Consider the following 211,727-nt stretch of genomic DNA (forward strand, 5'->3'; position numbering starts at 1 on the left):
TGTCCTAAGTGGAACGAGGCAGCAGCCTGGCCAGATCCCAAGCCCCAAAGCCAGGCCGAGCCCCACGGTGGGGATCCCTGTGGGGTCCCCAGGTCGGTGCCAGGAGCAACTCCCCGTCAGAGCAGAGCCGTCTGGCCGGTGTCTAGCCATGGGCCGAGGGCTCCTGCAGACCGGTCAGCGTGCTCCTGGTGCCACCTGGTGGCGCAGGCTGACCACTGCACACTCTGGGGCCCTCGTCTCCCTCCTGGGCGGCTGTGGGCCGGCCAGTCACTGCGGCTCCCCCATCCCCGAGAACCAGAGCAGGGGACGAGGCTCCCAGAGGGGGCAGGCAGAGGCAGACCCCTCGGCACCCCCTGCGCCCCCTCTCCCGCCCCTGCCGACTCGCTTCTGAAGGGCTGAACCCCCACGTCTCCCAGGGACGGCCAGCACTGAGGAGAGACCCTCCGGGAAGACGCAGATGCCGGACGTCCGTCTCCCCGGGGCCACTGCAGGGAGCCGGAAGTGGAGGGTCCGGGGCAGCCCCGTCTGCCATCAGCCAAAGGCCAAAGCCAGCGTCTGCGCCGCTGCGGCCCGGCTCTCACCTCTCCCTGGAAGGGAAGAGAAGCCGCCCAGACGGCCCAGGAGGCTCTAACCGGACCCGTCCGACAATGGTGCCGGAGGCCTGGCCGATCCAAGGGGGTCCCGTGGCCCCGGGTTCCCGGCAGGCCGGTGCCAGGCCGGGACAGAGAGGGCATTCCTGGTTCTCCTCTGTGGCGGCGGATGCCCCCGAGCTGGTTCTCTGTGGGCCTGGAAGGCAGCGCCCCACTCTAAATCGGGGACCCCGGCCGGTCACAACCCCTCCGAGGACCCCGAGTGCTCACACAGTTTGGGGCGGCCCCGAGGGGCCCAGGCCAGCCCTGCCCGCTGCCCCTGCCCTCACGGCTCCGGCCGCCCCCTACCTCATAGGTCACTCTCTTCTTTCCGTCTTCTCCCACCCGGGGCAGGGTCAAGGGTCCGGACACGATCCACACGTCGTCGAACCTCTCCGTCAACTCGCGACAGTACATCTCCATTCTGCCAAGAGAAGCCGCGGGCGCACGTCACCGGACGGAGGACAGCAGCACCCGGAAAGGGCAGCGAGGAGGCCCGGGGCCGAGCGGCTCGGACAGCGTGGAGGCCCTGGGCCAGTCCCCAAAGCCTCCCTGCCTCGTCCTCAGCACCCCGGAACTGCTCTGATGCCAGGACGGAAGGGAGAGAGACAGACAGACAGAGAGACAGGGGAGAGACAGAAACAGGGGAGAGACAGACAGACAGACAGACAGACAGACAGACAGGAGAGACAGAGACAGAGACGGGAGAGACAGAGACAGAGACGGGAGAGAGACAGACAGACAGAGAGACAGACAGGGGAGAGACAGAGACAGAGGAGAGACAGAGACAGGGGAGAGAGAGACAGACAGACAGACAGGAGAGACAGAGACAGAGACAGGAGAGACAGAGACAGAGACGGGAGAGACAGAGACAGAGACGGGAGAGAGACAGACAGACAGAGAGACAGACAGGGGAGAGACAGAGACAGAGGAGAGACAGAGACAGGGGAGAGAGAGACAGACAGACAGACAGGGGAGAGACAGAGAGACAGACTGATAGGAGAGACAGAGACGGGAGAGACAGAGACAGGGGAGAGACAGAGAGACAGACAGACAGACAGACAGGAGAGACAGAGACAGAGACGGGAGAGACAGAGACAGGGGAGAGAGACAGACAGACAGACAGGAGAGACAGAGACAGAGACGGGAGAGACAGAGACAGGGGAGAGACAGACAGACAGACAGACAGACAGACAGAGCGAGCGCCCAGGACTCCTGACTCGAAGGCTCCCAGCCACAGAGATGGTGAGCTCGGCCGACCGGACGCCTCACACAGAGGGAAGCCATCAGAGGACCCCACAAGAAGCGCCCCTCTGAGCAGATGCAGGGCCATCCACAGGGGCTGCCATCCTCATCCCACCTGGCTCCCCCCACCCCGAGGGGCCCCTGCCTGGCATCTTGCAACAAGGCATCAGAGGGAGGGGCCCCTCCAGGATCAGAGTGCGAGTCAGGAGGGCCGAGTTCAAATCCTCCCCTACACTTAGCAGCTGGGCTGCCCTGGCAAGTCACCGAAGCTTCGGGCCTGTTTTCCTCGTCCCTAAAATGAGCTGCCAGTGGGGCCTCCTCTTAAGCGTAGCGCCCGGCCCACAGGGGCCCTCTACAGGCCCGTCCCCTTCCCCAGCCCAAGCCGGGAGCCCAGCCGCCGGACCTTGGCTGGACGGGGGAGCCCCCCTGGCCCGGCTCTGGGCCCTCCGGAGGCAGGCTGGCTGGGCTGGCGGTAACCCGACCCTCGACCTCTCAGGGTGAGGCTCCCCAAGGACTGCGCCGCGCCGGGCCGCTCTCGTGGGGCTTCCAACCTAAGAGTGGGCGCCGCCCCGGGGGAGGGGGCTCAGCCCCCAGGGGGGGAGGCGGGACAGATGGGCGGCAGGCAGGCAGGTGGGTGCAGGAGGAGGCAGGCAGACCCCGGCCTGGGAGTGGGAGACGCGGGGGTGAGTGGGACAGAGGGGGAGCCGAGCAGAGGCCGGGCTGGCCGGCCTCAGAGCCCCCCCGCTCGTGTCCAGCCGGACGCCTCCTCGTGGCGGAGGGGCCCGGCCCGGCTCTCACCTGTTCCAGTAGCCGGCGTTGTTCTCCACGTTCTGGGGGACGATGTTGGAGAGGTAGAAGGTCTCCTGCATGGCTCGCTGCAGAGGGGAGAAGAGGCCGCTGAGGGGGCCGGCAGGGCGGCCTCCTCGCCTCCTTGACCGCCCACAGCTCGCCCGCCCCCAGAGGGCCACCATTCCCAGTGGGCTCGGAGCGGGGAGGCTCCGGCCAGCCCCTCCCTGGTCACTGTGGCCTGGGCCCGGCCGGCAGGAGGCTCCGGCCAGCCCCTCCCTGGTCACTGTGGCCTGGGTCCGGCCGGCAAGAATGCAGCCACAGGTGGGTCTTCCTGCTCAGCCCGGCCGGAGCGCCCCGGTGCCTGGAACACCCCCTCCTCCCTCCGGGGCCGCAGGCTGACCCCCCCCCCCCGAGGCCGCCCGGGGTCCCGAGCGCGGCCTGCGATGTCTCTGCCGGGCAGCCTGGCCGGGAGACGCCCGCCGGGCCTACGGGAAGCAAAGAAGGCCGCGAGCCGCTGACCCCAGGCCGGCCCGGAGGGAGCAGGCTGGCCCTAAGGGCTCCACCGTCCGAGGCTCCCCTCCATCCCCCACGGGCACCCCGAGACCCGCCTCGGCCAGAGCACGGTCTGCTGACCGCAGGGACCCCGCCTGGCCGGATCGCCCCCCGCCCCCCGACTTAGAAGAGGGGCTACAGTGGAGAACTTGTTATTGCCGGCCGGCGCCATGTGTCCCCGCGACCAGCCGCTGCCCCGGTAGTCGTCGTTGCTGGCGCTGAAGGCCGTCGGCACGCCGGGGTCCGGGCAGAAGCGACAGTGCCGTCGGTCAGCGTCACCTGGAGGCGGGGGGAGGGGAGGTCACAAAGCGCTCACGGGACCACACGCGTGTGCATGTGCCTGCCCATACATGTGCACGCACACTCCCGGCCAGGCTCTGGGGTCTCTCTGTGCACCCCAAGTCCTCGGGTACCTCAGGAGCTCAGGCCCACGCGCGGAGGCTGCCTGGCACAGGGAGGGGGGCGTCTCCTACCCGGCCTCCCCCCGATAGAACAGGAATTCAAGGCCTCACAAGCTCAAGACTCCCCCCAGGGTCTCCCCCAGCCCCAGTCTGTCCACAGGGGCCCCACAGGGAGGCCTTCCCTTCAGAGCCTGCCAGGGCCCAGCCAGGCCGGAGGGGCGTCCCGGCCGGTCCAGAGAGCCCATCCCGGGGGCTGGACGCACGGCCCCTCCGGCCTGTCCGGCCTCTGGACCACTTCCGCCGGCTGGCGTGGCCCATCTCCAGACTCCATGTGTGTGTACACAGGGTCAGCCTCAGGCCAGCCTCCCTCCCCGAGGGGCCGTGTCTCCGGCCTGGCCCAGGGGCCGATGCCACCCCCTCTCTGTACGGCCTCACAGGCCTCACGGCAGTCTGGGAACTGCGTGGGTGCTCCCCTGGCCGAGTCACTTAATCCCCACCTGCCCCGAGCACCCTCCTGCCTCGCACCCAGGACTTGCACCGCTGCTGAGGAGGAGGCCGAGGGGGATGGAGAAGTTCCGAGCAGGGGGTCACAGTGGACCACCTACCTCGCGTCTTGTTCCTGGAGATGTGCTCGAGGACCCAGCGGGGCCCCCGCTTCCCCTGGTCATAGGACAGCGCGTGGTTCGTGTAGTGTCGGGGCTCGGCGCCGAGTGCGGGGAGGCCGTACTGCTCCAGGATGGACTCTGCCGGGGGTTCTAGAAGGAGCGAAGAGCCGTGAGCGCCCGGGGACCCCAGAGGGCCTCCCCTCCCCCCATGAGCCCCACAAACCCCTCTGGCTGTGGATGGAGAAGACCACACAGACACACACAGACAGACACACAGACACAGACACAGACAGACACAGACACACAGACACACAGACACACAGACAGACACAGACACAGACACACAGACACACAGACAGACACACAGACACACACAGACAGACACACAGACACAGACACACAGACACACAGAAGACAGACACACACAGACACACAGACACACACACAGACACACACACAGACAGACACACAGACATACAGACACAGACACACACAGACACACAGACACAGACACACAGACACACAGACAGACACACACAGACACACAGACACAGACACACAGACACAGACAGACACACACAGACACACAGATACACAGACACACACACAGACACAGACACACACAGACACAGACACACAGATAGACACAGACACACAGATACACACAGACACACAGACAGACACACAGACACAGACACACAGACACAGACACACAGACAGAGACACACAGACACAGACACAGACACACAGAAGACAGACACACACAGACACAGACACACAGACACACACACAGACACACAGACAGACACAGACACACACAGACACACAGACACACACACACACAGACACAGACACACACACAAACACACAGACACACACACAGACACAGACAGACACAGACACACAGACAGACACACAGACACAGACACACAGATACAGAGACAGACACACACAGACACACAGACACAGACACACACACAGACAGACACACAGACACACACACACACACAAACACACAGACACACACAGACAGACAGACACACAGACACAGACACACAGATACACAGACAGACACACACAGAGACACAGACACACAGACAGACACACAGACAGACACACACAGACACACAGATACACAGACACACACACAGACACAGACACACACAGACACAGACACACAGATAGACACAGACACACAGATACACACAGACACACAGACAGACACACAGACACAGACACACAGACACAGACACACAGACAGAGACACACAGACACAGACACAGACACACAGAAGACAGACACACACAGACACAGACACACAGACACACACACAGACAGACACAGACACAGACACACAGACAGACACACACAGACACAGACACACAGACACACAGACACACACAGAGACAGACACACAGACACATACAGACAGACACACAGACACAGACACACACAGACAGACACACACAGACACACACACAGACACACACAGACACATACAGACACACACAGACACAGACACACAGACACAGACACACACACAGACACAGACACACAGATACAGAGACAGACACACACAGACACACAGACACAGACACACACACAGACACACACACACACACAAACACACAGACACAGACAGACACAGACACACAGACACAGACACACACACAGACAGACACAGACACAGACACACAGATACAGAGACAGACACACACAGACACACAGACACAGACACACACACAGACAGACACACACACACAAACACACAGACACAGACAGACACAGACACACAGACACAGACACACACACAGACAGACACACAGACACAGACACACAGATACAGAGACAGACACACACAGACACACAGACACAGACACACACACAGACAGACACACAGACACAGACACACACACAAACACACAGACACACACACAGACACAGACAGACAGATACACACAGACACACAGACAGACACAGACACACAGACACACAGACAGACACACAGACAGAGACACACAAACACACAAACACAGAGAGACACACACAGACACACAGACACACAGACACAGACAGACACACACAGACAGACACACACAGACACAGACACACAGACAGACACAGACACACAGACACACACACAGACACACACACAGACACACACACAGACACACACACAGACACAGACACACAGACAGACACAGACACACAGACAGACAGACACAGACACAGACACACACACACAGACACACACACACACAGACACAGACACACACACACAGACACACACAGACAGAGACACACAGAGACAGACACACACACACAGACACAGACACACAAACAGACACACACACACACAGACACACACACGCGCGCCTCGAGAGCCAGGCAGGGCCCCCCCCCACTTTGTCCTTAGGAGGCAGCTGAGGGGGGCAGCGGCTGATCCCCCTCCTCCACACTGAGGCCAGGACAGCCCAGGCTTGGGGGGGGTCCCAAAACAGAGAGAGGAGACCCCGGCCTCAAGGCTCCGTCAACAAGCTCTGAGGGACGCCTGGTGGGGAAAAAGCCCAGAAGCCCAAGGCAGGAGCTCATCCAGGGCTGCCCCCCAGCAGCTCCCCTCCGCCTCTGTCCAGGCCCCTCCGCCCGGCCTGAAGAGGAAGTTTAAAGCCGGCTTCTCCTCTGCACTTCCAGCCCGTCTCCCCAACTGCCCCCACCCCACCTCATCCCCCCCGTATTCCTGGGTGTGGGGACCCCTTCAGCCCCTCAGACCTGGGAAGTGGCCACCAGCCAAGGGAGTTCTGTCCCCCCCAGACAGGGCGGCCAGGCTGGACCAGGGGAATTCTGGCCACCAGAGCCCCACAGGCCCAGTCTGGTTCTGCTCTGGTCCGGCCTAAGTCAGTGTGGATGGGTCAGGAGAGCCCAGGAACCTGCCACCCCCCCCAAACCCCCCCCAGGCCTCTCTGCAAGCCGGCCTCCACTCGGGTCATCCTGCCGTGCCCCCCCCACTCTCCCCGAGCTCCGTCTGTCTCTCACGTCTGCCTCAGTCTCCCCTAAATACAACCGGCCTTTTGCAATCGTCTCTTTTCCAGCCCTGATCTATCTCCTGACGTCCAGCCTCACAGCTCCGCTGGCCACTGGACACTGGGACAGCCCAGCCCGGCCCTCTTCCCGTCACAGAGGAGACTGTTCTCTAGTCACCAGGCTCAGCTCCAGCGTGATGGAACCCCTGATTCTGCTACTCCCCCCCCACTCATCCTTTTCCCTTGGTCACCCCCAGCGCCCTGGCCCGGACACCTGCCACAGTGGCTGGGCTTCTGCCTGCTCCGCCCCCCTCCAAGGGGCTCCCTCCAGCCGCTCGCCTGACCTTCAGAGCCCTGCATGTCCCCCCAATCCTCAGCTTCCTTCATGCCTCAACTCCCCCATCCTGCCTTCTGAGAGGGGCTCCGACCCACAGATAGACAGGCAGATGGACAGAAACAGAGAGGGATAAGATAGACAGACAGACAGATGACGGACAGACGGATGGACAGACAGATGGACTGACAGAAACAGAGACGGATAAAATAGGCAGACAGATGATGGACAGCCGGATGGACAGAAACAGAGATATATAAGATAGATAGGCAGATGATGGACAGACGGATGGACTGAAAGACAGAAACAGAGACGGATAAAATAGGCAGACAGATGATGGACAGCCAGATGGACAGAAACAGAGATGGATAAGATAGACAGACAGATGACAGACAGACAGATGGACAGACAGACAGAAACAGAGACGGATAAAATAGGCAGACAGATGATGGACAGCCAGATGGACAGAAACAGAGATGGATAAGATAGACAGACAGATGACAGACAGACAGATGGACAGACAGACAGAAACAGAGACGGATAAAATAGGCAGACAGATGATGGACAGCCAGATGGACAGAAACAGAGATGGATAAGATAGACAGACAGATGACAGACAGACAGATGGACAGACAGACAGAAACAGAGACGGATAAAATAGGCAGACAGATGATGGACAGCCAGATGGACAGAAACAGAGATGGATAAGATAGACAGACAGATGACAGACAGACAGATGGACAGACAGACAGAAACAGAGACGGATAAAATAGGCAGACAGATGATGGACAGAAGCAGAGAGGGATAAGACAGGTAGACAGACAAGAGACAGGCGAGGGGACCTTGCAGTCAGCACAGCCTATGTAGTGGGTGCTAAATAAGATGTTTTATGACTGCGGCCCCCTCCAATTGCTGATCCTGAGCCTCCTCCTGGGTGTAGCAGGGTCTCTGCCTCCAGCAAGGGCCCCTCGCTCCGGGCATCCTGGGCTGGGGAAGGGGCTGCTTGGTTGGTGACCCTGAGGCCACAGGGGTCTCCCCTGAAGCCTGCCCCATCCCTCGAATGGACAAGGCCCTTCCCGGCAGGTTTCCGGCCTCCCCTGGCCTCAGGGTCCTGCAGGGCCCTCTGAAGAGCCTCCTCGGAGGCCCGGAGGCCCCTCCTGGCCTTTGCTCTGGCCTGAATCTGGGCCTGGGTCATCTCTGGTCAGCAGCACTCCCAGCTGCCCATGCCAAGCGTCCTTTGTAACCGGCCTCCCCCGCAGGGCACCTTCCTGGCTGTCCCCACTCCTGCAGCCCCTCCAGCCCTGGGCACAGGGCGCTGGAGCGGGAGGCTGAGCCTGGCCCAGACCGCCTGGACAGACAGGGAGGCCCCCCGCTGGGCTCGATGGCCCCAGCCCTGCCGAGCACTAAGCGCCAAGGGAACCACGGCAGGAGCTCCGAGCACCCTGCGTGCCCCCAGGAGGATGGAGGCCCGGAATGAAAGCAATGGACTGTCAGGCACACGTGCAAGGAGGAGTGAACGCGGAGAAACGCGCGCAAGAAGCCGGCAAGGAAGCCGGCCCCGGGCTCGGGAGAGGAAGGAGCACGCAGCATGAACGCAAACACGCACTCGTGCGTCCGCCCGTGCAAGCACACACGCACCCGTGCACCCCGCAAACACCCGGGCAAGCACCCGCGCACACCCACACACGCTTGTCATCCAGCGGGGCAGAGCCTCCTCCCGGTTACTTACCTGCCGACTTTTGTGTCCGCGAAACAGAGTCCTCGCCCTGGCTGCGGAGGAGCCTCTGGGCGGCGAGCCCTGCCCCAGCGGCCCCCAGGATGGCCCCCGCCACGAAGCCGCTGACAAAGCGCCGGCTACCACCTAAGCGGGAGCCTGCAGCCGCCATCGTTCCCGCCAGCACTGTGGGTCGCGGGGTGCATGCGCAGGGCGGGCCTGGGCTGCCAAATCCCTATTCTTCAGTTCTCGCTGGCCCTGTCAGTGACCTAGGGCGCATGCTCAGTGCTCGAGCTGGTCGCCAAGGAGCGGCGTCTTCTTTCTCGCCCTACTGCTCAGCTGGGACGCATGAGCATAAGTGGATCTTCTGTGAAGCTTCTTCTAGTACACATCCGCCCTTAGGAGGTCAAGAGCATGCGAAAGGTGTTACTTTACGGATGGGACTAGAGAGGCCGCTCTGGGATCATGGGAAAGCGAGAGGGTGGCGCGAGAGCGCATGCGTGTTCCGTGCTCCATCCTCTCTGCTCTGTTCTTTGATCTGTCCCTGCTGGTTCCAGAGGGAATGACAACAAAGGCAGCAGCAACTGCTAGAATAACGGCGCATTTATATAGCATTTTCTACGTGCCACATCTCGACTAAGCGCTTTACAAATATCCCATTTGAGCCTGTGGGCCGGAGAGGTTCATATGTATCATCCCCATTTTACACATGAAGAATCTGAGGCCAACAGGGTGAAGGGACCTGCCCAGGGTCACGCAGCTAGGAGATACCTGAGGCCATGTGGGATCTCACACCTTCCTGAGACCTAGCTGGGCAATTGGCAGGGATGGGTGGGTGCCGGTGAAGCGATGATCCCATTTCCTGGGTTCAAATTCCACCGTAGATATTTCCTACCTATGTGACCCTGGACAAGTCCCTTCACCTTGCCTCAGTTTCCCCATCTATAAAGTAAGCTGGAGAAGGCAATGGCAAACCACTCCAGTAACTCTGCCCTAAAAACCCCAAATGGGGTCACAAAAAGTCAGACAGGCCTGAAAACAGCTCCTGATGCTAGGCCTGTGCTCTTTCCAGGCCACCCTGTTGGCTGCGAGGGGAAGCCCACCTTCCTAACTGTTCGGGCCCTCCAGAAGGGCGGCATCCGTGCCAACTACAGTGTTGGGTATCCTCTCTTTTCCACATCCCTCCACCCTGGGCCATTGGGCCCTTCTTAGCCCTTCTGAGAGGTGTTTAATTGGCATTTCTCTAATCCATGACTCAGACTCTAAATGACTGATTTCTTCCTGCACAAACAGGCCCTTCCTGTTTTTAACCATTTATTCAACAGAGAACATCTATTCTTGCACATTTTACAATCTTCCATGTATCGGGATGGAGACCTCTGTCTGAAAAATTCTGAATCTTTCCCCAATTATACACTCCTTCCAACCTTAACAACCTTCCTTTTATTTGTTAAAAAAAAAAAAAACACTTTCCCAATTCGTGTATTCAACATTATCCATTTTACATCTCACAGTGCTCTCTCTCTCTCACTCATTTACAAATTCTTCTCTCCATAAATCTTTCAGATAATATGTTCCATGTTTTTCTAATTTGGCCTCAGATATCTCCTTTTATGTCATGTTTCCATTTTGGTCTTATCTTGGGAAAGAGTGTAAGAAACTGTTTTCCGGTTTTCCCAACAATTTTTACCCAAAAGTGAATTCCTGTCCCCAAACAAGGACTTTTACTTTTGTCCAACACAAGGTTCCTTGAATCTTTTGTGGCAGGTCTGTTCGGATCATCTGATTTACCGTTTTATAATTACTGCTCTATAGTAGCTTGAATCTGGTATTGCTAGGCTTCTTTCCTTTACATTTTATTTCTTTAATTCCTTTGATAGTCTTGATCATTTATTATTCCCAATGAATGTTGTTATTATTTTTTCCACCTCAATGAAATTTTTTTTTTTGGTGATCTAATTGGGATGGCATTGAATTAGTAGAGTAGCTTAGGAAGGATTGTCGCTTTAATTACATTGGCTCTACCCACTCATAAATGACTATTGACCTCTGACTTCGTTTGTATAAAGGCATTTTTTAAATTATGTAGTTCCTGAGTTTGTTTTGACAAGTACACTCCCCGGGATTTTATTCTGCCTATGTTTATTCTAAATGGGGTATCTCTTTCTCTCTCTTCTTGCAGGACTTTGTTAGTAATATATAGAAACACTGATGATTTGTGTGGTGTTATTTTATATCCTATAACTTGTAAAGGATAAGTTTAGCGTTGTGACCTAAACTATATTAATTATTTAGATATCCCAAATATATATTAAATATTAATATTAAGTATAATTAAGAATTATAATAATATTAATTATATGTTATAATATAATGTAATAATGTTAATTATAATTAATATTAAATCTATATTAAATATATTAAATTATATAAATTATATTAAAATAATACCCAAGTCAACTGGAAATTTATGGTGATTTAATTAATATAGTGGAAAGAAATTAAGAAGAAGGAAGAAGGAAAGGGTGTAGGATTTCTCCCGCCTGGCTTGTGCCAGGAGGAAGACCAGAGGCTCTAGAAAGGTAAGGTTTTAGAGATTAAGGAGGAAGGAATTAACCTGAACTACAAGAGGGCTCAGCCAAGATGCCTGAACCTGAATCAGCTCAAGGGCAAAATCACTGACAAAACCCAGACAAATAGCTGCCAACCCACCAATGCTAAGATGTCGGAACACTTAGCATGCTGCCAGCCAGAGCCACCTCTCCGGGGAAATAGAGCAAAGAGAGGAAGTGATGTGCCCTATATAAATGGTTTTACATCACTTTCCTGCATCTCATCTGTACCAATGATAGCTTAGCTTGACTTAGGACAGCCCAGGGGTCTGTCAGATGTTTCTGCACATCTCTGTTGAAGGCCATCTTCTTAGATACTTAATCCTTGAGTATGGGTGCAGACATTTCTGCCCTTGTTAAACTAAGTAGGGTGGAGCAATATAGAGTTCCCAAGACCTGATTCTGTTAAACCAAGTATATCCATTGTTACAAATCAGGAAATAGCTAAATCAAATCTTCTAAAGTATGGTCTGAGTAGGATGAAGTAGTTTTAAAATTCACAAACTTCACTAAAAATTATTGTTTCAACTAACTTTTTAGTTGAATCTCTAGGATTTTCCACACATACCATAATATAATCTGCCAAAAGAGATCATTTTGTGACCCCTTTGCCCATTCTGATTCCTTTTATTTTTCTTCTTTTATGGCTATTGCTAACATTTCTAATACAATATTTAATTGTGATACTGTGAACTGGTGATAATGGACATTCTTGCTTCAGTCCTGATCTTTTTGGGAAGACTTCTAGCTTATTCCTGTTATAAATAATACTTGCCAATGTTTTTAGGTAGATGTTTCTTATCATTTTAAGAAAAAAAATCCATTTGTGTTGCTGCCTTCAAGGACTTTTCAGAGGAATGAGCATGGTAATTTGTTAAAAGATTTTTCTCCATCTATTGGCATAGTCATATGATTTTTGTTAATTGAGTTGTTGATATAATCAATTCTGTTGGTATTTTCTTTATATTAAACCATCCCTGCATTCCTGGCATAAATCCCTTTTTTCACATAAATCCTTTAGACACAATATATAATCTTTAAATATTTTGTTTTGGCCTCCTAGATAGTATTTTATTTAGGATTTTTGCATCCATATTCACTAGTGAAATGTGTCTATAAATGCCTTTGGTTTTGCTCTTGGTTTAGGTATCAGCACCCTATTTGCTTCATAAAAGGAGTTTGGTAGAACTCCTTCTTCTATTATTCCAGGTAATTGATTTGATATGGGAATTAGCAGATCCTTAAATGTTTGGTAGAATTCACTTGTAAATCTATCTGGTCCTGATGCTTTTTTCTTGAGAAGTTCATTTATGGCCTCTTCAGTTTCTTTTTTCTAAAATGGGCTATTTAGGTCATCTATTTCCTCCTCTGTTAATCTAGGCAGTTTGTATTTTTGTAATTTTTCTTCCATTTCACTTACATTGTTAAATTTGTTGACATATAATTGGACAAAATAACCCTAACAATTTGCTTGATTTCATCTTCTTTAGTGGTATATTCATCCTTTTTATTTTTGATGCTAGAGGTTTAGTTTGCTTCTCTCTTTTTTTAATCATCTTAACTGATGGTTTGTCTATTTTATTGGGTTTTTTCCATGAAACCAACTCCTAGGTTTGCTTATTAATTCAATGGTTTACTTATATTCAATTTTATTTATATCATCTTTAATGTTTAGGATTTTCAATTCTAAGAGACCTTCCCTTGGCCTCTCCCTTTGCCTTCCTAGTTCTAAATCAGTCCACATTTCTAAAGACCCCTCCTTTGAGCCTTCCTAGTTCTTGATTCATCTACCCTTCCTAGAATTTCTCTCTTATCCCCCCAACTTACCCTCCTATTTCTTTTTTTATACAGGGTTTAAGTGACTTGTCCAGGGTTGCACAACTAGGAAGAATCTGGGGCCAAATTTGAACCCAGGACCTGCTATCTCCTAGTTCTCTATCCACTGAGCCACCTAGTTGCCCTATAACTGTTTCAAAACTCTAAGGTTAAAGAGAAAATACTACAAGCGACTTGAAAAAATTAAATTCAAATACCTTGGAATTATAGTCAGAATAACATTTCTACATTAAAAGAATGAAAGGCATGGCACAATATTTCTTTATTTTAATTTAATTTTAAAACTATTTTTCCATGTTTATGGCACACTATTTCAAAGAGAAAAGGAGCTCTCAAGTCACTTAACCCTAGTTGCTGAGACCTCATTGATCTTCTGCCTTGGAAAGAATACCTAAATATTAATCATTTTAAGATATAAAGTAAGAGTTAAGAAAAAAAACCATCAATTCAGTTCTGTTGTGCCTGTGTTTTCATCTTGGATCTTCTTTCAGTGGTGATAGGTGGATTCTTTCCATTTCTATTTTACCCCCTACTTTTAGAACTTAAGGGAAATTTTGCTTAATAACTTTTTAAAGTATAGTGTCTAGACTTTTTTCTTTAATCATAACTTTCATATATTTTTTCAGGAAGTCCAACAATTCTTATTGTCTCTTTTTTATCTGTTTTCCAGGTCAATTGTTTTTGGGATGAGCTATTCTGTATTCTCTTCTATTTTATTTTTGTTCTTTTGATTTTGTTTTCTTACTTCTAATTGTCTTAAAAAGTCATTAGCTTACCCTTGCCCAATTCTAATGTGTAAAGAATGATTTTTTCCAACATGTTTTTGGGTCTCTTTTTCCAATTGGTTAATCTTATTTTAATCAAGATTAAATTTTAATGTCAAGTTACCGTTTATTAAGATTTAATGTTAATCAAGAACATAATGTTCTTGATTTTCTTGCATTGTTTTTTTCTCCCTAATTTTTTTTCAACCTTTGTTTTTTTTATCCTCATTAAGCTCTTTCAAGAGTTCTTTGTGTGGTTGTGTCCATTTTATGTTTTATTTTGAAGTTTTAGAAAGAAGCTGTTTTAATTTTGCTGTGTTCTGAATTTGAACTCTGATCTTCTCTCTCACTTTATTTTTTTATTTATTTTTTCTTTTTTAAACCTCATTGTCCATCTTGGAGTCAATACTGTGTATTGGTTCCAAGGCAGAAGAGTGGTAAGGGCTAGGCAATACAGGTTAAGTGACTTGCCAGGGTTACACAGCTGGGAAGTGTCTGAGGTCACATTTGAACCTAGGACCTCCTGTCTCTAGGTCTGGTTCTCAATCCACTGAACTACCCAGCTGCCCCCTCTCTCACTTTAGTTGCTGTCTATGATTGGGTTCTTTCTGTTTTTTCTTATTTATTTATTTTAAATTCTAGGGTAGTTATTCAATAACAAATTTATTACCAAGGAGCAAAGAAAATAATGCCTTGTGGTTTGACTATTTTTGGCCAATATCAGGTTAAGGTTACTTATTTATTAAAAAATTTTAGCAGCCCATTTCTTGTTGACTTTATGCAAAGGTCAGGCTCTGCTCCTAGGGTGGGATATAGTGTCTCAGATTTCAGGGTTTGGGGGAGGTTATTTCCTGAACTTTCTGGGACCCTTGACCTCTTGGTTCTTCCAATTTCTACCCTTCAGGGCCAGGTGTGATCCTTCCCCCCCTGCTCATGCCCTAGATGGTCAATGGCCTCAGGGACTCCTCTCCACCCCCCTGCAACATTGCTGCTCCCTAGGGCTCCTCTAGTGACCACAAGGGTTGGCTTGTTCCTCTGCCCAGAAACCACAACCTGGGAATCACCACAAGCAGCAGGGTCCTCCCCTCTCCTCACCCACAGCCCCTGGGGGAGATCTCAGCCCTCCCTCCTCCTCACAGCATGCACACTGGATCGGTGTCTGGCCAGCACACCTGGGCTCTTGCCCTGGTCAGTCATCTAACCCCTCCTAGTCAAGGGGTGGGAGCTATCATCAGCCTGGAGGGGAGAGCCTGCCCAGCATCCTCCCAACGGGCCCTGGGCACGACAACAGTCTCGCCCCATCGTGACTACTTTCCTCCTCAAAGAATTGGAGTTTGGGGGGCCATTAGAATTTAATTTTTTTCAAACACATTTAGATGTAATTAAATTGCAATCAAAGCCATAAAAGAAATCACAAACTCTAGGCAAAGAGAGACCAATTTTATGCAGCATCCTTAATGGAAAGATGGAAAGATCCCAGGGAACTTCCAGAAACACTGGCTATTCATCCCGTTGGCAGAATGCTAGAATTAGAGGCAGATCAGTAAATCTAAAAGGATGATAGAATTCTCTGCATTTTAAAAAGCCTAAATGGAAAGCCCAATGGAAAGATAAGCCTAAAGATGGGAGGTCCTGGGTTCAAATCTGACCTCAGGGCCTTCCTAGCTGGGTGACCTTAAGCCAGTCCCTTAACCCCATAGCCTAGCCCTCATTGCCCTTCTGCTTGGAAACCAATACAGTATGGATTCCAAGATGGAAGCTATGGATGAAAAAAAAGCCTGTGGCTACTGAAACATCATCTCTGGGTAGAATCCCTGAGGCGAACCCACTGAGTACAAAGATGAAGACCCGCCAAAATTGTGTTGGAACTTGGAACATGACAAGAGGTGTAAAAATCAAATTATATCTCGTAATAAAAATATTAGATTTCATGATGTGTATTAAGGATGACCAGAAATCAAGGAATAGAGGATACAAAACAAAAGCCACGTGCCCGTGGCTGATCAGCCCATTCAAAAGCCCGCTCTTGGCGTACTTGCGACATCATTGCAATGGAAGGGAAGAGAGAGGGAGGCGTTACTGCCAGTTAAATACCAATTGTGATCTCGCCAACCTGGGGACGCAGGTGAGATTATAGGGAATTCTGGGAAACACCAAGGACTTCTGGGGATTGAAGCCTGGGGTTCAGAATCTCCATTTTTACAGATGAAGGGCTTCATCTTCTAAGCAGGCTGTCCAGGAACTCTGGCTGGCTTCGTGCTGAGGCTTAGATGGTGCCTAGGCCAGGAGCATTCTCTGGCATTATCACCAGTTCCAAAACTTACTCCAGGAGGTGCTTAACCTTTTTTTAACTTTTTATTTGGGGGGGGGGCAGGGGGGGGAGTTGGTGCTTATGTGTAAAACCTTCCCGTTTTATGTGCCTCCCCGATCTCGCCCAGCCTGGTCTTCACATGGGAGCCTCTAAGTTCTACTGGGAGGCTGGGAAGGCCAGGCCAGGCCAGTGGAGAGAACGTAGAGATTTCTCCGCTCTCATCAATATCATTTCCGTTGAACAGCATTGGAAAGGACACGGACGGAGGGAAAAGAAGGAACCAGTCACTTCCTGGGTCTTCTCTGGCATTGCTGTTCATTTCCTGTTCGGTTCTGGGTTTGAGCTCCTACTTTACCGCCAAGTAGCTTCACAGGCCCAGAAGCTGAACGGATCCCCGGAGAGCTTCCCCGAGGGGTTTCCAAGCCGGCTAAGGGAGGGGCCTCCCTTCCGGGCCCCACTCCTGGGCTCATTCCCCAAGAGAGGCCCCTCTTTGGGGGGCGGGCGGCCGGGCAGCAGGAGGGCGACCCTCCCAATGGTCGTGAGTTTCTGTTACTACCGGGTCCTGGCCGGACCGAAAACGTCGCCTCTTCTCTCTAACGTCCACCGACCCTCCCAGAACAGAGAATCGGAGGAGCAAAACTTCCGAGCTTTGGAGATTCACAGTCCAGTTTTACAGATGAGGAAAGCCAAGTCCAAAAAGGACGTAGGACGCGCCTAGTGCCGCCAGCGGACACATCTGAAGAGGGATGCCCGCTACAATGTAATGAGGGTCCATTTATTTTTTACACCCTCCCTTCCGTCTTAGAATCAGTACTGGGTGTGGCTCCAAGGCAGAAGAGCCCGAGAGGCTCGGCAGTGAGACCAAGTGACTGGCCATCCAGCCAGGAAGTGTCTGAGGTCAGATTTGAACCCAGGACCTCCTGTCTCTCAATCCGCTGAGCCACCTAACGGCCCCTATAAGTCTTCATTTTTGTAAAATACTCGTGTTCTTGAAACACGTCTATCCATCATGGAAAACCCAAGCTTGTCAGCTCCAGGAGCGGGGTGGGAGGAGGGGAGGGAAAGAGCACGAATCCTGTAACCATGGAGAATTATTCTAAATTCAGGAAATACAAATGGGAACAAATAAAAACAAAATGAAAATGTCTATCCTTGGGGGCAGCAAAGTGGTCAGGGCTAGGCAAGGGGATTAAGTGACTTGCCCAGGGTCACCCAGCTGGGAAGTGTCTGAGGCTAGAGTTGAACCCAGGACCTCCGACTGTAGGCCTGACTTTTCCTCCGGCTGCCCCCTTCAATGGAGTCTAGAAGGAAGCCGGGAAACCAAGGGGTGGTGGGAAAGGAGCCATGGAAACGGCCGACTTGGGAGAGAGCGCTAGGCTGGGGCCAGCAAACAGGAAGGGGCTGCCGAATCGCAGATAGCCGCGAGAGGCCTCCCTGATCTCGGCTCCGCACTGTGGGGAGCAGCCCGGGGTCCCCGAGCGGGGCTCTCCTCCTCCCCCTCCCCCAGCACTCGGAGAAGGTCCAGGACGTTCTGCCGAGGCTTTGTTTATCCTCGTCGCGGTCCTGGAGGAGCCGCGCACGCCCAGAGCCGGCTCGCGAGCTCCGGTTGCCCTGGTGACGGTCTGGCGGCTTTTGTTCCTCCTCCGGGGTTACGGTGACCCATCGGGCGGGCGGCCGGCTCTGCCCCTCCCCAGCCCCCCTTAGCACGCAGACAAAGGAGCCTTGCCGGGGAACCAAAGACCCGGCCGCCTCCCGCGGGCTATCAGCCGAGTCTTTTCAGGGTCTGCTCCGAGGAGGCGGCCGGAAGTCATCCCGCAAGTCCCCAGCTCGAGAGCCGGGCAAAACCCTCGCTGGCCCCGGGAGGTGTGTTCAGTCGTGTCTGACTCTGCCGCTCCGTTTGGGGCTCCTTCCCCCGCCCATTTTACAAAGGAGGAAACTGAGGCCAACTGGGGGAAGGGACTTGTCTAGGGTCACACAGCTAGTAAGATTAGAACTCAGGTCCTCCTGCCTCCAGACGGGGCTGCTAGATTTAAGTATGACCACCTGCGCTTTGAGGCTGACATATTCCAGACAGAATCTATTCTTCCCACCTCAGAGACAACTGGAATGGAACGGCTTCCCGACATGCCAGCCTCCCGCCCCTCCCCCGTTCCCCCCCCCCCACCCCCCAGCCCGAGGTCGCGGCAATCAGCTCCTCCATTTTACCGAGGATACAAGCAAGCGCATTTTAAATTCAGTGAACATGTATTAGGCGCCTGCTGTGTGCCGGGGCAGCATTAGAATTCAGTTCTTCTGACTGATGTGGGAGGCTCCCCGGCGCTCCTCCTAAAACCCGCAGTGCGGGCTCTTTAGGCGGCTCTCAGGGCTGCCGCGCTCGCCAGCTCGCTGTTGGCTTTTCCCAGAAATGGAAAGTTTGTTGGCTCACTCGGTTGCCCGCAACAGTCTCCGTTCTTAATTCCGAGCAAACAGAAGCCAGGCCAGCGAGGCCTGCTAGAGAGAGGCAAGGGCGGCCGGGAGGGCAGCGAGGGCAGCGAGGGCAGCGAGGGCCCGGGGGCTCCGGAGCTCGCGGTCCGTCTGAGGGATGTCGGAGGGCAGCAGCTCCTCCGCTGCGTCTGGACCTCCTTTTCGTCTCCAATTGATGCGGTGAATCTGTTTATTGCCAAGGGGCCTTTGCACTTCCGGTGGTCCAGGACAGCTCCTAGGATCCGCTGATTGATGGATTGATTTGTTTATTCATTCATTTATGTGTTTATTCATTCCTTTAGTCCTCTATTTGTTTATTCATTCATTCATTTGCTTTATTTATACCCCCTCTTGGAATCAATACTGAGTATTGGTTCCTCGGCAGAAGAGTCAGGGTCAGGGCTGGGCCATGGGGGTCAAGTGACTTGCCCAGGGTCACCCAGCTGGGAAGTGTCTGAGGTCAAATTTGAACCCAGAACCTCCCGTCTGGAGGCCTGACTCTCCATCCCTTGAGCCCCCCAGCTGCCCCCAGTTCGTAAGGACTTCGAAAGGGAAATGCTCTCCGGGGCTGCTTTTTGCCTCGGTTGTTTAGCATGAGCACACTTGGGCCGGCCCTTTCCCAGGAATGGGAGGGAATCCTGAAGATCAGAAAGAAAAGAACCCCGAGATTGAGAAAAATCAAATAAAAATAAAAACAAATACCGAGAGCGTCTGGAGGCCCTGCGGGTGGGGCAGCCCCCAGACCTTCCCCAGAGCGTCCTCGGCAGCACCCCTCCCCCCATCCTCTCGGCTAAGGAGGATTCTCTGGGGCCAATCAACATCCCGAAGGCCCGGGTTCTAGGGAAGCCTGCCCGGAGGGAGGACGGCCTCCCACCCCCTGCCGGTGCTGTGTATTGAGCATCCTTTTGTTTGGAGATGCTGAAAGTGAAACCTAATTGCAGGGCAAATATTTGTGAACACCTCAAAGAAAACAATCAGAGCCCATTTAAAGCCCGCTGAGGGCTTCAAAGGGGGAGCAAAGCTGCTTTAGGGACCGGCTCTTAGAGGAAGCTCAGGGGGGCCTCTAAACACCTGCCAAGTTGATTTTGTCTCTTAACCCCTCACCTTCCGCCTTAGAGTCAACACTGTGTACTGGTTCCCAGGCAGAAGAGACGTCAGGGCTAGGCCATGGGGGCTAAGGGACTTGCCCAGGGTCACATAGCTGGGAAGTATCTGAGGCCAGATTTGAACCCAGGAACTCCCCAGGCCTGGCTCTCCATCCACTGAGCCACCCAGCTGCCCCCCCTCCTTAATTTTATCCCACTACCCCAATACCTCCCAAGTAGACTCCTGAAAATGAGGCCAGTCCCAGCTGGGCCCAGGAATCAGGGAAGCTCTTCCTCCCAGGGATCCCCAGAACACACAGCTGCTCTCTCTGCCTCCTCTAGCTCTTAATCTCTTGCCCACTTGACTGAACTTTTACTAAACCTGATGCATTTTAGCTTGGTGGAGTCTGGACCTGGATTCAAATCCCTTCTCTGGCATGGCACTTGGCAGTCCCTTCATCTAGACATTGTGGCTGGATTAGATGGTCTCTGAGGCTCCTTCCTAGCTTTGGAGCTTGCTCGGATCTTGAATTCAAAGCTTTCCAAAACAGGGAAGCGCTGCCCGAAGGTGCAGATGAGGAAGCCAAGGCACCGAGAACTGTCACTGTCCCAAATTGCTTAGCTTGTGTGTGTCCGAGAGAGGCTTTGAGATCGAGTCCTCCCGGCTGCCTCAGAATTCTTCCCAGACCATTTGGACCAGGACAAACTGGGGAGTTCACAGCGCTGTGGAACATTTCAGAGTGTGAACTCTCCAATGCCTGTGACTTCCCAGGAGAACTTGCAGTTAGTTATTAGATGTGTCTAAGCTTAGATATACACACATCAACTTGCCAATGTTGGTCACTGGAAGTAAGTCCTGCATTATTGACTCCGCGTTTCATTCAGTCACAAAAAGCAGCTGAAAGGGCAGCCAGGAGGCTTCATGGATGGAGAGACTCTAATGTGGCCTCAGACACTTTCTAGCCGTATGACCCTGGATAAGTCACGTAGCCCCCATTGCCTCTCTTCTGCCTTGGAACCAATGTTGATTCCAAGGCAGCAGAAGAAGATTTTACAGGTAAAATATAATACAGAACTGACAGAATAGTGTGCACATTGATTTGCAAAAAGAAAAAAAAGGTTCCCACTTAATTCGCATTCTTTGGACTAGTTCACCCTGAGCACAGAGGTGGTGGCTGACCAGTTTATTGGGGGGGGGGTAAATCGGGGCCTACGAGCTCATCTGGGAAGGCAGTCTCAGTGATGAGTCCCGTGCCCACACACCTCAGTTTTAGCGAATTTCCTGGGCCGAGATGGGTGACTCTGCAGGCCCACTCACTAGGCCCAGGTGGGACTTGAACTCGGCTCCCTTTCAGAAGGCCGCCCATCCTCTCTAAATGACACTATGAGCTTCAGCCAAACACTGGAGCCTCCCAAGAGGCAGAAATAGAAGCTCCAGGAAATGGATGATCATTTCCAAGGTGTGAAAACTATTTTTTCTAGTGAGACTCCATGTTTCCATGAATGGGGAAATACCGCAACCCCCTCACCCTTGAGGAATTCTTTCCAAAGAAATAACTAAAATAGGCTATTTGTCAGGCAGCAAAGCAGCACGCAGACTAGAGTGCTAATTGGTCACAGGGCATCTGAGCTTCGCTGCTCCCTCGATGCTGTTTGGCCAGTTTTTAAAGAAAACTCTGCAATCGACCACACACTTCCTTAGTGTCTTTCTTAAGCAGAGTGTATGGAACAAGGCTGGGGGTTTCTCAGTGACTAAGCCAAAGGCGTCCATTCCTCAAGGTTCTATTCCAATGGTTTCAGCAATGACTGACCTCCCAACCATCCTGGCTTCCTAAAATCCAACTGAAACTCCACCTTCTACAGGGAGTCTTCTCTACCCCCTAATTAAGGCCCATTTGCCCTCTCCCAGCCCGCCGGCATCCGTGTACCTGCCGAGTGCCCTGTAGACCGGAAGCTCCTCGAGGGCAGGGCCTCCTTCTCCCATCCCTCGGGTGCTCAATAAATGATGGAGGCACCAAGGTCCAGGGCCCCACAGCAAAGGCCCAGCACAGTCCTCCCTGCCTCCCAACTGCATCCTGCATGCCACCATCTTTCTGAATCTTAAAGTGCCATGTGGGAAGTGAAGACTGAACGGGTATCCGGTGCCGTGTCTAAAACACGCACGCTTGGCCCGGTGCCCTTTGGGCTCCTGGAGCCTCTCTCCCATGGATGTGGGGGGGGAGGGCTGGGGCTCTGGAGGAAATGAGGGAGGTGGGATGCCCTGGGTCCCGGGTCCTGCAATGGAGCTCTAAACCCAAGAAGGCGCCGTCCCCATGACTAGCATGGTGGTGAGGGGCTGCTCTACGCTGGGCTCTGCAGAGGCAGACGAGGAAGCCTTCAGGAGCCCCAGAAGGACCAGAAGGAGAAGATGAGAAACTCTTAACACTGTTTTATTAATAACAACATTGAACATCAATACAACCAAACTTGCTCAGGTACTGCTCACATTTAATATCAACACGGAAAGGACTAGTACAGGTTTTCAGTCACTCGAGTCAACAAGGGGCTTTGAGTCCGTCCTCCTTTGGCCCTTCCCTCGCACAGGGTGCCGTCCGTCTGTCTGTCCATCCGCCTGCTGCTTTCTCCTCTGGCCGGCCGTCTCTGTATTCTTCATACTTGCTGCTCTCGGCCACCCGGAACAGTGCGAGCCGCGGCTGTGCTAGAGCCTCGCCGTCCCCTTGTTAGACCCTTTTTTTTTTAATTATCTATAATAGCACAAACATCTTTGAACAAGTTTTAAATATCAGAGAATATGGCGATGGGGCTTTCATGTCTAAAAATAACAAAGCTGCTGAGGATGGAGCTACTCCTTGGCTTCTAGGACTACGTGAAATGGAGTGAGCGAGTGGGATGGAGATGCGTGACGGATGAATGAAGGTGCTCCCTCGCCAGCCTCCTCGAGCCTGCTGGCCTCCCTCGGTGAAATGGGGTCCATGAGCTATGTACAGTGACAAGTGAGGGGATCTGCCTACCTCACTTTATGTGTCCCGTTGTAGCAGGGGAGAGGAAAGGACGCTCAGGTCCAATCTCTCGAAATCATAAGTTTAATAACGGTTCTAGCTACAGTGCACCCGTGGGCTCCTAAGTGTCCCACTACTAAAGAAATTAAAATACACCCCCACCCACCCACCCACGTTCTTGGTCCTTGCTAGGCCTCCCTTGCCCTATTTACACCCCATTGGACCCTTCGGGACCCCAAGGCCAAGGCTAGGCCAGGCCCGGCTTCTCTCCGCCTCCCGCCCAAGTCCTCTTTCTTCATGTACAGGAAGGACCGCCCCCCCCCCCGTCCCCCGCCCCCCGCCCCCCCCCCCTAGAAAAAGAGTAATTCGGTGGTTTCCACCTCACAATGGCACAAATGAAACAAGACAGAGATTCAAACAGGCCTCGGCCTGACACTTTCTACAGAATACTAAGATTTGGCAAAAACAGGTTAAACACGTCCTAGAGGCCCCGAGAATTGTACCCCCAAAGTCGGGGGTCAGCACAAAGATGAGGCCCGTCTCTACGGCTACAGCAAGAACGAAGCAGAAAACGACACAAAGAGCAGCTTCACATTTTGCCTTTCAATAATAATCCCTCTCGGGAAGGAGGAATCTCCATTAAAAAGAAAACAAGCCAATGGGGGGGGGGGCAGGGCGGGCAGAAACAAAGGGGAGGGGGGCAGCGGGACTGTAAGGGGACCCATCCCTTGATGGGGGGGGGGGCAGCGGGACCGTCTCAGCCCCCATCCCTCGCAGGGGGGGAGGGGGCGGCCGGACTGTCCCGGTCTTCCATCCCTCGCGGGAGGGGGCTGGGGGGGGGGCTCAGGCCAGGGACCGGCTCCGGGCCCTCACCAGCTCATCCAGGCGCGGCTCCAGGTTGCTGGTGGCGAGGCGGAGCAGCGCGTGCAGCTGCTCATCGGTGCCAAGCTGGGCCAGGCGAGCCTGGTTCTTCATGAAGTAGGAGAAGGCCTTGTCCGAGATGCTGCTGCTATCGAAGAGCGCGGCGGCGCGGAAGGTGACGGCCTGCAGCTCGGTGTAGCAGCCCGGCGGCAGGCCGGCGTAGAAGGAGCCCAGGTTCTCCTCCCGGTACTCGCTTAGCAGCGTGGAGCTGGACTTCATGCGGATCAGCTCCTCCTGGATGGCGGCGGGCGCGTTCTCCACCGGGAAGGCGAAGGGGTCCGCGAACATGTCCAGGTCCCTCTTGACGGAGCGCAGGTCCTCGAAGCGGTTCTCCAGGGTTGCGTGGAGGTGGCTCAGGGCCTGGCCGTAGCGGGGGGAGGCCAGGAGGTGGCGCTGCCCGGGCCCCTGCTGCTGCTCCAGCTCGGCACACAGCTCCCGGCTGGCAGGGAACAGCGTCAGGTCTCCGTCGCGCAGATGCGCCTGCAGCAGCAGCAGCTTGTCCCCGAAGGCGCTGACGTGATCCAGGACGCTGAAGGCGAACGTGCCCGTCAGGCGCAGCTCCGCGGCCAGCTCGCCCAAGTGCGCCTGCACGTCCACCAGGAACGCCCAGTCACACAGCCACTCGGGGTTGCGCAGGGCTGCTGTGGACGCGCCTGCCTCAGCCAGGAAGCCCTCAAGATCGTGACGCAGTGAGAAAACGCGCTTGAGGGCCTTGCCAGTGCGCAGCCAGCTGCCCAGGCATGGCAGGCTGGCATCTGTGCCATGGTGCGCGGCAGCCTCCTCCAGCAGCAGCTTCAGCGCCAGTGGGCGGGCCCCACGGCTACGAAGCAGCGCCAGCCAGCCGGCCACCGTGTCCACCACATCGCCCATGTCCAGCTGGCGGGAGCCCAGCAACTCCAGGTGCAACAGGCCAGCACAGTGCAGCAATGGGGTGCCGCCTGCCCGCTCCTGCAGGAGGGGCACCAGCGCTCCACAGGCCTCCGTGCCCGTGGACGCAATGCCCACCAACTTGTCCCAGGGCAGACCTGCCCGCGCCAGGGCGTCGGACACTGTGCGCAGAATGTGCGCAGCCGTGGGGCCATTGGCCAGGTTCACCACAGTCAGCAGCTCCTCCTCCACCTCGTAATCCTGGTCTACCCCACGCACAAACACCAGCAGGCGGCCATCAGCGCCCACGAAGGGCTGGTCATCGAGCGCTAGCGAGAAGGCTTGGAAGGCTGGACCACGGGCAGCCAGCTGCGCCTGCAGGTTCCGTGCCAGGCCAAGGGTTCTTTGCGCCAGGCTCTCGGGGGACAGGTCCACGTCGTCAAGCAGGCGGCAATGTTCGGGCAGGGCCTCTCGCAGCACGGCCTCCAGGCAGCGGCGCACCAGGCCACCCTCTGCCCAGGGCCGCCCATGCAGTGCCAGCAGGTGTGCCACACTCAGGCCTGCACGAGCTGCGCGCTCCTCTCTGGACAGGGCAGCTGCAGCCAGCGCATCCCCACGCCGCAGCCTCTCCACCAAAGCTGCACGCTCACCACCTGCTGCATAGGCCTCGTAGTGCTCGTGTTCGGCCTCATAGTGGCGCCGCACATCACGTTCGCGGGTGGCCACGATAGGGCGGCGGCACACCAGACATTCAGCACCCTCGCCATCGTCTCGTTCCACCACCAAGTAGCGCTGTGTCCATTCAGGCCGGAACACGTGCTGCTCTTCGGGCTCAGCGCGCCGCCTCTTGGGCCCAGCGGCCCACATCTTGGAAAAGGCCATGGGGGGGGGCGGGCTGGCGGCAGCGAGGCTAAACGACGGAGGCTAGATGGAGAGCACAAAATACAGCACCCGACTCGTCTGAAGCCGCCGTCGAATTGGGGAGATCGCGCAAACGTCAGGACAAGACCCTCCCGAGAAGACGCACTGGTCGATCTCAATTGGCTGCTCTGGCGTGGGGATTTTTTATTTTAGAAAGCGAGAACGGGCCAATCGGGAGGCGTGTGCGGGGCGCCCGCTCCGCGGATCAGCCAATGAATGGTGAGTTGAGGCGGTCCCTTGATCCTCTCCGCATTTCTGTGAGATCACGAGACAGTGCCGGTAGCGATAGGCATCCGACCTCTCCAATCAGCCTCGGTGTCTCCACACCCGCTGAGGGCAGTCCCTGCAGACCTAGAGCGGAGGATGAGAAAATCAGGAAAGGGGGAATGTGACCAAAACGGAGGAGACGATTGGCTGCTAGAGCCGTTTATTCTTACGGATCTGCCTGGCACCCCAAGCAAGGCAGAACTGATTGGCTGAAAGGGTCCTTTATTTGCATGGGGCGGCCAGAGAGAGGAAACAGGCCTAAGGTGATTGGCTAAGGAAGGCTCTTTTGCATAGATCTGCCCGGTTTCCTAAAGGAGGCTATGGGGATTGGTTGGAAAGGGCCTTTTTTTTTTGCTCCGATCAGCCTGGTACTGAGAAGAGAGTTCATTTGCATGGGCCTGCCTAGTTCCCCAAGCACTGGCTGTCGATTGGTGGGGCAGCCGGGAGGCTGGACCGCTTCGCGCATGCCTAGTAGTGGCTGCCGCCAACATGTCGCTAGTAGCCGGGGTGATTAGGCGTCTGGATGAGAAAGTGGTGAACCGCATCGCTGCAGGGGAGGTCATCCAGCGCCCTGCGAACGCCATCAAGGAGATGATCGAGAACTGGTCGGTGGGGGTGGGGGAGAATGCAGACCGGGGCGGGGCGATCTCGGGCTCTGGTGCTTATTGCGCAGGCGCGGGACCTGCTCCCGCGAAAACTCTGTTGGGATTTTCTTGCACGTGGTCACCGTGGGGTGTCAGGGCTTGGATCCGCGGGGAGTGGTCTGAGGGCTGGTGGGGGAGGAACAAGAGAAGCAGAAGGGCAGGGGATCTCCAGGTGGTTGACCTTAGGCTACCCGGACTGACCTCCGGCGTGACTGTCTGGCATTCCCCTTCCCCAACATGTGTGGGGCGCCCCAAGACTCCCCCGGAGGCCCCCCCCCCCCCGCCTGCTCCCATTCGCTCTCCCTACTCTCTTAGGACAACAAAAGCCTTCCCTTCCCCCTGCTCTTTGCGGAACCTTAACTCCAGGAGGGGCTTTCCTGGTGATTGGGGGGCGGGGCAGGGGCGGCCCTTGTCTTATGACCTGATACGTCTGGCCTGAAGTTGGGAGTTCTGAGTTCAAACTCCGCATCAGATACTTTCAGCCTGGGTGACCCTGGGCAAGTCACTCTCTCAGCTTCAGTTTCCTATCTGTAAAACGGATAAGAAGAGGCAGCTGGCTAGCCTGAAGGATGGAGAGCCCCGCCTGGGTTCCAGTCCCACCCAGCTGTGTGACTCTGGGCAAGTCTCTTAACCCATGTTCTAGCCCTCATGGCTCTGCCTTGGAGCCCATAAACGGTTGTGAGACCAGGTCGGGGTTAAAAAGAACGCTTGATTTCCCCCATCACGGGAGCCCCCCCCTGTGCCCACAGCCTGGACGCCCAGGCCTCGGCCATCCAAGTGACGGTGAGAGAGGGTGGACTGAAGCTGATCCAGGTCCAGGACAATGGCAGCGGGATCCGGGTAAGGAGCCCCCCAGCCCCCCCCCCTGGGGGCGGGGAGGAGGGAGAGGCGGGGCTGGGGAAGGGAGTGGTCCAAGGCGGGGCTGGGGGCGTGGCCAGGGGGCGGGGCGTGGGGAGAGGTACTCCATGCCACTCTTTGGCCCACCAGAGGGAAGACCTGGACATCGTGTGCGAGCGCTTCACCACCAGCAAGCTACGGGCCTTCGAGGACCTGGCCAGCATCGCCACCTACGGCTTCCGGGGGGAGGTGAGTGGGGTGGCCGCAGCCCCCCTCCGGCCAACCCTCCCCCGGGGCTCAGAGGGCAGAGGGACCCGCTGGCTCCCTCGGTAGGGAGTAGCTGAGGCCCGCCTGGATGAGGGGCCTCCTGAGTGCCGCTTGGAGGCTACAGAGCCTCCCCCCTCCTCCCCCTTGGAGGCCGGCTCGGCTCCTTCCCTCACGGGATCTTGGCTTCGGAAGGGCAGGCCGGCTTCTGTCCAGGGTTCCCTGGCCGGAGCCCCTCATCTCTGCCGCCCCAGGCGGTGACCCGGCAGAGAAGCCGGGAGGAGCCCCGGGACATGCCGCCTCTGCCCTGGGGGGGCGGGGTTCTCCGGAGTGCTGGGATTTCTGAGCCGGGCTCTGGCTCGGCCCCTCCCGAGTGACGCCTGCTGAGGGGCACCTCCAGGCCCTAGGCCAGGGCGGCGGCTCAGAGATGATGCTGGGGGCTGTGGGAGGGTGCAGGTGGCCCCTGGTGAACCGGGCAGAACGGGAGCTTCTGGCCAGCTCTGAGCCCCCCTCCCTCCTCCCCTCCCCCAGGCCCTGGCCAGCATTAGCCACGTGGCCCACGTGACTGTGACCAGCAAGACGGCGGAGGCCAAGTGCGCCTACAGGTGGGTTGGGGCGGGGAGGGGCTCCTCGTCCGCTCGGCATTCTCTGCTCCGGCACTGGGGCTGGCCAGCCTGTGGGCAGCCCACAGGAGCCGGGGCAGGGCCAGGAGGCAGGGTTGTAGCGGGAAGATCTGGGCTCGGATTCCCCCCTCCCAGGCCGGCTCTGTCTGCTCCAGCTTTCTTCCCATAGTTGGCAGGGCTGGGGTGCCCGCGAGAGCCCCTAGGAGTGTGCCCGCCGGGCCCCAGTGCCTGGCACCTCACACACAGGGCTGGGGTGCCCGCGAGAGCCCCTAGGAGTGTGCCCGCTGGGCCCCAGTGCCTGACACCTCACACACAGGGCTGCCTGGCAGAGGAGCCACACTAGGAGTGTGCCCGCCGGGCCCCGGTGCCCAACACCTCCTCACACAGGGCTGCCCGGCAGAGGAGCCACGCTAGGACGTGTGCCCGCCGGGCCCCAATGCCTGGCACCTCACACACAGGGCTGGGGTGCCCGTGAGAGCCGCTAGGAGTGTGCCCGCCGGGCCCCAATGCCTGGCACCTCACACACAGGGCTGGGGTGCCCGTGAGAGCCGCTAGGAGTGTGCCCGCCGGGCCCCAGTGCCTGGCACCTCACACACAGGGCTGGGGTGCCCGTGAGAGCCGCTAGGAGTGTGCCCGCCGGGCCCCAGTGCCTGGCACCTCCTCACACACAGGGCTGGGGTGCCCTCGAGAGCCGCTAGGAGTGTGCCCGCCGGGCCCCAGTGCCCGCACCTCCTCACACACAGGGACAGCTACCATTGCTGACTGGCTGCCTTGCGGAGGCCGGGCCGCCAGGCCGATGGAGGGCTGGGTGTGGAGGCCGGAGGGCCCGGCCGGGGGTCCCTGGGCAGCCCCTCGGGTCCCCTTCCCAGCATGGGTCCTAAGGCGGGGGAGGAGTTGGCCACAAACGGGGCACAGCCGGGCACCGGCGCTCGCTCTCCATGCAGCCGCTCGGCTCCCGTGCCAGCTCGGGGCCGGTCCCGGGGAGACGCTGGCTGACTGAGCCGTGAATCCTGGCCGAGCCTTGGTTCAGACCGACCCGGCTGCAGCTCGACCTTGGCCGGCCCCGGTGCCCGCCGGGGCAGGTGATGCTCCGGCACAGATGGTCTTGGGGACCCCAAAGCGCCTTTCTGGGGAGGGCCGGGGAGGAGAGGGGGCCACGTCTGCCGGGTGCTCAGGGCGCCCCTTCTTGTTTCTGCTCAGAGCAAGCTACTCAGATGGGAAGCTCAAGGCACCTCCTAAGCCATGTGCGGGGAACCAGGGGACGCAGATCACGGTAAGGCCGGAGCCTGGGAGGCTCAGGAAGCATTTCGGGGGGGTGGTGTGGCCCTGGCAGGGGGGTTCCTCGGGAGGTGGCTCAGGCGGGGGTCCCTGTCTTTGTAGTGGAGAGGCAGGTGGTTGTGGGGGCAGGTTCCAGCCTGCTGCTGGCCCCTCTGGGCCTGCCTCCTCCTCCGGGCAGGCTTCCAAGTCTTTTCTGGCTCCAGGATGGCCTGGGCCGAAGCAGGGGTTGGGGCCTGCGGCCTTGATTTCCAAGCCCAGCACTGTCCCTCGATGCTCGGGGGTCCAGGGGCGGCGGCCCTCCCCTCTGGCTTCCTTGCCACGGGGCGGCAGGCTGGGTTCGACGTCCTCATCCGAGGCGCAGGAGCTCGTGCTTCAGGGAAGCGACTTCCCCGGCCTGGAGGGGCCCCCGAGGTTCAGAACCCGAACAAGCTGAGCCATTAGCCTCCCAGGCCCACTGGACCTTCCTCCAGAGGCGCGGGGGTCAGGGAGGAGAGGAAGGCGTTCCGGAAGAGCGTGCCCAGCCGGGGGAGGCGGGCCTCTGACAGGCCCTGCCGGGGGACCCAGCGGTGCAGCCCCCCCTCAGAACGCGCCTCGCCGGCCCCAGGGTCTCCCCTGCACACCCGGCCTTGGCGCCGGGAGGGCCCTGATTTCACCCAGCAGCGCGTGGCCTCCTGCAGGTGGAAGACCTTTTTTACAACGTCGCCACAAGGAGGAAAGCTTTAAAGAACCCCAGCGAGGAGTACGGGAAGATCTTGGACGTGGTGGGCAGGTGAGCCTGCAGGAAGGGCCCGGGCGCCGCACTGTCCTCCAGGGTTCTTGGCCTGAGCCTCAGAACGGAGCCAGCGAGCTCACTGTCGGCTGGCGCGGCCCGTCTTCACCAGGAACTTGCCCGTCTAGGGCGGGGTCGCCCCTCCCCCAGCCGTGTCCCCCTGGGGGGGGCTCCTCCTACCCGGCCACGGCTCGCACCCTCAGCGTGCCCGGGCAGGGTGGCGGGGAGGGAGGGTTACCCTTCTGCCCCGATTTGGTGAAAGCGAGCTTTTTGGAGAGCTTGTTTCTCCCTGCAGGTATTCTGTCCACAACTCGGGTGTCAGCTTCTCCGTGAAAAAGGTGAGTGGCCGACGTGGGGGCGCCTCGTGGAAATGCCGCAGGGCAGACGGGGGCCTCCTGTTGGGAGATCCTGCGAATGAGGGACGCAGCCCCCCAGGGCTCAGCTCACCCCTGGGGGGCTGCCTGCTCCCCTCCCCACGTAACTTGATTCTCCAAACCATGAAGGATGAGCCGCAGCATCTTCTCCGTCCTCTCCTCAAGGCCCTCTGTGGCCCCAGGCCTCCCGGGAAGGGGCAGATTCCCTGGCACAGGCTTCCTCTGGAGCCAAAGTCCAGGCTTTCTTCCATGTCCTGTCTCCAAGGGCTTGAGGTTCGCTTTCCTGCCTCCCTGCGAGGACACCAGCATCTCCCGGTACAGAGTGGGAGAATGGGGTGGACCGTGGCCCTGTGAGCCTCGCTTGGGCCAGGCTTCCTTTGTGTTAAGCCCGGTGCCTGCTCCCCCAGTCCCCCCTCATCCCCCCCAGCTGAGAAGGCACCGGCCTTTCTCCTGTGCCCTGGCATCATCTGGTCTCTGGCCAAGTTGGCCGACAGGGTTCCTCCCCAGCCCGGGCATCAGACGGGGTTTGCCTGTCTCTAAGTCACCTTTTTGGGGCTGCCGTTGTCTGAATGTGCTCCTGCCTCGCCCTGGCTCTGTCTGAACCTTGCTCTGACCCCTTCCCGCAGCCCACTTGGTGCCGCCTCACTCTTGGTGTCTCGTCCCTCCCCACCACCAGCCAAGCCGGACGTGGGCAGGAGCCTGCCAGCACCGGGGCTCGCTGCACGGCTAGGCCTGGCGCTGTTGCCCGCTTCCCAGCAGCCCCCAGCTGGGCCGGCTTGAGCTGCAGCTTCACCAGGGATTCTTCTTGTTTGGGGTGGGGGGAGCAGAGTGGGGCTTCTGCCTCTCTCTGCACGTCTCGAATGACGGTGACGTGGAGCTGTGGTCAGGAACTTCTTCAGACCCTCAGCAGCCTGTGTGTAGCTCAGAAGCTTCCTGCTTCCATTTCAGAAAAGAGACAGTGTTTACCTGCTTCCTGTCTCCTGCTTGTAAGACTTCAGGGATCACTGATTAGCAATGCTGTCTTCCTTTGGCACCCTGGGAGGTTCCTGAGGGAAAATAGGATTTCTCTTACCGACTCTCATCTTGGATTTCAGCGTGTCCACTTCCCTCCTGTCCTTCCCAGTATAAAGATCACTGGCATCTCCTTGGTCCAAAAATGAATCCCAGTCCGGGTTGGACCGTTCTGCCTTCTCTCCATCCTTCTGTCAGCAGTGATCAGCGTCCCCTGTGATCATTGACCTTTAAGCCCAAACAGCAATATTATTCCTTCTTTGATTTGCCTGTTGCCCCCAACAAAACTAAAAATCTCTTGTATATGACGGGCTGGAATGCCCTTCAACGATCATGCCACGCTTTTGTAATCACCTACTCTTATTTACAGCTCATCTAAATATCTCCTGAAAGTCTGTCTCTTGAGACAGCTCACACTTTATTCTACATCTATCATTTATACCATTAAAATATTGCCTCGAGAATCCAGACCTGATTTGAATCCGTAAGAAGCCAATGGCCCCTCTAGTTGAAATGACTGGAACTTTTGGAGGAGAGGACTAGACCTAGACTGGGATGGGCACATCTTACAATTTGGGGCGATACTTCAGAGGGCTTAGAAAAGGGGAAAAAGATCCTGCATTCTGCATTTCTACAGAGGATGTCAAGCCAAAAGGGGTGAAAATATTAGATGTTACTTTTTCATCCCTTTTGGTCCAACATTTTTGAAGAAATTTAGAACACAGATCCTCTTTCTTTGCCTACTGCCCTACATGTGTGTAGTTCTCCTCTCCTCCAGCAGTTCCAGTCATTTCAACTGGAGGGGCCATTGGCTTCTTATTGATTAGAAACAGCTCCGGATTCCTCTAAGTCCTTCACAGCCCCTACTTCTGAAAATGAAATCTTCTCTCCGGTCTGCAGAGGGATGGTGCTGGCAAATATGGAGTAGTCAGGGCCCCCCGTCACTGCTCTTCCATATCTGTGATCTGCTTTTTTTATATATATATTATTTTATTTGGTCATTTCCAAACATTATTCGTTGGAAACAAAGATCATTTTGTGATCTGCTTTTTGATTGTTCATCTGTCTCTTCTGCTCAGGCAGGCTGTAGCACAGTCCAACAAGGAGATGTCTTCGTTCTTCCCTATAATTGATTGGATTTTCTTCCACGGGCATATCTTTATATAGCATAGTGCTCTGTCATCCCTCCTATTTATTCTGGCTTTTTCGAGTAAGATCTGCCTTTCCAGAACTATTCTCCAGTTGCACGTTTTCTCCCGTCAGCTCTGGCTTCCCTGGGTCAGGACTTCTTGTTCGCTTTGCTTACTTCCCATATTTCATGTATTTGGGTATCCGCATTTTCATGCTGGCCCTCTTCTTGGATATGTTCTCCTGGGAATTCTTGTTTTCTCTCTTGCCTTTCTTCTTCCTCTCAGGGATTCTATTCTCTGTTATATCTAGCTTGGCAGGTAGTGTGGCATTTTCTTTCTCCTTCCCTCTGTTTCTTTCAGTTCACTTACTGGGCATTTACAGGTATCTGAAATTCATAGAACTCAGAACAGAGACTCTTCTTCCACAGTGAAACTTTCCCCATCACAGTTTTGCCATATCACAGGTCAGCATAAGAAATTAAATGGGAAAATTTTTAGAGTGTTTTGTGGAAGCCTCATATAACATGGAAAGGCCAACAGACGAGATAAAAAAAGCTTAGAAACTTGGGAAAGCATACTTAACCCAAAATGTATAAGAAAGTACTCTAAATGCCCCATAAAAAGCAAAAAACACATTCAGACTCCTTTGGCATGAAGGGAGAGCCAAAACATTTTACACCAACTTTCCAGGTTGTGGGGGGCTGCGCCCCATGATGTGGAAGGGATAACTATATTTTGATCAGTTCTCATTGACTAGACCGTATCTCTCTAGCCAAGAGGACCCCGTCATTCCTGTGGGCCAGCTCATGGTCTCTAGACCCATCTTAACTGGCTGTTCACTTCTAACTAGCCTGGGGCCTTCAGGTGACAATGGCTATGTACGCCCCATCTGGCCCTTAGAAGGGCCTCAGGGTCCTACTGATGACTTTATGATGCTTTCATATTCTTTCTGCTGATAGCCAGGAGTGTGTAAGAGTTGTCTGGCCTGGCCAGTATTGGGAGGCGCTCCATCTCAGCCCTGGGGCATCCCCCGAAAAGAGCTCTGGAATGGTGCCTGGGGCACAAGAAGCTCTGGGAAGAGCCCCCCGTGGAGACCCTAGCCCCCCCCATTCTCCCGTCTTCTTCCTTCTGTCTCGTCCGTCCCCTGCTCCTTACTACCCTCCTGACCGAGGCCACAATGACCCTTGCTCCACTAGGCTCTCCTCCTTGGCTTTTCTCTGTGGAAAAAAGTGAGTCGCTTCATTCTTTTGAAGAATGGTCTTTTTCCCTGCTGTCCCAGGGGTAGAGATGCAGCCCCCGGCCTTTCCCCTTCTCTTTAATGTCTGTTCCTCCTCGGTACAGTTCCACAAGCAACTGTTCCTTGTTGGCTGCAGGATGCACAGAAGTGACGACAAAGTTCCTCTTGTGTAGTACCTGCCGGGAGTCCCATCATCCCTCCTCTGACCTCCCTGTCGGCGTCCCCCTGCTGGGCCAGCCTTGAGGAGGCAGCATCATCTATCCAGCCTGGACAGAGGCTTCCTTCTTGATCGCCTCCTCCTGCTCTCTTAGGAGATCCCTGTCAGCAGGCAGGATTTCAAGAAGGAATCGGCTCCCCGGGAGACTTCTCCGATCTCGTCTCATTGCCCACCCGGCCCCTCTCCTGGCCTCGGGGCACTTCTCCCGTCCCACTTGGCAGGGAGCTCCATATCCCGCTCTGTGAAAGCACGTGCGAGGATTCTGATGAGAGTGCACATTCTGATAAATGTTTATCTTCTTTTTCTTTTTTCTGGGTTAAAAGCAAGGAGAAACGGTGCCTGACATCAGAACCTTGACAAATGCCACGGTGGTGGACAACATCCGATCCATCTTTGGAAATGCCGTGAGCAGGTATGCCAAGGAAGGTCTTGTGCTTCGAGGCCTACGTCACGATGGCCTGGGCTCTGCCACCCCCCTGCTCTCCCCTCTTCTTCACTTGGATCCCCGAAACAGGACTCCAAGCTCGGCCATTTAATGGAGATTTTCTGTGCCTGCCGCCGGGGCAAGACCACTGCTTAGTTAATAACAAGACCCTTTCTGGGCCAAGGGCTGGGGCCAGATCCTTGGGGTCTACATGTGGGCACGTGCAGGTGGAGGCCCAGATCCATCCAGAGAGGCTGACTTGGGGGTGAGAGGCCCGGCAGCTTTGAGTGTCATGGGGGCTTGGGGAGACGATGCTCAAGCTGAATGAGAGGGAATGACAGACGCTGGTACAGTGGCAGGTCTGAGGCTAGGCTTTGGGTACCAGTGATCAGAAGAATGAGGGCGAGCATTTATGTGGCACTGAAAGGCTGGCGCAGCATGTTCCTGCCAGTGTGACTCAGTAGATTAAGGACAAGACTCAGGACAGCCTGAGTTCAAATCCTGCCTCAGACACTTAGCAGTGTGACCCTGGGCTCTCAGATTCATTTTTCTCATCTGTAAATGAGGAGGTTGAATGGATGGCCTGAGGGCCTTCGAGCTCTAGGACCAGGATGCTGGGATTCCTCTCATCTCCCTCTCCTCACCCCCAGCCCTTTCATCTTTTCTATGCAATACTAAGTGTGGGTTCTGAGGCAGAAGAGCAGGAAGGGCTAGGCAGGGAGTCAGAGTGCTCCACATTTGGAAAAAAGCACGATAGGCATTGGGAAGAGGGAAATCCTGGACCTCCCTGGAAATAGCAGTTTGTTTCAAATTTTGGATCTTTTCCTGATAAATTTGTGAGATCAATCCCCCAGGGGGAATCAGACTGAGCTTTGGCAGAACAATGAGATGAGGACTCCTCAGACTAGAGGGAGGAGGACAATTGGGGATGTTGGGGTCGGGGCTGTCTTGAAAGTCTTCGAAACCTCCTTAAATTTTGTTTTTTTCAAGTTATGTGTAGAAACAATTTTTGGCCATTGTTTTCTGTGTAGATAGAATTCACTCACTCCCTAAGGCTTGTCTGACCCAGCTCGTCTTACCCAGCATCCTATTTGTGTGTTTACACTGCATGACACTGTGTGAATGGACATGAATGCACATGTGTGGGGGGATGGAGGAGAAAAATTTTGGTGTGGCACTGCCCCCTCTCTCTACTTCCCAGAATGTGACTGGGGAGCCAGTTAGGTTAGAGTAGGCTTTAATCTGCTTTCTCTATCTTTAGTGATTACTAATAAAACTCTGTAGAAAAATAAGAACCTGGAGATACTGATATTGATTTAAATTTATCATTTTTGACAATTTTGCGATTCAGATTCTCTCATTCTCCATGTGGAAAGTAGTCTGATCAAAGTTCTACCAGCTTTCGTGCAATATGTATTTCCACGTTCCCTGTGGCAAGATTGGAGACATATCACATATACAATAAAGAACCTTTTTCTTTTTTGAAAATTTTATTTACTTAATTAGTTTAGAATCTTTTTCCATGGTTACAAGATTCGTGCTCTTTCCCAGCTCTTCCTCCACCACCTCCCATAGTTGACGCACAATTCCACTGGGTTTTACATGTGTCATTGATCAAGCCCTATTTCCATACCATTGATATTTGCACCAGGGTGATTGCTTACATCCCCAATCATATCCCCATTGTAAGGATAAATTTTAGCTTTGTGACTTAAAATCTAAATAATTGGTCGCCAGGGATGATTCCCAAATAATAAAATACCCAAGTCAGCTGAGAATTATGGAGATTTTAATTAATAGAGAGAGAAGGAATTAAGGGAGAGAGGGAGGGGAGAGAGAGAGAGAGAGAGAGAGAGAGAGAGAGAGAGAGAGAGAGAGAGAGAATGAATGAATTTAAACTGCTCTGGTCAGGCTGAGCTAGGCAGTAGTTAAAGGCCTTGGCCAAAGTGACCTTCCTGAGTCTAAAGGAAAGGGAGTGTCTTATCACTCACCACGAGACCATCTCCAAGCTGGGTTCCAGTCCTCCACTGAACTCAGTCTCCTGAACTGAGTTCAGAATCCAATTCCCCTTTGAACTGAATTGCCTGAATTGACTTTTTTAGCCTCCTTTTAAAGAAATTTTCTCTTATGTCACCTCCCTAAATTTTCACATCTACCAATCACAGTAGATGCTTTTTTTCAGGACTGCCCATTCTTAGTTCTCACCACTCTTTAGTTTTCACCTTCTCTGGTTAGATTATATCTTCTGAGGTACTTCACACTTCTTTGTTAAGCTTACCTTTTGTGAGTTACTTGACCTTTTTGTGATTAATTTAACCTGTATAGGTACTTAACACCTTTTTGTATTAGATTTAAAAATAGACTTAGTTTAAAGTTCTAGCTTCACTATAAGGTATGAGTTAAGTACCTTCATTGTTCAGTCAGGAGTTTACAACTTTATCTTCCCCTAAAGTATGTCTAAGTATGGGTGGAGTAATGTAAAGTTCCCAAGACATTCCTAATTCTGTTAGACCAAGTATCTCCATTGTTACAATAAGGAAATAGCTAAATAAAATCTTCTAAAGTACAGTCTGAGTAGTTTTTAAAATTCACACCATCAACCCTTATGATTGAATAGTTGTTTTTCTTCTGCATTTCCGCTCCCACAGTTCTTTCTCTGGGTATGGATAGCATCTTTCTCACAAGTCCCTCAGAATTGTCCTGGATCATTGCATTGAGGCTAGTAGAGAAGTCAGTTATATTTGATTGTGTTACAATGTATCAGTGTCTGTGTACAATGTTCTCCTGGTTCTGTTCCTTTCACTCTGTATCCATTCCTGGAGGTTTTTCCAGTTCACACAGAATTTCTCCAGTTCATTATTTCTATAATAAAGAACTTATGAAGGAAATAAAGGATGATCTGCTTGGATCTACACTTAGACTCCAAGGCTTTGGATGACATTTTTTTATCGTGAACTTCTTGGGGTATCTTGGAACCTTGCTTTGCTGATAAAAGTGTAGTGTTTCCCAGAGAATCATTGTACAACATTTCTATTACTGTGTATTCTGATCTCCTGGCTACAGGTCTTTCCAGGCTTGAACAAATGTATCCTGTTTATCATTTCTTATGGCACAATATTACAACCACATAGGCCACACTTTGTTCAGCCTTTCCCCAATGGATGGGCATCTCCCAGTTTCCATTTCTTTGCCACCTCAAAAAGGGCTGCATAAATATTTGTATACGAGTGAGTCCTTTCCCCCTCTGATTTCTTTGGGATTCAAAACCCACTTGGTGTGTTGCTGCAGGATCAAAGGGCAGGCATCCTTTTAAAGCCCTCTGGACATAAATCCAAATTGCCTTCCAGAGTGGTTGGATCAATTCAAAACTCCACCAGCATTGCATTAGTTTCCCAGTTTTGCCACATCCCCCCCAACATTATTTTCCTTTACTGTCATATTGGCCAATTTGATAGATGTGAGGTGGTACCTCAGAGTCATCTTAATGGGCATTTTTCTAATCTAGAAAGATTTAGAAGATTTTTATATGATTTTTGATAGCTTTGATTTCTCCATCTGGTAATTGCTTGTTCATACCTTTGTCAGTTTGGTAATGATTTGTATTTTTATAAATTTGACTCAGTTTTCTATTTGAGAAATGAGACCCTTTTCAGAGAAATTGCTATAAAAATTTCCCCTAGTTTGTTGTTTCCCCTACATTGATTTTGTTGTACAAAAACTTTAAAATTACTATAATCAAAATCATTCATTTAACATCCTGTAATGTTCTCCGTCTCTTGTTTGGTCACAAGTTCTTCCCTTCTCCATAGATCTGACAGGTCCACGATTCTGTGCTACCCTAACTTGCTTATGGTAATATCCTTTATGTTTAAGTCACATACCTATTTTGACCTTATCTTGGGATAGGGTGTGAGATTGGTCTATGCTTGTTTTTGCCATACTGTTTTCCAGTTTTCCCAGCAGCTTTTCTCAGATAGTGAGTTCTTAACCCCAAAGCCGGGATCTTTGGGTTTATCAAACACTAGATTTCTAAGGGTATTTACCCTGTATGTTGTCTATTTAATCTATTCCATTGGTCTACCCATTATATTTCTTAGCTGGAACTAGACTCGTTTGATGATTACTGCTTCATAGTAAAAGTTGAGATTGGGTACTGGTAGGCCACCTTCCTTCACATTTTTTCCATCAATTCCCTTGATATTTTTGACCTTTTGTTCTTCCATATGAATATTGTTATTTTTTCTAGTTCTACAAAATAATTATTTGGCAGTTTGATTGGTATGGCACTGGATAAGCAAATTGATTTAGGTAGAATTGTCATTTTCATTTTATTAGCTCAGCCTACCCACGAGCAATTAATGTTTTTCCAGTTGTTTAGATCTTTGTTTGAAAAGCATTTTGTAATTGTGTTCATTTAATTCCCATGTTTGCCTTGGCAAGTAGATTCCCAGATATTTCATATTGTCTAGAGTTATTTTAAAAGGAATTTGTCTTCTTATCTCTTGTTTTTGGCCTTTGTTGGTAATATGGAGAAATGCTCATGATTTATGTGGGTTTATTTTATATGCTACAACCTTGTTAAAGTTATTCTTTCAACTAGTTTTTCATTGACTCTCTCAGACTCTCTTAAGTATATCATCTGCAAAGAGTGATAGTTTAGTTTGCTTATTGCCTACTTTAATTTCTTCAATGCCTTTTTCTTCTCATTGCTAAAGCCAGTATCATATTAAATAATAGGTGATGATAATGGGCATTCTTGCTTTACTCCTAATCTCATTGGGAAGGCCTTTAACTTATTTGCTTTGCAGTTGATACTTGCTGATGGTTTTAGATTGTAACTACTTATTGTTTTAAGGAAAGGTCCATTTATTCCTGTGCTTTCTAGTGTGTGTGTTTTTTTTTAATCCTTACTTTCCATCTTGGAGTCAATACTGTGTATTGCATGACAGAGCAAGTAAGGGCTAGGCAATGGGGGTCAAGTGACTTGCCCAAGGTCACACAGCTGGGAAGTGTCTGAGGCCATATTTGAACCCAGGACCTCCCATCTCTAGGCCTGGCTCTCAATCCACCGAGCCACCCAGCTGCCCCCTGTGCTGTGCATCGACTTTTCCACTTAAATCTCCTTCACGCACAAGTGTCTTTGTGCACACTCATCTACATCACAGATGAAAGCGCACAAAGACAACCGTCATCCGAGAGACTACTACTACTAATAGGAATAGGTTTTGGTTTTGTTGAAGACTTTTTTTCCATCTATTGAAATAATTATGTTATTTCTATTAGATTTCTTATTAATATGATCCATTATGCTGATAGTTTTTCTGATATTAAATCAGCCCTGCATTCCTAGTATAAATTCCACCCAGTCAGATTGAATGATTCTTTTGACTTTACTATAATCTCAGAGACCTTCCTAGTATTTTATTTAAAAATTTGCATCTATTTTTAAGGAAATCATCCTATAATTTTCTTTCTCAGTTTCTGCTCATCAGCACCATATTTGTGTCATAAAAGTAATTTCGTAGGACTTCTTTGCCTATTTTCCCAAATAGTTTATGTAGTATTGGGATTAATTGCTCTTTAAATATTTGTTAGAATTCACTTGTGACTTCATCTGGCCCTGGGGATTTTTTCTGAAGAACTTCATTGATGGCCTGTTTAATTTCTTTTTCTGAGATGCGATTATAAAATATTTTATTTCTTTTGTTAATCTGTTAATTTTTGTAAATATTCATCAATTTCACTTGGATTGTCAGATTTATTGTCATATTATTGGGCAAAGTTTCCTCTTCATTGGTGGTGAATTCACTCTTTTCATTCATGACTTGATTTTTCCTCTTTGCTTTTTAAAAGGAAATTAACCAATGTGCTATGTTTTATTTGCTTATTCATAAAACCAACTTCTAGCCTTACTTATTACTTCAGTGGCTTTCTTACTTTCAATTTCATTCATTCTCCTTTGATTTTCAGGATTTGCAATTTGTTTTTAATTTCTTCCTGTGGCTCATTTAATTTCTCTTTAAAAAATATGGAGACTATACCAATTAATACATAATCTATTTAGTGCTGATATCACTTCATTGTCTATGATATCTTTTATCAAGATGTAATTTCCTTCCTAATCTTTCTTAAGTAGATCCATGTTTGCTTCAGCTGAGTCTGAAATTATAATTGTTATATAACCCTGTTTTTTTTTTTTTAATGTCATCTGCTCCAGCCTCTTACCTTTACTCAGCGTGTAGCTCCCTGCCTCAGATGTGTTTCTTGTAGAATTCTGGTTTTTTATCCACTTTGTTATCTGCTTCTGTTTTATGGGCAAGTTCAGCCCATTCACATTCACAGTTATGATTACCAGCTGTGTATTCCCTTTCATCTTATTTTCTGCATTTGATCCTGCTCTTTCTCTCTCCTTTCACTTTGTCTCTCCTCACAAATGTTTTGCTTTTTACTGTCTCTACCTTTACCTTCCCTACTATTAATCACCTCCCTCCCCCCTCTTTCTTATTCTCTTCCTTTTTCTTTATAGAATAAACACAGATGAGTGAGGTTGTTAGTCCCTCTCTGAGCCAATTCTGATGAGAGTAATGCTTAAGCATTGCCTGTCACCACTCTCATCCTCCCTTTCACCATAATAATTTTTTCATGCCTCTTTAGATGAGAGAATTTATCCCATTCTACTCCCCCTTCCTTTTTCTCTCAGTGCAATCTTCTGTTTTTACTCCTTGATTTTTTTGACATGTCAAGTCATCCTGAAAACTTACTCCCACACCTTGTCTCTATATATTCCTTTTAACTGCTCTAATCTTAAAAATTTTAAGAATTACAAATATCTTTCCTTTTAGGAATATAAACAGTTTGACTTTATTGAATCCCTTCCATTTTCTCTTTTATTTACATTTTTATGATTTTCTTGAGCATTGTATTTGAACATCAAATTTTTTGTGCATGTCTGGACTTTTCCTCAGGAATGCTTGGAAGTCCTGCATTTCCCCCGAAGGTATATATACTCAGTTTCACCTGGTAGGTGATTCTTGGTCGTTATCCTGGCTCCTTTGTCTTTTGATTTATCATATTCCAAGCCCTCCAATCCTTTAATGTAGTAGTTGCAGGTCCTGCTGACTGAGACTCCATGATATTTGAATTTCATACTGACTGCAGTATTTTTTTAGCTTGGAGTTCTAGAATTTGACTTCCTGGGAGTTGTGATTTGGGGATTTATTTCAGGAAATGATCAGTGGATTCTTTCAATTTCTATTTTATCTGCTTATTCTATCAGGGCAGTTTTTTTAATAATTTCTTGAAATATGGTGTCTATGCTTTTTTTTTTTTTTGGTTATGGCTTTTAAGTGGTCCAGTAATTCTTAAATTTTCTTTCCTGTATCCATTTTCTAGGTTAGTTGTTTTTCCAATGAGATATTTTGTATTTTCTTCTACTTTTTCATTCATTTGATTTGATTTGATTGTTTCTTGATGTCTCATGAAGACATTAGCTTCCAATTGTTCAAGTCTAATTTTTAAGATATTTTCTTTTGTGAGTTTATGAACCTCTTTTTCCATTTGGCCAATTCTACTCCTCTCCCCTCCCCAATTTTACACATTGTTATATTTAAAATGACAAAAATAGACATGTACAAGCTGAACAAATCTTTACAAAATAGAATTTGAAATCAAGACTGTCATCCATGTTTTCTGCTATTTCTGTTTTTGTCACCTTGAGCATAAAATTATGGTTTCATTTTTGTCTTACCCAGAAATCTTAGTCTTTCATATCACTTGGAGAAATATTTTTCCATTCTATCATACGTAGGATATTATCTTTTTTTCAGTAATGGTGTTCTCCTGAACCACTAGATTTGCTTCTGGTAGGTCCATCAATAATATTTTTGTTAATCAAGTTATTCACTTAATTTTATTTAGTTTAGATAAAAGAGCTTGTTTATTTGTGCTATTTCTTTATCTGCTATCATCATTTTCCAACATATTTGTTCCACTTAGTTTTTACTGTCACCATTTGAGGAGAGTTCTATATATTTTTCTTTGTGAGTATGTTATATTTGTTGCCATAGCTCCATAGTGGCTGAAATGCTTTCTGTAAAGTGGAGAGACAAACTTATGGATTGGGCTATTGGTAGAAATAAAGGCAGTCTACTGAAGAAGTCCAATGATTTTCTTGCAGATTTAGGGGTCATGCATTTTTCTGTCTCTTCTACAGTCTGTTGTTAGAATTATTTTGGGTCAGTTTTATTTTTTAAAGAATTCTTTTCTTCGTTGGATCTTTGTACCTCTTTCCATTTGGCCAATTCCACTTTTTAGGTGATAAGTTTTCTTCAATATTTTTTAGTGCCTCTTTTTCTAAGCTGTTGACTCTCTCTTTCATTGCTTTCATTTCTTTTCCCCATTTTTCCTGTTTATCTCTTATTTGATTTTTGAAATCCTTTTCAGCTCTTCCAAAGTCTGAGGCCAATTCCTTTTTTTTTATTTTTGCAATTTTTTTCCCTTCTGAGTTTGTGCTTTGCTGTTCCTCTTTTCCATAATTTTTTGTGGTTTGGTGTTGTGTTTTTTGCATGTTTACTCATTTTCTCAACCTTTTATTTTTATCTTAAAGGTGACTTCTGTTCCCCAAGGTAGAGGGGACCACTGGCTTAAACTCAGATTTTTCCTTGGTGCTATCTCAGATCTAATTCTGGGTGTGAGCATATTTCAGTTCTTCAAAAGTGGTATGATGGCCTGTGGGCCAAGAACTTTGGAAGCTGTCCCCTGTGAACTTTAGATTACTCCACCCTATTTATTCTTACAAAAACAGGAATGTCTGCACACCCATACTTAAGGATTAAGTATTTAAGAGGATGGCCTATGATAGACATGTGCTAGCAAATGACAAATCAGAAACAACTGACAGACCCCTGGGCTGTCCTAAGTCAAGCTTAAGCTACCATTGGTACATGTGAGATGCAGGAAAGTGATGTAAAAACCGTCTATATATTTCGCGTCACTTCCTTTCTTGGGCCTCTTTGGTGGCGGAGAGGTGGCTGGCAGAACGTGCTGAGCGTTTCGGTATCTTGGGTGGTGGCTGCTATTGTCCGGGTTTAGCGGTGAGTTTTCCTTGATACTATACTGGGAGAAGCTGAGTAGCCTAGTTCAGGTGAGGCGTCTTCACTGAGCTCTCTTGGAGTTTAGGCTGATTCTTTCTCCTTTACCTTCCAAACACTATCCTCTTAGAAAGCCTCTAATCTTCTTCAGAGACCTCGTGGCAGAGGACTTTGAACTTCCCCGGCACAGGCCAGGTGGGAGAAATCCTACACCTTTTCCCTCTCCCTTCTCCTTAACTCCTTCCCTCTATATTAATTAAACCACCATAAATTTGAAAACTGACTTGGGTATTTTATTTGGGATATTCCCTGGCGACCAAAATTAATTTAGATTAGGTCATAACCCTAAAATTATCCTTACACCCCCACTGCTAATTCAGACTCTCCCAAGGCCCACAGATGGCTTGCAGGGCCCAGCACACAGGGAGTTACCTTGTGCTGAGACTCAGGGCCTCCCCTGGGACTTGGGCAGGGGCTCGGGGCCTCAGCCTGGGCTTATGCTGGACTGCCTTGTGTTGGGATTCAGGGTCTTCTTGCAGACTTGTGCTGGGGCTTGGAATCTCAGGGAGTGGGTGTGGGGTGCTCTCTTATTGGCTTAGGTACGGTCTTGAGGTATTGATGTTGTTTTGGGTCCGAGTTCAGAACCTCAGGCAGTGAGAAGAGAGGAAGAGTCGGTTGCTGTTGGCTTGTGCCCATGTTCCTTGGTGTATCTGTGCTCCCTTCTCTCAGCTCAGTGTTCCAAGGTGTTTTCTGCAGGAAAATTGCCTCATCCTGTCCCCTTGTTAGTTTTGCCACTCGATGGTTCGTTTTGAGGTGTTTTTAGGTTGGTTGGGGAGGTTCCTTAGAGGTCTGAGCTTTTCATGCGTCCTGCCTCCCAGTGCTTCATCATCTTAGACATTTGGCTCCGTTCTGCATATATTTGAGAAGTGAAGCCTTTGTCAGAGACACTCGCTATAAACTTGTTCCCTTCTAGTCTTTCCCTTCTAGTCTTGGTTTGCATCATTTTGGTTTCCATATTTCATTTTTCTTTTTAAAGATTTTTTAATTATCCCAATTATATGTAATAACAATTTTCAATCTGTTTTCCAAATTATGAGATAAATTTTCTCCCTCCCTTGCTTCCCTCTGCCCTCCTGGAGATGGTAAACAATTTGATCTGGGCTACACGTATGATCATGCAGAACAGACTTCCATATTGGTGGTGGTTGTGAGAGAATATTCATATAAAGCCAACCCCCCCTCATGAAAACCCCAATAAATTAAAGTGAAAAATCAAATGCTTTGATCTGCATTCTGATTCCCAACATTTCTTTCTCTTGAGTGGATCGCATTCTTTGCCATCGGTCCTGTGGTGCTCACGACTGGATCATCCCACAGCATTGCTGTTGCCATGTAGACGGCCTCCTGGTTCTGTGTGTTTCACTCTGCATCGTTCCTGGAGGTCTTTCACAGCATCCTGTTTATCATTCCTTACAGCATAGCACAGTAGTATTCCATCACCATCACATACCAGTTGGTTCAGCCATTCTCTAACGGATGGACACCCCCTCAAGTTCCACTTCTTTGCCACCATAAAAAGAGCTACTAGAAATATTGTTATAAGTCGGTCCTTTCCCATCTTTTGTTCATCTCTTTGGGATACAGACCTAATAGTGGTATTACTGGATCAAAGGGTATGCAGTTTTTTGTTTTTGTTTTTTAGGCAATGGGGGTCAAGTGACTTGCCCAGGGTCACACAGCTAGCAAATGTCTGAGGCCAGATTTGAACCTAGGACCTCTTTCTAGGCCTGGCTCTCAATCCTCTGAGCTACCCAGCTGCCCCCAAGGGTATGTGAAGTTTTATAGCCCTTTGGGCATATTTCCAAATTGCCTCCAGAATGGTGAGGTCAGTTCACAATTCCACCAACAAAGCATTAGTTTCTCAATTTTGCCACATACCCTTCAGCATTTACCACTTTCCTTTATGTCATATTGACCAATCTGATAGATATAAGGTGGTACCTTAGAGTTGTTTTAATTTGCATTTCTCTAATCAAGAGTAATTTAGAACATTTTTTATATGATTATTGATTTCTTCATCTGATAATTGTTTATATCCTTTGTCAATGGGGAATGACTTAAATTCTTATAAACTTGACTCAATTCTCTATATATTCATCAAATTGGACCTTTATCAGTGAAATTTGCTGAAATATTCCCCCCACCAGTTTGTTGTTTTCCTTCTCATCTTAGTTATGTTGGTTTTGTTTGCACAAAAACTTAAAAAAAAATATAATCAAAATTGTTCATTTCACATCCTGTAATGTTCTCCGTCTCTTGTTTGGTCACAAGTTCTTCCCTTCTCCACAGATCTGACAGGTCCACTATTCTGTGTTCCCCTGACTTGCTCATCATACCTTGGTAAAGGGTCTATACCTGGTGTTTGCCACCCTGTTTTCCAGCTCTCCCAGCAGCTTTTCTTAGCGGGTTCTCATCCCAAAGGCTGGGTTATTTGGGTTTCTCAAATACTAGATTGCCTTTGTGTGTCGTATATCTAGTCTGTTCCATGGATTCATCCTTCCGTTTCTTATCTGATTCCATTCCGGATTGTTTCCTTTATAGTACAGTTTGAGGTCTGATACTGCTGGCCACCTTCCTTTCCTTTTTATTCCGCTAATTCCCTTGATGTTCTCGACCTTTTGTTCTTCCAAATGAATTTTATTTTTTCTAGTTCTATAAAATAATTATTTGGCCGTGTTTGGCATTGATAAGCAAATTAATTTAGGTAGAATTGTCATTTTTATCGTATTGGCTCGTCCTACCGATGAGCAATCAATGTTTTTCCACTTTCCAGTTTTGATTGTGTGAAAAGTGTGTTGTAATTGTGTTCATTCGTTCCCGTTTTTGTCCCGGCATATAGATTCTGAGCTTTATATTGTCTCGAATGACTTCATCCTGTAACTTTGTGAAAGCTATTCTTCCAACTGGCTTTTTAATTGATTCTCTTGGAGTCTCTGACTTGCCCATCATATTATTTGCAAAGAGCGATCGTTGAGTTTCCTCATTGCTTGCTTTAATGCCTTCTATTTCTTCTTCATCTCTTAATAATAAAACAAGTATAAAATTAAATAATAGTGAATTGGGCAAAATAGCTCCTGATGATTGCTTTAATTTCCTTTTCATTGATGAATTCATCTTTTTCCTATTTTTTTGAAACCCTACCTTCTGCTTTGGAATTCATACTGTGTCTTGATTCCAAGGCAGAAGAGTGGGAAGGGCTGGGCAATGGGGGTCAAGGGACTCGCCCAGGGTCACACAGCTAGGAAGGGTCTGAGGCCAGATTTGAACCCAGGACCTCCCGTCTCTAGGCCTGGCTCTGAATCTACTGAGCTGCCCAGCTGCCCCTGCCTTTTTCATCTTTTAAACTCCCCTTTTTTTGTGTGATTTCTCTGTCTTGTGTGACTTTAGGCTCTTCCCTCCTCTAGACGTTTGACAGGTGGCCTTTTCCGCGCCCTCCTTTGTTGATGGCGGCCCCTTTGTTCTAGCGCAGGCACGCATTCTGCTTCTTCCTGGGTCCCTGCCTGCTTCCGGCCCTCTTGTTTTCCGGTTTCTCCTGCCTTCTTCAGGCCCTCCTTCCTGTAGCCTGGGCTCCCCCGAGGGCCGGCGCTGGGGGGTTCCGCCCGCGGCGGGGCACGACCCGGAGCTTCCTCCCGGCCTGATCCCTTCTCGTCCCCCAGAGAACTGATCGAAGTGGGCTGCGATGACCCGCTGCTCGCCTTCAGAATGAAGGGCTTCATCTCCAACGCCAACTACTCCGTGAAGAAGTGCATCTTCCTGCTCTTCATCAACCGTGAGTCGGGGCAGGCGGCCCGCGCCTGGGGGCCTCTTCTGCCCCTCGTCCCTGCCCTCGGAGCTGCCGAGGCTGGAGGCGCTGGGCGCCACGGGAGGGCCTCCCGGCCCCTGAGCATCCTGGGAAGTCACGCTGGGCCGCCCCCCCGGGGGGGTGTTCCATGGCCTCAGCCGGTCGGGAAGGGCCGGAACGGGCACGAGCAGCCATTGAGGACCCCGTGACCGAGCGGAGGGGAGGCGCCCCCTCCCTCCCGCGGGGCCCAGGGAACAGGGCGGGAGGAGTGACTTCAGAGAAGCGCCATCAGCCCGTGGCCAGAACCGGGCGGCCCGAGGGGGGCTTCCCTGAGGCTTTGCGGCCGAGGCAGAGGAGGGCAGCCTGGCACAGACGGCCCTGGAGGTGGGGGCGAGCGTGGGGCTCCTCAGCCTGGCCGGGCCCAACAGACCGTCCCTCGTGTCTTGCAGACCGCCTGGTGGAGTCCAGCGCGCTGAGGAAGGCCATGGAGAGCGTGTATGCCGCGTACCTGCCCAAGAACTCGCACCCGTTTCTGTACCTGAGGTGAGCCGGGCTCTGGAAGGACCACCCACGGCCTGCTTGAGGCCTCCTCGGTTTGCAGACTTTTCCCTCCTGGGTATTGTCAAGCTCTCACAGTAACTCTGAACCAGGGCCTCCCTGGGCACGGCCCCTCCCCCTGCCTGCCTCAGTTTCCCTCTCAAATGGGGGCAGAGCCCCTCCTTCCCTTGGGAAGCCCCCAGCCCTTTGGCCGCCTTGCCCGTGAGGCTTGGGAGCTCGGGGCGGTGCCGGAGCCGGGCCCTGGTGCCTCTTCGCCCCCACAGCCTGGAGATCGCCCCCCAGAACGTGGATGTCAACGTGCATCCCACCAAGCACGAGGTCCACTTCCTCCACGAGGACAGCATCCTGGAGCGCGTGCAGCAGCACATCGAGGGCCGCCTCCTGGGCGCCAATTCCTCTCGCACCTACTTCACGCAGGTGGGGAGCCCCGCCTTCTTCTAGCCCCTCCCCGTGAGGCGGGTGCTGGGCTGCGGAGGCTGGGCCGCCTCTTCCCCATTGGCCGGGGAGGAATGTTGACGCCCACTGCTGCCTCCTTGGGCAGAAGCAAAACCCGGGCCTGGCTTTGGGGCGTCTGGGACGGGGCTCGCTGCCGCTCTGAGCCCTGCAGCCTCCTCTTCCCCCCTCAGACGCTGCTGCCGGGCATGGCCGGTCCCGTGCCCGAAGGGGCGAAGTCTGCGGCCGGGGCCTCGGCGCCGCCTCCGGGGCCCAGCGACAGGGTCTCAGCCCAGCACATGGTCCGCACTGATTCCCGCGAGCAGAAGCTCGATGCCTTTCTGCAGCCCGTGAGCAGGTCCTCGGTCGAGCGCCCCGAGGGTCGGACGGCGGCTGGAGCCGGACAGCCGGATGAGGAGATGGAGGAGCTGCCCGAGCCGGCCGCAGGCGCCCCGAGGCCGCCCGAAGGTCTGGAACAAGGGGAGAGGCCACCCCCCGAAGCAGCTTGTCCCAAGTAAGGGCTGCAGCCCTGAGGAAATGGGGGCCGCCTCACTTGTCCAGGGTTGGGGGCCGGCCGTTCATTTCATTTTCATTTCCTGCTTTGATGGGCGTCACAGACACGAGAAGCCGCAAGGGCCTCGAATGCCAGGTGGAGGATTTGAAGGGGACGGGGAGCCCCGGGGGGTCATGGGGAAGGGGCGGCTCGGTCAGACGGACCCGAGCTGGGAGAGGCAGCACACGCTGACCCAGCAGATGGCCGCTGTCCGGGGTGGGGTGGGAGAGGCCTGGGCTGACCCTGACGCTGTGCCCATGAAGCTGGCAAACCTGGGAGTGAGGCTGGATGAGCCCGGGGTGCCTTCTTGGGGTGCCAGGCTCGCTCCTCCCCCCGTGTCAAGCTCTCCGCCGATTTCCTTACCATTAGCCCTGTGTCTGGGCAGTGGCCGCTGGGCCGCTCACACGTCCCCCTCGTCCCAGGCTGTCTGCTCCCGTCAGGGCTGAGAACTGAGCTCGTGCCAGGCCTCTGCTGAGGGCAGGGTCAGCCTGCCTGTGCTGCTGCTCGGGGCCGGCGTGAGCCTGTATTTTGCCGGGGATTCTGGTCCTGGGAACGTGGACAGCTTGTACTTCTTCCTTCCAGGACCGCCTCCAATGTGTGTGCGAGCGCGCGTGCTCGTCCTCCCTTCTTCCTTCTGAAATGAGCCTCAGCCAGGCTCGTCTGGATTCCTCTCGCTCTCCTTGTTGTCTCTCTCCATCTTGGCCATGGGGCGGCAGATGAGCGAATGGTGTCTTGTGCTTCTCGGCCTTTTCTTTCAGAAGCTCCTCCTCCTCCTCCTCAGTTTTTTTAACGTGGGTGTTTGCTGGCCTTGGAGGGCAGCTGGTGCCCGTCTCTGTCTCATACTCCTCTGGTGCGGGACGTCCCCCCGGCTTCTTTGTTCTTTTCTTGGCCGAGAGACCATCAGGTCCTGCCTCCAGCCTGCCATTCTGCAGATGGGGAAACTGACAGCTCTGACCCAACAGCGATTTGTGAAAAGATGCTCTTTGTTTGGACCAGCGATTCCCAGTGTCAGGGAGGGAGCGGAGGAGGGGTCAGGAGCGGGATGGAGGAGTGAGGGAGGCCTTTGTGCTTTGTTCATTGGCGAACGCTCTGCAGGCTTCCAGAAGAGCCTTTTCCTGGATCAGATGGGATTTCGGGAAGCCCGCAGGCACGTTTGATCTTACGGCGCCTCGTGGTGGTTCCTTGGTCCCTCGAAGGGGAGGCGCACGTGGGCTCTGACCGTGATTCGGTTTGGTCTTTTTAAATTGCGTCACAGAATGGTTGGGTTGGCAGTGGTTAGCCCGCCGGGAACATGACTTTTAGGCATGAAGGTTTTTCTTCGCTTACTTCCTCATGGTGCGAGTCATCGCTATCGTGGGGACGTTCCTCCTGTTCATTCACAGTAGTTCGACTCCACATTGCTGGACTCTTGCCCTTAAACCTGTCTGCTGCTTCTCTGTTCTGGGCTTTCTGAAGCTTTTTCATCTGTTGGCGGACTTCCTTCGTGGAGATTTCTTGTCCAGCACCTTTCTCGCTTCCGTACTTGAGCGGCTCTGCCCAGTGACGCGCTCACTCTGGCCACGTGGGCTGTTGGGCAGTTCTCCCTCCCCGTCCCAGTTCCCGAAGGCTTCGATTCCTGGGTCGCCCAGGCAGTGCCGGCAGCCCTCGTGTGTGACTTGCCCATGGAGCGGGGATGTGGGGGGAAGAGTGGGCCTGGAGAGCTGCTAGCTTCCTGCCTTTTGGTGTTTTCTTGTAGGAAGAGGCCTCGGGAGGATTCTGATGTGGAAATGAGGGAGGATGAGATGACGGCGGCCTGCTGCCCCCGGAGGAGGGTGGTCAAGCTGACCAGCGTCCTGACGCTGCAGGATGAGATCAGCGAGAGAGGCCATGAGGGTGCGTCCCCGATTCAGGCCCAGGGAAGGCCCCTTTCCATAGGGGTCTCCTTTAATCCCCCGACTGCATGGCAGGCACCCATACGATCCCCATTTTACAGACAAGGAAACTGAGGGCTCATCTGGAGTCCCAGAGCTGCTAAGAGGTTTCCTGGCTCCCGGGGCCTCCTTGCTGCCTCTGCTGTAGGGTGGGAAGGAGATGGGGCCTTTGCCAGGCTCTGAGGAGGCCCCCAACCCATTTCCCACCACTTTCCCCTTACTCAGACTCTGTGCCCATTGGGCTGGGAAAGGAGCACTGGCTGAGGTGGGAGAGTTCAGATGGGGCTCGACCCTGCCCCGACCTAAAGAAGGGGTGTAGGCACGGGCGAGCTGGGCCCTGAGGGGGTGAGGGCACGGGCATCGGCATGGAAGAGCTGGGCCCCGAGGGGGTGAGGGCACAGGCATCGGCATGGAAGAGCTGGGCCCCGAGGGGGTGAGGGCACGGGCATGGGCACGGGCAAGGGCACAGGTGAGCTGGGCCCCGAGGGGGTGAGGGCATGGGTGAGCTGGGCCCCGAGGGGGTGAGGGCACGGGCATGGGCACGGGCAAGGGCACAGGCGAGCTGGGCCCCGAGGGGGTGAGGGCACAGGCATCAGCATGGAAGAGCTGGGCCCGGAGGGGGTGAGGGCACGGGCATGGGCACAGGCGAGGGCACAGGCGAGCTGGGCCCCGAGGGGGTGAGGGCACGGGCATCAGCATGGAAGAGCTGGGCCCGGAGGGGGTGAGGGCACGGGCATGGGCACAGGCGAGGGCACAGGCGAGCTGGGCCCCGAGGGGGTGAGGGCACGGGCGTGGGGACAGGCGAGGGCACAGGCGAGCTGGGCCCCGAGGGGGTGAGGGCACGGGCGTGGGCACAGCCAGACCTTGACTGTCCTCGTCCTTCTCAGCTCTCCGGGAGATGCTGCGTGACCACTCCTTCGTGGGCTGCGTGAGCCCGCAGTGGGCGCTGGCCCAGTACCAGACCCGGCTCTACCTCCTCAACACCACGTGCCTCAGGTGACCCGTGGGCTCTGCCAGGGGGGAGGGGGCCCGGGCATCCGAATGGGGGGGAAACCGGATCCTGGAGGCCTCGGAAGCTGGACTGTGCCTGGGGGGAGGGGCAGCCTGTCCCCACCACTGGGCAGGTGTAGACACCCCAAAAGCTCGCGTTACGCCTTGCGGTCTCTTCCAGCGAAGAGCTCTTCTACCAGATCCTGATCTGTGACTTCGCCAACTTCGGCATTCTGAGGCTCTCGGTGAGGCTCCTGATCAGTGCCCCGGGGTCTCTCTGGCCTTCCCTCAGGGGCACTGGGGCGTGGCGGGGAGGAGAGGGTTCCTCCGCTCGGATTCTGGGCGCCCTGACTGCGAGCAGAGCAGAGGAGGGGGGCCGAGAAGATGGCGGCTGCGGTGGGGAGCCCCTCCCCCACCCCTAGGGTGCCCCCCCTTTCCTCTCTGGCCTCCCCAGGAGCCGGCGCCCCTCTATGACCTGGCCATGCTCGCCCTGGACCACCCCGAGAGCGGCTGGACGGAGGAAGACGGCCCCAAGGAAGGCCTGGCCGAGTACATAGTGGAGTTTCTGAAGAGGAAGGCCGAGATGCTGGCCGACTACTTCTCCCTGGAAATCGATGAGGTGGGCCCCGCCGCAGCTCCCCTCCCCCGGGCCCCGGGGCGGCTCCGTGCCGGAGGAGGCCCCTTGTGGTCTGACCCCGGGCTGGTCTCCCTGGCAGGAAGGAAACGTGACCGGCCTGCCCCTTCTCCTGGACAACTACGTGCCCCAACTGGAGGGGCTCCCCATGTTCGTCCTGCGCTTGGCCACCGAGGTATGCCCCATCGCCCCGGGGAGGGCCTCCAGGAGGTGGGCGCAGGGCCCCTCCCGAGTGGCCTCAGGACCCCGGCCAGGCGGGATGGTGGCCGGGGGGGCCGGGCAGGCTTCGGTCTGGGCTTGGGGGGCGGGTCCAGACGCCCTGGAGGGTGGCGGTGCCCGGCGGCCCTGGCATAGGGGCTGCTTCAGCACCGTTCTGGAAGGTGCTTGGAGCCACCCACGTGCTTTGGGAGCCTCGGCTGTCCCCAGTGAGTCTCCGCCTGTCTGGCAGGTAAACTGGGACGAAGAGAAGGAATGTTTCCAAAGCCTCAGCAAGGAGTGTGCCCGCTTCTACGCCATCAGGAAGCAGTATGTGGCCGAGGAGGACCACGAGGTCAGTGACCAGGCCGGGCCGGCTCATCTGGCGGAGTCAGCCTGGGGGGGACCCTTCAAGGGGCCGAATGAGGGGGTGCTGGGGGGGGCTTCTTCACATCTTGCCCCCCCTTCGGGCAGCACCCCGGGGTCACTCTGGGATGCCCTTCAGGGCCCTCCAGGCCAAGCCCCGAGGCTCCAGCCTGGCAGAAAGTCAAGCCTGGCTGTCTGAGGACAAGAAGGATCCAACTCTGCTGTTTCTCCTCCACTTCTGTTGTGTGGCTGGGGATGGCTGCCGCATGGCGACATCCAGCAGACGGGGCCAGGGCACGCCACCACGTTCTGGGCTCCCTCCCCTTCCATCCTAGAACCACTACGAAGTACCCTCTCCGAGGCGGAAGAGCAGGAAGGACCACACAGTTGGGAAAGTGGCTTTTTCCTGAGTCACACAGCCAGGACGTGTCTGAAGTCAAATTGGAACCCAGGTCTGGCTCTACCCACTGAGCACCCAGCTGCCGCGGCTCACTATTTTTCTAAGGAGAAAGCAATTTCTACGTGTCCAGTGCTGGGAAGCGTTCTTGGCCTGTGGCTGAGGAGTTGGGTTTCAGCTGTGGAGATCCTTGAGGATGAGCCGCGATCACTCGACATTCAAGGAGCCTTTTGGGCAAGGAGCTTAGATTCCAAAGAAATGGGGCAGGTCAGCGCCCTGGCACGGAACATAAATGGGTGGAAGAGGATCGGGTCAGAGCTGTGGCATTGGGGACAGGAGCTTCCCCCAGCAGCCGGGAGGCCGAGCGGCAGTGACAGCAGGAGGGGGAGGAGCACCCAGAGCTGCCCTTTCCCGGGACCCCCAGCCTCCACGTCTCCTTTGACCCAAGAGGGACCTTCTTACTTCTCATTCTTGGACGTCTTCTGGAAAGCTGGATGTCAGCATTAGGATCTCCTCAATCCATTCCTCAACCTTGTCTTTGCCAGGCCAACGGCTCTCTCAGGAGTCAGATGTGCTCGTGTCCATGTCCCTTCATAGACAATGAGATGGGCCAAGGTGGATGGGGAAGGGCTATGGAAGAAAGAAGTGGCCTACAGAGCTCTACGGGCTCACACCAGTGATTTCTCTTGTTGCCCCTGCTGTGGCCAGGCTGCTGGGTGGGTGGTGGGCATGCCCAAGGGGGTACTGTGTGGGTGGGGAGGAGCCTGGCCCTTTCTCAGGCCTTCCCACTCACATCCCACCTTTCTCTGCAGAAGGAAGAGTGTGAATCCTCTCCAGTGTCTTGGAAGTGGACGGTGGAGCACATTCTCTACAAAGCCTTCCGGTCCCATCTCTTCCCCCCAACACATTTCTCCGAGGATGGGAACATCCTGCAGCTCGCCAACCTGCCAGATCTCTACAAAGTGTTTGAGAGGTGCTGAAGGATTTCACTGGGGGGACTGGTCAGTGGCTGATCAGTGCCTCACCCTTCCTGGATCTCCTACAGAGCAATGTGAAGTATTGTCAATAAATTGTTGTCCAATTCTTGTGGTTCAGTTTGATCCAGGAAATCCTTGTAAACTCCCTCAAGGTAGAGGACCTACACTGAGCCCTCCGGGTGTGTGTGGGGGTGGGGTGGGTATCTTCAGTGGGCACACAGAAAGTCTCTTTGGGAGGTGAGAGTTACTCTTAAGAGGGGTCAGGAAATGCCTCCAGAAGATAGCCAGGCATTTTAGGGGGTGGAGGTGAGGAGTAACTTGGCAGAATTGGGGTATCAGATGTGGGGCCCCTGGGGGGAGGGGCAACAGGGATACTTTTCTTTAAAGGCGATGAGCCCCTCCCTAAAAGCTGCTACAGTAGAAGTGGACAAGGGGTATTCTTGACAGCAATCCAGAAAATGAAGGCATTTGATGTAAAGGGTAAATATATATTTTAGTTGGTCACCAGGGATTTAAATTCTAAATCCCAATGAAATACTCAAGTCAGAATGGAACTTTATGGTGTTTATTTACAATAGAAGGAAGAAATTGAGAGAGGGGAAAGAGAGAAGAGAGAGAGGGAGGGTGGGGGGAGGCAGAGAAAGACAGATTGATTCACATTGATGTCTCTGGCCAAAGATCTAGAGAAGCTCTCCTTCCTTTGCCTCCAGGAAGCTGAGAGTCTGATGAGGAGAGCATTCACAGGCTGATATAACACAAATGGGACCTGTAGCAGGGCTCCCCCCGGGTTCATATGCTCAAGGTAGGCTGCCAGAGGTTGACCTCAAAGGGTCAGTTTCTCACCAGTTTATGCCGCCACCTTGGAATTACATTCTGGAGAAATCTTCAAATTATGTACCTTGTATCATTTTCCTAAATGTGGATAAAAGCCAGAGGTAGGGAGTAGGACGTCACATTTTGTGTTAACCAAAGGTACTGTTATGAGCTTTTGGGTAAAGGTCAACGGAGGAAGAAAACAGGCTATTTTATCATCAGAGTTGTAAGGATTAAGTTTAATGGTTTGATAATAATTTTATGAAAAATATGTGGTTGCCAATATTATATTTTGAGTCAGAAATTTATTCACAAATATTTACAAATAGAGAGGAAAAAATAAAGAAATGTGAGGGGAATAGCAACCTAAAGCTCAACCAGGAAGGCCATGTGGGTAACCATGCAAGCTTCTCCAAGATGGAAGCTAGTTTCTTAGGAAACTAGGAAAAGAGTCAGCCTTTCACTCACCCACAAAGTAGTCCAGGAATCAGTCTTAAGATGTAGCCAAGCTCCAAGCCCATGATCCAAGCCACAGCCTCCAGCAAGCTCCCTCTGACTTTTCCCCAGTCAGAAGACTATCTCTAGAAGACAATCTTCTCCAAGACCAGACTGAGTTCAGGGCTTGCTTTTATGGTGACTCCTTGTCTCTGCCCCTTTTCACAGGGGCCAATTATAGTTCCTCAAATTGTCTAACTCTGCCCAGGGGGTTCACAATTTCTGAGAGGGTGAACTCTTACAAGTTACTGAGTGATTGAGTTTCTGAGGGTGTGAATTCTTAAAAAGAACAAGTTTCTGAGTTTTAAAAAGGGGTGGAGCTCTTCCAAGTATCTTGCTGGCTTCTCACCTAGCACTAAGTAGGGTGTGAATTCACTAAGTGGTTTGTGAGCGCCTCCACCTAGTTCAAGCTTGTGTTGATTAAATCAAAAGGTAAGGTAGACAAAGGAGAGTCCATCCAGTCTTCACAATCTAGTGAAGTAACCAAAGTGTTAACTCCAACTAGACAAATATAATAAAGGATTCACTTTTACAGAGTAGACTGTAGACCACCTGGACAGAAAGAAGAAATAGCTAAGATCCTCAGAAAATGTGCTGTCAATCATTTACAAACAATGCAGTAGTAATAGGGATGTTGGGCATCCAGATCTTCAGGGCTCTCTGCCCAAAGCTGAGTGAATAAGCTTCCTGCCATGACAATGGCAATTGGTAAACTGTTCTGTATCTGATTTTCACTAATAGCTGGTGATCAGGGTGGGAATGATGGCACCCTGGCAGAGTGCTGCTTCCTAGAATTAGGAGGGGAGAGAAAGCAAGATGTAGGCAGCCACTTAACGTGAGGGAGAGCTGGTATCAGTTCAGAGAGAGGGAAGAAAGAGCCAGAATTCAACAAGTGACATTGGCTTATGGAGGAAGGGGAAGCCCAGGAATGAAATTCGAGAGGGAAAATGGGAAAAAGATGCACAGGAAATCAGGATGACCAAAACAGGGCAGAAAATGCCATTTTATGGCAGCAAAGGCCTGGAAATGAAGGGGCCCATTGGTTGGGGGAGAGCTCAGTCCATGGTGGCCTGTGCATGTGATGGGATCTGATCTTGTTGATCCACGTGACAGAGGAGACAGTCTCAGAAACCTGGGAAAGCCTGTCTCAGCTGGTGCAGAAGCCTTGAACAACCTTGTGAAAAACGATTTTTAAACACTTGGAGAATCTTGACAGACTTGACAGAGGATCAATGAAGAAGGCTGCTTGAGGGCAGAACCAAGATAGTGGAAGATCAGGAAGAATGGGGGCTCCCGAACCCCAGCTCCTCCAAATGGATTAGGAAAACGTTCCCACCCACAAAAGCCTGATGGGGAAATGCAGACAATTGACCCTTCTAGCCTGTAAGCAGAGGGACACAGAGAAATCTCAAGACTCGGGATAGACCTGTGGAGAGGCTACTCCAGGGAAATGGGACATGGGAGCAGCAAGGGGATCTAGGCAGGGTGTGGGGACAGGTGCTGAGTGGCAGCTTTGTTGTTCCCCACTGGGGATCACAGACCAGAGAAGATGATGGAAGACACCTGCACCCAGGGTGGCAGTCCAGGCTGAGGAGCAATGAGACCTGGGGATGGCAGATCTGATCTCTTTCCTGGCATCCCCTCCTTTGAGTTGGGGCGTGGGCTAGTGGCAATATTGTGCTTATGTTCCCTGTGATTGCCTGGGATTCGGCGCTTCATTGATTCCCTGTCAGATTCATTTTCTCCCAGTCCCTACTCCTTCCTACATCCTTACTAGAGAAGTTGGTTCATGCCTTCATTCCCTTGCCTGGTCCATTGAAGTAGCCTTTTTGTTGTCTCCATGCTCTGGTCCAAGGAGTCTTTTTTCAAAAACCTTCAATGGCTTCTTCTCTTTATAGAATCAAATAAAAATGCCTTCACCTAACCTCGAAGGTCTTATAAAATATGGCTCCAGCGGGTGTAGACTCTAAATGATCACCCTGGTGCAAATATGAATAATATGGAAATAGGTCTTGATCAATGATATTGCAAAACCCAGTGGAATTGCTTGTTGGCTATAGGAAGGGATGGAAGGAGGGGAGGGAAAGAGCATGAATCATGTAACCAAGGGAAAATATTCAAAATTAATTAATTAAAAAATATGGCACCACCCTCCATGACCCTTGTCTTCAAGGCAAAATGGAAACCCCCAACCCTATCCAGCCCAAGTACCCCACCAACGGCCTCTTGGACTTGTGGACCAAAGTGCTATCACTGTCCAGCGTGAATTTCAAAACTACTCAACCCTGTTCAAACCATTCTTTAGAGGATGGGATTTGGCTATTTCCTGATCAATAACAATAGAGATACTTGGAATGACAGAATCGGGTCTTGGAAACTACAATCTCCACCCTATTCAGGGTAACAAGATTTAGGAAGGGCTGCAGCAAAGCTCAAGATTTAATTATTTGAGAATATGGCCTTCAACAGACATGTGCAAAGGGGACAGACCTCTGGGAGGTCCAGGGAGAAGCTAGAGCCACCATTGGCATAGGTGAGACACAGGAAGTGAGGTAGAGGAGAGCTCAGGAGTGCTGGAACTTCCTGGGTGGAGGAGAGTGTGGTGGTTGGAGCCTGGTGCTTGGAGTGGAGGCCCTCAGACTGTTTCTCCATTTTGGTCACATGAGTGATAGGGACTGATCTCTTTTCTTTGCCTTGACTATCCAGGGTCTTGGGCCTTTGGTTCAGCTTAAGCAGAGTGGGTATTTAAGCCCTATTCCCTTCTCTCCCCTTTCTCTCTCTAATACCTTTCTTCCTCCTGTTTGTAATTAAAAACTCCATAAAAGGTTGACTGCTGACTTGAGTTTTCATTTAGGAATTATATAGCTGAATTCCTTGGCGACCTTAAATTAATATACATCAGTCTTTTAAAGTGATTTCCATATCACACCAGGACCCCACCACCCTTGGTGTTCTTTTTTTTACGTTTAATTAATTTAGAATATTTTCCCATGGTTATGTGATTCATGTTCTTTCCCTTCCCTCCTCCTTCCCCCATCCGGTAGCCAATGATCAATTCCACTGGGTTTTACATGTGTCATTGATCCAGACCTATTTCCATATTGTTAATATTTACACTGGGGTGATCATTTAGAGTCTACATCCCCAGTCATATCCCCATCAACCCATGTGATCAAGCACTTGTATTTCTAATGTATTTTTACTCCAGTTCTTTCTCATTCTTTCTCATAAATCCCTCAGAATTGTCCTGGGTCATTGCATTGCTGCTAGTAGCAAAGTCAATTACATTTGATTGTGCTACAATGTATCCGTCTCTGTGCACAATGTTCTTCTGGTTCTGCTCCTTTCACTCTGCATCACTTCCTGGAGGTCCTTCCAGTTCATGTGGAATCCCTCCAGTTCATCATTCCTTTGAGCACAATAGTATTCCATCACCAACAGATACCACAATGTGTTCAGCCATTCCCCAATTGATAGGCATCCCCTCATTTTCCAATATTTTGCCACCACAAAGAGCTCAGCTATGAATATTCTTGTACAAGTCTTTTTCCTTATGATCTCTTTGGGGTACAAACCCAGCAGTGCTATGGCTGGATCAAAGGGCAGACAGTCTTTTAGTGCCCTTTGGGTATAGTTCTTGGTGTCCTTAACACATTTCACCCTCTAGATGAACTTCTTGTGGGGTCTTGTTTGTGTCTCCACAACCCTCCTGCCCTTCCCTGTCACCCTCACACAGCAGCCACCCTTGTGGCCTCTTACCAAACTTCCCTCAGTCCAGCTTCCCCAACCTACCTTGTAGGTCTGCTACATTCACTTTATTTCTACCCATTCTCATCTCTGACTCCCTCCCCCAGTAAAGCTCCTTATGCACAGGGGTTTCCTGAGTCCTTGGTCCTTGCATCTCCGATACCTGACTCCAGTAATGATGGGCATGGGACTCATCCTTCTGGCCCCAGTTTTGGGTCTCAGCACCATGCTCCGTGGCTCTCTTACCTCCAGGACCAAATACAAATGTTCCTTTGGCATCGAAGGTCCTTCCCAACATGGCCCCATTGTATAGAACTCTACATCCTCAGCTCTTTGGCCTTCCCTTGCATCTGACGCTCCCCTAAAGGTCCCTGTCCCCATGCCTGGGCTCCACCACCTCCTTTTTACCTTTTAGAGTTGTTGCCTTTGAAGCTCAGCTTCCTCAAAGCCTTCACTGATCTCACCCAGCCCATGTCTCTACCCCAAAGGGACCTGGTGCATTCTTGTATTCTTGCACACTGGCTGGCTTCCCTGGTGGTGCCAAGATTCTGCTCAAACAGCAGTGTCTGGAGGCCATGCCTGGCCCCACAGCCGCCAGGACCTTCCATGCTCTCCATCTTGTGCCCATTCGAGTCAAGGCCGCGTCTCCTGTTAGACTAAGCTGAAGGCTGGGGCCACTTTGGACTTGTACCCTCAGGACGCCCTTCATAAATGCTGCCTGATTGGATTCTCTGATGAGATTTCAGTGGAGAGTGTCTCCAAAGGGGTCAGATGACCCTGCATGCTGGCCCCCTCTTTGGGAGGCCATGAAGGTCTCTCCCATTCCATCTAGTTTCTCCCTTCCTGGATGGAGGCTGTCTCACCCTTCTCTTGCCTTCTTCACCAACGTCCCTTAGTGTTCATTGCTGAACTCTTCCCCTTCCACAGGCTCCTTCCTCCTCTCCTCAAACCTCCCATTTATATAGTACGTAGAAACTGCCTTTCTCACACGCTGCTTGTGAGGGAGGGAGTGTAACATTCTGTGCGGGATTGGTTGGAGGCAAGTGGAGGGGGATGGCAAGTCACAGACCTGAGGAGACCCCCCACCCCACCCATGGGAGACAACTGCCTTTTCTGGAAAATTCTAGGAGTTTCACAGGCAAGTCTGCGCCCCGTTTTAGATGGAGAAACGGAGGCTTAGAAGTCATCCACTGGCTAGAAACAGCTCTCCAAGGCTCCCAGAGAGGTCAGCTGCTCTACGGCGCTTCAGGCTTTATCCCTGACCTCGCTGCAGCTTTTGGCCTTGGACACCCACTCCTTTTCTCAGTTTTCCTCCTATGGGAAGTCTAGTCAGTCCACCGTGCTGGTTCCTCTTCCGCTCACTAAGCACGGATCCTCCTCTCTCTAGCCTTTCCCTTCTGTCTCTCTGAAGGGGACAAAGCGGCCCATGTCTCTTCTGAAGCCCAGCAGCGTACCTGCCTGCCCAAAGCCTTCTCAGACTCCATGTTTTCTCAGCAGAATTGTTAAACTCATCTTCCATCGACGTACAGGTCCTACAGAGGGCGCCACCATCTTTCCTGCCGCCCGAGTTGGTGACTGGACTCTTTCCTCTCCCTGAGCGCCCTTCTGCTAAGTCTTCTCACTTCTTCCCACCCATCTCCCAGACCCTCCCCTGGCCCCCTCTAACCCTCTGGGCGAGGTCTCCCTCCCCAATCTAGCTTCCCCCCAGCGGGTATCATTTTTCAACCTCCCTTTGATGCCTCTTCTCCCTCCATCCACCAGCCGCCTGGGCTCGGGCTCCATTCCCAGACACTAGAGCCTGCTGGCTTGATCCCGGCCCGACTTTGCTTCCTTGAACCCGCACTCCCTCGTCCCGGCGCCTCTGAGCCCCTGCCTTGTTTCGGGCACCGAGGGGCCCTGTACGACGTGGACCTTCGCCCTCCGCCCACTGTACTGGCTACCTTGGGCTGCAGGGCCATGAGGCTGGGGGGCCTTCGGGGGCACGAACCCTCCTGGCCACGGTATCTCCGGGACCCCGAAGCACACAGTAGTTGCTTTAAGAAGAGAAACGTTTTTGAATTTGGTTTTTAATGACTTTCCAGAAAGCTACCACAAACGAAGTGTGGCAAACTCCGTCGGAGCACTACGATGTGACGTTGCCTTTGGCGGGCCTCCTTTGGGAGGCCTCCCCTCACGCGGTCATTACGGAGCTGCTCCGGCCTGGGCCCCGTCCTCCCACCCTCCTGCGGCCACTCTCCGCGGTCCCCCTCACCCGGCCTTCCAAGCTCTCCTACACGCTGATGGCATCTGCTCTCGGGCTCTTCCCAGCCCTCTTCTCCCCCCACCTTCTCTAGGGGACCTCCCGGGCCCCCCTCAAACTCTAAGCCTACATTCCAAGCAGCCTGCTGGCCAGAGTTCCCCCGAAGGCACCCTCCGGTGGCCGGTCCCCGTCCCTGTGGAGAAGCAGGCACAGGCCCTCGTCTTCCCTTACCGACGCGGCCTCTAAACCCTTCCTCAGCTTGGCCCTCGGGGCCTCCTCTCCCCAGACTCCCCCCGCTTAGGTCGCCCCTGCTCTCCATCAGGGTCCATTCCTCACGACAGACCTGCCCCGAGCGGAGGACTAGCCTTCCCCCTTGGGGTCCCCCTTGCCTCGAGGAGCCCCTCGTGCTTTCTCTGGGGATCTGGGGGGGCCTCCCCTCCAGCACCAGCTTGTGGAAGTGCAGAGGACGCGGCCTCCTCGTCTGGGGGGCTCAGGGAAGGCGAGCAGGGCAGGTCGGGGCGGTCAGCGCAGCGTCTGTCCGTCCGGAGCCCTCCTTCGGTCCGGCCCCCCCCCCCCCCCCCCCGGCTCCTGGTGGACGGCGCCCGCCTAAGTCCGGGCGCCTGGATGGAGAAGCGGCCGCTGCTGTGCCTGGAGGGGGCGCCGGGCAGCCTCCAAAGAACTCCGCAGCAGCCCTCGGTGGTCCAGAAAGCGTCATTTAATAGGCCCCCCCCAGCCCAGCCCGGGCCTGGCCACAGCGACATTCTCGGATACAAATTTAAATAGATTACAAAAGTCTCCAGAGTTCGGGAAGGCGCCCCTCCCCCAGCGCGTCTCCGCGCACAGAAGGCACTTGTGGCTCTCGGGCCGCCGTCCGGGGCGCCGTCCCGCCTTAGTCAGAAAACAAGGACGCGGCGCGGCGCGGCACTCACGCGGCGGGGAAGGGTCCGAGCAGGCGGCCCGGCCACGAGCCGCGAGGCGCAGGCCGGGCGCTCGCTCGCCTACTGCTGGGACAGGAGGGCCGTCCGGTTGGCCTTCATCTTCTCCAGCCTCTTCACCAGGTGGCTGTTGGTCATCTCCATCTCCTCGATCTTGTCCAGGGCCGTCCGCAGCTGGGTGGAGAAACGTCAAGGCTCAGGCGCGGCCAGCAGGAAGGAGCCTCCCCCGCAGACATGGGCCTCCAGCAGGGGGGGGGGGGGGGCCCGAGAGGCCCCGGGGAGCGGGCTCTGCTGAGGGGAGATGAGCACCCCGGGCCCCCCAAGGGCCGGCTCGGGAAGTCGGGGCCACTGTCAGGGGTGGGCGGGGGGGGGGGGGGGGTGTCTCAGCTCATGCATAGAAAGGGGAGGTGGAGGTGCCGGGATGATCTGGGGCTCTCAGCACACGGGAAGCGGGGGGACGGCGTTCTGTGGGGGGTGTAGCGACGCCCTGCTCGGAGGGGTCCAGCCGGGGGGGCTCTGGCTGGAAGGAGCACCTTTGGGGCGGGAGGACCCCCGAGGAACGGCCTTCCAAAAGGCGGCATCTGCCCTCCCCCCTGCCATCCCGGAGCCCCCCAAAACAAGCACCTCGCGCTGAAGCTTCCTCTTGTCTGCCTTGAGCTCGTCCTCCACTTTCTCCGCGTTCTCGGCGGCCGTCTTGTACCTGGCCACCTGCCCTTCCAGCCTCCCGATCTGAAAGGAGGAGGCGCCTGTGAGGGGCATCAGCGGCCCCCGGCCCGGCAGGGCGGGAGAAGCCTGGCTCCCACCAAGGGCCTGAGCGTCGCCCGCTGGCATCCCAGGCTGGGCCGCCGGGGAACTCTCCGTCGGCTCTAGAGCCAGCCTTGGAGGGGGCTCCTGGCAAACACGGAGGGGTTCGGGGCGTCGTGGGGACGCGCCATGTCCTGGGCGAAGGGCAGAACCCAGAAAACCGGGAGGGAATCCTGTAGGCAGAAGGAGGAGGCGGGGGCGGGGCTTGGGGTACCCGTGGACGAGGCCGGGGGGGCCGGGGGGGACACACGCTTACGTTCTGTTCCATGGTCGTCATATCTTGCTCCGCTTTGGAGAGTTTGAATTTGTATTCGCTGATCTGTCTGTTGGCATCTCCTGGAACAGGAAACAACGACGAATCAGGCCTCGAAGGCCGCGGCGTGTGCGCCAGGGGGAGCGTCTCCCCGCGCGTGGCACGGAGGCCTGACGCTGGCCCCATTCACACGGCTCATTCTAGCCAAACCGGACCCTCTCGCCTGGCCTGCTGCTGCCAGCCCCGATGCCCAGAGGAGGTGCCCGCCTCCTTGGCATCTCTCTTGAGGGAAGAGGGGGCCTCCCACACAGCGCTCGCTGTGCCCAGGCAGGGCGATGTCTGCTCTGAAGAGGGCCGGGACAGCGGGCCAGACTCCAAGGCTGGGCCGAGGGGGGCAAAGCACTTGGCACAAGAACCCTGGGAGGGAATGGCTGCAATTCTGCCCATTTCACAGGTGAGGCACACAGAGAAGGGACTCAGTCAGGGTCCACAGCCAGGGAGCGGCCGAGACTGGGCTGGAACTCGGCCTCCTGCCCTCCCTCCATCAGAGGGGCCCCCAGAGGGATGCCAGAGCCTATGCTGGGAAGGACGCCGTCCTGGGCGTGCTCTGCCCCCGGCACGGCCGCTCAGCATTCCTGGGGCCTCTCCAGGACGATGCCGCTCGCTGAAGAAGCTCCACTGTGGATCGGACCCTCCCAATAAGAAGGCAGAGAGGGACGAGGGCCTCGGCGGCTCGGAGGCGGCCCGCTTCAAGGGAGGGCCCGCCCGGGGACAGCCTCAACAGCGCAGAGCCCGGCTCTGAGGACATGTGACAAAGGGAGGTCACACAAGCTACGCCACAGCCAGGCCTCGAGAAGTCTCTCGGCCGCGTCACCGGCACAAACCTCCAAAGATACAAACACGGAGCTTCGAGGGCGGGTGTGACGGGGGTGGGGGTGGGGGCTATCGCTGCAGGAGCTCCTGCAGGAAACCCCCATCCTGCTCTTCCCCATCTCCCACTGCTCAGCCTATCCTGAATCCGGCCTGAGACAGCTCACGCCTCCAGCATGATGCTGAAGGAAGAAGGAAGAGGAGCAGGAACATCCCTTCTCCGGGCCAATGTCTGCCCTGCTGCCACCCCACCGAGGGAATACTTACTCTCCCCTCGGGGTTGTCATTCTCCGAATCTTATGGTTTTTCTGAATTAATTACTTTAAGGTACTTTTGAGTGTTGGGATACAATGGAAGAATACAATCACTTTCCCTGCATCAAAGCTGGCCATTAAAAAAACAACCTAACCTAAAAAAGTCACATCTCTTCAACTGAACGTGTGACAAGACAGCCAACGGCACACGGGGAATCCCCCATCTCCGGCCTGCTCCCAGCATGGCACAGAGGGCATCCCGGGGGGTTGTGTGTGCCAGGCAAGCGCCCATGGAAAAGGTTGGGCCAGGAGCAGGGGGGGGGGGGGGAGGGAGAGGGAAAGGGAAAGAGGAAGAAAGAGAGAGAGAGAGATGGAGAGAGAGAGACAGAGGGGGAAAGAGAGAGACAGAGGGGGAGAGAGACAGAGAGACAGAGAGAGACAGAGAGAGAGAAGGGAGAGATGGAGAGAGAGAGGGGGAGAGAGAGAGAGAGAGAAGGGAGAGATGGAGAGAGAAAGAGAGGAACAGAGGGAGGAAGGGAGACAGAGAGAGATAGACAGAGAAAGAGAGAGAGAGAGACAGAGGGAGGGAGAGGGTCAGAGAGAGAGACATGGAGACACACAAGGAGAGGGAAAGAGATGGAGAGAGGGAAGAAGAGACAGACAGAGTCGGGGGGGGGCATAGTGTACATGTGGGTATGTATGTATGTATGTATGTATGTATGTATGTATGTATGTATGTATGTATATCTGCACGTGTGTCCATGGCAGTGTCTATGTCTAGCTTCACATCTCAACACCACGTCAGGGATCCTTAATGAAAGCATGAGAAGCCAGCGGGCAGCCTTTCCCTGACAAATTCCTTCAGCAGATGACCTTGATCACCAGTTTGGCTGTGATTCCTCTTTGGACAATGAAAAGGCCCCAGACCAGCCTACAGGACTCTCTCCCAAAAGGACTCCTTCCACACATCCCAGACTGAGCCCCAGAGGGTGCTCCAGGATCTGCGGAGAGCCCCGGAGACACAGGCTTTCCAGGGGATGGTGAGATGCTCCCACGGCAGCCCCCACAGTGCTCCCTCTGGGCCTTGTGAGCCTGGTGCTGCCCCGTGACATGGACAAGGAGCTCAGCCCTGCCCAGAACCCTTGGTCTGACACATACTCTGCATTTCAATGAACTGCAAGTCGGCCCCATTCTCCAGGCCTCCCAGGTCTCCAAAAGTCCCGTCGTGCCGGGAGTACTTCTGCCTTTCTTCTTCCAGCTGCAGTTTTAGCTTTCTGATCTGAAATGAGGACAGACAGACAGACACCGTAATGCTAGAGTCGGCCAAGAGGACGGTCGCAGGAGAAAGCCAGGCTCTGAGCGCTTGGCTCGTGCAGAGAATCATGGGCCTCATGAGGCCACCCGGCTCTTTCTGAAGGGGGAGGCCCTGGCATCACTTTGAGGGCCGCTGCAGAGGGCCCTGGCCAAGCCATGAGCACCCTCATGACTCAAGGAGACCAAGAGGGAAGAGTTGTTGCGGGAAGGAAAGCCTGTCTGGCTGCAAATACCTGGAGGGCTGCATTCTTGCTTTGTGACTCCTCACTCAGTGGCTAACGTACCCAGCAGGCTTGGGATGTGAGGGTGCTTCAAGTGCCCAAAGTCCACAGAAACCTTTGCTCTAAGACTCCTGAGATGACCCCAAGGAGTTGGAGGGAGCCAGAAAGCAGCCCCATGGGGGGCCGTGCTGTGCTGCCCTGCCTATGAGAGGGGCTCATTGCAGAGACCCAGGGTACAAGGCTCTACTCCCAGTGGGTTTGTGGTTGGGTCTGGCTAAATTCATCCAACAAATTACAAAGAGGAGGAAAGAGGCCCTTTTCTGACTCATCTTGGAAAGAGAAAAAAACAGAGGACTGTGATGATCCCCTTAGAAAAGCAGTTTTTTTCCCCCTCCTTTTTAATCGGGGAACATTAGAGTTATTGGGAGGGTCTCAATCCTATCTGAAGTCCAGGCCTGTAGGGTGTCTAGTTCAAACTCTACCTTCTTTAGAAGAGAAAACAAAGGCCTCCAGGTTTGAGGGACTTGTCCAAGGTCACACAAGTCAGTGTCTAGTAGAGCTGAACTTTGAACCTTGAACCCAGGACTCTTTCCTCTCCTTGTTAAGACAAGTACCATAAAGACATAAGACAAGTGCCATAAAGTACAACAGAAAGAATTCAGTCTTTACCTGGGATAGGAGCTCCTCTTTTTCTCCAGCAAGTTTCCGTAGCCTCACATCTAAGACAAACCAAAAAACAAGAAAGAAAGACAGTGGAATTCTAATTTTTTGTGCTATTTAATAGGTGATGTGGCTATTACAATACAGAATCTCACAAATCTTCAGACCTATTCCTGTACCACAGACAGAACTTCCCCAAAACCCAACACAATCTCAGTGCCAAGAATTTTTCATTTCACAGCCCATATGACTAAAGGTGACTATTTCCTGCTTTAAAAAGGGCATCATCCCTTCAGTAGGAAGAAAGTTAACCCAAGAGCCTCCAGAGACTGCTCATGTCCAAAGGACACTAAGCAAGAATGACACAGGTGTGAAAGAGAATTCTTTATGGTCTATCCTGAGTTAACACTAAAGTACCTCACTAGATTGTGGAGACAGGATGAACTCTCCTTTGTCTACCTTTTGATTGAATCAAAACAAGCTTGAACTAGGTGGAGGAGCTCAAACCACTTGGTGAATTCACACCCTCAGAAACTCAATCAGTCAGAAGGAGTATTCATCTCTCCAGAAGGTGAGTTTTAGAAAATTCACACCCTTAGATGAGAACTTAAGCTTCAGAAGGTAAGAAGTCCATCCCACAGACACTGCCCCCTGGGCAGGGCCAGACAATTTGGAAACTGATTGGCCCCTGTGAAGAGGGGCAGAGACAAAGAGTCATCAGAAAAAACAAGCCCTGAACTCCCCCAGAGCAGATTGTCTTTGAGAAGATAGTTGGAAGAGATTGTCTTCTGGAGATAGTCTTCTGAGTGGGGAGACTCTTTGAGGGAGCTTCCCTGGAGACTGTGCCTTGGATCATGGCCTTGGAGCTCAGCTTCAACTTAAACTCTTGACTCCTGGACTACTTCGTTGGGTGAGTAAAAGGCTGACTCCTTTCCTAGTTTCCTAAGAGACTAGCTTCCATCTTGGAGAAGGCTATGGGGTTACTTACCACCAGCCTTCCTGGTTAAGAGCTAATTAATCTCTGTCTGGATTAAGCAGACTCAGAGTAACATTTAGGTGGATAGGATAGATAACTTCTCTAACCTCTTCACATTTATCTACTTTATTGTTTCCTCTCCATTTTGTAAATATTTATAAATAAATTTCTGACTCAAGATATAGTGAATATTGGCGACCATATAATTTCATAAAATTATTGTCCAACCATTAAATTTAACCCTTACACAGGGAATATGACAAGTGTGAGAGGGGACTTCAGAGATCAGATCCAGGCCCTCATCCTTCTCTCAATGAAAAGGGGGAATGGGCAGAGAGGGAGAAGGAGACTTTTTAAAAAGAAACAAAAGAAAGAAGTATATGGAAAGGGGGCTGGTTCCCCCACAACTACAACAGGAAGAAGCAGAAGTGAGCAGCCAAAATTGAAAATCTTCCTCGGTGGTGGCAGCCTGGCGGCTCTGGCCTGGGGGCAATGCACCTGTGGGCATTTCTCCTACAAACCTCAGACCCATAGAGGGGCCACTTGTTTCTCTTCTCTCACCCCTGCCCCGTCCTAATTTATGACCTCATCCCCCTCTTTTGCCAAAGGCCCCCTTGGATTCACTTTACCTGGCTGTACCTTCCCCCTGCTGTGGTCCCTGCCAAGCTTCTCTTGTGCCCCACAACATCTCCAATTTCTTTGAAATGATGAAGGACAGCATCACTTGGCCCCCCATGTCAGTCTCTATGGCTACTCCCTTTCTTTATCAAACATCATGCAGCAGGCAGAAGGTACTCAACCCTACAGATCACGATGGAATCCTACTTAGAACAGTTTATCTCAGGCCGAGAGATGGGACATCCTGGGTTCCGATCTGGCCTCAGCCACTGTGTTAGCCCCATTGTCTAGTCCTTACTGCTCTCCTGTCTTGGAACCAGCACTTAAAGTGGATTCTAGGACCGAAGGGGAGGGCTTGAATAACCAACCAACCACCCAGGCTGTCTGTGGCCAGGAGCTTACTAAAGACACACGATCATGGGCTGCTTCGGGGGGTGGGACCTGAGGGGCCCTCAGGCCGGCACGTGGGCCGTAGGATGGCACGTGGACTCCCGCCACACTTCTGCAGAGGCCCAGCTCCCCCGGGGCATCCCACCTGGCCCTTACCTAGAGGCCCTTCCCCTGCGGACTCCAAGACCTGGGCTGCTTCCTGAGACACCACAGTGATGGCGCCCACCACGGGCTCATGGCCGACGTCGCCATTCGGAGTGCCATCGGGGATTATAACCAAGCCGTGTTTCTGAAAGAAAACAAACCGACGCAGGTCACGATTGAGAGCACACGAGGACAGGAGACGTCCGGTAATTCGGCAGGCCGCAGGAGCAGGGCCTGGGCGCCCGATGGGCCCGTCCGTGAGTGCTGCCCGCGGCCGGACGAAGCTCACCTACCTGTCTGGTCTGCAGGGTATCCTTCAGCTCAGTCAATTCCTCTCTGAGCGCATCTCGCTCATTCCTAAGGCAGTCAAAGGACTCTTTCTGCCTCTCTAGGGCCTGAGGTGGGTTCGAGCCACAGGGAGAGAAGAGAGAAAGTGACAGAGAGCGGAGGGGGGGGCCCCGGAGCCTGGTGGGGCACGGGCAGAGCTCTCATGCACAAGCTCGCCATCAAGGCCATGCTCACACACATGCCCACACTGAGCACGCAGCATGCTCGCCTTCTCTTCCAGACCAGGAAGAATGGGAAGAGGAAGGTGAAGACGGGCTTAGATTCACGGCCCACTCTAGTTCTCCTGGCTGACTTCGCTCAAAGTCGGGGGATGTGACGGGGTGAGGCAGCAAGGGGGTGTGATGGGGGAACTCGGGTCTGGCCTCGGACACCCGCCAGCTGTGGGAGCCTGCGAGAGGCCCTTCCCCTCCATCTGCCACCCACCTGTGGGCTCGTGGGGGGCCTCTGAGGAGATGGGCTGGTGCGGTCAGCTCAGGGCACCCGGTGGTGCTCTGGGTCTGCTATCGTTAGGATTTTAACAATCAAGAAAGATCACCAGCATTTGTTGGGCGAAACCATTTCCCTCTGGTTTCTGAGGCCCACAACATCCCAGCAACCGCAGATGGGCTGGCCAACCTGGACATGGCCTCACGGCCCCCAATCCTACAACTAGCCCCTGCTCGGGCAGAAAGTGCTCCCCCCTCTAATGAGCTGCTTAATTACGTTAGCTTGTATCCCAGGGCCTGGGCTGGCTGCCTCGGGGGCTTTTCAGATCCCCAGGGTGGCACTTGGCGTGGGGTTGGTGCAATTTACTTTGGCCAATAAAACAACCACATCCTTGTTTATTTTTCTCACATAACAAGCTCTGCTTTGAAATGGCCAGCGCCTCCCTTCTGCAACGGGCAGGCAATGCCGAGCTGCAGCACCACTGAGCCTCCCGCGGCCCCCTGACCCACCTGGTGCCCTCCCAGAGGAAGGCAGAGCAGGCCCAGCCAGCCTGGCACCCCGGGACCCCCTCCCAGACACCACTCGCCCAGCATGGCTGGCAGGGACGTCGGCACTGAAAAGCCCCTCCAGCCCTCTCAGCAAAGGGGTCAGTAGGACCCTCAGACCACTTAGCAGCAGCTCAGCCCTGGAATGGCAGGTCAGAACACAGACTAACGCCCCTTCCACAGTTCCTTTGACTAGCAGCCCCCAGCCAGACAGACGTGGCGCTGGGAGCAGGAAGCTCCTGAGGGCAGGGCGGCTCTGCTCAGCACTAAGTCAGTGTCTGGGACTCGAAGGGGGCATCCCAGCAGGTCTCCCAATGAAGCCACAAAGGAGCTTTCCTATATCTGTTGGAAGTTCCCCACAAGCCTGGCCTCGGCTGAGAATATCTTGGTGCCCAGCTTCATGCAGAACATGCAATTCTGTCAATGGGACGAGGGCCACTAAGCCAACAACATGCTTTTCTGAGACAACTCCTAGAGGAAGGCTGTCTTCATGCATGGTTATGTAGGAACAGACCAATATGGCGGCAGGAAGGGTTATGTAGGAACAGACCAATATGGCGGCAGGAAGGGTTATGTAGGAACAGACCAATATGGCGGCAGGAAGGGTTATGTAGGAACAGACCAATATGGCGGCAGGAAGGGTAGGGAAGCCTGGCCCCACGTCTCTTTTGCAGTGTGTGTGGTAGGTGCTTGTTTGTTTGTTTTTTAATGGACTTGCACTTTTATTTTCCCATAATGGCAGGTGGAATAGAAAAAGGTGTTCATGCATTTCACCAGGAAGTTTGAAATCTCCTAAAATACCTGATGATGGAATCAAAGAAACTAAAACCGGCCTGACATACCAAGTCAGTACCATGCTGGCCATATTACCACGGCTCTTGTGCTTGCAAATAAGCAATGCCTTGGGAAATAGAACGGTCTTAAAAATCAAAGTACTTGCTCCTTGAGTCCGGTCTTCTCTCTAGCCTCAGATTCTATCATGGTAAAGGCTGGAGAACAAGGCATATGGCAGGCAGAAGCCAGTGTGTACAAGGTTTTCTACAAGGAAAGTCAAACCCTTCATAAATCTTCCCCCACTGGAGAAAAAAACTTTCTCAGGGCAGCGAGGTGGCTCAATGGATAGAACAGGAGGCCTGGAGGCAGGAGGACCTCAGCCACTTCCTAGCTGTCACCGGACACGTCGCTTAACCTTACTGCTTGTCCAGCCCTTGCCTTCTATTTTGGAGTTGTTCCTCGGGCAGAAAGTAAGGGTTGAAGAAAAAGGGCCTTCCTCCTCGAAGAATCTGACCTGGTTGGGCAGGTGCAGTGGGCAGCCTTAGCATGCCTTCTGCAGCAGAGCAGTGGAGGAGGGTGGGAAGGAGAGCAGAGGACAGAGCCAGGCCCACACTGAACTTTGGCCCGGTAAACTCACTAAGCATCTAAATCCAAAGCATCAGGCGTGTATCTGGTAAATGGGGATTTACAGCTTCTTTCATGTAAGCAGACCCCCCCACGGCCCTCAGGACAAAAATTCCCCTTGAGTTAAGAAAACTCATCAGTTCACTTTGAGGAATGCCGGGGGCCGCAAGTCCTAACTCTGTTGTCATCAGCGGCCCTGAAGAGTTCTCCGGACTTTTACTCCCAAAGGGGCCCCTTTCGGACAGATGCCATTTAAAGTAACAGCAGACAGCCACGGAAGTGCCAAAACCCACCTGAGAATGTTCTCCCTTTTTACTGACTGAAGGGTTTTGCTGCCAAGATGGCCCCTGATGGCCAATCAAAGTGAAAGGTAAAAAGCGAGCCTGCTGGACCCTCTTACATTGAAATGGAGGCTTCAGGTTGACTTCCGGTTCCGGGGGGTCTCTTAAATCTTCCTACCTCAGCCACAAGCTTCCCATTCTGTGCCTCATCTCTTGGCAGGCCCCGTGGCTGGCCATGGAATGGTCCAAACCCAGGCTGGCTCTGCCCTGGCACTCTAGCCCTAAGCGGTATCTGCTAAGTGGTCCTTCTGGGGGCCTAGGCTCACGTCTGATGATGACTGAATACGTGGGTACAATCACAGGGAACATTTTCTTTTAGGAAATGAAACACGAAAGCCATATTGGTCTGTTCCAAACCATCCAACTTTCCCCAAAGCCCAATTTCTTCTCCTACCCCAATTTTTTTATCTTTCCAAATAAGTGTCTCCTGGAGGTCAAACAACTCTTTGGTTATGGTGTCTATTCTCTGCTGCATGCAGAGCTTCTCCTGCAGGGGAAAAGAAATAACCAAGAAGCAGAAAGAAAACAGGAGGCAAGGGGGGCAAGGAAACCAGAAAAGAAACCAAATGGCAAGGGGTGACCAAGGACAAGGCTGTGTGAAGCACAGTGGGAGGAGGAGGAGAGCTCCCAAGGGCAGAGGGTCACCTCAAGGTCACCCACTACCCAAAGGACCAACCCTCCAACCAGCAAGCTCCAAGCGTAGAGTTCTGGCCATCACCATACACCAATTACTCTGTATGTCTCCAAAAAAGGGAGGGCCAAGAACAAAGATGGCAGCTGGCGCCATGACAGGTGACTTTTCTTCTCCCCTCCCTCCTTCCTTTCAAAATGGGACAAAGGAGCCAAGAACAGCCTACAGCCGTGGGGCAGGAGGGATGGCAGAGTCCCTCGGACCCGTGTCCACTCTCTAGGCACAGATGGAGAGGTTTCCTGTCTACTGACAGAAGCTCGAGTCTTTCTTTCTCAAGGACAGAGGATTGACCATCAAAGGCAGAAATACATGACCTTTGGAGAGAGCAAAGGGCTGGGAGGCCCAAACACCTTTGGTCTCCGCTTGTATTACCAACAAAATGGGCCCTTGCAGACACTTCGCCATTGACCGGGCCCTTTCTCATCTTGGCCACACTGTCTTCCTGGGAGTGACGCAGTCCGTTAATCATCAGAGGCCAATTACAATCAGGGAAGATTTCAAAGGGAGAGCGGGGCCCTGTTGTCCTCTGGCATGGATCCTCTCAGCCAGGCTCTGTGTCTCGGGATGGGGATCTCTGCATGGTTCCCTGCTCCCTTCTCTAAGTGTGCCCTGCTGACATCTGATCTCCAAGTATAAAGAAGGACAGTCATTTACCGTCCGCGGGCGGTAGGACCTGAAGGAGATGCTGAAGAAAAGACTCCCAACAAATCTGGAAGGTATCGGAGCTCACCCATCTCACAAACCAGGGCTTTCTAAGGGGCCACAGATACAAAGGCTTGAGGAAGACAAATAGGATCATGTGGGGGCTGATGGGAAAGTCTCTGGAAGTGGCTCAGAGGGACCAGCCTTCCGAGAACACCCCATCTGTCTGTCGGTGGCCACCCTTGAGTCTGCTGTGAGGCAGGCATGTCAGTGGGAAACCCAATGACTGGAACCCCGAAATCGCCCCAAGTTATCCGAGAACCTGGCTCTGACAGGCAGTCTAAGAATCGCTAGTGCCATTGCTGACGCACAAAGTCTAGAAAGTCGCTGCTCCATTTAGGAAAGGAGAGAAAATCAAGATGAAAGGTCAGCAGGCTAAGCACTAAGGCCACAATGAAGCTATCCAAGTAGAGGTCTGCTTTTGATGACCAGGACGGAGGACATGGACGAGAGGCTTCATGCTAACCAGAGAAAAAGACAAGGAGAGCCTTCAACGTGTCCCTTCTAAGCTGAAAAGGCTTGTGGGGCACCAAGAACCATGGAGTCCAGCGGTCTTCCCCAGGCTCCCTTGGGGGACAGAGGGGAACCCAGAGAACATGCCTGAGGCTCCAGCATGTTCCTGGGGGCTCGAGCCCTCCCCCCAGGCACCCCCTACCTCAATAAGCTCATCCCGTTGCCGCAGGCCCTCCTTGAGCAACTCCATCTTGTGCTGTAGCACCGTGCACAGATGCCTCTGCCGTTCCAGCTCCTGTTAACAGATAGACAAGACCCCATCACCACGGCGCAGCCCATACCTCACGGAGGCCACCTGGAAGCCAGGCACCCAATTCTGCCTCAGGAACATCACCACGGCGGTGACTTTGTCTCTTAGACCCTCAAAGTGGGCCTTTCCCCTCCCCCCGCTGGCCCTGCTCTGGTGAACGCAATGGGAACGTGCTCATGAGCCAGAAGCTTCTGATGGTGCCTCGGAGTTCTGGAGATGATGTCCTCCTCAGGACGTCACATTCACTGTGGAAAATGGTGCTAAATGAGGAACCGGGCACTCGCTCTGGGCCTTATGCACACGCTAGCCCGACGTCATCCAAGGATTCCCTTTTAACCTCGAAACGAGGAAGTCAACCATTGTACTGGGCCATGAGACAAGTTTCACCAGGAAGTCAGATTTACTCTCAGGAAGGGGGCTGCTCCCAGGTCCCCCCTCTCGAGGGGAAAGCCAGGCTGAGGCCCTAGTGGAGGCCCACCACAATCCCCCTGGAATGGAGGCAGCCCAGGGGATCAGGGATGGACAAAAGGGGGAAACACTTCGCACCAGTCACAACCCAGAGGATAAGGAGGAAAGAATGGGGATCTCATCACCTCTAGCTCCTCCCAAGGCCACTTCACCTAGCAACTTTTGTTTATAAAGGAATTGAGCCTTTTGCCTCAGGAAGGAATAATAATACAAAGTCTGAGAAATCCTAATGAAGTCTCTGAACCACAGAGCCAGGATCTTCAAAGACTGTTAAAGAATTGTAACTCAGACCCCTCAAAGGGCCAACACTCGAGTATCTGATCATTTGGGGAAGGGCTTGGTGTTGTCATTTTTTAAAAGATGCCCTTAGAAATGACACTAGGTACTGGTTCCAAGATAGAAAAGCTGTAAGGGCTAGGTAATTAGGGAAGGGTAAGTGACTTGCCCAAGGCAACATGGCTAGGAAGTATCTAAGGCCAAATTTGAACCCAGGACTTCTCCCATCTCCCAGCCTGGCTCTCTATCCACTGAGCCATCTTAGCTACTACCCCTGGCATTATCTACTGAATTAGATTTGTTATAAATTTTAAAACTAATTCAGCTCTCTTTAGGATGTTTTACAATAGTGGTATTAACTCAAACAGAAATGAAGTCCCTCACGGGTACCCAAGAGTCCCAGAGGGCTGGTGTCTGACACCTCTGTTTTAGACCTATAAACTAAAAAAATAAAATAAAATAAAAAGGACTTTAGACATGCAGTCCCAGGTCCCCTTCCAGGGTCTCGTCTTTCTTTTCCCCAGTGAATGGCCTTTACAAAAGGATTCACGAAAGTCTTTGATGAAGTGGGTGCGGCAGTCCCAAACCCCTAGTTTAAGCTGCCCCATCTGGTCACTTTCTAGACGCTTCCACAGCGCACTCCGGCCCGGCACCCTTCCCTTCCTACGTCCTAGAAGCCCTTCCTCCACCTGCATCCCCTCACGGATCTCAAGAAAGCAGAGACGTTCCGTCTGCCGCCAAAGGAGCCCGAGTCTGCGATCGGGGCAGCCATGGAGGAGGCTTACCTTGGATTTCTCCTCATGCTCACGGTAGAATTCCGCCATCTGCTCTTCTTGGCCCTCGAGCACGTCCTTCAGCGTGTCCACTTGGTAGATCAAGTTGTTCTTCTCGTTGTCGAGCTGGGCATTGGAGACCATGGCTTTCTTGTATTTCTCCTCCACGGCTGCCAGAGAATCCTGCGGAGAAGAGAAGAGGGGCATCAGGGCCAGCCAGGGGAGCTTCCCACAGCTGCCACGGACCCCCGGCCGGGATAGCGGATAACAGAAAACACGGCCAAGAGCCACAGGAGATCCACATTCCTGAAGACGGGCATGTTAGCGTCTCCCTCACTCTGGAACATGCACATACATTTCCATGAAACCTGAAATCACTCCTGAAGTTTTAAGGCCAGAAATGAAGCCCTCCACGATCTAGGAACTGTCCTGGGGGGGGGGGGGTGTCCCTGTGCTGACCCCACCTGGGGCCATTCTGCTCTAACCACAGGGAAGACTGACCTTCTGGCAGGGGGGGGCGGGGGCGCAACATGGCCATCAGCACGCATGACTTGTCGAATGGAGGGTGCACAGATCCCTGGCAGTGTCTATTCACGCCGGAAGTTTCACTAACAAGCAGGTAGGGCTGTCTCTTCACAGCAAGTTCCTAACTCTTGGAATTTGACTTGGATCTGTAGTATTTTCTCAATATTTCTGTGACGCTAGTTGCTCTAAATTATTATATGAACTTGTCTGCTAGGAACCATTTTTAATTGCCTGTCAATGAGGAGTTTCTAAAAAAATAAGCACTAGCAGTAAAAGTATGACCGCCCTTCAACTACTGAGAACTTCTACATTTAATTCTCTGCATAAAAAGTCGCATTACCCCATTTTAGGTAAAATTCTTACTTGGGGACATTTTTCCTACTAAAGCTACGGCATAAATAAAAAAACTAAAAATATAGCTGAAAATTATACAGGCATCAATAGCAGAAGAATCAAAGTTCTGTCCACAGGCAACTTTCAGGGTAAAAAGCCTTCTAATAACGCTCATGGCTCAGGTACTAGGGCTGGGCTTGCAAATACACTGAAAACCACTACCTGGAAGCCCGACTATAATGCAACGTTCAGAAAAATGTGGGTGGATGGAAAGTACATCAAAAGTATTAGGAAAAAATCTCATTCCACCTACAAGATGGGCTCCTTCTAGCTCTGGGATTCCACATCCTCGTGGGCCTTCCATGTTCCTCCCATAGAGGAAGGCAAGGACTAATGTATCGGCATAACTAATAATAAAAATAAAGCTGTTTCAGAGTGACGCAAAGACTCCTGTTCCCATCTCTAAAATGGCGGCTGGGGAACTGCTTCTTCCTTTCCTATGAAGGATGCTAGAGGGATGTTTTTGTAATTGCCCCGTTACTAGCAACTTTTCCTGAAAGTGCCTGAAGCTCAGCTTGGAGTCTTCCCCACCTCTGATGCTCCCCACACGCCTCAGAATGGAGCCAGTCTGAGTCCTGCTGCTAATTTTTTCAGTCAATGTTCTCCCACTTGATACCCCACTCTTGCTTGCTTCGTATTCTTTGGGGGAGTTGCTCTTCCTTCTCTGCTAAGCCCTTGGCACAGAAGCTACCTGAATGGAGTTGGGGAGGGAATGCTGAGCTCGGGTAGAATGAGGAAAATGGCAGCACTGTTAAAGGAGGCTGTAGCATGAGGTGAAAGAACCAGGGATGGGGTAGGACAATCATGGGGAGCTGTTCTGGGAAGCTCAGGGTCAGTAAATGAACATCATCGTCAGCTCTCCAGCTGTGTCCTGGCTCTCCGGGACAAGCTCTGTGAGACATCCATTCAGACCTGTGCAGAAGTCTGGGTCACAGGAATGTTTCCCCTGATAGGTCTTTCCTGTGTCAATAGGTACTTTTGAGCACTGGCAATCAACCAATGTCATCCGTGAATACAATTTCTTTGGGGAACATCCCCCATCCAACAAAAATCTTTCCTCAGACTCTGCGGTGAACCTCCTCCATCATGGTGGCAAGACGCTTTGAAGCCTTGCATTGTGGCTAGCATCCGACTGAGCAGGGCTCCTGCTTCAGCTGTGATGCTCCGTGGCGGTGCAGAGATGGGGCTGCTGTCATTTTATAGAAATGGGAGAGTAGGCCTATAAGGTGGCAGCTGTTTTTGTTTTCTTGTTTGCTTTCTTTCTGGAATCCTGTTGGGTTTTTTAAGTCATTCAGAACCAGGATGCTTCCTGCTTATGTTGCCAATCTGACACTTTACTCCTCCCTGTGTACTCTACAAGACAGGGACACACATACACACAGAACACGTCTCCTGCTTTTCGGTCCTTTCACTGGCTGTCCCTGATGTTTGATATGCTAACCCTTCTTATATCCATCTCCTGGCTTCAAGTTTTTCTTGGAAGATGAGTTGCAATTTTATTGCTTTCCAAACGTTCTAGGAATGCAGTCTTTAATGGTCTCCTATAGGACATCATTGTCTTTCATTTTTTGGATTGAAAAATTTCATTTAAATAATTTAGAATATTTTCCCATGGTTATATGACTCATGTTTTTTCACTCCCCACCCTATTTTACAAATGTCATTGATCAAGACCTATTTCCATATTATTACTATTCACACTGGGGTGGTTGCTTAGAATCTACATCCCCAATCATATCTCCATCTACTCATATGATTGAGCACTTGTTTTTCTTCTGCATTTCTACTCCCACAGTTCTTCCTCTGAATGTGGATACATTCTTTCTCCTATGTCCCTCAGAATTGTCCTGGATCATTGCATTGCTGCTAGTAGAGAAGTCTATTATATTCGATTGTGCTACAATGTATCTGTGGCTGTGTACAATGTTCTCCTGGTTCTGCTCCTTTCACTCTGCATCAATTCCTAGAGGTCATTCCAGTTCACATGGAATCCCTCCAGTTCATTACTCCTTTCAGCACACTAGTATTCCATCACCATCAGATACCACAATTTGTTCAGCCATTCTCCAATTGAAGGCTGGCTATAAATGTTTTTGTCCTTATCTCTTTGGGGTATAAACCCAGCAATGGTATGGCTGGATCAAAGGGCAGACGGTCTTTTTAAAGCCCTTTGGGCATAGTTCCAAATAGGACATAGTTTTCTAAAGCTTTTACAGCTGCTAAAATATTTAACCTCAATTCCTAATGTAAGGACAGAGAAGTTAATGTAGAGAATACACAATTTTTAGTCAAAAGCCCTGGGTTTGAATTCTGGCTTTACTCCATCCTCCCTCTTCTCTCCTCCTCCTCATCTCCCATCACCCAGATGTCTTCTGTCCCTCTCCCAGATGAAGAGGGGATCCTTCTCTGGTCAAACTGTCACCTCTATGCAGGGGTTGTCCCATTCTATCCCATTTCTTCTAGATTGCCTTATCTATCATTCCCACTCTCTTACTTATCTTCAATCTCTCCTTATCTATTGGCTGCTTCCCTTCTGTCTACAAAGGATGAGGCCCATCCTCAAAAAGATTCCCCTCCAGCAATATGGAACCATGCCCAAAAGCCCATCAAAGTATTCAGGCCCTTGGACTCAACAAAACCACTTTGGACCTGTATCCCAAAGAGATCAGAGATGGGGGAAAGGGCCTGTAGTACAAAAATATTTATAGCAGCTCTGTAGTGGCAAAGCACTGGAAACTGAGGGAGTGTTCATCAGTTGGGGAATGGTTGAATAAGCTGGGGTTTATGGTTGTAATAGAAAACAAAGAAAGGGTGACTTCAGAAAAAGCTGTTAAGACTTATCTGAACTGATACAAAGTGAAGTGAGAAGAGCCAGGAGTACAGTGTATATACAGTGATCGACTCTGAAGGACTAAACCATTATCAGCAAAGAAAGGCTCCAAGATACCCCAAGGAACTCCTGCTACAAAATGCCATCCATGGTCGAAGAAAGAACTGTGAGTCTGAGGGCAGATCAAAGGAGGCCATCCTTTATCTCCTGATTCATGAGCTTTCTCTAGTATGTTTGATATGTGTCTCCTGCCACAGCATGAGCTGTATGGAAATCTCTACTGCATGAAAGTACTGCTATAACCTCTATCAGACTATTTACTGCCTCAGAAGAGGGAGAGGGAGGAAAAGAATTTGAATCACAAAATGTCAGAAAACAATTGTCAAAAATTGGTCCTACTGTCATTGAAAAAAATTTTAAGTTAAATTCAAAAATTCTCCTCCCTTAAGCCAATCATCCCTAGGAACCAGCATCCCCCACCTCTCCACCCTCTGAGAAGGCTGTCTCAGCCAGGGGCCTCCACCCTCGTCTTGAACTCTGACTGCTGACCTAACTGCTCTCCCCAAAGTTAACAGCAATCCCTGAATACCAAGCCCAGTGGCCTTTCTCCCCATCCTCACGGTCCTCAGTCTCTCAGCAGCCTCCCTCCAACTCTGCTGATCACCCTTTCCTCCTCCATATTCTTCTCTCTAAGGTTTCCCAACCCTGTTCTCTTGGTTCTCCTCATACATCTCTGAACGTTCTTTCTCAGACCCCTTTGATGGATCCCACAAGCACAAGCCCCTCCACATCCTGATCTAGGATATGCTCTCTAATGGTCCCTGTGCCTGGAATGTTCTTCTTCCCATCCTCAGATAAACTCGTACCTTCAGCAGGAAGCCTCTCCCACTCCCCCTTCTGGCTAGCACCTTCTCCCTGTTGGATATTTCCAATTTACCCTGTATAGAGCTCCTTTGTACACGATTGTTCAGACACTGCCTCTCCCAGTAGACTATGAACTGGACAACAGCCCTGTAAGATGAGGGCTTGGAAGTTCTCTCTCGGGTCTTCTCTAGTTCTAACACTACCAACAGTAGCTGGGATTACACAGGGTATATTTTTATATTTACCCTGTAAGTTTGGCTTTTTCAAGGCAAAGTGAACCCCTATACCACAGCACCCATATTTCTTTTTATTTATTTATTTGTTATTTAAAGTCCTTCCCTTCTGTCTTGGAATCAACACTGTGTATTGGTTCCAAGGCAGAAGAGTGGTAAGGACTAGGCAATGGGGGTCAAGTGACTTGTCCAGGGTCACACAGCTGGGAAGTGGCTGAGGCCGGATTCGAACCTAGGACCTCCTGTCTCTAGGCCTGGTTCTCCATCCACTGAGCTACCCAGCTGCCCCCTCTTTTTATTTTTTAAGAGACTGAGTCCCAATGAAAACCATGTTCTAATGGTCCTTGAAAACCTCATTCTTATGCAGGGGTGAAGGAAGTGATGAATGCAACCATGTGGCTACCAGCCTTCTGACCAGCTCCTATAGGGGCCAGAGGCCTAGGACCTGAGGACAATGATCTCACCATTGACCCAAGGGTACCCCTTCCTCAGGGGAAAGGGTGCGGGGGAGGAGGGAGGGTTAAGCACATGCTTCAAAGACAAACACGGTTAGTAAAGCTATGTGCAATGAGGTCAGCCCTCAAGGGGTCAAAAGCACCATATAGTCCAGGGGTTCAGACGCAAAGCATGCTGGGGGTAAAGCCAGAACCCTGATACCTTGAGCTCTTTAAGTCCCTGCATGTATCTCCCTTCTACATCTTGTATCTGGTCCTTAAGATCATAGATATCCTGCAGGACATAGGAAGAAACCATTGCAGAAAATCATGCAGAAAAAAGATTTTACAGCTTAAAACTGTCCAAAGGAAATAAGAATTAAGCTTTGCCCGTTTCAGATTGATACCAGACAAACGAAAGGAAGCCAAGCATAACTTTTACTCAAGACGGCTGGAAAGGGCTGGAGGGCAAGCAGGAGAAGAGCAGGACGAAGGCCTCGGGGTCAGTCCACCTGATCATCTTCACTGCTAAACTCAGGGCTGAAAGTGGCATCAGTTGTCCCGTGCTCATGGCCGTACCTCCCTCTATGGCAGCAGACTCTCCCCATCCTCTAAGGGGGCCTGTCCTCTGACAGCAGCCTCGCTCAAGGGCCAGGGCCAGGCCCCGCCTCTGTGGCTTCACAGCAGCCGTCACAGCTGGCTGAGCCAGCTTTTGGCACAGGGAGCCCCGGGGAATGGCTTCACATCCGTGACCGTCCAATGCCCGAAACAGCATGGCGAGTGGAGCTCGCGGCCACTGTACACCGATTAGGGTAGATTCTCAAACGCTGAACTCGCAGAGAGAAGCGGGGAGGTCGCTGAGGGCGGGGGACCCGCTTGTGAGAGGTCAGCGACTCTCGGGGCGAGCTGGACGAGGGCCCCAAAGCGGGCTGCCCTCTTCTCAGCGTGGCAGAGGAGCTCATCGAGGAGGCCCTTCAGGAAGCTCAGCGGCCAGCGAGCGCGACTCCTCTTCCCTCCTGGCCCTGCACTCCCAGTTAAAGGGTCAGAGAAGAGCCTGGAGAGCTGTGGCTAAAGGTGCCGCTCCTCTGTCCCGGCTCCTCTGTCCCCGCTCCTGTCCCGGCTCCTCTGTCCCGGCTCCTCTGTCCCCGCTCCTCTGTCCCCGCTCCTCTGTCCCGGCTCCTCTGTCCCCGTTCCTCTGTCCCCTCTCCTCTGTCCCCGCTCCTCTGTCCCCGTTCCTCTGTCCCCTCTCCTGTCCCGGCTCCTCTGTCCCGGCTCCTCTGTCCCCGCTCCTCTGTCCCGGCTCCTCTGTCCCCGTTCCTCTGTCCCCGCTCCTCTGTCCCCGTTCCTCTGTCCCCTCTCCTGTCCCGGCTCCTCTGTCCCGGCTCCTCTGTCCCGGCTCCTCTGTCCCCGCTCCTCTGTCCCCGCTCCTCTGTCCCGGCTCCTCTGTCCCCGCTCCTGTCCCGGCTCCTCTGTCCCGGCTCCTCTGTCCCCGCTCCTCTGTCCCCGCTCCTCTGTCCCGGTTCCTCTGTCCCCGTTCCTCTGTCCCCTCTCCTGTCCCGGCTCCTCTGTCCCCGCTCCTCTGTCCCGGCTCCTCTGTCCCGGCTCCTCTGTCCCGGCTCCTCTGTCCCCGCTCCTCTGTCCCCGCTCCTCTGTCCCGGCTCCTCTGTCCCGGCTCCTCTGTCCCGGCTCCTCTGTCCCCGCTCCTCTGTCCCCGCTCCTCTGTCCCCTCTCCTGTCCCGGCTCCTCTGTCCCCTCTCCTCTGTCCCCGCTCCTGTCCCGGCTCCTCAGTCCCTGCTCCTCTGTCCCCGCTCCTGTCCCGGTTCCTCTGTCCCCGCTCCTCTGTCCCCGCTCCTCTGTCCCCGCTCCTCTGTCCCCTCTCCTCTGTCCCGGCTCCTCTGTCCCCGCTCCTCTGTCCCCGCTCCTGTCCCGGTTCCTCTGTCCCCGCTCCTCTGTCCCCGCTCCTCTGTCCCCGCTCCTGTCCCGGCTCCTCTGTCCCCGCTCCTCTGTCCCCTCTCCTCTGTCCCCGCTCCTGTCCCGGCTCCTCTGTCCCCTCTCCTCTGTCCCCGCTCCTGTCCCGGCTCCTCTGTCCCCGCTCCTGTCCCGGTTCCTCTGTCCCCGCTCCTCTGTCCCCGCTCCTCTGTCCCCGCTCCTCTGTCCCCTCTCCTCTGTCCCGGCTCCTCTGTCCCCGCTCCTGTCCCGGTTCCTCTGTCCCCGCTCCTCTGTCCCCGCTCCTCTGTCCCCGCTCCTGTCCCGGCTCCTCTGTCCCCGCTCCTCGGTCCCTGCTCCTCTGTCCCCGCTCCTGTCCCGGTTCCTCTGTCCCCGCTCCTCTGTCCCCGCTCCTCTGTCCCCGCTCCTCGGTCCCTGCTCCTGTCCCGGTTCCTCTGTCCCCGCTCCTCTGTCCCCGCTCCTCTGTCCCCGCTCCTCTGTCCCCGCTCCTCTGTCCCGGCTCCTCTGTCCCCGCTCCTGTCCCGGCTCCTCTGTCCCCGCTCCTCTGTCCCCGCTCCTCTGTCCCCGCTCCTCTGTCCCCGCTCCTGTCCCGGCTCCTCTGTCCCCGCTCCTGTCCCGGTTCCTCTGTCCCCGCTCCTCTGTCCCCGCTCCTCTGTCCCCGCTCCTCGGTCCCTGCTCCTCTGTCCCCGCTCCTGTCCCGGTTCCTCTGTCCCCGCTCCTCTGTCCCCGCTCCTCTGTCCCCGCTCCTCTGTCCCCGCTCCTCTGTCCCGGCTCCTCTGTCCCCGCTCCTGTCCCGGCTCCTCTGTCCCCGCTCCTCTGTCCCCGCTCCTCTGTCCCCGCTCCTCGGTCCCCGCTCCTCTGTCCCCGCTCCTGTCCCGGTTCCTCTGTCCCCGCTCCTCTGTCCCCGCTCCTCTGTCCCCGCTCCTCTGTCCCCGCTCCTCTGTCCCGGCTCCTCTGTCCCCGCTCCTGTCCCGGCTCCTCTGTCCCCGCTCCTCTGTCCCCGCTCCTCTGTCCCCGCTCCTCTGTCCCCGCTCCTCTGTCCCCGCTCCTCTGTCCCCGCTCCTGTCCCGGCTCCTCTGTCCCCGCTCCTCGGTCCCTGCTCCTCTGTCCCCGCTCCTGTCCCGGTTCCTCTGTCCCCGCTCCTCTGTCCCCGCTCCTCTGTCCCCTCTCCTCTGTCCCCGCTCCTCTGTCCCCGCTCCTCTGTCCCCGCTCCTCTGTCCCCGCTCCTCTGTCCCCGCTCCTCTGTCCCCTCTCCTCTGTCCCCGCTCCTGTCCCGGCTCCTCTGTCCCCGCTCCTGTCCCGGTTCCTCTGTCCCCGCTCCTCTGTCCCCGCTCCTCTGTCCCCGCTCCTCGGTCCCTGCTCCTCTGTCCCCGCTCCTCTGTCCCGGCTCCTCTGTCCCCGCTCCTGTCCCGGTTCCTCTGTCCCCGCTCCTCTGTCCCCGCTCCTCTGTCCCCGCTCCTCGGTCCCTGCTCCTCTGTCCCCGCTCCTGTCCCGGTTCCTCTGTCCCCGCTCCTCTGTCCCCGCTCCTCTGTCCCCTCTCCTGTCCCGGCTCCTCTGTCCCCGCTCCTCTGTCCCCGCTCCTCTGTCCCCTCTCCTGTCCCGGCTCCTCTGTCCCCGCTCCTCTGTCCCCGCTCCTCGGTCCCTGCTCCTCTGTCCCCGCTCCTGTCCCGGTTCCTCTGTCCCCGCTCCTCTGTCCCCGCTCCTCTGTCCCCGCTCCTCGGTCCCTGCTCCTCTGTCCCCGCTCCTGTCCCGGTTCCTCTGTCCCCGCTCCTCTGTCCCCGCTCCTCTGTCCCCTCTCCTGTCCCGGCTCCTCTGTCCCGGCTCCTCTGTCCCCATTCCTCTGTCCCCGCTCCTGTCCCGGTTCCTCTGTCCCCGCTCCTCTGTCCCCGCTCCTCTGTCCCCTCTCCTCTGTCCCCGCTCCTCTGTCCCCGCTCCTCTGTCCCCGCTCCTCTGTCCCCGCTCCTCTGTCCCCTCTCCTCTGTCCCCGCTCCTGTCCCGGCTCCTCTGTCCCCGCTCCTGTCCCGGTTCCTCTGTCCCCGCTCCTCTGTCCCCGCTCCTCTGTCCCCGCTCCTCGGTCCCTGCTCCTCTGTCCCCGCTCCTCTGTCCCGGCTCCTCTGTCCCCGCTCCTGTCCCGGTTCCTCTGTCCCCGCTCCTCTGTCCCCGCTCCTCTGTCCCCGCTCCTCGGTCCCTGCTCCTCTGTCCCCGCTCCTGTCCCGGTTCCTCTGTCCCCGCTCCTCTGTCCCCGCTCCTCTGTCCCCTCTCCTGTCCCGGCTCCTCTGTCCCCGCTCCTCTGTCCCCGCTCCTCTGTCCCCTCTCCTGTCCCGGCTCCTCTGTCCCCGCTCCTCTGTCCCCGCTCCTCGGTCCCTGCTCCTCTGTCCCCGCTCCTGTCCCGGTTCCTCTGTCCCCGCTCCTCTGTCCCCGCTCCTCTGTCCCCGCTCCTCGGTCCCTGCTCCTCTGTCCCCGCTCCTGTCCCGGTTCCTCTGTCCCCGCTCCTCTGTCCCCGCTCCTCTGTCCCCTCTCCTGTCCCGGCTCCTCTGTCCCGGCTCCTCTGTCCCCATTCCTCTGTCCCCGCTCCTGTCCCGGCTCCTCTGTCCCCGTTCCTCTGTCCCCTCTCCTGTCCCGGCTCCTCTGTCCCCGCTCCTGTCCCGGCTCCTCTGTCCCCTCTCCTCTGTCCCCGCTCCTGTCCCGGCTCCTCTGTCCCCTCTCCTCTGTCCCCGCTCCTGTCCCGGCTCCTCTGTCCCCGCTCCTCGGTCCCTGCTCCTCTGTCCCCGCTCCTGTCCCGGCTCCTCTGTCCCCGCTCCTCTGTCCCCTCTCCTCTGTCCCCGCTCCTGTCCCGGCTCCTCTGTCCCCGCTCCTCGGTCCCTGCTCCTCTGTCCCCGCTCCTGTCCCGGTTCCTCTGTCCCCGCTCCTCTGTCCCCGCTCCTCTGTCCCCTCTCCTGTCCCGGCTCCTCTGTCCCGGCTCCTCTGTCCCCATTCCTCTGTCCCCGCTCCTGTCCCGGCTCCTCTGTCCCCGCTCCTCTGTCCCCTCTCCTCTGTCCCCGCTCCTGTCCCGGCTCCTCTGTCCCCGCTCCTCGGTCCCTGCTCCTCTGTCCCCGCTCCTGTCCCGGTTCCTCTGTCCCCGCTCCTCTGTCCCCGCTCCTCTGTCCCCTCTCCTGTCCCGGCTCCTCTGTCCCGGCTCCTCTGTCCCCATTCCTCTGTCCCCGCTCCTGTCCCGGCTCCTCTGTCCCGGCTCCTCTGTCCCGGCTCCTCTGTGCCCGCTCCTCTGTCCCCGCGGGGCAGCCTCCCAGGCTGCCAGCACTGACGGAAATTTCAGTTCGAGGGTTCTTAAGCTGGAATCCATGAATTTTTACAACATTTTGAAGCTATTCCAGAATAAGGGATTCCTTCTAAATCTTCTGGGTCTTAGTTTGTCACCTCGAAGGGCTCCAGAAGCTGCCGACACGGCCAAAGGGATCCATAACACAAAGCAGGCCGAGTCCCCGGGGGGTCCCCAGCCGAGCTCCTCTGGGCTTTTGGGGAACGGCCCAAGTGAGAGCCGGGGAGCCCCAACAGCGATTTGCCCTCGCTCCCAAAGGCCACACGTCTCTAAGGGAAGCGTGGGGGCTCTGCTCACGCCCTTACCCGTAAGTCACTCAGCGAGGAGTCCGGGTCCACAAGGCTGCCCGTGTCTCCGCTCCCGCGGCGGGAGGCGCTCCCACTCAGGGGGGTGGTGGCAGAATTGCGAGAAGAAGGCTAGAAGGAAGACACAGGAGAGCGTCACACAGCGCCCTGTCCTCCTGCTGTGGGGGCAGGGAAGGGGGGGAGGTAGCCAGGACTCCGGCCATGAGGCTAAATGGCATTCTGGGAGGCTGCATTTGGAGAGACTTTCCGAAAGGCCTTCTGAACTGGACTACACGGCACCAAATGGCATTCGCGAGACGCTGAGATCAGAGAATTAGAGCCCGGAGAGACCGTGAAGGTCACTTAATCCAGTCCTGTCCTTCGGTCGAGGCCCAGAACGGGAAGTCCCCATCCCAGGCTCGGCCATCCTCATCCCCCAGCGCTCCCCACAGAGGCTGAGCCCAGCCCCGTCCGCAGATGCCTTTCTTCTCACAGCCCAAAGCAATGAGGCTGCGCTCTAGTTTAAAGAGCAGGTTAGCAAGCCGTCTTTCTGGGTGGACAGAGCCAATCCTCCCGCAGATCCTGGGCCTGGAGCTAGCAGAACACCCGACAGGGGGTGAACACAAAGCAATATGCTGAGAGCAATTCCTTTCTCTGAAGAAATAACCTCAAAGTGCAGGAACCTGTTCAAGGCTCTCAGGGGACCCCACTTCCCACAGGATATGTGCTCATCATTCAAGGCCCATTTCCCAAGGAATAGAAGAGTGACGGGTCTGCAGGGGGCCCAAGCGGCAGCCCCTGCCTGCCCGGGCTCCTCATGGCCCATTTCTGGCCTCTGTTCCCTGCCAGCTCTCAGCGTAGGAGGGCAAATCTAGGAGCTGGAGGGAAAGAATTCCCCCGCAGCAAGAGCAGTCTTCTGCAACCTCTCCCAATTCCCCAAAGGAACAGAGGGAGCAGAGATGGGGAGAAGGAAGAAGGGGCAGCTCTCTCCACAGGACAGGAGGTGGAGGAGACCTCCTGAAGGCGGCTCGCGTACTCACCCTGGTGTAAGCCTCAGCATACTGCTTGTCACATTTTTCATCCAGCTGGAAAAGAAGAATAAGGGAAAATCAGGCAAGAGCCACACCGTGCCGCTTCGGGGCGAATGCAGGCCTCCCCTGCGATGCGCCCCCCGCGCTCTCCTGAAGCCAACACGCCGGGCTGGAGAAGCCTGCACGCCTTGTAAGGAAACGCACCAAGTCTGAGGAGGGACGGAAGGAACGGCCGAGGGCGACGGGGCTCTAACTAGGGTGGGCCGACAGAAAAGCAAACTAGCGATGCCCACGTGGACAGCGCCGAGCATCATGCCGAGCACAGCGGCCCAGTGCCCGAGCCAGCCAGGCGAGACGGGCCCACGTGCCCGGCCCCCGAGACGCCGTGCAGACAACCAGCCCCTGGGACTCCTCAAAGGGCGGGAAACCAATGTTTCCACCCCAAGACACTTGCTCCCAGCAGAGTCTCTCCAATATGTCCGGCAAGATCTGTGCATTCCTCGTCTGCACACGGACGCCCCCCGACCTGGGCAGCCCTGGTGCCACCTTAGTGCAGGAGCTGCCGGGCAGGCTGTCTCTGGTGACTAAAGCCACGCAGACTCCTGCAGGCCACCCACCCAACCTGCGGCCGGCTGCAGGCCTGGATCGGTAGCTCCCGCGCGCCTGCCCTGACCTCTCCTTGGGAGCACCCCGAAGCTCCAAGCATCGTCCCAAATCCACACGCACGTCAATGTTCCCCGGCCGGAAGCCCCACTCACAGAATGGGCAGTGAGGAGCTGGGGCAGCCGGTCTCCCTGGAGGGCACCGGCGTGGATGCTGGCCGCTGAGCACAGCCTGCGGCGGGGCGGCAGCTGCGGGAGGGGAGGCAGAAACGCCGCCTCAGCCATGCCGCACTGCAGTGACTGCGCCAGCTCCCCCCGGGGGGCCCCACTGCCACGCACGCAGCCCTTCCACCAAGAAAAGCCAGGGCAGCAGAGGCTGCTCGCGTCCTGGCCACTGCCCAGGACCTTGAGGATGTCAGAGCAGCCTCCGATCGATGGGAGGGGTGAGCCCTTATCCAGCACCTCGGATGCTCTCTGGAAACCGCCCCGACCTCCGGGAGCTTCGTTCGGGGGGGCGGGGGGGCTGGCAGGAGGAGCCCCAAGCTCAGCGCAGCTACAATCCCCGTCTGGGGACACCGAGCCCCTCCTGCCCTTCACCCCGTCCTGATGCGATGGAGCCTGGGGCACCGAGGCCCGAGGACTGCAAGATGAAACTGGCGCCCAGAGCCATCGAGGATGTTCCGGCCACTGTCGCCGCCTGCCTCTTACCGAATGCCAACAGAACTCGGTTCAGGATCGATACGGTCACGTGTGCCCCCAGCCCTGTGGCCCCCAACCAGAGAGAGCTGCTGGGAACAAAGCAAACCGAAGGGAGCGATCACCCCTCCGGGGCGTAGTGCTTAGAGAAGATGCGGCGCCAAGCATTAAGTCGGTGAGCAGAAAAATCTCTACCAGGGGGCTCTGGGGAGGGGGCTCGCATGGCTGATTTTATGCAGCTCAGCCCCCACGGTGGAGACTTGGAGTCAAGAAGATGGGCATGGGGGCAGCGGGGTGGCTCAGGGGATAGAGATGGGAGGTCCTGGGCTCAGATCTGGCCTCAGGCACTTCCTGGCTGTGTGACCCGGGGCCAGGCACTTAACCCCCATCACCTAGCCCTCACCCCTCTTCTGTGTTGGAATCAGTACACAGGATTGATTCTGAGATTGGATCTTAAGGGTTAAAAAGAAAAAAGATGTGAGTTCATATACTTTCCAGCTGTGAGATCCTGAGAAAATCCCTTATTGGTCTGTCCTGGTTTTCCCATCCATAAAATGGGGTTAAAAACAGCACTTCTCTCCTATAGAGGTCCTGAGGACCTCTTTCAAGTGATCTGCAGACATAAGTAAGCTATTAGTCCTGGTTAAGTATCTGTGACTTACCATTAGGCCTGGTGCCTGTCCGGGTCGGAGCTGCCTGAGAAGGTGACTCACTCAGGATCACCCAGCCTGGGAGGGAAAGGGGCCAGACCTAGACCCGCTATCCCAGCTCTAAGGCCAGCAAGACCTGCTGCCTTTTCCCTTTAAGAAAAGGTCACGATACCAATATCTCACACCCTGTATCAAGCTAAGGTCAAAATGGGTATATGATTTAGATATAGTGATAGTAAATTAGGGGAACATAGAATCTTTTCCTTGGCACATCTATGGAAAAGGGAAGAATTTATGACAAAAGATAGAGAGCATTGTAAGTTATAAAATAAAGCATTTTGACCATATTAAATTAGAAAGCTTTTGTAGGAACAAAACCAATGCAACCTGTTATCTTTAAAATAGTGGGAGACATAAACTGTAACATTTAAAAGTAGTTGGTTGCCATAAACTGTAGCAGTTAAAAGAGTTGGGGTCATAAACTGTAGTGATTAAATAGTGGAAGATATAAATTATAGTAGATATAAGAGTGGGTGAGTAAATTTGACCGCAGAAAATGTTTCACTACAGTGTCTTGGTTTTAAATCAAATATAAGGTGGTCGCCAGGGAATATATTCCCAATTATGAATATACCCAAGTCAACTGGGTTTTATAGAGATTTTAATTAACAATACAATGAGTAATCAAAGAAAGAGAGAGAGAGAAAAAGGTATAAGTATGAAGGGCCTTAAGCCAACATGGCCTACACCTGAGTCTTAAGAGAGAGAGAATCAGTCAGTCTTTTATCACTCACCATAAGGTCTGTCTAAGCAAGGATTCTAGTGACACCAGGCCAGCTCCATCTCAGCTGACTTCCCCAGAGAGAGTTCCAGCCAGAGTCCTTCTCAAAGATAGATCCAGCCAGAGACTGTTTCAAAGGGCCTCTCTCAAGAGCCTCCAGAAGGACAGAGTCCCCTCAGAAGAGCTCCAGTGAGACCTCCTTAGAGATTGTCCTCCAAGAGCTTCCCTTCTCCAGAGCCTCTCTCAAGAGATTCTTCCTCAAGTGATTCTCATAAGAGAGCTCTCCAAAAGGCTACTCATAAGAGCCCCCTTCTCAAGCAAATCTCTATCTTATATAGGGGGTTTTCTCCTATGTCATCTCCCCTAAGTTCTTCTATCTACCAATCACTGTAGACATTTTCCAAAGGACAACCCATTCTAAAAACATTGCTGGGTCGACTAATCCCTTTAGTAGAAAACCTCTGAGTAAGTCTGAACCAGAGAAAACACAGCTGAGTCGACTAATCCCCTCAAGAGAAAAACCTCTGAGTAAGTTTTCACCTCTTTGCTCCTGACAAGTTTACAAGTTGCCCAACCTTTATAGGTACCTAGCATCCCATTGTATCAATTCTAAAATACATGAGAACTCCAGGCATATTTTTGCTTTCACCTGGAAGGGCTCACAATATACATGGAGTCGGCTGCCACAGGGTTATGTGGAAAGTCCGAGTTTATTTGAACAAATTTCGAGTCAAGACACAGACAATATAACATTTAAAAATAGCAAATTAATCAAATATGTAGGTGATCTATTCTTGGCTTCAACAGACGCAAAAACATGTCAAGATAGCAAACACCTTCTTTTGGAATTGCACAAAAGAGGACATAAAATCTTGAAGGATAAAGTTCAGTGGTGTCTCCCAAAAGTAAAATATTTGGGATTCATCCTGTCTGCAGGTGCTTGTTATAGTTCTCCAAAACGAATTGAGAATATTCAAAATTTAAGTGCTCCTACTACTAATAAACAGTTGAGAGCAATTGTAGGAGCAACAGGGTTTTGCAGACAATGGATTCCTTGCTATGGGGAAATTACTAAATCCCTTATAGCATTAACAAAGGATTCGGTTCCTGAACCCCTCAAATTAGAGCCTGAACACTTGTCAGCTCTATCAGATCTAAAAAAGGCTATCATGTCTGCTCCTGCTCTAGGCATCCCAGATTACAACAAGCCATTTACTTTGTATGTGCATGAGCGAAGAGGTGTAGCTTCTGGAGTGTTAACTCAGACTTTGGGACCTTCTCAGCGCCCAATTGCTTATTATTCTGCTCAACTGGACCCAGTAGCAGCAGGAGCACCACCATGACTTAGAGGAGTAGCTGCTACAGCCTTACTAGTAACAAAAACTGTTGATTTAGTATTGGGATGTCCATTAACAATAATGTGCCCACATGAGGTAGAAGCATTGTTGATAAAACATAGAACACAGGCATTCTTGGATCAGAGAATTACAAGATATGAAATAACCTTATTAAATAGTGAAAACATTACTTTAAAACGTTGTACTACTCTTAACCCTGCCACCTTGCTTCCAGATTTACCAACTTCAGGAGAACCATTACACAATTGTGAAACATTAGTGTCCATGGCAGAAAAGCCTTGAGATAATCTCTTGGACACTCCCTTAGACAATGCAGATCTGATTTTATTTACCAATGGTTCCTCTTTTATGAGGGATGGCATATGTTACACTGGAGCTGCCTTAATCTCAGAATTTGCCACTGAATGGTCAGTTTCACTACCTTCTAACATTAGTGCTCAAGGAGCAGAACTCATAGCTCTGAAGCAAGCTTGTATAATTGCCAAGGATAAAAAGGCAACAATTTATATGGATTCTAGATATGCTTTTGGCATTTGTCACTCAGTCGGAATGTTATGGCTCCAGAGAGGATTTTTAACCTCAGCTGGAAAATCTATAGCTAATGCAGAAATTATTAATGAAGTTCTTGCTCTCCAGCTTCCTGAAGCCCTAGCTGTAGTTCATTGTTCTGCCCATACAGGTGGCACTGACCCTGTCTCTAGAGGAAATGATTGAGCAGATGCCTCTGCAAAGCTAGCAGCCATAGAAAGACCGGAATTAATTTTAACATTAACAAGCACTAATGATTTAAATCTACCACTTTCCTATAATGAAAAGGAAGTGGAAAAATGGAAACAAAAATTTAAAGCAAAACAGATTAATGGAGTGTGGGTATCGTCTGAAGGGAAACCCCTGCTCCCTAGAAGTTTCTATCACCAAATTTGCCAATCTATTCATAAAAATGGTCATTTTGGCACCCAGGGCATCATGGACTCTGTTAAGAGAGTATGGATAGCCCCTGGTATAACTACCATAGCCTCTAAAGCGTGTTCAGCTTACTCTACCTGCCAGGCATATAACCAACATGCCTTTCATGGCAAAGCCTTTGGTGGGCATCCTCTGGCTTACACACCCTTTGAGCACCTGCAGATAGATTTCATAATGATTCCAAAGGCTGGACGTTATAAATTTTGTCTAGTAATTGTAGATCAACTAACCAGATGGCTGGAAACATTTCCTGCGACCCGAGCCACAGCAGCTTTTGTTGCTAAGGTGCTTTTAAAAGAAATTATTCCTCGCTTTGGCCTGCCAGCACGTATTGATTCCGATAGGGGGAGTCATTTTACTGATTCTGTTCTAAATCAGATATATGCTTGCTTGGGGATAACTCCAAAATCCCATGTTCCATATTATCCCCAGAGTTCAGGCCAAGTTGAGAGGATGAACAAAGAACTTAAAACTATGATTGGCAAATTATGCACTGAGACCCATTTAAAATGGCCTGAAATTCTCCCTTTGGCCCTATTTTATATTAGAAGTAGGCCTAGAGGAGACTTACATATTTCACCATTTGAGATGCTTTTTGGACATCCGCCTATACAGGCTAAGCCTTTCTCCCCAGCATACACATCATTATTAGGGGGGGATACTACTACTGCTTCCTATATACAGGAATTACAGCACAAACTATGTGAACTTCATGAATCCGGAGCTGCAGTACAAGCCGGACCACTAGACTTTTCTCTGCATGACCTGAATCCAGGAGATAAAGTTTATATTAAGAATTTCAAGCGAACTGGAGCAACTCAGCCTTCGTGGGAAGGACCATTCCAAATATTGTTAACTACTCCAACATCTATAAAGATTGGAGAAAAAGACTCTTGGATTCACTGCTCACATGTGAAGAAAGCATCTTCTGCTGAGACTGATTGACTGTATCCTATCACATAAATTGGAGATAATAATCCATAGACAAATGGATGTTGTTTTTTGAAAAGACATTGAATTACTGATTTTTTCCTTACTTTTATTATTGCTTTTCTTTATTTTGATTAGAATATTTGATTTTTTCTCATTTCTTGTACTAAAGGTACACATAAATAATATTATTTTTCTGCAGTAATACAAGTTAATATATATATTCTTGCTATAATATCAATGCAAAAGCTTTAAACTATGGGAACCTGCCATTTATTGATAAAATATTATAGGACTGTGATTAATGTTTGTATCTGATTCCAGAAAATGGGATGAAAACAAGGAGCACAGACTTAACCAGAAAAGTGCCAAAAAGAGCACACATGAAATACTAATGTGAGACTCGAGGTTGCGACGCTTGACATACGTTAAGTCGTAGGACTTCCTTGTATCTACACTCTCTGCAAAGTACTCATACAAGTACAAAGTTTGACTATCATGCTGGCTCCCTATATCCCTGAGAATGACAAAAAAATCAGACGAGGGAATGATGTTTCCCTATCAAAATAGAATTCTAATTCTTCTCTTCTTATATTATGGCAACTTCCTGTAGTCTTGGCTACAAATGGCTAAGTGAAATATTACTGCATTCTGTCCTACATACTTGTGGGATAGAAAATACTTGAAACTGGACCTATACAAGGACCTATTTTGAATTTTTTCTTATGTTTTTGATTATTTTCATACACCCCCATAACTGAACATTGCATTCTGAGCTAAACTGGATGTTTTTTAACACCTACTTCAGGGGGGATTGTATTTTAATTTAAAATCGAAGAATTTTTGAATTTTTTTTGTTTGAGATTGTATTTTTATAAAAATCCAAGAATTTTGATTTTTTTGTTTAAGATTGTACTTTTATAAAAATTCAAGATTTTGATTTTGTTCGAGAAAAGATCTTCAAGGAAGAAGCTTGAAACTTGTATATCCAGAGAATGAACTGTTGCAGAAAGATGCCGGAAAACCTACACTTCATCAAGAAGATCAAGAATGAACTTTGGATATGATTGATTGAACTGAACTTTGATTGAACATTTATTGTAAATGTACACATTTATGCCAAAAGGGACTGCCCCTAATTTGGCTTTCTGTAAATGCGCCTAGCAAATCATTGGTTTTGCTTTCTTTTCTTTTCTATTTCTTCCCTCACTATTCTAATTCCTCTTAGAAATTTGAATATCGTGTATATCTATAGTTAGAAGTGCATTTAGGATTACAAATTGATTATGTTAAATGATCAGTGGGGAGACTAGTCTCCCAGTGATCATCGGGGGGATTATAAATCTTGAAATTTCTCAGACTTGTGAATGTTTAAAATTTCCCCATTGGGGAATTCTCAATTGGAACAATTTCCTGCTGGGAACATTCCCCATTTTGACTGTGAGAACTCGCCAGGATCAGAAATGGGAGGACCTCTACTCCACCCGTACTTAAGACTGCTTTAGGGGAGAAAACTCCTCGCTAAACAATGAAAGTACTTAGACCCATACTTATAAAGAGGCAAGGAGTTCTTTCAGCATGCCTGTTTTTAGAATTGATACAATGGGATGCTAGGTACCTATAAAGGTCGGGCAACTTGTAAACTTGCCAGGAGCAAAGAGGTGAAAACTTACTCAGAGGTTTTTCTCTTGAGGGGATTAGTCGACTCAACTGTGTTTGGCAATTTGAACCTCACCTCCTCTCGGGGCGAAGCTTCCTCAGCCGCTGCTGCTCATGAGGAGTGCAGCGCGGCTGGGCCCGGGCGAGGACAGACGACCAAGCGCCAGCCGGGATGAAGTGGAGGTGGCAGAGGCAGCATAAAATTAGAAGGGAAACAACAAAATGGGGGCAGTGGGAAGCTTATAACAAATTTCTCTGATAAAGCTCTAATGTCTCAAATATTTAGCAAATTAAGTTAAATTTAGAACACAAGTCCCAACTGACAAATGCTCAAAGGATATCAACAAGCTCAGAGGAAGAAATCAAAACTATCAATCATCATGAAAAAATGTTCTAAATCTCTCCGGAGTAGAAAAATGCAAATTAAAACAATGTTGGGGTACCATCCCATATCTATCAGATTGTTTGTAAAGGAAAATGATAAATGTTGGAGGGGATGTGGCAAAATTGGGACACCAACACATGGCTGGTCGTGTTGTGAACGAATCCAACCATTCTGGAGGGCAATTTGGAACTATGCCCAAAGGAGGCCATCAGACGATGCATAGCCTTTGATCCAGTAATACCCACTACTGGGTCTGTATCCCAAAGAGATGAAAAAAAAAATCGGGGGGGAACTACTTGTACAAAAATATTTATAGCTGCTCTTTCTGTGGTGGCAAAGAATTGGAAATTGAGAAGTCCATCAATTAGAAAATGGACAAATTGTGGTATGTGTTAGTGACAGAATACTACTGTGCTATAAGAAATGATGAACAGTGTATAAGTGATATTCTGTTACCCTAAAAAAGAACTACATTTCCCGGGAGCTCACCGACTTCCTGTCATTATGACTTCCTGTAGACAGGGGATATTAGGCAGGGACGTGGAAGGTCCTGCCTCTTTACTTCCTGTCCTGAGCTTGGTGTTGGTAAGGCAGGCGTTTGAACTGGCTGATCAGCCATGGGCACGTGGTCTTTATTTTGTATCCTCTTTATTCCTTGATTTCTAATGATCGTTACTAAATCTCCTAAAATATGATGGTTTTGTTATTGAGATTTAATTTTAAAATTTACAACAGTAAGATTTTAGAAAAAGCTGGAAAGATCTGCATGGATTGATTCAGAGTGAAATAAGCAGAAGTGGGAGAACATGGTACACAGTAACAGCAATACTGGATGATGATTATCTGGGAAAGACTTGGCTACTCTCAGCATTACAATGATCCAAGACAATTCTGAAGGACTTACGAAGGCGAACGCTATCTATCTCCAGAGAAAGAACTGCCAAAGCAGATGACCTTCCCCATTTGTTTATTTAGGGTTTTATTTTGGGTTTCTGGTTTTATATGATTTTTCTCTTACAAAAATGAATAATATGGAAGTATGTTTTGTATGATGATACATGTATAATCCAGATCAAATTGCTTACCATCCCCAAGTAGTGGGGAGGAGAGGGAAGGAGAGAGATGGTTTAGACCATAAAATTTCAGAAAATATATGTTGAAAATAAATTGTTATTAAATGTAACTGGGAAAATAAAATCTATTTGAATAAAAATATCACAATAATCACTGGTTCTCCTTTGATTCAAACTCCTCATTGACTGGCCTGCCATTCTTGTGAACCAGGAAAGCTCTGCCATGCTCAGAGCTGTCTCAGCTCCGTTGTTAGACAAGTCCAACAATCAAAAAGCTTTCAGTTAAAACAACGCATTCCACACAAATTCTTTTAATAAAACGAACTCTCCAATAAATGGAGTTGAGCCCACCCAGTTACACCAAAGCAAAGTGCTTGCATTAAGTGAGATGCAGGTGGAAATGGGGTTACAACTCACACACTCCCAGAACAAGCAAGTGGACACGGGTGACCCGAACACAACAAATTTGGAGACGACTTTAGATTTGCTAAATTTGTTTCAAAACAATTATGTCTCCAATTTTAAATCCTCTAAAGAGGCAAACTCCCATTGTTAGTTTGGAAACTGTCACTGCAGACCACAGCGTGGGGGTGGGAGGCCCTGCCACATCCACAGGACCAGCCCATGCCATGCACTCACACTGTTCACATCCGGGATAATGACATCGTCCACGTCAGAGACGACACTTCCCCTCCGACTGGAGCGCCCAAAGCAATCAGCAGCGGACACCTTCAATGTGGGAGAAGTGAGATCATGTCATGATTGGTGACAAGGGGAAGGAGGGCAGGGCAGCCCAGAACACTTGTAGAAAGGGTGAAATCAAAGCTCAGAAGTTGTCCCTGGTTTTGTTCAGGGGACCAGGGGAGGGCACTCTCTTTCTGGCTAGCATCTCTGTGCCTCTTAGCCTTCCAGGGCCAACCAACTCATCAAAAGGCATTACTAAGCCCTGATGACTCATTCTCCAATATGTAAGCACTGGGCAAGAACAACAACAAAGAGCCCCAACCTGAGGGAGGTCATATTCTAATGGCAGAGAAAAGATGTCAGTAGACAGGCCCAGAGAAGACACATCCGGAGGAGATGGGAGGTCATCTCAGGGAGGAAGGCCCAACAAAGTCCTCCTGGAGCAGCTAAGATTTGGACCACTAAAATGATCTGATTCTTTCCTATGAGAAAAGAGACTAAGAAACCAAGATTCAGTCCTCGGAGAGCCTGGCCAGGCCAATGAAGAACTGTACTGCCTACAGGTATATTCTCTGGCCTCATCCTCCACGAGGCTTGCCAAGGTCCCCTCTCTCTATGAGCATCTCCTCTGCTGAGCCATGTCAGCCCTTCCCGGACAGGCACAGGCACTAGCCATGCCCAGCATCCCAACCTGGCTTGTCCTCGTACTTCTCTAGAAGCTCAAGAATTGTGTGGAAGGACAGAGGCCAGAGGGATGCTCCTGCCCTGCTGCCCCCTCACTAGCACCGTTTCACACAAACAAACACAAAATTGTTTTTAAAGGAGGAGGCACCCCGCAGAACAAATGTTCTGTAAACTAACTCATGTCTAACCTGCCAGGAACGTGCTTGTAGCCTCAGTGCAAGAGAGGTGTTCAAGGTTAACACACAGCCCTAGGCACAAGCAGAACAACAAAAAGGGAGGAAAAGCTCAAAGGCCCCCGTTACTAGGGCTGCACCCTTCATAGCCATGGCAGTGCAGCGGAGTCTGGGCTTCATCCCAGAGAAGCACCGAAGCCTCCTTCCTCCACAAGTCCTGTCTGAAGCCACAGGAGCAACAGGACAAATTCAAGCAGAAATGCTCTGGGCTTTTTGGCTATCCCGTGGCATCAGCTAATTGATAATCATTTGATGGGTTCCTGTGGCCATCAGAAATAACCCAGTTAGGGGGCAGCTGGGTAGCTCAGTGGATGGAGAGCCAGGCCTAGAGCCAGGAGGTCCTGGGTTCAAATCTGACCTCAGACACTTCCGAGCTGTGTGACCCTGGGCAAGTCACTTGACCCCCATGGCCTAGCCCATACCACTCTTCTGCCTTGGAGCCAATACCCAGTATTGACTCCAAGATGGAAGGTAAGGGTTAAAAAAAGAACAAAAAAGAAAGACAGAACCCAGTGACGGTGACGGCTGCTGCCACGTGGCTCCCTTGGCAGCATGCAAAGCAAGCTCACCACGCTAGCTCCTGGCCCGTGGCTGCCGCGATCTGAGGACGCGAGACTCCAGGTGTCATCGTCTGAAAACTATCCGAGGTAAGAGGAGATCGTTAAAAGGGCCGTCAGGGTCACTGGTGCTCTCTGCCAATCTCACTGTTCCTCTGAAGCTAGCATACCCACGGCCTCCTCTGGGCCATGACTGGGGAGATAAAGGAAACAAGCCCACCCTGGGGGAGGCAAGGAGCACAAGCGAACCGTTTGTCTTTGCCTGGCACCCACATGCTGAGAGCCTGGGGCTGGCTGCCCATGGAGGGGAGGAGCAGGCCAGGCCACCAAGGAGGAGGCCCAAGCCTCCCCTGATGAGAGCGGCCTCGGAGCCGCCCTCGCTCCTTCCAGGCACAGGTCCTGTCCTCCGAGGCTCTGCCCTCCCAGCCTGGAGAGGAGCAGAAGGCCCGGCTTTAACGGGTGACTTCCTGAAGACGTGGATGGCCGTGCTTGGTGGTGCTGGTCAAGGTCCCCCCTCCAGGCCCTCTAACGTTACCCAGGCTTCCCAGGGGAGGCGCCGTGAAGCAGGCCTCCGGGCAGGGGCAGCTCTCACCACAGGGCTGCTCCGGGACGAACTGGCTCGAGACGAGTAACTATACTCCGATGGCTACAAAACGTGCAAGAAGAACGGTTTGAGAGCCGTGTTCAGCTCCTGGAACCCTCTCACTCCTGCACGGACTTTTGCCATTGATTGCGGGAGGACCCAAGGCGGGCCCAAGTCCTTCCCACCCACAGGACCCAGCAGAGGGCTTTTCGGAAGGGCTTCTGGGCAAAGTAGCTTCATTCTATAGAGCCAAAGACAGAGGAGGAAGCCATCCCACCCGCCTATCCGACTGCAGGATGAGCCAGCCTTTTGTTCTTGATGGCACACAGTAGGTGCTGAACAAATACTTGCTGACTTGACCGAAATATCCCACGAAGGGTCAAAGGGAAGCTTTGGCCACCCTGAGAAAATGACCTGCCCAGAGGCCACAATTTCTTGCCTTTTATTTTCCTCTTGTAAAGGGCCAGGGCATGGCCCCAGAGAGGAGAGGTCATGGGGACACTTTTAAAATGGCATTTTCCCACCATTAAAGGGTTCTCTCTCTCTCCTCCCACCCGACACCCACAGACACACGAATACACTCCTCAGACTCCCCATTCCCCTGGAGAAGACTCACTGTTCGAGAACTGTAAGGGCTATACAATCCCACGTCACCCAGAGAGGCCTGGAGAAAAAAGGGAACAGGAGTTGTTTCTCCGGGGTTCGGGGGGCTGCAAAAGGCTGGGCTTCACTTGGCAGCTGCCCACTCAATGACGCCAAGCAGTTTGGAAGTGCTAAGGAGGCCTGCTCTTCCCTCAGAGGCCCTGGTCATGCTTCCACGTGAGCCAAGCCAAGCTCTGCTCGGCTTCTTTCTTACACGAGAGCTGCACTAACGAGGGTCCACTCTCCGCAAGCTCTTAGAACATTCAGGACGGGGAGAAAAGTGGGGAGAGGAAGTTAGGAACAGAAGCCGGGACCCTGTAGTGTAACCAGGACAGAGCCAGGCCTGAAGCTGGAAAGAGCTCCACTAATGACAAAAAGGCCCTGTGACCCAGGGTCGGTGTCTTCCCTTATGGCGCCCCATTTCCTGCATCCTTCTTTGGGTGCGTGCTGACGCTGGAGAGAGGTCAGCTGAGAAGGCAGGGGCTACCACCTAGCATAGGCTTCCACCTCCTCTTGGGCTTCACAAATGCCCCAAAGGAGGAAGGATGAGAGCCCCAAATCTGCCCTCCTTTACAGGATCAAATGAGGCAGAGGGGTGCGCTGGGGCAAATCCTTTAAAAAGGCAGGGCCTTTGGAGCCCTTCCCCAACAACATCAGTGACGGGGGCTCCTGTAACAGCTACAGCCACCTTGGGAAGGAAGCCGTGAGGCATTCGCTCCGCATTTCCCGGAAGTACGAAGTGAGGCTCACATCTCCTGGGTGTCGGGGCAGGGACAGGTCAACTGATTGCTCAGAGGACGGATGACTGTTGTGAGGCCCAAAGCATTTCTGAGCCAAACCTGCCATTATCGTTTTGGGTGAAATATGGGCACGGCCTATCCAAGGACTCCTTACTCGTTTTCGGCAGCCCATGAGGACGAGGCTCAATCTATCTGCTCCAGACAAGGCATGGGGGGGCAGACAAAGACAGAAGCAGAAAGCTTCAGCCCATTGAGTTCTCAGGGCCAGCCACAAGGCCATGCTGTCTCAAGCCTGGGCGTCTGCTTCTTCCCTCACGCCACTGTGTGGGGTCACAGCGCCGGCGAGCTGGCGGGCCCTGCGGGCCAAGGCCCTGCCTCTCTGCTCCGTGGCCCAATCAGCTGCCTCCTAAGTCAGGGGACCAGAAGCAGGGCTGGGTAACGATGACTGTCCGTGCCCACCGGCCCTGGGCACCAGGACTCAGGATGGCGGGCCAGGAGCGCCGCCTTCTTAGGCGATGCACGGCCCAGTGCTTTTGTCGGTCCCAACACTTAGCGTGATCACTGACCCAGGAGGCTTTCCTTGACTTTAGGCTTATGCTGCCAAGCCACCCCATGAGCCACCCCAATATTCATGCACAAGCTAAGGTGGGAAGATACGCACCAAACTGGCGCTTCTCATCAGACCACTGTTTATTGCACGAGAAACCTACAAAAAAGGGGGCTTTTAAGTCTGGGAAACAAGTCAGCGGGAGCGAGCTCAGAAGACTCCACGCTGAGACTGTACTAACCCCGTGCGTTTTGGAAGTTGCCGGGGGCTCTCCGTACAAGGAAGAAGCCTGTTGAAACCAACACAGAAGCGTTAGCCGTGGGGATGCGAGAACAACCCCAGTGCACAGGGCACGAGCAATCTCGGGCAGTGACGCCAAGGCCTAAAGCAGAGTTATTAGGGAGACGGTGCCGGACCGAGAAGGACAGAGAAGCAATGCATTTGGGGAGTATTCGAAGGATGGTCAGGCTTTGTTGTCCCTGCACAGCGGTGCCGGAGGAGGAAACCCCAGCACCTTAGCCGAGCCCAGAGGCGGCCCTCCGGCAGGCACGTGCTCGCTTACTGCAGGACAAGTCAACGTCCACCCAGAAGGCACAAAGCGAGAAAACCCCCCGAAGGAGAAACCCTTCAATCAAGCAGAAGTGAAATGCTAACAGACCCGAGTGGAGTAGGCAGAAGGGGGCTTGCTGGGTCTGAGGCTGCTGTAGTTCCTCTGGTCGTAGTAGAGGCCTTTCTGCAAAAGCAAAATGCAAGAAAGAGCAGGATCAGGAGGCCCACCGCGCTCTCACAATAGGCACGGCACCACGTAAACGAGAGCACGTGTTCGTGAGGCGCCCGAGGCCGTCCGTGGCCTCAAGAAGCTCTCGGAAGGACAGGGAGACAGCAGAGAGGCAAGTGCATGGAGAGAGGAGTCCCAGCGGCTCTGGCCCAGGCAGGACCACCCCCTACAACACGCCGTTCCCAGGGGATGCTTTCCCATTAGGGAAGACCTCCGGGATCGCAGGCTCTCCACAGCTGGGCGGCCGATAACTGCAGTGACTGCAAGTCCCTTCCTACAGGAAGGGAGCTGCCACGAGCGTCTCTACCTGGGAATCCAGAGGACAGAGCGGAGGCCAAAGTCAGGCCTAACACCCAGGAAAGCGCTGAGGGACTGAGGATGGCCCAGTCGGGCAGGCCTGGGACCTGCAGGAAAAGGCCGCCATAGATTCCAGCCTCGTTTTGTTCTCAAGGGCCGACTGTCAGCAGCCCGCCTTGCTGGGTCAGCTGGGACGCAAGCATCCCCCTGGGGCGGGCTGGGGAGACGGGGGACCCGCAGCCCCACTAACCAGGGCATCTCGGTGGCTGCTGGAAGGCCTCCTCTTCGTTCCATTAGAGTCCCCGTAGGCTCGGCTCTGCAAGCAAACATGGCCGTGAAACCGTCGTCGGGCTTTTGGACCCACGAAAACCCACTGGACTAGGCTGAGGGCAAGCCGAGCTGAGGGAGTGTGATGGGCTCTGTGCGGCCAAGCCAGGGGTCCCCCCGCCGCCCCCCAAACACAGAGGGGCCCCCGAGCATCCGCACTGCCTCGGGGGCCTGCCAGGACACTACGGGGCACCTCGACCCACGCGGCCCCCCAGCAAAGGAGCAGGCAGGCGCCCGCATAACATCCAAGGAGGACCTGCCAGGCCCGCGGCATGTGGCTTGGGCTTCGTCTCTCTACAGTGAGGCCGGAAGGGAGAGCAGCTCTGGCAAGCGCCCCCCCCATGGCCAGCTGCTTCAGAGGCGTGCCCCCCCATGGCCAGCTGCTTCAGAGGCGTGCCCATCCCGGGTGAGTAGAGCCAAGCGCTGAGGGAAGCCCCCCAGCACAGGCCATGCACGCGGGGCCACCTACTGAGGACGAGCGCTGCGTAGGCCGAGCCTTCAGAGGGTCAGGCTGGGTGTGCGGCGATGTCGAATTGGGTCACATCGGAAAGGAAAGGGAGGGAAGGAAGGAAGCAACACCTTCGTTAGGACCAGAAAGGGACGGGCTCAGCTCCTAATTTAAGAGCGAGCAGCGCTCATGAGGGATTCCCAGCCCGCTCCCGCACGAGGCATCCGGACCGACCATGTCAATGGGCGATGCAGCGAGGGAGGCTCCGGCCAAGGGCACGCCCAGGAGAGCGTGGTGACCGGCATTCCTGAAAGCAGTGACCCCGTGACGGAGCGGAGGAGGGGACGTCTCCTGGCTCTGCCAAGACAGTGTCCTTCTCAGGCTCTAGGCCGGCCCGCACCTGGGGGCCTCCTGCCAGGGTCGAGCTCAGCCATCTCACACCCTCCAGGGCGAGCCTGCTGGCCATGAAAGGGCCCCTGACTCCCCCCACCTGTCAGGGCAGGGCGTGGCTGCCTCCACCACCTCTCTGTACACGCCCCTCCTCCGCCCTCGGCCTCTTCCCCCGTCTCTCGGCCTCCAGGCCCTCCTCCACGCAGCTGGCCAGACGGCTTTCCGGAAGGCCACGTCTAAGCGTTGCTCCGCGGCCCTCCGGACCAGAGAGCGGATCACCCCGTTGGGCGCAGAAAGGCCTCCACAAGGCTCCGTGAGCCCGCTGCGGGTGCCTTCCCTGGGAGGCCTGGCTGCCCATGTCCCCTGTACGGAGCTCCAGGAAGGCAGCAGTGCTGCTCTTACCTGTGGTCTCCCATCGGAGCCTCACTGAGCCCCCCCGCAGCGCGCTCCAAGCCTGGGAGGAGGCGCCCGCCCTGAGGTCGCGGCCCCCGAGGGTTAACCGAGCCGGCCCTCTCGCTGCGTGCCAGAAGGGCGACCAGGCTCTCCACTCTGCCCTGGGTCTGGGGCGCTTCACGCCAATGCGAAAGCATGACTAATGCGTCCAGAATGCTTCTTCCCAGGCTGCTCAGGACGGTTCTCTCCCCTGCCTTCTCCTGCCACCTTCTGTAGCCTCTCGGCCACGTGGACGCGAACTCAGCCAAGGGCACGGCGCTGGAATCCCGTGAACTGCACAGAGGCTTTTGGGAGCATCAAAGCCCCCAGGAAAAGCAGGGGGTCTCCGAGCGCTTGTTTGCTGGAGGCGCCCCTCCCTCAGGCACGAGGCCTTCCTTCTTCAGTGCTGCTGGAGCTGTATGTGGACCGCTTCCGGTCTAGGGTTTCCAGAGCGGTCTCTATCGGGATCACTGATCCCGAGCTGGGCTCCACGGTCCTGCGTCCCTGCGAGTCTTGGTGTCGTTTAAGGAACAAACAGCCGCCGCTTACTTCCCCGCATTCTTCTCTGCCAGGGGCCCGTCCACTCGAAGGGCCTAGAACGGTGTGACCAGCATGCCCACAGCTCTTACAGCCAAGGCCCCAAAGAGGTCTCATGTCTTCCCCATCACACCAGGCAGTACCTGTTTGCCCCCAGCTTCCATGACTTTTATAAAAGGTTTAAAAGTGCTGCTTTTACCAACAATGCAGACTAACACATAGTCAAATAGTGTTGGGGCCACGTAGCAGCTGAAAAATGCAAAGAACCAGCAAGCCGTACCGCTTGAAGCAACTTAGTCGTAAGAAGCGAACACCCTTGGCTTCCTATAGCACTTCCAGTTCACTTGCTGTTTGCAAAAACGGCTCCCCTCAAATTTACCTGACCAAAATCGGATACATTTCACGAGGCAAATGGAGACGGTTCAGAAAAAAATACAAAGAAATGGCTTTTCTGGCCCTGACTGGAACGCGCTTCCTGACTTGCAAACCGATGTATTGAAAGGAACTAAACAACAGCTTTTGGGGAAATCAAAGGGAACCTGCCATCTTCCAGGAGGAAAGATCTAAATCGCACGCTTTTTGAGAAGAAATCCAATGACAATGTGTACTCGAAAACATCATTTGACAAGAATCACAGAAACAGGACAACAACGAATTCACTAAAAAAGGAGAAATTAAGTCCCAAACATGCAGTTCCAATCAGGGTAGCATTATAAGTGAAACAAACACATTTGCAATTACTTTGAGTTTCCCCAAATCATACATAAGTCTCCAAAAGAATCAGACCACAGGAAAGAAATGCTTATAAAAGAAGAAAATATTTGATTAAAAATAATTTTACTTGATTGCTTATAGTTTTAAAAAATCATTATTTGAATAAGATTTTGATTGTTTCTCCAAGACAGAAAAAAATGGACACTCTAAGCCACCCGATTCTTCATGCACTGATTCTTCTGAAAGCTAACACAAACAAGCTTTGGCTCTCACAATATAGATGGTACAAATACGAACCCTGTGGCTGCCAATATTTCGAGGGGACAACACGTCCTCGACTCCCTGATAATAAAAAGAAAACGAAACAAAGGTTTGTGGTGAGGATTTAAAGAGGGGAGTCCAAAGAAAAGGGATAATATAGGCAGATGGTATTACAAACCAGGTGGGGGCGGTGGTGACTGGACCGGTGAGAGTACCTGGCCCTTTCTGCATCTTCCTGAGAAAGGAGAGAATGAATGGAAAGTTAGTGATTGAGAAAGAAGAAGGGGGCAGCAAGTGGGTGCAGCAAAGCTAAGCTTGACCACAGCAAAACAGCCAGCCCTTTCAACATTCCCCACAATGGAGAGGTTTGGATATCTGAGCTTTAGGATCAAGTCGTGGATGGTGTCATCCAGCAATGGAAGGCTCTGGGGTTAAGGTGAACATTTCGGGCAAAACAGCGCATCATGAGGAGCCAAGCAGCATTTCTGTGACAGCATCAGTTACATAGCACCAGGGACTTCAACAAGACCAGAAACTATTAATTTAAAAAGGCAGCCGGGATGGTGAATTTAACCAGCACGGGAGGAGTGCAGACTCAGAAATGACCAGCTTGCCCAGGAGAAAGAACAAGTTGTCAGAGATGAGAAAAAGCATGGTTTTCCCACAAGTATATTTTTAAGAGAGAGAGCAGATACCATTAAAATAGCTAGAAGGCTTGGTACCACTATTATATGAATATGTAAGACATTTCTTTGGATGGAGCCCCCCCATCCACCACAATCTCCCTGGTCAAAGAGCCTGTCATGTATATGGTGCCTCTGAGAGGCTCAAGGGCTGTCCCCTTCCCCTTTTTGTATGGATAAGTGGTCTCCCAAGGAGCATGCAAAATCCTGGATGGCCAATAACACCTGAGCCTGTTAAAAGCTGAAGTGGTGGCCACAAATCAACTTTTAATTCCACTCTGTTTTTCTTTTTGTTTTCTGGTTGAGAGAAGGAGGCTGGGACTAACAGAAGAGAATTCACAATTTGGAAGCTCCCTCCACTAGGGCAAACCAGCAGCGTGCCTGTAACTCAGAATCTTGGAGAGCTGCCTGGGTCACTGTGAGCTCAAGAGGACTACAAACCTTCTACATATAAAAGGCAGAATTAAAACTCAAGGTCTTCCTGACTCCAAGACTAGTCGTCTGAGGAAAACCATCACACAGCTCTCATTCTGCACTTAATAAATTTAAATCAAATACTTGAATCATAAAAGATTATTAGGATTCAAAGGAACTGATGAACATTAGATATTTTTTAACGTTCGTATTTTATTTCTCATGCACAGAAACTAGAATGCCAGGTTAATGAAGCAAATGTTTGAACACTCATAACTTGAAAATTTCTGGTTAGCCCACACAGGAACGTTCCAAAACACTCATTCATGGTTAGTTACGTGTATGTGTGACACTCAATTATTTCTCTCACTTTTCTAGAATGAAAATAAGAGAAAGTGAAAAACAAAACAAAACAGGCTAGTGGAAGTCCATTATTCTCAGTATTCCAAGAAGCATCCTTCCTTGCTCCTCTTCTAGCAATTTCTGAACATTCAATGTTTGTACCCAGAGAGAAAACCATGAGGGCCTGAAATCTGGTGGCGTGTTCTCTAAAAAAAGAAAGCAAGTCCTATACTTTTTGTTGTAAAGGAGGTTTTAGCTTATAAATAATTCTGTAGAATGACATTCTAATCCTGATCAATCTCCTGACTGTACTTTCCAATTGCTCAAAAAGACCCAACTTGACTCCTAGGGAAGCTTATGTCCTTAGAGCAGGAGGCAGTCAGGAAGCCTGCCAATTACATACTGCAATCGAGAGAGCTGGAAGTGGTATTTCTCAGCTGCCACTGGGAAGCCTTCCTGGGGTTCATGGCTTCCTCTTGTGGCAGACGGTTTGGGGGCTTGGGCAAGGGCCTTGAAACAAAGTCGGAGCTAAGAAAGCTGAAATGACAAGATTAGCAAAATCCTCCAATACATTTTTAGAAGAAAGAATGGTTTGGATCATCCTTCAAACACTGTCCCGACAACCTAGTAATTCAAGACCAAAAATACATTGAGACCAAGATCTAAAAAAGCAACTCTCTCTCTGTCTCTCTCTCTCTGTCTCTCTCTGTCTTTCTGTCGGTCTGTCTGTCTCTGTCTGTCTGTCTCTCTCTCTCTCACACACACACACACACACACACACACACACACACACACACACACACACACACACGGACACACACAAGGAGCTACAGTATAAACATGTTCCGTGGCTCGAGTCCTTCTTGCATAGGACTGTTCCCAGCATCAATGGGAGGTCCTAGAGGGACCTTCTGGTGTGTCCCCTCCACACGTCCTAAACATTCGTGCCCAGTGCACACTGCAAACAATTAGTACATGAGGTACTTCACTCCATTATGTCAGTAAGTGCCCACTGCATGCATGCCTTTCTGGGCCTACCATCCACTTGTGAATTTGTCCCCATTTCCGATCATAGGAACGATGAGAGTGCTAAGAAGGCAAAAATGTGATTTCAAACAAATGTGGAAGTGAGTGATCAACCTCCACTAGTGTTTCATTCATTCTGAATCCCAAACCCAGTGTTAATTAGTCAGGCCAGGCACGGACGACGTCCCACTGGTCTGAAAGGAACGAAGAGGAGCGACGGCAGCGTCTGCCCACTGACTCACACGCGCTATCATTTCAGTGCACAGAGGAGAGAGCTAGACGATTCGGGGCAGTAAATGAGCCGTAAACCCCATTTCTGCAGAGGTACAGTCGAGAGACCAACCACCAACATCAAAAGGAATCTCTTGCTTTTATACCCCCTGCTGCAGAACACTTTGGAACCTGGCATCAAACATTCTGAATGGGGGGACTTCAGAGCCTCAGTCAAATGAAGGAGGAGGAAAATGCTGCCGAGTTCCAGCACAGTTCGATTTTTGATATTCCCCATTTCCATGAGCCCCAAGATGACTATTCCAACTTCCTACCATGAATGACTTCCCCAAATGTCCCGTCACATACTATATCCACCTGCAGTGATACCTGCCAGCCGTTATCTAGAGTGGTTCATTTGGCCTTGCTCACGGGGCATGTGATGGCTCCTTTTACTGGGGATTTCTCTTCTTGTCCCCCCCCCCCCATTCCTCTTACCTCCTTTTGTTGCCGCTCCAGCTCCCTCATCCGGATATCTCGTGCTTCGGCTCGGGCAGCCCGTTTGGCTGCCAGCCTGGCCTCAGCCTGCAAGCAGATTCAGAGAGGGCTATCAGTCACCGAAATGGGGGGAAATGAAGTAGGGCAACATGTCCAGTCAGTACTTGGGGTGGGCAAAGCAGGGAGCAGCAGAGATGGCTAACTTAAGGTCAGCCCCTTAGGTTGTCTGTCTTCCTTTGCATCCCCAAACCAGCTGATTCAAATTGTTTGTCTCAGGTACAATGAGGAGTTTTCTAGCCCTTTTGAAGTTACTATTTAATTCCAATAAAAATAACAAGGTAAAAGGGATCACTGAAAGCTAGATCTCCCCTCAGCCACTTTCAGGAGCATCAACTAACAAGCTCTGGAAGGATGCCATCTTTTACTCTAACACTCAAGAAAGAGACTCGATCTAGTCTACTTATTCACTCCAACAAATCTCAAGCACTGAACTTTCTCAGGCGAATTTTTAATAGGCTCCAAGTAAGGAAGTATAGCACAACCAGTCAGATGAGTCACTGTCAATGGACTGTAGCCCCTTCTAGCCTCAGTTCCCTACCTTACCCCCTTTTTTAGATTGCTGTATTGTTTCTCACTGCACGCTTAAGTCCAATGAACCCATATATACACTCATACAAAGCCTCCAAGAAACCTGGGATCTCACCACCTTGGGCGTGCTCTCCAATGACAGCAATCACAAGCCCTCCCTGCCTGCCCCTTCCAGAGCTCTCATAAATCTGCTATCTATTTCTCCTCCAATACCCCGAAACCTGGAAGGCTTCAAAATTGGGAACCTGAGAATTCCAGGGCACACGAACAGCAAGAAAGAGATCAGGCATTCTGTCCAATTCTCATGACTGGCCACACCTCTCCAAAACAGGAGCGGATAAAGCAACTTCAGTAGTCTCCTTGACACCAAAATCCCCAAAAGGTAAAAATTCAATGAACTCAGAGCAGAGACGGCTAATCCCTAATGCCCAACATAATCACGAGCACTCCCTCTGGCGCTGTCTGCCTCGCTCCTAGCATACGAGTGCAGCGGACCCACACACTTGCATGGTAGTCCAACACTAGAGTTTGATGCTCCCCACCACTGTCAGGGCCATGGAAATTCAAATAGCTAAGAACGTCAGTGGAACTAAGGGAACTAGAGTAGGGCCAAAGGAGTTAGGAAAAAGGCACTGAGTAAAAGAGCCCAACATTTTGCTTCTATCTGATGTCCCTTGGGACAGAGATTTAAAAGGCTGAAGAACTGTGAATTATAAAGGAGAGGGTAGAGAAAGCTCTGAGATCCAGCCCATAGGTAAAATTGTCCTCAAATGGGACGGTGTCAGAAAGTGAACAATAGGAATCACTAAAGAAAAAAAGACTAAAATCATCAAAAATCTCAAGGAGAAAACTAAAGATCATGAATATAAATCTAAAGGGACAATAGTAATAACAAGTCAAAAAGTATTTTAAATGCAATTTTATTTTATTTTCAATTCCACATTCTCTTTCTTCCAATGAAAAGCCAAGAAAAATAAACTCATTACAAATATTTATAATCACACAAAATAAATTCCCAAATTAGTCATATTACAAACCCCTGCACCCCAAAAAGAAAAAAAATAGGTTTCTGACTGCATAATAGGTCCATCAGACCTCTATCTGGTGATGGATTGCATGTCCTAACATGAGTCCTTTGGAATTATGGTTGATTTTGGTCAGGGTTACTAAGTTTTTTGCAGATGGTGGTCTTTACAATACTGATGCTAAATTGTTCTGCTCCCTTCACTTTTTATCACTTCATATAAGTCTTCCCAAATTATTCTGAAATAATTGTATTCATCATTTCTTACAGTTTATTGTTTCCCTTCTAACCTTGGTTACATGAGTTTTGTTTGTACACAAACTTTTAAATTTAATTACAGTAAAAAATATTCACTTACATTTTAGAACACTATCTCTTGTTTGGTTTTAAATTCTTCCATTCTCCATAGATCCAACAGGTAAACTAGTCTATGTTCCCCTAATTTACTTATACTATTATAGTATTACTCTTCATGTCTAAATCATATACCCATTTTGACCTTATCTTGGTGTGAGATATTGGTCTATACCAGTGATGGCAAACCTATGGCACGGGAGTCAAAAATGGAATGCAGAGTACTCTCTGTGGGTTGGTCACCCTCCCTCTCCACCTCCAACTCCCCAGAGTTCATTACTAGAAAGGCAGAGGGATTCGGGTGGAACTGCTCCCCTCCCCCTCTCCACCATGCCCGAAGATGTTTTTTTTCAATGTTCCTCTACCCATCAGCCCAATGGAAGCACACAGGGGAAGGTGCACAGCTCACCGGCGACAGAGCTGGAGGGGAGTGGGGTGCTTGGATAGCTCCCCTCCCCCTCTCTACACTTGCTGAGGGCATTCCTCACTTCACGCAACCCTCCTGTTGGGTGAACCCTCAGCAGCCCAATGGGAGAGCTTTCTCCTTCCCTTGTGTAGGGTTAGGGGGAGGGGCATACTCAGCATGTGGTGGGGAGAAGGGGCACAGCACATGGTCTCTGGGTGAGGGTGGCACAGCACTTGGTCTGGGGGATGGGGTGGGGGTGGGATCCAGCACTCCATTTCTAAAAGGTTCGCCATCACTGGTCTATAACTAGTTTCTGCCATACTGTTTTCCAAGTAGTTTTTGTCAAATATTGAGTTCTTATCCCCAAAGCTGGAATCTTTGGGTTTATCAAACATTAAATTGCTATAGCCATTTATTCCATTCTATTTCTTAGCCAGTACAAGACTATTCTGATGATTTCTGCTTTGTAGTACAGTTTGGGATCCGGTACTTCTAGGCTACCTTCCTTCATATTTTTTTTCATCAATTCTCTTAATATTCTTGACCTTTTGTTCTTCCAGATGAATTATTATTTTTTCCATTTCTATAAAATAATTTTGGGGCAGTTTAATTGGCACGGCACTGAATAAATAAATAAATTCATTTAGGTAGAAAGTCAGTTTTATTATTTTAACATGGCCTACCCACAATCTCTTTTAAAGTTAAATGAGAAGAGCAGTGTCTTCAGTAGGAGAAATAAAAATTGTGAACTTCCAGTTGAATAGCCAGAGCTTCGAGAGCTCATTTTGAGTTCTGTGATTATTTTTAATTCCAGAGTCATGCCCACAGCTATCTATGTATCAGGATGTGGCATTGTGGGGAAAGCAGCTCACTGGGATAGCCTGCCAGCAGAGCTCACTTACACAATCGACATGGAAGATCTATGAACAGGACCAGAAATGAAAAGAAAGCAGACTGCATCGCATCCCATCACATCGGGGGACCTGCCCAGGGTTCTCAATGGTCTCAACTCCGAGGATGGGCAGCTGGGACCCACACATGCTAAAGAGCTCAACGCTCCTCTGGAGCGATCGGCTGGGCAAACATAAGTGCAAGAGTCAAAGAAGGGAGGAAACTCAAATTAAGGCCATTAGTCAGAGAAGGGTTTGTGTTGACTGAAAGGTGAACCAAGCAGTAATGAATAGCATTGTGCAGGGGACCACAAGAGATACTGTTCCAGAAAATGGTTGGTGTTATCTTTTCCCCATTCAGCTTATAATTCATGAGGACTTCGACTTTTCTGTTGTGTTTCCTAGACATCAGTGTCTGGAGGACTAGAAATTTATTGTAATTTATGATAAAGATCATCTAGATGCAGAGTGAAAGGAGCAGAATCAGGAGAACATTGTACAGACACTGATACATTGTAGCACCATCGAATGTAACTGACTTCTCTACTAGTAACAATGCAATGACCCAGGACAATTCTGAGGGACTTATGATGCTCTCCACATCCTGAGAATGAACTGTGGGAGCAGAAACGCAGATGGAAAACAACTGCTTGACGATGTGGTTCGGTGGGGATAGGACTGGGGTTTTGGTGTGAAAAGATCACTCTATCGCAAATAGGAATAACATGGAAATAGATTTTGAGCAATGATACATGGATAACTTGGAGGAACTGCTTGTCAACTCAGGGAGGGGAGGAAAAGAACATGAATTATGTAACCATGGAAAAATATTCTAAATTAATCAATAAAAATTTTAAAAATTAAAAAAAATTAAGATTATCTAGTACAATCTCTTCCATTTTGAAGATGGGAAACCCTAGGAGATCCAGATGAGAAGGCAAAGCATTCCTGGCACAGAGGGCAGCCAGCAAAAATGCCATAAGAGTCAGGAGATGGAGGGTTTGGCAAAGAAGCTGCTGTCACTGGAGAGCAAACTACATAGGGGTACTGTGAGAGAAGACTAGGAAGGTAGGAGGGGGATAGATCATGAAGAAGTTTCAGTGCCAAAACTAGATCATCTTGTGTTTGATCTTGGAGGTGACACGGAACGAAGAGTTTAATGAGTATGGCAGTGACAAAGTCAGGCCTGGGCTTTAGGAAAATGACTTTAGTGACTGAAAGGAGGCCAGAGGGGAGGCAGGTAGACAACCTCACCCCCCACGCAGCTACTGCAATAGTTCAGGTGTGAGGGGATGGGGGCCTGAATCAGGGGGTGGAAGCCATAGAGGAGGGATAATGGTAGAAGCCAAAGTTCAGCTCAAACATACCCAACATGACCCAGGGAGAGTGTCTGAATCCCAAGGGCCCAAATCTTTGGAGTCCCAACCCACAGTTCTTTCCATTGAACCCATGCAATTTCTTAGCTCCTCTCATTTTTTACCTCCCCCCTATAACATTCTGCACCCACACATCCCTCTGAATCGCATTTCCTCGGTTCTGGACCTTCCAGTCTGTCAATCCAGATCTTCCAAGGGCCAGTCACTCCTCCCAAGACAGTCTTATTCACAAAGCTAATGATCAAACACTTGATAAGTGAATCGAAACCAATCTGCCTGTCCAACTGCAAACAGGTAATAGGACTTCAAACAATTCCTGACTGTTTGAATCAAAATAAATGATAGACTCTTGGTGCAATTTAAAACTCTCTGAAGAAAAAAAAATACATGGAAAAGAAGATTGCTCCAAAATGAGACAATGAGGTCCCCTGTTGCCGAATACAAACCAAGTGATCTGGTCGGGCCTCAAAACCTGTCTTTTGCACTGTTACACGAACAAGTTCTTCACAGAACTGGCTCTTTGCCAGGAGGGCCTACGCAGCGTGCCCTGTTTGTGTCCCCAGCACCCCGCGTTTGCCGTACCTGCTTTCTGGTCACCTGAGCGTGAACCTTCTTTTCTTACATTCAGCATCCCATAGCAGAGCTCTGAATCCTTCTGCCAATCTGACAAGAGTGTGAATTGAGCCCAGGCCTGGTTTTCATCTACCTTAGTTCATGTTCTGTACGTTGGTCAGTACACCATGGATCTGGGGTCCCTGCCAAAGGTTATCCCTACGCATAGGGTGGTTAACATGTGAAATTATTCATCAGTTTCCTTATTTTGATAACTGTTCAGGCATCCCTTCCACATCACAACTTTCCCCATCAGGGTTTCAATATATTGTGGCTCAGCATGAGAAATTAAATGGGAATTTGAGGCAGTTTTGCAGACACTGCAAACAACACTCAAAGGCCAGCAGACAACACAGAAAAAGTTTAGAAACTCATTTTTACTTAATATTGACCTACATAGAGCCCAAGACCAAGTACTTAACCCTGTAAACATCCCATTAAAGAAGGAAAAAAATTCAGACTTCTTTGTACAAAAGGAAGACCAAAGAATTTGATGCGGATTTTCCAGATCGAGGGAGGGTACCGTACGCCTAACTTCTGCGATGTGGAAGGGATACCTGTATTTCTATGTAATCGGTTTCTTCTGTAATCCTATTTATCTTATTTATGCATTTAAAAACATAATTCTAAGAGGATCACAGACTTCACCCAACTGCTCAAGGGGTCACCAAAAAAAAAGGCTAAAAATCTCTTTAAATGAGCCCAATAAATAGGCATTTAGGTGGTCTAATGGATAGAATGCCAGGTCTAGAATCAGGGACACTCATCTTGAATTCAAATCATCCTCACATCCTTACAAGCTCTGGGACCTTGGGCAAGTCACTTCATTCTACTTGCTTTTTCATCTGGCAAATAAGCTGCAGAAGGAAATGGCAAACCACTCCTGTGTCTCTGCTCAGAAGAACCCTAAATGGGGTCACAGAGTCAGACATGACTGAAATGACGCGACAACATCACAAATAAATGGAACAGACCCTCCGTAGGCTTGCGCGGAAGGCCCCAGCACCACCATACCTCTTCACACGACTCTCCTTCACACCTGCCACATTGGGGGCCGGCTGGGCTCCTACCCATCTGCTGACCTTGCCTTGCAAGTACCCCTCCCTAGCGCCCGGGCAAGTATTCCTCAGCTCTGTGATGGACCCCCAAATTTCAGGAAACTTGTACTGGCTGCATCAAGTACTAGAACTTGGCAGAGCCTCCTGGAAGATCTTGTTCCTTCACCACTCCTGAGCCTGGCCTGGTCCACACACGGAAAGCCCAGCTTACAGGCCCAGAATTACACAGAGGTGCCCCCCAAGTCTTTAATGCCCCCGTTCAGCCAGTGCTCCTGAATGGCTGTGAGCTGGGGAACACAACGGGCTCTGGAAAGCTGAAATCTGATGGACGAGGGCGATGGCGAGACACAGGAGGGATGCCAAGGAGCCCGCGCACCGGTGGCGCGGAGAGAGGATGAGCAGCCAAGCGACCAGCGCTTGGGAGGAGCCCACTCCTTTCCTGGCAGCGCGCTGAGTGGCAGGGCTACGGACTTGAAGCACAAGACAGGAGCTGATGATCCGCCTCTAAGGCCCCTGCAGTTCTAAACCTGTGCTTTCTAGGGCATCAGATGAATGAAAAAAGAAGCGAGGCAGCCCTCATGAGGAGGGAAAAGGACAGGAGGGATGGCTTGAGAGCTGCACTGAGGAGAGCCCCCGGGACGAACGGAGGACAAGAGCTGCCTAGGGCGGGTACTCACCAGGAGATCTGTCTGTGCCCTGCAAGGAGTTGCCAATTCGATGACATCACCGAGCTCAGTATTTTAATAACATTTCATCTGACTGGCATGACACTTAATTTGCCTAATTGGAAGGTTTTTAGAGGCAGAAGGGACTGTGCTGACAACTGAGGCAGGGTGGTAAAAGGATTTTCAAGTCACACAGAAACAGAACTAGTTAGGGCCACACCCAAACCCCTTCATCCTAATGTACCTGCTCAGCCTCCTCTTCCCCAGTTTCCTTCCAGGAACTCTATGCTCCAGCCAAACCAAGTCTCAATTTGTTGGTCCTCTCCTTCCCGGGCTTACTACCCCTACCTTAAGATCCACCATGAACCGTGAGTCCTCGCTGAGCTTTCCCCGGATCCTCCCTCCTCTAACACCTACAGGCCCCTGGATTTACCCCCTCCCTTTCCCACATTCGATCTTATCTGGAGAGGCGTGTCATTTCTCTTTCAGAGACCCTGACGGTACCCCAGATACCACCCCAGACGATCTATCGGTGGTGCTAAATTCAAACTCTGAACTGGCTCTATTCTGGGGAGTAACATCAAGGGAAATGACGAATGAGGGCAGCCAAAGCTGAGTCACCTCGGCCCTGCAAAGGGAGGGGGAGCACCGCTCAAAAACCGAGCAGACACGACATCGAGGCCACAATATTTACTGTGCTGTCATGGTTTCCAAATGGAAACACAAACACACACGCACATTCCACCCCCAAAAGGGGCATCCCTTCATTTTCTCTTAACTTGGATTAGTGAAAAAGATGGATGTGTCCCTTAACCTCACTACATGTCTAAAAATCACACTTAACCATGTGAGAACTTTTAAAAAAGTAGCCAAGACCCAGGAAAAAATGTCTTCTTGCCACCCAAGTCCTTCACCTTGTCGAAGGGCTCGAGATGGGAAACAGATGCAGTTTTAAGCAACATATAAAAAGATGTATCGCCTTTGTCCCTGCATCCGAAGGCCCAGCAGGCCTTGTTTTCAGGCGGACAACTGACCCCTGAAAGTGTTGTCTTTTCCTAGTATATCAGGTAAGCTCCTTGAGAGCAGGAACTACCCCACTTTCCCATGGTTATCTCCCAAGCCTCACTTTAGAGCTTTATACACAGTAAGAGTTTACAAAATTATTTTTTATTCTTTCAGTAGAATTAGTAGGTTGAACTTTTTAAAAATATATTTTTTAATTATTTTAAAAAATAAAATGATGGGGGCAGCTGGGTAGCTCAGTGGATTGAGAGCCAGGCCTAGGGATGGGAGGTCCTGGGTTCAAATCTGGCCTCAGACACTTCCCAGCAGTGTGACCCTGGGCAAGTCACTTGACCCCCATGGCCTAGCCCTTACCACTCTTATGCCTTGGAGCCAATACACAGTATTGACTCCAAGATGGAAGGTAAGGGTTTTTAATTAAAAAAAAAAAAAGAAAATGAGGTTTGGACTAGATGATTTCTATAGTTTCTTCCAACACTAAATTCTATAATCTATCTTCAAACAAGCTGTTTGTTTAAAGAAACTCCTTATAGAGGTCTAACAGTCTAACAATTTAAAGGAAGATGGAACTGGGAAAATGCAAAATTGCAGATATGCACTATTACAGAGTCTGCCCCAAAAGGGAAATACAAATATTTAGTCAGTCCTTTTTGGGTCCAATAAAGTTGATGTTTAATAACTGAATACATCAAGAACCTGTGATTTCATCTGGGGAACGCAGATGAATCCTAAGGAGCTGTCTAAGGCACGCACTGGGCTCCAGTGACTTCCCTAGAGTCATACAGGGATTAGGGATCACATGCAAGATTTCAATCAAGGCTTTTCAGTCTCCAAATCTACTGTTCTATGTACTAAATCGCCTCTCAGTTCAATTATCCCTGTAATGAATAAGCATTTATCCAGCACCTAATACAGGCCAAGTACCAAGCTAGATGTAGGAGATCCAAAGAAAAAGAGAACTTCCCTGCCCTCAAGGAGTTTACATTCTAGCCAGGAGAGCCAAGAGACATACAGAAATACCTTCCACGTAGATGCAAGATATTTTGGAGGGGAAAGTATTAGTAGCTGGGTTGGGACGACAGGTTCTGGAAGGGCTTCAACTAGAAGAGTCTTGAAGAAACCCAGGAATTCTAAGAGGAGGCAGGTGGGTGAGGACAAAGGACTATCCCAGCTCGGATGGAACATCACATTAGAGTAAATGAAGAAGGCCAATTTTGTGGGACTACAGTGTTTGTGAAGGGATTAATGCATTGTGAAGTGCTTCCAAGGCCAAGCAGAGTTTCTATTTTAATCAATAGGCAATAGGGAACTACTGGAGTTCATTTTAAAAGAAAGAGAACTCCTAGGATCTCTACTTAAAGAAATGTGTGGAGAATGGCCTGGAGTGGGGAGAGATGAGACCAGTTGGGAGGCTGGCATAATAGTCTAGGCCCATAGTGGTGAAAGCATGGCACAGGTGCCGAGGTGGTTGCTCAGTTCCCCCTCTCCACGGTGCCTGAGGACATTTTCCCCATGCCCCACTCCTCTGCCCAGCTGCCCAATGCGAGCACTTCCTCCCTCCACTGTCTGAGATAATGTGGGGGGCTCACAGGCAGCTTGAAGGTGCAGTTTGGGCACATGCCAACTCTGTTCTAAGCAGTGGAGCTTTAGGATCTGAACTACAGCGCTGAGGGTACAGAAGGAGAGGAGACAAATGTGAGAGTTTCTGGAGAGGAAGAAATGACAAGATTTGTCGGCCAAATATGGCACTCCATGTGAGAATCGGGCATCAGGAACGACAACAAGGTTGTGAACTTGCCTGGAAGAGTGTTGTAAAATTGAGATTTGAACTCTGGACTCCATTCCCCAGGAGTCCTTGCTAGCTCCCAGAATGCCCTCTAATCTCACTGAATTCTCACCTGGGAAGAGAACAAAATTTTATTTAAAGGGTCTTCCCCGTAGGCGGGGCTCTTGGACTTCCATTTTGGGGCAGACGTGGCTCTTTCCATAATGTAGGTGAGGTCTTGTCCAGGCCTCTCTGGCCTAGGCACGTTTTCCTTATCCTGTATTTTCTTTTAATCCTTAATCTTCAATAAACCTCTAAATTTCTACCTGCCTCAGATGCCTTGGTCTCCCCTAAATTTTAATCTTTGCAGTGGCAGAGTTCTTGACCGGAGCAGGGAAGTCTGAAGGGGGAAATCATGAGTTCTCCCTGTAGCCTGGTGGCTGAGAAGCCTATGGAATACCTGGTTGAAGCGATCCAAAAGGTAGTTGATGATAGAGGCCTGGAGCTCAAGAGAAGAGGGCTGGGCATAGAAATCTGGGAGTCAGCAATAAGAGATAATAATGAAAAACAGATGAGCTGCTGAGGCCAGAGCCTTGGGGCGCACTCCGTTGGGGGTGTGATATGGACTAAAAGCCAGCCAAGCAGCCAGACAGGTAGGAAAACCAAGGGAGAGCAGTCTCACCAGACAGAGGCGAGTGTACGGAGGAGATGGCCAGCAGCCCCAGACGCTGCACAGGAGTCATGAAGGATGAGGGTTGTGGAAAGGCCATTAGATAAGGGAGGAGGGATGATGGCATGAAGGTATGCTGGCCTCTCTTTGAGCACAGGGCTCAAAATAAACACCTTATTGATCCATGAACACAGTCAGAGGATCCAAGAGGTGCACAGAATGGTATCTGCTGATCTGCAGGGAATGCTAAAAGGCAGTCACCTCACTGTACCCTCCCACTCAGTCAGACTCTGGGGGAGGATGCCAGGGTACTCTTGAGGGAAGCAGAGACGATTTTATGAACTCCATACAACAGCCTGACAAGGTGGGCCAAATGAGGGCCTCAAAAGGAACTAAAAAGCGCCTAGGGGAGGTTTCTGATCAGGAAGGGAAAGAGCCCAAGACCAAACGACTCTTCCGAAGCTCTGGGCCCGTGTGCCAGGAAAGCGTCTTCGGGAAGGCAGTCAGAAGGTCCTGCATAGAGCAGGCACCAAACTCTGTCCGGAAACAGGAAGAGATAGATGGCTTCTTAGCAAAAACGACCGGCTCCAGACAGAGCTGTCGTTACGCGGTGCCTGTGCATTGCTCACACAAATAGTTGAGAGCAGAAGCCAAAGTGAATCCGTCAGAAGACAGGCCGGAGAGGGGCACTCGCAGGATTTACAACAGCGATGACCTAACCCAAGCCACCAGCTCCAGAACACGGGACATGCACAGAAAGAGCTACCACCGCCACCGATGGAGGAGGGGCAAAGGAGCATGATGTGCATGCGGTGGTTAGCAGGCAGACTCACACCTTACGGATCTTCGACAACTGGGGCTCGCCACCATCCCGTGAGGCAAGGGAAGGGAATGGCCGGCCAATCACAAGCGAAGAAGCTTGAGGTCAGCTCTGGGGAAATTCCAGAATGAAGCATTAAGTCGATGTCAGTAAACATCGAGGACTCTGAACACTGAGGAGGAGGCTGAGAAGTGCACGATGGTGAGAGTAAAGGACAGAAGTTCCAATTGGCTGGAACAAAGAACCCACAAGGAGCATCAGGCAAGAACCTGGACTCCAAGCCAGTCTCTTCACCTCTCCAGGCTCAATTTGGATCTGAATGTTCCTAAAGGGATCTCTAAGCACTAAATCTGTTATCCTATGATCCGGACAGGAAAAGTAGGTAGGAGTCAACTTATGGGGAGCCCTAATGTAAGGATGAGGAAATTATAATTTGAAGAAATAGGAGAAAACCACCAAAGGTTAGTGAATAAAGGAGTGACACAGAGAAAGGGAATTAAGAGACTGCAGTATCAAAGTTGGATCCCACAGCTCAGGAAGGCCAGAATGAACAACACTTGTATACATTTGTATATGCATCCATGTACAGGCGTCCATCCCTTCCACACGGCAACTTTCCCCATCGCAGTTTCGCTATATCATGAGCTGGCATAAGAAATGAAATGGAAATGGGGGTGGGGGGGTGTTACGGAAGTCACAGATGATATGCAAAGGCTAGCAGATAACTCAGAAAAAGTTTAGCATCTCAGAAATGCATAAACCAAATGTATAGTATTAAGTAATATCAACATAGTTTGTCTTTGAATACCATAATATACAAGTTCTTTTAAAAAGTTAAAATAAATAAAAAGCCAAAATTTGCAAAAGAATGCAAAAGCCAAAGCTCTTCCTGAACTGAGAATGGGAGATCACAAAGAGGGTGCAGCCCCAGAAGGTTACCCTTATCCCCAAGACAGGAAAAGAAGGGGTGAGTTTTCTCTGAAAAAGCAGCCCTCACACCACCCCCACCACCCCCTTCACTGTCCAGCCTGGGCCTCTAGAGCCACCTGAGGGCAAAAGAAATATGCCAGTTTGGGAGAGGAGGTAGCCCATGGGACTACAGGGGAAACAGTCAGAAGCATTAGGTCCAGACAGAAAGAACACACCAAGGTGTGGTTCCAAGGAATCAGGCACCCCAAAGAGGCCTGAAGTCACCCCGATGGGATGCTTACTAAGGTGACTTGCTCCTCTCAAGGATTATGCCACCACTCTTCTAAACCCCTGCATTTGGGCAGTCCCCAGGCAAACTCTGTTCTGCCCACGTTTCAACTTCCCCACAAATGACAATGCTTCCAGGCTGGCACTCTGACTGTTGTTTTTTTTTAAAGCCAAGTAAGTTCCCAATGGAGCAGAACCTTCCTTGTTTGAGTGCAGGCGTTCAACTTCCTCCTGTCTTAAAAGGAGCCTGGTTGTAAGAGTCTCAAGGCCTGAATTCTAAGGTTGATCTAAAACTTATTCCCTCTCCAATTCCTTCCCTAAACCAGTGACATGGAGAAGAGCTGAAGAAAACACATTCGGAGCTTGATGGGCTATTCAAAGGTCTCTCTGAGGCCGTTTCTTCTCATCTCATCCCCGTCCACCAACAAACGGAGGGAACACAGCAGCCCTGATAACAGGCAATCTTCCTCTTCCCCAATTTCTCCAGATTTCAAGCCTTGACTACTTTGGGGTGAATTTCCATTCAGCATTCAGAACCATGAGGATGGTCCTGCTCTCCAAGGCCCTTGCTACCAAGGAGGGAGTACTTGGCTCTTGTAAGCAAGATATGAGGAGTGAGGCTGTGTCTAAGCGGTCCTATTTCCTAAAAGGTAATCATGACAAGAACCTCCCAAGGTCCACTTTACTGAGGTTCGAGAAGGACCACTATGGTTATCATTGCCCGGTCAGCACAGAAGAGCAAACTGTCGTATACTATCATCGCAGTGGCAAACTGGGGCCCAAGGAGTTGTGTGAGTGAACTGAATGTCTGGGGGGACCCCCGAACAGATCCCAGAAGTCTCAGGCAATAAGAGTCGCAGAGTCCTTTGCCAGCGTGGCAAGCGAAATGCCTGACTGGCAGCAGTCCAGAGATGTGCCGCGGAGGGTGACGTGAAGCTCTGGCCAATCAGAAGATCTCAGGGGAAGCCTCAGATGGAGCTTACTTAAAAAGCCAGCATGTGAACGAAGCAGGCTCACTTTGCCATTCGGGGGCTTTGTGAAAGGAGCTCTCCCGGCTGTCCCGGCCATCCAGGAAGTACAGCTTGCCAGGGAGGCTAAGTTAGAAAAGCTGGAACCCACTTCTCGCTGTCTTCTCCTTGCGAATAAGTACTAATCAATGTTGTATAAAGTCTCCAAGGCTCACTTTTATTCAGGACGGAGTCCACCAATACTCACAGACAGGAAGACTAATTAGCCAGTCATTCCCAAGCCGTTCCTAGAGCCACGTCTATTCCTGCCCTCTGCCTCTCCTGGCAGTTTGGTTATTTCGATAACTTTTAGAATTACGGCCAAGTGGTAGACAAGAAAGAAAAAAGCTCTAACCGGTTACCTGCTGGTAGTTTTGTCAGCCAAAGGCCTAAAAGAAAAAAGGCTGATGTCCAGTAACATGAGGTCTGGGGATTCTTTGCGAAGGCATTATGCTGGGCACCACTATCCAGGGAGAAAAGAAACCAGCAACTCCCCAGCTTTCCTGACCCCCTTTTCTCCTTTTCTTCCCAAGGGAAGGTGGCCCAATAAGCATCTTATTCAGTGACTAAGTGGCACGTCTTGTGCTGGCCCTGAAAATACCAGACAAAAAGGAAACACTCTCTGCTTGCCTTCTCCTGGACAGACTGTCCACATGTACGCACCTTTTACTTGTGTGCTGGGTATGTCTAGAATACATACATAGGGCACACTTTTATGGAATTCTGAAGTCCCTACTCTGGAGTAGATACTTATGCACACAAAGATACAACACGAAAGGCTGCCCAAGTCTGGCTCTCTCCACTCTCCAAAGGGACCCTCCTAAAGCACTCCTGTGGCCACATTCCCTCCCCCTTCCCTCCCCTCCCCCTCAATAAGCTCCTGTGGGATGCAAGACAAACTTCCTTTCACAGGCTGACCCCACACTTCCTTTCTGGCCATTCTTTCCACATAGGTGCTTCCATCTCCCATCTCTGTGGCATCCTCCTGCCTGTTTTATATGCCTGGAAGGGACTTTCTCCTCACAGTCATCTCTTACAACTTGCTTTTTAATTAACCCTCACCTTCTGTCTTAGAATCCACGTGGTTCCAAGGCAGAAGCGTAACAAGGGCTAGGCAACAGGGCTAAAGTGACTCACACAGCTGGAAGTGTCTGAGGCCAGATTTCAACCCAGGATTTTTAACTCCAGGTCTGGCTCTTTATCCATTGAGCCACCTTGCTGCTCCACCCCTCACACAGTTCCTAGTTTCAGCCACAGCTCAACCTAAATGCCACCTCCTACATGAAGCTCTTCTTTTTTTTCTCTTTAAAGCCTTACCTTTTGTCTTAGAAAAGATGCAAGGACCAGTTCCAAGGCAGAAGAGGGGTGAGAGCTAGGCAATGAGAGTTAAGTGAATTGCCCAGGGGACACTGCTAGGAAGTGTCCTGAGGGCAGATTTGAACCCCGGACCTCTGGACTCCAAGTCTGCCTCTCTACCCACTGAGACAACCTAGCTGCCCTTTAAAGCCTTTCTTGATCCTACCAACTAACACTATATCCCCACCTCAACTACTTCTTATTCATTTCATATACAAGTACAGTCAATCCTCAACTTTTGCAGGGCAAAAAACAGCCTGAACATCAAAAATAGGACTATCAATACACTGAACTTACAGGAAATTGGGGATTAGAGTCCACTGACCACCAAGACCTTTGATATTTTGCTGTAGATTGCTGAAAATACACTTTCCCGGGTACAATTCTTTTTAACAAAACATTTAACCAAAAATTCTGAGGATGCCCTTTTCCTAATACAGAAACCATCAAATGACCCCATAAAATTCAATTGGTAACATGCAAAACATATACTGACGTGTTAGTCAGTAGTTCCCTAGAATTCTGTGACCTTTTAGGCTAGGAGCTCAATTTAAAACCCCCACTGATTTCACACAATATTCGCTCTCATAACACACAAAACCCAAAGGGCCATAAATATGGGGCAGCAAATAGAATCCTTACAACTAAAACATTTCTTAAGCCAACTCTGCCACTGTGTCCGACGGGAGCATCAGGGCACTGCATCGTCTGCCATACGGCTATAATCCCCTCTATCTCTGTCTCCCTCCGAAAACCAAGGAAGACGTTGACAGGACTTGGATAGGCCTGGATGGCACGGAGACTGGCAAGGCCTCCACATCACCTCCCACACTCTCCTTCACGGCTCGGGGATGGCACTGGAAACCGTGAAGGACGCACCAGCTTGAAATCACCTCAGTCATCGGCATCTGCTTCCTGCGCCACCTGAGATCTTTCAGGGTCTTGGAGTAGGAGAGCGTAACAGGAGCGAATGATGGGAAAGGCGGCCTCGATGCCTCCGGGCAGGTGGTCCTCAGGCTGCAGACGCCAGCCCAGAGTTTATTTTCTCGCTGGCCTGCGCTTTGGGAGCAAAATCACAACCCAAACCTTGAGTGTTAAAGGCCAAGCATGGAAATCTGCAGTGAATGCAGGGCCCTCTTCCCACGCTGTACAGAGGTGACCGAGCCCAGGGAAGCGCGTGGCAGCATGCTGGCCACTGCACAAACTGGCACGCAGCACGCCTCTCCTTTTTTCTCTGCTGGGCCTAGCCACAAAGCAGCATGATTGCCAAAGGAAAACGAGTCGCTAATAAACCCTAAAGAATGCCCGAAGGTGAGGAAGTTCACGTGGTGCCTGTCTATGGGTGCTGACGCCCGTGGCCTTCCCGAGAATGCGGGTGTCCGGAGGGCATTCTGACAGGGTCCTTGGGGCATAACAAGGCCTCGAATGACGGCGCAGGGGGAGAAGCCTTCAGCAACGGAAGGACTGAAGAGCACCACCGCTGCAGACAGTGAATGGAAACAGGGACTCCTCAGAGGTGAGGGAGGGAGGAATGCGGTCTGGAGGTCGGGACAGCAGGTTCCAAGTCACTGCCAAGGGGAAGATGTAGCGGAGGGCAAGCCGGAATGGCGGTCAAAGCGTGCCTCTTGGATCCCCCTCTCCCTTCTCCTCAGAAAAGCCACCGTGAGGGGTGCCCCTCACCTTGCCCTCAACCTCCCTTCTGTCCCTCAGTGCCTTCCCAGGGGCCACTCGACTCGGCTTCCAAAGGATCTTCCTCAAGCACAGATATGGCCATGCCAACCCCCATTCCACAAATTCCAAAGTTCTCTCGAATTCAATGGAAACTTTCCTGCTAACTCCGGGCTACCTTTCCAGCCTTATCCTGACTGCCCTTCGCTCTTGACAGTCCAGTGAAAGAAACTGGGCTCTTCTCTCTTCTTCCCACAGAGCACACCATGCCCAGATCCGGGCCTTTGCCCTGGCTGTGCCCAAGGTCTGGAGCACCCTCACATTCCACCCGACTCTGAACGCCTCTCTCCCAGGTACGAGCCCTGTATTCTCGCGCCCGCTCTCGCTCCGAAGAAGGCTCCCCGGGCTGCTCTGGAGTGTGCTTCTCTCCCCACTCTCCCCCCCTCCCACCCCAGAAGGTAAGCTCCTCTTGGGTGACCAAGCAGGTCTCTTAAAAACAGTTTTCCTTAAAGGAAGGCCTCAGTGTGGCTCAGTGTTTAAAATGCTGACTTGTGAGTAGGATAACCAGATCTGGGCCTCTCCCGTGACAAGCGAGCCTTGGACACGGCTGCTGCTGCGATCCTGGGGCATACCCACGTCGGGCTCTTACGTCAGGGGCGAGGGCCCGACTTCCAGAAGACCAACAGGAGAAGGCTTAGGAGTCACCCCGTCTGCCAAGGCCCAGCCAGTCGCCAGGCCTGCTCCCGTCATCGTAACTCTCCTCCACCTCCTGCGTGCCTTCTTACAGATGTGTCGGGGAGGAGCCAGAAAGCTCAACAACCGCTTTCGTGGAGAGGCAGCCCTGAGCCCAGAGAGCGGAACAGTCAGCAGCTCTGCCACCACGCGCAGGAGCCCCGGAGCATCACGCCAAGAGCACCCCAAATCCAAGTCCACTCTGGAGAGCTCCTCTCCAGACTCTCGGAGAACAGACGCGGCCGGACGTGTCCCTTCCCTGCAGACGTGCTCCTAGAAGTTGCCGGCCACTGGATTCTTGAATCATTTCAGCTGTTCACCAGAGTCCCTACCACTGGGCAGAGCAGGACGGGCTTCCCATAGAAAGTGGCATCTGAGCTGAGCCCTGAATGAAGCCAAACCTTCAAAGAACAAGAGACGAGAACGGGGCACGGTGGCCCCCCGTGCACAGACCCAGGACGGAACAGAAGGGACAGGAGGCCGCAATCGGAGCCCAGCGGGGCAAGAAGGGAAGCACTCTCCACCGGCTTGGAGAGGCAGGCTGGAGTCCGATCGGGAAGACTTTAAAAAACGGAGTCATTCTATCCTAGAGGAACAAAGGAAAGGAGTGGAACTTCCCCTACGGAGATCGGCACTCCAAGAAATCAACTGGGCAGCTGTGCGGAGGCTGTCCTGTGGCAAGAGCTGAATTTGGAGGCAACGGTCAGGGCGCTGCCCATGAGGGAAGAAGGCTAGCTGTACCCCCAAACAGGACTGCCTGCAGCCAGTAACTGACTGGGGATGAGGGAGGAGTTGGGGGTGACTCAAAGGCCGGGAACTGGCAGGATGGGAGGCAGGGAGTGCTCTCACGAGGAAAGGGAAAGTGAGGAAGAAGGGAGGATGAGGGGACCCCAGCTGGAGTTCAGAAAGAGGGAGCCCTAAGACTCATCGGCAGAGATGACAACCGAACCCCGGGAAGGGATGAGATGCCAGAGAGAAACTGTGGGAGCTCCCCCATAGGGGCCCAAGAAACAGCGAGGCAGAAGCACCACGACAGAGCGATGCCACCCAACCCCAGGAACTCTGCAGGGCTGCCTGCCTCTAGGGAAGGAAAAGCTCTTCTAATGCCCGCCAGCCTCTCGGTGAAACAAAGCCAGGCCCACCTGCTCTCGGAGGTCCTGACCAAAGCCTGGCGGGATGGTGGATGATGACTACGAACCATAACAGAAAAGCCAGAGGCCCCAAAAATTCTGTTGTTTTTCCCCTATAACTGTGTTGAACAAATATTATTGTGAATAAGCCCATATATGAAAAAACAGCTTTTTTCTATTTTGCTGAGGATAGATGGACGTCAGAACTGGTTATAATTGTATTAACAACCTTGCAAAATTTTAATGTGCTAAATACCTCAAATGATTTGATTTTAAGGATTTTTTAAATATGATTTTTGGAATTTTTTTTTTAACAATCTGGTTATTTTTGCCTGCCCCTACCACGAGGTAAGGCCAAAAGTAGCTGAAGTGAAATACACTTTATAACCCCCAACCTTCCCGCATTTCTAAAAATGTGAATGGAAGTTGGGCAGTTAATCTCAGGGCATTTGTATCCCTATCAGCCTCCCAAAAAGGAGCACCCCTTTATTTATGCTCTTCAGCTCACTACTTTACTTGCACCAGAATGATATCTAGATTTCTTGATTATGTTCTAAACCCAAGATGAGTTTTACTTTGTTTAAAAAAATATGTTTAAATACCAAGGTTGAAGGATTGCGATGTTTGTAAAAATTGTGACAAATGTCCATCAATTCATAGGTTTTAAAAATGTCATACGGCAACTTATGTGAAATATGAAAGTGTGTTTGTTTGCTATTGTAATTAATTGGGCTATTGAGAATTTTGGGGATTTTGGTAACTACATATTTGTACTACTGTATTTTTAAAAATGAAAAATTGTTAACCTTGTTCAATTCATTTGCCTTCTACTCACAGTGATCATGGCCAGACATGAAGAAGAAATGGATCTCATTTTGGTGAGAAAGCCTTGTATTTTATATTTTCTTAGCTGACACAGAGTGTCAATGATTATAAGCTATATTTTTGAATTTTTTAAAGCTCTTTTATTATTATATTTTTCTTGCATGTGCAATATACTTTTTCAGTTTTTTTTATTTATTTTTCTCTCCTTTTTATATTTGAAGCACATGTCACCAGCATTAAGATTTTCTTTAACCCTTTTATTTTTCAGTACTACAAGTGTAAGATACATTTGTCAGAGCATGCCCAAAAAGCTTGTGACTATAAAAACGATGCCACTAATTATTTAAAAAAATTATGGGACTTTGCTTAATGATTCTGTCTGATTCCAGGACAAGATATACACACAAGAGCCATTGCACAAAGCCAAAGAAAAGCCAATCCAGGATGGATTGATGCACTTCTAGGCCAATACAAAGGTCTTGAACCTAGTGTGAAGACTCGAGGTTACTGTGTTTAACATTGTTAGACATAGGCTTTCCTTGTGTCCACACTCACTCTGAAGATACTCACAGACAAGTATCCCCCAAACCTTGGCTCCTATAATCTGGTCCCCTTTTCTGCCTTTCATAGTGTGGTACCTTTCTGTAGTCCTGGCTACTGACTGGGTAAATGCATCATTGCTAGATCATTTTGATTGGGCCCTGATCGAAGGACCTGTTATAGATTTATTTTTCTTTTACTTAGAATTTTTACACATAAGACTTTGATAGTCTATATTTTCATCCAGAAATTTTTTCTTTTCTTTTGGATTTTTCTGATGTCTTTTTAATATCTCTTGCCAATTGATTCATATACCTCAGCCATGCATCCCTAAGTGATCCCGGTTTTTTAATCACCCTCTTAACGGGGGAATGTAAAAAATGTATATTATTATTTAAATTGCAAAGTTTAAATTCTTTTTAAGAAGAATTTTAGGTAAAGAAAGATGCTACCTCTCTGAATCCAGAACTGAACTGTTGGAGAAGCCATCATGAAGAAGCCTCCAGACCACAAGTTGCACAAAATTGAACTTTGGGTGTGGTTAATGAACATTGATTTGCATGTATACTTTCATGCCAAAGGGGACTGCCCCCTAACTGGCTTTTTGTCAATGCGTTTCAGCAATTATTGGTTTAATTTTTTTTTCTTTCTCTTATCCTCAAATTATTGTAATGTTTAAGTTGATTATGTTTTCATGATCCTTTGGAAAAAAAATTAATTTTTTTGCAAACGATCAAACGGGGGGATGTAAAAAATAGACTCGAATACAGGACTACAATCCCCACAAGCCTTTGCTCCACTTCCCCAAAATGCTTTGTAATCTCACGGGAATTCTGAGGTGGGCCGAGATCGAGGAAGGATTTAAGCTGGTGGCAAAGGTTTTTGGGGTCTCTCTTTTGGACTTCCGTTTTGGAGCAGATGCATCTCTTCTGTGATGTGAGGTTATCTGGCCTAGGCCTCTGGCCTAGGCACGTGTTTTTTCTTATTCTGTATTTTCTTTAATCTTTAACCTTTAATAAACCTCTAAAAAAATATAATACTCCTTGCAGAGAGAAACTAATTTCTACCTGCCTCAGTCTCCCCATATTCCTAAATTTTAACTGTTACAAACTCTAGCTCAGAGACAGGGAGTGGTGAGGAGCCAGCCAGGACTCCAGGGGGACAGAACACACTCGGGCCCCCCAGCCTCGGCTCTAAAGAGTAACTCGGAGCAGGCCTGGGCCCCACTCTGGGAAGGGACGGGCCTTGCCGGAATCCACCCAGAACCAGGAAGTGAGTCTGAACTAGAGGAGCCAATTGGGACAAGCACCCACGGCATGCACCCACTCCTGAGGAGTGGAAAGCGCCCTTCACACACAGTGGCCGGATGCGAGAGGGCAGTTTGGGTCCCAAGCCAGAACTCTTGGGGACGCCGTGTTTTGGGTGAGCGGCCAGCCCTGGGGGCCTTGTCTCCCCCAGAAGGGGGGATTTTTAACCACCCACCATCTCTTCTCACGGTTTTCCCCAGCCCTCCACCCCTTTTTGCACGAGTGCACACCGTAAGGCTTTTAAATGCACCCACCTCCCGAGCAATGTTGCTCAGAGCTTCATCCTCAGCAGAGAAGCGGTCTTTCACGGGGGTCCTCTTCCTCCCAGAGCCAGGAGTCCCCATCTTGTTTGCTTCCGGTCTGCGGAGTCTCTTAAGCGCGTTCAATCATCAAGTTTTTGAGCCTGGAAGTGAACACAAGAATGCTGAAGTAAGCCTCTCCTTCGTCACTTCAGCTGACCCTCTCCACTTTGTGTCTGTGTGAAATCCAATGAACTCTTTTCCAGGAGCCATTTTCATTCACACCCGATGAGCCTTTACCCGTCTGCTCTTTGACAGAGACAAAGGCGGCGAAGTGGCTGACATTCTCCTGGAGAGGCTGGGGATGGGCACAGCATGCCCAGAGGGAAGTCTATTTGAGGGTGAGGTAAGCGGAGGAAGGCCGCTAGATGGCGCAGTGGAGTCACAAAGACTCGCGCATCTTCCTGAGTTCAAATCTGGTCTTGGACACTCCTCGCTATGTGACCAGGGACAAGTCCCTTCACCCCGTTTGCCTCAGTTTCCTCCTCTGAAAAATGAGCTGGCAAAAGAAATGGTAAACCACGCGGACGTCTTTGCCAAGAAAAATCCTAACTGGGGTCCCAAAGAGCCAGACACCACTGAAATGAGGGGCCGTCAACTTGAGGAGGAAGAGATCAGGCCCAAGGTGAGCATGAGCAGGAAAGACGTGACATCTGAGCTGAAGTCACAAGGCTGAGACGAGGAAAGAGTACATTCCACACACCAGGAACGGCAGGAAGGGCAGGACTGCGAACAGTCTATAAGTCGGTCAACAAGCAGTGAAGATCTTACTCAGAGTCCAGCGCCTTCCCTCAAGGAGCTCCCATGGTCAGAGGGAACCGCATGCCACAATGACTTTGAGATAGACCTCTGCGGTCTCATCCGTGCCAGAAGAGCCAGGAGGCCGGGGTCACCACCTCAGGGAGGACACGGAAGGAACACACGTGAGAAGCCTGGAAAGGGAGGAAGGGGCCAGGGAACATCTCACTTGGGTCTTGGAGGGAACCAGGAGCTCCGGGAGTTTACTGAGAGATGTTGGTGAGGGCCGAGCACAGCGCAGAGGAGGTAGCTGAGTGGACAATGCCCTGGGGAGAGACGGCGGACAAGAGGGCCCAGCAGCAGGGATGGCAGGGGTCCAGGAGAAGCCCTGAGGGGGCAGAACAGCAAAGTGTGTCCAGAGAACAGATTTACGTGAGGAGTATAAGGACCAGGGGCTGGGGGGGGTCACGCCTTTAGCAGGATGATGACTGAAGGAGAAAGACGAAGGGCCTCTGCTCCTAGCAATGTGAATCTGAGATGTCTAAGGGACACCGAGTTCAGTCATGCCCGACTCTTCATGACCCGGTTTTCTTGGCAAAGGACGAGGGGTGGCCATTTCCTTCTCCAGGTCATTTGACAGATGAGGAAACGGAGGCAAACGGGGTTAACCAACTCGCCCAGGATCACAGAACTAGCGAGTGTCTGAGGTCACGTTCGAATCCAAGTCCTCCAGAGGCCAAAGTCAGCCTCTGACCGCTGCTCCACCGAGCTGCCCATTCAATGCCTTCGGCAGGCAATGAGTAATGGGGGAGCAGCAGATCTGAAAGTCATCTCCCTGCATAGAGAGAGCAGATGAGATCACTGAGGAAGACAGTGGAGAGGACGGGGAGCCCAGCGAGTGAAGGGGGCCCAGCGAGTGAAGGGGACCCAGGACGAGGAGCCCAGCGAGTGAAGGGGACCCAGGACGAGGAGCCCAGCGAGTGAAGGGGACCCAGGACGAGGAGCCCAGCGAGTGAAGGGGGCCCAGGACGGGGAGCCCAGCGAGTGAAGGGGGCCCAGGACGGGGAGCCCAGCGAGTGAAGGGGGCCCAGCGAGTGAAGGGGGCCCAGGATGGGGAGCCCAGCGAGTGAAGGGGGCCCAGGATGGGGAGCCCAGCGAGTGAAGGGGGCCCAGGATGGGGAGCCCAGCGAGTGAAGGGGGCCCAGTATGGGGAGCCCAGCGAGTGAAGAGTGAAGGGGGCCCAGGATGGAGAGCCCAGTGAGTGAAGGGGGCCCAGGATGGGGAGCCCAGCGAGTGAAGGGGGCCCAGGATGGAGAGCCCAGTGAGTGAAGGGGGCCCAGGATGGGGAGCCCAGCGAGTGAAGGGGGCCCAGGATGGGGAGCCCAGCGAGTGAAGGGGGCCCAGGATGGGGAGCCCAGCGAGTGAAGAGTGAAGGGGGCCCAGGATGGGGAGCCCAGCGAGTGAAGGGTGAAGGGGGCCCAGGATGGAGAGCCCAGCGAGTGAAGAGTGAAGGGGGCCCAGGATGGGGAGCCCAGCGAGTGAAGGGGGCCCAGGATGGGGAGCCCAGCAAGTGAAGGGGGCCCAGGATGGAGAGCCCAGCGAGTGAAGAGTGAAGGGGGCCCAGGATGGGGAGCCCAGCGAGTGAAGGGGGCCCAGGATGGGGAGCCCAGCGAGTGAAGAGTGAAGGGGGCCCAGGATGGGGAGCCCAGCGAGTGAAGGGGGCCCAGGATGGGGAGCCCAGCGAGTGAAGAGTGAAGGGGGCCCAGGATGGGGAGCCCAGCGAGTGAAGGGGGCCCAGGATGGGGAGCCCAGCGAGTGAAGGGGGCCCAGGATGGAGAGCCCAGCGAGTGAAGGGTGAAGGGGGCCCAGGATGGAGAGCCCAGCGAGTGAAAGAAAGCTGGAGAAGACCCAGCAAGCAAGGCAGTCGAGGAACAGTGAAACAGGCCATCATGAAAACCAAGGGAGGAGGAGAGTCCAGGACAAAAGGGAATGAGCATCAGAGGCTGCAAAAAAGGTGGAGAAGGACGGAGAGTGGGAAACACCCATTTGATTCGGTAATGACGGTGGCTCCGACGTGCCAAGCATCTGGGCTAAGTGATTCATAATTATCCTCTCAGATGATCCTCGCAACCACACTGGGAGGTGGACACTGTCATTCATTTTTTACAGCTGAGGAAACTGAGGCACAGAATTTAATGCCTTTCCCAGGGTGACCCAGGCACTAAGTGTCCAAGGCTGGATTTGAACTCAGGCCTTCCTGGTTCCAGAGCCAGTGCTCTGTAGCACCTCCCTGCCACTCTCTCGTGTGACAGGAAAATCACCTGGTCAGATCGGGAAGAGAGAGGAGGCAGGCCAACCCCGCAGCTGCTCTTGCAATAGTCCAGGCTCGGGCCAGGCAGCTTTTGGAGTCCCCTAGTGACCGATTACATGTTTGGAAACTGCAGTTTCACACACAACCATACTTTTATTTGGTGTTTAAGTTAAAAAAATGTTTTAAATCCTTACTGTCTGCCTTGGAGTCAATAATGCATATGGGTTCCAAGGCAGAAGACCGGTCAGGGCTAGGCCATGGGGGTTAAGTGACTCGCCCAGGGTCACACAAATGAGAAGTGTCTGAGGTCAGATTTGAACCCAGGACCTCCCGTCTCTGGGCCTGGCTATCAGTCCACGGAGCTACCCAGCTGCCCCCAAGTTATTTTTAAAGAAATTTCAAAGAGAGAAAATGTCTTGGAAAGGGGAGAGCCAGAAGGAAGGCTGATTGGGAGGTCACTTTATAGTCCAGGCCAGGCTGTAAGGGGGAAGCTCCAGAAGCACCCGTTACTGGAACACGCCAGAGCCAGCCACCTCCACTCGAGTGCGCCCTACACGGTGTCTCCCCGCTAGGCAGGGAGGGGCTGCTTCATTTTTCGCCTGGGTGTCCCCAGTGGCTGGCACAGAGCTGGTGCTTCATAATCCACCGATTGAAATCCGCGAAGAATTAAAGCCCTGTTGCACGGCGATGAGATCACAGGGAGCCGCCGTGGCCCGGCGGGGGCAGCCCCTGACTCCGGCCCTGGGGAGCAGGAAGGGTGCCTAGAACGGAGCCCTGGGGCAGGGTGAGCGCTGGGACGAGGACCAGAGTGTCCCGGGTGGGCAGAGTGTCCAGACAGCTGACCTGGTCAAGGACAGGCTCAGCGAGCTCGGGGATGGCCTGCATGCCTGAGGCCCAGGGCACTGACGGCGAGCTGGAGGACGGGGGAGGTTGGGGAGGCGGGGGCAGGGAGGACGAGCCCCTCCTGGGGCCAGACCCGACGGGCTCCTGCTCGCCTTCCTTCCCCTCCCCTCCTCCACTGGGGCCTTCCTCAGCATCCCCAGCGCCCTACTCTCTGCACCTGACCAGAGGCGGGACCTTATTACAGTCAGTCAGTTAAGAGTAACGGCCAGGAGTGCGGCAGGTCGGCATCGCAACCCAAAAATCTTGGGCAGTTACAAGGTGTACGAAGACCCCCGAGCCTGACTGCCCCTCTGGGCGTCCTCGCGAGCCTTTACAGAGCTGGCGCGAGCTCGCCGTGTCCGGCCGGAAGTCACTCGGTGAGCCCAGGAAGCTCTCGGAGCCTGCGACGCCGGAGTCTCCCGCAGGAGGTGCTCGGACAGTGAAATCACAGCGAGGGGCTCCCGCAGCAGCCACCACCCACCTCAATGGTTTCCGATGATGCATCTGCTGAAGCGGAAGCGGACCAAAGACCTGCCTGCTTCCGGCCCGTCCTGTTGGGGGCGAGTGAGCAGCCGAGACCCGGCAGGGAGAGCAGGCTTCGCAAAGGGGCCGACTCCAGCCTCCGAACAGAGCCAGCCCGGCCAGAGACGCCGAGGAAGCGCCCCGCGCCGGGGTTTCAGAGGTCCCTGCCAAAGGCGACCCGGGGGCTCACGCGGCCCAGTCATCCTCATTCACGATGCTAAGCAGAGGCGAGGAGGCTGCCCGGCTCGCGGCAGGACAGCATGCCAAGAAGGCCAGAGCTGGGAGGGCCGTGGAGAAGCCAAGGGCTGAGAAACGCAGAGCTCCTCCCCTTGAGCCTGGAGGCAGGACAGCGGAGTGAAATGACTGACCTTTCTCGCAGCTCTGCCCCTCTCCACAGGGCCCTCCCTCCCCCGGGCCTGAGCCTGAGAGCCCTCCCCGCTCGAGCACAGATGGCAGCCACCAGGGAGAGCTAAAACAAAGATGGAGGTGCAGCAGGAAAGGGGAGGAAGGCAAGAGGGACCCAGGAAGCAGACCGAAGTGGTTTCTTGGAGCCCGGAAAGATGGAGGAGGGAAGCTTCATTCTAAGTCAAACACTTGGGGCTCCTCCCCCATCCCCTTATCTCTGCCCCCAAAGCCACCCCCTGGCTGCCCACTTCAGCTCTCACCGAGGCGGGGATAACTGCCAGCCGGGGTGAGACACATTCCAGAGGCCCAGATCTGACCGTCTCTGATCAATGAACTCCAGGGCCGATCAAAGCCACCTCCCGGGCGTGGCATCCTTTACCCCTTGGCACCCTCGGCAGCTACGCAGAGCTGGATGGAGCCCTGCGGTCCAGCCTGGCCTCAGATACTTCCCAGCTGGGTGACCCTGGGCAAGTCACATGACTCTACTGGTCTCAGTTTCCTCATCTGTAAAATGAGCTGGAGAAGGGAATGGCAAATGACGCCAAGAAAACTCCAAGGGGGTCAGAAGAGTCGGACGCGGCTGAATATCCCGCCACCTCGCTCCAGCTGCCTTGGCAGCGTCACCACACTTGAATTCCTTTTACATACTCTGGTCCAGCCACTGGCCTTCTCACTGCTCATCACATGACATCTCCCATCTCTGGGCCTTTGCCCAAGCTGTCCCTCAAGTCTGGGACGGCCTCCCTCCAACCCTCAGCCAGCCTCCTGGAATCCCTGGTTTTCTTCTTCAGACTCACTGCCCGGCAAAACTCACGAGAGGCCTTTGCGGGTGTCTCCTTATTCTGCACATCTATTTCCACGGGTCCGTGTCCTCGCCTTCCCGTGCCCAGCAGGCAGGCGGGCGTCCCACGGGCGGGCACACCGACTCCTGCCCAGGGCGGTCCTGCCACCAGAAAGCCCATTCTCTAGGGACGAATGCCTGAGGCCAGACAGAGAGGCTCAGACAGCAGCCCAGCAAGGCAGCCCGCGGGCTTCACGGCTCCAGGGCCAGACCCAGAAGCCTCCCAAGCTGCATGCGGGGACCCCTCTGGGCGAGGCTGGAGGACGTGTCCTGCGCTGCTAGAGGAGGCTCTTGTGCAGGAGGGGTGGTCCGGAGAGCTCCCGGACGGGGTCACGGGCCTTCAGGCCCAGACTGGCCCAGGATCAACAAAGGCCTCTGCCGGGCCTGGAGCTCCAGGCCGCTTCCCCCCACAGTTCACTGCCCCTTGTCACTCCTTCCAGCATTCCCCACAGAACAGCTGCTCCCAGTTTTCTCCTTCGTCCCAGTCTTGAAGTCCTGGGAAAACGTCATCATCAGGTCACTGACTCACAGAGCTGGGGGGGGGGGGGGGGGGCTTCCGAGGTCACCAGAGGCTGATGGGAGGACGTGCTCAGCACACACAGCTGGCAGGAGATGTGGGAGGCAGGATTTGAACCCAGATCTGCTGACTCACATAAAACCTGGCACTGGTTCCCCTGGCCGCTGCCCCGGTTTCCCACAATCCTCCCCGAAAGTCACTGGACCAAGGTGGGGCAGGGCCCCGGCTCCTAACTGCTGAGCGAGTGCCGGTTCCCCCCCGGCATCATGAGTCACCTGGCATCTCCAGTAGCAGGGACACTGAGGGGCCCATCGCCCTTCTCAGCCTCTGGGAAGCTGGAGCCGGGGGACTCAAAGAGCCACACAAGCTCAGGGCAGGGAGCAAAAGGGGCGCCGGGGAGACCGTGGGGCCCCCTCAATGGCCCGGGGTGGCTAAGCTCCGCTCTTACCTCCTTCCCCCAAGGAGAGCCTCGCCGAGTAGCTCTACGTCGAGCCTTGAGGGGAGAGAGCAGAACAGGGCTGCAGTCATTGATCTGAATCTTTTTCTAAATATAACATGGACCAAGCGCCAAGATACCATTCCGGTGAGTCACGAAGGGCTTTCCAACGTTTGTCTTCATGGCATCTGGCCACACAAACTCTGGATGACTCGAGGGCAGCGGCGTGGTCTTGGTTCGGGGTAAAGCAGATGAAACGACTTCCTGCACAAGTCCGTCTCCCAGAAAAGCTGTCTCCCCGGGGGGGGGGGGGGGGGCCGAGGACATCCCCCCCCGTCGGACACCTCCTCCGCTTGCCACGGGGCGTCTCTCTCTGTTTGCCAGAGTGAAGGCAGTTCGCTTGGACGTCACGGAAAGAGAGACTTGGAGAAAGCGCGTCCGGGACGTGATCCCATGAATAAGCAACACGCGTGCTTGGAAAGCAGACCCGGATGGGCTCCAGCTACCAGGCGAGACGCTCCTAAAAAGAGGGGAAAAGCTGTCTCCGGCACGGTCCGAACCGATGCTCCTTTCCTACATAAGCCCCGAGAAAAGGACGGCTGGTGCCGAGCTCAGCTATCCGCGGGGGAGCTCACCTTCGAGGGGAATCACTAAATGTTTGGACGGCCGGCTTTCGACGGCAGATCAAAATCATTTTGGGAGATGCTGAGAGCCCAGCCTCCAGGCTCTCCCGGAAGCTTCCGTCCCCCAGGATCCTTTTCTGCTCAGCACCCCTTCCTGCCTCTACACCAGAGGCTCAGAGCGCGAAGAGAGCTTGGACAGACGGCCTTCTCCAGCTCCTCGTTTCAGTGTTGAGTACCTCGAGGACAGGCCGGCAATGGGAGAGGCCTTAAGTCAGCACTCTTGCCACGGGGTGACAATGCCTCTAACGGGGGGCCTCTGCTATTTCATGCTGTAATCCGTAACTGATAAAAGCATGGATGGACTATTTGTCCAATCTGTGGGCGGAGAGGGATCGCTGACACAGGGGAGGACAGGGTCCAAAGACTTCCACGGGCTAGGAGAATGAACGGAGTCGAGGACGACTACATTTAATAGAGATAAATGGAAAGTCTTACACAAGTCCAAAAAATTAATGTTACAAATACAAGATGAGGAAGGCAGGCCTGGAGAGACGTTTGCCTGCAGAAGATTTGGGGGGTTAAGTGCACTGGAAGTGAATACTCATTAACTGGAAACAAAATAACCAAATCCCTCTTAGGCTCCTTGGGAAAGGCCTAGTGCCTAAGGCTGGAAAGGTACCCTAATTCTTTGCCCTGTACACCACAGAAAGGATCCTTTAAGAAAAGCTCATCCAAGGGGGCAGCTGGATGGCTCAGTGGATGGAGAGTCAAGCCTAGAGACGGGAGGTCCTGGGTTCCAATCTGGCCTCAGACACTTCCCAGCAGGGTGACCCTGGGCAAGTCACTTGACCCCCATGGCCTAGCCCTGACCACTCTTCTGCCTTGGAGCCAATACGCAGTATTGACTCCAAGACGGAAGGTGAGGGTTTAAAAAAGAAAAAGAAAAGAAAAGAAAAAAGAAAAGCTCATCCATCTTCTAACTGGGAAAATGAGGGCCTCAATTCATGCCCCATAAGGATTTAGTGAAGTCAGACTTGTCCCATCGGGCCTGAGAAACCACTGGGGACAGGAGGTAAAAGATAAAAAGTGCAACATTTACACTGGATGTAAAGAAAATTATGCAACCAATCCCAGCTCCTCCCAAAGGGGAATGGAGGGCCTACGTAGAGGGGGGTGTCCACCTCCCCAGGGGTCTGTAGGCAAAGGCTGGGGGCCACCTTGGTGAGTGCCCTATGGAGGAATTTGCCCCCAGGCGAGAGGGAGGCCCTGCCACAGACTGTGGAGAATTAGTCTCTCGGCACAGACAGGTACCCAGGTCTGGATCCAAAGGGCTCTTTTTGTCAAATGTCCCTTTCCTGACATTCTCCCTATTGCCACCAACAGGTAGGACCATTTCTCCCAATGTGTCTTCAGGTTATCAGTCAATTATTTCCTAAAGAACTGCAGTCTCCCATCAAATGACCATCTCCCTGCGTTAAGGTCTTTAACCAGGTCCTGTGGGTGCTGCCATTCTTCTATTCTGTTGGCCTAATTAAAGGAATGTTTGTGAGTTTCAAACTGGGTCCGTTTTGAGGACAAAAAGGAGAGGCCACCAAGCGATGGGCCCGGGCACGGAGTTTCTCCTCCCTTACTGGAGCTGAATGTGCAGGCATTTTGCCGGCCCTTCAATCCAGACTCCCTCATTTCCAGGCCCCACGATCAGCCTGTCACAGTCTAAATACAGGCCACATTTTCTCGGGGCCTCCCTAGGACGGGCAGGGGACAAGGCTGCCCCTCACAGCTCAGTGAATCACAGAGTTTCCTCTTCTATAGAATGACGGGGCCAAGTCAGACGACCAAGGCTTCTTCTCGCTCCTCTACTTCAGGATACTCGACTGTTTGCTGGTGGGAGGCAACGTCTCCCTGTATCTTATGCACACAAACTCCACAGAACACTCAACAAATGGCCCAACAGGAATGATCCAGAATACGGCCGTCTCTCCCAGGGCCACAGCTCGAGGGCCTGCCGGCTTCTCTCTACTTCAGCTGCTGCCGGGTCCGAGCCTCCCACGGAGCTCGTCTCCTTCAGCCCATCCGATAAGTGCTGCCAAGCGTGAGCATGGCCACGGGACTCCTCTGCTCCGCAGGCGGGGCTCTCTATTGCCTCTGAGTACCAGCTCTCTGGCTTCCTCTCAAGTGCCTTCGCAGCCTGGCCAGACAGCGCACTACTGCCTTCTATAGCTCCTTGGGCTCCCGCCGCCACTTGCTCGCCTTCGTGCTTCCCGTGGCCGCCTCACCTCGGCTTCCTGAAGCCTTTTGTATTTCAAGAGTCAAGCACGACCCTCTATGTTGAGTTTTTCCTCCCATGATTCCCCAAACGGCTGCTCTGAATTTCTTTTTAGACCTCCTTCTGTGTAAGCGATGTAGGGAGTCTCATTCTCTCTCTGTGTCCCTGGTGCTTTGCATGGAGGAGGCACTTACTAAAACGTGCTGACTCACTGTGAATGTAGGAACATTTTAAAAATTAAGTACACGAAGGGGACGTGGTTGGGGATGCGGACTCTAAGCGATCCCCCTGGTGCAAACATCAACAACATGGAAATGGGTTCTGATCAAGGGCACGTGTAAAACCCAGGGGAACTGCGCTACAGGAAGGGTGGGGGGAGGGAAGGGAAAGAATAGGATTCTTATAACCAAGGAATAATAGTTTAACTGACTAAATTAAATTTCAAAAAAAAAAAACCCAATACATAAATAAATAAAAATGAAATATAATAGAGAACAAAGCAACCTTGTTTAGGATCTGTCACCATCACCTGATTAAAGATTCACTTAGCACAATGCCTGGTACAAAGCCAACACTTAACAAATGTTTGTTGACTGACTAAATGAATGAATACATTTTTTTAAAAGAATCCATGTGCTCAGGAGAGTCACACTAGGAAACTAGGGAGGGAAGGAATGAAGTCAATAAAAAAGCAGAAAACAAGTCTATATGGTAAAGAATTGGGCTGAAAATCCAATCCTAAACTCTGAAGGCCAGGCCAATCTAATGCAAAAAAAACAAACTATTTTTAGGCCAATGGGAAAATCGATTCATGAAAAAAAAAAGGTCAGTGAGGGAGGAGCTGAGGGAAGACAGGTGAACTAATACACTACTTGTGGACCTTTGAGATAGTACAGCTATTTGGGAAACAACTTGGAATTATGTAAGAAAACCTTTGGCCCATCTCTCTCCCTACTGCTGGGCATACATGGGTGCCTGTCACAGAGGGCAGCCAAACAAACTGTGGAAGAGTAACATAACAACATTACTGAGCTCTGTACAAGGAACCACAAATGTAAGGGATTCCAGGAAGCACAGGAAGCTCTCTGAACTGATGCAAAGCAAAGAGATAACCACAAAGTATACAACACTGTAATGACCAAAGTTGGCCAGAGGACAGCCAGTTACCAAGGAAAACGTGGTGCCCACTGACAAAGTCACTGGGTCGGTTTGGCTTAACTATTTCTTCTTTGTTATAAAGGAGCATCTGGGGTAGAAGGGAAAAGGAATAAGCATTTATTAAGCATCTACCATTTGCCAAGCACTCTATAAATATTATCTCATTTGGTCCTCAAAACAATCTTTGGAGGGAGGTACTATTATTACCCCTATTTTATAGTTGAGGAAACTGAGGCAAATAGAAGTGACTTGTCCAGGTTACACAGCCAGTAAGTATCTGAGGCCAAATTTGAACTTGGGTCTTCCTGACTTCTAACCCAATATCTATCCAATTCTCTACCTGGCCGTCTTATCAATCAAAGGCATAAGTAAAACTTTAAAGATAAAAAGGATGAGGGGCAGCTAGGTGGTTCAGTGGATTAAGAGCCAGGCCTGGAGATAGAAAGAAGGTCCTGCGTTCAAATCTGGACTTAGACACTTCCAAGTCACTTGACCCCAGTTGCCTTGCTCTTACCTCTCTTCTGTCTTGGAACCAACATTTGAATCAATGTTAAGAGGAAGGAAAGAGTTTTTAAATAAACAAATAGGTCATCAAAGAGTTTAATTAGAAATTGAGGGCACAGACAAAGCACATACAGTATATTTCCACAAGTCTTTCTATTGGTACCCGTATGAACATGATAGGATCTTGAGCAGCTACAGTCCTGGGCTCAGGGTAACAAGATGAAATTCAATATGAAGATAAATGCCAGGTGATGGCAGGGAGGTATGGCCAGACAGCAGTTGTTCTAAAAACGATCTGGGGGTTTTAGTGGTCTGCCAGCCCAGCTCAGAGCAGGGGGCTGGCCCTGTGGGATGCAGCAGGCTCCCAAACTAATGCTCTATCAGGCTCCATCGTGAAGGGCAGGGTTTCCAGGAAAAGTGGGGACGTGAGAATCCCACTTAGTTAGGCTTAGTTTCAAGCATCACAGTTTAAGAAGGACAATGAGAAGCTAAAGTGCGTCCAGAGGAGAGCAAGGACGATGGGGCAGAGGCCTGAGTCCAAGTCTTAGAAAGATTAGCTTCAAGTATCTGAACGGGGACTCAATTTGTTCTGCTCTCTCCTAAGGGACAGAACCAGAAGCCCTTTGGCACAAAGTGCCAAGTGGCTAGTTCGGGTCTGATGTCAGGAAAAAACTCCCCAACTATTAGAGCTGCCCCAAAGGGATCCTCAGTTATCATCTCTGGAGAGGAGAGACAGCCATTTGTTATAGATATTCCTTTCATGTAGGGCTGGACTTGGTGTACCCTTAGTTACCTTCTAATTCTCAAGTTTGGGGATTCTGAGAAGTAAGAGCTAAATGACATCAGAATTGGAAACAATGTAGATTAATGGGGGGGGGGGTCATATGAAGGGGAGAAGTATGTCTCTAATGGGATCCTGAAGGGCTAACTGTTCATTTTCCCTATTGATGTTTTTGAGGAAGAAATGGTTATCAAATCTTCAAATATAATGAGACTATAACGAAATCGGGGGGAAATTACTTTCTAAAGAAAGGGTAAAAAGGTAGAAAGGGGCCCAGGTCCCTCAAAATCCTATCAAAAAGCAACATGACCAAAGAGAAGGAAAATATCCTCTAAGAGAAGAAAGAAAGAAAAGCAGGTCAATTTTTTTAATAAAAGAAAAAATGGATAAAGTCAAGCACAAATTAAATGGCTGGTGTTTCCTCATCTATAAAATGAGGGAACTGTAACTAGATAAATCTTTAAGGTCCCTTTTGCTTTGAAATCTATACTATGGGAGTACAGATACAGAAATAATATCAGTATATCAGAATAATATCAATATTCAAAAAACAACCTGGTAAAAAGGCAAGAATGCTGGGCTTGGAGTCAGAGAACTTGGGTTCAAAACCCATCCCTGATGCTTACAACCTATATGACCTTGAACAAGTCATACAATCACTCTGTGCCTCAGTTTCTTAATTTGTAAACTGAGGATTTGGATTTTTGGTTTCTAAAGTGCCTTGTAGCTTGAAAATGATGAATATATCTATGACCCTATGCCCCAGAAGGAATCCTCAAATAGATAAAATGTCACACAAAAATTTTTTTAACCAAACATAAAAGCCTCATAGAAATGGGAAAAAATGGCTGAAAAGTAAAATAAGCAGAACCAGGAGAACACTGTACACAATAATAGCAATATTGTGCAATGATCAACTGTGAAAGACTTAGCTACTCTCAGCAATGCGATGATCTGGGACAATCCTGAAAACTTATTGACAAGCATGCTATCTACCTCCAGAAAAAGAACTGTTGAGTCAGATGGATGCTATAAGATTAAAAATGAATAAATACTCAAAGTATTTATTATATAGTGCTGGAGGCCATCATACCCTCACTGGCTGACAAGGTCACAGACTAGGGAAATGGGGTCTGCAAGGCAGCCCCCTGAGAATGAGGCCCCCACTGATTCCCTTCTGTGACTTCTCTTTCTCCAACTTTCCTAACTAATGGACTTGTTATGATTATTATTCCCTCCCCAATACAGGAGAAATAATATGAGAGCAAATACTTATAGGATCAATAAACATATATCCCACCTTAATCCCCCCAGACTATTACCCTAAAAGATTACATTTACAGATTGCCCCCCTCCTTTCCTTCTCCACAGAGCTACATTCACTCCCATTACAAGCCAGGCAAGCCAAGAATATCAATCACCTTCAAGACACACTCCACTGAATTCTGTTTATGGACAGAAACCAGGAAGTGTTGCCAGATGCTTTAAAGTAACACAAGAAAAATAGAACTTGTAAATTGAGGAAAACCCCAAATCTGGCCTGTCATTAAGTTGCACTCTAACCCTGTACCTAGCTACGAAATGTTTTGTTACCCATCTCCTAAGTAATTGTGACTGATTGTGAAAGCTGACCAAAAGTTACAATGATTCTCCTAGGTCAGGAAGAACTAATCTCTAGATCACCCTGTCTATGTCATTCATCTATAGCAACAATGTTTCATTGACTATCTCCTTAGGCTACGCATCTTGTTAAATTCCATGGAAACATATGTAGAAAATTGATTGTGTGCCAAAGAAATTTGTACTTGAAACCCTATATAATAAACGAACCTCCGTGCTATGGCAGAACACTGTGTGATGCCCATGCACGTGGACCTGAGCACACAGTGCTTCTCATCTCCATTACTCAACCGGATTGTCACATCTAGCTGGAGTGAGCCCTCACCTTCAGGGAGACCGCTGGACAGCTCCCAAAGATATAGGATTTAATAATAATAATAATAATAATAATAAAGTAAGTAAGAAAGGGGTTAATTCAGCCAAGTGAACAGAGCTCAGAGCCAGAGAGACCCACACCTTCTGCCTTTACCAAAAAACCCAGCACCTGTAAAGATTAAAATTTAGGGGAGATGGGGAGACTGAGGCAGGTAGAAATTAGTTTCTCTCTGCAAGGAATATATATTTTTTAGAGGTTTATTAAAGGTTAAAGATTAAGAATATACAAGTAAGAAACATGTGCCTAGGCCAGAGGCCTAGACAAAATAACCTCACATCATGGAAGAGACGCCTCTGCTCCAAAAACGGAAGTCCAAAAAGCCCCAAGACTTCAAAAGCCTTTGCTTAAATATCTTCTCGATCTCGGCCCAGGCGAGATTACAAGGCATTCTGGGGAAGTGGAGCAAAGGCTCATGGGGATTGTAGTCCTGTATTCGAGTCTATTTTTTACACACCGCAGGATCTCAAAAGGATGTTGGGTAAATGTGGTTCAGGTGTAGCAAATTTCTTTTTGTACAATGCAAATCAAAACACACTTTATTACACGTAATTGGGAAAAGAAAATATCTTTGAACCCAAAAAGAGAGAACAGAAAGAATGGGAGGCATATGAACAGAGCACACATAAAATGAAGGAGTCCAATCTCAGCACTATCCAGTTAGCAAGATCTCATGGGCCACATGAAGACAAGAGAGGGACAAGTGTGCAAATAAGAGCTCCCCAGAGATCACAGAATTTCAAACCAGATTTTGAAAACCAACCAAGTCTATTACCCCTCCCCCAAAAGGATAAGTACTTTGCAAAATCCAAAATTCTTTTTAATGAAGTCAGAACAGTTGCTAATTAAGTAGGAAAAATCATTAAATGTTTTCAGTCAGTCCTTCAATAAACCTTTATCAGGTACCTACTATATACATAAAACTGTGTTAAGCAGTGAGCTCACAAGCTCATAGGGAAGACAATATTCAGCTAAGTACCAATATGACATATGCAGGAGATAATCAACAAAGAGAAGGCCACTTTTTTTTTGCATTTGTTTTTACTATTTCATTTTCTCCCCCATTATATATAAAAACAATTTCTTAACATTCTTTTTTTTTTTAAGTTTTGAGTTCTAAATTCTCTCCCTTCTTCTGACCCTTTCTCCCCGAGACAGTAAGCAATCTAAACTAGATTTTATGTGAGGCTTTGGCATTAAGAAGACAACTGAAGGCTTCCTGTAGAAGGTGAGATTTCATGTGGGATTTGAAGGAAGCCAGGAGGTGGAGAGGAGCAAGAAAAGTGATGCACGCATGAGGCACTGCCAGAGAAAATGCTTGGAGTCTGGAGATGGAGTCTTGTTTCAGGAAGACAGTGACCCTGGATTTCAGAGGAAGGAGAGTCAAGTGTAAGGAGGAGAGAAGGGAAGAGTAGCAGGTCTTCCGGGGCTCAAAAAGGGAACAAGGTCAGCTGAATGTGGGGAGATTGGTGGCAGAGATCCTGGGAGGTGTGAGGTGATGGGAGCCTGCACCAGGGGGAGAAGGGTTGTTTGTGAGGCACTCTGAAGGTCAAATGAACAGGACTTGCCAACTGACAACCTGGGGGTGCTGAAAATCAAGGAAGAAATTAGATTGTCAGCATGGGTGGCTTGGAGGACAATGGCACCCTCAAGAGTAATGGGGAATTTGGAGGAGGGGAGCATTTGGGGGAAAGAAAGCAAATCCAATTATGGACGAGTGGAGCTTAAATGTCTCTGGGGCATTTATTATTATCCAATAAAGAGCTGGAGATGTAAGACTGGGAAATGAGCTACTGGGGACTTGGGAGGTCAGCTTTTTGCAGGAACATGAATATGTATGCTCAAGTTTCCCAGCAGGAAGAGAAAATGACTGAGTCAGGCAGCTCTGAATTCACAGGAGCAAGGGGTGAAGAGTCCTAGAAGGAAGGGAGGGGATGGGCAAAATCAACCCACAGCATTTATCAAGGGCTCACTTTGGGCTGGGCACGTGGCTAAAGGGCAGGCAGTGACAGAGTAACAAAGAAAGGCAAGAATAATCCCTACCCACAAGGAACTCAGATTCTAGGTAAAAGCAAAGTGAAGCTCTCGTTTTGATTAAAGGGGAATCCTGAGTTAAAAAACTTACACAGGGCTTCAAGGATAAAGGTTCCTCTTTCTTAGCTCAAATACTTCCTGGCTGTGTGACCCTAGACAAGTCACTCTACCCCATTTGCCTCAGTTTCCTCATCTGTCAAATGAGCTAGAGAAGGAAATGGTCCACACTCTAGTAACTTTGCTGAGAAAACCCCAAATGGGGTCATGAAGAGACAAACACTACTGACACAACTGAACAACAAAGAGGATGACAATACAGTCTAACCTTGGTATCAATCCTCAACTCCTCCCTCTCTCACCCCCATAATCAAGCAGTTACCATGTACTGTTTTTCTCCCTTTGTAATATCTCCCCTCAAAGTCCCCTTCTCTTCTCTGTCATGGCCATCACCCCACACTTGATCTACTGCAGTAGCCTTTACGGTGTCCTCCCTGCCTCTCAAGTCCCTCTTCCCTCCAGTCCAGCCTCCACTCAGCTGCCAAGACTACATATATCCCTCCCTTAATCTAATCAGCAAACTCTAATGGCAGCCAACTGTCCCCTCCAGCATGAAACAGAAACCCTAGGTTTGCCTTTTAAAGCATTTCCTAAGCTGCCTGGGCTTCTTTCACTTGACCCTCTTCACCTCTGCCTGGAACCCAGAGCCCTTCAGACACAACCCTCCAACTCCAGGCTGCAGGCAGCCAGAGCAAAGGCTCTCCTCCTACTCTCCTGGCTTCCCGTCAGACTCAAGCTAAAATTCCACCTTCTGCAAGACACATTTGCTGCCCCCCTTGATGTCAGGGCTCCCTCTGGTCCTACATGTATGTTCTTTGTCCATAGTTGTCTGCACACTGGCCCCTTCCTTACACTGGGAGCTCCTTGAGAGCAGGGATTCTTTTTGGACTTTGTATCCTCAGGACTTAGCTTGGGGCCTGATAAGTTGTAGGTTTGTATGACTTAAGTTGGTTGTTTCTGTTCCTTTTTGGGGAGAAGTGGAGATTCTCCTCCCTAAGTTACTGTTTTGTTGATTCGGTCATTCAATGAAATACACCTAGTCAGGCAGTCTTGGGGCCCTTAGAGGATTGGAAGGATGGTGGGACCCTCTATAGTAACAAGGAAGTTAAAGAAAGGGAGGATTTGAGGGGAAAGAGGATGGCTTCCGTTTTAGACACATTTAGTTTAAGCAGTCCACTAGACTTCCAATTTGAGACAACCAATATGGAAACATGAGATTAAAGGCTGAAAGAGAGATTAGGGCTGGACAAAGGGATATGGGAATTATCTTCATAAAGGTAATAATTGAGTCCATGGGAGCTGATGAGATCACCAAGGGGAAGGGAAGGGAAGAGAAGAAAAGAGAGGGGAGAGGAGAGGAGAGGAGAGGAGAGGAAGAGAAGAGAAGAGAAGAGAAGAGAAGAGAAGAGAAGAGAAGAGAAGAGAAGAGAAGAGAAGAGAAGAGAAGAGAAGAGAAGAGAAGAGAAGAGAGAAGAGAGAAAAGAAAGGAAGAGAAGAGAAGAGAAGAGAAGAGAAGAGAAGAGAAGAGAAGAGAAGAGAAGAGAAGAGAAGAGAAGAGAAGAGAAGAGAAGAGAAGAGAAGTCCAGGACAGAGCCCTGGGAAATATTCACTAGTGAATGACCTGGATGAAGGTCCAGTAAAGAAGACTTAAGAAGAAGTAAGAGAAAAGAGAGATGTCATGAAAACCTGGAGAGAGTATCAGGGGAAGAGGGTGACCAACAACATCCAAAAAGGTGAAGATTGAGAAAAGGCCATTGGATTTGGCAATTAAGGGACCACTGGTCATTCTGGAGGAAGCAAAAAAGAAAATGACAAGATCTAAGCTGAGATTGAGAACATGACAATCCAAGGATATGACTGAAATGAATAAACCAAGAGCTTATTATTTTGAAGAGGCCAACAAAATAAATGGTTAGCACGAATCAAAGAAAGTAAAGAGAACCCAAATGATCAAAATACGAAATAAGGAGAGCTCATGGAGAGGCAGAGATACACAGGATACCATAGTGATGTAAAAAACAGAAAAATCAGTATATTACAAAAATAAGGGGAACTCAACGAAGAGAAGTTGGGAAATTATCATGAGACTGTTACATACATTCATGTAAAAATAAACTTCTGATAATCAGTAGGGCAGTCATCTTCACTTGGACAAAGCTTCCAACAATTCAGATCACAACATCCTCCATGTCCTCTCATCCTATTTTGCTCTTGTCTTATATATGTGACAAATTTTTTAAAATAAAGATGCAGTCTATTTGTATTTCATACTTTGCTTTTAGTTTGACCCATGAAACAATAATATCATATATATGTATATATGTATACACATATATATATATTTCTTTTTTAATTACTCATCGGAACCAGGCAAAGATGCCTCAATTTACAAGACAGATCATAGAAAGAGAAAAATAACATAATCCCGCCATCATGTTCAGAGAAAGCCTTCAATAAAATCCAATATTCCCTTGTCTTTTTAATTATTTTGTTTTCTTGAACTTGACAATCATTGAACCTGAACATCTTTATATTCAAGTAAGAATAGAAAAGGAGGATCAGGTATGAAACCTGCTTGTCTTTATTTATTTATTTTGGTCTCTGAGCCTCTTCCTGTCCTCTTCTGTGCATTCTGAATTTATCAGTGACATTAGTTTCTCTCTGGGGTGCAGGGGTGGCTATCACTATCCTCCTTCTCCTACCCACCCCGCAAAACGTGGAAAAACTTTCCTTTGGAACAAGTTGCCACAGTTAAGCAAAATCAGTCCACCCACTGGCCATCAAAACAAATGGACGCCTCATTCAGTACTCCTTCTCCACCTCAAGGTCAAGAGGGGGGAAGCAGGATGCCCCGCTGTCTTCTGGAGGCCTGGTTGCCTTTCAAAGCTGCTGTGGTTGTCTTTGTTTGTCAGTCACTGGATAGATTGCTCTCTAGGTTCTACTCACTTATATCTGCATTGGCTCCCACCAGGCTTCCTAAGTTTCTCTGACTGCAGTCAGGGGTGGCCTTTTAGCATTTCTCACCGTACAATACCATTCTATCCATTCACGTGCCAGAATTTGCTCCATCAGTGATCATCGTGGGTTCCAACCCTTCACAATGACAAAAAGTGTTTTATTCATCTACTCTCTCTGGGCATGGATACCAACGAGTGGCATTGCTAGGTCCAAAAGTAATTCTTTTCCTTTTCTCAGCTTTCTTGTTTTTGTTTTATGATTGATTTGGAGCACTGGGATGGTCACGAGGTAATAGCAAACATTTATACAGCACTTATTATGGGCCAGGCTCTGTGCTAAGAGCTTTACAAAAAGTACCTCATTTGATCATACAACAATTCCAGGTGGGAGGCGATGAGGAAACTGAGGCAAACCAAGGTTACATGATTTGCCCAGGGTTGTACTGCCAGTAAAATATCTGAAGCCAAATTTTAATTCGGGTCTTCCCAGCCCTGTCCATGTTCAGTGCTCAATCCACTTTGCCACCAGCTACTTTGAAAACCTGCTTTTCTTTTGAGAAAATATAAGCTGCCTGTTCATATCTGCTGACCATTTAAGACTTGGGGAATGGCTCTTGTTCTTCTGTATGCCTATTTCTTTCCTACGTATCTTGGAGAGCAGATAGCAGACCTTTATTAGAAAAATTTGCTGGAGATTTTTCCAAGTTAACTCTGTCCCTCCTAACTTTGGCTGCACTGACTTTATGCACAGATATCTTTTCACTTTTATGTAATCAAACTGCTTGTTTCATCTCCTGTGAAACTCCCTCACCCTTGTTTGGTGAAGAGCCCCCGTCTAATGGCCTTCTCTCACCTCTCATTCTCCTCGAGCTCTCTGAAGCCTCTGACTCTCCAGGTTTTTGCTCTCCTGCCTATCTGACTGCACTTTTCCAGACTCCTTGGCTGAATTTCCATCTAGGTCTTGTGTGCTAATGATGGCTGTGCCCCTGAGCTCCTGGGCCCTCTTCCCTACCCTTGGCCATAAGTTGTCTCCCTCCTGCCTGCCTCCTGGCTTCCTTTTGGGTATGATGTCTTCTCCCACTGGACTTTCAGCTCCAGGAGGGCAGGGAATGTCTTTTTCGGGTGTCTCCTCAGCACTTGGCACAATGCCTGGCACATAGTAGGCACCTAATAAACATCTGCTATCATGGAAACAATGAACAAGAATTTGGCCAGACTTTGAGAGTGGAAGATGGAAGCACCTGCATGCTATGTCCACAGTCTCAATGAGTCAAGACCACCCCCAAACCTTCTAGGTTTGTTCATTCTGTTATAGGACAGCAGAGGCTGAGCCATCTCTGTCAGAGCTCCAGTGCCAAGCTCGGTGCCTGGCACCTGGGACCTTGGTTGCTGGTCTGGTTCCCTGCAAAGTTCTGAGGCTTTGAGAAAGGAAGGCAGGCTCTGAAGGGCACTTAGGGCCCCATCCTCTAGCCTTCCAATCGGAGCAGGGAGTGGGGAAGGGGTTGGGTAAGGATCAAAAGCCAATTTCATGGGTGAGATGATGGGATTCCAGTGATCAGCTTATTGGCAACGCCCCATCCCTCTCTTCTAGGGAGTGGAAATCCCGCAGAGGTGCTGCTGGAGCATGAGGTGGCATCTAGGAGAATTGGGAAAGGCCTCGGGTAGGACGCAGCATCAGAGCTCAGACCGGATGAAGCCCAGGACTCCAAGGGGTTGAGGTGAGGAGGAAAGACTCCAGAGATGGAGCGAGTTGGGAGGGAACCAGAAAGTCCGGATGGTTGTCCCCTGGAGTGTGCATGTCTGAGGAGGAGGCACAGATCCAAGAGCCGCTGGGAAAGGGGAAACGATGAGCTCTGGGAGGGCTTCAGAGGAAGCTCTGGGCCCGGCCACCGTCCCCAGATAGAACGGAGGTCACCAGAGCCGCAGAGCAGGACGGATTCAGAGACGCCTGCCAAGACTTACGGGGCCCGATGCAACGTGAGTAAAGCCAACAGAACCAAAAAAACAACCTGCACGGTGACTCCCAGAATGGAAGTGGAAAGACCCACCGCCGTGAAGGGATCCAAACGAAGCGCCGCAATTACACAGACGGACTTGGTCCTCGAGAAGAGGTCCGGGAGGCGCCTCCCCTGACCCTTCTGAAGACCCAGCGGTCAGCGTCCAGCCTGTTCGATACGGTGACGGGTACTGATCGTTTTTCTTTCCTGTTTCTTTGCTGGAAAGACACTGTCAAAAGGGATGGCTCTCTGGGAAGGAAGGACGGGAGGGCCATGGAAAATCCAGATAATATGCTGTCAGCACAAAAGATACCAAGAACAACCTACTTCGCCAACTTTGCTTTAAGAGCGTCTGACATAAGATGGGCATCCAGGTGTCCCCGTGCCAACCCAGTGCTTGGCATCATGCCACCATCCAGTGGACTGCAGGTTGCGATTTGTTTTCAAACTCGAGCGCCCTCATCAGGACCGACGTTCAGTCGGTGCCTTCGGTTACCGCGCGGCGCGTCCCTTCTGAATCTGTAAGCGCTATGAGGACAGACCGGGCGCTGGCCGAGCTTTCTGTTCCCGCCCGCACCCCCCCCCCCCCCCCAAGCAGGAAGGCAGCCTTCCACGGGGCCACGGAAGGAGCCGGGGTCTGGGGGCGCCCTGGGGGCCTCCCCTTCCTCGCCCGTCAAATAAGGCAGGGGGTGACGAGGAGTCCCTTCCGTCCTTCCTCTCTGCTCCCAACGGCTCGCTTTTCTGTTAAGACGTCCAAGCACGTGTGACGGTCATCGCGTGCCTCTGTGCAGTGCTCTCCCCCGTGGGCGGAGGAGGAACCCGAGGCTGAGGTCCCCGAGGAGAGGCGAGCTGCCTGGCTCCGGGCTGGCATCTGAGGCGAGGCCGTTCTCAGGTTCCAGATGCCAGGCCAGGCCAGCTCCCAGCTGCCTGCTCAGTGAGTGACTGACCGAGGATGAGCTTTATGTGGATCCTCCAGTTACCGCCTGCCTCCAGGCCTCCAGCCTAACCCTCCGCTCAGGCCCAGAATAGCTCTGAGGTCCATCCGAGACGTCCGCAACTCAATGGCCCGGGAGGCCTCCGTCCCCCTGGAGCTGCCCTCCCCAGCCTACGTGGCCCTCTTCGTCCTGGATCCTGAAGCCCCGAGTGCGAGAGGATCTCCGGCCCACCCTCTGCGGCTCTCCCTGGCCCCGTCGCCCCCCTCGCCAGCCCACCCTCTGCCGGCTGCCCACGTGCCTTTCCTAGGCCACACGTCTGACGTGCGCACCCCCCCCCCCCTAAACTGCAGTGGCTCCCTGTTACCTCCCGGATCAAACACAAACTCCGGTTTGGCTTCTGAAGTCCTTCACAGGCTGCCCCCTCCTGCCTTTCCAGCCGTCTTCCCCCTCCCCCTCCCCCTTCCTGGGGATCCAATGACAGCACCGGCCTGCTGGCACTTCCTGGCCCTCAGCCTGTCGCCGTGCCCTGCGGCCATGCCGAGGCTCAGCTAAACGCAGGCCCCCCACTAGTGATGACCGTCGCTTGATCCCGTCTGGGGGCGCATCTGCCACCCCCCCTCCCTGAGGCGGGGAGCACCCAGAAGGTACTTCATAAATGCTTCTGCTCTCGACCCTCGACAAGTGGTCACCCAGGCCTTGCCGCGGATCGCTTGGCCCCGTCTGGCCTTGTCCACGGAGCGGCCGGCCGGCCCGCCGGGAAGCGCCCCGTCTGGCCTCCAATAACCAAGATTCCGTCAGCACTTCCTAGCCCCGGCGCCCTCCCGCAACAACCTCCTCCACCGCCCAGAGAACGTGGCGCTCCCTGGCGGGGTCCTCGGCGCACCCCGAGAAGCGCTCCTTCTGCACTGGAGGCGCCCGGGGGGGGGGGGGGCGGCCACTCCCAGCAGGGCTTCCCTGCCCCCCGGGAGCAGCCCCCTCCCCAGACAAGCTCCTCCGGCCCTGCCAGCTCAGGCCGGGCCTCCAGGGAGGAGGATCCCAGGGTGCAGCTGCCCTCCTCCCGGCCCCAGGAACCAGCTCAGTCCAGTTCCAGGCGAAATCCCCTCCCTGAGCCTTCTGGTAGGTGCAAGCAGCTCCCCAGGGCCCCTCCCAGCTTCTTTCCCACATTCCCCGGGTCTTACTCAGGCCTTTAAGTGGAGTGTGTGTGTCCAGCCGGGAGAGAGCGAGAGGCAGACAGACAGGCAGACAGAGAGGCAGACAGAAAGACAGACAGACGGACAGACAGACAGTCAGTCAGTCAGTCAGTCAGACAGTCAGTCAGGCAGGCAGACAGACAGTCAGTCAGGCAGGCAGGCAGACAGACAGACAGTTGGTCAGACAGGCAGACAGACAGAAGGAAGCTCCCCTCGCTCTACTGTACAATGGGCACGTCGGCAGCCCGTGTCCAGGGTCCAGGCTGGAGCTGATTGGGCCCTCAGTGGCCCCCCAAGTCTGCGGTCCCTTCATCTGTGGATAACTGGGTGTCTACAGCAAGGAGGGGGGCAGCGGGTCCACCCAGGCCCCGGGCTCGGCCTCGAGTCTCCCCTGCCTGCCATCTGCACGGGCCCCAGCACGGCCCTCCCAGGCCAGGCCTCATCGCAGCTTCAGGCCTGGGTCGGAGGAGCTCAGCAGAGCGCTGGGCCGCAGCACGGACAGAGGCGGCTCTGCTCCCCTTCCCCAGCCTGCCAGGCTCCCCGCTTCTCTGGAGGGAGCAGGCCCAGCAGCCGGGCCTCTGGACTTGGCCTGGGGCCTGCACTGGCCCTGGACCTTGGTCCCTGGGAAGGCGGGGCCTGTGGGGCGCCCGAGGAGCTCTCGCCGCTGCCCTTACACAACGCCCTGGGATGGGCATCTCCTCTGGGCCGGGGAGGGCCACCACGAACCCTATTTACAGACACGGAAACCGAGGCCGCGGGAGGTGGAGGGTCTGGGGCTCCCTCAGGCCCACACTGACCTCTAGTGGAGGCCACGACAGACAGGACTGACACAGTCCACGGAGGGGGAAGGGGAGGGGAAGGGGATGCCGGCGTTACTGCAGACCCTCGTCGAAGGGCCTGAAGAGCTTCCGTGAGGCGGCACCAGGGCCTCCAGGCACAGAGAAAGCGGGCTGCACCTGAATTCGAATCCTGCCTCGTGCCTACCCCCCCCCCCTGGGGCCCCAGAAGAAGGATGGGCTCCCCTGGCCTCGCTTCCCCCTCCACACGAGCGGATTAAAGAGGCGGCCGGCCCGGGCCAGCGGACAGCGATGGCTTTAGCTTCGAAGACAATCCAGCCGGAAGATGGAGGAGCCCAAGGAGGCCGGGGCCGGCCGGGGCTAAGGACCGCACTAAGGCCACGCGGCCTCCGAGGTCCCTCCCCCTGGCTGCAGAGTGGGCGCAGGCCTGTGTGGCGGGGCCAGCCGGGGCCAGCCGGGGCAGACTACAGAGCTGGGGCTCGGGCGGGGCGAGCGCAGGGGAGGGGACCAGGGACAGCTGCCCCATCGGGCCTCCGGGCCGTCTGCCGGTCAGGAGCCAAAGGAGGAGGCTGGAGGGGAGCCGCGGCCACAGAAGAGGGTCTAGAGACGGGAAGAGCCGAGTTCGAGTCCAGCCTCAGGAAGGTCACGGCGGCCTCCGTCCCTGGAGCTGTCCGTGGGGTCCCAATGGCGCCCGGCCGGGGTTCTGAGGATGAAGTCGGGACCGTCCGAAGTCGGCCACGAGGTAGTAAAGGGTCCGGCGAGGGGGGAGGCGCCGGCTCTGTCCCAATGCAAAGGCCCGCCCGAAGCAGCGCCCCCCCCCACTCCTGGAGCCCCTCCAGGGTGCGCCTCACGGTCCTGAGGACGGAATTTGTACTCTGCCTGTGCAGGCCCGGCCCAGCTCGGGATCCAGCAGCCCCGTCTTCAGGGCTCCTCTCGGGCCGCCTCCTCCGGGAAGCCTTCCACCCACCTGCGCGTCCACAGGTCAGTCAGCTCTGGGCTTGCTGAAGGGGAAGCAGGAAATCCAGAAAACCTGGCTCCGGGCTGGCCCTGCCTCCGTGGGCTGCCCATTGGACCAGGCCGGTACCGGCCCTGGAGCCCCCCGGCCCGGCCCGCGGCTCTCGGGCATCGTGGAGGGGTTCGAGGCGGCCGGAACTCCTGGGAGGCTGGAAAGGGCTCGGCGCCTCCCTTTGGATCCTGTCTAACAGCCCGGCGAGCAGCAGCTGGTGTCCGTCAGGCAGTCAGTCAGTGAGCGGGGCGGGGGGGGGGGGGGGCAGCTGGTTTCACTTTTTCCAGACTCCGATTCTGGCTTCTGGCCGGCCTCAGGACGCGCCTCCTGCCCGGCCGGGCCGTCAGCGCCGCGCCGGTGCCCACACGGCCACGGAACGCCCGGCAGGCCGGGGACGGGAGCCGGGAGGGACGCCGAGGTCAGGGACGCCCCTTCCCAGGTTCCCTCCGGCCTCGGCGTGACCCTGGGCCAGTCACTGCCCCCGGCAGCCGCCGGAGGAGGTCCGGGAGCCGGGCTGGTAGCTGGGAAGAGGAGGAAAGCCTCACGGATGGCCATGGCGGCGGCCCATCTCCACAGCAGGTCCCGGGTTCGAGCCAGCCTGAACCAGAGCCATAAAGGCCCACAAAGGAGGGTGACGGTGCCTCGGGGATCCCCGGCACAGCCGGCGGCCGCTCCCACCCGTCACCAGCCGGGCCTCCCCAGAGGCCGAGGGCGACCTGGGAATCCTCGGGGGGGCCGGGGGTCTGGGGGCAAAGGATGGGAGGGAGGAAATGGAGCCTCCGGGCGAAGGCTGAAGGACGGACGCTCTTCCCTGGGCCGCCCGGGAAGCCCAGAGACGAGGCCTGGCGGCCGACCCCTCCCAACGGGGCGACAGGCCCTCCTGGGACCCCGAGCCGCCAGGCTCCAGCGCGGCCTCCCCTGCTTCCAAGCCGGGTGACCTTGGCCAAGTCCCTCTACCCGGGCGCGGGGCGGGCGGCAGGGGCTTCCCCAAAGCGGGCTCTTCAAAAGGGGAGGCGGCGGCGGGCCTGACGGGCGCAGGAGGTGCCCCGCCGGCCCTCATGGGACAGTGGGGTCACCGGGCTCCCCAAATCCCACGGGGGTCCCCACCTCTGCCCCAGAGGCCCCAGGACTCGAACCCAGGAGACACGGGTGTCCATAAGGGGACGGTGACAGTGGCTCAGGGATCCCCAGCACAGCCTGGGCAAAGGAGGGGAAGTGGGCAATGAGCCCAGGGGCAAAAGGGCTTTTAGGGGAGACCCCTGGGGGGCCTCCAGGGTGTCACCCAAACCCTGGCCCTGCTCTGGGTGAGGCCCCTCAACTGGGAGCCCAGAGTGTGAGCTCCGCTGCCCAACAGGGGTTGGGGCTTGGGGCGGGCTCCCCTCTCTTCTGCCCCCCTCTGGCGCGGCCCAGCGAGGGGCGCCCCTAGTGGGGAAGGCTCATCCCCTGCCCTGGACGCCTTATCCCCCTCTCCCAGTCCTGGCACTACCCAGCGGGGAGGCGCCTGGGGTGATTCATCACCCCCTTACCCCTGAGCTGACCAGCGGGGGGCGCGCCCGCAAACACCTGCCCCGGCCCCTCCCCGGGCAGGGAGTCCCCGCCAGAGGCACTGATCGGGCTGCTGGGAGCGAAGGGCTGGCGCCCGGCACGGCGAGGGCCCCCACCTGGCGGCTGGAGTCTGGGCCGAGCCGGGCGGTGGCTCTTACCTGCGGTTCTGGCGGCGACGGGTGCGGGGGCAGGAGGGACTGCTCCTCGGCCGGGCCCCTGCCCCGGCCCAGCCCGGGCTCCAGGCGGGCGGGCCGGAGACCCCACAGGCTAGGCTGGGCTCGGACGCAGGAACAGACACCAGGCTGGGGTCTGGATCAGGGTCCAGGATCCGGGTCGGGCAGGCTCGGCCTCACGACTACCTCCTCTCTCTCTCAATCTCCTTCAGTCTCTCTCCTCCGGGCGGCGGCGGCCGCGGCGGCAGCGGGAAGCCGGGAGCGGGGGCGGGGCCATGGGCGGGGCCGTGGGCGGGGCGGCCGCGCTCTCGCCCAGGGGTCAGCGGGGCAGTTACCCGGATGCACTCGCGGCTCCGCCCCTGCCCGGCCCGGAGGGGAGGGGGGGCGCAGGAAGGACACGAGGGGGAGGAGGAGAGAGTCCTGAGCGGAGGAGGGGAGCGACGCGGGGCAGGGCGGGGCAGGGCGGGGCAAGAGCCAGGGAGGGAGGGACCCGGCAGCCTAGAAGGGGATCCCCTAGGGGACAGGCTGACCCGGCAGGCTGACTAAGGAGGCTCGGGAGGGGGCGGGACCGGCGGGACCCGCCCTTCCTACCCCACTGTGAGGTCTCCTCTCCGGCTCTGCGCTTTCAGCTGTTTGTTTGCTCACTGGCTCTTCCCTTAGATTGTGAGTTCCCTGAGGGCAGGCGCTGCTGGTCTACCTTTCCTGGAATCGGCCGTGCTTAGCGTCCAGCCTGGCACACATTAGGCTCTCCATAAATGCTTGTCGACAGGCGCAGTGCTTCCGGGCACCTCTCCCCCACCCCATCCCACCCCGACACGAATGTCTCCTAAAATGGGCGCCTAACTAGGGCGGGGGGTCCCAGCCAAGCGGAGGCTCCTTGAGTAGGGATGGGAGCAGGTGCGGACTGACGCTGCCCATCCATACCCCCAGGGGTTCTGGTCCTACCGTGGAGAGCCCCACGCTGACCCGGCTCACGCAGTCCCGGTGAACCGGAGACGGACACTCGTGGCCAATACTGAGGCCTCTCAGGGTACTCTGGGGCAGTTTTGGAGTCTCGCTTCTCAGACCTCGGGCACAGCCTCACCTTGCTTTCTAAAGGGCTAAAGAGCGCTTTCGCCTTGCATCCCACGGGGTCCTCGCCACCCCCCTGGGAGTGCGGACATCCTCTTTAGGCTGCTGTGCGCAAGCAGAAGGCGCTTTGTGACCCCGTCCCGCAGCCCAGAAAAGCCCGAGATGGGATTTGAACTCAGCTCTTCTGACCCCAGCCCTGTGCCAGGCGCAGGGGGATAGAAAGACAAGATGGGAGCAGTTCCTGCCTGCAGGGAGCCTGCGATCTAGGGAAGAGACAACTCACAAATGGATCCTTGTGGTTCCATAGTTTTGTCATGTCTGGCTCTCCGTGACCCCATTGGGGAGTTCCTTGCTGGAGCTCTTTGCCATTTCCTTGTCCAGCTCATTTGGCAGACGAGGAATCTGAGGCCAATAGAGTTGAGTGACTGAGCCAGGGTCACACAGTTAGGAAGTGTGTGAGGTTGGATTTGAACTCTGTACGTGTATATGTGTATTATGTGGGTATTATGTATATACAAAATCCAAGCAGGCACCAGCAGCTCATTCCACCATTGGGGACTTTCCTTCATACATCAAATTTGGGAGAGAGTGTAGCATTGTCTGGTAAGAAGAGCCATGCTGGTTTTCTCCTGTCCTTTACATGACTGGTCAGAGCACATGACCCACTGTAAAAGAAATTTTGTCTTGCCCTGGCCCAGTCCTTTCAGCCCCATTACAGTGGAAAGAGTTCTGAGGTCAGAAGACCTGGGTTCAGATCCTATCTCAGACACTTCCCAGTTGTGTGACTCTGGACAAGTCACTTTATGTGTAAAATGAGGAATGGCCCCTCCCTCTCCAGAGCTATCATCTTATGATACAGTGACCTCTTTGACTCTCCACTGGCTCAGACTGATCAGAATAAGTCCCATCTCTTTTCTACAAGAAGGCCCTTCAAAGGTCTGAAGACAGTTATCCTCTCAGTGTGGCCATTCATGGCTGCCCTCCTCTGGCCTTGCCCTCCAGGTTAGCCCTCTTCCTAAAGAGTAACTTTGCCCCATTTACTCAAGGAGGGAACTGAACCCAAAGAGGGGAAGTGGTTTGTCCAAGGTCACACAGGTAATATTTTTAACAGAGCTGGGTTTGGGCCCAAGGTCTTGGTTCCTACCGCAACCAAAGCTCAGTCCACCTCCAGGCAAGGAACAGCTCCCTTCATTCATCCCTCTTCTCTCCAGAATCTCCTCAGGAGACTTTTGGACAGAGGACAATCTCTAGTGGAACAAGAAGGCATCAGGAAGCCAAGGAGCCAGCCACCATCCCCGTGAATGGGAAGGAGACGCTCGGAAGGTTTGGGGAAAGGAAGTGGAAGCCTTGGTTTCTTCCCCAACCCTCAGCCAAAGTGGGATTCTCCAACATGCTCTGAGGAATCTGGTAAGCCACCTTTGGGTGGTTTTATCCTTGGATTTCCACGCCTGACCAGACGTTGAGTAAAAAAGTTTGGGTCACTAAGGGACCAGTTGGCTCATGGAGTGAAGCATTTAGCCTCTGGCAGTGTTTATCTAGCCCCTTCCAATACCCTGGCTTATAGCCTCTTTTAAAAATTTAATATAATATTTTATTTTTTCCAATGACATGTAATGACACTTTTTAACAGTTTGAGTTCCAAATTCTCTCTCCCTCCCCTCCTTCCTCCTTGAGACAACAAGGAGCTTGATTCCCTTAAAGCATGCTGACATTTCCCAGGGCCACCGATCTAATTTGAACCCTCCTTTTTACGTATGTGGACTATAGAACTAGCTTTCTACAAACACTCTCTGCTGTCCCCAATCTGTTCTTCATCCCAGTGCTGGAATCGCCTTCCTCATAGACGGATCTGCTAAGGGGCTTCCTTGACTCAAAAATCCCCAAGAGCACTACCTGATTGCCTACCAAATCCAATTCAGCCTCCTTTGTTTGCTTTCAAGGTCCTCCATGTACGGGTGCCACACGATTGTTGACATTTTAGCTCATATTATCCCTCTAAGCAAAAGCATTGCATTCCTACCAAAATGAACTAATTTGCCACCAAACACAACCCTCTCCCACATCCATGCACCCTTGCTCCTCATTTCTCCCTTACCTAGAATGCTCTCCTTCTCTCCCCCTTTCTCTTATGTATTCCCTAATCCAACTCCAACCTCCCCCCCAATAAATCTCCATTGCCTATTCCAGTAACAACCTTATTCTCATCTATGTCAATACCAACCAGCTCGGAGCAGAGAACCTGGTATGTGGATGCTTTGTGAATGTGTGCCAATTCCGTAATTGGATGATCTGTGGCAAACATGTGATAAATGTTGGTTAAAGGGAAATGGAATGACCTGATTTCCTGACCTCACATGCATTATTATATTTTCTAACCCCTCTAGTAACCCACAAAAGTGTATATTCTATGCCTTGGCTGGCATCTCCTCTCCATCCTGGCCTGTTAGTTCAGAGAAAACAACGACCAGATCTTAAGTAAACTGTATTTGGAAGCATCCTAGCACAATGTCCTTCCATAAGTGCCTATTGAGTAAACAAGATGAATGAATGAAACGTGAATACTGTCAAGAATTGACTTTGTGCCCTTGGTTAAGTGAGTTGTGGCTTATGAGCCACAGATTTCAAACTGTCTCCAGAGCTCTGATGGCAGAGAAACTTTAGCAAGCCGGTACTTTTCTCTTTATCATTAAAAAAAATGGATTCAATAGAGAAGTATGAAAAATTATCTTTCTCAGCTGTGGATGGGAGAAAAATTTTGGCTAATCATAATAGCAATAAGGTTATAAAAGAAAAAATAGATGGTTTTGATTATATGAAGATAAAAAAATTGCCCAAATAATATTTTATTCTTTTATTTTGAGTTCTGAATTCTCTTTCCTCCTTTGCCTTACCCCTCCCGGAGGTGGTAAGAAATTTGATAAAGGTTATACATGAGCAATTATACATAGCATATCTATTAGTCATGTTGTAGAAGTCACATATTGTTTGGGGAAAAAAAAAACATGAAGAAAATAAAGTGAAAAATATAGTATTCTTCAATCTGCGTTCACATTCTACCAGTTTTTTCTTTTTTAAGTCTTAGTATCAATTCTAAGATATCAGAGTGTCAAGGGCTAGGCAAATTAGAGTTAAGTGACTTGCCCAGAGTCCTACAGCTAAGACATGTCTAAATCCAGATTAAGGCCTAAACTTGTATAAATTGGTAAAGGCAACTCCCAGGTGAGGAAACTCTCTACCAATGCAAATCACGACCATCTCTGCCTGGAGTCGGGAGGTTCAAATGTGACCTCGGACATGTCCTAGCTGTGTGATCCTGGGCAAGTCATTTAGCCTAACCTTTGCCACTTTTCTGTCTTAGACTGATCCTAAGGTAAGGATTTTTTAAAAATAACAAAAATAAATATTAGAAAAGAGGAAAACAGGCCCTGCCCTCAAGGAGCTTATATTCAAGTGACACAGCAGAGTCCAGAACGATTGAACATATGTGGTCTGGAAACTTTCCTTAAAACAGAAATTTTGAGATGAACTGATCATTGAAAAGAAGGGGAGAGTGATCCTCCAGGACAAGAAGGCTTCCAGATAATGGTGGAGAAATAAACCCAGAGATTTGAGAATAGAATCTAAAGAGAAATAAAGGGATGAATAGGACTGGCCTGAGCACTTTCCTCAGAATGGAGATTCTGGGAAGAACTGACCAATCAGAGGAAAGGGCTGAGCTGGTAATGTGTTCTTCCAGGATGAGAAGGCCTATTTATCAGGTCTTAATGGAGAAAGAAATCTGGAAGGGCAGGTGTAGAGCCCAGAGAGGAATGAAGGAGGGATCATGACCAGTGAACCTTGCTTGAAGGGCTTCACTATGATTCTAGGAAGCTTAGTTTTCCTGAAGAACCCTGGCAACCCCTAACTAGTTCTCTCAAAGGAATTGTTTCCTCTACTTGTCGAAACAATTTATGCCATGCTTGTGGAATATCCTTATTAGGGCACTATCTGTCAAAGCACTGAAAATATTACAAACCTGTTTACTTGAACTCTCCAATACAGAAAGCAACATGGAATCATACAATAAAAGTTGCAAAATCATCCATACTTTTGAACCAGCAAACCAGCTATTGGCCTAAATCCCAAAAAGGTTTTTGATAACAAGAAATATCTTTCCAAAACTATTCATAGCAGTACTATTTGTAGTAGAAGAGATTGGAAACAATTCGCCCAATGGTTGAGGAATGACAAAATTTATTTCATTACATGAATGTAATGCAACATTATTGAATTATAAGAAATAGTAAAAATAGCTAGTGTGGCCTCTGTGCCAAAGTCCACTGTATGAGATTCTCTCCTTATTGGGTAGAGATGAATGTCCTACTGTGCATGAGGGGAGAAGAGGAGTTGGTGAGAGGTAAAAGCTTCAGTTCTCAGCAGGTCCCTCTTTTGGGGGCTCTCCAAGCAAGAGATGTCTAGTATAGTTTCCAGTAAGCTTCAGTCTTCAGCAGAGAAGATAGAAGGAGCCAACCCCATTCAAATTGAGGTCAGAAAAGACTCTGGGAAGGCATGAGAGGAGCTGGTAGTTTTTGTCATGTCCCTGTCCCTAGTTTGCTGCCTGAGATTTGGGGGAGTTTCTCCTTGAGTGGGATCTAGGATACTCCCTTTTGGTTGGGCTCAGTTACATATCCTCCTATGTATACCTTCTCTGATTTCTGTTTTTGCCATGATTTAGATAAATGAATTTATTTGCTATTTGCTATGAGAGTTCATTGTGGTACTGATATTAGAGGGAAAAGGGGTCAAGCTCTGAAGATAGCTCTTGGGGTCTCCATTCCTCCCAAAAGGACAAAGCTATCATCAATTAGATGGAACCAATCATATCTCTTTGACAAACAATAGTTAAGAGAGGCAGACTAAAGATCTCTAGCCTCTTCTCCCCCTACTTTTCTCTAAGGAAGGCTCTGCTTTATGAGTTACCTCATTTGATCCCACAACAGCCATATGAGGTAGGTAATGCCTGTTATCCCCATTTTACAACTGGAGAAACTGAGGCTGAAACTGCCTAGGGCTACAAAGCTAGTATGTGTCTAAGACAAGATTTGAATTCAGGTCTACCCAACTCTAAGCCCAGCACTCTAGCTACTGTACCACCAAATTGGCACATAAGGGGAATATGAAGCATTAAAAATAACAGAAGAAGGTGTATGGAGTACTATCTCTCTCCCTGTTCCTCATACTCAACAAATCTCCTGCCTTTTTGTCTCCTCCCATGCCTGGAATATACTCCTCCCTAGCTCTCTTTCAGGGTTAGATCAAATCAAGCATCCGCATCTATTAACCCATTCCTGATCTTTCCAGCTACTAGTGCCTTCCATGCCCAAATTGCCTTGTATTTATTCTGTGTGTATCTTATATATAGTTATGTAAGAGGTCTCTGGGGCCATCGGGGATAAGTGACTTGTCCAGGGTCACACAGCTAGTAAGAGTCAGATTTAAACTCAAGTCTTGCTGACTCCAGGCCCAGCATTCTATCCATTGGGCCAACTAGCTGCCTAGGGAGGACTAGTCCCTCTGGTAGGAGGGCTTGCTGAGCCCTCTTCAAGGCTATTCATCCACCTTTGGTATAGACCCATCACTCAACTCTCACCTGTGACTCCAAGAAGCCATCACACGCACAATTACTCTAGTAAAACCTTCTTGGCAGATGGGCTAAACCAGGATGACGGTAACTGATAGGCCACAAACCTGTTGATGAGTTGGGGAATATTTCCCACACGCATGTGAAGACTTCCCCCAGGGAAATGGATGCACGAGAACAATTTATCCAATGGCCTCAAAGGAGATTGAAGCATCAGTTGTGGAGTGCTTAGAGCTTAGTCAACCATCAAGGTCATTCACCACATCCTGGGCCATCACCAGTTATCCTGACTTTTGTCTTCCCTTTGGACTTAGATGACTGGAAGAGAGTCTGAGGTTGAGGACTTTGTACTATTCTTCCTCTCTTAAATCATCTCATGATGTCTTTGATCCTCTTCAAAAACAAAGGGCAAACAACAACCACAATAAGAGCCATCATGGTGTAGTGTATTGAAAGTTGGTCTTGGAGTCCGAAGATCCTGGATTCAAGATTTCCCTCTGATAGGCTTGTGATCTCGGGGCAACTAGAAAACTCTTCAAGATGAGAAGTTACAGAAAAGGGGCCAACTCAAGTTGGTAGAGGGAATTTCCTCATCTAGGAGTTCCCCATTTCATTGGAATCAGAGGTCCAAGCCCTCTTCCTTTTCTTATACACTTTCTTAATCCTATTACTGTTCCTGTTCCTACTCCTAAACCTATCCCCTCCCTACCCTGTCTCTTGGAAAATAATTACATATGTAATAGTATCTCCCCAGCTTGCTTCCTTTTTTATTTTTGAATTTGTGTTTTGTTAAAAGCAAAATTTAGCAATTTTTCAAAAAGCAATCAGTTGAAGAAAGCATAAAGATGGTTTCAAGAGGGAACTATATTATAAACCACAATTAGTGCCCTTTTCTTTGTGATAGATCCTCACCTTCCCCCAACAAAACAAATGGGTTTTGCTCAGCACCGGAATTAATTGGTGATGTCATCTCTGCATAGTTTCTCGATCACAGTTTCAAATGGGATTGTGGGATCTTTCTTTTCAACAGTGGGAGATTATTTACCAGAATGAAACAGCCCTTCAAACGTTCACACACATCAGCAGATCTTTTAATGCTCCACTATTGTTTTTTCTTCCCCATCTCACAACATGTCTTGGTACAGTAAGTAAAGACTATTTTCTTAAGGTTAAAAGTGGTTTTGATCCTCTAGTCACTAGAGTATAGCGAGTATCTCAGTCCCGTTTCTCTTGATACTCACTCAAGTTGTAATGAAGAATTGATAAATATCGCCTTTATTTCTGTGGCAGTAGGTTGTGATATCCCTTTGGGGATTAATGATTTCTTTTGACAGGCCAGATTAAGCCAGAGAAAAAGCCAGCCTGCAAGGGAGAGAGGGGAGCTTTAATGAAGCTCCACGGTTATAGGCCACAATGGGACTTTCAGTGAAAGACTCCCATTGAGAGGCATTTTAGATGATCTGGATAACGTTAGAAATAGACTTTTCACTTTTACTTCACATCTTAACCAATCATTTCAGCTGTCAAGTCAGCTAACGTAGTTCATTTTGGTCTCTTTTGTCAAAAGAGCAATGCTGTGATAAAAAGAATGATGGGAAGAGGGAAGGCTGGACTAGCCAAGCCAATTAATAAATTTCTCTTTTATATTTCCATAATAAAACTATACTTCTGAGTGAAACAGTATGATATTGTTCTGATAAATCACTTATCTGCCCCATGTTTTCACTTCTCTACTATAAAGGAGAAATAATATTTGTATTATATTTGCCATATCCTAGCAATTTAAAGAAGTAATAAGTTAATGCCTATAAAAATTAAAAAAAAATTTTCAATGGAAACATTTTATAAAATGTCAACATCAAGAATTACTAATACAATGCAGAACTCAATAGGGTACTCTCAGAGTGAGCTTTTGAAATAGCTGGGCAGCATGTTCTCTTCCTCTGTACTTTTAGGTATTATTTTGAAAGCAATAGTTCAAATTTGGCCCTTTGTTCCTTTCTTTCTTCTTCCTTCCTTCCTTCCTTCCTTCCTTCCTTCCTTCCTTCCTCTCTTCCTCTCTTCCTCTCTTTCTTTCTTCCTCTCTTCCTCTCTTTCTTTCTTTCTTTCTTTCTTTCTTTCTTTCTTTCTTTCTTTCTTTCTTTCTTTCTTTCTTTCTTTCTTTCTTTCTTTCTTTCTTTCTTTCTTTCTTTCTTTCTTTCTTTCTCTCTCTCTCTCTCTTTCTTTCTTTCTCTCTCTCTCTCTCTTTCTCTCTTTCTCTCTTTCTCTCTTTCTCTCTTTCTCTCTTTCTCTCTTTCTCTCTTTCTCTCTTTCTTTCTTTCTTTCTTTCTTTCTTTCTTTCTTTCTTTCTTTCTTTCTTTCTTTCTTTCTTTCTTTCTTTCTTTCTTTCTTTCTTTCTTTCTTTCTTTCTTTCTTTCTTTCTTTCTTTCTTTCTTTCTTTCTTTCTTTCTTTCTTTCTTTCTTTCTTTCTTTCTTTTCCTTTTGTTGTGGGGAACAGTGAGTGGGGAAAGTGGTTTGTTTTTCTGCTCACCAGAAGTGTTCCCAGACCTTAATGGAATCTTCTGACATGTGAATGCCCCAGGTCTGTGTGGGCTGGCTGCTCTAGGGACACATTAATGGATGAAGGGAAAAATCTGCAGTATATTGGTACATTTGGGGGGAATGATGCGTGGGATTGAATATAACTTTGTTCCTTCATATCAAATCTTACACATTTTCTCTTTTAAGCTGCAGAAAGTAAAAAGTTTAGAGAGCCAAGCCTGGAAGCAGGAGATCCTGGGTTCAAATATGACCTCAGATACTTCCTAGCTGTGCCACCCTGGGCAAGTCATTTAACCCCAATTGCCTGGTCCTTACTGCTCTTCTGCCTTGGATCTGATACTTTAATATGGATTCTAAGACAGAAGGGTTTTGTTTTTTTTTTTTAAGAAAAGAAAAAAACATAAGTTTTCTTTCTCATCCATTTGTGGCTTCTAGAAAATGAATTCCGATTCCCTTCTTTCTTTCTTTGGCAAACATGACAGTATAATTGAACTATAGGCTATAGCAGATCTCTGACAAACCTCAAGTATTACAAATACAAAAAGGATGATTTGTTTGCTTTTGTTCAAATCTTACCAGTTTTTCTAATGCATCTTTGAATTTGAGTATCCATAAAGAATTCTCCCTTGAAATAGACCCACAGTTTGTATTCAGGTCACTATTTATTGAGTAATCAGAGTTGGCATCATGTTCAGATCCAGTTTCAGACGTTTAGTAGCCACGGACCCTGGATAAGTCACATCACTTCTCTCAGTCTCATTTTCTCATCTGTAATATAGGGATAATAATAGCACTTACCTCATAAGGATTATGCAGCTCAAATGAGATCATGTATACAATTTTTTTTTCAATCCCTTACCTTCTGTCTTAGAATTGATAACAAATTCCAAGTCAGGAGAGTAGTAAGGTCTAGGCAATTGGGGTTAAGTGACTTGTCCAGGGTCACACAGCTAGGAAGTATCTGAGGCTAGATCCTTCTTACTTCAGGCTGAACTCTCTATCCAGTAAGGCACCCATCTGTCCCATGTGTACAACTTCTTAAAGCACTATATAAATGCTAGTGATAATGATGATGATGAACATTGGACTTGGAGTCAGGAAGACCTGGGTTCAAATCCAACCTCTCGCCTTTATTTGGGCAATTATTTAATCTCTCTGAGCTTCTATTTCCTCATTGTAAAATTAGGGATTTGGATTGGAAAGCTTCTAAGATCCTTTCCAGCTTTGAACATATGATCTTATTCACAGTAAGACATAAGCTCCTTGAGATCAAGAACCGGCTCATCTTTGTCTTGGCATCTCTAGTACCTAGCATAGTGCTTGACAGACAGTAGACACTTAATGAGTGCGTCCTTACTGATTGGTTAATTCCTGGCAGCAACTTCATTACCTAGAATGGTTACTTATGCTACAAATGGACAAGGAAAATACAGCTCTTCAGGATAGAGGTTCTATTTTTTGGTGACCAAAAAAAATTAGCCCTCCTCTCTGAATTTATGGTCAATCATTGCCTTCTCATATTTATAGTCTTTGGTCTCTATTCTTTTAATTCCAAAAGAACATTTTCTTCCCCCCCCCCCACTATCATCAATCCACATTTCTCATAGAAATTATGGAATGTCAGAGCTGGAAGGGACACGAGAGCTAATCTCACGCAATGTTCTCTGTTTAGAGATCTGTAAACGAAGACTCGTGGAGAGAAGTTTCTGGGGAAATGTTTTATTACAAATGTTCTTAAGATGCCATCTTAGTAAATACCTTCGCTTTGAGCTAATTGTGTACACTGGCTGAATATTAAAAGTAAACAAGCCCCCAGAGACTCAAGAGCAATGATTTTAGAAGGATGGGCCCAAAGGGTACCTTAAAGTCACCCCCTTGGGTGACCTGCTAGTGTGAGTTAGGGAGGGAACGGCAGTCCAGAGAAATGGCCAGACCTCAACTTTCAAGGCTAATATAAATCATGACTTCTTACCTAGCATGAGGAGTTTTGTTTTTATGATGATCTGTATAAATAGAATGGAAAATGGTTTATATTTAAGCCTCTTGCCTTTTTGTACTTGTATGAGCTTATGTCATGCTATCCAAATAAAGACACCCATTACCTTAATGCTTGCATACTGTGTATTTTTTCATTCATTCTCTGACCGCTGTGGTATTTGCAAGGTTTGGGTATTTGTAGAAAAGGAAACACAATGTGTGGGCTCTAAGTTTGGATGAAAAACTCTAAATTTCTAATCATCTCAAAAGCCCAAAATGGGAATATAGTCTACAAGTCAGTTGTTCCAGGGCAGCTGCCCACTTTATGGATCATTTGGACCCTTTGCTACTCCTCCTTTCCAAGATACCTCACTGGAAATACTGCCACACAGTGAGTGCAGAATTTAAATGGAGCTGCCAAATAGTGCTCATAAAAATATGTGTAAATTAAGGGGCTTTTTAAAATATATATTTAAATGAATTAACTCTTGTCTTGCTTCCCTTTCAAGAATGATCTTGGGACTGAAAAAAAGGTAAATGGCTTAAAAGTGAAAACTAAGACCACAGGAACTAAGGAAGAAGGAAGTCAACAGAGCTCAAGTGGCTTGCCCAAAATCAAAAAGGTGATTAAGTAGCAGAACCAGGATTTAAATACATTAAATACAGATCTTCTGAAGTCAAATCTAGGATTTGCCTCAAAAATGAAAAAAGAGACTCAAAGATGACCTAGCTACTTTCCACAAGTTTACAGCAACAAACCAAGAAGAGCTCAAAACATTGAAAGAACTGATAGATATAGATTGATGATCTTTCAAAGATCATGGAGAATGAGAGAGGTGCCAGAAGATGAGAGATGATCAAATGGAGTCCTTTTTTTCCCCAAAAAAGAGCAGAATAGAATCTGCCAACTGTAGGCCAGTAAGATTCCTGGTAAAACTGTAGAACATATTATTAAAAGGATGGTATGTTGATATTTAGAAACGGAAGCCACAATCACAAAGAATTTAGCAAAGTCTCTATACTATTGTGGAAAAAAGGGGACACTGTGACCTACAAAACTATAGTTATCTGGGATTGGAATGGGCTGAATGACTGGAAGCAAAGTGTAGGATCATGGTAACTTAGCAACCTAGAAGTATCTATTCTTGGCCCTATGGTGCTTACTATTTTTATCAGTGACTTGGATAAAGGGAGAGGTGGCATGTGTGTCAAATTCCCAGGTGACACAAGGCTTAGAAGGATAGCAAATTCAATGGATGATAGAGCCAGGGCCCCAAAAGATCTTGGCAATCTATAAAATATTGGGCTACATCTAATAAAATAAAATTTCATAGAGATAATTGTAGGATCCTACACATGGGTTCAAAAAATGAACTCCAATTGTGCACAGTAACAGCAATATTATATGATGAACAATTGTGAATGATTTAGTTTTTCTTAGTTATACAGTGATCCAAGGCAATTCCCAATCCCCAAACACTCATGATGAAAAATGCCATCTGCCTCCAGAGAAAAAACTGATGGAGTCTCAATATAGACCAAAACATACCGTTTTTCACTTTCTTTTTTCTTTACTTTGTTTGGGATCTCTTTCACAAAATGACCAATATGGGAAAATGTTTTACATTATTGCACATGTAAAATCCATTTCAGACTGCATGACTTCTGTGGCAGGGGATGCAATTTGGCTCAAAAAAATTTCAAGTTGTTTTTTATGGAACTGAGGAAAAACTGCAAGAGTACAGGATAAGAGAGGTAATCTTTGCTCAAGCATTTCTGGGATAAGAGAAGCCCAGTTACAAGAAAACGTAAGAAATCTGGAGTCTCTGATGCTCCAGAAGGATACAAGAAATAGTGAAACTTGGCATTTGAAGAATATGTTAGTGAGTTGATACCTGTCCTAACTAGTAGGAAAAATGATGGTGTACAAAATAGTAATGATAATGACCATAATAATTATAACAATGGAAAGAGCACTGGCTTTGCGGTCAGTGGGATCAAATCCTCTCTCTGACCTTGAACAAGTCATTTCACTTCCCTGTGCTGATTCCGGTCCCTTCCAGGTCTAGACCTGTGATCTGATAAACAACAAACATTTATAATGCACTTTATTATTTTCAAAGCACTTTACATAAACTAGCAGAAGTCCATTTAGTCGTTTAAAACACTACAATGGCGTCATTGGTTATTTCTTGCTGGTTGTAGTTTTCACTTAATGTGGCCTTGTCTTTCCCAAGACAGTATAAGTTCCTTGAGGGGAAATATTCTATTTCCTGATTCTTTTAAAGACTCCTCAGGGCCATACCTACTTTTTAAAACTAATATGTAATTTCACCAGTGTTGGGAGTTCCCTGTCAGGGATTTCCTTTCTCAGTTCCAATTAGTAACTTTTCTACAATTTTTACTCCTGGAGGGTTGCCCAAATCATTGAGAGGGTAAGTGATTTGACCAAGGACACATAGCCAGAACCCAGATCTACCTATGCCAACTGCTTTTGGCCATATCCATGGTTCACATTTTAAAAATGTTTATTGATTAAGCACCGAGTGTGGAGTTAGAGGACTCCCAAAGCTCCCACTTTCTATCTGGGTCATCTTAGACAATACACTTGGGCGTCTCTCTGCACCTCCGTTTGTTTCATCTGTACAACAAACTGGTCAGATTAGATTGTTCCTGAGGTCCCTTCCAGCCTTATATGTTTTCTGGAAGAAGATTTTCCAGAGAATCATTCGAATATTGGCATTTTTGCTTTATAAGATCACAGATTCAAAGGCAAAAAGGGCTTGAGACGTGTTCTTTTCCAACACTTCCATTTTAGGGATCAGGAAGTTGAGCCCCAAAGAAAGGTGAAGATCTCTTCATCCCTAGATCTGGACTCCAAATTCCACGTTCTTCCTTTTCTGTTTCTTCTTGTCATTATGGTCAGTAAACCATGAGATCAATTGTACTGAAAATTGGGATATGGTTAGAACTCTCCCATGTGTTGGGTGTGGAGTGACTGCTTAGTATGTATTTGCCAGATTGTCATATTCTATTGCTGTCCTAATTCATCTTGCAGTAGGCTACTAGATAATCTCTAGCAGAAAGTGGACCTCATTCTGCGATTGCTGAGTAATTTCAACTGTGACATCCCCTCTGGGCCCTTCTCCCAAGCAGCTCTAGCAATGGCCAGTGTGTCTCTGGAGAGGTGCCTACCACCTCAGGCTCTAGGGGTCACCCTGTGGGTGACTACCCCTAGTACTAGCTCACAATCTCCCCTCTGTACACTTCCTCTTAACCAGCAGCCACTAGATTAAATTAGTTCTTTAGTAAAGGCATTCACTGAAATGGCATAACAAGGCCAAGTTATACGTCATTTCTTCCAAAACCCAGAGCTCAGTCTTCCTTCAGCATGCAGTCTATGAAGAAGAGGTATAAACTCAAGGTACAGTGGTAGTTAGACAGAAATGTAGGGTACCCCCTGACTGAGACATTCCATGGTCCCAGAGCAAGGCCTCAATATCCTCTCTCTGTCTCTCTGTCTCTGTCTCTCTCCTCTCTCCCCCATCTCTGTCTCTGTCTCTCTGTCTCCCTCCCTCCCTCCCTCTCTCTCTCTCTCTGTCTCTCTCTGTCTCTCTCTCTCTCTGTCTCTCTCTCTTTCTCTCTCTCTCTCTCTCTCTCTCTCTCTCTCTTTCTCTTTCTCTCTCTCTCTCTCTCTCTCTCTTTCTCTTTCTCTCTCTTTCTCTTTCTCTCTCTCTCTCTCTCTCTCTCTCTCTCTCTCTCTCTCTCTCTCTCTCTCTCTCTCTCTCTCTCTCTCTTCTCTGTCTCTGTCTCTGTCTCTCTCTCAGAGAAAGCATATCTGCAGCACTGGGCATCAGTGATAAATGAGGCAGTTATCTTCTCAAAAGGGACTATGGGTAGACAGTTCAATGGATCATATTCCTGGTAGAGTGTAGGACCTCTTCTGGTTGAGTCAGTCTGCTATTGGGCTGTGTTAAGCAGGCCATTAAAGTATGGTTCCTTTTACTTATCTAACCCAGATCAAATTGCTTTCCATCTCCAAGAGGGAGGAGGGAAGTGGGTGAGGAAGACAATTTGGATCTTATCATTTTGGAAAATAGATATTAAAAATTATTATATGTGATTGAAAAATAAAATATCTTTGAATTAAAAAAGAAAAGTAAGCATAATACAGATGTGTGATTTTGTATGTAATTGTCTTTTTTTCTGTTCTACCATGTATATGGAAAGGTCTGGTTTATTTTATATGATTTAAGTTCAGAATAAAAATAAATAAATGCCATATTTTTTTTGTTAAAAAAATGCCACTATTTTATTTGATGCTAAATGATATGCTTCAGATTAAAAAAATATGGTTCCTCACCAGACCTAGCTGCTGCTGGCCTAGGTCAGACAGGTGGCCTTATCAAAGGGCTTTCCAAAACCATTGTTCCAACATAGAACAGTATATTAGTGTGCCTGTCTTCCCACAACCCCTCCAACATAGACTGTTTCTCTTTTGTCATCTTAGCCAATTTGTATTTCATAGCACCTCAGATTTGTTTTGACTTGCCTTTCTCTTAGAATTAGTGATCCTGTTTAGTCTTTTACATGGTTCTTAATAGCTTTTTACTCTTCCTGGGCTGAGCCAGGGTGATCAATAGTTGTCTCTGCTAGGTAGGTCCCTCTTCTTGACTCCTTGCACCAGTCTATCACCACTGTCAAACATTGGCTCAATGGGTTGGTGCTGGGCTCTACAAAGCTAGAGTGATACAGAGCAAGGGGAACAGCTCTTGGCCTGGGCTTGGCATGAGCCCTCTCCTCTTGGACTCCCTCAGGGGTCTCAGCTCAGAGGTTTGTCACCTTTGGGTGGGGGTAGGAGAAGCCCAGCCTCTCCTGTTGACAATTCTTCTAAGTTTAGTGTAAGGTTCCTCTGCAAGGGACTTTTCCTTTACTTATGATGGTCAGATAGATTATAGACCCCAACACTTGCCAGAGTAAAAAAGCAGCAACAACCAAGGCACCAAGCAAGTTCCCCAGCACATGCCGGGTTCCCTCTGTGTGGGTGCTAGCCTCTGCAAAGAAGGGGGGAGTGCATCCTCCTATCTCTTCTTTGGTCTCTTCTTTGGCCCCACCCAGGCATTAGAATGGTGCAAAGTTCAGGATCAATTTTTGATGGTATTCGTTCTATTGACTTTGTTGTGGCCATTGTGTCCAGTGTTTTCCAGCTTCGATTCACTTCACTTCCCAGCACTTCCTATGACACTCCCCATAATCTTGTTTTCTGCATAATCATCAGTTGCTTACAGTACAGTCATGGTCCATTATATTCCACAACTTGTTTAACTCTTCCTGAGTCAATGAACATTTATTTTGTTTCTAGTTCCTTTTTACCACAAAAAAGTGCTGCTATACACAGTTTTGGTGTATGTTGGATGTTCCTTTCAATCCTTGGCTTCCCAGCAGAGAGATCTCTGGGCCCAAAGTTCTGGGCTTTGGGGTACTTTCTTGGCAGAGCTCCATATTGCTTTCGAGAACTGTTGTTCCAACATGTAACAGTGTACTGGTGTGCCCGTCTTCCCACAACTCCTCCAACATGGACCGTTCCTATCAGTTGGCATAATTTGCTATGAGAAATCTCAAGATTTGTTTTGACTTGCATTTCTCTTAGAACTAGACTCTGTTCAGTCTTTCATACAGTTCTTGAGGGTTTGCTATTCTTCTGAGAAGTGTTTCTATCATTTGACCTTTACTCCATTAGGTCCAACAACATTCATTCATTTTCCTTTTTTCTTCAATTCTTTTAATCCCAGAATGAGGGGAGTAGAGGTCCCCCATCTTCCAGAGTAGAACCTGCAAGAGCTACCTCATGAAGCATGTATGGGACTCAGCTCACACCTTGACCCCTTTAACTGGATCTCATGATTAGGCCACATTCAGTGATCCATGTACTCTGAAAGGTTCCTCCTAGATTCCTTGGTTCCCATGGAGGCAGTGATGGGGAAGAAATACCTTATCAAAGAAGTCTGAAGAAGGAGTGATTCTCTGCTCTCTCTCTTTCTTCCTTTCTGTCAGTCAGTCAGCAAACATTTATTAAGCCCCTACTATGTGCCAGGCTCTTTGCTAAATGATGGGAATACTAAGAAAAGAAAAAAACAGCCCCTGCTCTCAATGAGTTACAGTCTCATGGGGGAGAAAACATACAAATGACTATGGATGAACAAGATGTAGACAGGATAAATGGGAGATAATCAACAATCTCTTGCTCTCCTCAAGCTCTCCCTTCAACTTACAGTGATGGGGAAAAGAATCTTTCCCCCTTTCCCCCTTCCCCAGGCCAATGGTGACTCTAGTATATGGCAGGAAGGCTCTGCCCTGCTTGCCTAAGTGATTGAAACTGGACCTCAAGTCCCCGGATGCTCCTTCTGATTTGTATTCCTGCCTCTGAGCGCAGTCAATCAAAACAGTTATCCTGAGATAGATGTTTCCAGTCTTGGTGATTTTATAAGCGGGATAGTGTGGGAATTCCAGAACCTGCTTGCCCAGTTCTCTACCATCATAGTTCCAAGAAGAAACAATGGCTGGAGAGGAAGATGAGCCATACATGCCTGGCTGATGAGAAGATAAGATTCTTAGAGGAGTTACTGGGCCAGGGCTGATCTGAAATGAAAGTGAAATAGCTATTCAGCAATCTCACAAAGTGGAACATTCATGTTTTAATTATTTAAAATATACAGTTATTATTTTAGAGGGTTCATATCCTTTTCTTTAAAAACAACAACAACAACACCTTCATCTTACATCTTAGAATCAATACTATGTATAGGTTCCAAGGCAGGAGAGTGGCGAGGATTAGGCAATGGAGATTAACTGATTTGTCACTTGAACCCAGGACCTTCTGTCTCTAGGCCTGGTTCTCAATCCATTGAGCAACCCAACTGCCCCTCGTTCTTTTCTTTTTTTAAACTTTGAGTTTCAAATTATCGGCCTTCCTTTCCATCTCTCAGCTACCCACCAAAAAGAGAAGCAAAATGACATCAGTTATATAGACTTCCATGTTTTAAGTATCAAACTCCCAAGAGAGCATAATATATAGTAGGTGGTTGTATTAGGGTTTACATATATATATAGAAATATATATATATGTCATTGTGAACTTATTGGTCTTTTTCTCTTGTGCAGGAAACAAACAATTGTACCCTACCCTTTCTCTGGGGTTGATTAATAGTTGTTGGTGAGAATTCAGTGAACTAATATGTGTACAGTTCTTTGCAAATTTCAAGCACTACACATATGCAGCTATTATTATTATTATTGTTACTTTGTACATTGAATCCCTTTTAGGAAGATCCTCGACATAGGCCATTCCCAAGCTAGGTTTTAGAAGTTTTCTCTAGGTGGAGACATCATTAACCAGAGAATGTGAGAAAGCCTGGTGTCCTTTCTTTAGGGACATGGGCATAAACTTGGAGTCCCTGGTGGGAAGTGGGTGCCCCATTCCAAGCCATTGGTCATATCATCTTTAAATATGTTTGTATCTATTTCTGGAAATGCTCTGGTTGTATCCGATTGGTTGCTCTATTTTTAAATCTGTACCAAGCAGTTTTAGCACTTATCACTTTAGAGTAGGACTAGAAGTCCTCGGGAGAACACATAAAACCCTCCATAATTATATAGTTCACACGGATCTTTCCATCATTTTCCCTATTACTTCCCTTTACAAGTTCTCCTGCTATTTGTTTCCTAAACACATTTTATTTCCTGCCTCCCTGACTTTGTAGAGGTGGCCCCCCAAATTCTCAGAACCCCCAGATTCCTTCTGAATATAACTCATCGGCTGCCCCCTTCCCAAGTCTTGTCCCGTCACCCCAATCATCAGTACTCTATCCCTTTTGAAGTTACTTTGTATTTATTATCTTGGCATTTGTTTTATCTCCCTAATAGTGTAAGATCTCTGAGGACAGAGACTGTTTCAGGTTTGTCTTTGTATACCAGCCTCTCATTGTTTTTTTCCCCCTCATAATAAGCACTTAATAGTATTTGTAGAACAAGAATTAGGTTGAATTGGATTGGACTAAAGGCTTTATTGTGACATTCATCATCTTATTTGGTCTTCCAATCAATTTTGAATGATATTTATCCACCTCTACCAAATGTTCCAGGAGAATTTTAATTTGTATCTACTCTGTCTGCATAGACGTTTTTAACTTAACTTGGAGCAGAGGTTGCCTCTCCCTATATGCATTTTTCCTTATTTCAGATTTCTCTGGATGTAGCTCTTTGAATATTGGGTGGGAATTTCAAAGAGGGAGTCTTGGGTCTGCCGTAACAAAAAACTACCTAAAACCAAGAGTTCCAAAAGTGGACTAGACTGCCTTGGGAGTTAGGGGGTTCCCCCTTCCTAGAAGGGGAACCTTAAGTTTCTGGTCTGTGTTGTCGCCTCTGAACTCCCTTCCAGTTTGGAGATTCTGTGATTCTTTGGTTCCCTTTCAGGCACAAGCCCCAAGTTAACAGAATGTTTCATCCTTGAGTCATTACACTCTCATCTATCCTATTTGACACTAATTAGTAATCATTACCAGGAAACATAAGCATGAATGTCAAAGTTGCCCAGCAGGAAGTGTCAGTCTTCTCGCCCATCACCGGCCCATCACGTCGACCATCCACGCTTACAGGTTGCTGCTTGTCTGTACAATCTTCCCTTCTTGTTGTCTCTTCCAGCTCTCCATTCATTTGCTCTGGGTGCCCTGTGGGCAGGGTGGCTGCTGCCTAACATGCCTGGGAAACAACTATAGCAACAAGGGGTGAGCAAACAAACAAGGTTCTAGGGATGGTTGCTGAAGGCCATGCCACTCGGTGTGGAACCTTGGAAGGAATACATTTTGTTTGGAGATGAAACATCACTTTCTTTCCAACCAGACATTCCCACAACCAATACATCCTGCTATTAATGAACAATTACAATTGGGAGGACCTGGGAGCACTTCCTAGCGGTGAGACCCTGGGTAAGTCACTTAACCCTACTTGCCTAGCCATTCTGTCCTGGAACCAGTACACAGTCTTGATTCTTAGATGAGTGGTAAGGGTTTTTTTTTTTTTTTAATGATGTTCAAAGTAGAAAATACTCTACAATACCTACTATCAATTCTAAGACACAAGATCAGGATTTTTTTTTGTCAATCACCCTAGCTTACATTTATACATAAGCTGGAACCTGTCTGGGTCTGCTCTGCTCTCTACTTACAAAATCCTGCTCATGAAGCCCCTGATCTCAACTAAATGTGTCACATCAGAGTGAAGCAAAGAGGCATGAACTTAAAATAGAATGAAGTAAATAAGAAAAAAAACCAGCCAGCCCTCACTCCATCTTCTCTTCCCCAGAACTCCCTCCCCCAAGCCTTTAAAGAGACCTGGGATGCTCTGAGTCCCTTCTCTGGGTTCCCCAGCTGCCTTACTAGCAAAATACAGCAGGCCAGGGAAGCCAATGAGGAAGGTGGCTTGCCCTTTGGACAAGCCCAGGACCTTCAAGGTTCCCATAGTGCTGGCTGACATCTCAGACTTGCTGCCTGTCCAGCCTCCAAAAGTCCAGCATCATTAGCAACTGTGTGTGGATAGTCTCATCGGCGCGCCACTCCCAGCACTCCATGATTCTCTGGTCTCTCCCAGTTCCTTTTCTCATCAGTATGCTTTTCCATCCCCCCCCACCCCCCCCACTTCTTCTTTCAGCTCCCTCTGAAGAATCTGTGCTTCCTGCCTATCGCGCCAGTAAATGCCATGCTGAGAACAGGCAGTTTTTGAAAGAGAAAATTGAAAATAACCCTCACAAAGAATGTTCCAGATCTCTAATAATAAGGAAAATGTAAATTAAGCAACTCTTATGCTTTATCTTCATTAATAATTTTTTAAAATCGTCACCTTCCATCTTAGAGTCAATTCTGTGTATTGGTTCCATGGCAGAAGAACAGTGAAGGCTCAGCGATAGGGGTTAAATGCCTTGGCCAGGGTCACACGGCTAGGAAGTGTCTCAGGTGAGATTTGAACCCAGGACTTCCTGTCTCCAGGCCTGGTGTTCTATCTACTAAGCTGCCCCCTAGCCTTCACGGATAATAATAGCTACCACTATTTACATAGCACTTTGAGGTCTACAAAATGCTTTACGCAGATTAATACATTTGATCTCATTGGTTAGACTGGCAAAGAAGGCAAAAGATAAAAGTGGTAAATATTGGAGGGACAGGAGGGAAACACTAATGCCCCGTTGCCACAGCTATACAACTGTTCTGTAAAACAGTTCTAAAAGAAAGTCACTAAACTGCAGATATTCCAACTTGTTATGCCTCTACGAGGTCTATATTACAAAAAGATTAAAGACAAAGAGAAAGATCTCATCTATATTCAAAATCTCTTTGGAGCAGCAATTTTTGTTGTAGCAAAGAAATGGTAGGAAAGTTGGGAGATACCAGAACAAATTGTTGTCTGTTAATACGATGGAGTATTATTTTGATATAAGAAATGATGAATATGAAGAATTCAGAGAAACTTGGGAAGGTATATATGAACTGATGCAGAGCGAAGGGAACGGAATTATGAGAATGATATTTGGCACAATGGCAATAATGCAAACGAAAATTCCAAGGAGACCCTTCAGGATACTTGAGGAATCACAAGAGTCTCCAGTGGGGACTTTAGAGGACTTGACAGTAAAGCCAATTTTACATGCCGCTACAGAGAAAAGACAAACAGTAGATGCAGAATGAGATACAGATTTGAAGATAGAGTTGATTTGTTTTGCCTGATTCTCTGTATTAGTTACAAGTAAGGGTTCTATTAGGGGAAGACAAGTCAGTAGAAATTGGTACCGAGGAAATATAAGAACATTAAAACAAGACAGTAAAAACTAATAAAATAAAACAAATTCAGGAACAATTTTATAGGGTGTCCCAAAAATCTAAGGGCAGTTTTAAATTTCAGTGGGCTTGGGGGCAGCTGGGTGGCTCAGTGAGTGGATTGAGAGCCAGGTCTAGAGATGGAGGTTTTAGGTTCAAATCTGGCCTCAGACACTTCCTAGCTGTGTGACCCTGAGCAAGTCACTTAACCCCCATTGCCTAGCCTTTATTGTGCTGCCTTGGAACCAATACACAAGATTGATTCTAAGACAAAAGGAAATGTTTTTTTAAAAATTCAATGGACTTAATAAATAAGTTATTAAAATTTTAATAGTTTTAATAAAACTGCCCTTGGACTTGTGGGATACTACATATATGCATCTGTATATACCAAAAGTCTATAATACATATACATATATGTAATATATATGAATATGTGTATATAGTTATCTAAGGCTGGCAAAAGGTTTTCTTGATAATAATCCTGTGAAATAGCAATGGCAAGTATTACTAACCCATTTCACAGTCAAGGAAACTAAGACTCAGAGATATTCAGTGACTGATCTAAGGTCACAAAATTAGGAACAGTCAGAGGCAGGATTCAGGCCTCGATCTCCAAACTCTAAGATCTATACTTTTCCTCCTCTACTATACTGCCTGTGATGTCCCTCAGATGAACAGGATATTTGGCATTTAGTCCCTTAGCATATTTTTTGCATTTCAGGCAAGGAATTGTTGGAAGTTTCTCTGACTTTTGCCATAATAAAGTGATTCCTGGCATTATCTATTATTCTGGGACCTGAGATGGCTCCCCTAAGGTTAGTGTTTCCTTGGAGCCTCAACATAACTTGTTGTCTTGGCCCTGCCTAGAGCACGATTCTTGGATTGGCATGAAGTCAAGGCAAGCCAAAGAACACATTTCTCTGAAGGGCTCGTCTCCTTTCCTTGCGGTATGCATCTCCCTTGCCACTTCTCAGAAACAAGAGTCCGCCATGTTGCTTTTCAGAATGGCCAGTATCCAAAAGTATTTATCTGACTTGAAAACAACTGAAAACAGAGAATGAGAATGGAGGAGATGGAAGGAATTTCAGAGGTCATCTAATCCAACGAGACTTTTAGGTGCTGTCCCTTTAGAAAGGGGGGTATTCTGCCTATATACCATGGAACCCAGGACATATGCAAATTTTGCCCACAGTCTATGTGTCCTTATTCACCTATATGCTGTCTCCCCAATAGAATACAAGCCCTTTGGGGAAGTAGCTATTTCATTTATATCACTGAATTCCCAGTGGAATGTCCCAGCCCAGTGCCTAGCACATAGTAAGTGCTTAATAAATGTTTATTGATTCATCAATTGACAAAATAACCTACCTCTCTGCCCCTGAAGGAGCAAAGAGGAATGTAAGAGTGGATTACATTGAACAGATCACTCTCCTAAAAGTAATAATAACTCCCTTTAAGAAAGCTTTTTATGTACCTGTGTTATATAATTTAACCCTCACAAAAACTCTGTGAGGTAGGCCTGATTATTATCTCCATTTTTAAAAGCTCTTACCTTCTGTTTAGAATCACTATTGTGTATTGGTTCCAAGGTTCCATGGAAGACTAGATAATTGGGAGTAAGTGACTTGCCTAGGGTCACATAATCAGGAAGTATCTGAGGTCAAATTTGAACCCAAGTTCTCCCACAGGTCTAGTGCTCTCTCCACTGTGCTACCTAGCTACCCCTTATTATCTCCATTTTGCAAATGAGGAAACTGAAGCTAACAAAGGGTAAGTGACGTGCCTGGAGTCAGTTCACTAGTAAGCACCTGAGGCAGGATTTGAGTTCAGATTCAGAACCAGAACTCAATCCCTTGCACCCTCTAGTTGCCACAATACTAGCTATTAAAAATACTGATCTTTGTTAGGTTAACTACTTCATTCACCTCTTAGGAGAAGACCTTGTCTCCTGGTTTGCTGGGAAGCCATCAGAAGCTTCCTCTTTGCTATCCCTAACTTCAACATCCTCAGTAGCATCCCCCATCTCCCCTTTGCTTCAGTTCCATAGGAAAAAGTGATCTTTGTCCCCTCAACCCCCTCCTTGGCTCTCTAGTCACCCAGGTTCACAAACCTGGAGTCATTTTTGTCATTCTCAAGTTTTCCCTCTTCCTCACCTCCATAGTGTAAAGATAATTTTAGGGTTGGGACCTAAACTAAGTTAATTTTGGTCGCCAGGGGATATCCCAAATAAAATACCCAAGTCAGCTGGAAATATATGGTGATTTTAATTAATTAAGGAAAGAAATTAAGGAGAAGGGAGAGGGAAGGGTGTAGGATTTTTCCCACCTGGCCTGTGCCAGGGGCAGTTCAAATTAGTGGCCTTTAATGATAGTGTTGGAAGGTAAAGGAGAAAGGAATCAGCCTAAACTCCAAGAGGGCTCAGCTAAGATGCCTGAACCTGAACTAGCTAATCAGCTTCTCCCCGTATATATCAAGGGAAAACGCACCGCCAAACTGGACAATAGCTTCTGCCACATCAAGATGTCTGAACGCTTAGTACGCTGCCAGCCAGAGCCACTTCTCCAGGGAAAGAGCCTGGAGAGAGGAAGTGATGCCAAATATATAGACAGTTTTACATCACTTTCCTGCATCTCACCTGTACCAATGGTAGCTTAAGCTTGACTTAGGCTAGCCCAGGGGTCGTTCAGCTGTTTCTGATTTGTCATTTGCTAAGACATGTCTGTCATAGACCATCCTCCTAAATATTTAATCCTTAAGTATGGGTGTAAACATTCCTGATTTTGTTAAACTAAGTAGTGTGGAGTAATTTAAAGTTCACAATAGCTAATCAGTGGCCAGATCTTACCTCTGCAATGTCTCCCATATCCATCCCTTTCTGTACATACCCTCATTCAGGCTTTCACCACCTATGGCTCTCCACCTCCCCTCCTAATTACATGCCTGCCTCACGTCCCTCCCCTCTTCCATCCATCCTCTCCCAAAATGCCCAAGTGATGGTCCTAGAGCATAGACCTGACCATGTAATCTCCTCTTTTAGAGTTCCAGAGGCACCTTATTACCATTTGGTTAAAATATAGATTCCTCTGGGGACAGCTGGGTGCTTCAGTGGATTGAACACCAGGCTCAGAGATGGGAGTCCTGGGTTCAAATTTGGCCTCAGACACTTCCCAGCTGTATGACCCTGGGCAAGTCACTTAACCCCCATTTCCTAGCCCCTTACCATTCCTCTGCCTTTGAACCAATACATAGTCTTGATTCTAATACAGATAGAAGGTAAGGGTTTTAAAAAATACAAATTCCTCTGTTTGGCATAGAAAACTCTTCCCAATGTGGCTCCAGTCTGCCTCTTTATCCTTGTTTCCAGGTACTCCCCTTCTAGCGTTTGATTTTCTTGTCAGATTGGGGTCTTTGCTATTTCCCCAAGTTGATGTTTCCTCTCCCATCTGGGTCTCCAAATAGACTCCCATCTCTGAAAGGCGCTCCCTCGGCACCTCCTCCACTTAGATGGAGGGGCTTCCTCCCAGGCTCCACTCCTTTGCTACCTCTTTTAGAAAGCCTTTCTGGGCCCCTCTCCCTTCTCCCCAGATATTAGTGCTCTCTCCGTCCGACAATCATCCTGCACATGCTTTGTGATTTCCATATCACTTCTGAAAAGAATCTAAGCTCCTTGAGGGCAGCATATAGCATAGTACCCCATCCATAGAAAGAGTTTCATAAATGTTTGTTGGTGCCGGATGATGCCTTCTATGGAGTGGGGAGGGGAAGAGGGGATTGAATATAAATAAATAAATAAATGAGTAAATATTTGTCAGGGGTAGCTGGGTGGCTCAGTGGATTGAGAGCCAGGCCCTAGACATGGGAGGTCCTGGGTTCAAATCTGGCCTCAGATACTTCTTGGCTGGGTGACCCTGGGCAAGTCACTTAACTCCAATTGTCTGGCCCTTACCTCTTTTTTGCCTTGGGATTGATACTTAGCATGGATTTTAAGACAGAAGGCAAGAGTTTAAAATAAATATATGGAGAATAGCCCTTCAGGGTCATAGCTTCATTTTATAAAAACATCCTTCTGGTCGGCCGATGGGGGTGCTGTTCTAAGTTCCCTTCCTTTGACCATCAGTCTCATGAGTCATCATTCTGCATCTTCAGGAAAGACAGGGAGGGAGTAGCTGGTTTGGGGGTGGGGGGGACACACAACAGAACTTGATTTGGGACTGAATAATGTCCATAAGAATATAACATAATTGGGAGGTGTGAGGCAAATTACAAAAAGATTGTAAAGGAGGCTTCCATCTGCAACAGAAATGGGCTGGCAGCAGCGAGCCCCCAAGAGGCCATTTCTGAGCCCTACTTAGAAAAGAACGAGCAGTGGCCATTCTCAGCAGTGCAATGATCTGGGACAGTCCTGAAAGACGGGATGGGGAATGCGCTCCACCTCTGAGAGAAAGAACTGCTGGAATCGTCTTTCCCAGCATCAGGGTATCTTTGGCACTATTTGGGGTTCGGCCCTCACAACAATGACCAACATGGAAGAGGGTTTTACATGACAAAAAAGAAAAGAAAAGCAGAAGCAAAGGCAAGGAGTGATGGGGATGAGGGGATGTGTATGTTGGTGGGGCCTAGACCAATGTACCTAATGTAGGAAGTAAAGAAAGTTGAAGGAGTCACTTACTAAAAAAAATTCTCACCTTCCATCTTAGCATCAATCCTCTGTATTAATTCCAAGGCAGAAGAGTGGTAACAGCTAGGCAAGGGAGGTTAAGTGATTTGTTCAGGATCACACAGCTAGAAAGTATCCGAGGTCAGATTTGAACCCAGAACCTTCTGTCTCCAAGCAGATGCTTTTTGAAGCAGATTTTCCCCTTGCTATCTAGAAATAGGAGAAAATAGCACAGATAAGTCCTCATGCCTTAAGTGCTTCTGTAAATGGATAGCAGAAATTCATTATGAGAACTCTCTAAAAGTTACTATTTTTACACCAGTGTGGGGAAGAAGATTCTAGGCCTGCCCTTTGCTTTTGTACTCGGTATTGATGGGTTATGAGTAGATTCAATATGGCTACCCTGCGCCCCTAGGCAGAGCCTTGGAAAGCACCTATGTACTTGGTTTTGCTCATGGAGACTTGACTGACTTGTGGCCAAAATCATAAGCAGTTGAAATGGATCCTGGGGCTCAGATTCAATGGAGGGAGATGGTAGACTCAGTAGCACCAAGGACAGTTCTGTTGGGGGCTTCCTTCTGCCCAAGGTTGGGCATCCCATCTCCAGAGTCTTCCCCCGACTTTGAAAGACCAAAAGGTGGACATGGGCATGTTGGTCACTAGAAGGAAGACACGGTGTATGTCTACACTCCAAGGCAAAGCCCTGTTTGCCCTGTCAAAGTTGTAGCTCTTTTTTCTCTGCCCCCTTTTAGTCATAAACGTTGAGTTTCTCTGAATAGGCTTTAAAGAGTGGCTCGTTCACTTAACAGTATAGTATACGGCCCTAGAAATACACTTAATTGGTCTTTCTGTTGTTTAAAGTTAAGTGCAAAAATAAATGATTTTTAAATGGTACAAACGAACTTAGAAATTCACAATTCAAAAATTGAAGATGAAAGAAGGTTAAACTTGCGATTGCCAAGGTAGAACTCTGCCATCGACGCTGCCTGCTTCATCCCGACAGTATCATTTCATGATGAAGCATGGAATTGAGTCCTAGATTTAGAGTTCTAATCCTGGCTCCGCCTTTGGGAGTCCCCCGCGTGAGCTTAGACTAGTCACGGAACTCTCTTGCCTCACGTTCCTTGTCTGTACCAAGTGATTGGACGATACATTCTCGAAGTTTCCTTCCGCTTTGTGAATCTGTCGCCCTCCGCCCAAACTGTTTCCTTTGGACTCTACCCTATGGTGAGGAGGCTATGTGGCAGCATGGAAAGAAGGTGGATCTGTGCCCTGAGCCTGGCCTCGCCTGGGGGGTCGCTTATACCGAGGCAGGTCCTTGAGAGCAAGGCTAAATCTCCCAGCCAGCGAAAACCCCGCCGGACCTTTGGGAGCGCAGAACCGCCCGGCTGTCTTCAATATTCCTTCACACGAAAGCCCGAAGAATGAACACAACAGAGGAGAAGCTGCCTGGCAGCAGCGTCCTGGGGGAAGTGCTTGATCCCCATGGAGGGCTTTCAGAGATCCTCGTCTTCCTTCGCTCAGCCAGCCAACAAAGAAGCGTCAGAGCAGCCGGCCCAGAGCCCACTTCTGAAAGTGCCTCGTTTCTAGCTCAGCAGCTGAGCCAGACCATTTCTTCATTGCATGGTTAGGACGAATCTGTCCCCGAAGGTGTCGTTCCGGAAGCCAGAGAGGTTCCACCAGTTGTATAAGCGGGGCCCCCGCAGAGGTGGGAGCTGGCTGCCTTCCAGATGCTGTCTTTGCGACATTGATTGGGCTGAGGATCTTTCTGTGCCTCTGTTTCCCCACATGTAAGAACAAGAAGGTTGGATGGGGGATTTCTCTGTAGTTCCTGCCGTCTCTTGGTCTTTGTAGCTATGTCTCACTAACAACTCCTGACCACTTTTGACAGTAGGGACTTTGGAAAAAACAAGAGCTGAGTAGACCATGGAAAAGAGAAACAAAAGAGCTGACTGATCTCTAGGTTTTGGGTCATTAACGTGGAGCTGTAATGAAGTGTAAAGAGAATCATAGACAGTTCCCTCATTCTATGGCCTTCACTTCTGATTCTATAGATCAGTGATGGCAAATCTTTTAGAGACAGAGTGCTGGGCCCTGCCCTCACCCCACCCCCAACTGTGCCTGCCCCCAGACCACGTGCCATGCACCCCCACATGCTGGGTATGCCCACACAAGGGAGGAAGAAAGTGCTCCCACTGGGCTGCTGGGTGGAGGGGAGGGTGAAGTGAGGAATGTCCTAAGCAAGTCTAGAGGAGGGGAAGGAGCAGCTCTGCTCGAGTCCCTCTGCCTGTCTAGTAACAAACTCTGGTGGGGAAGGAGCAGATGGAGAGTGGCTGAGTGCCCACAGAGAGTGCTCTGCGTGCCATCTTTGGCATCTGTGCTATAGGTTTGCCATCACTGCTATAGATCTTTCCACCTTCCCCAGCAGCCTTCTCATCCTGAAGGTGGTTCCACTTTGGCTGCCTCCTCCTCTGATTGGTGAGTTTCTCCTTGGGTCCAGGAGGCACTTGGGCCATCTGTGCCCACTCCTCTCACTTCTGCTTCTGACTCTGGACTTCCCTCCCTCACTTCCCAAGGGTGCCCTTCCTTCCTGACTCCTTCTATGTATTATCTTCCATTAGAATATAAGCTCCTTAAGGGAAGGGAATGTCTTTTTCATCCTTGTATTTGTCCAGTGCCTGGCATAGAGTACCACTTAATTAATGCTCTCTCTGTCTATCTATCTACCTGTGTAGTTTGTCTGTCTTTGTTTACCTATCTATTTGTCTATCTCTCTCTATATCTATCTATCTCTCTATCTATGTCTCTCTTGCTATCTCTCTGTCTCTGTCTCTCCATCTCTCTGTCTCTGTCTCTTCTTTGTCTCTGTCTCTGTCTCTCTTCTCATCCATCTATGTGTCTGTGACTTATTCAAAGTCAGGTGGTCCACATCAGAAACAGGATTAGCACACAGGCCCTGGGACTCTAGAGCCGAAGTTCTTGTCCCTCCTCCGTGCCACCTCTGGGAATGCTTGTGCCTGTTGGCTATTTTTAAGAGCAACCATCACTTTCAGTTCTTTTTCTCTTCCCGTCATCCTCTGTCTAACCCGATGATCCCATTCTGCAAATTGCAATACTAATGCCTCATCATTTCCTCTAAGGATAAGAGCAATTTCCCATGAGTTGGGTTTTCTGTATCTATATCTGCTACACAGAATTCTTCCCTGCCATGTTAATGGCTATTTAAAAATAGCATTCATGCTGTCATGCTCAGATCACTCTTTATTCTATGGGAGGATTCATTTTCCATGGAGAAGGGAACAGGCCTTCATGAAGAGCTATAATGCAGCCGTGTATTTCCTTGGAAGTACTTTTTAATGAGATTTGGCAGCGCCATGTGGTAATGCCAGTCCAAATTAAGAAGACATCTGCCCACTGTCTGCATCTCCTGTTGCTCATTTCTTATTTCCAAATGAAATCAGAAGAAAGCGCAATGGGATCCCAGAGTCCACTCCTTGCATCAATGTGCAAACAAGGCTCTTAGCTCTGAAAGGACACTCAGCAGGGTGCCTCCACAGAACTACCCTAAAACTGTCCCAATCAGGTTTTAGTAAGTGTATGTATAAAAACAAAATAAAGCTCCTGAGAAAGGCTCCCACTGGTTTCCCCTGAGGTGGTTTTAGTCTCGTTTTTGTGCTGAACACACTTAGGTTATTTCATCTGGATGAGATTGTCCCAAGGAGACGTTATGGTGTGAGTGAACATCTCTCCCTGTTCCCTTGAGCCTTTAAATCTGTACTTAAATCCCACATAGTCAAACCTTAGGGTCAGAGAATAACATGTAATGGGACCCAAAAGACGATCTTGTCCAATCCTTATACTTTTTTTTAAGGGATATTTTCTGAGAAGGGATAGCAAGAAACAAAGTTCACTGGCTTCCCAAACTGGGAGCACACTCTCTTTTAGCACCTTGGCCTCTGGGGAGAGTGAGTTCAACCTATAAAACATTCACACCTTGCTGTCAGGACATGGTGTCTAGGCTGCCTCAAGCAGGTCCCTCCTTAGAGCCGATTCCTCCCAGCATTTGGCCTTTGCAGATACTAAGAGAATCTGCCATAGACTCCTGATGCCTTTGATCCTTCAAGTTCACAGGGTTGTAACCTGTCTGCTCCATCTCTGACATGTATTCGCTTACAATCAGTAAAGAAGAATAACAATAGAGACAGAAGAACTACAGGGGTCCTGCATCCATAGCCACATGGTGGCCCATGGAAAGAGCCGGGAGCTGGCAGCTATTGCTGCTCCTTTCTCACTTCCTTTACCTGGAGATTTCCAGAGGGCTTGCCTCACTCTCTTCCAGGGAAGACCAAGCCCTTCGTGTTTTACAGGTGAGGGAGGAACTGTGAACTTTAGATTACTCCACCCTACTTAGTCTAACAAAACCAGGAATGTCTACACCCATACTTAAGGATTACGTATTTAGGAGGATGTCTATGACAGACATGTGCTAGCAAATGACAAATCAGAAACAACTGACAGACTCCCCCCCCCCCCCCCGGGCTGTCCTAAGTCAAGCTTAAGCTACCATTGGTACATGTGAGACGCAGGAAAGTGATGTAAAAACTGTCTATATATTTCACATCACTTCCTCTCTCCGGCCTATTTTGGCGGAGAGGTGGCTCTGGCGGCATCTTGGTGTGGTGGCAGCTATTGTCCGGGTTTGGTGGTGAGTTTTCCTTGATACTATACTGGGAGAAGCTGAGTAACCTAGTTCAGGTGAGGCACCTTCACTGAGCTCTCTCGGAGTTTAGGCTGATTCTTTTCTCCTTTACCTTCCAAACACTATCCTCTTAGGAAAGCCTCTAATCTTCAAAGACCTCATGGCGGAGGTCTTTGAACTCCCCCTGGCAAAGGCCAGGTGGGAGAAATCCTATACCCTCTCTCTCTTTCTTCTCCTTAATTCCTTCCCTCTATATTAATTAAAATCACCATAAATTTCCAAATTGATGTGGGTATTTTATTTGGGATTTTCTCTGGTGACCAAATTAATTTAGATTGTCACAACCCTAAAATTACCCTTACAAAATCCAAGGCTAAGGAGGTGAAAGAATGACCTAACATCATGCAGGTGGTGAGTGTCAGAGAGGGGGAGCTGAATGCAGGCCCTCTGACTCCATTATTTACAGAGTGAATGCCTAATCTGTGAACTGCCCAGGTCCTTGGGTTTTTCCAAGGCTTTTTATCAATTTCTATTAAATAGGCATTCATTTAGCACCCACTAGGTGCCAGGCCTTCCCTTAGATGGGAATGCAATAATCTCTGGGCCCAAGGGGATCTTATTGAGGTAAAACAAGATGTTGGTCATGAAGTAATTGTACAAAAGTAAGTGTACAAATACAAAGTGATAACTGGGAGGATCAGGAAAGGCTTCATTTAAGAGGAAGCCTCTGAGCTGTGACCTGGAGGAAGCCAGGGACCCCGAGCACAGGAGGCAAGAAGGTGGTTCATTCCAGATGCCATGCATGCAAAGAGACAAAAAAGGAGAATGGAATTCCCTTTACAACAAACTGCACACAGGCCTTTTTGACTGGAATACAGTTTGGGAAAGGTACAATCAAGAAATGAAACTTGGAAGGTAGGTGAGAGCCAACTGTGGAAGGTCTTAGTCTCCAGGTATTTTATCCTAGAGGCAATAGGGAGCCATTGAATGATCTTTGAGATGGAGTAAGGGCTTAATATGGTATTAAGAATGCCAATTTGATGTCTGTGTGGGAGAAGGTAGAGACCAGAAGGAGGTTACTTCAAGAGGCCAGACCAGAAGTGATAGGAGTAAAGGGAAATGGGAGAGATGTGAGAGGCATCCTCTTCAGTCATTTTCTATCCAGGAGGGACCTCTGAGGGACTTAGAGAGAATCAAAGGCCCTGAACCTCCCTCAGCTCTAAATCTTACGATGACAGAAATGCAGAAAGATCCAGGAGAGCTTTCAAGATTCAAAATTATTAGGAAATTACTTTTTTTCCCCCTTAAAAGCATTTCTGGAGGGGAAAGACTTTTGGGGGGAAAAGAGGTTGAAAATATGGATTCCAGACGTGACCCACAAAGCAACCTGGGCCAACTGGTATTTTCCTATTTCATGGATGGCCATGGCCAGTGAAGCTTGTGTAATTAATTACGTGTATGAAATATTCTGTTTAACTGAATAAGTTCCACGAAGAGAGGACAAAACAGAATTACTGAACAATGAGGAGGCTTGGCTCCTGCAACCACAAAGAATTTGCTTATTAAAGAAGAATGGAAATGAACTGGAATGAAGACGGACTCCTTCTCCACAAGATGATACATGAATCCAAGGAGGGCTGGGAATGAGAGTTTTCCAATGAAATAAGAGTCTATCTTATTCTGAACTATTAGGAGGGGCTTGGACAATGATTAATTAGAAATGTATGGAAGTGTCTAGGCAGGACCTGTGGCTTCTAGGTCTACAGTTTGATGGGGCCTCGTCCAGCACTCTCATTTTACAGACGAGGAGCCTAAGGCTCAGAGAGAAGTGAATTGACTTATACAAGGTCTCACAGGTAGTAAAGAGCAGAGGTGGGATTCCAGCCCAGGCTTTCTGTCTCCGTGTCTAGTGTTTTTCTTTTTTTCAACCCTTATCTTCTGTCTTAGACTCCGTTCTAGGTATTGGTTCTAAGGCAGAAGAGCAGTAAGGGCTAGGCAATGGGGGTTAAGTGACTTGCCCAGGGGCATACTACTAGAAAGTGTCTGGGGTCATATTTGAACCCAGGACCTCCTGTCTCCCTGACATATCTCACATACATCTGCTACCACTCTGGTTCTGGGTTCCATCACACCCCATCCACCAACATCCTCTTCCCCCACCCCACATTGTTCCCATCCACAGGCTGGCCAGAGATGTTCTTTGCCCATGATGCCACAGTACCTAGGCTGAGCTTTCACTGACGGTGCCCCTCTTGCCTGGAATAGTTTCCCTTTGCTGCTGGACCCCCCAGGATCTCTGGCTTCCTTTGGATTCCGTTAAAATGCTCCCTCCTTCAGGAGGTCTCTCCCAGTGCCCCCATCTCCATTGGGGCATCGCCATGGTTTTCCATTCACCTGCGTGAGCGTGGCCCTGAGGGGGAGCATTGGCACAGGAGTTCACACCTGTGGAGCAGAGCCAGCCTGGGCTTGGGCTTTGCTCTTTATTCTCTTCACCTCTCCCAGACTCAGTTTCTTCATTTGCCAATGGGAGTGGCGCCACTCCTCGGATGGGGTTGTTGGGAGGAAAGGTTTCCCTCCATTCATTCTGCACGTTATCTCATAGGAGCCTGGGTCCGTGCCTGTTGCCGTCCCCTTTAGAGCGTGAGTCCTTGAAGGCAGGAGCTGGTTATTGATTTATATTTCAGCCCTCACCTTCGATCTTAGAATCAATACTGTGTATGGTTGGTTCTAAGGCAGAAGAGCGGTGAGGGCTAAGCGATGGGGGTGAAGTGGCTGGCCCAGGATCATACAGCTGGGAAGTGTGTGAAGCTAGATTTGAACCCAGGACTTCCCATCTCTAGACCTGGCTCTCAGTGTACTGAGCTATCCTGAGGCTAACTCTGTGGGGTGTTTGGGGGGCGAAGGAGAGAGAGGCACAGATGGGCTGGTGTATGTGGCCGAAGGGTAGCTGGTCTGGTCTGGGGGCCATAAGCCCTGTGGGGGAAGGAGAGGCACAAGGTACACTGTGCTGAGGTTGAAGGCAGGGGGCCTGAATGGGCACAGCAAGAAGATGGCTAGGTCCTGCTCCCTGCCTCCCGTGGGCTCTTGCCTCATCTGCCAGGACCGCAACAGGCACGGAAGATGCCAAGATCAGGCTCCCAGAGCCTCCCAAATTCTGTCTTGTCCCTGCACTTCCCTGACTCTGGGAGAAAGTGAGGCTGGTCTCCCCTAAATCTGGTTCTAGCCAAATGAGTTCTAGCTCAAGCCAAATGACTCTTTGGCAGCCTATTGACAAAAAAGAGAGAAAGAGCGAAAGTAGAGAAATGTGGAAGAGGGTAGAGTAAGACATCTAACCTGACACACTCAATATGTTGCCCTAATTAGCCTCAGCCGGAAGGCCCGGTGGTGAGTGCCCATGCAGCCTTCTCCAAGATGGGGAGGCCTCTCCTGAAACAAATCTATCCAGAAGCCAGGAAAGGAGTCAGCTCTTCATCCACCCAAGCAGTGGCTCCAGAGGGAGAAGATCCAAGAGAAGATACCAGAGTCCCCTGTCCTCCATGCTCCAGATTCAGTCTGAAGACCTCCCTGATGGGAAGTTTCGGCCTCTTTTAAAGACCTTTCTTTCTTTTTTTAGTTTCTTTTCTTTTTATTTCTTTTCCTTTATTTTATTCCAGTGACAAATTTACACTTAAATTTTCCCAAGATTTCCATGATTTTAAAAAATTTTATTTAATTGATTCATTTAAAGTATTTTTCCAGGTTTACAAAAATTATGTTCTTTTCCTTCCCTCCCCTCAACCCCCTCCGAGAGCTGACGCACAATTCCACTGGGTTTTACAGGTGTCATTGGTAAAGACCTATTTCCATATTATTGATATTTGCACTAGGGTGATCGTTTATAACCCCATTCATATTCCCATTGACCCATGTGATCAAGCAGTTGGTTTTTTAAAGACCTTTCTTAATGTCACTTCCTGTCCCTTCCTCCACTTTATGGGGACCAATTGCAGTCCTTAAATTTGCCTAGTACTGCCCAGGGGGGCAGTCAGTGGCTTCTGGAGGTGTAAACCCCTTTAGTGGGTGGTTTGTGGACTTTCCCTACTTAATGTAAGTATGGGCGTGTTCCCTTTTGGTTAATTAAATTTAGAAGTAACAAGGGGAGAGTTAATCCCATCTTCACCCGTAAGGGCTGGGACTTGAACCCAGGATTTCTTCCCATCAAACTTCGGCACTCTTCCTCGTCACCAACCCACTCACATTTATGGAGCTTTTGACAAAGTACTTTCACATACATTATTCAAGGAGAGAGTCCAGGAGGAGCTGATAAAACCCCAGCAAACTCTGGTTTCAAATTCCTGACTCAGGAAAGATACCAATCCAGAGCTTTGAAATGTATTATCTGGCCTTACTGAGAAGGCACCGAATGGCTGGCGCTAGGCAAACCGAGGTCGCCGGAGGGTGTAGAAAGTTTGATCTCCAAAAGTTGTAATCTCCAACCTAAAAGGCAGGCTTCCCCCTACCCTGCCTCCTCCCAGGACAGTCATACTCCAGCTGGGCCCTTTGGGTAAGAGTGAAGCCAATGGTGGTGGTGAGAAACAGGGTTCCGATCGATCGATTATAAAAGCATTTTACATCCGAAGCCTAATCAAGCTTAACCAACACAGCTTAAAGCTTTTATTCAGTAGTTTTCGGCAAGTTCATCTGTCACGCCTCTCTCTCTCCTCATCTAAATTACAGCCGTGATTTTGTATTAGTCCATTTGTTGGCCAGAATATTAGTCAAAGGTTTTTTTAAAGACGATGAAATCTCACCTAATACAAATCAGAAGAAAATTCTTCAGTGGAACGTCCACGGAGACAATGAATCGGGAATATTTACGGACTTGGATGAATACCAGACAGCCATTTGTAACGTGACTTGGTTCGTCGTATTATTTTTCTCAACTGAGAGTGCTGCTCGGCAAGTCTGCAAATGATGGGAAAATGGGATCTCAGGAAATACAAAATGCAACGAACCTAATGAGCAAAAGGAAGGATGGGGCAGATCTATGCAAAGAGGCTCCAGCCTTGTCCCTGATGACTCTGGGGTGAGAAGTTCCACTTCCTTCCCCTACCAAAAGGCCTGTTTTCAAAGACAGTCAATAGATAGATGCAAGTCAAAGCTGAGGCTGAACCAAATGACAAACAAATAAAAATAAAATAAAGAGCAAAACAAAAAGCACTGATGCACATAAAAAGACACACAGACGCTCCTAGCCCCATGGCAAGGTTACGGCTGCTGGTTTGTAGGCAAGGGCAAAGCCAGAGACGCTGGCGCTGGCGGGGAGATGCATCTGCTCTGGAGGCATGAAGGGCCTCAGTCTCCAAGCAGGGAGGCCCCAGTGAACTTTCTGTGGCCAACAGCTAGAATGGCACATCGGCTACAAGATGGTGGCTGGCTTCTCTGCCACTGCCATCTTGTGGGCTCGGGGAGGAATGGTACCAAGGGAGCTCCCAAGACTGGGAGGCACTTCGGCATTCACAGGTAGACTTTGCAAAAGGAGAGGAAGAAACACTGGAGCAATAAATAATAAAAGGCTGCCTAGAGTTAGGCCAGACCTTATAGGGCCAACAGCCGAATAAGCAAATCAGCTCTTGAGGGGAAGAAGAAAAGCCACATTGAGCTTGGAGTCATAGAATTGGGTTTCAAGTCCTGACTCTGTGTGGCAGCAGGAAAACCACCCAACCTCTCTGGTTTGAGTTTTCTCGTTGCTCAAACAAGAGGAGTGAGGAGGGAATGTGTAATTGATGGCTTCTGAGGTCTCTTCCAGTTTAAAATCTATCAAATTACATCTTTTTCTCTCACATTGAGGCTATATTTTCAAACAAACTAATTAAATGACAAGAATGCCACATAATAGCTAGCATAAATATATTTGTTTAAGGTTTGCAAAGTACTTTACAAATATTTTCTCATTTGATTTGAACAATAATCCTAGGAAACAAATGCAATTATTATCCTCATTTTACAGATTAGGAAATTGAGATGGATAAATTAAGTGATTTGTCCAGGGCTAAAGCATCAGTAAGTATCTGGGGCAGGATTCAAACCTGGATCATTCCAGCTCCAGGTTTGGAGGTCTAACCACTTGGCACCCAAGCTGCCTAGGTTAGATAAGATAAAGACAAGAAAGCATCCTTTCTTCAACCAGCACTCTTTGCTGATAATAAGCTCAGATTTTTTTAAAGTAGAACCATGACTACTTGATTAGAATACAAATCTGCTTAGAAACTTGTAGGGGGCAGCTGGGTGGCTCAGTGGAATTGAGAGTCAGGCCTAGAGATGAGAGGTCCTGGGTTCAAATCTGGCCCAAATACATCCTAGCTGTGTGACCCTGGACAAGTCACTTAATCCCCATTGCTTAGTCCTTACCACTCTTCTGTCTTAGAACCAATACACAGTGTTGATTCTAAGATGGAAGGTAAGGGTTAAAAAAAAAAAGAATATAAACTTGTTTTAAAAATATGATGAAGGAGAATATGGGAAGATCATGAGCAACATGACTTATAAAGCAATGAGAAACAATGAGAACAAATAGGTCTGTTAATGTTTGGAAAGAGGGGTAGCTAAGTGGCTCAGTGAATAGAGAGTCAGTCCTGAATACAGAAGGTCCTGGGTCCAAATCTGGCCTCAGACACTTCCTGGCTATGTTACCCTGGGTAAGTCACTTAACTCATTGCCTAACACTTACCTCTTCTGTCTTGAAGCTAATGCTTAGTATTGATTTTGAGACAGAATGTAAGGGTTAAAAAAAAAAGAATAACAAAAGCAGAACATTCTAAGATCAATCAGGCAATAAACATTTAATATTTTTTAAAATATAAGATAATCAAAAAGATCAAATTGGAAGAACAACAAAAGGATAACAAGTAGAAGATATCTGCTAAGTTCCAAAGTCTTGAACCCATTTTCTTCATTGGTGGAGATCAATGAGAGCCAGAGAGAGAATTCCACTCTTTCAGAGTCTCTTTAGATTTTTTTCTCTTGAGTCTCTTTGGATTATTTTATTTTATTTATTTTATATATAATAGAATTTATTTCCAAGTTATCTCAGCTCCTCCTTCTTCTCACCACATCAGAGAAGGCATTGTCTTGATAGATAGATAGATAGATAGATAGATAGATAGATAGATAGATAGATAGATAGATAGATAGATAGACATAGACAGATAGGTAGATAGATGGCTAGATAGATAAATAGATAGACAAATAGACAGACAGACGAATGGACAGACAGATCAATAGGTCATGTTTTTCATGTTTCCATTTCATTCTCTGGAGGTGACATTCACAAGTTACTCTGCAATATTAATGTTCTCTTGTTTATTTTTCCATCTACATATTCTGTTGTTCATTGTGTCATGTAGTTCTTTCCAGGTTTTTTTGTCACAATCCTATGCCACAATTTGTTCAGTTATTTCCCAGTTAGCGGACATGCCCTCAATTTCCTTTTTTGAAATTTTATTTTTATTGTCATGTAAAACCCACTTCCATATTGGCCATTGTTGTAAGAGCACACTCAGACATAACCCAAACCCCAAATTAAACCCTAAATGCACAGATGGGAAAGATAGTCTGCTTTAATCTGTATCGTCCAAGAACTCCACCAGTTCTTTCTCAGGAGGTGGATAGTCTTCCCCATCGTAAGTCTTTCAGAATTGTCCCAGATCATTGTGCTCGATTTCCAGTTCTTTGCCACCACAAGGAGAGCTGCTATCGATATTGTGGAACAGAGAGGTTCTTTTCTTTTCCCCTGATCTCCTAGGGAAACCGACCCAGCAATTGCTAGATCTTCTCTTTGGAATCTGCAGTCACTTTGGCTGCTTCTTCCCTCAAGCTTTGAGAGAGGAGGACAATGCCAACCCAGCTTCAGGTTACCTGGGGAAAATAAGACTTTAGGAAGAAGCCAACATGAGAGGTGCTGGCAGTCCCTCCTTCTTGTCCTTCCAGCCTGCTACACTAGAGACTTTGGGACACCACCCCTTCGGTGAGATCCAGATCTCTCTTCATTGAGCTGAGTTACCTTGCTCCCAATGGGAGATCTCCTTCGTTCTGTATTTGGTATATTCAATTCAATTCAATAAATATTTATCAAGTGCTTATTACTATGTGCCAGATACTATGTTAAGAGCTGAAGATATAAAAAGAGGCAAAAAATAGTCTTTGCCCTCAAGGAGCTTACAATCTAATGTGAGGATAATAGACAAATATATGGAAAACAAGCTAAGTATGGGATAAATGGGAAATAATTAACAGAGGGAAGGCACTGAAATTAAGAGGGGTTAGAGAAGACTTCCTAGAGGAGGTGGGATTTTAGTTGCGACTCAAGGAAGCCAGAGATCAGTAGTTGGAGTAGAGAAGAGTGGAGGGATTCCATGTGAACTGGAAAGACCTCCAGGAAGTGATGCAGAGTGAAGGGAGCAGAATCAGGAGAACACTGTACACAGAGACTGATACACTGTGGCACAATCAAATGTAATGGACTTCTCTACTAAGCAGCAAAGGACAACTCCGAGGGACTTATGAGAAACAAGCTATCCAGACCCAGAGAAAGAACTGTGGGAGCAGAAACACAGAAGAAAAACAACTGCTTGATCACATGTGTTGATGGGGATATGATTGGAGGTGTAGACTCTAAATGATCACCCTGGTGCAATGATCAGTAATAGGGAAATAGGTCTTGTTCAATGATATATGTAAAACCCAGTGGAATTGTGCATTGGCTACAGGGGGCAGAGGAGGGAAAAGAGCATGAATCAATTAACCATGGAAAAATATTCTAAATTAATTAATAAACTAAATTTTTAAAAAAAGAAGGGTGAGGGGGGAAGAGGCTAGAGTTGTCCATTCTGTCTCCCTGTCAAGCCACCCATGGACACCAGCAAAATCATGTGTCAGGAAATGGCTTCATTGCTTTCATAATACTCAATTTTTCTCCATCGAGAACAGAAGAACCATTCTCATATCTAAGAAAGCAGAAGTGACACAAAAGGAAGCAGAGATGGAAAGGAGGACAACCAAATAAAACTAAGTATCCTCAGAGGAGGTCTGTACTGGAGGAGGCACAACAGAGGGGGCACTGAGGAAATGATTCTCAAAAGAATAAAAAATGAGTCAGGTCCTAAACTTCTGGAAAAACCAGAGATATCATTGCGGCTAAGAAAGGATGCTCAACAATAGCCATAAACTCATGTGCTCACTTTCCATCCCTACAAAATCTTTCTGAGAATGGTCTACACCAATAGGGTCAGACTTAAACAGAAATGGAGTTTCCTAATCTGTACAGATCTCTGAGAAGTGCATATTGACTTAGTATTTTTAAAAGTCTTTTGGTCTATAATTTATTGTATTTTTATTTACTTTGTTAAATACTTTCCAATAACATTTTTACCTGGAGTGCTGGCAATGTGTTTGACACCTCTGGTCCATGCATTTATTCTTGGCATCCTTGATGAAAATATGAGAACAAGGGTCAGCTAGGTGGTTCAGTGCAGTAAGAGGCAGACCTAGAGATGGGAAGTCCTGGGTTCAAATGTGGCCTCAGATACTTCTTAGCTATATGATCCTAGGCAAATTACTTAACTCTCATTGCCTATAAAAAAGAAGGAAAATATGAGGAGAAAACAGGCAGACCTTCAAAATGATATTCTCCAGGAGATAACTTTTTTGTTGTTCAGACTGTAATTTCAATGATTCAAGGAACTCCCAGTGAGGAAACTCCCTTTAATAATTCAGCTAGTCAACTATTCTCTAACCAAGTACAGCTTAGGGGTGGGGGAGGAGGGCAGTCTACCAGTTCTGCCAAATATATCAGAAATGGGCCTTAATCCAGAATATTCATGACTTCACACAGGCTGTCTATTCACTTCTTGACAAGGTCCCATATGTGGTGGATAGCAGAACCAAGATTTGAACCCAGATCTTCTGACTCCAAGTCTGGCTCCCTTTCCATTCTACCATGCTGCATCCATAGCAAGTATATTTGGACAGAAGATGGGAACCATCGAGGTCATAGGCCTACAGAAGTCCTCAGAGCCTAGTTCTGGATGCTTTCTCAGTGTCTTGATACTGATGGGATGTGGAATTTGTTCCCACAGCATTGTGGTAGAAAAGTCATTTTATTCTGCCAATCGACCCTTTTTAGTCCTCTAGATGAGCCATTTGGGCAACTTTACAAAGGGAGGAACAGCAGCCTCAGTGCAGTTCTTCATATTCCCTCCCCCTCTTTCTTTCTTCCATCTTCATTTTTGTAATGATTCCTTACGGACCCCAATCCTAGGTCAATCAAGCTTAATCACCTCTAGCAGCTAGGTGGCTCAGTAGATTGAGAGCCAAGCCTAGAGAAGGGAGGTCCTGGGTTCAAATCTGGTCTCAGACAGTTCCCAGCTGCATGACCCTGGGCAAGACACTTAACTCCCACTGCCTAACCCTGACCACTCTTCAGCCTTGGAACCAATACACAGTATTCATTCTAAGACAGACGGTGAGGGTTTTGTTTTATTTTTTAATAACTTAGAGCAGCCCCTTTTTCCTAACCTGGGCTCATTTGTTCTTTGAACAGGACTATAAACTAAGGCAGCCACTAACTCTAGTGGACTAGTCCAGTGGATTTCAAATTATAGGAGCAGCTGGATGGATGAGTCACTCTAGGATCCTAGGTAAGGTGGTGGGCTTGGGAGTGGATGGCCTTTGGGAAGTGATAGAAATGCTCTAAAAAAAGCCATTCTTAACCAACTCTAGCTAGAGTCTGGAGGAAAATGGGAGCAGAGAACCAACCATGTTTCTGAGGACACCGTCTGTCTTTCGGTGCCTCTCCTGGTTTGTTTGCCAATGGTGCCACTGAGAAATCAAACCTGCCAGGCAGGTATCAAGGGTGTTGTTGAGATATTCCATAATAGAAACCTGCCCATGTGCAAATAGAGATAAATACAGTCAGGTCTGACTAGAGAACAACAGCTTCTTTTAGTCCCAGCCCATATACAACCTGTCTAGGTTGAGCAGGTGTGCCAACCCCCTGCTGCAATAATAATAATTATAATAATATTTAACATTTAAATTTATGTGCCAGGGACTGTGCTCCTTTTTATTAGGACTATATAAGTTTTATTTTATTTGATCCTCACAAAAACTTGAGAGGCAAGTGCTATCAATTTTCTCCATTTTACAGATGAGGCAAATGGAGGTTTGACTTGCGCAGGGTCACACCTGTAGCAAGCATCAAAGGCAGGATTTGAATTCAGGTCTTCAGACCCACGGTGATACGCTTTAGCATTGTTAGTGAATCAACAAAGATATCTTCAGGAAAATCCCAGGACTGCTGTACTCATACAATTTATATTGTAACACTTGCACTGTGGCTCTGGAGGAACATAAAATTATTCTTTAAGATAGATTTTTATTTCCACATCACCTACATTTATTCATCTTCCTACCCTTTCCCAGAGAGCCATCCTTTAAAAGAGCATATATAATATATTAATTAATACATAATATATATTAAAATAATATAATTAGATTAGACTTTGAGTTAGTTCCTGAGAGTGAGGACTATCTTTTACCTCTTTTTGTATCTTTAGCACTTAGCACAGTGCCTGGCATATAGCAGGCCCTTAATAAATTGGTCATTGATTGATTAACAATTTTAAAAGTTAGAAGAGAAAAAATTTAATAAAACCAATCTATCCATCAAAAATGTCCAGTGTTATATGAAGTGATCCAACCTCTAGAAAAGGGCAGGGAGAAGTGTCTGCTACCATCTCTTATCTGGGACCAAGCTTGGTCATTAACATTTGCCACATATAATTTCAATTGTTTCTGTTGTTCTTTCCATTTACTTTCCTGGTTCTGCTGATTTTACTATGCATCAGTTCAAATAAGTGTTTTCACATTTCTCTGTTGTGCTGTATACTTACTTAATTAGGCACCCCCTAATTGATGAGCATTTGCAATAGTTCTAATACTTTGCTGCCATAAATGTGGGGCCTCTCCTTTTGTCAATAACCAACTTGGGTGTGTGGGGGAGTCTATCGGGTGTCCCAAAAGTCCTAGTTCAGGTCTAAGGTTTAACAGGTTAAAGGGATTTAACCTTATCTAGAAGCAGAGTTTCTAGATCAAAGAGGATGGGCGTTTATGTGCATAGTTCCAAGTGGGTTTCCAGAATAGTTGTGCTGATTCACAACTCCACCAACAATGTATTCAGCGTGCCTGTAGTGCTCCCCACACCCCCAACTCCTTCAACAATGATCGTTTCCATCTTTTGTCATTTTTGCTAACTCACTCGGTTTGAGCTGAAACTTCAAGTGTCTTGAGATTTTTTTCTCTTATTATTAGTGATCTCAAATATTCTCTTAAATGGGGACAAGAAATTGTGGGGAAGAATGTGAGAGAAATGACAATTTTTTTCTTAAAGACTTCTAGCAGCATCAGTAGTGGTCCAGAAGACTGGAAATGGGTTTCTTCTATGTAATTAATTAATCAACTAAATATCCAATTGCTCGACAAGCACTTATTAAGGAATGATTATGTTTCTGCCAAGGATTAAAGAGAAGATTCTAGAACGGGGGAAATATGGGACAACTGGAGATGGCCAGTTTGCCTGGTACATACTGCAAAGCTCTTTTTTGCCCATTTTCCATTTGTATTGTTTATATCCTCTAACAACTTAGTTATTGGAGCTAAGTGGTATAGCGGATAGAGTGCCAGGCCTAGAGTAGGAAGTTCTGAGTTTGAATTGCCCTCAGACACTTACTAGCTGTATGATGCTGAGAAAGTCACTTCACCTTCTTGACTTCAGTTTCCTCATCTGTAAAATGAGCTGGAAAAGGGAATGGCGAACCACCCCAGTGTCTGCCAAGAAAATCCCCAAAATGGCCACAAAGAGTCAGACACAATGGAAACAATGACAACAAGAAGAAAACTAGTGAAGTACTTGTTGTCTTTACAGTGCCTGGCACATAGGAGGTGCTTAATAAATGTTTATTGCGTGGTTACCTCTTCGGACAGGGTTCAGATTCACTCAGATGCTGCTTCCAGTGAATCAGCAAATGGAGAGGGCTAGGAGCCAGGCCATGCTACCCTGTCTAAAATGGTGCCTCTGACAGCATCTCTTGGCACTTCCCAAGGAAGCCCAAGTTAGAGTTGAACAAAAGATTGTAAAGTTAAATTTAGAGTCTTTCCCCTGCTGAATAGAATGTAAAAACCTCCATGAAGCCATCGTGATCTCTTCCCCGTATTCTAATTTTCCTGGCGTACTTTGTCTGAATTTCTCCTTTTCCTTCCTTCCTATTTTGAATGACATTTACTTGGACTGATGCCTGTTTTCCTCACTAAAATATAAGCTCCTCGAGGGCAAGCAGGAGCTGTATTCCTATTAAAAATCTTTCCTTCCCCCATGCCAAGCACAGCGCCTTACACAGTGGATGCTGAATAAATCGAGAAGGGAAATGCAACTAGATCAGCTCTACCCTTTCACAACATCCAAGTACAACTTCTCTTTATGCTATTGGCATTGAGTTTATGAATCTGCGTGCAAGAAAAGAGGCTTGGTGTCTCTGACTCAAGGACGTAATGCTTTCATGAATCATTGCCTTGGTGGCAAAGCTAAATCAAGCCTTTGTTTTTCCTTCTGAATTTTTAGCTTCTTTTGAGCAGTTAGTAAGTTCAGATCTTTTTATAGGGATTCCTCAAAAAGAGATTTTTTTTCTTTTTAAGAATTAAGTTATGAATTAGTTTGTCAGTTACATGAAAGTTCCTGGGAACTTCTTCCCTTCCTGTTCCTTGTGTTAAAGATGATATCATTTGACCAGAAAAAGTTTATATCTGTAACTATGTCTTGAAAAGTATTTTCCAGACATCATTTCCATCCTTTTCCTCTTCCTCTGCAGCCACAAAACTAATCAATGGAAGAGAGTTTCATTATCCCTTTAAGTCACTACCCAAAAGTCTGTGTATTGATGGTGGGACTTGTTCTTATTGTGGGATTGAATTCCGGCCCTACGTATTATGATGGTGGTGGTTCGGTGGGGATCTAAACTATGATTCCACCAGCGGCAGGAATTCCTGAGGAGGAGCCCTTCCCCTCCCAACGTAAATCGGCATTTGAGTCAAAAGTTATGGAGGGTGCTGAGAGGTTAATAGACTTTCCCTGCCATATATGTCAAAGGCAGGACTTCCAGCCTCATGGGCCAGCCCTCCATCCACCTAACGACACCAGCGTCTCCATTATTGTATTGTTGTTGAACTTCACCCAGGGAGAGAGGACCTGCTCACCCAGTTGGACTGTGTACTGTTGTCTAATGGTCGGAATGAGGCAGAGCCAGCCTAGCAAAGGGTTGATTGTGATAATTCAGAAAATCCTTCGGATTTTCTGGTCGGAGCCTTTCCTGCAATGCTCGAGACACCCCTTTCCCTCTTCCATGGTACCTCTTACTTTTTCTTGCCTAGAGCTTTCCGTCTCTCTGTCCCCATGTAATGTTAGCACCGGGCATGGCACAGTAGAGGTAGGGAGGGGAATAAGCATTACTGGCAGGCACTATGGCAAGTGCTTTACTAATATTATCTTATTTGATCCAAGGTGGAAAACCAATCAAGTGTGTCTGAGCAAGACCTGCCTACCCTTTCCTCTGAGTTCCCAAGGCTGAGCTATGAGTGTTGAGTGAGACAAGACCCAGATTGACCAGCCTTCCTTTTTTTCTGTCTTGTTTTTTTTTTAATTTAAACTCTTACCCTATGTCTTAGAATCAATACTAAGGATACTTAGAATCAAAACTAAGGCAGAAGAATGGTAAGCACTAGGCAGTAGAGGTTAAGTGACTTCCTCAGGGTCTAGGAAGTATCTGAGGCCAGATTTGAAAGTAGGACCTCCTATCTCTAGGTCTAGCTTTCTGTCTACTGAGCCACCTGGCTTCCCCTCAGATCAACCTTTTTTTTTTTTAATATGGAAAAATTTAATTAATTAAAAATATTTTTTCATGGTTACAAGATTCATGTTCTTTCCCTCCTCTCCTTCCACCCTAACTCTAACCCTAAACCCTAACCTTAACCCTAAACCTTAACCCTAACCCTAACCCTAACCCTAAACCCTAATCCCTAACCCTAACCCTAACTCTAAACCCTAAACCTAACCCTAAACCCTAATCCTAATCCTAAAAATCCCCATAGACGATGTGCAATTCCATTGGGTTTTACATGTCGTTGATCAAGACCCATTTCCATATTATTGATATTTGCAACAGGATGATCCTTTAAAGTCTATATCCCCAATCATATCCCTATCAAACCACATGATCAAGCAGTTGTTTTTCTTCTGGGTTTCTGCTCCCACAGTTCTTTCTCTGAATATGGAGAGTATCTTTCTCATGAGTTCTTCAGAATTGTCCTGGATCAGATCAACCTTCTTAAAGTAATCTTGGAGAAGTGATGAGAACCTCCAAGAACGTGGAGGGAATGTCTTGCAGGGTCCTTTCTCCTGCTTTGAGGTTTGAAGATCCTCTCCCTCACGGATGTCCAGGTAATCCTCTGCCATGCAACCAGCAGCATAATAGTGAGTGCCCTGGACCCCGTACCCCATCCTGCATAGCCCTGGATATCTCAGGTTAGGACTCTTGTCTTCCCCTGAAGAAGTGAAAAATACACCAAAGCTAAACCTATTGCTTTTAGCATCATTGAACAGTCTGCTTCTCTTATGGAATCCTCTAAGCCCCCAAAGCAGGTGCAATGACCTAGAATGGCAACCCATATTGCAGGATCTCCAATGAATTGTCCAGGCAAAATGAAGAGTCTGAAAGGATTTGAGAGGTAAGGGGATGTGGTAGATAGGGAGCCTGGCCAGGGTTCTGGCCTTACCTCTGACACATAGAGTTATACATTTGTATTTATGACAATGATTACTTAGCACATGACCGAGAGGGAGGGAACCTGGTAAAGCCAGTCACAGCCAAGATTTGGGTCCAAGATCTTCCCTGACACATGCTGGCTGGGTGACCTTGGGTGAGACACAACCTCTCAGGACTCCAGGCAATTCTCTAAGACCAGGTAGCAGAGAAGAAGCTGCCCCGCATTGATGGAAGGACTTTTCTTCCCTGGGAGTTCCCTCCATCCATGAAATTGCGGGTCTCGTCCCTATGCCTAGCACAGTGCCTGGCACATAGTAGACACTTAGAGCATTTCGTGATCCATCCATGGTACTGGAATGACAGAATCAGGTCATGGTCTAAGTATAGAGTTGGAAGCTTGGAACACCCAAGTTTTCAATTTGAATGCATTATTGCTTTGGTACACTAAATGATTCCTTAATGGACTAACAGAATGATTTTCTCTCCCTAAGAGACCAATTAGGGAGTGATCAGGAAAGAGCTGGAGGCCGATGACCTGGGGCCAAATTGGGAAGAGGCCAAGTTGTCTTTGGCACCTTCTTCCCTCCCTTGTTAGTGTCTCTTCCATTCCCACTCCAGGGGCCTAGTACCATCATAATTGAGTTCAGAGTTCTTTAGAAATCCCGGTTAGGGGGGCAGCTGGGTGGCTCAGTGGATTGAGAGCCAGGCTCAGAGACAGGAGGTCCTGGGTTCAAATGTGGCCTCAGACACTTCCCAGCTGTGTGACCCTGGGCAAGTCACTTAACCCCCATTGCCTAGCCCTTACTGCTCTTCCATCTTGAAGTCAATACACATGGAAGGTGAGGGTTAAAAAAAAAGAAATCCCGGTTAGAGGTTGGATTTGTGTTGGAGTCTCCATTTTAAAGGACACTTTTATGGAGGAGCTCTGAGTCACTGACACTGGAAATATCTCCAGAAGATGTCATGTAAACAAACCCCAGGCCGTGTGCCATGGTGTCTGTCAGTGCCTGTCAGGAAGGAAGGAAGGGAGGGAAGCGTTAACTATATTATAGGTAGGGAACAAGAGGCCTGGGAGGAGTTCCTGGCTCATGCACTGACATTATGGGACGTGGCTAAGTCCTTGGATGCTCTCCACACATCTGATTTATTAGCAAGGGAAGACGACACTATTTTGGTTCATCTGGGAAGATAACCAGGGACCCTTCCTTCATCCCCCGCCCTGCTTCAGTTTGCCTAGTATGGGAACAAAATAACAAAGACAGCTGCTGGGCAAAAGCCCCCAGTGTGGACTGAACAGTCAGCTCTTCTCAAGGATGAGTCACGCTCCAAGAAAGGTCTGAGATTCCAAGACCTTGATGTCAGGGACCGGGAAGGCCCTTTCTAAGCACTGCCTCAGGCTGCACAGGAGACAGGCTGTGGCCCAAGTCACCCAAGTCCTAGCTGGAAAGAGAACGAATTCCCAACAATATTTCGGGATCCCAGCTTTAGGGATGGAAGGACCTGCTGGCTCAGGATAGCCCTTGTATGAGACGATATAGCTTAGAGCCAACAGAGACAGCCTAGATGAGCAGAGACAAGCTTACTCTTTCTCATGAGAAGCCCCTCAATGGGCAGCAGGCAAGCAGTGGCTTCTACGGCTCTCCCCACCACGCTCTCAGTTCACCATTGGCTGGTGTCCATGGGCTCAGGCTTGGTGTGAGGTTCTAATCTAACCCATCATAATCATCCATCTATATTTTATTCCTTATATGGCCAGTGAGATGCCCTCTTCTGCCAGCTCAGGGCGACTTGGCATTTTTGGAAAATAGGGTCCTGCTTGGAGAATAGAAATGTGTACGCTTACTACTGCTCCTTTGAGAGAAGGCCGCCATTTTGTATATTAATCTCTCACCCCCTTTCTGTCACAGATGAGACACGTCTTCCTTAAGTTCACACAGTTGGTAAATAAGAGAGGTCGGTCCTCTAGTTCCAAAGAGCTATCCCAAATGAGATCTGGAACACCTCAGACTTTGTTCTTCTTTGCCCTTTCTACCCTTTGCCCAGAAGGGCTCTGGTTCCTAGCTTCCTGCTCTGTACAGTATACATTGGAATGGCGTTGTTCCTGATCAGACCAGCTTTGTTCCTTCTAGCAGAGAGAGCCTTCAGGATCCAGGCCATCCTGTACAGGGAAAGCAAACAAGTTCTGTCACCCACACAGAAGCTGGCCTTTCACCCAGCTCCACCCTCCCGGGGTGAAGTCCCAGAGGGTGAGCAGGTCTTTACTCTTCTAATTGGGTCTTCTTAATAAAAGTTTTTTTCATTAACTCATTCATCAGTCATGCCCTTTACAAGTGTAAGAAATAGACAGAAATAAATTTGTTGGGGAGGGGGCTTGAGGCGAACCCCTGGGGTTCAGGATGGGCACCCTTTGTAAGAATGAAAGACTCTAGAACTTAGCTTAGAAATAAAAAGAGAAATGTATTAATTTGGAATTCATATTGAATTTGGCTGGGAGGGCAGCATCCACAGAAAGCTGCCTCCTAGAGGACATCCATTCTGGGGTCTTTAGACTCTACAACAGGTGATACGTGACTTCAGGGGGGTATGCACTCAGGCATGGCGGGGCCATGTGACTGGGGTCCACCTGGAGACATAGGGGGTGACCCTCACAGTTTAGGAGACAGATAGATGTCTTAGATACAACCCTGTGCTATCAAAGCATAGCCTGGAGGTGTATCTCTGTGTCCATCTCCAAACCTAAAGGGTGATCCAAGGAGCATAATCCTCTCTAGGGGCTTTCTTATCATTAGCCTATGAAGTCCAAGCCTACCCTTTCTTTAGCCTTAACAAGAATGCAAGGAAGCAAAGGAACTTTCCTGCTTACAGTTTGGCCCGAGACCCTTCTATCATTCGGGGGTGCCAAGGGTCCCACATCAGATCCAATTCCAGAGAATGCACACCTCCAAAGGAGCAGGAGGGCCCAGTTCATCCATGTTTCCTTTTCCACTTTATCTCCATTTACAAACCTAATTGTGTGTGTGGGGGGAGATTCCTTTTAGTTCTTCTACAAGGCTATGGACACCAAGTTCTGGAGGAACCAAAGAAGCTGCTTCCAGGATGGGTTCCGTGATGGTGAGTGAGAGAGAGAGAAAGAAAGAAAGAGAGAGAGAGAGAGAGGAGAGAGGAGAGAGAGAGAAAGAGAGAGAGAGAGAGAGAGAGAGAGAGAGAGAGAGAGAGAGAGAGAGAGAGAGAGAGAGAGAGAGGAGAGAGGAGAGAGAGACAGAGACAGAGAGAGAGAGAGAGACAGAGACAGAGAGAGAGAGAGAGGAGAGAGAGAGAGAGGAGAGAGAGAGGAGAGAGAAGAGAGAGAGAGAGAGAGACAGAGAGACAGAGAGAGAGACAGAGACAGAGACAGAGAGAGAGAGGGAGAGAGAGAGAGAGAGAGAGAGAGAGAGAGAGAGAGAGAGAGAGAGAGAGAGAGAGAGGAGAGAGAGAGAGAGAGAGAGAGAGTGTGTGTGTGTCTGGCCTACATTCAGAGAAGCCCATTGGGGATGGGTCACAGGATGATCTCTTTTTCAGACAGGGCAATTCTCTATCACCACGGACTCTGGTGTAAAGTCCCTCCCAGGGCTGTGATTTCTGGCTACACAAACTTTTTGCTCATCATCTGGTACTGACTGACCTTCTCAAGCGGATTGCTTCTCATTCCTGTTGCCCCCCACCCCAAACACTCTAGGCAAGTCTCCCTCTTTGCTTTGTGCCTCAGGACAGATCATTTCCTTTCTTTTGGGCTCAGGCTGTCTCCATCCTTGCTGGAATAGGGTTTCTCCTCATTCCTGGCTTTAAAGTTCAGCTTCCTTAGTGGGGGGGAGCTTGGGGGCTTTACTGATCCCCCAGTTAGCATTCCCCCAGCCACAATTCCATCGCATTGATCCAGTATGGACTTACAGTCTTCATTGGTTTCTTCCAGTATGAGGTAAGCTCCCTGAGGTCAGGAACGGTTTCAATCTTATCTTTGTATCCTTAGCGCCTGGCACAGGACATGGCACAAAGCAGGGCCTTCATAAATTCTCACTGATTGATTGATTCTCCTGTAGAATGTTTGACTGGAAGGGATTATGTGAATTGTGAGTCCAAACTGCTTTTTACAGAGGAGGAAACTGAGGTCTACAGATAGTCAAATAGGTGAGTCAGAATTTTAGACTCTAAATAAAATCAGCGTTTGATATCTGAAGTGGAGCATACAGGATGGCATGAGGGGGCAGAAGGGTACTGCAAGAGGAGAATGGAGGCACTGAAAACTATAGCAAATGCTTCTCCTTCCCAATACCTTCTTTCCTCCTTTGGGGGAAAGCAGTGGCATTCAGCACTCCTAATCAGAGACAAAAGGACATGGAATAGCTGGTGTTTTGTTTATTTTTTTTTCTGTTGTCTTTACATTCCTGTGAATGGCAAGAACCTGTGGGAAAAAAGATTTGTATTCCAAAGAGATCTTTTAAAAAAAGCATCAGCTACAAACAAAAGCACCCATCAGCCCTCACACCAGCCCCCTTTTTTTTGCCCAATGCTGGGCCTCTCTCAGAGGACAGCGATGATGAATACTGAGATCTCTTAAGGCCTGGGCATCTGTTCACAGATTCATGGTCTCTCAGGAATCCCAGAGTTTGGTTATCTTTTGGGGGGGCTCTACAAAATGTCAGGCACAGAGATTTAAATGGAGATTCATGGTTCTCCCGGAGACTTTACAAACCCTTGTTTTGTACCTATTGGAAGCCCCCAGAAGAATCTTTTTACCAAGTGAGGAATTCTGAAAGGGAAGAATGTCTCCTCCCTTCCTCCCTTTTTTTGGAACAGATTTTAGGCTTCAAGAGTATAGGGGACTCTGAAAGAGGAACTCCCCCTTACTAATGCTCATCAGAAAATGTTCTGCAACTTAATGGTTTTAGAGCTTGTGTGGGGGCACTACCCACTTTGCCACTCTGTCTCTCATAAATATGACTTGTTCTTTATTTACACCAAGTTTTTGGAAACTGGGCTCTGTCTCTAACTGAGTCAAGCAGGCTTGCTTTTGGAGAAGCTTGATTGGAGCTTGTGCTTGGCATGTCCCTGGCCATTGACTCCCAACCTTAGGCTTGGAAAGGAATTGGAGACCACCTAGTCCAAATGGTCCCTCACTACTGGTCTGGAAATCCACCTAACTGTGAGAGTACTTGGCCCATATCTCTCCATCTATTCCACAAAGTATTGTGTGACTTGGTTGGTCAATTTGTCAGCTAATAAACATTTACTAAGTCCCTACTATGTGCTAGGCACTGTGCTCAGCATTGGGAATACAAAAAGGGGTAAAAGGCAGTCCCTGTCCACAAGGAGCTTCCAGACCAGTGGGGGAAGACGCAGATGTGTACAAACAAGCTCTAGACAGGAAGAATAGGAAATAATTAACACCAGGAAGGCACTAGGGAATTCCCTTGCCAAAAAAGGAAATTTACAGCTTAGTTTGCAATGTTCTGATTACATTGATGAAGCAGATATTCAACATTTCTATTCCTCTTAAGGTTTTCTGGGCTCTCCTCAAATTCCTGTGGACCACTTTTAGGTACAAGCATGACCAACAGTCTTCAGTCACACCTGGGTGGCAGAAGATTTCTTAGGGACTTTGGACATCAAAGGGCAGGAAACTCCCTAAGAGACGAGTCTAGCCAGTCTAGTTCTGCCTCCCAGACTCACAGGCCATGTGAGTTGTAAACTATACAACAAAAAGCCCTACTTTTGATTAGCATTATCAATAAACCAGAAGGAGAGACAGAGAGGCACAGATCATTGAATATGTGACATTTCCAGAGGGCTTTAAAGCTTACTAAATTGTCCCAGTTCAATGTGAGTTAACTCATCAAGGAATTATTAAGTTACCAAATGGCCAAACATTGCAGCATCTTTGCTAAGAAAACCCCAAATGGAGTCAGGAAGAGTTGGATGAGGGAACAACAACAAATAGGAAGCAAAAGACAAAAACCAGAATGGCCCTTGCCCTCAAAAGGCTTACATAGAATAGTAAAACTCACACAGATGAGTATAAAGTAAGTAGAACTATTTTTTTGAGTGAGAGCATTAATTAGCTGGGGTAATAATTTTCAAGATCTCCACTGGAATTTGGCTGGAAGCTGGGTGGAGCCCAGGAGGGAGAGCATTCCAGGCCTCTAATCTAGCTTGGGGCAAATATGGAGGAACATTCAGAAGTCCAGTTTGGCCGAAGGAGAGTAGCTTGCAGTAATGAATTTTCCTTTTAATTTCAGCTCTTTTCCCCTTTAATTATTTTCTTTTACTTGTTCTGGGCATAGCATGCTCTCTACCAATTTGTTTGCCTGCGATCTCCCTCATTAGACTGTTTAGTTTCCAGTTACTTTTTAGTCTTTCTTTGTATGGCCTTTTTTGAATGTCACTTTTATCGCATAATGATCTGAAAAGAATGCAAAATGTCTTTTTTCTGCACTGGATTGTGAGGGTTTTGTGCCCTATTTCTTTCTATTCTCATTCAGCTTTCTCCAAAGGACTATCAGCTCTAACTTTTCCAAGTTCTGTTGACCTCCTTAGCTTTTTGTTTGTTTGTTTGTTTGTTTTTAATTGGATTTATCTACTTCTGAGAGGAGGAAGTTAAGGTTCCTCACTAGTACCTTTACTATCTCATTTCTCCTGAACTTGTGTAGCTTCCCCTTTAGCCTGGAAGCTTCTTGAGGACCAGGGCTGTCTCCAGCCTGTTGGTGGATCCCCAGCACCTAGCACACAGTGTTATGGATTGATTGATAAGTATTGGCACAATGGGGACAACCAAAGAGGCGTTTGGAGGGGGGAGCGCCAGCCAGACCCAAGACTAAGGGTCATTTTGGGGAGATTCTAAGATTTCCTTTGCATAGGACAAGGCTCATGAAGCCCCTTTGGAGAATTATCTGGCTG

At 49.7% G+C, this 211,727-nt stretch overlaps 4 protein-coding genes across 31 annotated transcripts in view; 1 reads left to right on the top strand and 3 right to left on the bottom strand.

Annotated features, from left to right (window-relative positions):
• EXOG (exo/endonuclease G) overlaps positions 1-9,796 on the bottom strand; it is a 15,524-nt gene extending 5,728 nt beyond the window's left edge. The window contains exons 1-5 of the mRNA XM_056804225.1: positions 9,305-9,796; positions 4,222-4,371; positions 3,355-3,494; positions 2,673-2,749; positions 939-1,053 (exon numbers count right to left, since the gene is read on the bottom strand). Of these exons, the coding sequence (XP_056660203.1) occupies positions 939-1,053; positions 2,673-2,749; positions 3,355-3,494; positions 4,222-4,371; positions 9,305-9,461 (639 nt within the window). The 5' untranslated portion in view covers positions 9,462-9,796. The remainder of the gene's footprint in view (positions 1-938; positions 1,054-2,672; positions 2,750-3,354; positions 3,495-4,221; positions 4,372-9,304) is intronic.
• A 14,406-nt stretch (positions 9,797-24,202) lies between these two features.
• EPM2AIP1 (EPM2A interacting protein 1) lies at positions 24,203-26,029 on the bottom strand. The gene has a single exon (XM_001372946.4). The coding sequence runs from the start codon at positions 26,027-26,029 to the stop codon at positions 24,203-24,205; it is 1,827 nt and encodes a 608-aa protein (XP_001372983.4).
• Positions 26,030-26,166: 137 nt separating this feature from the next.
• MLH1 (mutL homolog 1) lies at positions 26,167-55,191 on the top strand. 2 transcript variants are annotated; one of them, XM_056804226.1, is made up of 19 exons: positions 26,167-26,287; positions 27,729-27,819; positions 27,967-28,065; positions 28,612-28,685; positions 29,904-29,976; positions 30,659-30,750; positions 31,046-31,088; positions 35,043-35,131; positions 47,949-48,061; positions 48,523-48,616; positions 48,895-49,048; positions 49,258-49,577; positions 51,352-51,488; positions 52,414-52,522; positions 52,698-52,761; positions 52,971-53,135; positions 53,233-53,325; positions 53,599-53,700; positions 54,921-55,191. In XM_056804226.1, exons 9-19 carry the CDS (start codon positions 47,995-47,997, stop codon positions 55,086-55,088), a joined length of 1,473 nt encoding a protein of 490 aa, XP_056660204.1. In that variant the 5' UTR covers positions 26,167-26,287; positions 27,729-27,819; positions 27,967-28,065; positions 28,612-28,685; positions 29,904-29,976; positions 30,659-30,750; positions 31,046-31,088; positions 35,043-35,131; positions 47,949-47,994; the 3' UTR covers positions 55,089-55,191. The 2 variants fall into 2 exon arrangements, with proteins under 2 accessions (XP_056660204.1, XP_007500716.2); XM_007500654.3 differs by lacking the exon at positions 26,167-26,287 and adding an exon at positions 26,684-26,940.
• A 7,885-nt stretch (positions 55,192-63,076) lies between these two features.
• On the bottom strand, positions 63,077-157,785 carry LRRFIP2 (LRR binding FLII interacting protein 2). Of its 27 annotated transcripts, none has more exons than XM_056804232.1 (28): positions 157,499-157,783; positions 130,801-130,949; positions 109,534-109,620; positions 108,838-108,888; positions 106,539-106,595; positions 106,397-106,441; positions 104,048-104,089; positions 103,502-103,567; positions 102,835-102,909; positions 102,418-102,465; positions 102,291-102,335; positions 100,864-100,911; positions 100,257-100,310; positions 99,677-99,745; positions 98,146-98,235; positions 88,416-88,460; positions 87,397-87,507; positions 82,052-82,123; positions 76,562-76,732; positions 74,925-75,017; positions 73,271-73,363; positions 70,112-70,213; positions 69,831-69,963; positions 67,700-67,749; positions 66,654-66,774; positions 64,375-64,454; positions 63,939-64,043; positions 63,077-63,488 (listed from the first exon to the last, which is right to left on the bottom strand). In XM_056804232.1, the coding sequence occupies exons 2-28, from the start codon at positions 130,888-130,890 to the stop codon at positions 63,378-63,380; spliced, it is 2,154 nt and encodes a 717-aa protein (XP_056660210.1). In that variant the 5' UTR covers positions 130,891-130,949; positions 157,499-157,783; the 3' UTR covers positions 63,077-63,377. The 27 variants fall into 27 exon arrangements, with proteins under 27 accessions (XP_056660210.1, XP_056660205.1, XP_056660206.1 ...); XM_056804227.1 differs by having other exon boundaries at positions 100,200-100,310; XM_056804228.1 differs by lacking the exon at positions 157,499-157,783 and adding an exon at positions 137,510-137,787 and having other exon boundaries at positions 100,200-100,310.
• Between the last annotated feature and the right edge of the window lie 53,942 nt (positions 157,786-211,727).

This window comes from Monodelphis domestica, chromosome 7, assembly GCF_027887165.1.
Source record: "Monodelphis domestica isolate mMonDom1 chromosome 7, mMonDom1.pri, whole genome shotgun sequence".
Taxonomy (NCBI): Eukaryota; Metazoa; Chordata; class Mammalia; order Didelphimorphia; family Didelphidae; genus Monodelphis; species Monodelphis domestica.

Coding starts and splice junctions, on each gene's coding strand:
- EPM2AIP1 (XM_001372946.4), bottom strand. CDS start 26,029: ATGGCCTTTTCCAAGATGTGGGCCGCTGGGCCCAAGAGGCGGCGCGCT.
- MLH1 (XM_007500654.3), top strand. CDS start 26,825: ATGTCGCTAGTAGCCGGGGTGATTAGGCGTCTGGATGAGAAAGTGGTG. Junction 49,578..51,351: donor CCCGAAGCAGCTTGTCCCAA/GTAAGGGCTGCA, acceptor GTTTTCTTGTAG/GAAGAGGCCTCGGGAGGATT. Junction 51,489..52,413: donor CAGCGAGAGAGGCCATGAGG/GTGCGTCCCCGA, acceptor CGTCCTTCTCAG/CTCTCCGGGAGATGCTGCGT.
- LRRFIP2 (XM_056804227.1), bottom strand. CDS start 130,890: ATGGGGACTCCTGGCTCTGGGAGGAAGAGGACCCCCGTGAAAGACCGC. Junction 100,912..102,290: donor TGATGAGAAGCGCCAGTTTG/GTGCGTATCTTC, acceptor TTTTTTCTCCAG/GCCTCTCTGGGTGACGTGGG. Junction 64,044..64,374: donor TGACGACCATGGAACAGAAC/GTAAGCGTGTGT, acceptor TCCTCCTTTCAG/ATCGGGAGGCTGGAAGGGCA.